Source organism: Xenopus laevis, chromosome 7S, assembly GCF_017654675.1.
Source record: "Xenopus laevis strain J_2021 chromosome 7S, Xenopus_laevis_v10.1, whole genome shotgun sequence".
In the NCBI taxonomy this organism is placed as follows: domain Eukaryota; kingdom Metazoa; phylum Chordata; class Amphibia; order Anura; family Pipidae; genus Xenopus; species Xenopus laevis.
In genome coordinates this window covers 4,327,657-4,539,586 of record NC_054384.1, presented here as the reverse complement: position 1 = coordinate 4,539,586, position 211,930 = coordinate 4,327,657, and the positions used below count along the sequence as shown (strand labels likewise).

At 42.0% G+C, this 211,930-nt stretch overlaps 9 protein-coding genes across 15 annotated transcripts; 7 read left to right on the top strand and 2 right to left on the bottom strand.

Annotated features, from left to right (window-relative positions):
* Positions 1-2,950: 2,950 nt before the first annotated feature.
* On the top strand, positions 2,951-11,000 carry tpi1.S (triosephosphate isomerase 1 S homeolog). Its single transcript, NM_001087007.1, is given in 7 exon segments — positions 2,951-3,101; positions 7,409-7,532; positions 8,068-8,152; positions 8,312-8,444; positions 9,505-9,590; positions 9,739-9,826; positions 10,152-11,000. Coding segments are annotated over 7 exon segments (747 nt in total). The 5' UTR covers positions 2,951-2,989; the 3' UTR covers positions 10,271-11,000.
* lrrc23.S (leucine rich repeat containing 23 S homeolog) lies at positions 11,000-25,832 on the top strand. 3 transcript variants are annotated; one of them, XM_041570834.1, is made up of 8 exons: positions 11,000-11,275; positions 14,126-14,305; positions 15,086-15,198; positions 15,893-16,149; positions 21,782-21,912; positions 23,242-23,378; positions 23,498-23,717; positions 25,091-25,832. In XM_041570834.1, exons 1-8 carry the CDS (start codon positions 11,138-11,140, stop codon positions 25,127-25,129), a joined length of 1,215 nt encoding a protein of 404 aa, XP_041426768.1. In that variant the 5' UTR covers positions 11,000-11,137; the 3' UTR covers positions 25,130-25,832. The 3 variants fall into 3 exon arrangements, with proteins under 3 accessions (XP_041426768.1, XP_018082771.1, XP_041426769.1); XM_018227282.2 differs by lacking the exon at positions 11,000-11,275 and adding an exon at positions 12,230-12,889; XM_041570835.1 differs by lacking the exon at positions 11,000-11,275 and adding an exon at positions 12,902-13,171.
* A 5,764-nt stretch (positions 25,833-31,596) lies between these two features.
* Positions 31,597-58,423, top strand: atn1.S (atrophin 1 S homeolog). Of its 2 annotated transcripts, none has more exons than XM_041570833.1 (10): positions 31,597-31,640; positions 45,424-45,583; positions 46,198-46,335; positions 48,062-48,172; positions 49,097-50,787; positions 51,415-51,607; positions 52,203-52,992; positions 54,271-54,414; positions 56,228-56,408; positions 56,496-58,423. In XM_041570833.1, the coding sequence occupies exons 2-10, from the start codon at positions 45,509-45,511 to the stop codon at positions 56,527-56,529; spliced, it is 3,357 nt and encodes a 1,118-aa protein (XP_041426767.1). In that variant the 5' UTR covers positions 31,597-31,640; positions 45,424-45,508; the 3' UTR covers positions 56,530-58,423. The 2 variants fall into 2 exon arrangements, with proteins under 2 accessions (XP_041426767.1, XP_041426766.1); XM_041570832.1 differs by lacking the exon at positions 31,597-31,640 and adding an exon at positions 40,953-41,678.
* Positions 58,424-69,930: 11,507 nt separating this feature from the next.
* On the top strand, positions 69,931-96,565 carry ptpn6.S (protein tyrosine phosphatase non-receptor type 6 S homeolog). Of its 2 annotated transcripts, XM_041570831.1 has the most exons (18): positions 69,931-70,006; positions 70,471-70,727; positions 72,867-72,989; positions 74,272-74,466; positions 75,709-75,831; positions 76,577-76,771; positions 85,219-85,399; positions 87,112-87,225; positions 88,036-88,149; positions 88,650-88,746; positions 90,079-90,158; positions 91,232-91,381; positions 91,889-92,023; positions 92,581-92,735; positions 92,852-92,919; positions 93,292-93,443; positions 94,132-94,211; positions 96,135-96,565. In XM_041570831.1, the coding sequence occupies exons 2-18, from the start codon at positions 70,720-70,722 to the stop codon at positions 96,226-96,228; spliced, it is 2,064 nt and encodes a 687-aa protein (XP_041426765.1). In that variant the 5' UTR covers positions 69,931-70,006; positions 70,471-70,719; the 3' UTR covers positions 96,229-96,565. The 2 variants fall into 2 exon arrangements, with proteins under 2 accessions (XP_041426765.1, XP_018082769.1); XM_018227280.2 differs by lacking the exon at positions 69,931-70,006 and having other exon boundaries at positions 70,177-70,727.
* A 408-nt stretch (positions 96,566-96,973) lies between these two features.
* On the bottom strand, positions 96,974-109,584 carry phb2.S (prohibitin 2 S homeolog). Of its 3 annotated transcripts, none has more exons than XM_018226943.2 (11): positions 109,446-109,584; positions 108,069-108,198; positions 107,232-107,316; positions 105,558-105,637; positions 104,573-104,757; positions 103,378-103,507; positions 102,378-102,481; positions 102,188-102,265; positions 98,337-98,413; positions 97,310-97,315; positions 96,974-97,154 (listed from the first exon to the last, which is right to left on the bottom strand). In XM_018226943.2, exons 2-11 carry the CDS (start codon positions 108,193-108,195, stop codon positions 97,121-97,123), a joined length of 906 nt encoding a protein of 301 aa, XP_018082432.1. In that variant the 5' UTR covers positions 108,196-108,198; positions 109,446-109,584; the 3' UTR covers positions 96,974-97,120. The 3 variants fall into 3 exon arrangements, with proteins under 3 accessions (XP_018082432.1, XP_018082431.1, NP_001086635.1); XM_018226942.2 differs by having other exon boundaries at positions 109,404-109,543; NM_001093166.1 differs by having other exon boundaries at positions 109,452-109,513.
* emg1.S (EMG1 N1-specific pseudouridine methyltransferase S homeolog) lies at positions 109,585-117,332 on the top strand. Its single transcript, XM_018227279.2, has 6 exons — positions 109,585-109,828; positions 112,778-112,879; positions 113,939-114,080; positions 114,854-114,912; positions 115,014-115,163; positions 116,878-117,332. Exons 1-6 carry the CDS (start codon positions 109,691-109,693, stop codon positions 116,989-116,991), a joined length of 705 nt encoding a protein of 234 aa, XP_018082768.1. The 5' UTR covers positions 109,585-109,690; the 3' UTR covers positions 116,992-117,332.
* Positions 117,333-118,901: 1,569 nt separating this feature from the next.
* Positions 118,902-146,802, bottom strand: clstn3.S (calsyntenin 3 S homeolog). Its single transcript, NM_001092682.1, is given in 19 exon segments — positions 118,902-120,066; positions 121,283-121,476; positions 121,554-121,686; positions 122,457-122,602; positions 122,840-123,004; positions 123,814-124,040; positions 124,186-124,334; positions 126,355-126,506; positions 128,041-128,091; positions 128,176-128,338; positions 129,948-130,063; positions 131,763-132,032; positions 132,491-132,676; positions 133,542-133,691; positions 133,776-133,984; positions 136,985-137,180; positions 138,355-138,477; positions 144,628-144,775; positions 146,532-146,802. Coding segments are annotated over 18 exon segments (2,784 nt in total). The 5' UTR covers positions 144,701-144,775; positions 146,532-146,802; the 3' UTR covers positions 118,902-119,985.
* A 9,756-nt stretch (positions 146,803-156,558) lies between these two features.
* LOC121396354 (retinol-binding protein 5-like) lies at positions 156,559-179,897 on the top strand. Its single transcript, XM_041571190.1, has 5 exons — positions 156,559-157,014; positions 158,666-158,786; positions 178,127-178,235; positions 178,737-178,838; positions 179,731-179,897. The coding sequence occupies exons 1-5, from the start codon at positions 156,942-156,944 to the stop codon at positions 179,782-179,784; spliced, it is 459 nt and encodes a 152-aa protein (XP_041427124.1). The 5' UTR covers positions 156,559-156,941; the 3' UTR covers positions 179,785-179,897.
* A 5,305-nt stretch (positions 179,898-185,202) lies between these two features.
* lpcat3.S (lysophosphatidylcholine acyltransferase 3 S homeolog) lies at positions 185,203-206,059 on the top strand. The gene is given in 13 exon segments (NM_001094004.1): positions 185,203-185,395; positions 186,612-186,719; positions 192,395-192,501; positions 194,212-194,305; positions 194,947-194,984; positions 196,177-196,355; positions 196,495-196,603; positions 197,844-197,930; positions 199,565-199,731; positions 200,972-201,119; positions 201,219-201,377; positions 203,543-203,658; positions 205,180-206,059. Coding segments are annotated over 12 exon segments (1,404 nt in total). The 5' UTR covers positions 185,203-185,301; the 3' UTR covers positions 203,657-203,658; positions 205,180-206,059.
* Positions 206,060-211,930: the final 5,871 nt, after the last annotated feature.

Genomic DNA, 211,930 nt, shown 5'->3' with positions numbered 1-211,930 from the left:
TACCCATTGCAACCAAAAATGTGGCTGTGTGAGCTCTTTTCTGTTGCATTGTATTGGTGTCACAATGTGTTTGAACTCGCATGAGCGCACAGCTTTGTAGGGACATTGACTAAGTAAAATAAGAGCCGATTGAGTAATATGTTATGTCTATACAGTAGCAACACATTATGTTCTGTCCCTGGAGCACCCCTTGCAGAATTCAGGAATCTGGGGAACCAGTTGTTCTCTGGCTCCGCCCACAATGGTATGCAGCTCTTAAAGCTTGTTGGTTCAAAGGAAACTAAAGTGTAAAATAGAATTAAGGCTAGAAATACTGTATTTTGTATACTAAACATAAACATGAACTTACTGCACCACAAGCCTAATCAAACTAATGATTTATTTTTTCAAAGTTGGCCACAGGGGGTCACCATCTTGTAACTTTGTTATACATCTTTGCAAGACCAAGACTGTGCACATGCTCAGTGTGATCTGGGCTGCTTAGGGATCATCATAAATGATCAAAACAGCACAAGTCAAATAATATCTGCCAGAAGCCGATACAACAAGACTGATTAATAATCAGAATATACAGACTGCACTGGCTCCTGTGTTGTCATGTAATCTAATGTGGATTTTATAGTTTTTGTATTGTTTAATACAAACTTTCTCCAACTCTGCAGAACCAGTGGCTGCAGCAAAATAATCCTCCAAATAGAATCCCAGTTTATCTGTTTAAATCTGGCTCCATGATCTTTGTCCCTGCAGCTGGAGTTGGAAACAGTAAAGGGAATGTAAAGGCACAAAAAAAATGTACTTTATTAATTGAAAAATAAACATTTCCCCAATATATTTCAATTAAAAAATCTGTACAATTTTTATAAGAAACCTGAGGTATGATAAATCTCGATTTCGGATTTTTACCAACTCGAATTTGTGAGTTTTGACCAAAAATTCTAATGTACCAGCTCTGAGGTTCAGGCACCATGTAACAGTAATGATGCAGGCCTTCACAGTTGTTCCTAACAGCTCCCCAACTTGGATATGGCTAGGTCATCTTTTGGGAGTCAGTGGCACTGCACATGCTCAGTGTGCTCTTACTGCAAAGGAAAGGGACAGTATTTCCTGATATTCCAGCAATGCATTTGGCATAGGGTTGCCACCTTTTGCCCGATCTGACTCCAGACATGTGGTGGGGATGTGATGTAATGGGGCGGGGCTGTGATGCACAGAGGGTGGGTCATAACATCAGGGGCGGGGCGATTGGCCGATCGCCGTGTCAATCATAGTGAATCCTGCCCAGTTTTCCTAATTTGGAAAACCGGGCAGGCAGTTTTGACCCGGGCAGCCCTTCAAAAAACCAGGTCAAAACAGACAAGTGGGTTGCCACCTTTTAAAAGAATATTTACCGGTTGGTGGGGGGTGGTGACCTAAATGGGGCATGACTGTGGCACAAAGGGGTGTGGTTATGATGTAGAGGGGGCGGGGCACTGCACGCAACGCCTGAGGATTGGTTATGGAGCGATCCCTGAAGAAAAAAAGATTAGTGTCGGGTAGATTGGGGGCGGGCCAAGGGCTTCTACTGTATTACTGGCAACTACAGTGCTGGGAAATTTTTTAAAATACTGGCCGGGTGGCAACCCTAATTTGTCAGTAAACTTTTAATAGTAGCCCCCACCTTAGCTGGTGCCAGAACAGTGGAATGCCATTCAACTGTCCCATTTTGTAAGGGACAATCCAGATTTTGACAGCTCACCCCGCAGTCCCGGATTGTTACTGAAATATCCAGAATTTCTCTTTGATCTCCTGCACTGAACAACCAGAAAAAGATACAAAGTTTCTGACTTAATTGGCTTTTGACCATACCTCACAACTGTCCCATTTTCAGAGGGACAGTCCCTCTTTTGACAGCTCAACCCGCAGTCCCTCGTTTGTACTGGAAAGTCCCGATTTTCTCTGCACTGAACAGACAGAAAAAGAAACAATGTTTGTAACTAATTGGCTTTTGGCAAAGAGCCCAGAATAGCCACAGCTGCAGATAAGATACTTTTGTAACAATTTCAAGATAAGCAAATAAGTAATTGTAACAATATAAGATAAGAAGTTAGACTCACAGCTTAAAGGGCAATTTACCTTCATTAGCAAAACTGTTATAACTGACAAAAACCAAAGAAATATGTTCAAATGTTCAAACTTTCAAAACCTGCCAAATTTTGTAAAATGAACATGGGAATTAGAGGGTGTGGCCACAAAATGGGTGTGGTCAAAAATTGCTGCACTGTGTGCGCCAACTTTTTTGTCCCTCTTTTTATTTGCAAAATGTTGGGAGGTGTGCTTTTGGCAGAGAGCCCAGAATAGATACTTAGATACTTTTGTAACAATTTAAGAGAAGCAAAGAAACAATTGTAACAATTTAAGATAAGCACGTCTCTTGGGGAAACTGTGACTTGCAATTCACCTTCATTAGCAAAACTGCAATAACATAAAAACTACAGAAATGTGATCGAACTTTCATAACCTGCCAAATTTTGTAAAACGAACATGGTAATTAGGGGGTGTGGCCACACAAAAAAATGGTAATGCTCAAAGCAAATCGCCAAAACTTGTCCCTCTTTCTATTTCCAAAATGTTGGGAGGTGCAGTACTGCTGAGGGAGATATTGTTTGGGCCCAGTATAACAGCATATTGCCTCTGCTCGTGAGCAGGAATATTGTAAAACAGAATAAACAACATCGATTTGCGAACCCCCAAGTACAGGACGCTGGTATGGCACAATTAGATCACATAATCATCCTTTATTGCTTCCTGCCATCATTAAAAATGGCGCCTCCCATACCTAGCGCTGACGCACCCGCTCACCGTGACAATAAAGGGCGTGTCTGGTGGAACGCTTCCACTGACAGGAGTGGGCGTGTACTTCGCGCTTATTTAAGGGAACAGCAGGAGCGAGGCGCTTGTCACTCTCGCCACATTCTAACCTTCTCGTTTGGTGCATCACTCGCTGTCAGACATGTCTCCCAGGAAGTTCTTCGTCGGGGGCAATTGGAAGATGAACGGAGACAAGAAGAGTCTGGGGGAGCTGATCAACACCCTGAACAGCGGCAAGATGAACGCGGACACAGGTGGGTGTGTTTTATACTGGATGTAACCTGCACTTGCCTCTGACTACAACTCCCAGCATCCCCCGGCAGACAGGCTGTTTCAGGAATAGCTGTGATAAAGGCAGGGCTGCAGGGACCTTGTGTGGCTCAGGCTTGTCCAGCAATGTCCTGGCAATCAGTGGCTGCACTGGGCGAGTCCTAAACTCAATTGCAGCCTCCCTTCAACTGGGGTCAGGGGTCATCAGAGGCCAATTGCTGTCCTAAGAACAACCAGGCTGTAGCCAATGTTTATGGGCCTGAGCCACTTTATTTCTCTCTGCCCGCCTGCTGTATTGTGGGCTCTCTGGCAGGAAGGGGTTAAAATGGCACTATTTAAAGGGTAAAGTGCAGTTGAGATGAGGCTCCTGTTTGCATTAACCCCAATTTGAACTGTTCCTTGATAAAGGGGTGGTTCACCTTTATGATAACTTTTACTATGTTATAGAATGACTGATTTTTATCAACTTTTCAGTTGGTTTTCATTTTTTTTTTTATAGTTTTTTTTAATTATTTGCCTTTCTTTTTGAATCTTTCCAGCTTTCAAATGGGGGTCACTGACCCCATCTAAAAAACAAATACTCTGTAAGGCTACACATTTATTGCTACTTTTTATTACTCATCTTTCTATTCAGGCCTCTCCTATTCATATTCCAGTGTCTTTTTCAAATCAATGCATGGTTGCTAGGGGTAAATCGGACCCAAGCAACCAGATTTCTTAAAATGCAAATTGAAAAACTGCTGAATAAAAAGCTCACCTTGAATAATAAAAAAATAAGAACCAATTGCAAATAGGCCTCTCTACATCATACCAACAGTTAACTAAAAGGTGACCAACCCCTTTAAGTGACCCTGACCCCTCTGACTGTATAAGGGGGATATAGACGGGCACCTCCATCTTTAATCTGCTGATGCACAAGTCACTCAAAACTGTCATCCAACAGGAGGCACTTGCCCCGACCTGATATTTTTGCATCTGCCCAACTAAACTATTTATATTATATTATATTTTTATAATACACAAAAGCCATGAATCTTGTAAATTATATCCTTATAAACGGTGAGTTCTGATGTCATCAGTTATAAACTGTGAGTTCTAATGTAATTTCAGTCACATGACTTACTGAAACTTGTGTATTATAATAAATAAAGTACCCCCAGTTGTAAAATATGAGGATATTAGAAGTTACCTCGGAGTTCCATGACCTGTATAAAAGCACTCGGCCTTCGGTCTCGTACTTTTATATGGTCATGAAACTCCTCGGTCACTTATAATATCCTTATATTTTACAAGAGGGGGTACTTTATTCACTATATATATATATATATATATATATATATATACACATACAGAATGGAATGCACAACCATTAGTATGCAGAAACCTGGGTGCTAGTCTGAGAAGTATGTAGACAAAATGTAGGGATTGACAGCACTCCAAGGAAATACATCAAGTCAATAATTCAAATGAAAGTGGAGATTTATTGGTGATCCAACGTTTCGGCTCTGCACAGAAGCCTGTCTGTCTTGAGAAAGGTCCAAATATATATGTAAATTATAGATCCTTTCACTCCTGAAGCTGATTATGGAGGTTGGGATGCTCTGCAGTCTGACAAAAGCAACCGCAGTCTCTCATCATCCTCTGCCTGTGACCTGTGTCCTTCAGAAATAACATTGTGTGCCGCCTCCATGTAATAATGTGTATGCTGTGTCACTGGCCTCCCAGCATGCCTTGCAGCATCATGCATTGTGGGTCTCCCAGCATGCCTTGCAAATAGGGGGTCTCCCAGCATGCCTTGCAAATAGGGGCAGAAGTGGGTAGGTGCTCATAGCAGGCTGCATTGGAAATAAAAGCCCAATATATAAAGGTGGTTGGTGTGGGATTTGGCAAAATGTTTGTTCTGTCCATGGCAGCTCCGCACGAGAGACGCAAGGATTTAACGCACGTCTGCATCGCCTGAGCCCCAGGGCTGGGTATTTAGGATTCATTCATTGGCACCTACACACCTGATCCCATTAGAGCTGTAACTCCCACAATCCATTGCACACAGCCGGAGCGTGCAGAGCCGAGGCCCACAATGCATTGCTCACACTGACTTTGAAGATGAAAGGCAGAAAACCCAGAATTCATTGCACTTGTCATTTTGGGGATGAGAGGGGTGGGGTCAGGTCTGGGATTTGCAAAGTCTGGGGGTTAAAAAAAAAAAAACCTCAGGATTTGATCTATAAGGGGCTCTTGGGAGTTGTAGTAATACTATAGCACATGGGAAAGCCATGAAGCTTGCACAGTGTTGAATGAATAGGATCAAATGGGGAGCCCTGGGGCACACAGATGTGACTAGTGACCTGCCCCTGTGTCTCTCGGCAGCCGGGAGTCTGTGCTGGGAGTCACGTACAAACTGCAGTGTCAGCCTTAAAGAGACAGTGACCCAGGGAGCCGTGCCCACGCTGAATGCCTGTTACTGTACTTCCAGGCTCTGCTCCAGCCCTGACCCTTTGGATAATGAGCCAGAGGCTAGTCTCCTGCAAGGCCAGTACCAGACACTAGTCACCTGCAAGGCTAGAACATGCCCTTCAGACAGCAGCACTGAGACAGCTGAGCTCCTCACTTACTAAAAACAGCCGTGGCCTTTCATGCGGCTCTGTACTTGGAAAGGGTTTAAAGGTTGTGACTTTTAACCTTTTACAGGCGCTCAAAATAAATGACCCTGACCCGCTGGCTACAAATAAGCCCAGCACTAAATGCGATAGGGTGGCGCCTGTACAAGGGCATTGCATGTACAGAGGTGCGCAGCAGCTGAAGCCTTAGTCGGTGCTCATAGTGTGCAGCCCTGTGTAACTGTAAATGAGACAAGCGGCTCCCCCAGAAATATCCAGCAGCCATCCTTCCCTCCACTCATGAACTAAAACTCCCAGCGCACTGCATTATCCCTTTGATAAACACTTGTTTGTTTACCCAACAATGCACAAGGGGTACTGCTTGGGTTAAAGTTCAAGTACACAGTTTAATTTGATAAACTGCCAATTTGGATTCTCACCAGCCAGCCTCAGTCTGGGTAGGGTGGGGGCTAGTTAAATTGTATTACAATGGATTGCAGGTATTTAGGGCTCTGCAGCAACAACTGTGTAAGGGTAGTCTGTGAAAGCTTAATGCACCAAATAGTCACATGGGATAGCAGGTATAGTAGGGAGAGATGGTGTTTATAGTAACAGTGGATAATAGTCTCTTGGAAGGGAGTGTGACTGTGGGATAGCTGGTATAGTAGGGAGAGATGGTGTCTATAGTAACAGTGGATAATAGTCTCTGGGAAGGGAGTGTGACTGTGGTTTAGCAGGTATAGTAGGGAGAGATGGTGTCTATAGTAACAGTGGATAATAGTCTCTGGGAAGGGAGTGTGACTGTGGGATAGCAGGTATAGTAGGGAGAGATGGTGTCTATAGTAACAGTGGATAATAGTCTCTGGGAAGGGAGTGTGACTGTGGGATAGCAGGTATAGTAGGGAGAGATGGTGTCTATAGTAACAGTGGATAATAGTCTCTGGGAAGGAAGTGTGACTGTGGGATAGCAGGTATAGTAGGGAGAGATGGTGTCTATAGTAACAGTGGATAATAGTCTCTGGGAAGGGAGTGTGACTGTGGGATAGCAGGTATAGTAGGGAGAGATGGTGTCTATAGTAACAGTGGATAATAGTCTCTGGGAAGGGAGTGTGACTGTGGGATAGTAGGTATAGTAGGGAGAGATGGTGCCTATAGTAACAGTGGATAATAGTCTCTGGGAAGGGAGTGTGACTGTGGGATAGCAGGTATAGTAGGGAGAGATGGTGCCTATAGTAACAGTGGATAATAGTCTCTGGGAAGGGAGTGTGACTGTGGGATAGCAGGTATAGTAGGGAGAGATGGTGTCTATAGTAACAGTGGATAATAGTCTCTAGGAAGGGAGTGTGACTGTGGGATAGCAGGTATAGTAGGGAGAGATGGTGCCTATAGTAACAGTGGGATAATAGTCTCTGGGAAGGGAGTGTGACTGTGGGATAGCAGGTATAGTAGGGAGAGATGGTGTTTATAGTAACAGTGGATAATAGTCTCTTGGAAGGGAGTGTGACTGTGGCATAGCACTAGAGGAAACTTTTTTTTGGGGGGGGGGGGGGTTTCCCCTTCATTTTTACTGTTTTCCCAGGGTTTAGTGGCCTATAACTTTTAACAATAGGACCCAGAAAACAAACTGCCTGTAAGGAAGTCTGTATTTTATTGATATCTGTGACTATACTGATAACAGAATCTTCTTTTGGTAGAGGTGGTCTGTGGTGCACCAGCCATTTATCTGGACTTTGCACGGCAGAAGCTGGACGCCAAAATTGCTCTTTCTGCGCAGAATTGTTATAAAGTGGCCAAGGGAGCATTCACCGGAGAGATCAGGTGCGTCTTTGTATTGTATGAGGATCATGTGACTGGGGGCAGGTATATAGAGTGGGCTCAGGGTGTGTTGAAATTATATGGGGGATAATTTGTTAAAGGGTCGGTTAACCTTCAAAATAAGTGAGTGTAAAATTGATGAGGGGGCTAGTCTGAGCACTTTTGCCTCTTACATTTATTTTTAATTCCAAAATATTAAGGGATACATGTACTGCTTAGGAATAAAATTAAAAACCTTTCTCAAATCTTTCCTAAGCAGAAGAACATCGGCCTCTTTCTTTCTCCTGACAACTTACTTGACTACTTGATGGTCAGACTGGTGGGGAAAATGACCAGCAGGTGGCGCTGTTGTAACGTTCATTCATATTAACAGCACGTATCCCTTAATATCTTGGAATTAAAAATAAATAATGAATGTAAATGACAAAAGTGCTTGGAATATCTCCCTCATCAATTTTACATTCACGTATTTTAAAGGTTTAGTTAGCCTTTAAACAAACTGCTTATGATTAATCCTTACTGTTCTCTCTTCCCCCAGCCCAGCAATGATTAAAGACTGTGGTGCTACATGGGTGATTCTTGGGCACTCTGAGAGACGGCATGTGTTTGGAGAGTGTGACGAGGTAAAAGGGGTGCCTCTATCTTTGCTGATCCTACTGCCTAACCCAGACCCTTATCCTTCCAGTGTGACTAGTGAAGCCCTGGTGGTCCCAGCACCAGAGGTTGCCACACAGACCATAACTGTATTTACTTTATCAGCCCTTTCCTTTCTTCCCTGACAGCTCATTGGGCAAAAAGTGGCACACGCACTAAGTGAAGGCATTGGAGTGATCGCCTGTATTGGTGAGAAGCTAGACCAGCGTGAGGCGGGAATCACTGAGAAGGTGGTGTTTGAGCAGACAAAGGCCATAGCAGGTGGGCATCCTATGTCTTTACAATTTTTTTATTTTTTTTTTTATTTTACAAAATGGCCTATTCTGAGCAACTTTTCAATTGGTCTTAAAGTTTCTAAATTTGCCTTTTTCTTCTGACACTTTCCTGCTTTCAAGTGGGACCCCCATCTCAAAACAAAGGCTCTGTAAGGCTACACATTTGTTACTGCTCCCTTTTTTTTTCTTTTTTTCTCCTATTCAGGCCTATTCATATTCCAGTCTCAAATCAATGCATGGTTGCTAGGGGAATTTGAATCCTACCAACCAGATTACAGAAATTTCAGACTGGAGAGCTGCTGAATAACTGAAAAAAAAATAATAAAATTTGAAAAACTACAATTTGTCTTTGTCTCTCTATGCTGTTCTAAGTTAATTTAAAATAAAAGTAAAGCTAGAAATGTTGTGCATGATGATTTGTGCTTCTGTGCCAGCCCAAGGCAACCACAGCCCTTTAACAGTAAAGATCTATGTCTCCAAAGATGCCCCAGTAGCTCCCCATCTTCTTTTCTGCTGATTCACTGATTCACATGCTCTGTGCTGCTGTCACTTACTGAGCTTAGGGACCCACTCACAATATACAGTACACATAGAATAGAAATGTCACAATATAAGGCTGATTAGTAATTAATACACATAATTACTACATGGCAGCACAGAAACCAGTGCAATTAGCATCAGAATTGAATAATCAGCAAACCTGTAGCATCAGCTTATATTACAGCCAGGGAAGCTCATTTTGTGCTGGATAATTAGTGACGAGCCCTAAGCTTAGCTTCTCAACAGCCAATCAGAGCCCACTGAGCATGTGAGTGTCACAGACACTTTCCAAGATGGTGACCCCCTGTGACAAGTTTGAAGTCCTGGATCGTTGCTGCTATTGACAAGCTGACACTTTAGCCTTGTGCAATAAGTTCACTATATACAATATGCCATTTGTAGCCATATTCATTTTTATGGTTTAGTTCTCCTTTAAGATACCCACTTGCAGTCAGTCCTTGCATTGTGCTTTAGTGCCATTATCTAATAACCTTTCCTTCTCTCAGATAATGTCAAGGACTGGAGTAAGGTGGTCTTGGCCTATGAACCAGTCTGGGCTATTGGAACTGGGAAAACTGCCACACCTGAACAGGTAAGTCCTTGGCAGAGTCATTGGAGAAATTGATAATCCAGGGCTTTGTGACATAAGAATCTCACATTCACCAATGGTCTTGTTGTAATCTCGTAAGTCTCTGATAACCCTGACTTCAACAATATGTTTATTTGTTTTCATTATTTAGGCCCAGGAAGTGCACAAGAAACTGCGTGAGTGGGTGAAAACCAACGTATCTGAAGGTGTTGCCCAGTCTGTTCGTATTATATATGGAGGTAAGTGTGCCTTTATCTCCCATCCTGCCTTATCTCTGATGCCACTCGAATGACTTGAGGGCATCTTGTGACAGTTTTTACTGTACAGGGGTGGCTGGGCACATGCAAATGATTTCTTGGCTGTAGAATAGCAGGTGGGTACCTTAGTGTTTACTGCTCTACACTGTCTTATTGCACGAGCCATTCTCACTTTCTGCCCTGACAGAGGAGCGGTGGGAGTTGTAGTTTAACAGCTGAGCAAATTCCGCAGGCATCGATATAAGGGCACCCTGTGCAGGAATTGGTCCCGTTACCCTGCCTGATGTTGTTTTTCTTCACCCTACAGGTTCAGTAACAGGAGGCACATGCAGAGAGCTGGCCGGCCAGCCTGACATTGATGGGTTCCTGGTGGGAGGAGCATCTCTGAAGCCGGAGTTCATTGAAATAATCAATGCCAAGCATTAACCAGGCTCCCTGGCAGAACCTCCTCCTTTCCTTTCACAAACGGTTTAGAATAAGTGACGCTGTCTAAATCCCTGTACGAGGTGACTCCCAGAACAAACATGTCAGGGCCTGTACTTGGTGGGGTTGGGTGGCCCTTGTGATCCATGTAGTATGTCTAATAATGATCCGTGTAGTATGTCTTTAAGTTACTATGTGCTGTCTGTGACAATCTTGTTTGTATCCAACATCCCAGATCATGCAGGTCAGACTGCTTCAAATAAAGTCCCCTAAAAACTGTTTCACTTTTTTTTTTTTTTTAATTTTTATTCTGTCAATCGAGTAGGTGGGTCCCATACATGGGCCAATAAGCTGCAGACTTGAACTGGAGGGGGCAAGTGGCCAACTCAGATCGGCACCAGCTTAAAGGGGTGGTTTACCTTTTCGTATGTTATAGAATGGCCAGTTCTAAGCAACATTTAAATTGGTAGTCCTTCATTAATTTTTTTTTTTTGCCTTCTCTTCTAACTCTTTCCAGCTTTCAATATGTGGTTCACTGACCCATCTCAAAACAAATGCTCTGTAAGGCTAAACATTTAGTTGTTGTTGTTGTTAGTATTTTTTTTTTTTTTTCCAGGCCTGTCTTATTCATAGTGATGCATAGTTACTAGGTTAATTTTGACACTTTATGGGTATTGCAAACTGGAGAGCTGCTGAAAAAAAAGCTAAATGACTTAAGCTACAAATAAAATTTAAAAAAAAATGAAAACCAATTGCAAATTGTCTCTAATATCACACTTGACATTATACTAGAGTTAACTTTAAGATAAACAACCCCTTTAATAACAAATAGGATGTAATTGAATAAACTAATGGGGTCTACTAACATTTATGTTCTGCAGGACTTGGGGTTGTTCACCACCCTTACACGGGGGTGTCTCACCCAGGGAAAACACACCCTGCTCTTCCTGGTGCGACTGTGCTGATTCAGACACATGCAAGCACCAATCTTCAACAAAAACCCTGCACGTAAGAGCCCTTAAGTTAACATAATTTATCATAAAATGCCCTAATCTGGCAAATTTTATTAGATATTGAATTATTTGTTCCCCCCCCCCCATTTTCACTTACAAATGAAGGTAATTGACCTGGCAGTTGAAAAGTTATTAAGTAGTGAGGCTACATTCCCCCTCCATGCATAGTTGCTAGGGTATAATCAGACCCTAGCAACCAGATGCTGAAATGCCAAACTGGAAGCTGCTGAGAAAAAATTGTCTTCCAGTGTACATCATATGAGCTGATCATTTCCAGAGTTATGTTGGGTATTTTTTTTTTTTTTCTTCTCCTGTATCCCTGCCCACCAGTGCAGTAACTATGGCTCTTTACCCCAGTGAGGGGAGCAGTATAGTGTTTCTTGTGGCCTCAGTCCCACCCTTTTGTTTGACAGGGCTAGTGGGAGATAGGAGTATTTGTGTCTCTTAGGTCAATATCAGACCAGGCTTACAAATCCTCCCATGGTCAAGTGATAAGCTGCTTACGAATGTTGCTTTTCTGGCCAGTGTTTTACCAGCCTGGCAAGTAAAAATGATGGTTGATCCCAATGTTATTAATAGGGAAAAAGATAATTATATAGGAAGGTCAGTGATCCCAATGTTATTAATAGGGAATAAAGATAAATATATAGGAAAGCCAGTGATCCCAATGTTATTAATAGGGAATAAAGATAAATATATAGGAAGGTCAGTGATCCCAATGTTATTAATAGGGAATAAAGATAAATATATAGGAAGGTCATTGCTCCCAATGTTATTAATAGGGAATAAAGATAAATATATAGGAAGTAGGGTTGCCACCGTTTCTGGAAAAAAATACTGGCCTTCTTTTATATTTATCTTTAATCCCTATTAATAACATTGGGTTCAGCAATCATTTTTACCGGCCAGGCGGGTAAAATACCAGCCAGGTGCCAACCCTAATGGGAAGGTCAGTGATCCCAATGTTATTAATAGGGAATATATATACAGTATATGATGGCCGGTATTTTTTTCTGTAAAACGTTATCAACCCTAGTTCCATTATAGCTCAACCCCCAGGCTTTCTGCAAGAGGAAAGGTTGGCAAATAAAATGGCCACCCACTAACTGTCATATTAGTTAAGTACTGGTTGTGCAACATCTGCCAGTTGCTACATGTTATACTAATGGCTATGGGTTTGTACAGTGTAGTGGAACAGACACAACCACAGCACATTACTCCAACATGGATGGGAGTTGATTACACACTGAATCTTTACAGGGAGCTGCTTGTTGTAGTTCAGTTACAGCAGCCTGACTGAGGAGTGAACGTGGCACAAAGTTGACGGACAATGACAGAGAATGGGGATGTGTGGGATTGGTCTCATTCGGGTGGCGGGGGCTAGAACTGGGGCGCAACCACTTTACATCCACTGACAAAGACTTCTGTCACATTTAAACGTGGATCCAAGTATAACAACATGGCGGCTGTCTTCCACACGAAAAAAAAACCCCCAGCAGCCTGCGCGTTTGTTGTTACGGTAACCAGCGCACACTTCCGGGTTGTTTCTAGGGCAACCAAGGAACGCTCGCGTCTGAGCAGCAGCTAGAAGCCGCAAAGGTGGGAACATGTGAGTATTTTCTGCCGGTACCGGAAGGGAGAAATTATTATTAATAGGTGACTACAAAATGCACAGTAGCTAGCCTGTTTTGTATATATGTGTATATATATAGAGAGAACTACTCATTATTCAGGGACTCACTGGGATCTCTACACACCTGCCCCCCCTAGAGCTGGATGGTTTGTTCCTTCTATAGCTGCCCCTGAGTATTGCTGAGTTACCCACAATGCACTTCAATTACATCCCACCTCCAGCTGCTGCCTCAGCAGCCTTTCTCCTTGGCACCCACAGGTGCCCTCTTAGTTTGTGTCTCACACCAGGGACTGCCCCTGTATGGGTTACCTGTATTATTAGTTATAGATATCAGAGGCCAGTGGTAGAACTACTAGGGGTGCAGGGAGTTCGCACTCCCTTGAGGCTCGCTGGACGCTTGTGCCGACAGGAATCCAGTGAGAATATTGTGTCCAGATGGGGGTTGGGATCCCAGGGCCCTGGGTGCGCTATTGACTCTCAGAGGCATATACTCACTCCATAATATATTACAGTACAATCCCTATTTAACATTTTTCAGTGGAACAAAAAAAATGGTGTAAAATCCGAGGAATGCATCATATGTAGGTGGGACCACGAAAAAATAAAATGATGAGGGAAAACTGAAAATCAGGGGATGGAAAACTGAGAATTCATTGAATAAATATTTCTTATATATAGGGTTGCCACCTTTTCCGGAAAAAAATACCGGCCTTCCTATATATTTATCTTTGTTTGCCTATTAATAACATTGGGATCAGCCTTAATTTTTACCAGCCAGGCGGTAAAATACCAGATAGATGGCAACAGTAGTTATATACAGAGACATGGGCTACACCATCCAGCATTGTTGTGGGCTGCAGGGGGTTGTGCTTCTATATTAGCCAAGAATTTTTGACTGGACACACCTAATTAACTAGAGAAGAGTACCAGCAGCACACTGAAATACTTTGTAATAGTGTACAAAAAGAATTTATTCAGCCCACATACAAAAAGGCAAAGTTTCGAGCTTACCAGGCCCTTTATCAAGCCTGGTAGGGCTGCTGGTAGTCTTCTCTGGATATTGTTGTGACCCGGTGGCAGGAGTGGGTCCTCCAGTACAGCACCTGGCACAACAAAAGTGTTTTTTCGGGGAGTTGAGCAATCCACAAAAGGGAATTTACACCTAACTAACTAGACCCTATTTCCATTCTTCATCTCTCTCACTCTCTATAGTACTCGGATTTCTCCTCTCAGGAAATGTCAGATATTGAGGATGAAATGCTGGATGATGCACAGGAGGAGGAGGAAGATGATGATGAAGGGCCTGCAGAAGAGACCAACCACAATGTAACTGAAGGGGATGAGGAAGAAGAAAAAGAAGAAGAGGAGGCAGAGGAAGCTGAAAAAGAAGAGGTGGCAAAACAATTTAGGGTGTATATAATACGGATGCACCGAATCCGGGATTCGGTTCGGGATTCTGCCTTTTTCAGCAGGATTCGGATTTGGCTGAATCCTTCTACCCGGCTGAACTGAATCCAAATCCTAATTCGGATTCGGCCGAATCTAAAATAGTGAATTCGGTGTATCCCTAGTATATAATTTATAGAACTGAGAGGAGTACATGGGAGGATGATGGAGCACATAGTGTATAGCTACAGTAAAGTTGGTTTATGAACACCTGGCAAGTGTGAACGTGGGCAGCGACAAATCAATGACTACCTTTGTTCAGCCAGCTGCAGCTAAAACAATGAAAGCAAATATCTCAGTTGTTACTAGGGTTGCCACCTAGCCAGTATTTTACCGGCCTAGCCGGTTTAATAAATGATTGTTGATGTTATTAATAGGGAAAAAATATAAATATATAGGAAGGCCGGTATTTTTTTCCAAAAAAGGTGGCAACCCTAATTGTTATTGTGGGTCACTGCCATGTGCAGATGTGTCCAGTGTTAGCAAATGAGCTCCACTGTGTAGAAAGGGGAGATGGTATTCTGCATCATACTGACACAGAGCTGGGTGTTTTTTTACAAACGACTTAACTAGGCTTGGTTGCCTGGGGAATGGCTTCCTCACGCAGCTCTCCAATCATCTGCTGGTATTTATGAGTGATTGGCTATGATATGAAACTCAGTGTGTGTTTGGGGACCTTTTGTGGTGTCTTTTTTTTAAATGTGTCTTTTTAATCCACCCTCACAGCCTCCACCTCATGTTCCAATATCAGAGGAGATGCTGAGAGATGGACTCTCCCTGCTCTGTAAGACTGGGAATGGCTTAGCTCATGCCTATGTTAAACTGGAAGTAAAAGACAGGTAAGCACCCGCCCTAATCAAAATCACAGGTCAAAGACTACATGCATTGGAAGACGCAGGCTTGGCACATTAGGGCAAGAAAAAACTTTGGCTGGTTTCCAAAGAACAAACCAGCCAAAGGCCCAAAAAGTAGCCCAAATCTGTATCTTGGCTAGTTTCAAAAACCAGCCTTAGCTTTAATTTAGTAGCCCAATTTGGCTGGAAAACCTCCAATCTGGCAACCCTGATGATACTGTACCATTGTATTACAGACTACTCCAGCACATAGCCATGATTCTAGATATTTCTAGTTCTTGGGCTGCTCTCTTTCCCATGGGCTGCTCTCTTTCCCATGGGCTGGCAGAAGAAACAGCAAAGTTCCAACATGTTTCATATTTTACATTGGAACAGGTAAAGCTTCCTATAGAGTTTGGCCACTAGAGGGAAATCTTGTTCTTTAAACAGCTCCCTCTGGCTCAGTTCGGTGCAGTTTGAAACCAATCAGTACCCCCTATTTGCCCATGAGAGAGAGAGGAGCCAATGAACAGGAAGTACAAGAGAGCTCTGCATCTTAGTAAGTATTAGAATGTGATCCTTATTGACCTGTAAATTGTCCCTACACTGCCCATTTTACCCTCTGAATCCAGTTTTGTGTTAAATATAGTGCACTTATATATGCATTTTCCTTATCGACCAACGCTATCTCTTCTTGCAGAGAACTTACAGACATCTCAGTTCTGCAATCCTTCATACACCTGCGGTATGTGGACATGTCCCAGAATTCCCTGCAGGACTTGTCTCCCTTGGGAGCTCTCACTCATCTCCTGAGTTTGCGCGCTGATCACAATCAGTTGGTCGGTCTGAGTGGCCTGGGTGAGCTCCCCTACCTGCAAGTAGCCAGCTTTGCACAGAACCGGATAAAGTCAATGCAAGGGTTTGGACATCCACGACTTGAAACCCTTAACTTGATAGGTCAGTGCCTATTTAATTAAGGGCTTAGTTGGTTAAGTTAAGTCTAGTAGAAAATCATGTAAATATTAAATAAGCCCAATAGGCTGCTTCTGCTACCTGTACTAAAAATATTTTATATGAAAATGGTTTATTTAGATGAAGCAGGGTTTTACATATGAACTCTTTTATGCATTATATTTTTATAGAGACATACATTGTTCAGGAGTATAGTTTTCCTTTAATAACATTGAGAGTGGAGAAGAGATTTTATAGATATCTGCAGCTAAGGCACACTTTTGAATAGGTCTACAATATTCTGTTCTAAAAAACTTACCTTTAAATTGACTTTTATTATGTTATAGAACTTTATATTACTGGCAACTTTTCAATTGGTCTTCATCTTTTACAAATTGCCCTTCCCTTCTGCCTTTAGCTTTCAAATTCTAGCTTTCAAATGAGGGTCGCTGACTCTAACAGCCGAAAAAACTCTGCCCTGCAGGTCTTCATTTACTGTTATTGTTACTTATTACTTTGTATTCAGGCCTCTCCTCTTCTGGTCTTTCATTCAAACCACTGCCTGGTTACTAGGATAACATCCTAGCAACCAGATAGCTGCAGAAATTCCATGCTGGAGAGCTGCTGAACAAAAAACCTGCATTATTAAAATTCGTAACTGTGTGAGCCACTCCTTTCACCCAGTTCAGTCCAGTCACTCCTAATGGTACAGCAGAGGGTTAACCTCATTAACCCAATTGACATATATGGCAAGAGGCAGCGTGGCAACCAGTCTTTTTCCTGAGGATTTTGCCTCCTGCAGAATCTCTGAGCCCCCTTAAATGACATAAGGTTAACAGACTGCCATGAAAGTTATAGTACTCAGAATACTGGACCCAATATGTACCGGAGCTGTTCTCAGTATTGTGCTGCGTTTGGCATTTCAGTACAATTATGGGATCCGTTGTTCGGAAACCCGTTATCCAGAGAGCTCCAAATTTCAGACTCCATTTTATCCAAATAATCCACATTTTTAAAACTGATTTCCTTTTTTTGTGTAATAATAAAACAGTTGATCCCAACTAAGACATAATTAATCCTTATTGGAAGAAAAACCAGCCTATTGGGTTTATTTCATGTTTATATGATTTTCTAGTGGAAAAGTGATACTGTCACTAAAAATTTTCTTTTCAAAATACTAATCTACATTAAAAGTTACCTATAGTTCATGCTGATCTTTTTTCACTGATCAATCTGTTTTTGTAAGTAATTGTTACTTGAAGTTCCTAAACCTGACAGTTTTTCCAACCTGACTGTCCCTTCTCAACCTGTCAGTTAGAGTTTCTAATGCTAACGGACTTCTGCTGCACAAATATGGCAGCCCAATCATAGAGGAATATGGGGGTAAGAAAGGTAATGTAAAAGCATCATGCAAATTCTTTTATGGCAAAATTATAAATAGCTTTGTTATGATAGATATAAAAAAAATGATATTTTTTGCTGTCAGTATCTCTTTAAGGCAGAGGTCCCCAACCTTTTTTGGCCCGGGGACCAAAGAAGAGGCAAATTTTTTTTTGCAAGGACGCTGGGGGGGGGGTCAGCGTCCATTTCGGCGTGCCATGTTGATTGTTCGGTGGCCCAGTTCAGGACTATCCGCGGGCCAGTGGTTGGGGACCCCTGCTTTAAGGTATGAAGATCCAAATTATGGAAAGATCCATTATTTGGATTGAATCCAGGTCCCCTGCATTCTGGTCACATACCAGGTCACATACCTGTATCCTTATACCGGGCCTAAAGGGGCTCGGCTGTGCTGCATTTTTCGAAATAGCCAGTTCACCCTTGACAGCGCCGAATCTGTGCTGAACTCGCCAAAGTCCTGATCCACCAGATCGAAGAGTCGAAGGCCAGAGAGTCAAAGTCCCAAAGAGTCGAAGGCCCGAAGAGCCGAAGTCCTGAAGAGCAGAAGAGCCGAAGCCCAAGAGTCGAAGAGACAAAAGCCTGAGAGTCAAAGTCCTGAAGAGCTGAAGTCCCAAAGCCACAAAAAGACCCGAAGCCACGAAAGGAGCTGAAGTCCTGAAGCCACGAGTTCAGTTCTACTAAACACCAATGTGTTTTTTTTTAATTTTATTAAACCCCTTGCCACCAATGTAGTATTTTAATACTCTATAGGCCCCTGCCACCAATGTTTTTAAAAAAATATTCTCCGGGGGCCCCAGTGTTTCTTTTTAACTTGTAGGGGGCCCTGGCACCAATGATTTTTTAAAAAAATTTATGGGGGGGCCTTGGCACCAATGTTTATATGTTTTTTTTAAACTTTTATGGGGGGCCCTGGTGCCAATGTTTTTTTAACTTATAGGGGGGCCCTGGTCACCAATTATTTTTTTAAACTTGTAGGGGGGCCCTGGCGCCACAGATTTTTTTAACTTATAAGGGGGCCCTTACCATCAATGGCTTTTTATAACTTGCGTGTGAGGGGTTTACTGTTTTTAGCGCTGATGTCTGTGTGGTCTTTTAACTGTGGGCGGGATCTGGGTGGGGCTTGGGCAGGATCGGGGTGGGGCTTGGGCGGGCTGGCCCAGGGAGCCCAGAACATTTTGTGGTACGGGCCCGGTGAATTTCAATGGCGGCCCTGTCCTTATATCAACTATCACTGTGGGAATGAGCTTTTCTTCCAGCTTTACTGACCCCAGCGCCCAGCAGTTGGTAACTTGCCCTGAATACAAGCCTGTCTCTTTAATAAAGAAGGGACGGTGTCACTGCTCAGGAACAGTGTATGTTTTCCTTGCAAGATCATCTGTTTGCTAGTCCTTAATGTTTCCAACAAGCACATTTTGCCAATTATCCCCAGTACATTCACATCTCAGTAGAGTTTCTAATTAATTAAGCTGTTTAATGGTTTTCCCTTTTTTTTTCATTTTTCTAGGGAATACAAGTCTCACTATATCAACCAATGGCATTATCCAGCCATACATTACTCTGCAACAGCTTTAATGGCTGTAATCAATAATGTGCAACATTTAAAATGCATAAACAAACATCCATCTTCTTTATACTCAGTCCCCGATCATTTCTCGTGATAAAAACGCGTATTGCGAAGATCCAGATGAAACAATAACAATTAGATAACTGATAGACCCTGTGCTTAAACAATTACAATTTTATTTATTTGTATTAGGGTAATGAAAAATACATTTGTGTGCAAGAAAAGCTTAAATACAGCTGTACTGCTGTGTATATATATTTCATTCGATTGGTTTGTTTTACTCGATTCACTTACAGTTAAAGGGTCCCTTTTACACATAGACAGAGATTGATTTTTGTGTTTGGGGAGGCTAATTTAACACATAATATACACAGAATCCTTCATAGTAGCCAAGTTCCATGTATAATCCCCCAGAAGAAATGGTGGGGTAAATGTAGTGGCAAATTCATATATATTACTTGCCACAATGCTTGGTAGTATAACCAGAATGTCAACTCTATGTATAATATAGCAAAAAACACACTACAGGGGAAATGCAGGGGAAATTAAGAACTTAAGAACATTTGTGGCCAGGGTCCCCCACATAAAAGTAAAAAAGAACATTGGTGGCCAGGGTCCCTCCCCATAAAAGTAAAAAAGAACATTGATGGCAAAGCCCCCCCCCATATAAAATTAAAAAAGAACATTGGTGGCAAGGGTCCTCTCCATAAAAGTAAAAAAGAACATTGGTGGCCAGGATCCATTCCATTAAAGCAAAAAAAAAAAAACATTGGTGGCCAGGGTCCTCTCCATAAAAGTAAAAAACAACATTGGTGGTCAGGGTCCTCCCCATAAAAGTAAAAAAGAACATTGGTGGCCAGGGTCCTCCCCATAAAAGTAAAAAAGAACATTGATGGCCAGGGTTCTCTCCATTAAAGTAAAAAAGAACATTGGTAGCGAGGGTCCTCTCCATAAAAGTAAAAAACAACATTGGTGGCCAGGGTCCTCCTCATAAAAGTAAAAAAGAACATTGGTGGCCAGGGTTCTCTCCATTAAAGTAAAAAAAAATTGGTGGCCAGGGTCCCCCCCATAAATGTAAAAAAGAACATTGGTGGCCAGGGTACTCTCCATGAAAGTTAAAAAGAACATTGGTGGCCAGGGTCCTCTCCGTGAAAGTTAAAAAGAACATTGGTTGCCAGGGTCCTCTCCATAAAAGAAAAAGAAATAATGGTGGCCAGGGTTCCCCCCATAAATGTAAAAAAAAACATTGTTGGCCAGGACCCCCCCCCCCATAAAATTAAAAAAGAACATTAGTGACCAGGTTCCCCCCATAAAAGTAAAAAAAAAACATTGATGGCCAGTGATTTAAACAAAAAAACAAAAACATTGATGTTCAGTGGAAACTTACCTTTAAAATTTGGCAGGCAGTCTTCTTCCTCCTTCGTTCTCCCGTGCAGTTTCCTCTTTCGGCTTGTGCTCCAATTCGGAGATTACAGCTTCTGCTATCATTTTGCTACTTCACTTTGGCTCCCAATCAGCTCCTCTCAATGGCTCTTTGCTTCCCTGACCCCATAGCAAAAATGAAAGTGTCCCACCAGGCATTTGCCCGACTGGACAGATGGCTAGCCCAGGCCTGGTTACACATGGGGCTGTCCAATCATTGCAGCAGTCGTATATCTGTAGTACATCATTACCTGTGGCTTAGTGTAAAGAGTGGTAACCAACACTGCACTGTCATTTGCTAAATCACATTATGTGTGTGAATTGGTGGAGAGGTCACTTCTAAGCAGTCGATTATACAAGAGAATAGCAGTGAGAGAACAGTAAATTAGCCCAATGGGACAGTAAAGCATTTTATGATACTCGATGCATTTGCTGCAATGGCTTATAAAGCCACAATGATGCTTTTATAGCTATTAAAACAAGAGACTCTCTATCTCTTGTGTGAGGGCCAAGTTAAGTAAAGTCCTATTGCTATCACTTAAAGGGGATGTAAAAGCAAAAAAAAATAAAATCCAATTTTTACTTTCTTTAATGAATAAGAAATCAATCTCCAAATACTTTAATCAGAAAAATGTCTACAGTTTTTATAAGAAACCTGACTGTATGCAGTGCAATTCCCCCTTCGTTTTACTTGCTCTGACTGCTGTGGATAGGAAACCTCAGATGATCCCTAACTGCCAGCAGATGGCGCTGTTGTAACAAAATTCATTCTTATTAACAGTACATGTATCCCTTAATATCTTGTAATTAAAAAAAAAATAATGAATGTAAATTAAAATGAATGAATGTAAATTACAAAAGTGCTTAGACTAGCCCCCTCATCAATTTTACATTCACTTATTTTGAAGGTTTACTTATCCTTTTACAAAGTTACAAGATGGTGACCCCCTGTGGCCAACTTTAAAAGCATAAATCATTTGTTTGATTAGGCTTGTGGTGCAGTAAGTTCATGTTCATGTTTAGTATACAAAATACAGCATTTCTAGCCTTATTCTATGTTACACTTTACTTCCCCTTTAAGCAGCCCCATGGCAACTCCCTCAGTACTAGTGAGCTCTTACTTACCCATCTTGCACTTCTGGACAGTCTCATTTCCCCAACCGGCCCACTTCTGTTCCCATTCCCTGCAGCTTGTACCCTTTCTTCATGTAACCTTGCCATCAGAGCTTACACTCACTGTTGACTCATTTGCAGGAAATGAATTGAGGGATCTGGAGGGCTTAGAGTGTAGCAAACTAACAAGCCTTCATACGTTGGAGCTACGCAGTAACCAATTGCTCAGCACTGCTGGACTGAACCTTGCCAGCCTGCGGGAGCTCTACCTGGTGAGTTACTCAGAGCTGTTTGTGTTCGTTCATGTTCTGCTAATTTATTATTATGGCTGTACGTGGCTTCTAGAGCATTTCAGCAGCTGATTGGCCTGTGTATGGGGGGCCTCCCAACAGCCTGTCTGATCAATATTCTGGTCACTTTTCGGCCCAACAGCTATCAAGTAGGGATGCGCCGAATCCAGAATTCTGTCTGGATTCTGCCTTTTCAGCAGGATTCGGCTAAATCCAAGTGCCCGGCCAGACAGAATTTTCCAAAATCACGTAAATCTCTTTCACTCTTCCAGGCCCTTATCTGCATATGTAAATAATTGTTTCTATTCGGTTCAGTATTCAGCCAAATCTTTCACGAAGGATTCAGCTGAATCCCAAAATAGTGGATTTGGTGCATCTCTACTATCAAGCAGGTTTGAGAATCCCATAGGATGGGAACTGCATCAGCACATTTGTTCGTCTGTTGGGTTTCCTTAAAGGAGCAGCTAAGTACTACTATAGTTTATATAAACAAGCTGCTGTGTAGCCATGGGGCAGCCATTCAAGCACAGGATACACAGTAGATAACAGATAAGTACTACTATAGTTTATATAAACAAGCTGCTGTGTAGCCATGGGGCAGCCATTCACGCACAGGATACACAGTAGATAACAGATAAGTACTACTAAAGTTTATATAAACAAGCTGCTGTGTAGCCATGGGGGCAGCCATTCAAGCACAGGATACACAGTAGATAACAGATACGTTCTGAACAATCCCTTTGTATACTAAAGAGCTTATCTGTTATCTGCTGTGAATCATGTTCATTTTCTCCTTTTTCAGCTTTGAATGGCTGCCCCCATGGCTACACAGCAGCTTGTTTATATAAACTATAGTAGTACTTATCTGTTATCTACTGTGTATCCTGCGCTTGAATGGCTGCCCCCATGGTTACACAGCAGCTTGTTTATATAAACTATAGTAGTACTTATCTGTTATCTACTGTGTATCCTGTGCTTGAATGGCTGCCCCCATGGCTACACAGCAGCTTGTTTATATAAACTATAGTAGTACTTATCTGTTATCTACTGTGTATCCTGTGCTTGAATGGCTGCCCCCATGGTTACACAGCAGCTTGTTTATATAAACTATAGTTGTGCTTCTTAAGCACACACACCAGTTTTACCAGTGCAGTGCAGGGCAACACTACATTATATTGTCATGCCTTTAAACCACTTTAAAAGTTTTTGGCTAGAGTGCCCCTTTAATATAATAAAAAAAGACTTCCATCTTAGGGCCATAGATAGCTCAATAGGTCTTACTCTAGGTAACAATTGTTCTCACTTTCCCAGGGACAAAATAATATAAGCCGTTTGGAGGGTCTGAAATCTCTTGTAAATCTCACCACCCTCCATCTAAGAGACAACCAGCTGGAGACCTTGGATGGCTTCTCAGAACATCTGCAGGCCCTCCAGTATTTAAATCTCAGGTAAGTTCCTGCCCTCAGAGCAACACTGTCCTCACCATAACACCATCATTTAAGGTGTTTAATTTGTGGTGCAGTGCCATAGAGTTGTACAATATAAAGTAACCTTTTCGCCTGCTCAGGTCCAACATGGTGGCCAAGCTGCAGGAGGTCCAGAAACTTCATTGTTTGCCCAGATTAAGGGCACTTGTTTTGCGGGAGAATCCTTGTGAAGAGGAGGAGGGCTATCGCATGGAAACTCTAATTGCTCTACCCCAGCTAGAGCGCCTCGATAAAGATTTCTTTGAGGAGGAAGAGAAAAGGGAGGCTGCAGAGACAAAGAAAGCAAGAGCAGAGATGGAGGTAAAAGGTGTATGTGAATGGGAGAGGTCATTGTGTATTTTGCACATGGCAGACATGGGCTAACTGCAGCCCTCCAAACATTGCTCAATTTGCCTATTACTAGTGTAAAAAGTATAGGTGTCCATGTGGGAAATGGCTTAAAGGGGAAGTCTAAAATAGAATAAGGCTAGAAATGCTGTATTTTGTATACTAAACATAAACATGAACTTACTGCACCACAAGTCTAATCAAACAAATGATTTATGCTTTCAAAGTTGGCCACAGGGGGTCATCATCTTGTAACTTTGTTATACATCTTTGCAAGACTAAGACTGCGCACATGCTCAGTGTGGTCTGGGCTGCTTAGGGATCATCATAAATGATCAAAACAGCACAAGTCAAATAATATCTGCCAGAAGTCGATACAGCAAGACTGATTAATAATCAGAATATACAGACTGCACTGGGTCCTGTGTTGTCATCTAATCTAATGTGGATTTTATAGCTTTTGTATTGTTTAATACAAACTTTCTCCAACTCTGCAGAACCAGTGGCTGCAGCAAAATAATCCTCCAAATAGAATCCCAGTTTATCTGTTTAAATCTGGCTCCATGATCTTTGTCCCTGCAGCTGGAGTTGGAAACAGTAAAGGGAATGTAAAGGCAAAATAAAATACAAATCTCTACACAGTTTCCGACTGCTCTACAGGGAAACAAACAAAGCTGCTTGAGTTCTGCATGGCTGGGAAGTAAGGCGGGGGCTCCCCCTGCTGTTCATAAGTATGATTGTTTCCCTGCAAAGCAGTTAGGGATCGTCTGACAATTCCTATCCACAGCAGTAAATGAAGGGAGAATTTCACTGCATACATTCACGTTTCTTATAAAAACGGTACACATTTTTTAATTAAAGTATATTGGAGATAGGTTTCTTTTTCATTAAAGAAAATAAAAAAATCTGTTATCCGGAACGATTGGGACCTGGGGTTTTCCAGAAAAAGGGTCTTTCTAAAATTTGGATCACTGCTGAAAAACATCAAAATATGAAATAAACCCAGTAGGATGGTTTTGCCACCAATATTCATGCAACTCTGTTACCATCAAGTGCTTTAGTATTAAAGATAATAAGGAAATCATTTTTAAAAAATAGAATAAGTTGCTTAAAATGGACTCTATGGGAGACGGGCCTCCCGTAATTTGGAAATGGTTTTCTGGATAAGGGATCCCATACCTGCGCTATAGGAATCATGTGTGTGTTCAAGTATTAGTGGAGCAAGTAGATGTGTTAATGGATGAAGACATGAGAAACTGGGTAACTATTGATATAAAAGGTGCTTTATGCAGAGCTGAGTGTTCCTACTTGATATTTTTGTTCATTGTTACGTATCTCTCATTTAGATGCCGGAGCCTGGAGAGAAGGAAGAGTTTTTGGAGTGACTGTCCATAGAACCATGCTGCACAGGACTGCTATTTCTGCTGGGACTGCCTGGTTGATTGGAAATTCTAATTTATTTTTTTCCTATGGTCAAAACTGTCAAATTTGACTAGGGAATTATCCAAACTCGTTTCAAGTTTTTTTTCAAAATTCAACTTCGATTTTCAAGATTTATCATACTCTGGCCCTTTAAGAATTCAAATCGACTATTCGCCACCTAAAACCTGCCGAATTCATGTATAAGTCAATGGGAGAGATGCAGTGATCAATTTGGAGATGTTTGGAGCCTCCCTGACATTCAAGTTTTTTCGCAAAAAAAAACAGAGTTTGGTTGAATTGGTTTGAATCAAATTCAATTGGAGTTTTCAGGTCGTTAAAATTCGTCCGACTTTGAAATATTCGATTTTTCAAATACATTTCCCCCCATCGAATCTAGTAAAATCGAATTCATGTGAGTTAAAAAAAAAACTCACATGAATTCGAAATTTGATAAATGTGCCTCTAGGTGTATTTTGCGACCCCGTGGGCACCTACATACGGGGGTTCTTTGTCATTCCCCTTCACTTGAATATGCTTTTCTGTTCATTTTTCACTGACTCACTTAATTATATGGCTGGCAATTAAGCCCACTATGAAACAGATCTGGATATTTATGTTATAATCATACAAAAATTTACAAGCAGTGTAATTAGAAGAGTTCCGTACGGGTACTGGTCCTAGCCAATGGCTTTACTGACAGGGGAGCTCACAGGCCTGTGCCTGCTCCAATTACATTTAGAGGTAAGAGCGTGCCTGTGTTGAGCAGGGGGCAAACTGGGGGGAAACCTGGGCACAGTTTTGCACCCTGACCTGTGGTTCTCTGTTTCTGTGTTCAGGAGGTCCATGGGAGCTGGCTGTGGTGGAACAAGGGCTTAAAGGAGAACTAAACCCCAACAATGAATGTGGCTAAAAATTTTATATAGTGAACTTATTGCACGAGGCTAAAGTTTCAGCTTGTCAATAGCAGCAATGATCCAGGACTTAAAACTTGTCACAGGGGGTCACCATCTTGGAAAATGTATGTGACACTCACATGCTCAGTGGGCTCTGATTGGCTGTTGAGAAGCTAAGCTTAGGGCTCGTCACTAATTATCCAGCACAAAATGAGCTTCCCCTGTAATATAAGCTGATGCTACAGGTTTGCTGATTATTAAATTCTCATGCTAATTGCACTGGTTTCTGTGCTGCCATGTAGTAATTATCTCTATTAATTACTAATCAGCCTTATATTGTGACATTTCTATTCTATGTGTACTGTATATTGTGAGTGGGTCCCTAAGCTCAGGAAGTGACAGCAGCACAGAGCATGTGCAGTGAATCAGCAGAAAAGAAGATGGGGAGCTACTGGGGCATCTTTGGAGACACTGATCTTTACTGCTAAAGGGCTGTGGTTGCCTTGGGCTGGTACAGAAGCACAAAACATCACGTACAATATTTCTACCTACTTAATTTTTACCTACTTTAATTAAGCTTTAGTTCTCCTTTAAAGCAGCTGCTCATTTCTGCTATAAAAGACAATCATACAAAAAAAATCTAGTCTTTCTGCTCAAGAGAACCTGACATCCAGGGCCCACGACTATTACATGGAGACAGTGCCAGAGTTACATGGGCTTCATAATGAACCAAGATATTTCGGCTGCTTGTGCTTGGAGCTCTCTTGACTGCGCAACTCAATGTTCCCCCAGAGGAGCACATCAAATGAACCTAATAGTTCCTCTTATTCTTCCTCCTACTCCCAGCGACCTGCATGTGCCCTCTCATGATTATTGTATGTAAGCTACTCGGACAACAAGCTAAGGTTTTACTCATCATAGAGGCTTATTTAGTGCTATTGCCTTTCAGCTGCACTTGCATTAGTGCTCAGCCTGACCCCGGTGTTACTTGCATGGGCTTCCTAATTGGCGCCTACATATCCTTATTCTGAATGTGCTTAGGAATAGGTTCTCTCTTCACGTGAGGTTGGGTTTCCACAGGTGTGACCAACTCATCCGTGTACATGTGATACGCTAAGCAGCTGATGTGATTGAATAGCATGTAGTAACCATGGTCAGTGTTAGCTGGGCAGTGCATCATGGGATGCTATACGGGTGCTACACTCTTGAGCCTTTGTACATTATGAGAAAAGACAAAATAGAATGCATGCCTCTGCAGTTTTTCTCTATTCCAGTAGGGGGCACTGATGCTTACTAATAGGCTCACATTCAGACTTGTGATGGACATTCAGAATCAGTCAGCTGTTTGCATGTATTCACTAATTCATGTACTGTGATTTACAAATACTCCATTTTGATCAACTGCCCAATCAGATTCATATTTGCATTTATTGGACCAGGACCCACGCACACTTCTACCTATTCATTCCCACCCATTCATTCCTACCCACATATACACTGATCATATACACTGATCCAGTCCCACACACACACTTCTACCTATTCATTCCTACCTACATATACACTGATCCAGTCCCACACACACTTTACCTATTCATTCCTACCCACATATACACTGATCCAGTCAAACACACTTCTACCTATTCATTCCTACCTACATATACACTGATCCAGTCCCACACACACTTTTACCTATTCATTCCTACCCACATATACACTGATCCAGTCCCACACACACTTCTACCTATTCATTCCTACCTACATATACACTGATCCAGTCCCACACACACTTCTACCTATTCATTCCTACCCACATATACACTGATCCAGTCCCACACACACACTTCTACCTATTCATTCCTACCCACATATACACTGATCCAGTCCCACACACACTTTTACCTATTCATTCCTACCCACATATACACTGATCCAGTCAAACACACTTCTACCTATTCATTCCTACCCACATATACACTGATCCAGTCCCACACCCACTTCTACCTATTCATTCCTACCTACATATACACTGATCCAGTCCCACACACACACTTCTACCTATTCATTCCTACCCACATATACACTGATCCAGTCCCACACACACTTCTACCTATTCATTCCTACCCACATATACACTGATCCAGTCCCACACACACACTTCTACCTATTCATTCCTACCCACATATACACTGATCCAGTCCCACACACACTTTTACCTATTCATTCCTACCCACATATACACTGATCCAGTCCCACACACACTTTTACCTATTCATTCCTACCCACATATACACTGATCCAGTCCCACACCCACTTCTACCTATTCATTCCTACCTACATATACACTGATCCAGTCCCACACACACACTTCTACCTATTCATTCCTACCCACATATACACTGATCCAGTCCCACACACACTTCTACCTATTCATTCCTACCCACATATACACTGATCCAGTCCCACACACACACTTCTACCTATTCATTCCTACCCACATATACACTGATCCAGTCCCACACACACTTTTACCTATTCATTCCTACCCACATATACACTGATCCAGTCCCACACACACTTTTACCTATTCATTCCTACCCACATATACACTGATCCAGTCAAACACACTTCTACCTATTCATTCCTACCTAAATATACACTGATCCAGTCCCACACACACTTCTACCTATTCATTCCTACCCACATATACACTGATCCAGTCCCACACACACTTTTACCTATTCATTCCTACCCACATATACACTGATCCAGTCAAACACACTTCTACCTATTCATTCCTACCTAAATATACACTGATCCAGTCCCACACCACCACCTTTCATTCCTACCCAAACTGATCCAGTCCCACTTCTACCTATTCATTCCTACCCACATATACACTGATCCAGTCCCACACACACCACTTCTACCTATTCATTCCTACCCACATATACACTGATCCAGTCCCACCACACACTTCTACCTATTCATTCCTACCTACATATACACTGATCCAGTCCCAACACACACTTCTACCTATTCATTCCTACCACATATACACTGATCCAGTCCCACAACACACTTCTACCTATTCATTTCCTACCACAATATACACTGATTCCAGTCCCACAACACTTCTACCTATTCATGTCCTACCCCATATACACTGGATCCGCAGTCACACACAACGTCCTACCTATATCAATCTCTACCGCACATTAGCATCAGATCAGATAGCCAGTCACCATTAACACTGTGACTACCGTATTCAGTTTCTACCCACATAGTACACTGAGTCCAAGTCCATCCACCAACTCACACTCTACCGTATGGCTTCATCTTCCTACCACATCCATACACTGATCCAGTCAGAACGACACTGTCTACCCTCAATATACCATTCTCCAATTACACGTGATGCCCAGTCACACCACACTTCGCCATATTCGATTAATCACATACAATATACAACTGAATCGCAGTAGACACACGTATACACAGACATATTCATTCCTCCTACATATACAAAATAGATAGTCGCCGGAACACAACACTCCCTACACATATTCATCCATTCCTACCAGCACATATAACTGATACCAGTCCATACACACTTTCTGACGACAGACAGGCTGGAACTGAGAATTCAAAATGGCCCTGGCATTGACAGGTACACAGAGGCCACTCAGTAACACAGAGGGCCCAAACAGCCACCAGAAGCCCAGACCCACTAATACTGACTTTCATGGGACCTTGATAGCAGCCCCTCTGGCATTTGACACCAGAACGAAATGTGTCCAGTGGACGGGGCCTAGAATAATATCCATAGATTGCATCAGTCCTACCTACTTGGTAGTCAGTCCCATACCAATATATTATATATCGTACCGCTCAATATACACTGATCACAACGTCAGAAACAACAGCCTTTCTACTATTCATTGTCCACCAGTGCACATATATTCACTCGATCCAGTCCAAACACATTTTAGTCGGTACTTCTACCGTATTCATGACTATACACCTATACACTGATCCGCAGAGTCCCACACACACACACTTCCTAACTATTCATATCTACCACACATATACAACTGATCCAAGATTACATCTATATATTCATTCCTACCTCACATATAAAATAGGATAACCCAGTCCACACACACACTTCTACTATTCCATAATCCTACACCATATCACTGATCAGTCCACACACACGTGCCTACCTATTCAGTACCACACAGGCCTACCTACCCACATGAAACAACTGAATTCACGATATCTATCACGAATAGATACGCTTTTTCGTAGAGCAACAAAGGCGAATGACAAATATCCAGACATAAATGACAGAGAGCCACCTACCCGCAGTTCATATGGAGCTGATTAGACTCACTGTGTGATGTCGTATTGATAGTATAGATCTGTTATATATGCGTGATCGAGTGTATGCATACAGGAAGGTTCCTGAGAGTCACAGCTGTACACATCCACACATTCTACACATATACACTGCTCATACATGATCGTCAAACAACAATAGCAACTTCTCTAACACCCATGAGTCCAGTTATTTAGCCCTCAATGATATAATGTATCATGCCACAGGACGTTTGTACCACGAATTGCACAGTAGCAATACGTACATCGCAATAGACACGTAGCAGCACACACAGTCAATCCAGAGTCGTAGCTGTGTGCCTACACACACCCCGCGCATACAGACAAAGACTCATATGTATAACCAGACGACACACAGACACAGTCACACAAGTTTAAGCCGCGACTACACACATCACGAATGCAGTGATTGATAGGAGCAGTCGTTCACCCACGACATTCTCAGTCTGCGAGGTCCTGCAAGATAAAAATCCAGCCTCCCCCATTTGTGCTACATATACAGAAGAGCAGGGGGGGAGAGCAAGACAGCAGCAGGAGCAGAGAGAGAGTTAGCGAGAGGAAGACACCTCTGTCGATAGCCTGAGACAAGCCATCATGAGTAGTCGAATAGAGTGAAGCCGCTCCCTCTCTCTCTCACACACAACTAAGAACTTTCCTCAGAAGTCCGTGTGTCTGTCTTCTGCCCCATTTCCCCTCCCTCTCTGTCTGGCTCTCGCCCCTCCCCTTATGCTCCTAAAGGGAAGAGCAGGAGAGAGAAAGAGAGAGAGAGGAGGGAAAAGCGGACGGACAGACAGAGGCAAGAGAGGGAGCGGACCAGGGAGGGGGAGGAACCAGCAGGAGGGGGAGGGAGGGAGCAGTACAGGAGGGAGGGGGCAGAGGAGCTAAAACATTTTTCCTCTTTTGTAGGATTTTCTCTGCACAACGGATTAAAAAAAAGAGAAAAAGAAAAAAAATATATCGTATTTCCCCCTTGTAGTGTGTGTGCTCGTCTGTACAGCCGCTTCCACCGCTCCTCCTGTCCCCCCCTCTCCTGATCTCCGCTTTCCGGCTTCCATTCCGTCATCCGTCCTCGGCCCCGGACTGTGAACGGTCTCTCCGCTTGCCTCTCATGGAACGGGGAAGACTTCCTCTCAGCACGGAATTCTCTCGTCTCTCCAACGATCTTTGTTGTTGTTGTGAGGTGGGTTGACATACCTGCGTGTCCTGCTGCTCTTCTCCTCTAACAATGTCACAGCACGACACACCACTTCCAGCTCGCTGCCAGCCAGGGAACAACTGACACTCACTGTAACACATGTACTCACACTTGTACACTCACAGCCCTCCCTCCTGGCCCACCAAACACAAATGGAACCGCACAAAGAGTGCTGCGGAGAGATGCGTTAGTGGCACATATCATCGTTATTGTTGCTAGTAGATGTGGGGTAAGGGCACCGTGATAGATGAATGCAGTCGAATTATATAGTATTAGTATGATATAGGATATTGTATCTCTGGACGTGTGAAAGTGATACGCTTGTAAACATGGAGATAGAGAGTGTGATGCAGGGCGGAGAGGAGCAGAGTGGCATCACTGAGATGTTGTCTGAAAGTGATGAATGTGCTTGCGACTTCTAATGTGGATTATATGGGGAAGGCTGATAATGATGATGGATTTTGTTTTTTGTGATCTCTAAACCCGTGAGACTTGCACTCAAATGTTGTTTGTAGTGGGAAGGGCCTGATGATGATACATATGCGTCCCGGAACGTGGCGGTATTAATGTAATGTAGAGGACTTATATATTTGTTGAGTGTGATCGCTCCGCTTATATACTGCATATCTGCAGAGTTGATGGAGTGTGAGGATGAATGGATCTAGTGCAGTGATTATCTGTGAAGCGTTAACTGAGATTGTGTTGTGCTCGCCATTGAGTGAGAGGTGGTAGTTTTGATAGGATGGGCCGCTGGCGTAATGTAAGTCTTCGAGTCATGGTGATGCTGACGGAGTATGTGGAGCGTCGCCGGATCCTGTATGAGATGTAGCTTTGCACTTCAATGTTGTTGATGAGAAGGGTGATGATGATGCATTTTCTTTTTGTGATCTCTAACCTGTGGAGCTTGCACTTCAATGTTGCTCTAGGGGGAAGGGCTGATAATGGTGATGCGATTTGTTTTTTGTGATCTCTAACCTGTGGAGCTTGCACTTCAATGTTGGTTATATGGAGAAGGGCTGATAATGATGATGCATTTTCTTTTTTATGATCTCTAACCTGTGGAGCTTGCACTTCAATGTTGTTTATATGGGGAAGGGCTGATAATGATGATGCATTTTCTTTTTTATGATCTCTAACCTGTAGAGCTTGCACTTCAATGTTGGTTATATGGGGAAGGGCTGATAATGATGCATTTTTGTTTTTCATGATCTCTAACCCGTGGAGCTTGCACTTCAATGTTGGTTATATGGGGAAGTTCTGATTATGATGCATTTTCTTTATTATGATCTCTAACCTGTGGAGCTTGCAGCACTTCAATGTTGGTTATATGGGGAAGGGCTGATAATGATGCATTTTTGTTTTTCATGATCTCTAACCTGTGGAGCTTGCACTTCAATGTTGGTTATATGGGGAAGGGCTGATTATGATGCATTTTCTTGTTTGTGATCTCTAACCTGTGGAGCTTGCACTTCAATGTTGGTTATATGGGGAAGGGCTGATAATGATGCATTTTCTTGTTTGTGATCTCTGACCTGTGGAGCTTGCACTTTATGTGCTGGACCTTATTGACAGAAACGTGGGTTTAACCACTAATGTAAATTAATATATACGCTGTCATTTAAACTACAACTCCCAGCATCAACAACTCCAGGGATGTTGCAAGTTGTAGCCCTCTGCATCTGGAAGGCACAAGGGTGTATCATTGGGGCAGGTATGGGTATTGGGATATTGTGGGGGTGCCATGAAGCTGTTTTGGGGGTTCTCTTTGCTATTTGGGTTTCCAGGATTATTTTTTTTGTTGTTTCTGCTGTTTCTCTATTGTGGAGGGGAGTTGTGCTATTACAGGTATGGGACCCGTTATCCAGAATGCTCGGGACCTGGGGTTTTCAGGTTAGCGGATCTTTCCATAATTTGGATCTTCATACCTTAACTTTACTAGAAAATTATGTAAACCTGAAATAAACCCAAAAGGCCGTTTAGCATCCAGTTAGGATTAATTATATCTTTTTTTTAAAATTTGGATTATTTGGATAAAATGGAGTCTACGGGAGTGGATTTATCTAAGAGTGAAGTTAGAGATCTCCACAGTCCGCAGAGTGAAATACCGCCTCTCTCCATTCGGATTTTCACTCTGCGGACTGTGGAGGTCTCTAACGTAACTCTTTGATAAATCTACCCCTATGCGAGAAGGCCTTTCTGTAATTCAGAGCTTTCTGAATAATTGGTTTCCGAATAACAGATCCCATACCTGTATCAAAGAATAATGTTTCAGCATGCTCAGACTAAAGGCAGCGGCACCCGGCGACTCTGCACATTTTCAGGCAAGAAATTCATTAGGATTTACAATAATTTGGGCTTCTGAACCCTGTATTCTCAGTGGGGAAAATGCTATGGGCAGGGTGGCCAGAAGTTGCCCTATAGTTGGCTAAAGCAGGCCAAACACGGGCCCAGGCTCAGAATGATCACAAGATCCTGATTTTAGTTGTCTAGTGGATGGCTGTCCAGTATAAGCAGCAAACTTGACTTCTAATGAAGTACAGGGACCTGTTATCCAGAAAGCTCTGGATCTGGGGTTTTCCGGATAATGGATCTTTTTGTAATTTGGATCTTCACACCTTAGGGCTACTAGAAAATCATGTAAACATTAAATAAACCCAATAGGCTGGTTTTGCTCCAATAAGGATTAATTATATCTTAGTTGGGATCAAGTACAAGCTACTGTTTTATTATTACACAGAAAAAGGAAATAGTTTTTTAAATTTTGGATAAAATGGAGTCTATGAGAGACGGCCTTCGCGTAATTCAGAGCTTTCTGGATAATGGGTTTGGATAATAGTGCAGAAACCACAACTTGTTTGCTGACTTTCTATACTGTTATAGAAAAATACTGTGGATCTTCATATCTTAAGTCTACTAGAAAATCATGTAAACATGAAATAAACCCAATAGACTGGTTTTGCCTCCAATAAGAAATAATTATATCTTAGTTGGGATCAAGTACAATCTACTGTTTTATTATTATACAGAAAAAGGAAATAATTTTTTTAAAATATGGATAAAATGGACTCTATAGGAGACGGCCTTCCCGTAATTTGGAGCTTTCTGGATAATGGGTTTGGATCAGTGGCGTAACTAGATGTTACTGGGCCCCACAGCAAAATCATTTTAGGGTCCCCAAAATATCCAGAGTTTGTCCTGTTTTACCAATATGTACTAAAATTACTCATAAATTAGGGCCTCATGGGGCCCCCTATAACTCCTGAGCCCCCCTGCAGCCGCTGGGTCTGCTTCCTCTGTAGTTACGCCCCAGGTTTGGATAATACTGCAAAAACTTGTTTGCTGACTTTCTATACTGTTATATAAAAATACTATGTGTATATATATTTATTATAAGGGTGCAACGAATACAAGATTCTGTTCAGGATTCAACCGGAATTTCAACCTTTTTCAGCAGGATTCGGATTCGGTCAAATCCATGCGCCTGGCTGAACAGAATCCTTAGAATCACCGGTCGTTACACAAACAAGGAAGTGGAAAAAATGTAACTGCGCACGTAGCCCTAATTTGCATATGTAAATTAGGGTTCTGATTTAGTTCAAGTTTTCACTTGCATCTTCACAAAGGATTTGGGATTCAGAGAAATCCCAAAATAGTTGATTTGGTGCATCCCTAATATATACATATAGGGGCACATTTGCTAAGGGTCGAATTTTGAAGTGCTAAAACTTTGAAATTTGACCATCGAATTGAAAAAATTCGATAGTCAAAGTTTTTTTTTGATTAAATTTAGCAGTTTTCGGTCAACTTCAAATGGTTCATTCGATCGAATAAATTGTTCGAATCCGTTCGATTCGAACGATTTTTTCCGATCAATCGAACCATTTTGACTTTGACTTCTAAAAACAAATATTGGCTATAGGTTCATGGAGGTCCCCATAGGCTAACATAGCAATTCGGCAAGTTTAAGGTTGTGAAGTGTCAATTTGGAAGTTTTTTAAAGAGACAGTACTTCGATTTTCGAATGGTCGAATATTCAGAGTTTTTTCAATTCAAATCTAATTTTGGCCTATTCGATTACTTCGAAATTCGAAGTTTTTGAATATGAAAATTCACTTTGAATTCACTTCAACCCTTAGTAAATGTACCCCTTAATGTATACCGGTGTGGGACTTGTTATCCAGAATGCTCGGGACCTGGGGTTTTCCGTATAATGGATCATTCAATAATTTGGGTCTTCATACCTTAAGTCTACTAGAAAATCATATAAAGATTAAATAAATCCAATAAGCTGATTCTGCTTCCAATAAGGAATTATATCTTAGTTGGGATCAAGTACAAGCTACTGTTTTAGTATTACACAGAAAATGAAAATCAATTTTTAAAAATTTTGTTTTTTTTTATTATAATGGAGTCTATGGGAGACGGTCTTTCTGTAATTTGGAGCTTTCTGGATAACGGGTTCCAGGAAGATCCAAATTACGGAAAAACTGTTATCCTGAAAAACCCCAGGTTCAGAGCATTCTGGATAACAGGGCCCATGCCTGTATTTATTAGCAATTAATTAATCTATTATTTAGAGCCTTGTTTATCAAAGTACGAATTTTTCCTGATTATTTTAATGAAAAAAGTCAGACCAAACTAGAATCCACGATTGGACCTTATTTATTATTAAAAAAATCACAATTTATTCGGATCGGGGACAAACATGAAAAAATTTAGCGAAAATCTAAATTGTATCAAGTTTTCTGACTTTTTCCCGAAAAAGCCAGAATTTTTAACATTTTTGCCCGAAAAGTCCAAAATAGTTGAATTTTCAGGCTAATTCCAGCACAGACCACATAAACGTCCAAATAGGATAGGGACCTCTCCCATTGACTTATATTAGGGATGCACCGAATCCACTATCTTGGAATCGGTTGAACCCCCAAATCCTTTGTGGAAGATTATGCCGAATATCTAACTGAATCCAAATACTAATTTGCATATGCAAATTAGGGGTGGGAAGGGGAAAACATTTTTTACTTCCTTATTTTATGACAAAAAATCACGCAATTTCCCTCCCTGCCCCTAATTTGCATATGCAAATTAGGATTTGGTTCGGGCCGGTCAGAAGGATACAGCTGAATCCGAATCCTGGACAAATCCCAAACCAAATCCTGGATTCGGTGGATCCCTAACTTGTATACAACCTTGGCAGGTCTGAGTTGTTGGATTTTCACATTCTGACTTTTTCCATCTTTGGGGTTTAATAAATCTGGAAAAATTCAAGTTTTTTTTTCCACGACAAAAATTCAGATTTTATAGTTAAAAAAACAGGGTGGGGGTATCGTATTATGTGGGTGAAGTAAGAGGATATTCCATAGGATATAGTAGAGAGAGAGATGGATGTTTCACATGTGACGGAGAAGGAAAGATCTGGGCAGGAGAAATAGAATTGAGTATCATTAGAATTAAGGTGCTACTCGAATTTAGAGGTGCTGATGAGTTTGCTCCTTATAGTGGGGAGAGTAGTGGACGGGTCCAGGGTCTGAGCAATGAGGGGCCCCAACAGAGGGTTCATGAGATAAACATGAATAAAATGAGAGTGGGACATCACAGAGAAGCTGAGGTCATGGAGGATTTTTTTTTGGAGAATTGTCCTTTAGGATTATCAAACAGAAGATGGGTGAAAACCAGACTGAGGTGAGTGCAGTGTTAGGAGAAATAATATGGTAGATGGAAGGGAACAAACAATCAAGAGATTATTATAAAGTAGGTGTGACTCCAAATAGGGTTTTAGGGGCTAAACCCAAGGCTAGTTAGAGTACATATAGAAGTGAACCTCTTGGATGTAACCACAATATAATCATATAAATATACCTTGTTCTGAGTTTAGCAGGGTCCCGAACAATCCCTGGCCCACAATGGAGGCCTTGAATCCAAAAAAATCTGAAGGCCTCTGGTCTCTGGTACCAGTCTGTTGAACTGGGGGTGGCAGGCACCTTTTGTGGCCCAGATCAGCTATAAATAAATATTGTTTCTGTAGAGAAATCAATGGAAATGTTTACTTTTCAAATTATTTTACTGATCATTGCCTTAAGTAATATTTAAGTTCTTGCCATTACATATTTTTCAGTGTTCTGTGTATATTTATCACCCCATATAATTATTTCCTCGGTCCTATAAAAGTGGAGTTACCAACATATGCAGATTCGCCTTTCCATCCATTGACCTCACTGACTTGTAATGTCCCAATTGCACACAGAAGGGCAGAGGTTATCACACGGGTATTTTAAGGGTATAGAATGGCTCTAACTATGCAGTGCACTTTAGATAAGTCAAGACATGGCATTTGGAAATGGATAGGCACTTGAATCACTTTCCACTTCTTGACAGGAGTTATGTGCTGGTTTTGTAGCTTGTTGGGGAAGCCATTTTTATTTGCATTTCCAGGATTCTGTAATTAAAAATAAGGCCAAGCGAAGTAGCAAGTGGTTTATCTAGAACTGCCCCGCGATGATTTTTTTTCACACAGGAATGGCATGTATTTTAGGTAAAATAATGGGTTATTTTAGCCAATGGGTACATCCAGGTGAACCACCTAAAAGCGATTGGCTGGCTGCATTCCAGATATGAGCAGCCAATTGCATCTGCTCGGGATATTTGCTGTTGCATATTGACGGCTTTACTGCTAGCTCATCCCTTGGCCAATCTGACTGTGCAGTGGTATTAGCCATAATTAATAGTGTCACATCATTGTAGTAAACCGCACATCTCAAGATACATGCCAAACACACAGTAGCTAATATTCTGGCTTTTCCGGTTGGTTTTACAATCCCTTGCAGAGTGTGTTTGCACATGGCTCCGGTGTGTATTTTTACACGCCCTTTAATGCAATGGCAGATCTGTACCCTCATGAGACAACCTTTGGCACAGTGGACTACTCTTTAGGAAAGGAGGATGATGTAAGGTGAGGGCAGATTCACAACGCAGAAGTAAATGCCATTGTCAGGCTGGAACATGACCATCCATAATGCCATAGGGCTGCCCCCCTAGTGCTGGGACTCTGAGCCTTAGATGGGGCTCAACCTGAGGGTTATGTTAAGGAAAGATTTAGGTGAAAAGCTTGTTTGCTCTTTTGTTCTGTCCTAGATATTATTTGAACTCATAACAATGTTTTCATATGTGTAACCTTGCTATGAGCTACGGAGGACCCTGCCAAATGGTGAGTCTCTCCCTGCTCACTCATAGCTCTGTGCTCAGATTACAGGGGAGGGAGAGAGGAGCAAACTGAGCATGCTCAAGCCATAGCCCTGGAGGTTTAAGCTGAAAACAGGAAGTCTAATACAGAAGCCCATGAGTACACAATAGAAGGAAAGAAATGTGCTGTTTCTTTTGACAGCGGATTCAGAGCAGCATTACTTTGAGGGTTTACTTGTGTAGACCTTTCTGATAAAGCTTACTTCGTTTTAGCATCCCCTACTCCTTTAAACTGAAGTTTAAAGCCCATTGCCCTAAGGGGATACAGGTATGGTACCTGTTATCCAGAATGCTCGGGACCTGGGGTTTTTCAGTTAACGGATCTTTCCGTAATTTGGATCTTTATACCTTAAGGGCCCGATTCATTAACTTCGAGTGAAGGATTCGAAGGTAAAAAGCTTTGAATTTCGAAGTTTTTTTTGGGCTACTTCGACCATCGAATGGGCTACTTCGACCTTCGACTACGACTATCGAAGGAAAAATCGTTCAACTATTCGACCATTCGATAGTCGAAGTACTGTCTCTTTAAAAAAAAATTCGACCCCCTAGTTCGGCAGTAAAAGCTACCGAAGTCAATGTTAGCCTATGGGGAAGGTCCCCATAGGCTTTCCTAAGTTTTTTTGATCGTACGATCGTACTATCTGCGCTAAATCCTTCGACTTCGATATTCGAAGTCGAAGGATTTTAGTTCCTAGTCGAATATCAAGGGTTAATTAACCCTCGATATTCGACCCTTGATGAATCGGCCCCTAAGTCTACTAGCAAATCATGTAAACATTAAATAAACTGAATTAATTATATCTTAGTTTGGATCAAGCTACTGTTTTATTATTACAGAGATTTTGATTATTTCATCATAATGAAGTCTATGGGAGACAGCCATTCCGTACTCTGGAGCTTTCTGGTTAACGGGTTAACGGATCCCATTCCTGTACTATCTGCACATAATGCAGAGATCCAGTAGAGGAATAGAAAGCTCTATGGGATCCAAGGTTGCAGGGCTGGTGGTAATCTTATAGAAGGCACTAGAGTGACTTAGTGTAATCACATGTTGCATGTTCTCATTTAAACTTGCTCACAATCAGGACAGGCGCATGGTTTTCATTTTTTATTATTTGTAGTTTTTTCGTTTTTTTATACAGCAGCTCTCCAGTTTGCAATTTCAGTACTCTGGTTGCTAGGGTCAAATTTGTCCTAGCAACCATGCACTGATTTGAGTAAGAGACTGGAATATAAATAGTAGAAAGCCTGAACAGAAAGATGAATAATAAAACGTAGCAATAACATTTTAACCCCCATTTGAAAACTGGGAAGTGTCAGAAGAAGGCAAATAATTCAAAAACTATATAAAAAAAAAAAAAATAGGGAAGACCAATTGAAGAGTTGCTTAGAATTGACCATTCTATGTCATATTAAAAGTTAACTTCTCCTCTCTAACACAATGATGTGGAGTGCCCTTGAGAGTTAGAACATGGGCATCTTTGTCTCTGTATGGTGCTGTTTGGCGCAGCGGGGAGGCAGATTGCGTCGGCATAGGGCGGAGTGTGGGCGGGAAGTGGGCGGGTGGATGAGGATCAGAGTGCGCTGGGCCCTCTGAAGACTTTTTGGCAGGGGGACCCAATGCACTCTAGTCATGCCACTGTGCGACACAGGTAAAAATGCCGCCCTGCATAAAGTGGGCAAGAAAAATCCCTTCCCCATTGTATGTAAAGAGATCTCCTTTACTCTCTGTGCAAACACTTTGTGAACACAATGCACATACATGATAACCCTCCCTGTGTGCACATAGGACCTCTTTTTAGGGTGGTGACACGCTATGATTCTTCGACAAATTTCCTTTCTTCTGGCGACTAATCTCCCCTAAATGCTTTCCCGTTGTTTTACGAGGAAACTTCGGGCACTTCGAAAACTAAGCGCTCCGAGTGGCATCCCGCTGGTGATCAAAATGAAGGGGGATTGATCAATGCACATTGGACCAGGGAATGTGCATTGATCAATCCCCCCTTCTTTTTCTCTTCGTTTGTAGTGAATTTGGCCAGATCAGTAGCACTTCCATTTAAATATATTTTTACTTAGCCTTAGAGTGCTCCCACTACCCTCCTTTTTTGCAGATTGCGAAACATGGCTGCTCTCTTTGATTGTTATTGACTGACATTAAAACAATGGCAGTAACCATGAACCAATGACAATCAGTGGATTTTTAATATATGCTTTTTCCCCGTTATAGTTATGTTGCTCTTTTGATAAAAGAGATTGATTGTGCCTGTGTTTTCTCTTGGTTGCTATGAGTTTAGTGGTATTGTCCAATCTCTGTTTTATTGGGGTGATTTAGGGGGTTATTCACAGAGGTGAAGTAAAGATAAGCTGGAGGGAAGAAATGAAGTTTAATAGTGTAAAACAATGTATTTTTGTATACTTTGGTGCAGGAATCAAATGGGCATTTATTTGTCTGTAAATAGTTTTTTTTTTAATATCTCTTATGCACCATTTTGTTATGCTCCTTTCCTGACAGGAAAAAATGCAGAGTCTTTAACAGGAAGTGGAAGTATAGGACCCACCTCTGGCCATTCATTGGCTGATGTTATCTAGCATGTATTGTGCGCCTTTGGTTTGTGTGTGAGCACAGTGCCTCATACCGGCCAATTTCCACACATGCAGGTGGGCTCAGGCCGAACTCTGATCCAAAATCAAAAAATACAATTAAATGCTGCAATTTAGAAGGCCTGTCGAAACACCATGGTTACTGGGATATAGCCGAACTCTATCAGCTCCTCAGAAATAGAGGTGAATCGCCAGACTGAGTTGGAAGTGGCTAGATATTTTTTTGGTCGGCTTAATTAATATAGGGTTCCCACCTTTTCTTATCTTGTAGTCCAGACAGGAGGCGGCACCATTGACATCAGAGGCGGGGCTGATGATGCAAGGGGGCAGGCCAGTGATGGAAAGGGGGTGGGCCAGTGACGTGGCAGCCTTAGAATCACTCAGGAAGCAGGGGATAGCCACCCAGGGCCCCCATCAGGGGGGCACAGGGGGTACAACTGTACCAGGCCTGAAGGGGGGCCCGGCTGTACTACACTTTTCGAAAGAGCCGGGCCCCCCTTGATAGCGGGCAAAAGAACTGAAGGCCCGAAAACAGACGAAATTGAAGTCCTGAAGTGGCAAAAAGACCCTAAGTCACGAAAACAGCCAAAATTGAAGTCCTGAAGCGGCGAAAAGACCCGAAGTCACGAAAACAGTCCAAATTGAAGTCCTGAAGCGGCAAAAAGACCCAAAGTCACGAAAACAGCAGAAATTGAAGTCTTGAAGCGGTGAAATGAACCGAAGTCACAAAAACAGCCGAAATTGAAGTCGTGAAGTGGCAAAAAGATCCAAAGTCCAGAAAAAGCCAAAATTGAAGTCCTGAAGCGGCAAAATGACCCAAAGTCAGAAAGGAGGTGAAGTTAAAGAACTGAAGCCACAAGTTCAATTTTACTGAACACCAATGTGTGTGTTTTTTTTGTTTGTTTTTTATAATCCCCTGCCACCAAGGTTTTTTATAAAAAATATTCTTTTGGGCCCCAATTTTTTTTTAAATTGTAAGGGGGCTCTGGTGCCAATGTTTTTTTAAAAAAAATATTCTCTGGGGCCCCAATTTTTTTTATTAAATTGTGAGGGGGGGCCCTAGCGCCAAAGTTTTTTTTAAAAATAGTCTCTGGGGCCCCAATTTTTTTTAATTAAATTGTAAGGGGGGCCCTTGCGTCAATGTTTTTTTTAACTTATAAGGGGGACCTGACCATCAATTGCTTTTTATAAATAGTGGGTGGGGGGGGTAGCTTTTAGTGCTAATGTCTGTGTGGTCTTTTAACTGTGGTGTGGAGTGGGCTGGACCTGCGGTGGACGGGGCCTAGGGTGCCCCAAAAATGTTGTTGTACGGGTCCCCGTGCAGGTATTTTGAACCAGGTGTTAAAACCGGACAGGTGGCAACCCTAAATTAACATGAAATAGTTCTTTACATACAGGCTGTTGATGTAGTAGTTGGTGAGGAATAAAAAAATATATTTCACTTTTTAACTAACGTGGTCAACGCCTCGTTTGTGAGTTACCCCCTTCCTTCCCAAGAAAACACTGAAGGCTGTATAAGTGCAGCTTCAAACAATTGCTGGGACTCCAGCACAGCAGGCAGCCGGGGCCCTGTCAGTGGGGTTGCTGAGGGTTGTAGTTCAGTAACATCTGGTTGCCATTCCTCTCTCCACATGCTAATAGAGGAAGACTTCTTCCCGGGAGTGGGTGGGAGTCTTCAACATTTCATCATTCATAGCTATTAGACGCCAGGTTTTACATTGGGGCTGTAGAGCTGCCGCCTTTATTGGACACCCATGAAATCCGCACGCAGATTGGCATGTCAATTGCTGATTTGTTTTGGATCATCCCCTTCCTCGGCTCGGCTCGGCTCTTGTCACGACAAGACGGTTTTGCTTTCAATTGTGTTGCACATGGTAGCCAATGTGACTACAGTTAAAGCAATGGCAACCATTGAAACTGCAGGGCCGCCATTAGAAATCACAGGGCCCCGTACAACAACATTTTTGGGGCCCCCTGTGCCCCACCCACTCCACACAACATTTAAAAGACCACACAGACATCAGTGCTAAAAAAGGTAACCCACACACTCAAAAGCTATTGATAGTCAGGGCCCCCTTATAAGTTAAAAAAACTGTGGTGCCAGGGCCCCCCTTAAAAGCTTTTTTAAAAATTGGTGGTCAGGGCCTCCTACAAGTTAAAAAAAAAAAAAACCATTGGCGCCAGGGCCCCCCTTACAAGTTAAAAACAAATTGGGGCCCCAAAGAATATTTTTTAAAAAAAACATTGGCGCCAGGGGCCTATAGAATATTAAAATAATACATTGGTGGCCAGGGGATTAAAAAAAATAAAAATAAAATTGGTGTTCAGTAGAATTGAACTCATGGCTTCAGGACTTTGCCTCCTTTTGTGACTTTGGGTCTTTTTGCCGCTTCAGGACTTCAATATCGGCTGTTTTCGTGACTTTGTTCTTTTCGCCACTTCAATTTCAGGCTGTTTTCGTGACTTTGGGTCTTTTTGCCGCTTCAGGACTTAAATTTCGTCTGTTTTCGTCACTTTGGGTACTTTTGCCGATTCAGGACTTCAATTTCGCCTGTTTTGGTGACTTTGGGTCTGTTTGCCGCTTCAGCACTTCAATTTCAATTTATTAGAGTTCAAAAAAATTCGCTTTTGATAAATGTTCCCTAACTGTTGCAGCTGAGTCATCAGATATACAGACAGAAACAATAGAATTCTACCTGTATCTGATGAGTCAGCACTAACAATGGCCGATGTTTGGGTCCCTTCAAAGGATCCCGATCAAAATTTTCCGACCACCCCGATCATAGCAGCAGTCCTGCCCTGCTTTATGGCAGCTGAGATTCTAGCTATCTGTATAACAGAACATTCTGTCCCAGTGGCTGCACAGATCCTATCTGATCCCCATTGTAAGCAGCAGTCCTGCCCTGCTTTATGGCAGCTGAGATTCTAGCTATCTGTATAACAGAACATTCTGTCCCAGTGGCTGCACAGATCCTATCTGATCCCCATTGTAAGCAGCAGTCCTGCCCTGCTTTATGGCAGCTGAGATTCTAGCTATCTGTATAACAGAACATTCTGTCCCAGTGGCTGCACAGATCCTATCTGATCCCCATTGTAAGCAGCAGTCCTGCCCTGCTTTATGGCAGCTGAGATTCTAGCTATCTGTATAACAGAGCATTCTGTCCCAGTGGCTGCACAGATCCTATCTGATCCCCATTGTAAGCAGCAGTCCTGTCCTGCTTTATGGCAGCTGAGATTCTAGCTATCTGTATAACAGAGCATTCTGTCCCAGTGGCTGCATAGATCCTATGTTAAACCCCATTTTTACAACACTGCAGAATTCTGAGCCCATAGTGGGATAAATGAACAATTGATTGATATACTGTAAGTGCACTTACACATAGAAATTTTCTATGTATTTGAGACAGAGGTTTGACTGCACCAAAGTAAAATGAACTAATTAATTCCATATAGTTCTTGCTGGCTGTACCCATGAGTGAGCAGATCTGCGTTTTAGACTATAGATGGTCTTTGCTCTAATGCAACAGCTACTTTTTTTTTTTTTTAGCTTGACACATGTTTAAAGCATATTAACACAGAGATTTAAACTTGCCAAAATGTCCTTGCTATAATAAAACATATTAAACATATTAAATGTATATATAAAAATGTCCCTGTTTGCTATAATAAAACATATAAACAAAATCTACAAGTTTTATGCATTTCAGTAGATGCATATTCAGACTCCAGTGTGAAAGCACCTTTAGAAAGCGATGGAAAAAAAAAAAACTCGGCAACAGTTTTAAAATATTTCAAACTGAAAATATTTTATAATGGCAGCGGCACCAAAAGCCAATTTCTTTTTTTTTTTTTTTTTTAAAAAAAAGGGAACTCTGGGAGTGAGAGAATCGCCAGTAAATAATTCCTGAATGTTTCTGTTCTCCCATAGGATTCCTGCGACTGGATATTTCGGAGCTGGGACCAGCGTGGCGTCCCCCACTCAGCCAGTGCAGTGAGGGATAGTGGGGGAGTTTATGTTCTCAGATGCCTGCAGGGGAAATGGGGCCTCTGCTCCCTGCAATATGAAAACTCGTCAGAACAAAGACTCAGTGAGTGGAAAAACATTGCAAGATATATATATATATATATATATATATATATATATATATATATATATATATATATATATAAGATGTTTGTGTGTTTCCAGTAGTAAACTAAATACATGCTGTCTATTTATCTAGTGAATGTAATATGTAAATATATCTAATTTTATATATATATTCCTGTTCTATACCAACCTCACCTTGTTCTATGTTGAAGTGATGGATTCTAGGCCTTGAGGTCCCTCTGCTTCCCTAGGACGGCGTTATATAGATTCGCTGCAGAGGGACATAAATCCCAGAATCCATCCTCCCTGTGTGAAGGACTCCGCCAGACTAAATGGGGTGGGGAAACGGTGCCCACGAGTCAGTGGCAGACTATCAGGCTTTTATATTAGTCTGAGGAATCAGGTTTGTCTGGGGGGAAAAAAAATATTTATTTCTGGAAGTTCAGGTATTGTTTATTCTCAACTGAATGAGCTCCTGGTAAAAAGGGTTGGGGACTTGCCCAATTTCAGATGCGTTCCCTGTTCATCCATAAAGAAGGTCGTAGAGATAGATATATGTGTGTGCGCATGTTTTTAGTGTTTCTTAATATCCATATTCCTCTCCCCAATAAGATGTCGATGAGAAGTGGAAGGAAAAAGGAGAGTGCGGGCCCAAGGGAAGAGCGCAGAGCAAGGGGGAGAGCCTCCCCAGGTGCCATCAGCACCTCAAGCAGTGACAGCAAGAGTGAGAAGGGGCGGCCGAGTGCAAAGGTGAGAGAACTGGCTCTGTTACTGCAGGTTCAACACACAGGGACATGTTTTTTTTCCCACAATTCAGTGTGGTTTTTCCAGAATTCTTATCTTCCAGCTACCAGTTGCATACAACTTGCATGCACACGCTGCATGGGTCTTACTAAAGCAAGGCAAAGGCACTGGGAAATAAAAATGTGCATGTACACCAACAGTGCTGTCTTTCTCTCCAAATTAATAGGTGCAAAGGCATAATACAATGTTCATTTGCAATGTAACTCAAGCATGGAATGTTTTATTTTTCTTTTCTGGAAAAATCAATAATATAAGATACAAAAAAAAAGTCCAAAGGCATAAGCACAGACATTGCACATGCACAATTGCTTTCTGCACAGATGTGAACGCAAATTTTTGTGCCCATATAAACAAGGCCATAGTTATTGGGACAATGTCCCTAAACTCTGCTCAGGGAACAAACTGACGCCTGATCAAAATAGTCAAAATATCATATAACCACAAACCAGACTAATTGGTAAAAGCACTGTAGTCTGATTTGGCTGCTTTGCCTTAGACTGGATTGGCTGTGAGCCAATAGGTAATCAGGTGATTGGACAGCCATTTCATGTTGCACTTACATGCTCCTTAATTAAAGAAATAGAAAATATATTAAGTGCAATAGCTCAGCAGTGCAGATACAGATGATATAAATGTCTATATATGAGGGGGTAGTAGACTGGATGATTGTATTGTTATAACTCTATTAAGGAAAGATTACACTGACAAAATAGTTGACTTTTAGTCATGCTGGAAAATACATGACTGGAGTACCAATGCAGCCCAGATATCCGCAACCTTTTTTTTTACCCGTGAGCCACATTTAAATGTTAATAGAGTTGGGGTGCGACACAAGCATGAAAAGGTTCCTGGTGGTGCCAAATAAGGGCGGAGATTGGCTATTTAGTAGCCCCTATGTGGACTGACAGCCTACAGGAGGGTCTGCTGGGCAGTGCACCTGGTTTTTATACAACTAAATCTTGCCTCCAAGCCAGGAATTCAAAAATAAGCTCCTGCTTTGAGGCCACTGGGAGCAACATCCAAGGGATTGGTAAGAAACATGTTGCTCACAAACCACTGGTTGGGAATCACTGCTCTAGCCTGTTGGATGGTCAAGCACAGCTATCCAGCATGACTGATGGATCTAGAGCTCCTGGAATTAAACAGTTAAACATGGTTGCCAAGGGGATGTTGGGGTGCAGAATGCAAAGGTAACGTAACAAGCTGCCAGAGATTCTTTAGCTCAAATTAAATGTTTACTCAGCAAACATACACCTAAACTAGGGAACCGTGCAAAGTTATTCTGTGTCCTCAGTTGAGCTGTAATCCTGACTAACCAACTGGAGCCAAAGCCAAAGGGTCCTGTGCCAAGAAAGGAAGGCTGTTGTTAAACTGCACCATATCACCAATAATGCTTGTAGTTGCTCTAGTTGCTGTTTAACATTTGTCTTTACAACAGTACTCTACCAAAGTTATACAATATATGGACTTTCTGCCCCTCAGAAGCACTTGAATGCCCTTTATCTAAAACTACTGTTGGGGTTATTGTGTCTTTTGGTTTTTAAACAGACAAGAGATGCCCACTGTCAGGTTTTGTACAATGGCCCAAAGGGTCAGGTCTGGTTTGAGATTACATGGTAGGACTGGTACCAAAATGAGCTCATTTGTTATTTATTTCTCCTGTTTACCCTAGAAGGGAAGAATGGACGATTCTGTCCCAAAAAACAGCAAGCGGGAGCGAGTAAAGGATTCCTCTGAGAGCGAGGGGGAGGCCGGGAAAACCCAGAAGAAAGCCAAGATGGAGGTGAGAATTTAATTTTGCTAAATCCGATTTAAAACTGACACAGGCGTTTCTTATTAAAGCCAAACAATCACATGTTCAGTAACTTTCCTCAGCAACTGTAACGTAAGCATTATATATATATCACTAACTTTCCGAATAATTTCTTTTTAACAGGCCACAGTTAAAGGGAACTGTTGTGATGTTGCTATAAATATTTGTAGCACAAACACCACTGTTTCTAAATCTATTTGCATAAAATACATTCCTGCTTTAGTATCTGGTGTATTTGTTTATTGCATATGGGTGCCTCCATGTCAGATGCTTTTCAGTATGGATAGACTTTCTTCTCAATATGAGTCAGCTTAGACTCATCCAAAAAAATACCAGGGGTGACACAAGGATGTGGGATGGTGGTATAAAGGTTAGTAGTGCAGATTTTGGTGGATGTGATTTGATGGATCAGGGGGAAGCTGACAGAGATTGGGTTGGGTATGAGCGTGTAACTTGGCCTGAGCAGGGGCCTTAAGACGCACATGGGTGGAAGTAAAAATGGCCCTGACCTTGTCCTCGTCTAAGTCGTCTTACAAGCTAACTATGTGCTTAAGTTAGTTCTTCTAAAAGGATATTGTAGTCTGAGTTCATTCTACAGCTTGTCGGACTTTTAAACTGTTAGGTACCTCCAGGGGTCAGGGTCTCCTGAGGGCCTTCCTGAACTATATCTAGCAGGTTAGAAGTTGGCGCAGCATGTGGGTGGACAAGTCGGGGAAGCATCTGCTTGTTTGTTGACTGTGCTATAAGAATGGATCTGTTCAGTTTTTTAGTTGGCTGACAATTTTTTCGCCTTGGTCTCAATCACACTAAGCTCCTCCTAAACCATAAAACGTAATTTTCTTTGGACTTTATTACAATAAAGATATTCTCACTCACTATTCTCACTGTTTCTAGTCTCCTGAGGTCCCGCGTCCTCCCCCAGATGAAGAAAGCCTCGATTGTCAGAGTGGCAATGAGGATGGTGGCAGTGACCCATGTGACATTGACCAGGATAACCGCAGCACTTCCCCAAGCCTACACAGCGGAGATAGTGAAAGTGATGCATCCTCTGTTCCATCCCCAAAATCTTTCCCTTCTCTGTACCGAGGCTCCTCTCCCCAACGACCTTCTCCCTCACCTGTTCCTGAGCCCACAGTTCTACCACCCCCTTCTCAAGCTCCACAGCCAACTACTCAGATTGAGCCCCAGGCACCACGAACTTACCAACCAACGCATCTTCCACAACTATATCCAAGTAATGGTGGACTAGTCAAAGCTGGGCCTCCTCAGCCTGCCCAGATCAAGCCACCTCCTACAACTCCAATAGCAGGACTAGGCTCCCCCAGGCCATTAGGCTCACCTACAGCCCCAGCTTCTGCACCTAACAGTTGTTCCTCCTCTGCATCTTATCCCCATGTATCTCACAATTTGCCTCCACCCCCGGCTCTTCGCCCTCTAAATGCTTCACCTGGACTTCAGTCTCAAGTGGGAGAAAAGGTTGGGCAGCCACTTCCGCCTACATCTAATTCACTTCGTTATCCCCCTTACCCTGGGCAGTACCCATCCAGTTACCCTCACCCATACCCGACACAAAGCAAGTATAATCAACCACAGCCACCCTCTCATTCTTCCTGGGGACAGAGTGGTTTAAACTATGGGCGTGGAGGAGCAGGGCCTTCGTATCCACAGCCACCCCCCCAAAATGGACAAGCAGCAGGTGGTGGGCAGAATATCGCTGCAGGATTTCCACCCCCGCACCATGGAGGCACAAGGGCTCAATCCCCGCTAAATAATCATCCACCTCATCCTCACCCCACTACTGGTGGAATTCAGTCTCCAGCCTCCCAAATCAGTGTTCTCCATTCTCATGGAGGGGCAACAGGCACTAGAGGACAGTCTCCTAACCACCCTCCAAATAATGTCCATCACCCTCATATTCTACCAATTAGAGGGCGCTCACCTACCCCACAGAGCAATTTGAATACAGGGAGTACACCTCAGTCAGGCCACCAACCATCTCACATCTTACCAGGTGGAATTATTTCTCCAAATCCTTCCTCTCAGAACAATACCCAATTGACATCTTCAGCAGGAGGAAGTGCAAGAGGACAGTCGCCTGCACCTACAAACACCCCTCATCTCCTTCCTCAATCCTCTTCGTCAGGTGGGAGCATGGCATATCCTGCGCCAGTGGAGCCCTCAAACCCACCTAACCAACCTATTTACCAGCCTCATTCTTCAGCATCAATGTGCCAGTACCCCCCAAGTTCTCAGACATATGCTAACTATCCCTTTCAGGGCTTCAAAGGGGCACCTCCAGCTGCTCCCCCTTATAAAACTGCACCTCCACCACCTTATAAGCCAGGATCTTTTCCACCCTCCACACCTCCTCCTCCTTCCCAGGGATTCAAGGAGACATGTCCCCCAGCAACAGCTCCTGCCCCTCCACCTATTCCTCCACCGCCAGCACCTGCTCCTTTTCAGATAAAGCAAGAACCCCCTGAAGAGATTGAAGGTGAAGGAGAGAGCCCAGTTCCTCCTCTTAGCAGTCCCTCACCTCCCCCCAAACTTGTGGATACACCAAGTCATGCCAGTCAATCTGCCAGGTATTTAACAGTGATTTTATGCACCATGTATCAGGGACGAGGGAGCAGACTGGAGATATATGGATAAAGTAGACTTGGGCATCAGACACACAAATCAACACCTTATTTCCAGTGTAAGGGAAGAAGCACTTATCAAGTTGTTAAATGAGTACTTCCTAATATGCGTGTTGCTTTACTACTGATCTAGATATATGTAACACATGCAGACAGAATAATGGGCAAGTGGGTGGCGCTATCAAGGGGCATGAGGGGGAAATTCAGGTCTGTGAACAAACAGATGCAGCAGCCCCGTGGAATATTATGAGAACTAGAACCAGTAACAACTAATATACAGTATATGCACCGTTGCTCATAACCATGTATTGTTTTCACTGACCTATTCTGCCATGTAATACAGAACATAGAATGATGGGTAAGTGGATGGGGCCTGATGATGATATATATATATATATATATATATATATATATATATATATATATATATATATATATATATATATATATATATATATATTGATTAGGGGAAATCACAATACTTTATTGAGGTTCTAGTGTTTGATGAATTGCTTTAATACATGTTCAAATTCTCTCTCATTATTCTCTGTGACGCACTTCTTCCTCACCCAGGTTTAACAAGCACCTTGATCGGGGGTACAACTCGTGCTGTCGCACCGACCTTTACTTTGTGCCCCTGGAAGGCTCCAAACTCTCCAAGAAGAGGTCCGAGCAGATAGAAAGAGCTCGGAGGGAGAGCGAGCAGAGGGCACGGGAAGAGCGAGACAGAGAAAGAGAGAGGGAACGTGAGCTGGAGAGAAACACGGTATGACAAACTCCTCTAAAGTTCTTTCATTTGCTTCACATACCTGCCCCTGCTCACTGGAACTCATAAGGATCTCTTTCTCCGTATACATGGGGTCTGCTATCAGATGCTGCAGTTTCCATGATCCCTGATGATGCTGTTGGTTCTCCTTGACTTAGAAACTACTGAGCAAATAGAAAATAGATTCAAATATACTTCAATCCTGTTTCTTGGAGTGTGTCCTCCTGAAAGTATAATTTGAAGTTCCTGCAGCCATATGACTGTACAAAGTTATATGTACTCTTATATTTATTTCTTTGTCTATACTCTCACCATTAGAATGACTGACCACATATAAAAGGCAGCTTGGTTTGTGGATAAGAAAAAGGGGTAGGGCTTTCCTGAAACTGGATGGAGTTTTGTGACTATATAAAGGCACAAGGTTGCAAGTCGAGAGCTTTCCATGGAACTGTAATGTAAGCAGGTGGCACGTTCATTATTATAATTTTGAAACCACCCATCCCCAATGATGAATGATGATATCGCTAAGCACCATTTCTAAGGATGACTTTTGCAGCTTTAACATAATACTTTCTCTCTGTTTTTTTTTCCCCAGAAACTGGATTCCCGCTCTCATGACTGTCCCCAGCTCTGTCCTCCGCCTTCTTCTCACCATCCATCCCTGTCTTTACCCTCCCCTTCCTCTGCTGCCCCTCGCCCACCTCACTTTGAGCCCCCTGGTGCAGTGGCAGCAGTGCCTCCCTACCTGGGACCTGACACCCCGGCCTTGCGCACCTTAAGTGAATATGCCCGTCCTCATGTACTCTCACCAGCAGGGCGAGCTCATCCTCCAGGCCACCCCCCACACCACCCTTTTTATCTGCCCCTTGGAGACCCTATTCTTGCCTACAACCTGCCGGCCGTGTTTGCCAGTGACCCAACTCGAGCAGAGAGGGAGCTGCGGGAGAGGCTGAAACCCGGCTATGAAGTAAAACCAGGAGAATTGGAATCCCTGCACCCATCTTCCATTCCCCTACCACCACCTCCACACCACCTTGTCCCTTCACAGGCCCCTCCCTCAGCTGCAGGGGTCCCTCCACAGATGGGACTGCACCCTGCCTTCCCCTATCATCACGGGCAACATACACATGCCCAAGCACTTGAGCGAGAAAGACTGGCATTGGGTGCAGGGCCAGGGGCTGCCCAGGGAGCATCAGCTGGTGCAGGACGGGAGCTGTCCTATGCAGAGCGCCTGGCTGCAGAGCGGCAGCATGCAGAGAGAGTAGCTGCACTGAGTGGAGATCCACTAACTAGACTTCAGATGCTAAATGTGACTCCTCATCATCACCAGCACTCACATATCCACTCACACCTTCACCTACATCAGCAGGATGCCATCCACGCAGGTAAGCATGACAAATGTATGGTTGATATATGAGGGTAGAGATGTTAAAGGGATACTGTCATGGGAAAAAAAATTCAAAACACATCAGTTAATTACTCCAGCAGAATTCTGCAGTTAAATCAGTTTCTCAAAAGAGCAAACAGATTTTTTTATATTTAATTTTGAAATCTGACATGGGGCTAGACATATTGTCAGTTTCCCAGCTGCCCCCAGTCATGTGACTTGTGCTCTGATCAAACTTCAGTCACTCTTTACTGCTGTACTGCAAGTTGGAGTGATATCACCCCCCCGGCAGCCTAACAACACAACAATGGGAAGGTAACCAGATAGCAGCTCCCTAACACAAGATAACAGAGCCTGGTAGATCTAAGAATAACACTCAATAGTAAAATCCAGGTCCCACTGAGACACATTCAGTTACATTGAGTAGGAGAAACAACAGGCTGCCAGAAAGCAGTTCCATCCTAAAGTGCTGGCTCTTTCTGAAATCACATGACCAGGCAAAATGACCTGAGATGCACCTACACACCAATATTACAACTAAAAAAATACACTTGTTGGATTAGGAATGAAATTTTATATTGTAGAGTGAATTATTTGCAGTGTAAACAGTGTCATTTAGAAATAAAAACTACATCATATAAATCATGGCAGAATCCATTTAAGTAGGGGGGGTTTATGTTGCAGTTCTGTAACTAATCGATGTCTAGGACTTTGCTTTAACTGGTCAGAACGATAAAATCAAGCAAGCCCATTGCTTTGGGGCAGTGGGTAAGTGAAAGCTTTGATTGGGTCTCTGCATAACCCATACACATAGGGAGAATTCTCAAAAGTGTTGGTAAGTACCCAGTTCTTAAAGGGGTGGTTCGCTTTTAGTATGTTATAGAATGGCTAATTCTAAGCAACTTTCAATTGGCCTTTATTTTTTTCTTTCTTATAGTTATTGCATCATTTGCCATCATTTTTTTTCTATACAGGTTTAAGCCAAGATAACCTATCCACAGTTTCCCCCAATATTTTCTTTGTGGTGAAGACATTCTGGAGTAAAATGTCTGTAGAAAGAGCAAATAATGCTCAGAGACATCGTACGCACGACACAAAAATAGCCACATGGATTTTTTAACAGGTTTTTTTTTTTTTGAAGATTGACTGGAATTTGGTCTATGAATAAGTCAGTGCAAAAACGTTATTTTTATGTATTTTTCTTTCCTGACATTTTTGTGAATCCTCCCCCTTATACATGATTTCCTCACCAAATTCCGTTATCTTATTCCCTCAGCTGCCGCTGCTGTGCACCCCCTCATGGATCCCCTGGCATCTGGTTCTCACCTAACACGGATCCCATACCCAGCTACGGCTCTGCCAAACCCTTTAATTCCCCACAGCCTGCACGACAGTGATGTTCTCCGGCAGCAAATATTCGGTGAGCAAACGGGGGATAGACAACAATAAGTTTGGGGTAAAGATCGTCTATTCAGGTACAATGTAGGGAAATAAGGGATTGGACCTGAAATGAGGCAGGATTTACTCCAGAGTGGATAGGGTTTAGTGGATGAGTATGGTTTTATATACAGAAAATGAGAGCTGTACAAATACACCAAGACCTTCAGTGTGTTACTGTTGTTGAACCACAATTTTTTGAATGGCCTGTAGAGTACCAGCTGTAACTCGACATAAGTAGCATCACTGGCTGTGCATTGATATCGGAAGTACTAAAATATATTAAAGTGCAGGGGAGAGTGCTTAAAATAGTTGTTTTTTTCTTTTTGCACCCTGCCCGACACTGTCCATTGGCACAGGTCTGAACTCCAGAATGCTCTGCAAAGACTTCCCTCATGACCACAATGCTACCTGTATTTGCCATAAGGCGGGGTCACAAAGGCATTTCCACTTCCTCCCCCTATTAAGTGCTTCATTCAGACACATGATTTAGGGAAAGCTGGTGGGTGCAACATGAAGCTAAGTCCTTTAATGCCTGTTCATAGCAGATGCAACCCTGTGTGAGTTGTAGAACCCAGTTATGCCCCAGACACAAGTGTTGAATGAATGAGTACTAATGGGCACAGCTTTGCTCCTCTTCGTGCTTTTGCACTTGCATTCAGGGCGAAATTAAGAATAGTTTTACAAGTACAGTAGGGATGCACCGAATTCAGGATTCAGTTCAGGATTTAGCCTTTTCCAGCAGGATTTGGATTCTGCTGAATCCTAATTTGTATATGTAAATTAGGGGTGGGAAAGGAAATCACTTGACTAAAATGTTTCCCTTCCCTAATTTGCATGTGCAAATTCAATTCGGTATTCGGCCCAATCTTTCACAAAGGATTCGGGGATTAGGCCAAAACCCAAATAGGGGATCTGGTGCATCCCTAATTACAAGACACGTGGCATGCACAATAACATTTTTATGTTAAAGGTGAACTAAAGCCTAACTAAAGAAGTAGCTAGAAATGTTGTACATTCTGTTTTGTACTTCTGTACCAGCCCAAGGCAACTACAGCCCTTTAGCCGTAAAGATTTGTGTCTCCAAAGATGCCCCAGTAGCTCCCCATCTTCTTTTCTGCTGATTCACTGCACATGCTCTGTGCTGCTGTCACTTACTGAGCTTAGGGAGCCACTCACAATATACAGTACACATAGAATAGAAATGTCACAATATAAGGCTGATTAGTAATTAATACAGATAATTACTACATGGCAGCACAGAAACCAGTGCAATTAGCATCAGAATTGAATAATCAGCAAACCTGTAGCATCAGCTTATATTACAGCCAGGGAAGCTCATTTTCTGCTGGATAATTAGTGACGAGCCCTAAGCTTAGCTTCTCAACAGCCAATCAGAGCCCACTGAGCATGTGAGTGTCACAGACACTTTCCAAGATGGTGACCCCCTGTGACAAGTTTGAAGTCCTGGATCATTGTTGCTATTGACAAGCTGACACTTTATGCCATTTTTAGCCATATTAATTATTAGGGTTTAGTTCTCCTTTAAGGCTAATTTACAGTACTTCTACCTGGAGAGGCCTGACTGCTGTAATTGGGGAGACTAGAGAGAGCATTAAGCTGAAGCAGAGCAAACTAATTCCATAACAACTGGTAGGAACTAATATGAGAGTAATGCAAGAGGCCATATGGATTATTAAAGTTATTGGGGACGATCTTATATATCTTTAAAGTATTGTCACTATATAAAGCATAATAAGGCTTCACCAGTCACTGACATTTTATCTCTCACTCAGCTTCTCCCTACCGGGATCTGCCGTCCTCACTCTCCGCTCCTCTGTCGGCTGCTCACCAGTTGCAGGCCATGCATGCCCAGTCGGCTGAGTTGCAACGCCTTGCCCTGGAACAACAGCACTGGCTGCAAGCGCATCATCCCTTGCAGGGGGTCCCCCTTCCTGGGCAGGAGGACTACTACAGGTAAGTGGATCTCGGAATCGTCTTGTTGTAACCTTCCTTGAGTTTGCATCTATAATCTGATTTTTGTGATTTTTCTTATTTGAACAGTCATTTGAAGAAAGAAACAGATAAGTCTCTGTAATATCGGCTGGGACCACACAGGGGTCAGAGTCCATCTCTCTGCTTGCAGGCTTCTGACTGGATAAGACCATGTCCTGGGTCCGGAGCTGATAGGTCAGAGTGTAAGGCAGCCTGTTCTACAGATAGAGAATGGCTCTCCATGGACAATGAGAGAACCCTCGACAGAACATCATTCAAGAGAAATACCCCATTACAGAGACACAAACCCTAAGAGAGAGTGACGCATGCTGTGAGACCCCCGTTGGCATCTCGGGCCTGTAGCCGACAGAGACTGCAATTAAGAGATAGTGTGGAATACAGTGGGACCCAAAGTGACAGAGATTTTTCATTAGCCAGCAGCAAATAGAAATGAATGTGTTAAAGCCAACAAGCAGGGGAAAGACTGCCTCTAGGAGGCGACACGGAGACACTCCATGACAAACACTTGCTACATTAGTTGATCTTTTGTGCCCAAGCCAGGGATGTCCAATGTGCAGTCCGCTGGTATGAGTAGAACTACCTGTAACATGCACTAATTAAACAGCTGACAGAGGGGACTGATGGGAACTGTAGTTCAAAGTTGGATATTACTGTCCTAATTGGTTTGTTAACTTATATGATTCGAAAGCACTTCCAGTTCTGACACCCGCAGTGTAGTTAGATTTGAGTATTATATGTGCAATGCTGTCTGGCTGTTTGTAGGTTCTGTGACCCTAGCAGCCACAAATCTGACTTAGCACATGGCTAAATATTTATTGCTTTTATGTTAATTTATTCTAGTCGGGTCCTGTCCTACTGAGCTCCCTGTTTGTCATTTGGTTTAAAGGGCAAGCTGGAACTCTCCAAAACAAAAACATAAATTGTTTGAAATAACATAAAAGGAAACACATTGTGAAACCATTTTTAAGTAGACCTTTCCTTTAAATGGGGCAAATATAGAAGAGCTTCTATTTTCATGGTAGTAAAATGATGACAGTAGTACTTTGCGGCCACCAACTGGCACCCAGTAATTTCTTAAGGTATCGGCACCCTGTGGATGGAGATAGACTGCAACAACTAGCACCTAAAATGGGCTCTATCTAAAGGTGAGATGCTGGGGTTGTAGTTAAGAAAGAAAAGATGGCAGTTGTCTATCCCTGCTCTGTATTGTCACGACAGTAAGAGCCAATCAAATCATCAGTAACTTTAGAACTAGGTCTCTAGGACATCCCATAAAGCATTATGGCAGACCCTGCGCCACGAGCCGAAGCCAGTGGTAGAAAGAGAGGTTCTAGGAGGTGGCATTTAGTGGACAGAAGCAACTGTTTTTCAGAGAGGGTTATAGTCAGTGAGACAGTCCAAGGCTGAGAACTGGTGACTGGTGACTTTGGGGTCCGGTCCCACCTGGAAGCACATGACTGTGAGAGAGACAACAGGTTCCTGCATCGTTGGGACAACTTGTGGCAGTGGAAAGACTTCAGCCCAACCACAAAGATGGGCACAGCAAAGGACAAGCGTGACAAACTGTGTGTGAGAGAGAGGAATCCCAGGATGCCCGTGAGACAGCAGACAACTGATGGCACTCTCATGCCCTGTGACAGACTATTTGTCCCTTGGATGCCACTGATTACTTTTGTATTGTATATTCCCCAAAGTGTGTCTAAGTCTGTATGGCACCAGCACTGCACCCTCGCCACCCACCCCTGCTTACTCTCCAAATGTGTGTCTGTCCATGTGTATGCATGTGATGTGAGTGTAAATGTGTCTGTCCATGTGTATGCATGTGATGCGAGTGTAAATGTGTCTGTCCATGTGTATGCATGTGATGTGAGTGAAAATGTGTCTGTCCATGTGTATGCATGTGATGTGAGTGAAAATGTGTGTGTGGTTCGGTGTGGCACTGACCATGCATCATTATGGGACCTTTAGCTGATGAAGTAGTAGGGTGTACAGACTGTAACTTCCAGCCTTTTACTCTCTCAATGCAATTTAAAGGGGAAGTAAAGCCTAAAATAGAATATGGCTAGAAATACTGCATACAAAATATAAACATGAACTTACTGCACCCCAAGCCTAATCAAACAAATGGTTTATGCTTTCAAAGTTGGCCACAGGGTTGTGACTGTGCACATGCTCAGTGTGACCTGGGCTGCTTAGGGATCGTCATGAATGATCAAAACAGCACAAGTCAAATAATATCTGCCAGAAGCCGATACAACAAGACTGATTAATAATCAGAATATACAGACTGCACTGGGTCCTGTGTTGTCATGTAATCTAATGTGGATTTCATCGTTTTTGTATTGTTTATTACAAACTTTCTCCAACTCTGCAGAACCAGTGGCTGCAGCAAAATAATCCTCCAAATAGAATCCCAGTTTATCTGTTTAAATCTGACTCCATCATCTTTGTCCCTGCAGCTGGAGTTGGGGATGTAGAGGCAAAAATAAAATCCAATACAAATCTCTACACAGTCGCCGACTGCTCTACAGGGAAACAAACAAAGCTGCTTGAGTTCTGCATGGCTGGGAAGTAAGGTGAGGGCTCCCCCTGCTGTACATAAGTATGATTGTTTCCCTGCAGAGCAGTTAGGGACTGTCTGACAATTCCTATCCACAGCAGTAAATGAAGGAAGAATTTCACTGCATACAGTCAGGTTTCTTATAAAAATGGTACACATTTTTTAATTAAAATATTTTGGAGATACTGTAGTTTGTAAAAAAAAAAAAAGGTAGTATAGGGCACCCGAGTATGTTGCACCTGTTGACCCGAACTAAGGGGCATCCACCCACTTACTAAATATACACAGGAAAAGTGCTGGTCTTTCTTTTATATTCTGGACCTTAAACATCTGCACTTTTGATGTAACCTGTAGGGCAGTGTGCAAAAAAATGGATTTTGCTTCTGGTTTTCTTTTTTGCATGCTGTCTACTGTATTGTTGCTAGGATCACTGACCCTAGTGGCCACATAGCAGTCTTAATATCCTGCTGCAGAAATTAAGAACAAATGCCGTTTACCTTGGGAAGCCACAATCCACATCATACTAAGTTTTCCTTTATGAGCGCATAGGGGTTATGCACATTCACTGCCACCGAGTGTGAGAGAGTGTCTGTGTGTGAGCCGGTGTTTCAGTGTATCAGTGTGTGAGCCGGTGTATCAGTGTGTTTGTGTGTGTGAGCCGTTGTATAAGTGTTTGTGTGTCGGTGTACCAGTGTGTGTGTGTCGGTGTATCAGTGTGTGTGTGTCGGGGTATCAGTGTGTGTGTGAGCCAGTGTATAAGTGTATATGTGTCGGTGTATAAGTGTTTTGTGTGTCGGTGTATCAGTGTGTGTGTGTGTGTGTTGATGTATCAGTGTGTGCATGTCGGTGTATCAGTGTGTGTGTGTGTGTGTTGATGTATCAGTGTGTGCATGTCGGTGTATCAGTGTGTGTGTGAGCCGGTGTATAACTGTTTGTGTGTCGGTGTATCAGTGTGTGTGTCGATGTATCAGTGTGTGAGCCGGTGTATCAGTGTGTGTGTAATATACATTGACAAACCTGTAAATATCCGTCAGCAAATGTACGTGTATATATCGCCGTGTGCTTCTGTTGCGTTGTATATACTTTGCTAGTATGCATGTTTGTACATATCTGAGTGCATTAGGCCGTGTATATAGTTGCGTGTTCCGGGCTTTCTGTAATATGTCTGTATGTGTTTATCTGTGTGCAAGTGGCTGGGTGTGTATGTGTATTTACCTGTACACATTGCTATGAAGGCTGTGAATACAGACAACTGGACACGTGGCGTCTAATGCTTTTACCATGTTAAGATCAGTGCTTTTGGCCTGGCAAGTATGTAAGTCGGCAACCGATTCCACTGACCCATCCAGTTACCCCCACATTATGCCAAAACTTGGCTCATGATCCACCCAATCCCACCCACCTTCCCGTTCTCTTGATGACCCACTTTTTTTTTTTTTTTTAAATATCTCTTGGGGGTTCCGGACCCCAGTACCTCCCTGATGGTGGTCCTGCCATTAAAGGATAAGTAAACCTTAAAAATAAGTGAATGTAAAATTGATGAGGGTGATATTCTGTTGTCATTTAAATTCATTACCGTATATACTCGAGTATAAGCCGAGTTTTTCAGCCCCCAAAATATGCTGAAAAACTCTCCCTCGGCTTATACTCAGGTCAAGCGCAAAAACGGTCGCCGGCATCTAAGAATAGTCGCCGGCGTCCAAGAATAGTCTCCAAGAATATTTGCCAACGTCCAAGAATGGTCGCCGGCATCCAAAAACGAGACGCCGGCACCTCCAATGGGAGCAGAAACCCTCAATTTTTTTATTGAAACTTACCAGAAGCTGCTGCATTTCTCACCCTAGGCTTATACTCGAGTCAATAAGCTTTCCCAGTTTTTGGAGGTAAAATTAGGTACCTCGGCTTATACTCGGGACGGTTTATACTCGAGTATATACGGTAATTATTTTTTTTTTTTCATAACAAGTAGGGATGCACCGAATCCAGGATTCGGTTCGGGATTCGGCTGAATCCTTCTGGCCAGCCGAATGGAATCCTAATTTGCATATGCAAATTAGGGGAGGGGAATCGTGTGACTTTTTGTCACAAAACAAGGAAGTAAAAAATGTTTTCCCCTTCCCACCTGTTGCATATGCAAATTAGGGTTCGGTATTCGGCTGAATCTTTCATGAAGGATTTGGGGGTTCGGCCAAATCCAAAATAGTGGATTCGGTGCATCCCTAATTCCAAGATATTAAGGGATACATGTACTGTTAATATGATAATTATTTTATGCTTAGGAATAAAATTAGAAACCTTTCTCACATCTTTCCTAAGCAGAAGAATATCAGCCTCTTTCTTTCTCCTGACAACTTCCTTGACTACATGGTGGTCAGACTGGTGGGAAAATGACCAGCAGGTGGCGCATGTTAGAGTCCTGCGCGGGTCCATTTTTTGGAACCTGTACCCGCAACCCGCATTCTTACCTGCTTGGACCCGCTACCTGACCCGCAAGTACCTTATCCGCAACCCGGACCCGTGACTGGCTGACCATCAAGAATCAGGAAGTGCTGTCATTGTAAGCCGGAAGTGACATCATCGGAAGTAGGCATGATCAGAAAAAGGGAGTAAAAATTGCTATTGAGAAGACCCATGGCCCGAACCGCCGACCCCCTGGGACAAGTTTGAAATTTTGGATCATTGCTGCTACTGAGAAGCTGAAACCTTAGGCTGATGCGATAAGTTCAGTATATAAAACATGGCGTTTTTAGCATTATTCTTTTTTAGGGTTTAGTTCTCCTTTAATATCTTGGAACTAAAAAAATAAATAAAAAATGAATGTACATTGCAAAAGAGCTTAGAATAGCCCCCTGGTCAATTTTACATTCACTTATTTTAAAGGTTTACTTATCCTTTAAGGTGGGCTTACCCTCTGGGTCACACACACCACTTAGGAACTGGCCTTCTAGAAGGGACTGCAATCCCTCCAGCTGCCAGTGGTGAGTGAGTATCCAGTGTGAATAAGAGTGCTGGTGTATTGTTTGTGTCATTGTGCAGTCACACTGTGTATTTGCATTGCTGTGCAGGTAGTGGTGTGTTTATATACAGAAATATCAGTGCCAGAGCAAATACCAGGGCCATATTAGTGCAGATCTGTGTATGTACCAGTGCCCATGATGAATTTTGTTGTCTCTCCCTGTGTGTTTGTGCAAATATAGTGAATGGCTTGTCTATAAAGTGTGTATGTGGATCTGAATAAAGGGATGTGTGCACCATGTATGTGTGTGTATATATAGCAGACAGAATGGTACATATACTGTGTATGGATGTGTATATATCTATATGGGGATTGGGTGAGACTTTGGAAATATAATTGTTTAAATATATGGATATAACACTCCTCTCCGTCACCTTAACCCCCTGATCCCCTTTTTTTATGCTGCCCCTTTGCACGTTGAATTATAACTGACACCATTATAACATGCCACGGGGTTAAATAAAGCGAAAGGCACTTACAGAAACTGTGTGTTAAAATGAAGAAGTGGAGAAAAGGAATGTACTTCCAGCAGAGGTGGTATAAAGTGACTATATTATTATTTTATATAAATAGCACAATCCCTGTAAGGAAATGCAAGCTCTTGGCTACGGCCAATGTGCAACGCTCTAATGGCAGCAGTGCAGGGACATGGGGCCTCTCTTGTGAGATCCAGAGGGTTGAAAAGGTCCAGCTTAATGCCTTGACTGGATACAAGCCCACCCGTTCACAGCCCACAAACATTTAGGGCATGAAAATGTTTTTATTCCTATAATATCCAATAAAAACCAGGCCTGTGGCTAGTTCCAGAGACAATTTAGGGTGTAGGAACCATGGAACCCATGATGAGTTGGGAGGGTGATTGTATCTACTGCAGCAGATATTTTGGCAAATACCCAGGGCTCCAGTGGACATCCAACAAAACTCATCCGTGGTTGTCCAACCTGTCTTATGAGAGCTCAGATAATATCTAAATCTGCTGGTTGCCTCTGATGTAAGAGGTGGGGGGTGCTATGTAAAAACATGAGACAGTTGCCCCGTAGCTGTTAGGGGGTCTATGAGTATTAGACATTGAAAATTAATATTATGGCAAGTTTCCTTCTCTGGAGTGTTGGGGATTCTATAGAGCCAGTATATAGGTTATTAATACAGAAGAAAGGTTAGGGTGTGGGTCCCCAAACCTTTTTTTTTTTTTTTTTTACCTGTGAGCAACATTCCATAGTAAAAAAAAAAGTTGGGGAGCAACACAAGCATGAAAAAAGTTCCTGGGGATGCCAAATAAGGCCTGTGATTGGCTATTTGGTGGCCCCTATGTGCACTGGCAGTCTAAAGGAGACTGTTTGGTAGTACACCTTGCCAAAAACTTACCTCCAAACCAAGAATTCAAAAATAAGCACCTGGTTTGTGGCCACTGGGTGCAACATCCAAGGGGTTGGGCATACCTCCCAACTGTCCCTTTTTCGGAGGGACAGTCCCTCTTTTGACAGCTCAACCCGCAGTCCCTCATTTGTACTGGAAAGTCCCTCTTTTCTCTGCACTGAACAGCCAGAAAAAGAAACAAAGTTTCTCACTTAATTGGCTTTTAGCAGAGAGCCCAGAACAGCTAACAGGTGCAAATAAGATACTTTGTAACAAGTTTGAGACACAAAAACACAGTTTAGATAAGGAGAAATATTTTCAAACTTTAATAACCTGCCAAATTTTGTAAAACAAACATGGTAATTAGGAGGTGTGGCCACAGAAAGGGGTGTGGTCAAAAAATGCTGCGCTACGTGCAGAAAAAAAAATTTGTCCCTCTTTTTACTTCCAAAATGTTGGGAGGTATGGGGTTGGGAACCACTGGTTGCTGAACGCTGGGCTAGGGACTAGCTGGATGCATGGTCTCCAGTGGATTAGGGGACACAGGGCTGTTTTAACAGTGGTTGGGAGGTGTATATATGGACCAGTAACTTCTAGTTTCTAGAGGGGTTGCAGACAGAAGGACAAGAGCTATGGGGCAGGGTGAAGTCTTCAAAAGGTATATTTTGGAACCAAGGGTGCATAGGGCCACAGACAGGCAGATTGTGATGCTGCATAGAAGGCTGAGCTCCACTAGAGGGAGCCAATTAAAGGATAACAAATGCCAAATTGTAGTTGGGGGTCCCTTGCAGTGGCCCTACAACAGCAAAGGAACAATCCAAGGACGGCCTCTTATTATGATCCTGAAGGTGCAGGGATGTTCACCAGGGTCAGGTCCCACTATGACAGGGCCCTTTGCTTCCAGCCCTCTGTTCTGGCTGCGCAAAAAGACTTCTATGGGGAATTCCAATGATCCCCTGAACAGTTTTCCAAATCTTCAAGCCACAATTTCTCATCAGTGAACTACAGCTCTCAGCGACCACCATCAATCACATGGACCTCACACATACATTGTATACGTTCCCATGTCTTTCAATTAAGGCCCCAGTCCAACTGGCCATGCCAACTTTTACCTCATTCTGCTAAACCCCACCTCCTTCCTGATAAGTTATTGCCAACTATTCCACCTAAACTGGGATAATTATTGAAAGGATTTGAGCTGCTGTTCCCAGTAGTGATGCGCGGGCCGGCCCGAAACCTGCGGATTTACCTGCTGGATCCACTGGTTAACTTGTGGGTCATAGGGTTCAGGCCGTCTCCTGCACAAAATCTGCGGGTCGCAGATCGGTCAAGCACAGGATACACAGCAGATAACAGATAAGTACTACTATAGTTTATATAAACAAGCTGCTGTGTAGCCATGGGGGCAGCCATTCAAGCACAGGATACACAGTAGATAACAGATAAGTACTACTATAGTTTATATAAACAAGCTGCTGTGTAGCCATGGGGGCAGCCATTCAAGCACATGTTACACAGTAGATAACAGATAAGTACTACTATAGTTTATATAAACAAGCTGCTGTGTAGTCATGGGGGCAGCCATTCAAGCACAGGATACACAGTAGATAACAGATAAGTACTACTATAGTTTATATAAACAAGCTGCTGTGTAGCCATGGGGGCAGCCATTCAAGCACAGGATACACAGTAGATAACAGATAAGTACTACTATAGTTTATATAAACAAGCTGCTGTGTAGCCATGGGGGCAGCCATTCAAGCACAGGATACACAGTAGATAACATATAAATACTACTATAGTTTATATAAACAAGCTGCTGTGTAGCCATGGGGGCAGCCATTCAAGCACAGGATACACAGTAGATAACAGATAAGTACTACTATAGTTTATATAAACAAGCTGCTGTGTAGCCATGGGGGCAGCCATTCAAGCACAGGATACACAGTAGATAACAGATAAGTACTACTATAGTTTATATAAACAAGCTGCTGTGTAGCCATGGGGGCAGCCATTCAAGCACAGGATACACAGTAGATAACAGATAAGTACTACTATAGTTTATATAAACAAGCTGCTGTGTAGCCATGGGGGCAGCCATTCAAGCACAGGAAACACAGTAGATAACAGATAAGTACTACTATAGTTTATATAAACAAGCTACAGCTGCAAACACAATTGGGCCTCTGGAATAAACAATTGCCATTAACCTTTTATTATTTTCACAGTAGCCTATGTAGCACCTATAACATGTTGTCTTTGGCTAATGTTGCAAAAGTGAGTGCAGGAGGTCAGGTTCTTTGGTGGGAGTCAACACTAATCTAGGCCATGGCTTGCATTCAACTCAATTCCCTGTTCTTCTGGTCTCTAATGTAGCTGATTTGGAAGACCTGTGCATCATTGATGACCTAGCCATGCCTGAATCCACCAAAACCCCATCCCCTAACAGTATTCCCTGCTGATAAACATATGGACTGCAACATGTGTGGGAGGACGAGTACCTATAGGAAAGCAATGAGGACATGGGCAGAACATACACCTCCTTGCAGGTAGTGCCCAGGTTAGAACTACTGTGCATGACAGTGAGGAGCTCAACACCAGCTGTGGATGATGGCTCACATTTTGGCCCATGTTTTCCAGTTCCAATTTCTAACAATGACTTTGTCTCATTTACAAAAAGTAACTAAAACATGTCCTATAAATAATCTAATTGTGAATGAGGATGTTAGGTCCACAGAGCTTTGGCCACTAGAGGGAGAATTGTTGAGTTTCATCAAATACTTAATTCTACATTCCCTATGACCAATGTGATGGAAAACATGTAGCTTCCAGTTTTGCTGGGTTGAAGTCCTATTATCTAATGTTAGAGATGGTAGAGGGCAGCAAAATAACCGGATTTCCTAACCAATACAAAAGGGCCCAGGATTCACCCTTTTAGTCCTGAAAATGTGTCCTGAATGTATCAGAACCTGAATTTGTCTCCAGCTCATAATTGTTTTAACCAAAAATAACTACGGTAATGGAAATGATTTGCCATTCTCTGACACAGGGATCCCCAACCTTTTCTTACCAGTAAGCCACATTCAAAGCATTGGGGAGCAACACAAGAATGAAGCCATTTCCCATGGATGCCAAACAAGAGCTGTGGTTGGATATTTTTAGCCCCTATGTGGACTTACAGCCTACTGGAGGCTTTTTTTGGTGGTACATCTGGTTTTTATACAACCAAAACTTGTCTCCAAGCCTGGAATTCAAAAATAATCACCTGTTTTGAAGCCACTGGGGGCTAAGGGCTCCATGAAACCTTCATCTGCTATAACTTTTATAGAGCGCACAGCAGTTAGACCCTTTCTAAAATGACTGAATATTTCACTTTTTCCATCCAGATATTGCTTCTCTCCAACTGCAGACTCAGAATGTCACCTTAGGGCAGGAGGTAAAGGCTTAATTCCTTTTGTCCCCAGGAGGGTTTTGGCAGACAGGTTTGGGCCTATATTACAGTTGATAGGGGTCCCTTGTCAGTTCAGTATTTGGCCACGGGGTGTCAGGATTCCCTAGTTAATAAAATGGGAAGGCCACATATGCTCAGTCACTTTTGGTCCCACTTACTGGAGGGGATGGTGTGCTGAAAGGCCTGAAACAGAATCAAGTCCCACTAGGTGAAGTAAGTGCCAGAAAAGATTTGCAATACTTGTCTCTAGGAGTGAGGGAGGATCAGGGTATTTAGTAGAGCAGCCAGAGGCTCCAATGAGGAGGAATGTGGGTATTAAATTTAACATGGGGATAGTTCCCTGCAGTGTCATTGCTGCCAGTATTGGGACTCAAGGGGTCCTAGAGTAATGCACAGCCTAGTGCTGGTGATTGTTTATCAAGGCCCTGGGTACTATCTCTTACCAGCTGACATTATGTGAATAACAACTAATGTGAAAAAGTGTTGGAAGCATTTACTGATTTTGTAACATCTAGATCAGCACCTGCCAACCCAAAGTATCATCTGTTCAAAGAATACAGTTACCATTTGTATTAAAGAACCCCTGGCGCCCAAGCTATCTGAAAGATCTGTTTTTTTTTTGGTGGAGATGTGGTGTAGCCAAACCTTGCTCCAACAGCAAAGTGGCATGTAACATGTGCCCTACTACAGGAATTCCTCCAGGAGTTGAAACCAATTTGGCCTGATCTAAATTATATTATCTGGGGCAACTGAGATCTTAAAGGAGAAGTAAAGCGTAAATAAAGAAGTAGCTAGAAATGTTGTACATGATGTTTTGTGCTTCTTTACCAGCCCGAGGCAACCATAGCCCTTTAGCAGTAAAGATCTGTGTCTCCAAAGATGCCCCAGTAGCTCCCCATCTTCTTTTCTGCTGATTCACTGCACATGCTCTGTGCTGCTGTCACTTACTGAGCTTAGGGAGCCACTCACAATATACAGTACACATAGAATAGAAATGTCACAATATAAGGCTGATTAGTAATTAATACACATAATTACTACATGGCAGCACAGAAACCAGTGCAATTAGCATCAGAATTGAATAATCAGCAAACCTGTAGCATCAGCTTATATTACAGCCAGGGAAGCTCATTTTCTGCTGGATAATTAGTGACGAGCCCTAAGCTTAGCTTCTCAACAGCCAATCAGAGCCCACTGAGCATGTGAGTGTCACAGACACTTTCCAAGATGGTGACCCCCTGTGACAAGTTTGAAGTCCTGGATCATTGCTGCTATTGACAAGCTCAAACTTTAGCCTCGTGCAATAAGTTCACTACATCAAATAGGCCATTTTAAGCCACATTCATTTTTAGGGTTTAGTTCTCCTTTTAGTACCTCAAAGCCTGTTCCATTTACAAAATGATGCTACGGGGCACATTTACTAAGGGTCAAAGTGAATTCAAAGTGAATTTTCGAATTTAAAAACTTCGAATTTCGAAGTAATTTTTGGGTACTTCGACCATCGAATAGGCCAAAATTAGATTCAAATTGAAAAAACTTCACAAATTTGACCATTCGAAAATCGAAGTACTGTCTCTTTAAAAAACTTTGACACTTCGCCACCTTAAACCTGCCGAATTGCTATGTTAGCCTATGGGGACCTCCTAGAACCTATAGCCAGTATTTGGCTAAGTTTTGAGAAGTCCAAGAATGTTTTGTAAAATCGTACCAATTTAATGATTTGAAGTACGATCATACGATCTTAAAAATCCTTCGACTTCGAATGTCGGACTACCCTATTCGATGGTCGAATTTCAAAGTTTTATTTCACTTCGAAATTCAACCCTTGATAAATCTGCCCCAAGAAGTCAGCTGCAAAGTGAATTTCCCTGGCATCTCTACAGAGCTTTTTCAATGGTCACATATGTTATTTTGGAATGTTTGGAACTTTTCTTTATAGACTTGGCTCCAGTTGTTACACTTGTTTTTCTTTACATAAAATAGAGTCCTGCGCAGAACCAATCTATAAGACCCGGACCCGACCTGAACCCACAACCCGCATATTTACCCACTTTGATCCGCTACCCGACACTGACCCGCAACTGCCTAATCAGCAACCCGGCCTGCAACCCGCCGACCACCATCAAACAGGAAGTGACATCATATTCAAAAGTGGGGGGGACAGAAACAAGTTTTGTAAAACTTTAAAAAGAGTCAAATATGGACAATAGTACATAAGATAAGGAATTTAGATGAGACCTGTGACCCGCAGATATACCCGTACCTGAAAATCCTCCCCTCATTCCGCAGGGTGTCCACTTTTTTTGTGCAAGACTCCAACATAAAAAAATTTTTTTACTCTTATGGACAGAAATATGTCCCGAGAGTATCTGTCCCTTCCAAATTGTGGTGAATAAGTTCAGCTAGCTGATAAGCAGGAATGACACTGACACAGACAGTTCAGTATACAAAATGCTTCTCCTTTATTGTAAGGTACAAAAGGTTATATAGGCTAGGTGGGGGGGTGTTATGACACCCCCCTAAGCTTGCGGTTTAGCTATATGACTTCAAATGGAAAAGTACAAACTTCATAGATATATAGCTTGGAATGGAAAAAAAAACGAAATGGAAATGGAAAAAAATACAAAGTACAAAGTCCTTATGCGGTTTTAATTTAGCAGTCGTCTTCCAGGAACAGGTGCATAGGGGCATGACCACAAACTGTCGTGACCTTCTTAGCACGAGTCTGTTTCTGTGAAGAGCAGTTGTCTTCCCAGAATCGGTGCAGAGTGGCATGACCAGCACGAGTCTGTTTCTGTGAAGAGGTTCCTCTTGGTTTCATCCTAGCTTGCATAGATAAGATATATGGTTTTGCAAAATAGCTGAGCAAGGAAATATAGAAAACACACAGTATAACAGTAAAATAGACTTTTTAAATGATAGTGAACAGAATAGACTGACCAGTCCACCACAAAACGTGTCCCAAATTGTTACTGTTACCATCTTGCCCTGTTTTGACCTTCAATCTCCATGTTATTCCTGGTATTCACCACTCATCCTACATCATGTTTGTGTTCCAGGGACAATTGCCCTTCATTGCCCGTTGCTGTGTAATTGCAGACGACTGTATGACTTGCACAACCCAACACTCCCTCCTTATCCCAATGCTCGGGCTCTCGTGGGAGGAGAGTTACCTGGTAAGTGTGTTTGCTGACCTTCTTACCTGCAACGTTCCAAGCTCAGGAATAGCTTTATCTCTCCTCTGTCTCTCCCAGAGGATTTTTATTCCCCCGTGTGTCTATATTGTCACTGGCACAGCTACTGCACTTTGCACTCTTGCCAGCCTCATGCAGTTTAGAGTGCAGTGTGTCTCGCTGGGAAGTCTCTGAGCTCAGTGCACCTTGCACTCTTCATACCTGTGTTCTCTCTTGCCTTTGCACTCTGTGTGTGTGTCTGTGTGTGTCTGTGTGTGTCTGTGTAAGTAGATTCTGCACTGACGTTACACAACGTCTCTGAAGTGACTGGCCAAAAAAAAGAGAAGTGGAAAAAGATAGGAAAAGCTCTTCCTGAAAGAGACAGCCTAGAAAACAGAGAGAGAGAAGAAACTTGCTCCTGTTCATGAGAAAAACTCGAGACCAATTCTTTCCCTGACTGCCTGCAGGTCCCCTTGGTAAGGTGAGACAGCAGCTCCAAGGCAGAGAAACCTTTGTAGTAGGAGACAGCTAGTGACAGAGACAGCAGAGAGTATGCGCCACCCAGAGCTTCTTGGGCTTGTCTCTCTGACTGTGTGAGAGTGCCACCGGGAGAGAGCGCGAGACAGAAGGAAGAAACCAGAGACAGCAGAAAGAGGAAGCTACGGGCTGCCCACTCTCAGACAACTGCACATCACTGAGCAGACAAGACCTCCACAATGGTCAGGTGAGAGAATTACCCTAATTTAGAGCTGTTTAAGGACTATTACTCCCATCAGCAGCTACATGGTGGAGTAGGTCTGCAGCACCTGCAGCGTCAGAGGTTCCCTGTCTCTTTTCTAATAACAGGCCATTAGCTCTGGTGTCAGACATACGCCTGGGTCACAGGATTTAGTAGTAGATAATAATTTGCACTCACAGGACATATATAAATACAAAAACATTTTAATGGCACTTCACATTTATTTATACATAGAGATCATACCCCATGTTAAATGTCTCTTCTTCAGTGTATACTGCCTCAACGTTGCTTTCTCTTCCATCTGAGATCTTCCTTATTCTCTTTTGGTTTATTAACCCTTCTCTCGAGTCCATACCTCTCCTCTGTACTTCTATATACTTGATGTATATTCACCATTCCTCTGCTCTTCTTCACGTTGTCCTACTCCATGTTTTGTCCTCTCCCCAGTGCTCCCTCACCTTGTCCTTCCTTTGTAGCATCTTCTCAATATCTCTGTGCTCTCTTCTGTGTAGCCTTTATCCTTATTTTATATTGGTAATATTAGAAAGAACACTGGGCAACAATCCTTCTAATTTTTTGTATCGTATGTGTTCAATAATAATTGAATATTATTGAATAATATACCTGATAATATAATAATATACCTGATTTTTAAAAATCTAAATTAAATGTATATAAATATACTGTATATATATATATATATACATATATATATATATACTTGCCGGCACTCTTGAAAAAAATCATCAAATAGATGCCTGGGTGCAATCTTTAAAACATGTTATCAATATAGTCCTCAAAAAAGGAGCACTCACAGGTCTTATAAATAGAAAAATATTTAATCGTTTTGTGCCCCTATTAAATATTTTTCTATTTTTAAGACCTGTGAGTGCTCCTTTTCTGAGGACTATATATATATATATATATACACATACACACACCATTCATATATATATATATATATATATATATATATATATCATTTGGAGAGGTAAAACTTGACTTGCCTATTTTAACCCAAATTAAGTATGTAACTACGTGCAATGGCAATAGAATGTGCACTTATAATTATTATCATTAGATTATACGTATCAATATTTGTTTATATAGATATAACCTTGAGTTCAAACTGTCATCTAGTTAGGGTTCTGCATCAATGACAAGGCAGTAGTTATATAAATCATAAGATAAGAGAAGGCAAAACAGAAAAGAAAAGAAAGTCAGAACAGCAATATAAGAGTATTCCAAGAATAAGGCCATTCTTTTACTGATATTCTACTATTACAGTCCCATGCTTTGCTTATGGGTCAGAATTTGTATGTGATTTATATGTTTAATCTACACAGCCTTCTATTAAGCAGCGATGCGGAATATCATTTCAGATACGTAAATATTTGTGCATTATTATCATTAAAGTTGAGACAGCAGCATCTTGTATATTGTCTTTTACAATTCGAAACTCACAAAATCGTAACAGCAACTTTTTAAAAAGCCCCTTTTGCAAGTAAAACTCTTGATATTATTTTTTACCCAAATGAATTATGTTTTATAAAACTCATGATATGATTTTTCCATGGCCTTTTATAATGGCTTTTAATACCTACATCACGGCATACTGACATCCCTAGACACGGCCCCTTCAACTACCCAAATGTTGCATGTGTAGGAAACCCTCTGTGCATGAGTGAACTATAATGGGTGTACCCCCAGAAACACTGGCAGACAGCCACAACCATCCAATTGTGGGAAGAGGTGATTTCTTAATTTTGTTTTTTTAATATCCTGCTCTGCAGGTAGTAAATGACCCCTTATATCTATTATCCAACGCCATAGGACAACATATGTCAAACTTACAAGTCTATAATCACAAGGCTGAGCTAGTAAACCCTTTCTGTAATTCTATTGGCTCCTACCAATCATTAAACCTCACTGGACAAAAGGGAAGTGGATACGATTAAAGAATAAGTGTTATAGCCCTAGTGCATTTAATTGTGATACAAGAATTTATTTTACTTTATGGCTCTCCTTCACTCACTTCATTCTCTGTCTCATACAACATGTCTCTATTGCTTTGCAATGCCTCCCACCGGCCAGAGCAATTATGCCAAATAAATCCTTTTTCAGGTGGTTTCACCAGAACATTTCAGCGCTGGACGCTGAGGCTCTGCTTAAATCTCGGGGGGCGCATGGAAGTTTCCTGGTCCGTCCCAGCAGAAAAAGGCATGAAGAATTCTCACTGTTTGTAAGGTGGGTGCTTTAGAATCCTTATTGATTCCTTAGGCCATTAGTTTATGATCAGTATGTGTAGAACGCCACAGGGCTGCTGTTAGAGAATAAGGGGTCCCAGGCAATGCAGGGAAGCTTGGGGGGGTTTAAAACTAGTCCTGCAGTTGACAGAACAGACTTAACCTCATATATGCCTCCCTCTCCAGTCACAAGGGTGTCACACAGTTAATGATAATCAATATGATTCTCACTGGTGTCATCTTGATAAAAGGAATTTTCCCCAGGATCTTGGGTGCAAAGGACAGGGTTGTAAATAGAAGGTGCACACGTGAGATATCAGTGCTTTGCTGTGGGTGCTGTGATTGCTGCTTGTTTGGGTTTGTTTGTCTCAGGCTTTGGGTGCAGGAATTGCCCTAATGTACAGCCGTTTTTCTGTTGCAGGTAGAGGTCCAACGTTACTGGGGCGGCTATTAGGCTTGCATCAAGCAGGCAACGGAGAATGGGTCTCCTCTGGCAATATGTGGGCAACAGGGCTTGGATGTATCTGAAGTGTATAAGGGTCCCTCTAGTGTTGCTGCCTCTAGCTTTAAACGCAATGTCATACAGAAGAGACCAAGGGGGCAGCAGAAGGCAGAGAAGACAACATAGAAGCTCAACTATGTGTCCAAGAACAGTGGTTATTGCTTTGATGGTCTTAGAGCTCATAAGAGTGCTGTTTGGCACCTGAATCTTTTTAACTCCCCACATGATGCCAAAAAAGAAATTGTTAAAGGGATATTGTCACTGTTTTTTTTAAAAAAACACACCAGTTAATAGTGCTGCTCCAGCAGAATTCTGCACTGAAATCCATTTCTCAAAGGAGCAAACAGATTTTTTTATATTTAATTTTGAAATCTGACATGGGGCTAGACATATTGTCAGTTTCCCAGCTGTCCCCAGTCATGTGACTTGTGCTCTGATAAACTTCAGTCACTCTTTACTGCTGTACTGCAAGTGTGTGTGAATGTGTATTACAGAGTACATGGAATTGACTGTGACATGTAATGAAAGAATCTGCATAGAATATATTTTATATTGAATTAGCCTCCCCAATCAAACAAATCATACATAAAAACTGCATTTATCCTTCATATATTTTAGAATTGATTATAAAAGTAGTAGGTACAGTACTGTGTTTATTGTATATGATCTGGTATAATAAAGATGGACTTAAATGTCATTAATTAGCTCCCCAACGCGCTTGGCACTTGGGCCTGGTGGTCTCACAGCAGAAGCTGATCTGATTTTTACATTATTGCCGCAGGGTTAAAGGCTCAGTGACGCAGATCCGGATCCAAAATTCCAGCGCCTACTACAACCTTAATGGGGGAGACAAGTTTGCTAGTCTGTCTGAGCTGGTGGATTTCTACATGGGGAAATCGAAAGGCCTGCAGGATGCTGATGGGAACCGAATCAAGCTGAAAATCCCACTGAAGTGCTCAGACTCCACCAATGAGAAGTAAGAACTGGCAATGTTATCAACACTTCATTCAGGCCCGGATTTATGGAGAGGCCACCAAGGCCTGGGCCCAGGGCGGCAGGATTTTAGGGGGCGGCATGCTGTCCAACCACACCCACATTGGTTCAGAAACACTGGGGATGTACAGGAGATATGATAGTTTTTAAATTTTCCCATGTACCAATCCGGTCCCGGTGATGAAAATTTGAGTGAATAAAAGGGAAGAGACGGGGGCAACGAATGACAGCGGGCCTAGGGGTGACCGCTATGTAAATCAGGCCCTGACTCTATTCACTGCTGCTGCTTTATGATTGAGTAACGTTGCTGGTCCAGCTATAAATCCCATGCTCAGTGTCACACTGGTGTGTCTGGGGCCCATTGGTGCTGCCACCAGCCCCCCAGCCGTGAGTGCCACCAACCCCCCCGCCCACAAAGTGCCACGCTGCCCCCCTCCCCCTGCACATACCTAACTGTCTGCTTTCTCCTTGGCGGCATGATCGCATGCAAGTGGGTAAGGGGGGGAGCAGCACAATCAGCACAGAAGTGGAATTGGGTCGGCGACCCAGTCATCCTGATGCATGATGTGACCCCTACAGTAGTGGCGTAACTAGATATTACTGGACCCCATAGCAAATTATTCTAAATTAATTATGTTTTATAAAACTCATGATGTGATTTTTCCATGGCCTTTTATAATGGCTTTTAATACCTACATCACGGCATACTGACGTCCCTAGACACGGCCCCCTCAACTACTCAAATGTTGCATGTGTAGGAAACCCTCTGTGCATGTGCCGATCAACTATAATGGGTGTACCCCCTGAAATACTGCCAGACTTTACCGCAATAATCCAGTTGTTGGAAGAGGTGATTTCTTAATTTTGTTTAATATCCTGTTCTGCAGGTAGTAAATGACCCCCTTATATCTACTATCCATCTATGTTGTCATAGGACAACATATGTCAAACTCACAAGTCTATAATCACAAGGCTGAGCTAGTAAATCCTTTCTGTAATTCTATTGGCTCCTACCAATCATTAAGCCTCACCGGACAAAAGGGAAGTGGATACAATTAAAGAATAAGTGTTATAGCCCTAGTGCATTTAATGGTGATACAAGAATTTATTTTACTTTATGGCTCTCCTTCACTCACTTCATTCTCTGTCTCATACAAAATGTCTCTATTGCTTTGCAATGCCTCCCACCGGCCAGAGCAATTATGCGAAATATATGCTTTTTCAGGTGGTTTCACCAGAACATCTCAGGGCTGGACGCTGAGGCTCTGCTTAAATCTCGGGGGGCGCATGGAAGTTTCCTGGTCTGTCCCAGCAGGAAAAGGCATGAAGAAGTATCACTGTCTGTAAGGTGGGTGCTTTAGAAATCTTATTGATTCCTTAGGCCATTAGTTTATGATCAGTATGTGTAGAACGCCACAGGGCTGCTGTTAGAGAATAAGGGGTCCCAGGCAATGCAGGGAAGCTTGGGGGGTTTAAAACTACTGTGTGTCCTGGGGTATTACAGAGTACATGGAATTGACTGTGACATATAATGAAAGAATCTGCATAGAATATACTTGATATTGAATTAGCCTCCCCAATCAAACAAAACTAGGGATGCACCAAATACAGGAATCAGTTCGGGGTTAAGCCAGGATTGGGCCTTTTTCAGCAGGATTCGGATTCGGCTGAATCCTTCTGCCCGGCCGAACCAAATCCAAATCCTAATTTGCATATGGAAATTAGGGGTGGGGAGGGAAATTGTATAACTTTTTGTCACAAAACAAGGAAGTTAAAAATGTTTTCCCTTTCCCAGGATTCGCATTCAGTTCGGTATTCAGCAAATCTTTCTCAAAGGATTCGGAGGTTCGGCCAAATCCAAAATAGTGGATTTGGTGATCCCTAATAAAAACTGCATTTATACTTTTGGATAAATGTTTTAGAATTTATTATAAAAGTTGTAGGTACAGTACTGTGTTTATTGCAGATTATCTGGTATAATAAAGATATACCCAAACATAGGAATCCCCGTCCGCCTATGGCTGCAGCGCTTGCCACTTGGGCCTGGTGGTCTCACAGCTGAAGCTGATCTGGTTATTACATTATTGCCGCAGGGTTAAAGACTCAGTGACGCACATCAGGATCCAAAATACTGGCGACTACTATGACCTTTATGGGGGAGAGCAGTTTGCTAGTCTGTCTGAGCTGGTGGAGTTCTACATGGGACAAGAAGAAGGCCTGCAGGATGCTGATGGGAGCCAAATCGAGCTGAAATACCCGCTGAACTGCTCAGACCCCACCAATGAGAGGTAAGAACACTTATTGGCGATAGTATCAACATTCACTGCTGACTCCACTCACTGCTGCTGCTTTATGATTGAGTCACGTTGCTGGTCCAGCTATAAATCTTGTGCTCAGTGTCAGACTGGTGTGTCTGGGGCCCATCGGGGCTGCAACCAACCCCACAAAGCACCACGCTGCCCCCTCCCGCTGCACATACCTAACTGTCTGCTTTCTCCGTGGCGGCATGGTCGCATGCAAGTGGGTAATAGTGGGGGAGCAGCACAATCAGCACAGAAGAAGCGGAACTGGGTCGGCGACCCAGTCTGACCCTGCTCATCCTGATGCATGATGTGACCCCTACAGCAGTGGCGTACTAGATTTAGGGCTCCTAAATCTCCTGGGCCCCCTGCAGCCTCTTTAGTTAGGCTCCTGCCCTACAGGCATCTGTAACTCTCTCCTCCTGATGGGAGGTGCTTCCGCTATTCCTGTAAGTGCGTGGCAAAATATTAGCCACACCCACTGTGATAAACAGTGACAAGCACAGGAGTGGTTATAATACACTGTGAGCCTAACTGGGGTGGGAAACTGGTCCCAATGAGCACAGACGGATCATCTCTCTGCGCAAGTTTAATCCTTTAACATGAAAGCAAGAAAAAAATGTTTTATTTGTGCTTGAAAGTAATATGCGTGGTTGTTACGTAATTCAATTGGCGGAAAAAAAAAATATTTAAAAAAACAACTATATTTTTACTGATACAGAATTGTATCTTACAATGGGAGAAACAGTGTTGTTCACCTTTAAATTAACTGTTAGTATGATGTAGAGAGGGATATTCTGAGACCATTTGCAGTTGGTTTTCATTTTTTATTATTTGTGGTTTTTGAGTTATTTGGCTCTTTATTCAGCAGCTCTCCAGTTTGCAATTACAGTATACCAGTTGCTAGGGTCTGAATTCTCCTAGTAACCATGCACTGATTTGAATAAGAGACTGGAATATGAATTAGGAGAGGCCTGAATTAAACGATGAGGAATAAAAAGTAGCAACAATACATTTGTAGCCTTACAGAGCATTTGTTTTTTAGATGGGGTCAATGACCCCCCATTTGAAAGCTGGAAAGAGTCAGAAGAAAAAGGCAAATAATTCTATAAAAAAAAAAATAATATAAATTTTGCTTAGAACTAAACACTCTATACCATACTAAAAGTTAAGGGGTTTGTTTATAGACTTACAAAGCATTTATTTTTGCAAGCTGAAAAAAGTCAGGAGAAGAAAGCAAATAATTTAAACATTATTTAAACTATTAAAAATAAATAATGAAGGCCAATTGAAAAGTTGATCAGAATTTGCCATTCTGCAACATACTAAAAGTTCATTTAAAGGTGAACCGCCCTTTTAAATGTACCTTAAGAGACAAATAAAGTAGTTTTGTTTCCCCTGTAAAGCAATACTGACATCACATTATGGAATTGAGAGTATTGATGATGGCACCTGAGTTTCTCCAGTGAGATGTAAACCATACCTCCCAACTGTCCTGTTTTTTGAGGGACAGTCCCGTTTTTGACAGCTCAGCCTGCAATCCCGGGCTTGTAACTGAAATGTCCCGACTTTCTCTTTGGTCTCCTGCCAGAAAAAGATACAAAGTTTCTAACTGAATTGGCTTTTGGCAGAGACCCCCGGATAGATACTTAGATATATTTGTAACAATTCAAGATAAGTAAATAAGTAATTGTAACAATATAAGATAAGCAGGTCTCTTGGGAGAACTTAGACTCACAGCTTAAAGGGCAATTCACCTTCATTAGCAAAATTGTAATGACATAAAAACCACAGAAATGTGTTCAGACTAGGGATGCACCGAATACAGGATTCGGTTCGGGATTCAGCCAGGATTCAGACTTTTTCAGCAGGATTCGGCCGAATCCTTCTTCTTGGCCGAACCCTTCTTCTTGGCGAAACGAATCCGAATCCTAATTTGCATATGCAAATTTGGCCGAATCTATCGTGACGGATTCGGAGGATCCCTAAGTCAGACTTTCATAGCCTTCCAAATTTTGTAAAATGAACATGGTAATTAGGGAGTGTGGTCAAAAAAGAAAAAATTTTTGTCCCTCTTTCTATTTCCAAAATGTTGGGAGGTATGAACTAGGGAGATGAAGGTTTTTGCCTTGGGTGCTTGACCATAAGGGGACACAGTCAGTGATGTAAATTAGAGTGCGCCGCATCCCCCTGCAAAAAAACCTTCAGAGGGGCCAGCGCACAACTATTCCCATCTTCACGCTCAGCCCTGGCTCCGCCCATGCCCCGCCCCAACTCCACCCATGTCCCGCCCAGACTTGGTTTCTTACTAGCTGTAGAGGAAGCAGACCCCATAGTCCAGGTCCCCTGTTCCCCAGGCCCCCCTACGACTGCGGGTTCTGCTTCCTCTATAGTTACTCCACTAGGCACAGTTTTCTGGGTCGCTCTTTATTAGTGACACTCTCTATGTAATACAGGAGGGGGCTGTTTTTGGCTCATGGAGAGGTTTGAACATTGACGCTGTACAGACCCAATTTTAGGCATTCAGGCAACCCTGTCACCAAAGCTAAAAGGTAACAACCTGACTTCCAATGCTCGGTCAGCAGGCTGATCTACAAAAAGTCTATGGATAGGGCCACACCTAGAAGTGTAACTAGATGTTACTGGGCCCCAGAACAAATTCTATTTAGTGCTCAAATTCAGGGAGATTTAGTCGTCCGGCAACAAATCAGCTCTTCTTCGGGGTGACTAATCTTCCTGAACTGCCTCCCGCTGGCTAGAATATAAATCGCTGGTGGGATGGCACTCGGAACGAAGTCGCCTGAAGTTTCCTCGTGAGGCAACTTTGTAAAACAAAGCGCTCCGAGTGCCATCCTGCCGGCGATGTACATTCTAGCCAGCGGGAAGGCATTCGAGGAGATTAGTCTACCTGAAGAAAAGGAGATTTATCACTGGGCGACTAATGTCCCCAAATCTGAGCATGTGTCTCTGCCCTTAGGGTCCCACAATTTTGATAAATTGGCCTATTCTACCAAGATATACATTAAAATTATTTATTAATTAGGGTAAAATCAGCATAAAATAAACTCTGGAGAACCACAGCGAATTCAGTGCGTCTTTATTTTTCACAACATGTTTCAGATATAAATATCGTTCATCAGGTACAATAAGCACCTGATGAAGGATATTTATATCCGAAAACATGTTGTGAAAAATAAAGACGCACTGAATTCTCTGTGGTTCTCCAGAGTTTATTTTATGCTGATTTTGGAAATCTTGTGGCTCGGACGGTGCCACTGCTCTGCTGAAAGTTACCCTGCTACGTTTTGGAGTGTGGGACCACCAAAATCGAAAAGTTTTATTAATTAGGGCCTCACTGGGCCCCCTACACTCTGCGCCCCCTGCAACCTCAGGATCTGCTTCCTCTGTAGTTACACCCCATGCCACATATTTTATATAGACACCCGAGGGCCTGTGCCTAGTGGGGCATCTATAGAAAAATACATCTACAAAACAATCAAATCCCCAGTTGGTTCCTATGTGTTGCTACACTGGTGCAAAACTGTCAGTTATCGAGTCATTTTGCACAAAAATAGAGAACTTTATTTCCTGGGGTATTTTCTACTTCGTTCCTGGCACAGCCCAAGGCAAGGGCCCGTTATCACAAAGGTTCAAGTTTCTCTGTATTTATATTTCCGTCTCTGATGAAAAGCCCTGAATGGATTTCAGTAGGACGGATTGTAAGGATTGCCTGGAGCCGAGTAAACAAAATCATATAAATATGAAAGTCTTCTATGTAAATTCTGCTCATGTCAAACATTAACGGAAGATATAAAAACGATGTAAAGAAATTGCATTGCTGTATAACTCCAACCCCTATTGCCCTCTGGACACCTTAAGGGGTTGTTCACCTTTGAGATAACTGTTAGTACGACGTAGAGAGTGATATTCTGAGACAATTTGCCATTCATTTTAATTTTTTATTATTTGTGGTTTTTGAGTTATTTAGCTTTTTAATCAGCAGCTTACAATCTGGCTGCTAGGGTTTTAATTCCCCTAGCAACCACGCACTGATTTTTATAAGAGACTGGAATATGAATAGGAGAGGCCTGAATAGAAAGGTGAGTAATAAAAAGTAACTATTACAATACATTTATAGTCTTACGGAGCATTTGTTTTCAGATGGAGTCAGTGACCCCCATATGAAAGCTGGAAAGAGTGAGAAGAAAAAGGCAAATAATGCAAAAATAAATTTGAAAAATAAATAACCACCCCTTTAACTAAACCCTGCTGTGCCAGTGACCCTATCCATACTGAACACAGGGATACTCAAGTTCCAGTTTAATTCACATCCCATAAACATGGGGCTGCACAAGAACACTCTGATGAAGCCATCAACTTGAACATGGGTGGAGCAAGAACACTATAATAGGGCCTTTAACTCAAACAGGGAGTTGGTCTAGAACACTTTAAGCCTTGAATATCAAACAGTAGTCAGGTCTATAACCCAAACATGTGTGGGGCAAGAACACTCTCATAGGGCCATTAACTCAAACAGTGCATTGGTCTAGAACACTTTGATGGAACCTTGCAAACCAAACAGTAGACATGTCTAGAACACTTTGATGGAGCACTTTGCTCATATAGTTGAGTTGTCTAGAACACTTTGATCAAGCCTTCAAATCAAACAGTAGGCAGGTCTAGAACACACTGAAACAGGAGAGTGAACTAGAACACTGTGATAGAACCTTCAATTCAAGCAGTGGTCAAACTAGAATACTCTGATGGAGCCTTCATAAAAAAATTAGTAGATCTAGAACTTTCTAATGGATCCTGCAACTCAAACAAGGGGTTGGATGGCAACACTTTGACTGAGTATTCAAGTAAAACAGTATTTGGGTCTAGAATACACTGATTTAGCCTTTAGTTGGAGCCTTCAGCTCACACAGTGGCCTGAACTAGAACACTGGAGCACTCAGCAGTGGGAGAATATTGAACAATCTGTTTCAGTGGGCGATGCAGGGGACATTCACTCTTGTAGGTCTAGAATGTTTTCCATACACAAGTAGATATCCATAAAGGAATAGATATCACTATGGAAGTGGTGGGTCACATTGGGCTGATCGGATCATTTGGCCCCTCTGTAGACCCTTCAGGATTTTCTCGTTTTCCTGACTGATAGTTGAGTGAGACCCAGTCATATATGGGGGAGTTGAGGACCACTTATTTAACTCATACACAAGTGCTGATGGAGACAAAAGTATCAGTGTATGGCCAGATTACAAAGGAGGCACCAGATACAGATACAGTTGTTGTTTAAGGGCCACAACCCATATTGGGGGCCCAGCCTTGCTGCATCTGTTCTCTATCTCCAGTCCTGTTCTTTGTGGTCTCTCAACCCACAAGCCTTTGACAAGATTACCTTTTTGGCGCCATTTACTTCTGTGTTGTTAGAACCCCCAGCAGCCACTGGGTCTGCTATAAGAATCTGCCTGCCATCGGTCGGCATGTAAGAATTACTGATGAACTTGCAGCAAGATACAATAACCTTGGGAGTTAACGATTAACCCAGAGATACAGACTTTTGCTTTCTAAACTTATCGACTCATTCTGTTACCGGCAGAAAAATGTGGATGAGATATTTCCAGGTTATTTTGAGCAATTGTGGGCGGCGGAGAAGGCAGTTAATGTATTTGAATTTCCCAGGGCTATAAAGAACTCCTCCTCATCTGTAAACCCAACAATCCTAATTTACCAAAGTACACTTTTCAGATACAAATCATAATTGTCTTTACCCACAATCCAATGCATAAATAATACAAAACAGAATGGCCGAGGGTTCTGCTGTATGGTATCCAACCAGGGAGAAAGCAACAGGCACTCACAGACCCCGAGGCAAAGTAAAAGAACTGCAGGCTTTATTCCAGGCAAGAAGAGAACAAATATACAGCCTTACGCATTTCATGCAAGCAGGAACTTAATCATCATTAACCTGGAGTGTGCACTCCTAATGCTATGGTGATGGGCCCCTGGAGAGGCTTTTTCCAGCTCTATAAAGTTAAAGGTGTTGTTCACCTTTAAATTAACTTTTAGTATGATGTAGAGAGGGATATTTTGAGACAATTTGGTTCTCATTTTTTATTATATTTCTGTTATATATATTTTTATTCAGCAGTTCTCCAGTTTGCAATATCAGCAGTATGGTTGCTAGGGCCCAAATTCCCCTAGCAACCATGCATTGATTTGAATAAGAAACTGGAATATTAATAGGAAAGGGCCTAAGTAGAGCCAAAAAAAGAAAAGCCTTCCTGCTAGCTTGAATTTAAATCGCCGGCGGGATGGCACTCAGAGTGCTTCGTTTTCCGTTTCCTTGTGAGTCAACTTCAAGTGACTGAGGAAAACAAAGCGATTCGAGTGCCATCTCATCGGCAATCTAGATTCTAGCCAGCTGGAAGGCAGTTCGGGCAAATTATTTGCCGGAAGTAGAGGCATTTTGTCACCAGGCAACTAAATCTACCCGGATCTTCACATGTGTCTCTGCCCTAAGGCTACAAACATATTATCATTGCTACTTTTTATTACTCCTCTTTCTATTCAATCCTCTCCTATTCATACAGTCTCTTATTCAAATCAATACATGGTTGCTAGGGGAATTAGGACCATAGCAACCAGGTGGCTGAAATTGCAAACTGGAGAGCTGCTGAATAAAAAGCTAAATAAGACTAAAAATAATGAAAACCAATTGCAAATTATCTCATACTAAAAGTTAATGTAAAACAGTTGTTCACCTTTCAATCAACTAATAGTATGATGTAGAGAGGGATATTCTGAGATACAAGTTGCAATTGGTTTTCAGTTTTTATTATTTGTTGTTTTTTTAGTTATTTAGCTTTTTATTCAGCAGTTCTCAATTTTGCAAACTCAGCAATCTGATTGCTAGGGTCCAAATTACCCTAGCAACCATGCACGGATTTGGAAAGTCCTCAGCTTCTGATTTTGGAGCTGGCCTTGAGCAGCACATCACTGGTACAAAGACTGGTACAGAGCAATATCTGTTCTGCCATTGGTCCACCACTGGCCCATTCTTTCCGCTCCTCTTTCCTCTTTCTCTCTCGCAACCTACTTTCCATATTAAATATTTGCATCTTTCCTTCAGAAAGCGAAGGCAAATGAGGGCTTGCAGAACGGTGGGTTTGTGTTTATACCGATATATAAAAAATGTTGGACTGTGTCCATGTATGGATATTATACTGGGCTTAAAGGGGAACTTAAGCCTAAATGAGTTTACAGACAGAAATGTTGGATTTTTATAGTAAACTCACTATGCCAGCCCAAAGATTCAGCAGCCCTGTAACAGTAATGAGAAACTGTCAATAAGAGCTCGCCATCTGGTTAGATCATGCTTTGAGTGTCAGTGGCACTGCACATGCTCAGTACGCTCTGAGCTGCTGTTGTGAAGTCAAGCTTAGGTGTCGCCTTGGGCTGATACAGGAGCCTAAAATCATATGGAATCTACTTCTTTTACAACTGCAGCTAACACATGGCACCTTAGATTGCCAGCCATTGACACTTACTCTCACAGTTCAGCCATTAATACCCATTGTCACGGATACAGTACTTCCAACCGCACATGACTTTAGGTGTGACTATCAGGGGTCACTCACCTTGCACACAGGTTAGACTAACACAAAAGCACCCCAAACACCAACCAACACCCACAAAACTCATTCACTACCACCATCTATCATTCACAGGCGATAGAAACCTAATGTGACTATTTCCCCTGTTCTCTCTAACAGGTAATAATTCACAATACACCAATGCATTAAACACTCTCTCACTACAGTCAGTTCCTACTGATTCAACCAGTACTCCAGCATAGCAAGGGTTAATCAGCATACACACAGACTAGCGTTTCCATTCAGCATCCAGAGGGTTAAGGCTGACAGTTAAACTGGCCACAGACGCAAAGATCCGATCGTACGAATCAATGTGGAAGAAAGAAATGCAAATAATAGGGAGAAAGGGTTAATGCTAAATGTGGACATTGCAAAGGTAAAATAAAGAAGTTATAGAATGGGCAAGGGGCAGGAGGGGGGACTTTAGTTCACAGATCTCAGATTCTGTCGCTCTCAACTGGTACCGGCAGTCTAAATTTGCTAATATGTCAAAGGCCACTAAAAATTAAAGGGGATGTAACCCTAAAAATAAAATGTTATCTAATGAAAACGAAAATGTAATTCTAAGCAACTTTCCAATCTTCCCCTCTTAAATCATCATGACTGTGTATAAATGCAAGCGCTTTTGAAGGCAGTCTCTGCACTGGTGGTACTGACTTTTGAAACAATGCAGCAGAAGGCACAAAATACCCGGTGATGATACTCAGAGTTGTGGAAGGTGCAGTATAGGTGACATTTATCATAGTCAGCTCTACAGTAACTGGCGTCTTCCAACAGGTGGTATCATGGGCACCTGACAGGCCCGGAAGCTGAAAAGTTGTTGCAGAAAACGGGGGAGCCCTGGACCTTTCTGGTTAGAGAGAGTTGCAGCAAACCTGGGGATTTTGTCACCTCCATACTAACCCCAGAGCAGAAAGATGGGGCGCAGAAGGTGACGCACATCAAGATAAATAGAGAGGTAACTATGATGCAATACCTTATATTTCTATAATATACCTAGAACAAATATACACTGCTCCATATACACAGGCATTTGCATCCCTGGAGAGAATACACCCACATATATACCCTGATAAAAGTTTTATAATACACAAAAGCCACGAATATCCTGTAAATGATATCCTTATAAACGGTGACTAGTGATGTCATCAGTTATAATTGGTGAGTAGTGTTGTCATTTTTGTCACATGACTCACTGAAACTTGTGTATTATAATAAATAAAGTTCCCCTTGTTGGAAAATGTGAGGATATTAGAAGTTACTTCGGAGTTCCATGACCTGTATAAAAACACTCCGCCTTCGGACTCGTACTTTAATATGGTTATGAAACTCCTCGGTGACTTTTAATATCCTTATATTTTAGATTTGCAGATTCCCCAAGAGCTCCCTCTGACTTGGATGGATTCTGTTCTCAAGCTAGCTTGGTTATTATCACCTTGACCTTGAGGAAGAACCACCTCATTGGTTATTTGAGCAGTTTTTCTGTGTTTTTCTGTGCTCTTAAGTGATATCTCTATGCTCTCGCCTGGGTGCTAGTGAGAAAGAATAACATTCTATGTATGCAGATTCCCCAAGAGCTCCCTCTGACTTGGATGGATTATGTTCTCAAGCTAGCTTGGTTATTATCACCTTGACCTTGAGAAAGAACAATCTCATTGGTTATTTGAGCAGTTTTTCTGTGATATCAATCGATATCTCTATGCTCTTGCAATGGTAACGCCCTTTTACCCCTGTAAGTTATAATGCCATAGGTTCCTAAGTTTAGAAAAACTCTGATTTATTTTTCGAGGTACTGACTCTACCGGAGTTAAGAATCCACGGAGTTTGTGTCAAATAAACTTTATCTTTTTTTACCTCCGGTGTGAATTTCCAGGGGAGTGCCAAAATTTAAAGGGGTTGTTGGCCTTTAAACTAACTTTCAGTACGATGTAGAGAGGAATATTCAGAGACAGTTTGCAATTGGTTTTCATTTTTTATTATTTGTGGTTTTTGAGTTATTTACCTTTTTTTCAGCAGCTCTCCAGTTCGCAGTTTCAGCAATCTGGTTGCTAGGGTCCAAATTACCCTAGCAACCATGCATTAATTTGAATAAGAAATAGGAGAGGACCTAAATAGAAAGATGAGTAGTAAAAAGTAGCAAATAATAAATACAGTTTGTAGATTTACAGAGCATTTGTTTTTATATGGCGTCAATGAACCCCAATTAAAAGCTAGAAAGAGTCAGAAGAAATAGAAAAATAATGCAAAAACTGTAAAAAAAAAAAAAAAAAGAAATAATGACTTAGAATTGGCCACTCTATAATATACTAAAAGATAACTTAAAGGTGAACCACCCATTTAAGTGTCCAAATTCCCCTAGCAACCATGCACGGATTTGAATAAAAGACTGGAATATAAATAGGAGAGGCCTGAATAGAAAGATGAGTAATAAAAAGTAACAATAACAATACATTTGTAGCCTTAAAGAGCATTTGTTTTTTTAGATGGTGGTCAGCGACCCCCATTTGAAAGCTGGAAAAAAGTCAGAAGAAAAGGCAAATAAATAAAAACTAATAATGAAGACCAATTGAAAAGTTTCTTAGAATTGACCCTTCTATAAGTACTGAAAGTCAAACTCAGGACTCCTGCGTTACATTCAGCAGATCTAACCACCATTCTGTCCCTTGGCAGGAGAATAAATATTTTATTACCAGGAAGAAATTTGAGTCACTTACAGAACTCATTGAGTGGCACCAGCAAAAGCCAATAGAGGAAACAACAGGGACCGTTCTATACCTAAAAAAGGTAAGTGAGAACTACCCTCAGTGGTGTAACTATAGCTAATAAAAAAAACCCTCCTTCCCAGCCGCTCTCTTACCCGGGACGCATGTCAGACAGGAGTGGGCGGAGTTGGGAGTGAGTGGGCGGGGTGGAGGTGGGACATGGGCGGGATGGAGGGCGGGGCAGTATGTGGGCTAGAGGATGGGGATCGGAGTGCACCAGGCTCTTCTGAAGATTTTGTTGCAGGGGGGCCCGGCGCATAGTTTCGCCACTTACTACCTTCCTCCTCCCTCTTTCTCTATTGTGTCTAGAAAAATGGGGCCCCATTACAAGGACACACAGATACAGGGAAACTAAGGCCCCTTTGGAGGAATTTGTGATTCTGCATCCTTGAGCTTGACTTACATAATATACATTATTGTTGATGTCATACAGTAAACGCCCCCTTCCCATTTTATACCCAAGTCATTAACTATGATTCTCTGTACTTCCGGCACCTTGGCTGCTCTCTTCCCCATGGTCAGGGAGTAAAGGCTCTGAGCTGAGTGAATGGGCTAGCTGGGTTTTACCATAGCACTGATCATTGTAAGTATCAAGTAAGAGCTCGCTCAAGCTTCCATTAACCTTTACACACCTTCTAAGTTAGTGCCTAGTTGTGAATTTGTGTTGACCATGGGAAAGTGAACAGCCCAAAAACAGGAAATACAGGACTCAAATCTTATTACCCAGGTTATATAGTGGGACAGACATTATTCTCTTCCCCGCAGTGGGGGTCCTAGCAGAGCTATTGCTAAGGTTCCTTTTGCTATAATTGCCATATTCTTTCTCCCACAGCCTTGTTACTCCACACAATTCAATGCTGCTGACATTGAAAATCGGATGAAAGAATTGAACAAGAAGTCGGCGCAAAATGAGGCGGCCAAAGCAGGATTCTGGGAAGAGTTTGATGTAAGCTTCAACCCTAGCAGTGCTTCTTGCTTTCACTCCCATCAGAACTGCATATGTCCGTTCCCTTGTCTTTCTCTTTAAACACCATTCTGTTCTATGGCGCGTTAAAGCTCATCGGCAGTACTGAGTTCTGATTGGTTGAGGTTCAACCTGTAATGTATTCCAAAATGGAAAGTTGTAGTTCTTCACATTCTTCTCTTTGCCATTTTTATACCTTCCAGGAAAACCAGACAACACAAACTTTATCTTCTGTGAGCAATTTAACTTATTGTGCTTAGGAGATACACAGATTTGCCAATGCCCCAGTTTGATCAGTTGAAGTGCTGGACCATTGCACTAGACCAGTGGGTGTGGTGCTCCCCCTCCTGGAGGGTTTGGGGCAGCTGGACCTTCAACTAAGGCTTAAACCAAACATCTCAGACCACTGCACTAGACTAATATGCAGAAATGATTGTATTTCATGTATCACCGTCTGATTTTGCCTCTTGGGACTCCCACAGGCTTTACAGAAGCAGGAGCCCAAAGTTCACAATGACCGTAAAGAGGGACTAAGGCCGGAGAATAAAAGCAAGAACCGCTACAAGAATATTCTGCCCTGTGAGTCTCCTGCCGCAGACACTTCTCTTTAGACCAATACTTAATCTTGATCTTGTTTGGTACCTCAATCAATTATAAAGGCAGTTGTGCCCAATAAGTACAGACACAATATTTTCATGTCATTTTCTAATCTGCTTTAATTTTTCTACCCATTTGATTCATATATAAGGCCCTATACCACCTATTTATTTTTCATACTGCTCTTCAGTTTGAACAAGAACCCATTTATGTTGCAAAAGGTAAGTCCATTTTGGATAAAACCTTAATCTCTTTGCATGAGTCTCACTAGGAACCTTCTTGCCAATAAGAGAATACAATTTCCATAAACATACAGAACTCGGATTCCCTGTATTTGCTGCTCCTTGGCTGCTCTCTTTCCCATGGTCCACGGTTGTTGACCTGATCATTATGGGTCAGGAGAATCAACAGAAACACATTTAATGACTCGTAGATCTTTCAGAGGACCATGAAGAGTTTTATCTTAAGACACAGAGGGTCATTTTTGGAATAAGAAAGTTGAAGTTGTGGAATTTGTGCCTCAGCTGATACTGATCCATACAGTAGTTTCAAGGGAAGGTGTAAATATGTTTGGTCAGATTAAAATGGGCTCAGTTTTGTCCCTATAGAGCTTTAATTCTTACAGAAAAACCACCCAGAAATGGTGGAAAATAGTGATTCTGTGCATGGTATTTATTGGCTAAAACCCCCATTAGTCACTCCCATGGGTCACTGCATTGCACTCAGCTCTCTGAACAGGGAAACTAGAGATGCCATTTGCCCTGAGCCAAATGCCCAGAGTCAGACTGAGCCGACAGGACACCGGGAGAAAATTAGATGGGCCCCGTCTGACCCAGGCCCATCCCTCTGCAGCCCTGTGAATAATTCAGACTAAGAAGGCAAAACATATGCATTGTGGCACTCGCATGCTCACTTGTGCGTTTACTTGCTGGGGAGTGGGATGGTGTATGAATCAAGAGGGGGCCCTGGAGATTGTGAGGGGGCCCTTCACATTGCAACTCCAGTGGGTTTCTGCTGCCCTAATCCGACACTGAAAATGCCCATAATCAAACGATGGAAAAATACCCTTCAATGAACAAAGGACTAACTGTAATACATTTTAATATACTGTATATATTCTATCTAGGGGTTTCAATGCTGCTAGTTATAGTTCCTTACAAGCTGGTTGGGCTCATCCACTTCCTATTGCTCCATCTCTAATATTTGCTTTTTCCATTCATCATTTGTCACCTTTGGCTTCTCCACATGTGCATTCCTTCCATGTTGTCTTTCCTCTCTATTTATCTTCCCATCTTAATTCTTCTTGTTTTATAGATGATCACACAAGAGTTATACTGAAATCTGGAGACAAAAACATCCCCGGCTCCGATTATATCAATGCCAACTATGTTAATGTGAGTAATGGACTGGGGGGCTTGAGATCAACCTACCTCTGCCATGGCTACTCAATACCATTGTTATCTGCTGTACAGTAACCAGCAACCCACCCGTCCCAGCTACACAGCATGTATGCCAACTCTAATGCCACTGGAACCCTTATTTCTTCTGTGGGTCTTCTCAATAGAGATATTTACTCCTTTTTTCTGGTCACGTCTACTTTGATGGCGTCATTTCCAGTTTACAATGACAGCACTTCCTGTTTCACTCCTTTTTTTCTGATCATGGCTACTTCTGATGATGTCACTTCCGGTTTACAATGACAGCACTTCCTGTTTCTTGATGGTCAGCTTTCAGGTCAACCCGTACATGACTTGTTTAAGGCACATCCCAGCCTTGGGATCCAAAGCATTCTGGATAATAGATCCCATACTTGTATACCTATGTGGATCTAGCCACACAGGGATCTATTTGGAATGGAAATGAAAGTCTGGCCATGTTTTCTGTATATTCACTTGAATGACACTATGTTACAGTATTTGGTTACCAATCATCCCATGAGTTTGCATCAAAAGGCAGAATATTATGAGTTATAACCACCATACTCTGAATTTCTCATTGCCAAGGGATTGTATCATGTATCCCTGCTGACCAGCCATGTCATAGCCCATAAAACATTTGGGGAAAGTGCATTTCCGCTCTATAACAAACGAGGGATCGTTACATAACTGCGGAATTGGGAAGTGTCTTATGAAATGTAGGAAATTCACAAGTGCCGACTGACCTTTAAAGTTTCACAAATACATTCACAAACACACACTTATATTTCATCTAAGTCATCAACAGGACAAAAGATACCATAACTATGAACCAGCCTTGCCAATAAAGCTACCGTAGCTGTAAATTCAAATTTACATGGATTTAGTTTTATTCGTTTTCTGTAAAAAAAATGTGCAGTCACTGATCGCTGTGTTGTCTTTACAAATAAATCTAAATGGGACACAGAATATTGTGTCTTCTTAAGCCAGAAAACAACTTTTGATTGAGTTGGATTAAAAGCAGACTGTCCTTCTCTTGCTTTTACAATTAGAACAAGCTATGGGCAGAAGGTGAACCCCCAAAACGTTTCATTGCTTGCCAAGGTTGCCTGAACGCCACCACAGGGGACTTCTGGGAGATGGTCTGGCAGGAGAACAGCCGCGTTATTGTAATGACCACCAAAGAAATAGAGAAGGGCCGGGTGAGTGTCACATATGTCTGTATGTGCTGCATAGATACAGTAGGTTGCTTACAGTTGCATCCAAGAGAGCAATGGGGTAAACTCTGACCTGTGGTCCAGAACCATCAAGAAAGAAGGGTGCAACTAAATGACTTGCCACCCGTCATTCATCAACTACCCTCTCAACCTATCTCATTCTAGTTTATTGCTACTATTAATAAACTCACTTTAGTTTAGAGCTACTAGACCTAATATACCCATCTGGTAGCACCCAATTTGTTATTCTTCCATAAGGAAATCTAGTTCATTATCTTCACATTCTCAATTAGCAGTCATTCTAGTTTAGAGCATGTCCTCCTCCCATTCTGTTGGGTCTTGAGTCTAGCACCCAGTTGTTCTCTGCAGCTTCCTGAATGGACCTTCGGTCTTGTGCAGTCAATAGTCATCCCAAGCCATCTGTCATATATTCAGCCTTCTGTTATCATGCCCAATGTACCATAACCCCTTTTTATTTTCTCCCTTATTCAGACAAAATGTGTTCCATACTGGCCAGATGTGGGGACCAACAGAAAGGAGTTTGGGCGGTTTTCGGTAGAGCTAGTAAGCGAACGTGACACCAAGGAGTATAAAGTCCGACTTCTGCGTGTGTCTTTAACAGAAAGCGTGAGTTTGAGCAAATCTTCCCTGCATCCAAGTCCCATACATCCAATACTCTGCCTTAGCCTCCTTCTTTCCTCTATACCCATCAAATTCCTCTTCCAATAGGCAGATTATATCCTTCATTTCTATCGTACAAATTATATGGTGCCTTTCAAAGAAGTGTGAAATCATTCACATTGCCCTAGTGAAACGTAGAGTGTGAATTCCCTCCTTCTACCTCAGCATAACAAAACCAACCACACTCCATACAGATAGTTCCCAAGACATCAACACTGAGACGTGCCAGGACATTACATCAATAAAAGTTGGTCAATGACATTTGAGAGATCGCTAGTATGATCTCAAATTGTTTCAGTACTTTACCCCTATATTAGGAAGAAGATGGAGAGGAAACTTTCCTTTTCAGTTAGGTTCCATTAGGCAAGTCTTGCTTTTCCTGCCCATTTAGACTTTTCTTGACTAGTGTTCATATCTGTCACTTCTTAGCCAGACTTTCCCTCTGTTAGCAAGTACATTTCCCCATAAATTAAGTGTTCTATTGTTTGTCTTTGCAATCCCAGACTGAAAAGGCTTGTGATATCCATCACTACCAGTACCTGACCTGGCCAGATCATGGGGTTCCAACAGACCCTGGCGGTGTCCTAAGTTTCCTGGAAGAGGTTAATTGCATGCAGGAGAGCATAGAAAAGGCTGGACCCATTGTTGTGCACTGCAGGTAACCCTATAATATTAACCGTCATTGGCTCACATTCCATCCCTATAGAAAAGGAGAACTAGATTTATAAAGTCCACAATGCCTCAGATGTCTTAATAAGCAATCTTCTCTCGCAGTGCTGGGATTGGCCGCACAGGGACCATTATTGCTATTGACATGTTGCTGGACCTGATTCAAATGAAAGGTGAGAAAGTGCTAAGATAAGAGAGAAATTGAGCAGAACCAACATTCATCCACATTTTCACTGTTCACTGTTACATCGATTACTCCACCTTCTCATGATTAGAGAAAACGTATGTCTAATTCAATTGGGTGAAATACATCCAGGGTCTGTTTACAGTAGTCCCACTAAAATATCTTCCATGAAGACAAATTTACATGGGCTCCACCACAACTAAATTCCCTTCACTCAGTCCTCTTTTCACATTTGGTTATTCTTCCATTAGCAATAGTTTCACCCCTTCCTCTGCTCCTTTCTCACTCACATGACCACCTCTTGGCCATACTTGCACCCCTACATTTATTCATCTTTGCCCCCTCTGTATGCCTCCCCCAGGGTTGGACAGCGATATCGATGTGCAGAAGACCATCCAAATGGTGCGAAAGCAGCGCTCAGGGATGGTGCAGACCGAAGCTCAATACAAGTTCATTTACTCTGCCTTAGCACAATTTATTGACTCCACCAAACTCAAGTTGAAAGCAATGGAGGTACTAGAACTGTAGAAAATGGACCATTGTTTGGGGCTATGTGTAATTCATAGGCATACTGAGTCTTTCAATCAGAACTTCTAGGACAGATTTCTAATCAGGACTTCTCCAATCAGATTCTACTCCATGTAACATTCCTGATGGTGAGGGTAAAGTTTGTGTATGGGAAGGCTGATCAATGATCAGATTTTCAATGCAGAAACCAGCCAATTCTGTGTATAATACCCCAGAAGACATGGCAGACTAAATGATGGGTCAATTTTCAGCTATAGAATCCTAGAAGACGTAAAAATAAAGTCTTGGTCAACTTCATATACTGTATAGTCCCCAGAACACAAAGCAGTATAAATACTGGGTCAGCTTTATGTATAACATCCCTTTATCCTACACAAAATCATTTAAGGTGTCCCAGATTCAGTTCCATGTTACAACACCCCAGAAGACATGGAGGGATAAATTCAGTGCCAATTTAATAAAAAAAAAAAAAACTCCCAGAACACAGGTTTAACTTTTAGCACTTTAATTTAGAATTCGTCCCAAATCCCAAATTCCACATCTGAATAAAGTCTGGGATGAAGGTTTGCTGGGAAATGACACAAGGATCAGAATAGGTGAATAGAGTTTTAGTGTAGTGAGTTTTCACAGCGAGAGAATTTGGGGTGTGACATTGCTTGTTTCTCCCCCACAGAACATAAAGACGACAAAATCTGAATATGGAAATTTGGTGGTCTCCCTATCAAAACTGAAAGTTACGAGAAATTCCTCACAGTAAGATTTGCTATCAGATCCTACTAAAGTTAACGGAATCGTATTATTTTAGAAGATTTTTTTGTTGTTGCCAATTTAGTAAAGAAAAAGATGGAATTTTTCAGGCACTTTTAACTGGGGAGGGGGAGGTATAGCACCAACTGGTAGCCAATAAAATCATCAGAATGTCATCATTCAGTAACAGATTCAATTCATTGAGAGAACTTTATCTCATGGTTTATCACGTGAAAAGTAATGAACGAGATTCAATTAGAGGAAAAAAATCTTCTCTTTATTCCGTTCCAGTTTTTTTACCATAGACTTTAATAGAGTTTTCAAGTGATAAACAGTAAGATATGTTTTTCTGAATTGAATTGCATCTCAAATTGAATCTTGTCCATTAGAGATCAGTACACGTCTGTTTTTTTTAAAACCTGCGCCCAACCCCGAACCTTACACGCTTACCCGACTTTGCAACCCCATGGATTTTCACCCGACCCGTTCCCTGTAGTGTTCGCGGGCCGACCGGAAGTGGTGTCACGGGTAAATGTTACTTCTTTATCCACAATGATCCCTCCTATTTTACATTTATTTGCGTTGACCAAAAAAAACTGCGTAAGTTCGGCTCCCCACTCCCCAGAATTTTTTTCCTCCTCTTGAAAAAGTTAAGGTATTTCTGAACAAGTATTTCAATGTTGTTATGGCAGAGAATGAACCACACTAGTTGCACCATACAGTTTGGGAAATAGATAAAAAAACTCATTATCCAGATAACTAGAAATAAGACCAATTCCTGTGGGGTTTCCTATTTGAACAAATAATTCTTCAATTTCTACTGATTTCCTTATAGATAGGAATTTATCACCTTGTAAATAAGCCACATTAATGCAGTTTGGGGCAAACCCCGCCTATTCGTTTGCTTTTAGTTTTTTAATGGTTTTAACAGCCTTCGGGCATAGAGAACTATTCCATCGAATATTAGGCGTTTGAGTTTTTTCATAAATAACCTCCCATTCGAGTTGTGAGTAAATTTGAATTTAATAGAGTAAGGGTCAAGGCACACAGGCAGATTCAGGGAAATTAGTCCCACAGGCTAAAATGTAAATCGCTGGCGGGATGGCACTCGGCACGATTCATTTTCCAAAGTCGCCTCACAAGGAAACTTCGGGCGACTTCATAAAATGAATCGCCATTGAAAATGAGTGCCATCCCGCTAGCGATTTACATTTTAGCCTGTGGGAAGGCAGTTCGGGGAGATTAGTCGCCCCGAAGAGGAAATTTTTTGCCGGGCGACTAATCTCCCTGAATCTGCCTGTGTGCCCTGACCCTAAAAAAAAAATAAAAAAATTCACAAATTAGACATTTGATAAATTACCCCCTACGTAGGGCGCATTATGCACACAGAAATCTCCACATATTTGCATGTTTGTTCGCAGTTGTGCAGTGTGCTTAGGCCCATGGGAACAGCGTTATTAATACACTGCTATCCTGCCTAGGGTTGCCATCTGGCCGGTATTTTACTGGCCTGGCCAGTAAAAATTATGGTTGATCCCAATGTTATTAATAAAGAATAAAAATAAATATATAGGAAGGTCAGTGATCCCAATGTTATTAATAGGGAATAAAGATAAATATATAGGAAGGTCAGTGATCACAATGTTATTAATAGGGAATAAAGATAAATATATAGGGAGGCCAGTAATCCCAATGTTATTAATAGGGAATAAAGATAAATATATAGGAAGGTCAGTGTTCCCAATGTTATTAATAGGGAATAAAGATAAATATATAGGAAGGTCAGTGATCCCAATGTTATTAATAGGGAATAAAGATAAATATATAGGAAGGCTAGTATTTTTTTTCCAGAAAAGGTGGCATCCCTAATCCTGCCCAAGGCCAGTTAGAGTCCATGTATACCATAGTAACTACATCTCTGCACTGCAGGAACCAGCCCAAGGGAACAGTCTATGAGAATCTCAACGCCGTAAAGCAAAAAGAAGTGGTGGAGGAGGAGAAATCAGCAGAGGAACAAATATAACCCGTGTAAAAGAAGTGACCTTAATATGCTGTACGTTATTATCATATGTTTAATGGGTCCTCTAGTGAGCCTCATTCTTTCTAATCCTGATCCTTCTCCCCAGCTGGACATTTCCCACCTGTAGTTACAGACAATAATCCTCCTAACTGGACTGCAGTATTGTATCCACTTGTATCACATGAAAGGCTGGATTCTCTTACCACATCACTCCATTTTGCTCTTATTGATGTGTGTAAACAAGCGCAAAGCATTGGTACCAGAATCCAGACTGACAACATTGCACCCAATGGCCGAAACTTCAGATTTATGTACTAAATAAAAGTTTTTTTTGATGAAATAGCAAATTAGAGTGCGGGTCTTTACAGCAAATCTATATGTGATAAATATATATATATATATATATATATATATATATATATATATATATATATATATACTGTATAAGCTTGAGCACACACTTATATGGACTTATACCTGGGTGCAAGACAGAAAAATTTATATAGTAATTGAATGCTGATGCACACCAGGATTTTTCTTTAAAAAATTGCTTACTTTATTTTATCGACACACACGCACACACGTGTCTCCTAAGCTCAGTGTCCCTGTGTTTACTTGAAAGTGCCAAGTGTGCAGTGGTCGGTAATTTAATATAGTATATCACACACACTTCAAGCATCGCGTTGTCAAATGTCAAGGGAGTAATTTTACACATTCAATTAGGTCTTATATAATAATGAGTCCCAGATAGAGTTGATGTTATTTTATATAAAGATCTTGGTGTCGACAGGTTTCAACCAATCCCAGAGGGATATAGAGGGAAATCTCAGAGAGGGGCATAAAAGGGTGACAAACAAAGGGAAGTACTTGGAGACAGAAATACAGTCTTCTCTCTTCACTTCTTTCCTTGTTTGAAAACAAGGCTGTCACTGTTGGAAGAAGAAGAAAAACAGAATTAAATGCTTACAGTGAAGGCTAAAGACATGGTGGGAAATGGGGCAGCATAGCACTATGGAAATTCAAAGAGTCCGGGGTGGAGAGAAAGACGATTAGCAAACTAGAGGAATGGTTAAGAAACACTCACCTTCCTCTGCAGGATCCATCATAACACATCATATAACATAAGCATGGAGCAAGAAAGGAAAGAAAAAAAAACATTGGTGAGTTTTTCAGAATGATTAGAAAACAAAGGTGGCTGCTTTCTATAATGTTTGGAGCTTCTGCAGCAATGCCATATTCCAAGGATTTTAACCACATGCTCTGTGCTGCCGTCACTTACTGAGCTTAGGGAGCCACTCACAATATACAGTACACATAGAATAGAAATGTCACAATATAAGGCTGATTAGTAATTAATACACATAATTACTACATGGCAGCACAGAAACCAGTGCAATTAGCATCAGAATTGAATAATCAGCAAACCTGTAGCATCAGCTTATATTACAGCCAGGGAAGCTCATTTTCTGCTGGATAATTAGTGACGAGCCCTAAGCTTAGCTTCTCAACAGCCAATCAGAGCCCAGTGAGCATGTGAGTGTCACAGACACTTTCCAAGATGGTGACCCCCTGTGACAAGTTTGAAGTCCTGGATCATTGCTGCTATTGACAAGCTCAAACTTTAGCCTCGTGCAATAAGTTCACTATATAAAATAGGACATGTTTAGCCATTTATTTTTAGGGTTTAATTCTCCTTTAAAAGTATATTATTTATAAGGCACACTCGTCTTATGCAGCTCTTTACAGTGTAAGGCGAAACAAATATAAGTCATAACAGTAACATATACAGAGAAACATTTGCTAAAATAGCTGCACAGTTACAGTAAGGGCTGTGCTCGGTGGAGCTTACGATTAAGTCTAAGTCAAAGTCAATTAAGGTAAATGTGCTGCTCTACTGAGGTCGTCGATTGTGAGGAAGCGACTGCTGAAAGGCTTTACACCATTTTACATTAATGACCATAACGGACGTGTAGAAAAAGAATCAGTTGGGGAATAAAACAAAGGATATCAGTCAGAGACTGCTGTGTGAGGGGATCAAATGCTGTTGTGTCCCACAAATTGGCAGATAGACCCCAGTAATGATGCACATTTACAAATTCATTCCCCCTCACCTGGTAAATGAGTCTTCCTGAAGGTTCAACACCAAATTGTCAGCATTGAGATAAACGCGGTTCTGCGAGGATGCGATCTGATAAAAAGAACAGACATGTGACATAAAACTTGGGAGCTGCAAGACTTTTATCAGCCTTTTGACTTCTGGAAGACGAAGCAGCTGTGAATGTTCAACCTGGTTTTATTCCTTATGCTGTAAGACTTTTAAGTGACTAATTGCTTTTTTAATCTTGGTTTTAAGGTCCTGTCCTTTATGGATAATATAAATGATCTGTACATGGGAGTTGAAAGTAAATTGGGGATGGTTATGGATGGGTTTGATTGTTTTGTACAATTAGAAGTTATGCACAATATTTACACAATATATGCACTTTAATAAATTGGTTGGGAGAAGAAGAAAATCTTTATTGCACAAAATACTGAAAGTACTAATTTACAATGTGAACAGTGGAGATATATGGGGGAAAAAACACGGGTTCAAATTGAGATATAATTAGGCACAATTAATCGCACCTTATAGTGGGATTGGTAGAAGGTTTTAGACATGTTTGCGATTGAACAAATAAATAGACTGATACTCATGTCACAAGAAGGAGTGGAAGCAGGTAAAATGTTTGTTTTATTTTTTCTTTCTTTTGTGTATCACTTTTTTTTTGTTGCTTCAAGTGTACATTGAAGTATTTCTTTTTGTATATGCTTGGCTTGTTAGTGTGTGTAATATGTATCATATGCAGGGCCGGCCTTTGGCTAATTGGACCCGCACTTCTGGGGGCCTCGCGACTGTCTCTTTCCCTGTTTTTCTATTTCCTCCCTCTCTCTCATGTTCCTGCGTGCCTCTATTTCCTCCCTCTCTCTTACCCTGTGTGTCCCTATATCCTCCCTCTCTCTCCTGTTCGTGCCTCTATTTCCTCCCTCTCTCTTGCCCTGTGTGTCCCTATTTCCTCCCTCTCTCTCTCTCCTGTTCCTGTGTGTGCCTCAATTTCCTCCCTCTCTCTCCCTCTCCTGTTCCTGTGCGTGCCTCTATTTCCTCCCTCTCTCTCCTGTTCCTGTGCGTGCCTCTATTTCCTCCCTCTCTCTCCTGTTCCTGTGCGTGCCTCTATTTCCTCTCTCTCCTGTTCCTGTGCGTGCCTCTATTTCCTCCCTCTCTTTCATGCAACATGTGCCCGTTTCGGCCCTCATTCTCTTCCCTGTGTGCCCCTTTCCTTTCTATCTCGTGCTTGTATGCTCTTATATACTTGGTGTGTCAGTAGCCAGCAACACTTCATCTAGGGGGCCCGGCCAAAATGGTCCCAATTGGGCCCCACATTTGATGGGACCAGCCCTGATCATATGGTTGGAGGCAGGAAAAAGAACTTATGCAATTTCGTCTCATTATGTATGCAGATAATAAATGTAATTTGATTTGAAACAACAAAAAAGGGGGCGTGTACAGAAGTACAAACAATCAGGACCACTGCTCAGAAATGCCTGGCCCACAAACAGGCCCAGACTGACAATCTGTTGGTTATGGCAAATGCGAGAGGGCTGGTGGGGGGTTGTTTGGGCCTCTGTGTGCTTTGATTGCCAGGACCTCTTTTGACTCCCAGTCCAGACCTGCCCACAAATGCACTGGCACAGTCGGTGATTCCCATATTTGGCTATAAGGAAGCAATCTGAGAAATGTGTTATCTGCCTGGAACTCATGCCATGTGCCATTGTCCTAAAGCACCGACATTCACATAAACTCTGGTTTCTCAGGTGTCACAGCTCCTCCGCACAACACACATCCCGGCAATGTGCAATAGCTTTGGCATCTATTTCTGCCCCACTCATGACTTACACTCTTGTTTCAGAAATAATAAACTAAAGAACTATTCTGTCCATTATCAACTGCACAGCTAGTCTGCCAAGGGCATTGTTTTGAGATGAATTTGGGCCAGGGGCAAACCGGTTTAACTAGTAACGGGAAGAATTCAAACAATATAATTATAATAGTTCCCAGAGCTAATGCTTACATCCTAAGAAGGACCTGGGTCATTTTAGCCACAAAAAGAACAGTAGAAGGGGAATAAATACATTGAAACCATTAGAATAAACATAGAGGTTGTACAGAAATGTTTGTAGACCAGTAGCTGTAATACAGAAGCATCTGTAATTGTAGAGGACTGCAAGAATATATAGAACTCTGCATCAATGCCAGCTTGGAATAAAGGGCCCTATTGGGCAATGAACCGGGAATAATGTAATAATAGGCCTACCTGGGTAAACAACAATGTGGTTCACAACAGGGTGAGCAGAGAAACAATTTATATGTTTTATTATTTTCCTGGTATTTCAGCCAATTCTGTATGTAAAATAGCAATGCCTAGTCTGTTCATTCGCTCTACTCCATAGCCTCCAGCTTGCCTGCACTCTGCAATGTCTGATGGGTCTAGTTCTACAGCGTCTGTCTGAGTGTCTGGTCTGAAAGCTCATCAGGTCAGGATACAGGGTTATTTACTTGCTTTCCTGGGTACCCCTGGAACTATAGCAGGGTGACTGTTACCCTAATGTTTCTACATATCTGTAACCTTGGTAAGGCGCTAAGGGGGGCAGTCTGAAGGCCAGTTAGGGGGAGATTTGGTGTGAGTGCTTATTTGTACCCTGGGTACCCCTGAAGCTATAGCAGGGTGACTGTTACCCCAATGTTTCTATATATCTGTAACCTTGTTATGAGCCAAGGGGGCCCAGTCTGAAGGTCAGTTAGGGTGAGATTTGGGGTGAGTGCTTATTTGTGCTTGGGTACCCCTGGAACTATAGCAGGGTGACTGTTACCCCAATGTTTCTATATATCTGTAACCTTGTTATGAGCCAAGGGCACCCAGCCTGAAGGCCAGTTAGGGGGAGAATTGGGGTGAGTGCTTATTTGCACCGTGTACCCCTGGAACTATAGCTGGGTGACGGTTACCCCAATGTTTCTATATATCTGTAACCTTGTTATGAGCTAAGGGGACCCAGCCTGAAGGCCAGTTAGTGGGAGAATTGGGATGAGTGCTTATTTGCACCCTGGGTACCCCTGGAACTATAGCAGGGTGACTGTTACCCCAATGTTTCTATATATCTGTAACCTTATTATGAGCTGCAACCTTAAGTCAGTGATCAACCAGTTGCTGTGGTACAACATGTTGCTCACCAACCCCTTGGATGTTCCTCCCAGTGGCCTCAAAGCAGGAGTTTATTTTTTAATTCCAGGCTTAGAGGCAAGTTTTGGTTGCATAAAATCTAAATGTACTGCAAAACAGACCCTCCTGTAGGCTGCCAGTCCACATGGGGCTACTAGAGCCAATCACAGCCCTTATTTATTTGGGACCCCAGGGACATTTTGCATGCTTGTGTTGCTCTCCAAGCCTTTTTACATTTGAATGTGGCTCATGGGTAAAAAAGGTTTGGGATCCATGCCTTAAGCCAGTGATCCCCAACCAGTAGCTCGTGAGCAACATGTTGCTCTCCAACCCCTTGGATGTTGCTCCCAGTGGCCTCAAAGCAGGTGATTATTTTTGAATTACAGACTTTGAGGCAAGTTTTGGTTGTATAAAAACCAGGTGCACTGCCAAACAGAGCCTTGGTGTTAGCTGACAATCCACATAGGAGCTACTTAATGGCCAATCACAGCCCTTATTTTGCACCCAGGAACATTTTTCATACTAGTGGTGCTCCCCAACTCCTTTTACTTCTGAATGTTGCTCACGGGTTCTAAAGGTTGGGGATCCCTGCCTTAAGCTAAGGGGGCCAAGTCTGAAGGCCATAGTTGGGTAACTAGTTGAAGTTGATTCTTGATGGTAACAGACAGGGTTACAAGAAAAACGTTACAGGAGCACACCGTTCCACTCACCGTCTTTGCAATGCTCTGAGCTGCTCTGATCCGACGAAGCTTCAAATAACCAGGATTTTTGCTGAGGGCATCACCAATGTATGAGGGTTAAGGACAACAAGAGAGTGCTAGGGCCAAAAGGGAACAAACAACAAAGCAGGGAGAAAGAAGTTAATAAACATGTTTGTATGTAACTGCAATGAAAGGATATCATTTTGGCTGCCAATGCCTCTCCTTCTGCTTGAACGATTTTATGCTTTTGGTCCTGTTTGGCCTTTTCCACCAAAAACTGAGCTCTCTGGGCCTCCTGCTGAGCTATAAAAAAAGTAAAAGGGATTATGTTATGGTGTCAAAATAAAGAGTTGTTAAAGTGGGTAACTTTTGATAAAATCCTTAAAGGGATTCTGTCATGATTTTTATGGCGTAGTTTTTATTTCTAAATGACACTGTTTACACTGCAAATACTTCAATCCACAATATAAAATGTCATTCCTGAACCAGCAAGTGTATTTTTTTGGTTGTAATATTGGTGTGTAGGTGCATCTCAGCTCATTTTGCCTGGTCATGTGCTTTCAGAAAGAGCCAGAACTTTAGGATGGAACTGCTTTCTGGCAGGCTGTCGTTTCTCCTACTCAATGTAACTGAATGTGTCTCAGTGGGACCTGGATTTTACTATTGAGTGTTGTTCTTAGATCTACCAGGTAGTTGTTATCTTGTGTTAGGGAGCTGCTATCTGGTTACCTTCCCATTGTTCTGTTGTTAGGCTGCTGGGGTGGAAAGGGAGGGGGTGATATCACTCCAACTTGCAGTACAGCATTAAAGAGTGACTGCAGTTTATCAGAGCACAAGTCACATGACTGGGGACAGCTAGGAAACTGACAATATGTCTAGCCCCATGTTAGATTTCAAAATTTAACAAAAAAATCTGTCTGCTCTTTTGAGAAACATATTTCAGTGCAGAATTCTGCTGGAGCAGCATGATGACAGTATCCCTTTAAAAGAAAAGAGAGTCAGCATCTTGAATTTGCAAGCATGGTACTCAAACACTAGTTACAGGCAGCTGCCACCAATGCCTCACTGTGAACTTGTCATGTAGCAGAAAGCAGTCAAGCAAAAGGTTTGAGGTTATACGAACAAATCAGTGTTAATTAAGGCACAGTGTATGGGACCTGGGATAGTGAAATCAAAGGGGGTCCATGAGAGTCTCTTACCAACTTGCTTGGACTCAACAGCGGCAGTGTACTCTCTGCTGAAGCTCAGTTCAGTAATAGCCACATCATCCACAATAATGCTGAAATCTTTTGCTCTCTCTGTAAGCTCCCGCCGAATCAATAGGGAAACCTGCACAAGTCAAAGGCAGTCACAGCTATCAGCAATTAACAGGTACCTTGAGAAAAGCAGCTACAGGGTTAAGCACATCTATTACCATTGCCCATATCCTCTCTGGTTAAATCCATTACAGACCTAGGAAGGCACCGAAATCACCCATAGATTTTACAATGTAGCCAGTAGACAACAGTCAAACATATCTCTACAGTAAAACTATAGTCAAACTTGTAGACATGGGCTTTCGGTCTCTAACTCCAGAAACACTCCTACTGGAACATATGCAGACCATGCAGTGTCCCCCCCCCTCCATTAACATTAGAATTTAGGAATTTAATGGTTAGAGACTAGCAATGTAACTGAAACAGTATGTGGCTTTTGTATTTTATTGTGATAGTATTCCTTGATCCTTTTCCCCACCTATAGCTTCCTTAGCTCCCTAATTCCATATTACAGCTTCACCCACTCTTCTTTCCCTTTATTAAAGGAAAACTATACCCCCCCAAACAATGTAGGTCTCTATAAAAAGATATTGCATAAAACAGCTCATATGTAAAATCCTGCTTCATAATAATATACTTCTCTAGTAGTATGTGCCATTGGGTAATCATAAATAGAAAATTGCCGTTTTAAAAAATAAGGGCCGCCCCCTGGGATCATACGATTCACTGTACTCACAAATATACCAACAAACCATACATGTTAGGTCACATGAGCCAATTAACAGACAGTTGTGTCTTGGATTTGTCCTGCTTTCTATTATAATACTGACTGTATCAATTTGGGTGTGGACACAGGACACCTTGCAGGAGAATCCACCTACATGTACTAAAGGTGAGCTACAGCCTATTTATAATTGATTTTCTGGTCAGGTGATATCTGAGACAGCACACAGACCATCACGAAATGGTGGCTCAAGGCAAGAGATGTAAAAGGGCAATATTTACTTAAATATATATTCCAGTTTGGTAAGATTCTTTAATATGCCACTTAATATGATATGAACTATCTGTTGCTTAAGTGTTCATTTTGGGGGTATAGTTTTCCTTTAAATAGCCTGATGGTCCCCACATGACTTACCTGTGCTCGCTGTGTAATGAGCTGAGACGCATTGAACTTGGCCACCACGCTCTTCAGTACTTCATTAACAATGGATGGCAGGACCCTCTCATCATAATCCATACCGAGCCGCTGATACAAAGAAGGAAGGTCGGAGGCCAAGGGCCGGGACAGGACACGCAGTGAGATATTTACCATCTGCAGATCTGACACATAAGAGAATGTCTGTTAGTCACAGCTGCTTGCCTGAGCTCTCACGTGCGGATATAAGAAATGTTCATCCTACAGTAATAATCTGTGGCGTAAGACCTGTGTTACCCAACAGAAGGCTAGTTGTACACTAGCAATCCTAATTATGACAATGCCAATTAAACTGAATTACTCTTCTGCCATGAAACAATTAACTGCCTGCAGGCTACAGCTAGAAATTAATCAGCCATAGAACTTTAATGTGAATGACTGTTAGTGATGCGCAACATTCAAAGGGCCTTACATTACTTTTCAGGTTAATGACACTGCAGTACAGGTATGGGACCTGTTATTCATAATGGTCAGAGCCTGAGGGTTCCGGATAATGGATCTTCATACCATAAGTCTACAAGAAAATCATGTAAACATTAAATAAAGCCAATAGTCTGGTTTTGCTTCCTATAAGGATTAATTATATCTTAGTTGGGATCGAGTACAAGCTACTGTTTTATTATTAAAGAGAAAAAGGAAATTGTTTTAAAAAATTTGGATTATGGGAGTCTATGAAATACAGCCTTTTGCGTAATTCGGAGCTTTCTGGATAATGGGTTTCCGGATCCCATACCTGTGCAATACCTTAAAATAAAATAAATATACCTATGTTTTCTGTGCAAATATTATGGAGGACACAGCTAAGAACAGAAGGGCCCGAGGGCTAACATAAGGGCACCCCCTGCATTAGAACTAAAAGCCACAAATCTATGGAATATACAAATATGCATATAACACACATTCATAAACAAATGCTGGCACTCACCTTTGGATCCAGTTGGCGAAGAGATTTTTCGTGGTCTTGCACGAATGTCATAAATAATTGGGTACTGAAACCAGGGGACCCTGCAGGGCACAGAACAAAGTCATGCGCATGCTGAATAGTTATCATGTAAATTGGGTAGGTTAATTAAAAAATGTATATATAAATTTTGGTTTTTGATACTCAAATCCTGTGAGTGCTGCAATCCCTGTTGGTGTGTTGGTGTGTGTGTTGGTGTGTGTGTGTGTGTGTGCGTGTGTGTGTGTGTGTGTGTGTGGTACAGCAGGTAGGAGCGCACACCTTAAGCCAATGTCCATAACCTGGGTGCTAGTCCAAATAGAAATAGATACGAGAGCAGATAGTGGCAGCACTCCAAGGAATTTTATAGCCAGTCACAAGTTTGTCAAAAACAGCAGGTTTATTAGTCCAATGTTTCAGGGATGAAAGTTCCATGAGGAACTGAAACGTTGGACTAATAAACCTGCTTTTTTTGACAAACTTGTGACTGGCTATAAAATTCCTTGGAGTGCTGCCACTATCTGCTCTCGTATATATATATATATATATATATATATATATATATATATATATATATATATATATATATATATATATATATATATATATATATATATATATATATATATATATATATATATATATATATATATAGATAGAGAGAGATAGAGAGAGATAGAGAGAGAGAGAGAGAGAGAGAGAGAGAGAGAGAGAGAGAGAGAGAGAGAGAGAGAGAGAGAGAGAGAGAGAGATATAGATAGATAGATATAGATAGATAGATATAGATAGATAGATAGATATAGATAGATAGATAGATATAGATAGATATAGATAGATATAGATAGATATAGATAGATATAGATAGATATAGATAGATATAGATAGATATAGATAGATATAGATAGATAGATATAGATAGATATAGATAGATATAGAGAGAGATAGATAGATATAGATAGATATAGAGAGAGAGAGAGATAGATAGATAGATAGATAGATAGATAGATAGATATAGATATAGATATAGATATAGATAGATATAGATAGATATAGATAGATATAGATATATAGATATATAGATATATAGATATATAGATATATATATATATATATATATAGATATATATATAGATATAGATATATATATAGATATAGATATATATATATAGATATAGATATATATATAGATATAGATATAGATAGATATAGATAGATATATAGATATATATAGATATATAGATATATATAGATAGATATATATATATATATATATATATATATATATATAGAGATAGATAGATAGATAGATAGATAGATATATAGAACTAAATGTCTGCTGGACATAAGGTCCATCACAGGTTAAGTTACACACCTGAACTTTGGGTGTGGTTTGGTGATGGTTCTTTGGTGGGTAAGTCTATAAAGAACTTACATGTTTTTATATCTCGATAAAGGTCCCTGTGAGGACCGAAACATTGATCCAATAAACAAGTTTTTTTTTTTTGTTTTTTTTTTTGAGAAATCCTGTCTGCTTCAGCATTTTCCTACGAATATACAATTTTTTTGGATTGCACCTAGGTTTGTGTTTTTTTAAGTGTGTGCCTAAGCCCTTTAGTGTATATACACGTATATTTTGCAGGGCGGAGGGCAGGTAAGTACCTGAAATGGAGCCCTTCTGAGAGAATTGTATCTTTCGACACGCCCCCGATGCGGTTGAAGAAAATAGCTCTCTGACCTCCTTCCACTGACGGAATCAGAATGAGAGGAGAAAAAACAATTAAGAACAATTATACAAAAGAGAAATAACTCAGTTTGCATTTTTCCCTCTTAACAAAAGAAATGTAACAATATACACAGAATATTCTCTAAGCACATTTGCACTGATACAAGGTCGTGTGTCTTGCCTAAACTGAGGTATTCAACATAGTACCCCACAGCCAAATAGATACTATAGGCCCAACTCATTCTGATTTTCAGGATACACCCAGAAGCCCAGATAGATTTGTCCTGCCTCTAGTTCCAAATCGAATGCAAGTGCTCATAATGATGCAGGGGAAATCTGAGTCAGCTTTCAAAAAAAGATCTGGCTAAAGGGCATGTAAACCCAAACTCATGGTATCTAATAAAGAAAAGTGACTTTAATATAGATGTATGACACAAAGTCATTAGTTTATGTCACAGCAACTGAAAGCAGCATCTTCCTGGACTCCTGAAACAATGTACCAGAAACCATCAGGCCTGTGAGGACTTCTGTTACATTGTTTCAAAGCCCAGAACCAGCTGTGCAGAACGGAGCAGACAAACAATTCTAAATTAATATAACACGTTATCGATTAATGAGACATTTCTGGAAAGTCGCTTATAATGACATTAAAAAAATATATAGTAAATTTGGGTTCATATCCCCTTTAAGCAGAGCTTGAAGGTCACAGAGTTTATGCTAAAGGCACAAAGGTCACAAGTCATAAGCGGAAGGTCACTGCATGTAGAACGTACCTGTAAATACGGACTCTTTGACTGCATAGGCCACAGCTCCGGCTCCCAGCAACAGCTTCACAGCGGTCCCCATTCCACGAGGGCCCGCCGGCAGCCGCCCTGCAAAATCCTTTAAATTCTGAGCCATAATCTGGAGACAAAGACGTGATTATTACTGAGAGGGAATGGTCTTGTTGAGCTTTCACCCGAGTGGCTTCTTCAGTTCAACAGAGCGGCAGTGAATTCTCCAGCATTAAAAATGCCCAACTGCTCTGTTTAAAGGTTTCTATTCAAATTCTGATTTGAAATGCACATATATAATCTAGGGATTCACCGAATACACTATTTTGGATTCGGCCCAACCTCTGAATCCTTCGCAAAAGATTCGGCCGAATACCGAACCAAATCCGTATCCTAATTTGTATATGCAAATTAGGGGTGGAAAGGGGAAAACTTTTTTTACTTCCTTGTTTTGTGCCAAAAGAAGCCCCACAATTTCCCTCCCCGCCCCTAATTTGTTTATGCAAAATAGGATTGTGTTCGGCTGGGGAGAAGGATTTGGGCAAATCCGAATCCTAGTGAAAAAGGCCAAATCCCGAACCGAATCCTGGATTTGGTGCATCCCTAAAATATTCTCATATTGGCCCCACCGTGTCATTAGAATGCGTCTCTCTGGGTCCTGAAGCAGGTTGCATTGTGGGTAAAAAAAAGTGGCAATTTGTGTGAAAAATTACAGACTGTGATAACCCAGGTAGGTCAGTATTAAAGGGCTTGTTCACTTTTAAATTAACTTAATATGACATAGTGCGATATTCTGAGACAACTTGCAATTGATTTTCATTTTTTATTATTTGTGGTTTTTTGACTTATTTAGCTTTTTATTCAGCAGCTCTCCAGTTTGTACTTTCAGTCATTTGGTTGCTAAGGTCCTAATTCCCCAAGCAACCATGCACTGATTTGACTAAGAGACTGGAATACGAATAGGAGAGGCCTGAATAGAAAGATGAGGAATACAAATTGCAATAAATGGGTAGCCTTACAGAGCATTTGTTTTTAGATGGGGTCAGTGACCCCCATTTGAAAGCTGTAAAAAGTCAGAAGGCAAATAATGAAAAAAAAATTAAAAAAATAAAAAATAAATGAAGACCAATTAAAAAGTTGCTTAGAATTAGCCATACTATAACATACTAAAAGTAAACTGAAAGGTGATTCAGCCCTTCAGTTGTAGTCGCAGCAGCAGCAGAATGACAGAGCAGTTCCACACACACACTTTAACCTCTAGCTGTCCCTCATATTCACAAGCAGTGTGGGCACAAGAGCTTACAGACACAAGCCCTCTCCAGCACTTACACTTACCCACTAGACTTTACACGCGGGTTCACTGGCACCAACACTCACCCTTACCCTGTCACGTGCAGTCTACTGTCTTTCGTACGCAGGTAGAAGAAGGACACCGGAAGTGCTTTCCTCTCTCCTTTCAAGCTCGTGGGGAAAACCTGTACACAGACAGAATGGTTCCGCGCGCTTCCGCTCACGTGACATTGCCCTGCTTGCCTCTTGCCACACGCAAGATGGCGGGATCTCAGGAAAGGATGCTGTGTTGTTGCACGCCGGCAATGTGACTTCCGTTGTAAAGCAGCATCATGGCGGCGTCCAGGGAGTCCACGCTTGGCAATAACACGGAGAGGGACGAGGAGCAAAGAGGAGGACCGAAAGCAAAGCGGCGGCGAGAGAAGAGACTGATTGTCCTGCTGGAGGGAGCGTGTCTGGAGACTGTGCGGGTACTGGCGATTTCTCTTGTTCTGCTCAGACCACAATGTATCGAGTCCCAGGCTTGTGCTGTACAGTCTCCCTGTCCTCATTAGCAACACATGGAGGGAGTTGTGTTCAGTAAATCGGTCAGTAATAGCTGGAGGGAGACTCAGGGAGTTGTAGTTCAGTAATAGCTGGAGGGAGACTCAGGGAGTTGTAGTTCAGTAATAGCTGGAAGGAGACTCAGGGAGTTGTAGTTCAGTAATAGCTGGAGGGAGACTCAGGGAGTTGTAGTTCAGTAATAGCTGGAGGGAGACTCAGGGAGATGTAGTTCAGTAATAGCTGGAGGGAGACACAGGGAGTTGTAGTTCAGTAATAGCTGTAGGGAGACGCATGGAGATGTAGTTCAGTAATAGCTGGAGGGAGACTCAGGGAGATGTAGTTCAGTAATAGCTGGAGGGAGACTCAGGGAGTTGTAGTTCAGTAATAGCTGGAGGGAGTGCACAATGGAAGTCCCTGGTTCTTGCAATTTGTCAGAGACCCCTCTTCTCTTTCTGTGGCCCTGCTCATGTCTCTGCTCATTGACTGGGGCCTCTGGCTGCCCAACACACTGGTCACAAGTCTCTGCTTTGTACAGGAACAGGGAACTGGAATTTGTAGTTGGAGCTGTTTACCTTTCAGTTAACGGTTAGTATGATGTGCAGAGAGATATTCTCAGACAATTTGCAATTGGTTTTCATTTTTTATTTATTTGTGGTTTTTGACTTATTTAGCTCTATAATAATAGATTTGAATAAGAGACTGGAATATGAATAGGAGAGGCCTGAATAGAAAGATGAGGCATAAAAAGTAGCAATAACAATAAATGTATAGCCTTACAGAGCATTTGTTTTTTAGATGGGGTCAGTGACCCCCATTTGAAAGCTGGAAAGAGTTTGAAGAAGAAGACAAATCGTTCAAAAACGTCAATTGACAACATTGCTTAGAAATGGCCATTTTATAAAGGATAAGTAAACCTTTAAAATAAGTGAATGTAAAATTTATGAGAATTAAAGGAACCGTAACACCAAAAAATCAAAAGTGTTCTAAAAGAATAACAGTGTAATGTAGTGTTGACCTGCACTGGTGAAACGGGTCTGTTTGTTTCAGAAACTCTACTATACGCTACTCCCCCCCATGGCTACACAGCAGCTTGTTTATATAAACTATAGTAGTACTTATCTGTTATCTACTGTGTATCCTGTGCTTGAATGGCTGCCCCCATGGCTACACAGCAACTTGTTTATATAAACTATAGTAGTACTTATCTGTTATCTACTGTGTATCGTGTGCTTGAATGGCTGTCCCCATGGCTACACAGCAGCTTGTTTATATAAACTATAGTAGTACTTATCTGTTATCTACTGTGTATCCTGTGCTTGAATGGCTTCCCCCATGGCTACACAGCAGCTTGTTTATATAAACTATAGTAGTACTTATCTGTTATCTACTGTGTATCCTGTGCTTGAATGGCTGCCCCCATGGCTACACAGCAGCTTGTTTATATAAACTATAGTAGTACTTATCTGTTATCTACTGTGTATCCTGTGCTTGAATGGCTGCCCCCATGGCTACACAGCAGCTTCTTTATATAAACTATAGTAGTACTTATCTGTTATCTACTGTGTATCCTGTGCTTGAATGGCTGCCCCCATGGCTACACAGCAGCTTGTTTATATAAACTATAGTAGAATTTCTGAAGCAAACACACCAGTTGTACCAGTGCAGCGCAACACTAAATTATACTTTCGTTACTTGAAAACACTTTCATGTTTTGTCGTTACTGTTACTTTAATTATTTATTTATAATTCCTAATTCTTCTGCTTAGGAATAAAATTAGAAACCTTTCTCTAATCTTTCCTAAGCAGAAGAACATCAGCCTCTTTCTTTCTCCTGACAACTTCCTTGACTACTTGCTGGTCAGACTGGTGGGAAACTGACCAGCAGGTGGAGCTGTTTTAACAAAATTCATTCATATTTACAGTACATGTATCCCTTAATATCTGGGGAAAAAATAAATAATGAATGTAAATGACAAAAGTGGTTAGAAACTCATCAATTTTACATTCACTTATTTTAAAGGTTTACCTTTAACCTACTAAAAGTTAACTTTAAGGTGAACCACCCCTCTAACATAATATTATAATTGTAATTTCGGGGGGCTCTGGTTTGCTATATGTGGATTAAATGAAATTTAGGGGCTTGATTGGGGATTTCTCACTTCCTATGAACCTTCTGTTTGATGCAAACATTGGTTAAGTGAGACATTTTGTCTCCAGATATTTGGATGGGCACAACCAAAAATGGCCAGTTGCAAAAATATTGTTGTCTGCGTCATACAAAAATGACATTGTAGCGTGAGCTTCCCCTTTAATGTGAGTGCTGTACCTTGAATCCAGCAGCAGTTCATATCTGTCTGTCATATCTTTTGGCAATTGGCCGCTCCAGTAGATACGGTTACTACAAGGAGCACTCTGTTAAACACAAGTTGCCATGGGAAAAACCTCCTACTTTCTTCTCTCTTGGTACCACTAGGTTAACATTGACCCTGGTATTTCAGGTACACAGAGGCCCAAACAGCCCCACCAGCTCAATAAATAGTGACTGTCTATGGCATCTTACAGCAGCCCCTCTGGCATTTGCCACAATCCACCACCATGTCCTGTTTCCCTAGCTGACCATGGGAGGAGAGCAGCCCAGGAACAGGAACTAGAGAGAGTCCAAGCTTTGTGCCATGGTTTATGTTCCAGGGGGATATTGGCTCCATATATCAATGAAGAGGAATTTGATGGGACTTCTGCAAACAGATATCTGTCATTTAGCATAACCTTTAATTCCTTTCAGAAGTGTTGGGAGGAAATGTTGGGAGGAAACCAAGGCTAATGTGTAGATTCTAATGGCGACGCAGCTAAGCGACTATTTCTATTTGCTCCCTTAGGTGGGAAAGACGTATGAACTCCTCAACTGTGATCAACACAAATCTCTGCTGATAAAGAATGGGAGAGACCCAGGCCAGGTTCGGCCGGACATTACACACCAGGTACATAAGAATAGAAGATAAGTGTTCAGCGCTGTTACTGTGCATCTCCTATATGTAGTCTTGCTTAATATACCGGTAAAAGGACCTACGATCTCACATCATGACAGGTATTTATTTAAATGGGCAGTTCATTTTCTACTACTTTGAGTAATTATCAGCAGTCCCTGAAATTACTAAAAATTAGAATCCACTATTTTGGATTCGGCTGGACCCCCGAATCCTTCTCTAAAGATTCGGCCGAGAACCGAATATTTTTATTTTTTAGTATTTGTGGTTCTTGAGTTATTTAGCTTTTAATTCAGCAGCTCTCTAGTTTGCAATTTCAGCCATCTGGTTGCTAGGGTCCAAATTCCCCTAGCAACCACACATTGAATAAGAGACTGGAACATGAATAGGAAAGGCCTGAATAGAAAGATGAGGAATAAAAATTAACAATAACAATACATTTCACTTCTAGCCTTACAGAGCATTTGTTTTTAAGATGGGGTCAGTGACCCCCATTTGAAAGCTGGAAAAAGTCAGAAGAAGGTAAATAATTCAAAAACGATATAAAAAAAAGACAATTGTAAAGTTGCTTAAAATTTAGCAACTCTGTAACATACTAAAAGTTAACTTAAAGGTGAACCACTCCTTTAATAGAATCCTTTATAAATAGTATCCCTTTGAAGTATACTGTGTTGATGGTTGCTAGTAGTTTGTGCTACTATATATAGTTATGGGACCTGTTATCCAGAATGCTCGGGACCTGGGGTTTCACGGATAACTGATCTTTCCATAATTTGGATCTCCATACTTTAAGTCTACTAGAAAATCATGTAAACATGAAATAAAGCCAATAGGCTGGTTTTGCTTCCAATAAGGATTAATTATATCTTAGTTGGGATCAAGTACAAGCTACTGTTTTATTATTACTATTATTATTAAAAAAATTGGTTTATTTGGAAGTGATTCTATGGGAGATGGCCTTTCCATAATTTGGAGCTTTCTGGATAACTGGTTTCCAGATAACAGATTCCATAGCTGTATCTATAAGTGTCGCTGGTCTGGCTTTCCTTGCAGAGTTTACTGATGCTCCTCGACAGTCCTTTGAACCGGGCCGGCTTGCTACAAGTTTATATTCACACTCACAGGAATGTTCTGATCGAGGTTAATCCCCAGACGCGAATACCCCGAACCTTCCCCAGATTCTGTGGCCTCATGGGTAAGTGCTTTGCAGGATTTTTTTGTCTCTCTAAGAATTGAAAATTTTCGAGTTTTTTTTTCTTTATGGTCAAAACTGTCAAATTAGACTAGGGAGTTATTCAATTCAATTCAAGTTTTGAGATTTATCTTATTCTGGTATTCTGGCCATTTAAGAACTTGAATTCGACTATTTGCCACCTAAAACCTCCAGAATTGCTGTATAAGTAAATGGAAGATGTCCAGGGATCAATTTGGAGTTGTTTGCAGCCTTCCTGACATTCAAGGTTTTTTTTGGGGGTTTTTTTTCGGAGAAAAGACTCGTATCTAGTTTTTTAAATTCGAATTAAAAAACTCGCATGAATTCGAAATTCGACCTTTGATAAATGTGCCTCTAAGGGTAAATGCACACACTACGATTCGGGGAGATTTAGTCGCCCGGCAATAAATTGGCTCTTCTTTGGGGCGACTAATCTCCCCGAACTAAATCGCTGGCAGGATGCCACTCGGAGCACATTGTTTTCCGAAGTTTCCTCGTGAGGCAAGTTCGGGCGACTTCAGAAAACAAAGTGCTCCGAGTGCCATCCCGCTGGCGATTTAGTCTCTAGCCGGCTGGGAGGCAGTTCGGGGAGATTAGTCGTCCGAAGAAGAAGCGATTTGTCACCGTGCGACTAATCTCCCCCAGTAGCTTTGTGTGCCCTGTCTGTCTGTCCAGCTTCAAAGCCAAAGGCAGACTCTGTACTGCTCGCCTGAAGAGCTCATAATCAGTTTGTCATTTTCATTGTCTTATTACAGTTCAGTTACTGCACAAGTTAAGCGTCAGAGCTGCTGATGGCCCCCAAAAACTTCTCAAGGTAAGAGGAGACCAGCACACCTTCTGCGTGTTGAGTAGGAAAGGATTCCAGTTGGGGAGGGCACGGCTACAGTATTCTGATTGCTCTCCTAAACCTTTCAGGTCATTAAGAACCCCCTGACGGATCACCTTCCCGTAGGCTGTGTTAAGATTGCAATGTCCTTCTCGGGAGAGAGCGCCCCCTGTGTGAGAGAGCTGGTACCTGCCAGTGAACCTGTGCTCTTGGTGGTGGGAGCATTTGCACATGGATCAGTGAGTAGCACATGGTTATTCATAAGGGATTTACTTCCCCACTTTCTTTTAGGATGTGAACATGTATTGGTGTGTATTTAAAGTAGTGATGCACCGAATCCACTATTTTATTTTGGATTTGGCTGAACCCCCGAATCCTTTGTGAAAGATTCGGCCAAATACCGAACCGAATCCTAATTTGCATAAGGAAATTAGTGGTGGGAAGGGGAAAACATTTTTTTCTTCCTTGTTTTGTGACAAAAAAGTCAGGTGATTTCCCTCCCCGCCCCTAATCTGCGCATGCAAATTAGGATTTGGCGCATCCCTAATTTAAAGGTTTTCGCTGCAGATTTGTTATCACTGGCGCTGCAGAGTTATGCAGTTCTCTTCATTCTCTCTTCATGCAGCAGTTTGGTGTCAGATATTCATTGACAGTTAGATCCAATATATCTTATAGGGGGGCTCCTTTTGCCTAGAACAGTGCTGTCCAATTTATATGGTACAGAGGGACGGAATTTTTCTAATCTACATGGTGGAGGGCCGATAATGGAAGCCAGTGTTAGCCACTCCCTACTTTAAACCACCCCCTACTTTAAACCACCCCCACTTTAAACCACCCCCACTTTAAACCACCCCCACTTTAAACCACCCCCACTTTAAACCACCCCCACTTTAAACCACCCCCACTTTAAACCACCCCCACTTTAAACCACCCCCACTTTAAACCACCCCCATGTTACCGCAAAAACCAAATGGTTGGTGCTCACTGCAGGGATCAGGGCTGGAACTAGGGGTAGGCAGAGTATATGCGTCAATGACGCCACTGATGCGGTCGGGTGACAGAGAGAGGCAGAGAGCTGGGGGGCTGCTTGGTGTGGCTCTCGCTGCTCTCAGACTTGCACAGTTACACTGAACTGAAGACTTTCATTCTATTACTGTAAAGTGTGAAGCTTCCATTTTCATTTTCACACTAGTTCCCTTTTAAAGGAGAACTAAACCCTAAAAAAAATTGTGGCTAAAAATGTCATATTATATACTGAACTTATTGCACGAGGCTAAAGTTTGAGCTTGTCAATAGCAGCAATGATCCAGGAATTCAAACTTGTCACAGGGGGTCACCATCTTGGAAAGTGTCTGTGACACTCCCATGCTCAGTGGGCTCTGATTGGCTGTTGAGAAGCTAAGCTTAGGGCTCGTCACTAATTATCCAGCAGAAAATGAGCTTCCCTGGCTGTAATATAAGCTGATGCTACAGGTTTGCTGATTATTCAATTCTGATGCTAATTGCACTGGTTTCTGTGCTGCCATGTAGTAATTATGTGTATTAATTACTAATCAGCCTTATATTGTGACATTTCTATTCTATGTGTACTGTATATTGTGAGTGGGTCCCTAAGCTCAGTAAGTGACAGCAGCACAGAGCATGTGAATCAGTGAATCAGCAGAAAAGAAGATGGGGAGCTACTGGGGCATCTTTGGAGACACAGATCTTTACTGCTAAAGGGCTGTGGTTGCCTTGGGCTGGTACAGAAGCACAAAACATCATGTACAACATTTCTAGCTACTTCTTTAGTTAGGCTTTAGTTCTCCTTTAAGGAAAAAGAAATTGGAAGCATTTTCAGAATTTCCTTTACATTCAGTTCCCCTTTAATGCTCCATTCTGCAGGTAACTGGCTATGAAGGAATATCCCCTCTGTACTTGTGTAAAGACTCACTTGCATATTCTCTTGTTCAGGTCAATGTGGATTACACAGAGCGTTGCGTTTCCATCAGTCAGTACCCGCTCTCTGCTGCCCTCACCTGTGCCAAGCTGTGTACTGCATTTGAGGAGGTTTGGGGGGTCCAGTGAAGAAGAAAGCGGTCACCTCACATATGTACATATCCATTCCAGAAATTCTCCACCTTCACCTACAAACCCTCTGGTGCATCCTTACACGTAGAACTTTATTATTTGTAAGAACAACAAAGAAGAAAACGTATGAATGCTGCAAAGGGATTGGTGGGTAGTGAACAGGGGCAATGAGGAGGGCTAGACGCAGGGCTGTGCCAGGCAAATGGCTTAGATTCAGCCAATGGGACCTAGAGCTTCTGGGGAAGAGCGGTGGCTACACACCAAAAGGCACACGATGGCTAACAACTGGGCAAACTATTTACACTCTTCCTCTGCCATTAAAATCAACATCTTTCATACTTATTAGACTCTAGTTATTCTTTCAGCTGCATGTTTTTGGGTAACTCCATTTACTAAAATACACCGAGTCTTTATGCCTCACAATAGAGGTGTGGGATTCCTTATCCAGAAACCCATAGACTCCCTTTTATCCAAATAATCCAAATTTTAACAAATGGTTTCCTTTTTTTTTGTATGTAATAATAACACCGTAGCTTTAACTAAGATATAATTAATCCTTATTGGAAGCAAAACCGGCCTATTGGGTTTATTTCATGTTTACATGATTTTCTAGTGGACTTAACTTATAGGGATCCAAATTACGGAAAGATCCATTATCCGGAAAACACCAGGTCCCAAGCTTTCTGGACTTACAGACAGAAGAAAGAAAGACACCCTTCCCTATCAATGCAAGAATATGCTCTGTAGATATTAACCTTAATGCAAGATCCCTTTTATTTTAAAGGCATGTAAAGGCAAAAAAATGTAATCTAATTTTTACTTTCTTTAATGAAAAAGAAACCTATCACCAATATACTTTAATTAAAAAATGTGTACCGTTTTTATAAGAAACCTGACTGTATGCAGTGAAATTCTCCCTTCATTTACTGCTGTGGATAGGAATTGTCAGACAGTCCCTAACTGCTCTGCAGGGAAACAATCATACTTATGAACAGCAAGGGGAGCCCCCGCCTTACTTCCCAGCCATGCAGAACTCGAGCAGCTTTGTTTGTTTCCCTGTAGAGCAGTCGGCGACTGATTTGTATTGGATTTTATTTTTGCTTGTTTGTTTCCAACTCCAGCTGCAGGGACAAAGATCATGGAGCCAGATTTAAACAAATAAACTGGGATTATATTTGGAGGATTATTTTGCTGCAGCCACTGGTTCTGCAGAGTTGGAGAAAGTTTCTATTAAACAATACAAAAACTATAAAATCCACATTAGATTACATGACAACACAGGACCCAGTGCAGTCTGTATATTCTGATTATTAATCAGTCTTGCCTTATCGGCTTCTGGCAGATATTATTTGACTTGTGCTGTTTTGATCATTTATGATGATCCCTAAGCAGCCCAGATCACACTGAGCATGTGCACAGTCTTGGTCTTGCAAAGATGTATAACTAAGTTACAAGATGGTGACCCCCTGTGGCCAACTTTGAAAGCATAAATATTGTTTGATTAGGCTTGTGGCACAGGTTTCACAGTCAGCACCCTTCACCACCAAATAACTTTAATCTGATGTAAGTCCAATGGTTTCCACCTTCAATCCGTTCAATCAGACCACATTAGTTATTGACGGCACCAGTCAATGGTTTCTTTGGGTAAAATGCCTTTATAGGCCAATTGTTTGGGGTCAGAGCCCATGTCCTAATAAAGGCATTTTAACCAAAGAAACCATTGACTGGTGCCGTCAATAACTAATGTGGTCTGATTAGGCTTGTGGTGCAGTAAGTTCATGTTAATGTTTAGGATACAAAATACAGCATTTTCTACTTTAGATTTTGTTTCCCCTTTAAACTGGTTCCCACACACAACTATCTATATTATTTTTTCCCTTTCCCAACAGAAGCAGCCGTAGTCATGCTATATTTCTATATATATATTTCTTTATATATATATATTTATATTTACCAGAAATTGGTGTGTTATTTCATTCATTGTCGTGAACCCCCCTCCCTCCAGCAAATGCCCCCACGTATAGAGGCAGTTGGGTATGCGAGGGGGACATGGGAAGGAGAGATTTTTTGGAAACACAACAGTAAAGACAGGAACAGAGTGAGAAGACAGAATGACCCACATGGGTAACACTGCATTGGCTTCTTGTTTGTGCAGTGCAGGGTCCCAGCCTCTAGTATATTGTATCAGTCAGTCTGTGACGTTTCTGCTTGTGCAGGAGGAGAATATATAGAAGCTGATCTCCAGTAATGGGGAAACCTACTGGGTGTGAGACTGTGAAAGAGACGGAGAGAAAGGTTGCAGCCTCTCAGGGGTTAGATGTGTGAAGATGGGCACTCGAGACACAGTCACACAGAGACAGCAGGAATGAGACACTGATGTTTTTTTCCCCTGAGAAATGATGATGATGATGATGTTGTTGGTGGCGGTGGCATCCATAATGACACAGGAGAATGCTACAATGAGCCAATGCCACACTCACACACACCGCATAGAAGTTCACACACTCAAAGTAAAGAAATAAAATAGTTGATCAGGTAGGACTTAATTTAGAAAAGTATCAAGATGTTGGTATCACCCTGCACCCACAGAAGAGGTATGTTTGACAGTGAAGCTCACAAAGTGACTGGAGATGACCATTGGGTGATGAGATGTTGCAGACACCGCAAGAAAACTCATGGTTTGGTGCACAGCTCACATGAGAGATGATTTGCAGCGATGTGATGCTCTACAGTGAGGTGATTGGCTGTCAGGAAACTCATGGGCCACACAGATAGTAGAGTATGAAGGTGGCACACACCCCACAGAAAGGAGTGGCACACACCCCACAGAAGATAAGCTGTGCTCTCCCCCACAGAACTGATCTTCAGCGACTAACACTCATCCTATGGAGAGATGTGTGGCGCATCCCCAATGGAAACATTCTGAAATCACACATAGGCAAAAAAGTACACAGATGGCTTGATGTGAAGAAAGATCATTCATGGGTCTAATCAACCCGATTCCTCATTTGGTTCCCTTCGTTCTGATACCGACTCTTTCTGTGCTGATACCAAGCCACGAGACTGCAGGGACTATAAGAGAAATAGGGAAGACACGTGAGTGCGGAGCAAAAATAAAAGAACATAGAAGACCAGTGGAAAGGAGAAAAGGCCGTGCAGGGGAATCAGAAAGGCCAATAAAAGATGGTGGATCCGTGTGGAGGAAGGGAGAAAAGGGCTGACTAGTGCAATGAAATAGGTGGAAAGAGAATAAAGAGGAAAATAGTAATTAATTGGACACAACTATTTAATTTGAAGTTTACCCCAATCAAGGGAGTGGTGCCTGAGATACATCGTGACCAATTGCAAAGTAATAAAAAGTATCTCAGGGCTGTGTTATTACTTTGCAATAAAGAGGAAAATGAAAAGAAGAAAGCAAGAAGTAGAACAAAGGGGACACTAATGATGGGCACAGGCTCGGATTTTGGCAAGGCCCCTGCTTAGGACGGCAATGTTTCAGGAGTGGGATGCCCCCTACTCGCCCACTCTGGTGCAGCTCCTGTTTTTTAGGTAGAGGGGGATGGGTCACTCGGTTGGACATGTTAACCAACCAGGGGGCATGATCATGGTCTGGTCTAGGGGTGCACTGATTTGAAATCCGGTGCTTGATGGGCAGAATGAAAGGCAAGAATCGTGTTACACAGGGGCAGCAGATCCAGGGCTATTGAGAAGGCCTAGAAGTGTAGACTGCCTGGCATTGCCCTGAAACATCACTGTTTATAAGGCAGGACAAGTTCAATGGAGTTTTTACCAGTTACTTCTGCTCACCCCACAGCCAGTGTGATACTACTGCAATTCTGTACCATTGTGGTACCTACCAATATACCATCTGCTGCCAGTAATACAGTGTTGCAGTACCCAGACCTCCCTGAGACACTTGCTCATATTTAACTTCTGCCCTCTGTTCTCTTCCGCTACTGTAACTTCATTTATAGTATTGTATAGTATTTATTGTAGCTTTACTAAAGGGGAACTATCGCGAAAATGAAAATTGAATATAAGCCTCCTCATACTGAAGTAAGAAACTTTCTAAATACAATCAATTAAAAATTCTGAAATCAAGTTTATGTTGCCTATCCCTCTCTCAGCATCGGTTTCTCTTCATTCTGTCTTCTTGCAGCAGTTGGTTGTGAGATTAATGATCCAATAAATCTCCTTTTTGCCTAGAAGATGTATTAGAGCTCACGCTGAAGCTTATATAAAATTTCATTTTCGCGATAGTTCTCCTTTAATTGTGACATGTCCATACCTCCATTGGGTTAACAGTTACGGTCATGGCCGAGTCTTCCCAGAAGGTATCTCTCTGAGTCGCTGCCTCCAGCTCTGGCTCCTCTACTCCATCTCTCTGCCGTACGCTGTGTATCCGTGACAAGCCCAGAGTGACAATCAGTGCCAGGAATCCAATACAAACAATGATTATCACCATGGCCACTCCTGGGAAGACTACAGAGAAGACAACATGAGTGTGGGGGAGTGCGTGACATTTAGGACACAGTTTATCTCCGTTTCTCTGCACTTACCAGAACTGGGGTTGGTATTGACCAGCGTGTGACCTGATAACTCAGCAGGGGCCTGGTGTGCACTATGGACAAATTGCTGAGCGGAGAGGACGTGATTGGGGGACCCAGCGTGTATTCCATGTAAGACATCAACCTGACAGATCAAGAGAAATGTTCATTGGGTTGGTGACACTACATTTAGTTGGGGCAGAGAAACAGTTTAATTAAAGATACAGCGCAGGTTGTGACACCATCATACACAACACAAGATTATTCAGTCTTGTTCACTCATGTATTATAAGAGATCATGTTCCCCCTACTGTAAATGATAAGGATAGACGTCACTGAGGGGTTGTTCTGTGACCATATAAAGACACAAGGCTGCAGGCTGAGTTATACAGGGAACTCTGAGTATCGCTCATGTATTATAAGGGATAATGTACCCCCTACTGTAAATGATAAGGATATTAGAAGTCACTGAGGGGTTGTTCTGTGACCATATAAAGACACAAGGCTGCAGGCTGAGTTATACAGGGAACTCTGAGTATCACTCATGTATTATAAGGGATAATGTACCCCCTACTGTAAATGATAAGGATATTAGAAGTCACTGAGGGGTTGTTCTGTGACCATATAAAGACACAAGGCTGCAGGCTGAGTTATACAGGGAACTCTGAGTATCACTCATGTATTATAAGGGATAATGTACCCCCTACTGTAAATGATAAGGATATTAGAAGTCACTGAGGGGTTGTTCTGTGACCATATAAAGGCACAAGACTGCAGGCTGAGTTATAGAGGGAACTCTGAGTATCACTCATGTATAATAAGGGATAATGTAACCATATATGTACATTTATAAATATATTTATATTTTCCTCTATTATTTTAGCAACAGTGCTGTGTATAGTTATCAGAACACACCTCTGTGTATAGCTGGTTGCTGATATACCTCCCGTTCATTTCGCTGCAGGACACATGGAATTTGCGGGCATATAAAGCTGCTCTGGCCACTGTTCTGTAAGTCAAGCTGCGCAAGATGTCCTCATACACGGCCACACTCTGCACCCCTGTAGGACAGAGCGACAATATGGAATTATGACACCGCTCATCAGTTATGTGATGAAAGCTCACAATTTGCACCACAAACCCACAGCAGCCAAGCAAACAGCAGATAGCATTTACTGGCCGCCTGTTTAACTACAAACATGTGACATATTTGGTAGATATTGGTATGTATACCTGGTGCAATTGCAATTTTTATTGACATATCCAATCATCATCCTAACTATCATGATTCCTTATACCTGTGATCTTTAGGCTCCTGGAACTGTTCTCCATCTCAAGGCCACGCTGCCATGTAGAAGAGACATCCACAGAGAGACTTTCATACTCCATGTTCAGGTCCTCTCCTACTACACCAACCTCACATTTTTCTAACGAGCACTCTATCCCATCAGAAGACTGCATATCTAAGAGATACAGAGCGACAGTCTAAGGGGCAAATTCACTAAGATGCGAAGTTGCGCCAGGCGCAACTTCGCCGCACTTCGCCAGGCGTAGTTTCACCAGCGGTTCGCAAATTCACTAAAATCCGAAGTTGCGCACAGGGGTAGCGTAAGGTTGCGGAGTTGCGCTAGCGTTGTTTCGCTATATAAAGCGAAGTTGCGCTAGCGAAGGCTAATTTGCATACGGCACGAAATTCAAATTTCAATGGAGGAACACGTATCTGCACTACAAATGCCTAGAAAACCTTCAAATCTGCAAATAAAATTTTTATTTTGCCCTACACATGTGCCCACTGTCTAGGTAAGTTGCCACGAGTCAGGAAATGTAGGGGGTAGAAAGGGGAGCCCCAAAAATTTTTCGATCTTTTTCAGCCTATCACCCGTCATGTAGAAAACACGCCAGCGTTTTTTGGGACTTAGAAAAAATTTTGACTTTTTTTGAAACAATCCCTATCTACTCTATTGCGCTTCGCCAGGTCTGAGGTGGCGAAGGAAGTCTAGCGTAAAAGGTAGCGTTCGCTACACTGCGCAAGTAAGTGAATTTTTGCGTAGTTTTGTCGCTAGCGAAGATTCGCCTGGCGTAAGATTGCGAAGTAACACTAGCGAAACTACGCCAGCGTTCATTAGTGAATTTGCGCAGTAGCGAAAATGGCCAACGCTAGCGAATTAACGCTAGCGTTCGGCGCTTCGCGCTTTAGTGAATTTGCCCCTAAAAGAGAAGTCCCTAGAGAAGTAAAGGCAAATGGAATAAGAGGTGGGAGAGGGGTCCTTACCAGCCCTTGGAGCTCTCTCTTGCTTGTTTGAGCTGATAGGATGAGAAACAGAGCAGGTAATCTTCAAGTCTGGGAATAAAGGGACACCCAATGGCCCCTGAAAGTCAGAAATGGGGTGCGCAGAGCGAGGTGCCCCAGAAAGTTGAACCTGAGGTGCATCTGGCTGCAGAACTACAAGGTATCCCTCCAAATCTGGCACTGTGAGACAGCCTTCATCACTGGGACACCTAGAAACAACTCCAAACCTTACTTTACATATGGACATTTCAGCAGAATCTACATAAATTGCATTGTGTCCCCTGCAATTTGTCACTTTCAGCTGACCTGCACTTTAAAGCCACGTGATTTAAAGGTTTTAGATTCCATACTCACTTGACTATAGTCTGCAGTTTGAGAGGTCTCACTCCCGGGGTGGGAAACTGTAAGGAGTTGAGGTACTCCACATGCTGTAGAGCACGGCTAAATGATTGAGCATCGTCCCCTTCCAGGGACAGCTGGGACTGGGCTGGGTTGACATGAACCTACAAAGAAACCAATAAAAGAAGAACCCATGTAAGATATTGCACGGAGGGCAGCTTTCTAATCCAAACTTCTAAACTGAGGCCTGTTGGGCTTAATAAAGTCGTTTGCACATGGATAGGAAACTGGCTACATTATCGGGTACAGAGGGTGGTTATTAATGGGACTTTCTCTACTTGGAGTAAGGTTCTTAGTGGGGTCCCTCAGGGCTCGGTATTGGGTTTCTCCATTTTATTTAACTTGTTCATTAATGACTTAGGGGAGGGTATTGTAAGTAATGTATCAGTGTTTGCAGATGAGACAAAACTATCAGCCCAATTAATTCCATCCAGGATGTGGCACTTGCAACAGGATCTTGACAAACTGGCAATCTGGGCAGCTAAGTGGCAAATGAGATTCAATGTTGATAAATGTAAAGTCCTGCACCTGGGGTGTAAAAATATCCACTTATACCCTTAATGGGACTGCACTAGGCAAATCCATAATGGAGACGGAGCTTGGAGTCCTTGTAGATAATAAACTTGTCTGTAGCAAGCAATGCCAGTCAGCAGCATCAAGGGCAAATAAGGTCTTGAGTTGTATTAAATGGGGCAGAGATTCACGGGAGGAGGGGGTCATTTTTCCACTGTATAGAGCACTTGTAAGGCCCCATCTACAATATGCCGTACAGTTTTGGTCTCCATCACTCAAACAGGACATTATTGTATTAGAGAGAAGGGCAACTAAGCTGGTAAAGGGAAAATCTTAGCTATGAGGAAAGACTGGCCAAATTGGGGATGTTCACACTGGAGAGGAGGAGCTTAAGGGGTGATATGATAACTATGTATAAATATATAAGGGGATCATATAATATTCTCTCTAATACTTTATTTACCAGTAGGTCTTTCCAGCTGACACAGTGTCTCCCTGAATCAGTGGTACTGGCTGATACATTAGATAGGTACAAGGAAGGGTTGGATGCTTTATTCACCAGTAGCTCCTCCCAGCAGACAGGAGGGAGCCAATGAGATTAGAGGAGGGAAAGGGGTGTTACAGGGAGAGCTGGGAAGTGAATCAGTGGTACAGGCTGATACATTAGATAGGTACAAGGAAGGGTCGGATGCTTTATTCACCAGTAGCTCCTCCCAGCAGACAGGAGGGAGCCAATGAGATTAGAGGAGGGAAAGGGGTGTTACAGGGAGAGCTGGGAAGTGAATCAGTGGTACAGGCTGATACATTAGATAGGTACAAGGAAGGGTCGGATGCTTGATTCACCAGTAGCTCCTCCCAGCAGACAGGAGGGAGCCAATGAGATTAGAGGAGGGAAAGGGGTGTTACAGGGAGAGCTGGGAAGTGAATCAGTGGTACAGGCTGATACATTAGATAGGTACAAGGAAGGGTCGGATGCTTTATTCACCAGTAGCTCCTCCCAGCAGACAGGAGGGAGCCAATGAGATTAGAGGAGGGAAAGGGGTGTTACAGGGAGAGCTGGGAAGTGAATCAGTGGTACAGGCTGATACATTAGATAGGTATAAGAAGGGGTTGGATGGTGTTTAGCAAGTGAGGGAATACAGGGATATGGGAGATAGCTCATAGTACAAGTTGCTCCAGGGACCAGTCCCATTGCCATTTTGGAGTCAGGAAGGAATTTTTCTCCTACTGAAGCAAAATGGAGAGACTTTAGAGGGTTTTTCACCTTCCTCTGGATCAACTGGCAGTTAGACAGGTTATATTTAGACTAAAAAGGTTGAACTTGATGGAAGTGTGTCTTTTTTCAACCTAACTTACTATGTGGCACAGATCTGAATAAAGAGACTAGAGCAGCATGGTACTTTTTTATATTGGTGCCTAATATATGTTTACCAATGGGTTTGATGTTGCAGCAAAGAAGCGGGACAGCTCCCTGTACTCACTGACCATGTAATTTCCATTTCCAGGTCACAGCCAGTGCCTACAGGGGAGCTGAAGATTTCAGGAGCCATTGCAAAAATTAGAACCATGTAAAGCAAGGTGGCAGATGTGAGACACTGGTTGAGCTTTTACCTTCATTCCTTTCCCCAGGTTGTCAAAATCTGTAAACTGCAATCCCTCCTTACAGGAATACAGGCACTCGATCACCTCCCTGGAATCCACAGGCCCCAGTCTCAGAGTAAGGCCCGACATGTAGCCCCGCAAGAAGCGTCCTGGAACTGTGCCTGGTGACGAGGTGCAATCAAAATTAGAGGGTCAGGAAGGTCAATGCTGGCAAGGTTTATGGGAGAGAACTGTACAGTGTAATACAAATGGAATTACTAAAGATTTACTCCATATACAGTGCCCGTATAAAGGATCAATGCACCAGGCCAGATAATTACTCTCACAATTCTGCCTGCACTAAACAAGAATATAAAACAAACTGCTGGTTGGTTGCTATGGGTTACAGGATGGGGTAACCTTGAAATAATCTCCTTATTATCTTCTCCTCCAAAGGTGTATATAACCTAATAATGACTGGGATGTGTTCTGCAAAACAGGCTGCTGTAAATTGCAACAGACTGGCACTTTATATTGGACCCATGTGGGGCTGTTTGGACCTTATCAAAATACCTGTTATCAAATTCAGTCCACGGATGAGACCTCTTTTGGCAGCTTTAGGGGTTTCATAAGTGAAAAAAATGATTCCCAGGACTGTAAACCAGAGCAACCAATCAGATCTTTTTTTTACTGCTGATTGGTTGGGTTGGGGAAAGCTTTGTCCCTTTTACAAAATATTTTTTTTTTTATTTGCCTCATAAAAGAAAACATAATTCAAAGCAATTTTGCAATGTACATTCATGACAAGTTTTCTATTTTTTTCAAGTTTGTATAAGTATTGTTATTGAAAGCAGTGTCTGTCCCTTTCTATTCCCTGCACTGCTGGCTCAGACTGGTGATAGAATGTAGGACAAGACAACTGATTAACAGACCTGACTTTGCTGCTGGGCAACTAAGACTTTGGCAACATTAAAACAGTAACAAGCAGGCGTTAAGCAAATACTACTTTCAATAGCAATTGTTTTTAAAAATACCTTTCATAGCACTAACAATTTTAAATACATATACAGGCACGGCTGTATTTAGGTCCGATGGCGCCCTATCGCCGATGCGGGGTAGGGAGGCTTTTAAAAAAAATAAATAAATAGGCACAGGCCCTCGGGGGCCTATATATAAATACGGCCCTGTGTACAGGTATGGGATCCGTTATCCGGAAACCTGTTATCCAGAAAACCTGTCTCCCATAGACTCCATTATATAGTGAATAAAGTACCCCCTCTTGTAAAATATAAGGATATTATAAGTTACCGAGGAGTTTCATGACCATATAAAAGTATGAGGCCGAAGGCCAATGGGTAACTTCTAATATCCTCATATTTTGCAACTGGGGGTACTTTATTTATTATAATACACAAGTTTCAGTGAGTCATGTGACAGAAATGACATCAGAACTCATAAACTCTTTATAAGGATATCATTTACAAGTTAATTATGGCTCTTGTGTATTATAATGAAATAATCCACATTTTTGAAAATGATTTCCTTTTTCTTAATAATAAAACAGTAGCTTGTACTTGGCTTTTTTTAAAAAATTTTTTTATATAAAATCGGACTTTTAAAAAAATCACTAATTTTTCAGAATTTATTAAACCCTGAGGATGCTGGTGGCATGTAAGTGAGAGGTGAGCAGGGGCAGAGTGGAATATGGCAGGTTACCTGTCACTCTTGTCGTCTCGTTGTCATCTACTTTAATGGATACTTTCTCTTCTGTTACAGATCAAAAATAAAACTGTTATAATGGTTCTCATTTCCCCATTGTTACTCTATTCGTTCCCTCCCATCCAGCCTCACCTTCCCAGCACCCCCCTATCATGAGCCGAGCCTGGCGCCTGGGTGGGGGAAGGGCTCCGTTGTCGTGGATGAGCGCAGGGTCGTAGGTCACGCCATCCACATACAAAGAGACCGTCGGGAACTCCAGACTGAGAGCGTAATGGTGCCATTCTACATCACACACCTGAGGGAATGAGCGGTTAATGGAGAGACGTCATTTTTAGGGAGGAAAATAAATACTTCTTGTAAGGACATTACATTTCATCATCTCCTACAACTCACAAACCCCAAGGGAAATACTTGGAATTGCCTCAATAGGTTCAACATTTTCCTTCAAAGGGATGGTTTACCTTTAAGTTAATTTAGTTAGTATGTTGTAGAATGGCCAATTGTAAGTAACTTTTCAATTGGCCTTCATTATTAATTTTGTATTATTATTATATTATTTTGTTTTTTACTGATTTGTCTTTTTCTTCTGACTCTTTCCAGCTTTCAAATAGGGGTCACCGAACCCATCTAAAAAACAATGCTCTGTAAGGCTATGGACACACATACGCAGTTCATGCCACAGTTTTTTTAGAAAGCTGTCCGCTGCGTAAATACGGCTTTTTTAAAAGCCGCGGTGAAAATTATGTGTTTAACCGTATGTGTGTCCATATAATGTATAAATGTACAAATGTATAGTTATTGCTACTTTTTATTACTCATCTTTCTAATCTTACCTCTCCTATTCATATTCCAGTCTCTTATTCAAATCAGTGCATAGTTGCTAGGGGAATTTGGATCCTAGCAACCAGACAGCTGAAATTGCAAACTGGAGAGCTGCTGAATAAAAAGCTAAATAACTCAAAAACCACAAATAATAAAAAATTAAAACCAATTACAAATCTCAGAATACCACTTTCTACATCATACTAACAGTTCGTTTAAAGGTGAACAACCCCTTTAAATGACCCTTCTAAGGTCTATAGCCCACAAGGAACTGGCAACCAAAAGCACCGCAAATAGGAAAGGCTATGGCTTCCACTCTCATTGCTAAATATCACATGTATCACCAGCCAGCATGTACATGGAATGTAACCCTTTAGATATAGAGAGATCTTGTAATATGTCGTATGAGTCAAGAACTACTGTATGATTTCTGTCCACCCAACATTACACATTGTTTTCTGGTACAGGTATGGGAACTGTTATCCAGAATCCTCGGAACCTGTGGTTTTCCCGATAACGGATCTTTCCATAATTTGGATCTTCATACCTGAAGTCTACTAGAAAATCATATAAACATCATATAAACCCAATAGGCTGGTTTTGCTTCCAATAAGGATTAATTATATCTTAGTTGGGATCAAGTACAAGCTACTGTTTTATTATTACACAGAAAAAGGAAATCATTTTTAAAAATCTAAATTATTTGATTATAATGGAGTCTATGGGAGACGGCCTTTTCATAATTCTGAACTTTCTGGATATTGGGCTTCCAGATAACAGATCCCATACCTGTATAAGGGTAGGACTCCACAAGCGATTTTGTCTCGATCCGACGCGCTGCGACAAAACGCATGCGACAAAAATAAGGTAAGAGATAGAATTGTCGCATGGTGTCGCATCGTTGATCCGACGCTGCGACACCATGCGACAATTATATCTCTTACCCTATTTTTGTCGCATCCGTTTTGCCGCAGTGCGTTGGATGGCGACAAAATAGTTTGTGGAGTCCTACCCCTTTTTGTATCCATTTAATCACACCGTATATTTCTCAATTCTAGGCATAGTAAAAAGCACCAACTTACCTGCTCCAGTTTCCAAAGGAACTTAACGGGACGGGCACTTTCCAGTAGAGACCAATAGAGAAAGGAGATCCGGCAGCCATGTACTGCCAGAGTATAATGAGAGAAGCTCCCGTCTCCTGAGAAACCCACGAGTGTATGGGGTCATTTAAGGGGTTTAGTGATATGGTAATTCGGGGAGATGTAAATTTAATCACAAGAGAAAAAGAATATCGATAGTATTGGGAGTTGAAAGGAGGAAATAGGGGGTGAAATAAACCAATGAGGTGTAAGTGAGAGAAAGGGGTAGATAAAGTGAGCACAGAACACATGGAATGGATGAAGACCAAGAGAAAGAAAGTAGTTCAGATAGAGTGAGACAATGAGAGACAGAAAAGACAGTAAGATTTATAGGCAGGGTTATCCATACTATAACACCCATCAACCCCAGCGACTTGGCTGGCAGTGCCCATTCCATCTTCCTTATCACTTTATGCACTAGTATTACTTAAAGGAAAAGAAAAGATACAGAGGCAGTTTATTGCCAATAGATTAGCTGCAATAGTGCAAGCTAGAATGCTATATTTATTCTGTAGAATGTTTTACCATACCTGAGTAAAAAGCTCTAGAAGCTCTCTGTTTGTTTAGGATAGCAGCTGCCATATTAGCTTGTTGTGATATCACTTCCTGCCTGAGTCTCTCCCTGCTCACTCATAGCCCTGGGCTCAGATTACAGCAGAGAAGGGAGGGAGAGAGGAGCAAACTGAGCATGCTCAAGCCCTAGCCCTGGAGGTTTAAGCTGAAAACAGGAAGTCTGATACAGAAGCCCATGAGTACACAATAGAAGGAAAGAAATGTGCTGTTTCTTTTGACAGAGGACTCAGAGCAGCATTACTTTAAGGTTTACTGGTGTATTTATATAGACCTTTCTGATAAAGCTTACTTAGTTTTCATCTTTCCTTTAGAAATAACTTTCTAAATACAATCAATTAAATATTCTGCATCAATTCTGAAATAATCAAGTTTATCTTCACTATTCCTCTCTCAGCATCTGTTTCTCTTCATTCTCTCTTCATGCAGCAGTTGGGTGTCAGACAGTTAGATCCAATATATCTTATAGGGGGGGCTCCTTTTGCCTAAAAGATGTATTAGAGCTCAATCTATTAAAATCACCAGACATCAGGGTATATTTATCAAAGAGTGAAGTCTGACATCGCCACAGTCCACTAGAGTGAAATTCCGCCTCTCTCCATTCATTTCTATGGGATTTTTAAAATAGTATTTATCAATGGATGAAAGTGAAGGTTCATCCTTTGATAAATACGCCTTTCAAAATCCCATTGAAATGAAAGGAGAGAGGCGAAATTTCACTCTAGTGGCAATCTCTACCTTCACTCTTTGATAAATATACCCCATCATGTCTCTCTACATGCAGGATATGTGCAAAAGGCAGTTATTTTGTTAGATTTTGTTTGCCCTGGAATCAGTTATTTGAGTGAGCTCTAATACATCTGCTAGGAAAGGAGCCCCCCTATAAGATATATTGGATCTAACTGTCAGTGAATATCTGACACCCAACTGCTGCATGAAGAGAGAATGAAGAGAAATAGATGCTGAGAGAGGAATAGTAAAGATAAACTTGATTATTTCAGAAATAATGCAGAATATTTAATTGATTGTATTTAGAAAGTTTCTTATTTCAGTATGAGGAAGCTTATATTAAATTTTAATTTTCGCAATAATTCCCCTTTAAGTCGAAGCTAATCATACATTTTTCACTCAAAAAAGTTCCTTGCCCCCTTATATCAGTGCACTAGTCCAGAATCCCAGGCCACTCACCATTCTGCACTGTGTTACACAGAAGCACCTCTTCTTCTTTCCCTGAACGTCCCCCGCTCCTGCCGCCATGTTTCAGCCAGAACGAGAGTGTGAGGTGGTCTGCAGTTCTGCCCCCTGCTGGTAGGTGACCAGGGGCAACTTCAACAGATTGGGATCCATTAAACCAAAAGACAAGGCTGCTGTCTTGTGTATCCTGTACAGGGAGACTGTGAGTCCAATTATGAAGAGGGCTGGAGAATGGCAAAAGTTCCACGTCCCCTGGGGCTGCTCCTGTGTGGGACAAAATGAAGGTGCAATTTGCATCACTTGGTACTAGTTTGGTGGTAGTTTAGACATTAGATATTTGTGGATTTGTTCCCATTAGGGATGCACTGAATCCAGGATTCGGTTCGGGATTCGGCCAGGATTCTGCCTTTTTCAGCAGGATTCGGATTCGGCATATGTAAATGTAGGGTCGGGGTGGGCAATCGCATGACTTTATGTCACAAAAAAAGGAAGTAAAAGATGTTTTCTCCTTCCCATCCCTAATTTGCATATGCTAATTAGGATTCAGTTCAGTATTCGGCCAAATCTTTAGCGAAGGATTAGGGGGTTTGGCCGAATCCAAAATAGTAGATTCGGTGCATCTAGTTCCCATGGATCTGACATATTCTGTTCACCTCATGTCTTAGTTGGATAGCACTGGGTAAGAGAATGGAGATTCAGAAACTCAACACGAAGAAACGTACCACAAAGCTTGCGCAGGGCCTTCTCTGAGTAATTGTCACGGTCACAGCCCTTGGCAATGTGGCTTGTCTGGATTTCCACAGTGGCCTGGATGTTCCCCATTGGCTCATCGCAGGTCTCCAAATGAATGTTGGGAAACAAGGCCAAGCTGCCGGAACCAGGCACGTACTCGATGCGTTTGTTCCAGCCTATCAGAGAGGGAGAATATCATGCAGAAAATGTGATGAATATGTGGATACATTGGCAAACACATTCTGTACAACATACTAAAATTCACACTTGCCCTTTAAATGTAACATTTTGATATGTACAATATCGTAAAGAAGAAAAGGATATTTCTTTTTCACTTTTTAAGATGCAACCATACGTTTAAAGGATAAGTAAACCTTTAATGTAAGTGAATGTAAAATGAACGAGGGGGCTATTCTAAGTACTTTTGTCATTTACATGAATTCATTATTTTTTTTTAATTACAGATTTTAAGGGATACATGTACTGTTAATATGAATGAATTTTGTTACAACAGCACCACCTGCTGGTCATTTTACCACCAGTCTGACCAGTAAGTAGTCAAGGAAGTTGTCAGGAGAAAGAAAGGGGCTGCTCTGCTTAGGAATAAAATTAGAAATCTTTCTTAAATCTTTCCTATTCAGAAGAACATCCGAGCAGCCTCTTTCTTTCTCCTGACAACTTCCTTGACTACTTGCTGGTCAGACTGGTGGGGAACTGACCAGCAGGTGGCACTGTTGTAACAAAAGTCATTCATATTAACAGCACATATACAGTATCCCTTAATATCTTGGAATCAAAACAAAATAAATAATGAATGTAAATGACAAAAGTGCTTAGAATAGCACATTCATCCATTTTAGATTCACTTGTTATAAAGGTTTCTTTATCCTTTAAAAATGATGGGTTAGCATCCCTGACTGTAGACAAAATAAAGGAACATGGGACAATACATGCTAGGAAGGAACAAGGCTTAGAGCCACATTTATTTCTGAAAAAGATGTGCACAATATGTCGGGGTAACAACCCTGTCTCTACTGTTACCTTTCCAACTGGGTTTGCACGTTGGTTTGACTTGGATTTCAACTTCTGCATCCTCAGCAGCTCTCTTCTTCCCACAGTCGTACGCCGTGACTGTAAACCGGATCAACTTCTCGCCACTCGCTTGCAAAGGCTGAGTGTTCTTTATATAGCCTGCACCACAAGGAATAGATAGGGGTATAATATATACAATAAGTGGTACAACATTACAAGCTGCAGGCACCTGGGGTTACTCACCATCATTGTCAATGGTGAAGGGCACATTGGGAGTGAGTATCTGGTAGAAGCAGACCTGACTGTACTGGGGGGAACAGTCCTGGTCCCAAGCTTGCACCCGTAGAACTCTTTCGTACATCCGCCCCTCGGTGACTGAGGCTCTGAAAACACGTTCTCTAAACACTGGGGCAAATTCATTGACATCATTCACACGCACGTGAACTGTGGCCCTACATAGGAAAGAACGGGAGAGAAAGATGCAGCCACTCTTGCAACATATAGATGTAAATGGATCTAAATGGCGTTGACCAGCTGCTATAAATGAGGGGCCTTGACGTGGCACATGAGCTTACATATTGGCCACAGTGTGATACTATTTTGTAATAATTATTTTTAAAGGCAAACTGACGCTGGAATTTTTTCTTTCTTTTTGTGTACAAATATTGGCTTTGTATTGTTCATAACAGCTGGTCAACTCCAGAATGTGGGTCAGACCGAGCGCTGGCCATTTATTTTCTTTTTTGTTACTCATCTTTCTATTCAGGCCTATCCTATTCATATTCCAGACTCTCATTCAATTCAGTGCATGGTTGCTAGGGGAATTTGGGCCCTAGCAAACAAACTGTTGAAACTGCAAACTGGAGAGCTGCTAAATAAAGAGCTAAATAATTAAAAAACATGAATAATAAAAAATGAAAACCAAATGCAAATTGTCTCAGAATATCATTCAACATCATACTAAGGGTAAATTTAGTAAGTAAGGATGCACCGAATCCAGCATTCGGCCATTTTCAGCAGGATTTGGCCGAATCCTTGTGCCTGGGCAAACCGAATCTGATCCTAGAATGTTTTCTTTTATTAGACAAATATTTATTTTGGGGGTTAACTTGCCCTTTAAGGTGATACCTTGAGCTGTATGGGGTTACAAGGGTGGAAATACCCGGGGTGCAGGGGGTGTGGATGCGTCCGGAGGGGGGGCAGTAACTACTTGTTTCATTACTCTGAGGTTACTAAGATTTGTACTTGGCAACTGCTGAGGGCACCATAGAGTGTTTAAATTCTTCAAATCAGTGACATAACTAGATATTACGGGGCCCCGCAAAATATCTACAGGTTGAACTGTTTTACCAATATTTATTGAAATTGTATATGAATTAAGGTTTCGTTGGGCCCCTGTGTCTCTTGGGTCCCCCTGCAGCCGCAGGGTCTGCTTCCACTGTAGTCACACCCCTGCTCCAAATACTGACACATATAACAGACAAATATGTGGCTTTTTACCAAAGTAAATAAAACGTGGAAGCGAGCCTTTTCGACTACATTAAATCATATTGATTTTTCTCGCTCTCTAAGGTTTCTATAAATAACTGAGCCACCGATGATTCCCAACAACTGCTTTCAGCTCGTACTCAATTTCCAAGCAGGTATTTATGTTCCTAATCCAAAGACAGTTAACCGTGTACAGGCTGTGTTATACAGAATATTGGCAATAGCCAAAATATAAATGGGTTATCTGGGGTGTAACTACAGAGGAAGCAGACCGAGGTGGGATTTTGGTAGAATAGGTCAAATTACCAATGTTTTGGGGCCCTGAATTGAATTTGCTGTGGGGCTCATTGTCATCTAGTTACGCCACTGTGGGTTATAGACCAAAATAATTAACCTGTGTCTCCGCGCTTGTTTTATTTAAAGGATAAGTAAACCTTTAAAATAAGTGAATGTAAAACTGATGAGGGGGCTATTCTAAGCACTTTTGTAATTTACATTTATTATTTATTTTTAATTCCAAGATATTAAGGGATACATGTGCTGTTAATATGAATGAATTTAGTTACAACAGCACCACCTGCTGGTCAGTTTCCCACCAGTCTGACCAGCAAGTAGTCAAGGAAGTTGTTAGGAGAAAGAAAGATCAGCCTCTTTCTTTCTCCTGACAACTTCCTTGACTACTTGGTGGTCAGACTGGTGGGAAAATGACCAGCAGGTGGCACTGTTGTAACACAATTTATTCATATTAACAGCACACACATCCTTTAATATCTTGGAATTAAAAACAATTAATAAATAATGAATGTACATTGCAGAAGTGCTAAGAATAGCCCCCTCATTCATTTTACATTCACTTATTTTAAAGGTTTACTTATCCTTTAACTGTGCTGCCTGTCCTATCTTTATCTGGCATAGCCATCTGTACTGATCTGCCAGTGTTATTTATCTGGGACAGCCACCCTGCTGCCAACCTGCTGTTTTCCTGCTCTTCTTTATGATTTTGTTCTTAGTTTTAGAAATTATGCATTCTAATCCAGCCTTCAACACAAGGTTTTTGGGAATGTGTTAATTTCGGGAAGCATGACATTTTACTGTGTTGCTATGGTAACCATTTACAATGCTTCATCTGCCCTGTGGTTATTTAACACCATAAAAATAGTATTTAATATATTTATATTTGCACATCTCTTTTTCAGTCCACAAAAGTGTGACGACATGCTAAATATACTGCACCATATTTGCTATTTTTGCCTGCCTTGCTTTTTCTCATAGTCTTGGGCACCAGAGACAGACAATTTGGATGTTTTTTTATCCAGAAAAGGTGTCAAACATAAATGGAAAATGGAGCCTGCAATGTATTATATATTGTGTCACAGCACTGAAAGAAATGGCAATCCCGCATTGCTCCACTTTATAATGCAGCATTTTAGGTTATACATGTATGGGACCTGTTATCCAGAATGCTCGGGACCTGGGGTTTAACGGAAAACAGATCTTTCCGCAATTTGGATCTTCATACCTTAAGTCTACTAGAAAAACATGTAAACATTAAATAAACGTAATTAATTATATCTTAGTTTGGATCAAGCTACTGTTTTATTATTACAGAGAAAATGGAAATAATTTTAAAAAAATGTGTATTATTTCATCATAATGAAGTCTATGACAATTCCTTACTTTGGAGCTTTCTGTTTAACAGATTTCTGGATAACAGATCCCATACCTGTGCTATCTACTATCTTCATACCTTAAGTCCACTAGAAAATCATGTAAACATTAAATAAACCCAATAGGCTGGTTCTGCTTCCAATAAGGATTCATTATATCTTAAAAGCTACTGTTTTATTATTACACAGAAAAAGAAAATCAGCTTTTTAAAATTGGGATTATTTGGATAAAACGGGAGACGACCTTTCTGTTTTCGGGATAATGAATTCCATACCAGTACTAAAATATTCACTCACTTGTGAGATTTTTTGCTGTTCACCCCATCGGGCCCCTCTCCACAGTCGTGCGCTTGGATGGTGAAGGTGTGCTCCCTCTGGGCCTCACAGTCTACAGGGCCCTTGGCTCTTATCAGCCCTTCTCCCGTTGTCCGATCCAGAACCACAGCTTCAAAGGGGGAACCAGAGCCATGGATCCGGAAGCCACAAATCTCACCTGTGTCAAACACACAAATATATTGTACAGACACCTACTAGGTTATACACTTGCTCAGTGTTATCTGCTGCTCAGTGTGCCGTGGTATCTAGGTTACAAGGAAGGGGGTTCATCTTCGGGGGATCACCCTGTGACCCACCAGTTGTGGCTGAACCACAACACAGGCTGGATATTTATGCACAGGCGCAGATAAACAAATGTTACAAACAGCAAAAATATGTCATTTGGACTGTTAACAATGACAGGTATCCTTATGTGTCATCAACCCCTACTGTCCTTAATTTTCTATGTTCCACATGTTCCCAAGAGCGGTGCTGTCACGAGGCAAGTTCCAAACCCACCTCAGGCAGCAGCAGCCAAGTTACCATTGGGAGGAATAAGCTGCTCCTAGGGCCAAATTTCTTATTTTCTAAAATTCTGATTGCTCTCTTTGCACTAGCCATGGGGTTCCCCTCAACCCGCTTGGAAAGGAAAGCATTGGGCGCAGGGGTGGGACACATTCAAAAGGCCTCCCCAGGGCAGCAAGGGCCCCAGAAAGCCCCTGCATGTTCCTAATGTTGAAGCCTCCTTTTCCTCTGTCATTTATCAGTATCATCTTCATTAACCTGTGCAACTTTACTCCCACCATGTGCCCTGTGATAGCCTCTCACTTTCTGCTCCTTTGCTACCTCCTCCTCTAAATCTTGGGGCAATTCTGGGGCTGCTTCTGCCCCCCTCCTTCTCTCCTGCTCTGTGCTTAAAAATTAGCATCAGAGAGGGTCAAAGGGGGGCAGCATCGTTATTACAATGAGTTCAATAGCGTTCTTTGCACTAGCAGAGCCAAATTTCCAGGTTAAAACCCAGAAATTTGAGTTACAAGAGGCGCCCCTTGCAACTGGACACTCACTGCCGCCTGAGGCAAGGTTATCACCCTACCTCGTGGCAGGAGCGGCCCTGTCTATATCACCTGCTCCTGTGCCACCCACTTAGATTTGCCCCCCTTTTGGCCTGGTTTTGGCGATTGGCCAATTGCTGCATCAATCATAGAGAATCCTTCAAAAAAAAAAAAAAAAAGGCCTGTCAGGGTCAAAACCAACAGGTGCCAACCCTACACCCACTCCCTCCACATCCATTGCCAATGTGCTGCCTCCTACATACCACCCTAAATGGCCATGCACACCCCCCAACCCATTACCTGCATATCTCAGTGGAGCATCCTTGTCCAGAGCAAACAGGGGAGGGTTGAGCAGTACAGTGTGGTCATTCTCCATGATTATCCCTTGGTACTGAGCTTCTATCCATGGCTTGTGTTTGTTAGCTGCATGGGAAAATAAGTAAGTAAGTAAGTAAGTTAGCATCAGTGTTGCCCATGTTAAAATACACAAGGCCCAATGGCTAATAGCAGCTTGCAAATCAGCCCCAGGTATTTAATTGCATTTGATAGACCAGCTAGCAGATTCCATTAATATAATTTTTTCAACAGCTTTGAATCAGTGACATACAGTAACTAGATATTACTGGAGGAGCAAAAGATAAAGGGGGTCCATGAGGCCTTAATTCATATACAATTTGAATAACTATTGGTAAAACTGGCCAACCTCTAGACATTTTAGTGGCCTGAAAAGTAATTTGCTGTTATAAATTGGCCAATTCTGAGCTATTTTTCAGTTGGTTTTCATAAATCATGTTTTTTTATAGCTGTTTTCTTCTTCTGACTCTTTCCAGCTTCCAAATGGGGGTCACTGACCCCCATCTTGAAAACAAATGCTCTGTAAGGCTACAAATGTATTGCTATTGCTACTTTTTATTATTCAACTTTCTATTCAGTCCCTCTCCTATTCATATTCCAGTCTCTTATTCAAATCAGTGCATGGTTGCTAGGGGAATTTGGACCCTAGCTACCAGATGGCTGAAATTGCAAACTGGAGAGCTGCTGAATACAAAGCTAATTAAAAAAATATCAAATTGTCTCAGAATATCCAATTCTAAAAGTTAATTTAAAGGTGAACAACCCACTTAACCCACTGCCATTTTAAGTGCTCAAGTCCGTCCCTCTGACTCCAGAGGCTCTGTGCTCACACACAAACCTGGCCACATACATGCTAGGTTGCATCAGCCAATGATTGGACAGAAGGGAGGCTTCTCCCTCACACACTTCTTCCTGTTTCCTGTCAGGTGATCTGTGAGGGTGCATAGAGATCATCACAAAATGGTGGCCAAAGGGAACAGAGGTAAAAACCAATATTTATTGTTAAACACCAATAGGATTCTTCAATAGGTCACATACTAGGATATAAATGATCAGTTGGCTTTTTCTCCAGTCCAAAACATAAACTTCTCTTATCATTGTATGAGAACACCCAGCACTCATCTTGTCATCTGCCCTGCTCTCTGTCATATGTGAAGCCACTGCCAGCAGATGGGCATTTTCAAAATGGATTCCATTCCTTCACGCCTGCTGCTCATCTCCTGCTCCAACACTAAGGCAAACACAGGGCTGGGGCGCAACAGGGAGTGAAAACGCCATGGGTACACCTGAAGGGCAGGGATTTAACCCCCATCCCTGAACATTAATTCAGGGTTACTATTCAGATCTGGTTGCCTTTTAGTAGTATGTGTGTGAACAGGGCCAGGCCAAGGTATTTTGGCACCCTAGATAAGGGCTTCAATCAGTGCCCCCCTACCTGGTCTTGCATTACCATTTCTCACCTTACCATTCATATTGCCCCATGTACCTGTGCCAGCACCTATATTGCCCCCATTTGTATCTGTGCCAACTGCAGTCAATCCCTCAGATGGCCCCCAAGCCCCCAATCTGTATCTGTGCCAGCATAAGCCAAAACATCCATCATATTGTTACCCCCAATCTGTACCTATGCAAGTGGCAGCCAAAAAAAGCCATCATATTGCCTCTAATTTGTACCTGTGGCAGCGGCCTAAAACACCTGCCAAGGCTGGGGCCGTATTACAAATTTACCGGCAATGCAGTTGCCGGTAATTTGTAATACCCTTTAAAAAAAGCCTCGGCCTGCCCCCAATTTTGCAGTGTTCTTGACATCGGGTTGATGTTGCTCCGCCCCCTTTCGCGGCACGCTGCATAGCCCAGCCCACTTTTGTGTCATGACCGCCCCCTTTTTGTGCCCGCCCCCCACCGGCCGGTAATTTTTTACAGTAAAGGTGGCAACCCTAGTGGCAGCTGGAGCCAGGGTCAGACTGGGGGCCCACCGGGACTGCTGTCCAGGGCCCCCCTCCGGCTCCCCCGCCCGCTACTGTGACGCACAGAGCACATGCATGAAGATTCTTTTAGAATCCAGATATCGGGAGAGGGGGTCTGGCTCGGCAGGGGCCCATGAGGGTCGGGGCCCACCAGGTTTTTTCCCGGTGTCCCGCCCGGCTAGTCCGACCCTGGCTGGAGCCAAAAAATCATCATATTGCCTCTAATTTGTACCTGTGCCAGCAGGAGCCAAAAATCCATCATATTGTCCCAAAATATCTGTGTACCTGTGCCCCTTGTAGCTGAGCCAGCAGCAACCAATCCTTCATATTGCCCCAACCTGTACCTGTGCCCGCAGCAGCCAAAAAATCCACACTATTGCATGTACTTGTGCCAGGAGGAGACACAAATCCATCATATTGCCCCTAAATATGTAGCAGCAGCAGCCAAGAGGGAGGTGGGGAGTGCTTATACCTGCAGTACGAATCACTGGCAAGAGGGGGTTGGAAAAGGAGGTTTATAAAATTGAAAAGCTATAAAAGGCCAAGCAAACCAAGGTTTAAAAAAAAATTCCCCTTAAATGTGTTCCCCCCATGATTGCACCCTAGGCGGGCGCCTACTCTACCTGCCCCTAGTTGCGGCCCTGTGTGTGTGAAAGCCGCTCATTTCACCTGGGGAACAGTCAGCAATGGAAAACTGCTGACTGGTTGCTATGGGTTACTAAATACAAAGTCACTCATCAGTCACACTTGCTAAAAACAGAACCTGCAGACATATAATATTTTATATTTCACTCGAGGAACATTCATTACAGACAGACTGAGAACACAGGATCAGTATAATGACTTAAAGGGGAGTGAGCAGAGAGAGAGAGAAAAATAAAGACAGATGCTCGTTCTCTGGCCAGAGACACGGGGAGGCGACTGAGATTGACTGTTTGTTTGTTCTGCACCATCTACAGGACTTTAATACTGGGGATTCCATTTATGCTATGCAAATAATGATCAATCAGTGAATCAAATACCTGTGTAAAGCCTTCATGTGAAAAAGAGTGACACAGTAATGGGTTCCGTTATCCGGAAACCTGTTATCCAGACAGCAGACAGCATTTCATTTTAAAAATTATTTCCCTTTCTCTGTAATAATAAAACAGTAGCTTGTACTTGATCCCAACTAAGATATAATTAATCCTTATTGGAAGCAAAACCAGCCTATTGGCTTTATTTAATGTTTAAATGATTTTCTAGGGATACCTTCCCTAAAACATGTTTTGTTTTTTTCAAAACGCATCAGTTCTACTTCTACAGCAGAACTCTACACTGAAATCAGTTTTTCAATAAAGCAAACTGAATTTTTTTATATTTAATTCTGAAATCTGACATGGGGCCAGACATATTGTCTGTTTGCCAGCTGCCCCCAGTCATGTGACTTTTGCTCTGATAAACTTCAGTCACTCTTTACTGCTGTACTGCAAGTTGGAGTGATATCAGCTCCCTCCCTCCAGCAGCTTAACAACAGAACAATGGGAAGGTAACCAGATATCAGCTCCCTAACACAAGATAACAGCTCTTAGATACATATGAGAACAGCACTCAATAGTAAAATCCAGGTCCCACTGCGACTCCTCCACTTACATTGAGTAGTAGAAAAAACAGCCTCCTTGAAAGCAGTTGTATCCTGAAGTGCTGGCTCTTTGCACAGGATTAGGCAAAATGACCTGACATGTACCTGACAGAATCCCTTTAAGGAATGAATATCCAAATTACAGAAAGATCCATTATCCAGAAATCCCCAGGTCTCGAGTATTCTGTTTACAGGTCCCATACCTGTAGTGCTCTTTTGAGTATCAACGAAAGGGCCACAAGTTCTGCTCTAAGAATGTAACTATTTTACTGCCGCCCTCTTGTCCTACTTTTCCATTTTGCTTTAAAAAAAGCCTGATCTCCCCCTGCTCTTCCTAAATGCCTGTTATCCAGCCAAGACATTCCCCCCTTCACATTCACAAGGGTTTGTTTGCCTTTAAGTGAACTTTTAAATATGATGTAGAGAGGGATTTTCTCAGACAATTTGCAATTGTTTTTTTATTTTTCATTATTTGTAGTTTTTAAGTTATTTAGCTATTTTTTCAGCAGGAGTCCACTTTGTAGTTTCAGCAATGTCTTTGCTAGGGTCCAAATTACCCTAGCAACCATGCACTGAATAAGAGACTGGAATATGAATAGGAGAGGCCCGAATAGAAATATGAGTAATAAAAAGTAACAATAACAATACATTTGTAGCCTTACAGAACATTTGTTTTTTTAGATGGGATCAGTGACCCCCATTTGAAAGCTGAAAGAGTCAGAAAAAAAACAAATAATTAAAAAAGCTATACAAAACAAATAATGAAGACCAACTGAAAAGTTGCTTAGAATTGGCCATTCTATGACATGCTAAAAATCAGTTACATACAAGGGACCCAGCCTACACCCCCCCCAGTATCCCTCCTGCCGGCTCATCTTCTAGAGACTCTAGAGGGATATGGAACGGTTGTTTCTCTGTACGAACACAGTTCTGAATGTCCCCTGTCAATATAGGACAAATCTTCTATAAGCAGGACTGGCAAATACCAGTCATCCTTCATATTAAATGTATATGTGCATTCAGCCATTCCAACCCTGTCTCCAAGACAGCAGGATCAAAATGGAATATTTACAGAAAAGCAAACAATAATTCACATCATTCAGCCTTGTGCCTTTATATGGTCACATAATCACCTCAGTGACTTAGTGACTTCTAATATCCTTATCATTTACAGTAGGGGGTACATTATCCCTTATAATACATGAGTGATGCTCAGAGTTCCCTGTATAACTCAGCCTGCAGCCTTGTGCCTTTATATGGTCACAGAACAACCCCTCAGTGACTTCTAATATCCTTATCATTTACAGTAGGGTGTACATTATCCCTTATAATACATGAGTGATACTCAGAGTTCCCTGTATAACTCAGCCTGCAGCCTTGTGCCTTTATATGGTCACAGAACAACCCCTCAGTGACTTCTAATATCCTTATCATTTACAGTAGGGGGTACATTATCCCTTATAATACATGAGTGATACTCAGAGTTCCCTGTATAACTCAGCCTGCAGCCTTGTGTCTTTATATGGTCACAGAACAACCCCTCAGTGACTTCTAATATCCTTATCATTTACAGTAGGGGGTACATTATCCCTTATAATACATGAGTGATACTCAGAGTTCCCTGTATAACTCAGCCTGCAGCCTTGTGCTTTTATATGGTCACAGAACAACCCCTCAGTGACTTCTAATATCCTTATCATTTACAGTAGGGGGTACATTATCCCTTATAATACATGAGTGATACTCAGAGTTCCCTGTATAACTCAGCCTGCAGCCTTGTGCCTTTATATGGTCACAGAACAACCCCTCAGTGACTTCTAATATCCTTATCATTTACAGTAGGGGGTACATTATCCCTTATAATACATGAATGATACTCAGAGTTCCCTGTATAACTCAGCCTGCAGCCTTGTGCCTTTATATGGTCACAGAACAACCCCTCAGTGACTTCTAATATCCTTATCATTTACAGTAGGGGGTACATTATCCCTTATAATACATGAGTGATACTCAGAGTTCCCTGTATAACTCAGCCTGCAGCCTTGTGCCTTTATATGGTCACAGAACAACCCCTCAGTGACTTCTAATATCCTTATCATTTACAGTAGGGGGTACATTATCCCTTATAATACATGAGTGATACTCAGAGTTCCCTGTATAACTCAGCCTGCAGCCTTGTGCCTTTATATGGTCACAGAACAACCCCTCAGTGACTTCTAATATCCTTATCATTTACAGTAGGGGGTACATTATCCCTTATAATACATGAGTGATACTCAGAGTTCCCTGTATAACTCAGCCTGCAGCCTTGTGCCTTTATATGGTCACAGAACAACCCCTCAGTGACTTCTAATATCCTTATCATTTACAGTAGGGGGTACATTATCCCTTATAATACATGAGTGATACTCAGAGTTCCCTGTATAACTCAGCCTGCAGCCTTGTGCCTTTATTTGTTTAACACCCCCCACTGAATATAATTGCTTAATTATTACCCAGGGATGTTGGTAGTTTTCTGTGCTGACTAATAAGCATCCTGACAAATGTCTTACTCCCTTAGTTTAGGGAGAGGGGCCCTAAAATGATATTGTTTCAGAGCCTGAACCTTCTAGTGACAGACTGATGACTTACCTTTGTTGGAGGCAGCGCAGTGTAGCAGAGCGCTGATGAGAAGCACAGGCAGGGGGAGGCCTCGGTGCAGCATCTTTATCTTACTCCCTGGAGCACAAGCAGCCTCGGGTTTCACTGATCTGTCTCGGGGTATCTACATGCAGCAGTGCTGTAATAAAAGCAGGAGGTCTCATCATGTGCCACACACAGTGCACTCTATTTGCACCCCATCTGTCTCTTACAAGATGCAGAACCCAATACTGCCATGGCCTGTAACATTCATCTTCAGCCTGGTGCTCTCCAGCTCTTACTGAACTACATTTCCTACATCTCAAAAACGCTCAGCAACAGCTAGACAGCTCCTGGTTGCAAATCACTGTGATCCCCATTGTGTTTCACTGAGAAGTGGTTTGAGGTCACTCAAGAGCTTCTGCAGCAGCTGAGATATTACACAAACTGTGATACAGGCTGCCACTGTCATATATGCGCTTAGAGTGGGGTTTAGATTAGGATTACCCTCCATACCTCTGCCAAATGGAGTCTCTCTGTCTCACCGTTCTGTCTCTCAGTCACATTGTGCTGTTGTGTCTCTCTTCAGACTGGACTGTCTGTCCACTTTACTATCTCTCTGTCACATTGTGCTGTCTGTCAGACTGGGTTGTTTCTGTTTCCTACTAGCATGTCCTTCAGACTGTGCTGTCTCTATTGGACTGTGCTGTCTGTCTTTATACTTAAAACTGTCTCTCTGTAATAGTGCACTGTCTCTCAATCCATACAAATGCACTGCTGTCTCTGTTCTACTGTGTTGTGGCAGGCACCCCATGAGCATTAAGATGCCTTAAACTACAACTCCCAAAATCGAGGCTGCTGGAAGTTGTAGTTCCGCATTATCTGGAAGGCCGCAGTCTGCACTGCAGTCTTATCCTCTATCCCCCAAGGCTCTCACTTATACGGTGTTATAATGCATTGCTGGGTGGCCTGTCTCTGTGCAGTCTCTTTAGTTTATAATTATAGTACAGAGTGCAGCCTTTAGGTTCTTCTCAGATACAGTATATTCAGCCTTTGCTATGCTGCGGTCTCATTTCCCACATCCACCCTGTGCTGTCTCTCTGCTGTGTATCAGTACAACATGGATTTTCTGAGCATCACTGGCCATGGCTTAATGCAGGGGTGCCCAAACTATAGAAGAAGAGCTAGTGGTAGACCTTGAGCTGGTGATCGGTCAATCCCAGCGTCACCCCCAAACAGCTCCACTAAGTAACCCTTCTGCCATCTCCCAAGCATATTGTTAAAAATTAATTCATAATAGGTGCTCTACAGTTACATATAGAATATTCTCTTTTCTCATAGTGTAATGCAATATTTATATACTCCATGGCAGCATAAGGGTTGAGGTGACAGACCCATAAAATCTAGACCCAACATCAGTAATACGCAGATTTTATGTCTCCCTGTGCCCAAGGCTTATTGTGCCATCTCTCTGTCCGTGGTTTAATGTGCTAACTCCCTGCAAGTGCCAATAGTTTGATGTGTCAAGTACTCTAAACTGCTCAAGACATAATGTGCCATCTCCTTCTCAATTCCCAAAGCTTAAAGTGCCACCTACCTTCAGCTGCCTATGGTTTAATGTGTCATCTCCTTCCCACTATCCACGGCTTAAGGTGCCAACTACCTTCAACTGCCTATGGCTTAATGTGCCATTGCCCTACAAATGCCCATTGCTTCATATATCATCTACCTGTAAGTGTCAGTTAACCCTCACTTGGATTATACGATGCAGTCTCTCTCTCTCTCTCTCTCTCTCTGACTCTCTCTCTCTTTTTGGCAGGGCTCTGTCTCTCCTTACACCTCCCTCTGTGCTGGGTGTTGCTGTTACAGATCACTCTCTGTCAGTCTCCTGTTCCCTCTTTAGATCAGATGCTCACAATCTGTCTCCTGCTCCGTGCCCAGAGGATGCTCTGTTGTGGGAGATGCTCCGTGCCCAAAGGATGCTCTGCTGGGTGGGATGCTCTGCGACCAGACGATGCTCTGCTGCTGTTTGAGATGCTGTGCAGTGCCCGCTGCTCTTCTGCTGGAGATGTTGTGCAGTGGGAGATGCTCTGCTGTGCTCTGCTTGTGGGGTGCTCTCTGCCCCCAAATGTTAGCTTTAGTAAGAGAGATCCTGCAGTCTGGGGGGAACCTTTCACCCCAGTTCTGTGTATGTAAAAGCAGTGCTGTGCTTGGGGGGGATGCTCTGGTCCAGCAGAAAGCTCTGCTCCAGGGGTTGATGCTCTGCTCAGGGGGAGGGTCTGTGCAATGTCCTTAGGATAAAGCTGACTATACCAGCACTGCAGGATGACATCAGCACAAGACTGGCAGCTCCAGCCAGCCAATGAGAGAGCTGCTGCAGGTGGAGGAGGAGGAAGGGGGGTCTTTCTGAGTCCCCCACACACCCTCCTCCTTGGGCTTCATGTCCTCTCACTTTCTCCTCCTCCCTTTTTCCCACCCACCATATTGCATTCTGTCTACCCACATTACTGTCTGTGTGACCCCCAGTCTCTAACCAGCACCAGTGGGCAGGTAGACAGGTAGACAGGTGTGCTGAGGCAGCAGGTGATCAGGAAAGGGAAGGAGAGGTATCTGCACAGCTGCCATGTCTCTGCTCTGGGTACAATGTGGCTCTGTAATTATGTATGTGCACAATGTGTGTGTGTCAGTGAGACAGAGGGGTGTGTGTTTGTGTCAGGTGTGTGAGAGAGACATTTGTGTGGGAGAGAGACGGTGAATGTGTCAGAGAGGTAAGTGTGTGAGAGGTGTGAGCATCCTTTATCCAGAAAGCTCCAAATTATGTGACAACATCTGGGGGTTGATGGTTCTTTATACAAAGCTCATCCTGCAACATGAGTGGGGGTTCTCTTATTATATCAGTTAACTGCGTGTGTCATGTATTAAATCATCTAAATCTGTGTCTGTTAATCTGTTACATTGAGTAGGAATATGTGAGTCTTTAGTGTGTTTGTGTAAGTGTAGGAGCCTATGAGTGGGTAAATGACATGTGTGTGTGTGTGTGTCTGCCTATATATGTGTGTATCCATCCCTGTGTGTGTGTTTAATTGTGTGTAGGTGTGTATGTGTCTATATGTAGATATGTAAATAAATAGTGGGTATTAACTTAATTTTAAACAAATCATTTCCAATTTTCTCCTTTTTCTCTGTACTAATAAAACAGTACCTTGTACTCTACATCATTAATCCTTATTGGAGGCAAAACAGTCTTCTTGGGCTTATTTCATGTTTAAATCGTTTTAGCAGATTTTAAGTTTGGAGATCCAAAATAAGGAAAGATCCCTTTCCCCAGGAAAACCCCTCAGGTCCTGAGCATTCTGGATAACAGGTCCCATACGTGTGTTGAGTGTTTGTGTACGCGTAGGAGCCTCTTAGTGGGTAAATGACGTGTGTGTGTGTGTCTGCCTATATGTGTGTGTATCTATCCCTGTGTGTGTGTTTGATTGTTTGTATGTGTCTATATGTGGCTATATGGGCAGGTTTATGTCAGTAGGCTACATATCAAGTGTTTTGATCTCACAGACGACCCCCACGAGTCTCCATAAATTCCTAAACCAGAGGAAGCAGACCCTGCGGCTGCAGAGGGCCCAGGAGGTATAGGGGCCCCATGAGGCCCTAATTCATAAACAATTGCAATAAATAAAGTCAACCTTATTTTGGGGGCCTGAAAAATAATTTGCTGTTGGGCCCAGTCATAAGGTATCTAGTTACTAGGGATGCACCTAATCCAGGACTTTCAGGTTCGGGATTCAGCCATGATTCGGCCTTTTTCATCAAGATTCTGATTTGGCCTAATCCTTCTGCCAGGCCGAACAGAATCCTAACTTGCATATGCAAAATAGAGATGGGGAGGGAAATTGGGTGACGTTTTGTCACAAAACAAGGAAGTAAAAAATATTTCCCTTCCCATCCCTAATTTGTATATGCAAATTAGGATTCGGATTTAGTTTGGTATTCGGCCAAATCTTCCACGAAGGATTCGAGGGTTCAGCCAAATCAAAAATAGTGGATTCAGTGCATCCCTACTAGTTACACCACTGCCCTAAACCTATGATAATCTCCCTAAAAACTTGCACAAAAATACCCTTTAAACTGCCCATTGTACCCTAGGCCTAGCATGTGTGTGCGTATCTGTAACTACAGTATGCATACATCTAGTAAACGTTAATCTAATTAATGCTTTTCGTAAAAATATAAATGATGATAATACTACAATAAAAGCATCTTTAAAAATCAATGGCCAGGGGTTGTAAGGCTGTACGGTGCTGCAGATGGGCGGTGGGATTACACGGACCCCACAGGCAAACATAGCCGGGAATCTTAGCACCAGCGTCTTGCCTTTCATTCATTTATTTATTCACCCATTCATTCATTGACTCATATATCATATAAATAAAAATCAAATGCCAGTTTTCGCGTAGGGCCCCTGGGGCCACTGCATCAGTTTTCAGTATACAGCTGGAGGGCTGCCGATCGGACATGTTTTTATCTCTCTCTCTCTCTCTCTCTGATGAGGATTCCCAGCCTTTCTCCATTTCTAGGGCCCCTTGATCCCTTTCTAAATACAGCCTTACTCTTCTATTCTAATCATTTATTGAAATCCCACTACTTTTATTGTGATGTAATCATGCCTATCATTGCATAGTTTATGAAATATACAGTACATGCTGTGCCGCAGGGATTTGGCCAGTGTAGCTCCCATCAGATTTTATGATGTTCTATAGTTCCTTGGCAGCAAACACACTCATTCGGGGAAATATGGATTAATACAAATCCGATTTATGGGGAAAATATCCCAGTAAGGTTTCCCTTCACTTGTTTTTTTAATAGATGTTCAGTAAAAGATATATTTTAAATGGGAAAAATTAATTTATTTATTGTGTATATTTATAAGTGTCCATGTACAAATTAACGTATTAACAGTCATGGACTTCATGTGGAGGGGTGCAGTTGTTTATGGAGGGAGTGGGGGAATCACAAAACATTAACAGGCCTCCTTTTCCTTCTCCTCTGAGGTCCAGAAGACCTTGTGTCTATTTTTTAGCTCAGTGATTCCCACCCAGTGCCTTGTGAACAACATGTTGCTCTCCACTCCCAGTGATGTTGCTCCCAGTGGCCTCAGTAAGTGACCATTTTTAAATTCCTGGTAAAATTCAAGTTTTGGAGCTATAAAGACACATGTTTCCTAGCAGTCCACTTGGAGCTATCAATTAGCTTCTCACAACCCTTATTTGGCATCCCCAAGGAATTTATTCTTTCTTGTGTGGCTCCCCAAAAGCTTTTACATTCGAGTGTGGCTCACAAGTAAAAAAGGTTGGGGACCCTTGCTCTATCTTAATAACAATCTTAATCCCCAAGGTACTCATCTCATGATATTCCAAAGAACCTTTGTTTAAGTCTTAGTTCCTTAGTGAGAGCAGTGCACTTGTATCTAGAATAGACCACCTATGACCATCTAGTATATAGAATAGCAATTTACTGTGACCCTCCTGTAGATGGAGACCATGAAAGCCCTTGGGTTATGGTGTGTTGCATTGGTCAGAATGCTTTCCAGCTGTCAATAGCAGCAGATGTGACCCCCCCGACATATTGTGCATGATGGTCCCTTCTCCTGGGGAAACTCTAATCCAGTTCTGCTGATTGATATGAACAGATCAGGAAGCTCAAGGCAGACCCTTATGTGTTCAATATTCTTCTGGTTAATTAGCGGCTCAAATCACTGGTGTAGGACTCGGCCTGTCAATTTAGGCCTTTCAACACCATCTCAATAATCCTCAGAATCAGCGGCTATAGGGAAAGTGCAACAATAAGAAATTATAGTCAATATATGTTGGTTTAGGGGCCTGACATTACATAGCCTCCTGTTTTTGTGCACTGCCCATAGCCATATTTATGTGGCAAATGATTAGCTTTTAGTGTTAATCAGTCAAGTACAGAAACAGATTATTAAAGGGGATCTAAAACCCCAAATAAGGTTGCCCAATGAAAGATTTGTATTTTGTATTTGTAAATGCAATGGAAATGGAAACCAGCATTTTCTGTCCATTTCTGCACTGCTGGTTCTGTGTCTTGCAACAAAGTAGCAGAAGTCACCCTCGCACAGGGCCGAACTGGGGCAGCGGGACACTGGGAGAAAACATCCCATCAGCCCCATGGGCATTTTAGACGCTGCCCAGTCTGTTGATATGTTTACGGTGACCTGCCAATCCTGGCCAGTATCTATTTGCTATGGCTATTGGTCCTTTTAGGGATCAGGCAGGTTAGATACATCATGTACTGGTTGACATTGGCCACAGCTACTCTTCATTACCTGCTGTTTATAGAAAGGATGTGCAATCACCAACTGTAAGTATGGCTGCCCGAGGAAGGAACAACATTAGCAGAGTATTATTAAGGACAACCAGGGTCAGACTGGGCCAGCGGGAAACACCAGGAAAAAACCCTGTGAGCCCCTCCGGCCCAGACCCAATCCCCACAGCTATCAGCTCCTGTGCTTCATGACCTCCCCTGCCGGTGATCACATGAAGAAATAATGAGTAGATTTTTGTTGGCGGGGGAGGGAAGGGGAAAAAGGGAGGGGGATTTACAGTGGTGGCGGGGCCCACTGGGATTTTCAACTGGGCTGAGGGCCCGTGGGGGGGGGGCAGGGGCCCCTGATGTGGCAGCCCCGATTGGTCCAGACCCCACCAGTCCGACGCTGAGGACAACTAAGAACTGTTATTTTCCCTTACAAGAGTAAGGCTCTGATAGGATTTGAACCAGGAACCTCTGGGGATCTGGTTCTGTGCCCTCTCATCTAGGCCAGATGAGCAGCTAGCAAGTATACTCTTTTTATATCACCTTTCTTATCTGAGCTAAGTAACCTTATTGATTGGTTAGGCTCAGACAATCAGAGCTGACCCTGCTCGATATAAGCTTAGTCCTGCTCACTCCTCCCCTGTGCATGAACATGGTCTGTGCACCTAAGCACTGTGGCACATTCTTTGTTCTGCTCCAGTCACCAATTTCTCTGCCACACCATCCCTATCCTGTTAAGCCTGTTCCTAACTCTTTGTCTGTCAGCAGTTCCTCACCTGTTCCCTCCTGGTCTCTATGCCCACAACTCTCCCTGTTACCCATTCATCGTCCACTCCATCCCCTATCCTGCCAGACCTTAACTTTTTGCCCTCATCACCCTGATCTTGATCCTGTTCCTTCATCACCCCTGGGAGTATATTTATCAAAGAGTGAAGTTAATAGTGAAGTTCCGCCACTAGAGTGAAATTCCGCCACTCTCCATTCATTTCTATGGGATTTTTATAGGCGTATTTATCAAAAATACGCCTTTCAAAATCCCATAGAAATGAATGGAGAGCTGTGGAATTTCACTCTAGTGGCGGAACTTCACTCTTTGATAAATTTACCCCCTTCTATCTCCTGTGTGCACAATAACAGTTCCTTGTCCGAAGGACGCAGCAGAATGGTGTTCAGAAATGTTTAGGGTGTTCCTAAGAATGTGGATGCCCCTGACTTGTGGGTGTCCCTGACTTGCTACAATGGTGTAACAGTCAACATTTTTCTGCAGCACAAAATCTAAGAGGACCACAGTAGACTGCGCCAAGGTACTGTAAGGACTGTACCACCATCTCCTTCTACACATGTTATACTCAAACCCTGTATATAAGATTCTCATTACTAAGGACGGCCTATGGGTAGATGTTAGTGATATGGGGGTTGACCTAAAACCTGTGGTGACCAGAGGGTTGACCACCGGACAGTTTGTGTTGAAATTTGGCCAACCAAGGGTTGGGTGTGGGTCAGGCTGGGGAAGTAGACTTCTTCACTTTGCTTGATGATTCCCTGTCTTGGAACCAGACAGACACATAGCAGTGGTGTATAAGCAAGAAGATGCACACACAAGTTGGGTGTGGGTTCTACAATGGCAGTATTTTGTGGGTTAGGGTCGGGGCAGGTCAAGGTCGAATGCAAGTTTTTCCTGACCTGCACATCACTGGAACATGTGAGTTAATGTTCTCCTACATTAGAACAGTTTGTAATATGTTCTTAAATCTTATGTAACTTTGATGCTACTTCCAAGACTTTCTAGGTGGAATTGCATTATTCTTTCAGTTCTTTGATCAAACTGGAACTTGATTCTGCATTCTCTAACAGAACATTCTCTACTTAACCTATCTCAGATCCACCAATCAGAAGGGCCCATTGGGGTGGAATCATTGGGACAAAGGATTTATTATATTGTGTAATAAGGATATTTTTTGTATATACATCATGGATAGTCAACTCTCAGCTTCTAACCCATAACCTACCCTTGTAGAGGGACCAGACATGCTCTGGGCTAGGCAGAAGCACTGCATTAGAAGAGCTAAACTTACTATTCAAATACACATGTCAGAGACTTAAAGGAGAACTAAACTCTGGGCTCTGAGCAGCTGTTGAGAAGCTAAGCTTAGGGCTCGTCACTAATTATTCAGCACAAAATGAGCTTCCCTGGCTGTAATATAAGCTGATGCTACAGGTTTGCTGATCATGTACCATGTGTACTGTATATTGTGAGTGGGTCCCTAAGCTCAGTAAGTGACAGCAGCACAGAGCATGTGAATCAGTGAATCAGCAGAAAAGAAGATGGGGAGCTACTGGGCATCTTTGGAGACACAGATCTTTACTGCTAAAGGGCTGTGGTTGCCTTGGGCTGGTACAGAAGCACACAGCATAATGATGTCAGGGAGGTTGGTATAAGGAGGTATCACAGGGGATCAGGGCACTGGGTTCTCTGCGGCGCCAGGGAAAGGATTGATTTTTGTTGTTTTCATCTCAAGGTCACCGGCAGAGATACAGATACAGAACAGAGGGGGGAGGCAGCTGGTTACACGGTTCTGTGTCTTTGTACAGTTACGTTTATTCAACTGCTCATTATAATGATACTTATACTAGGCCTCATGTACCCACCATTATTCCCTGTCACAGGACAGGACCTATACTCATTGCCACCATTCTTTCATACTCAGGACAATAATATTCATGAAATGCCCAGTGCCAAATAATCATCTTATTATTTGATTTGATTCAAACATTTGGCTTTGGATTTAGTCCATTCTGAATCCAGAAAAAAGTTCTGGTTGAATCCCTATGTAATACCCATATACTGTAGCTAAAACAGTGGGGGGGCTCATGGAATAAATGCGTGAAATTGAATCCAGTGCAGTAACCCATAGCAACCAAGTGACAGTTGCATTATTCTACCTGCACATAACCTGTGGCTGATTGGTTGCTATGGGCTTACTGCTCTCGGCAACCTTGAACAGATACTATTAGGCTTACCTGTTTGTAATTTTTAGAACGTGGCATTGTCAGGGTTGCCACCTGGCCGGTATTTTACCGGCCTGGCCGGTAAAAATGATGGTTGATCACAATGTTATCAATAGGGAAAAATGCTAAATATATAGGTAGGCCAGTATTTTTTTCCGGAAAAGGTGGCAACCCTAGGTATGGTCAAACAGAAATAATTATGGTGTACTTCCCCTTTAATACCCAAGCCTAAAATGCACCGAGCTTTAAAATGTTGATTTGCGCAGATACAGTAATTTCTTTGTGAGACTGAATTTCCCTACAAATGAGAATCTCACGTTGCCCCCCTCTCTCTGCTTCACAGACTTTCTATTTTGGAAATGGCTGATGTGATGTTTGCATTGTAGCCGGCGTCGGCGCTCTGTTTGAGACTAATCCCTAGAAACTTCAGGGAATTTGCTGCCTTCCAAGCTCCTTTGAAAAATATGAAGTTGCCGTTTGCTTGCTAAATGACAGTATATGTATTTATAGGTGGGTGCTTGTGAGTAGAGCTAATCGGATGCATAAAGCGGCAGTTTATAAGCCCCCCGAGATTGAGAGAACGGGAAGAGCATGGAGATTATTATGGACGTGTGTCCAAGGGTGTTCAGAGGGATCCTGTAAAACCATACAACGTTCTAATAAATACAAACAGGTAAGCCTAATAGTATCTGTTCAATAGTATCTGCCCATAGCAACCAATCAACCACAGGTTAAGTGCAGGTAGAATAATGCAACTGTCACTTGGTTGCTATGGGTTACTGCACTGGGTTGAATTTCACCTATTTCAGAGGGATCCTGTAGTTCAACCAGAGTAAAAAGGCTGCAGGTGGGGTATTAAGAGAAGTTACACTGGGACCCCCCATTTCCCCAGGCAGTTTCGTAACAGAAGTTACACTGGGCAAGCATTTCCCCCAATACCTTGAGCTACACTAAGAACATTCCTGACATTTATAGAAATGGTACATCAAATGGGACTCCCTCAACATTCACCTTTTAGTATGATGTAAAGCAGTGACCCCCAACCAGTGGCTCTGGTACAACATGTTGCTCTCCGACCCCTTGGATGTTTCTCTCAGTGGCCTCAAAGCAGGGGCTTATTTTTCCAATTGAAGGGTTGGAGGCAAGTTTGAGTTGCATAAAAACCTTGTGTACTGCCAAACAGAGTCTCCTGTAAGTTGCAAGTCCTCATAGGGGCCACCAATAGCCAATTACAGCCCATATTTGGCATCTCAGAGATCTTTTTGCAGCTTATGTTGCTCTCCAACTAATTTTTACTTTTGAATGTGGCTCATGGGTAATAAACATTGGGGGGCCCTTCTCTATGGCATGGAAATCCCCCTACCCAGCCGCCTCCACCTTATGTATATGTGTGCGGTGGTGCAAGTAGGGGAGCACCTTGTGCACACTGGGCCCCTTTTTTTCGGGGGGGGGGTGGGGCTTGCACCTGCTTGTCACACCACTCTGAGTGACCAAATAGCAAGTTTCTCCATAGAAGGTGCGAGATATGAGCTGTAGGGAAGGTGCCTCTAAACAGGGAATCTTGCTCTTGGGTCCAGGATGTCCTGGGAAAACTATTGAATTGTGATTGGAATGTCAGGGAGGTCTCACTGAGTGGGACACAGAGCCGCAACGTTACCTGCCTGTGCTGGGAACTCCTGGAGGGGCTGGGGGGCTGCAAAGAGCAAAGGGAGAGATTAAGAGAAAGAATAAAACCAAGAGGCAGAGCAATCCCCCCAAAGAATCCTTCAGATTGGAGTGAGTACAGGGGTGACCCCAACATGTCTTCTTCTTTTGTTAATAATCCACAAGGGGCGCAGTAAAGCAAATGTGAGTAGGAAGTGCCCAGAGGGCAGGAGTCATATATCTGATTTATATGCTCAGACCCTCCTGTGTTTCAATACACTGCCTTACAACTGATGACAGATATATATAAATATATATTTCAATTCCAAAGAGATCCGCACTCACAGGTCTTTTTCAAATTAAAAAAAAAATATTTTATTGCAGAGCTACAGTCTAACGTTTTGGCCTACCCTAAGGCCTTTCTCAAAGGGGAGGCAGAAACGTTAGACTGTTTACCTTGTCACTTGTTTGCACCCCAGTCCACCTTTATCGTCCCAAAATATTAGTTCACTTAATTATGTATCTTTCCGCCTTCCCCATAACTCACCAGCCACTATTTCCTGTACTTAATGTTGCTGCCCCTTCCTTCTCTATTATCTGTTCCCCTCTCATCCCTACAGTTTTCCTCTGTTTCTTACTGACACTTTGCAATCTCTACCCCTCCATTCACTCTCCCCAGCTACATTCCCTCTTTCACCCCCTCCACATTCGTTCTCTTTTATACTGACACCCCAATGTCTCCCACCCCTTACACTATTGCCCCACTGAAATAGCTCCCACTGACACCCCCAATCTTTCTCTCACTTCACCATCTCCCCTATTTCATTCCATCTCATATCTTCATCCTTTTAGCCCTAATTAACTCTCACTTTATTCTCTCGTTGTGCTTTGCTCTCATTCCCTTTCATCATTCTCACTATCTCTGCTTCTCTGCTGAGTATCTCTGATTCACCATTTATACCAGTCCACACTTGTCTCGTAGGTGTGGAGTTAATCGTGTCATTGCTGTTGGTATAATCTGAGATTATATTTTAGTTCCTGACAGAGACATAATGGGGATTAAACTGGACCCTGAAGGGAGGTGAGGCAAACATCCAAAGTAGAGCGATAGCCAATACAATGATGAGCAACCTAAAGTAGGCTAAGGGCAGACAGAACTGACAGTTATATGAAGGTGCAGGGAAAGCAAGACACAGACACAGAGGCTGCTAAGGAAGAGACAGAGACAAACAGAGGCAGAGGCAACATCAGAAGCAGATTCAGGAAAGACAAAGTATAAGGAAGGAAAGACAAAATATAATCTTTTTGTGGATAAAGAGAAGACACTGCGCGGCCCAGTGATGACTGAAGAGCTGAAGGGACGTTATGTGTTCGTATCTCAGGACAACATGGGTGAATATTTCAAGGCTCTAAGTAAGCGCCAGATTATGAAGTATTTCATAGCGAAAAACAAATTGAAAGAATGGGCAAAAGTTCTGGGAAGAGGGTTGGGGTTTGAAGAGAAGAGAGGGACTAAGGCAATGCAAGAAGGTTCTCTCCCCAACTACTTGAATCAGGGAGGTCTAGTGTGTGTATTGGGGAGACACTTTGGCCCAAATTCACTAAGCAGCGAAAATGCGCCAGCGACGCCTTCACCGCACTTTGCCAGGCGTATTTTCGCCAGCGCTACGCAAATTCACTAAAATCCGAAGTTACGCTCAGGGGTAGTGTAAGGTTGCGACGTTGCACTAGCGTTAATTTGCGAAGTTACGCTAGCGATGGTTAATTTGCATATGGCGCCAAATTGAAGTTACAATGGAGGTATATGTAGCAGAACTACACAAGCCTGGGAAACCTTCAAAACAGCAAATAAAAATTGTTATTTTGCCCTACACATGTGCCCACTGTATAGTTAAGGTGCCATGAGTTAGGAAATGTAGGGGGGAAGGAGGGGAGCCCCACAAAAATTTTCGATCTTTTTCAGCCTATCACCCATAAAAATGAAAAAACGTCAGCGTTTTTTGGGACTTAGAAATTTTTTTAACTATTTTTGAAGCAATCCCTATCTACTCTATTGCACTTCGCCTGGTCTGAGGTGGCGAAGGAAGTCTGGCATAAAAGGTAGCGTTCAGAACAATGCGCGTGTTAGTGAATTTGCGTAGTTACGTCCCATTCGCCATAGCGCAACTTCGTCTGGCGTAAGCGGGCGAATTAGCGCTAGAGTAGGTCTAGCAAATTTACACAAGCGCCCATTAGTGAATTTGCGCCAGCGTTTGTCACTTGGCACTTTAGTGAATTTGGGCCATAGGACACCACAGGTACAACATATTATTATTAACACAGTATTAATACTAGAAATCTTTATCACTAAATTACTATAACATTACATAAGAAGATAATGAGAGATTGTGTTTTCTTGGCCATCACTCTCCAACGACACTAAATCCCAGAGACAGAAACAGAAAGGGGAAAACAGAAACTACAGCTTCTGAATGATATGGATGGAAATAAGGCCTGGGGGCAACAAGTGCTGCAAGTACAAATGTGATCTGAAAGGAGCTCAGAGAAAGAAATAGAGATGAGATCTGGGGTGGACTGAATCATACAAATGAAAATAGGATCTGATGGGGCAGGAATAGAAATGTAAAACATGGAAATGTGCTACAAAGTGGGTGGATGTAAATTAAATGGGGAAATGTGACTAGAGGGGATCCTATTGTTATTGTTTAAATGTGGTGGGCTATTGCGCCAAACGCAGGTGGGACACAGTACGTTGCATTTCGCCGCTTACATGCGTCTGTGTGAGTTCAGCCCCTTCACATTAATTGTGTGCGTCTATTCCTGCGCTCCCCTGCTGCTGAACGGAAGAAAACGCAACGCAAGGGATCGCAGGAAAAAACGCCCTTACAGAGCATTTGTTTTTTTGATTGGGTCAGTGACCCCCATTTGAAGGCTGGAAATAGTCAGAAGGAGGAAAATAATCAAAAAACTATATAAAAAAATAATAATGAAGACCAATTGAAAAGTGTAACATACTAATAGTTAACTTAAATGTGAACCACCCCTTTAACAACTATTGTATCAGTTCTAACAGCTGCCTGGAATGAAAATCAGGGATTCTGCTCAGCAGGGACAGAGAAAAGAAATGGATCAAGTTGGAACAGTTACAGGGTCGGCGACCCCCCCTCCCAGAGCTGCTTTAGAAGGTGAAAAATGAAACGTTTTACTGCTTTAGTAGAAAATAGGAAGTAATTGGGGTAAAAGTCTTTATTTCTGGGGAACAATCTGAAAGCAACTGAACTGAAAAAAGTGTTTAAAGGTGAACTTTCCCTTAAAATGACCTGGAAGAGATTAGCAAGAGAAATAAGGGATTGTGCGACACTGCGTCTGATGGGAACTCATTGCTGGGGCAACGCCTGTGTAGGAGTAATTAGCGGTTGCCCATAGCAACAGTTGCCCACGTAGACTGCCCATTAATTATACTTTATTGATCGTCTCACACTTACACCAAGTTGTGCCCCTCCTGCTGAATCTGCAGCATCAGTCGCCTCATCCTGGGAGCTCACAGTTTATTATACGAGCGACTTCAGCCTGGGACTGGGGGAACATCTTCATCTTTATATCACAAGGAGTTTATTGGGGTCGGGTTCAGCTTTATTTTACAGGAGCCCCTATTAATATTAGTAATGCACAGAATGTAATGTGAATCTAATCAGAGTATTTATTAAATTCTGATGCTGACTGCACTGATTATTGTGCTGCCATGTAATGTGAATCAAATCAGCGTAATTAATAAATTCTGATGCAGACTGCACTGATTTCTATTATGCCATGTAATGTGAATCTAATCAGAGTAATTATTAAATTCTGATGCAGACTGCGCTGAATTCTACACTGCATGTAATGTGAATCTAATCAAAGTAAATATTAAATTCTAATGCAGACTGCACTGAATTCTGTGCTGTCATGTAATGTGAATCTAATCAGAGTAATTAATAAATTCTGATGCTGACTCCACTGAATTCTACTCTGCCATGTAATGTGAATCTAATCAGAATATTTATTAAATTCTGATGCAGACTGCACTGATTATTGTGCTGCCATGTAATGTGACTCTACTCAGCGTAATTAATAAATTCTGATGCAGACTGCACTGATTTCTGTGCTGCCATGTAATGTGAATCTAATCAGAGTAATTATTAAATTCTGATGCAGACTGCGCTGAATTCTACGCTGCATGTAATGTGAATCTAATCAAAGTAAATATTAAATTCTAATGCAGACTGCACTGAATTCTGTGCTGTCATGTAATGTGAATCTAATCAGCGTAATTATTAAATTCTGATGCAGACTGCACTGAATTCTGTGCTGCCATGTAAATTCAGATGCTGACTGCACTGAATTCTGCGCTGCCATGTATTGTGAATCTAATCAGAGTAATTATTAAATTCTGATGCAGACTGCACTGAATTCTGTGCTGCCATGTAATGTGAATCTAATCAGAGTAATTATTAAATTCTGATGCAGACTGCACTGAATTCTGTGCTGCCATGTAAATTCTGATGCAGACTGCAATGAATTCTGTGCTGCCATCATGTAATGTGAATCTAATCAGCGTAATTAATAATTTCTGATGCTGACTGCAATGAATTATTAAATTCTGATGCAGAATGAACTGATTTCTGCGCTGCCATGTAATGTGAATCTAATCAGAGTAATTAATAAATTATGATGCTGACTGCACTGAATTCTACTCTGCCATGTAATGTGAATCTAATCAGAGTATTTATTAAATTCTGATGCAGACTGCACTGATTATTGTGCTGCCATGTAATGTGAATCTAATCAGCGTAATTAATAAATTCTGATGCAGACTGCACTGATTTCTGTGCTGCCATGTAATGTGAATCTAATCAGAGTAAATATTAAAATCTAATGCAGGCTGCACTGAATTCTGTGCTGTCATGTAATGTGAATCTAATCAGCGTAATTATTAAATTCTGATGCAGACTGCACTGAATTCTGTGCTGCCATGTAAATTCTGATGCTTACTGCACTGAATTCTGCGCTGCCATGTAATGTGAATCTAATCAGAGTAATTATTAAATTCTGATGCAGACTGCACTGAATTCTGTGCTGCCATGTAAATTCTTATGCTGACTAAACTGAATTATTAAATTCTGATGCAGACTGCACTGATTTCTGCGCTGCCATGCAATGCGAATCTAATCAGAGTAAATATTAAATTCTAATGCAGACTGCACTGAATTCTGTGCTGTCATGTAATGTGAATCTAATCAGCGTAATTATTAAATTCTGATGCAGACTGCACTGAATTCTGTGCTGCCATGTAAATTCTGATGCTGACTGCACTGAATTCTGCGCTGCCATGTAATGTGAATCTAATCAGAGTAATTGTTAAATTCTGATGCAGACTGCACTGAATTCTGTGCTGCCATGTAATGTGAATCTAATCAGAGTAATTATTAAATTCTGATGCAGACTGCACTGAATTCTGTGCTGCCATCATGTAATGTGAATCTAATCAGCGTAATTAATAAATTCTGATGCTGACTGCACTGAATTATTAAATTCTGATGCAGACTGCACTGATTTCTGCACTGCCATGTAATGTGAATCTAATCAGTGTAATTATTAAATTCTGATGCAGACTGCACTGAATTCTACGCTGCCATGTAATGTGAATCTAATCAGAGTAATTATTAATTTCTGATGCAGACTGCACTGAATTCTGTGCTGCCATGTAAATTCTGATGCAGCCTGCACTGGTTTCTGTGCTGCCATGTAATGTGAATCTAATCAGAGTAATTATAAATTTTGATGCAGACTGCACTGAATACTGTGCTGCCATGTAATGTGAATCTAATCAATGTAATTATTAAATTCTGATGTAGACTGCACCGAATTCTGTTCTGCCATGTAATGTGAATCTAATCAGCGTAATTAATAAAATCTGATGCAGATTGCACTAAATTCTGTGCTGCCATGTAATGTGAATCTAATCAGCGTAATTAATAAATTCTGATGCAGACTGCACTGATTTCTGTGCTGCCATGAAATGTGAATCAAATCAGAGTAATTATACATTTTGATGCAGACTGCACTGAATACTGTGCTACCATGTAATGGGAATCTAATCAGCGTAATTATTAAATTCTGATGCTGACTGCACTGAATTCTACACTGCCATGTAATGTGAATCTAATCAAAGTAAAAATTAAATTCTAACGCAGACTGCACTGAATTCTGTCTGCCATGTATATTCTGATGCAGACTGCACTGAATTCTGTGCTGCCATGTAATGTGAATCTAATCAGTGTAATTATTAAATTCTGATGCAGACTGCACTGAATTCTGTGCTGCCGTGTAAATTCTGATGCAGACTGTACTGCATTCTGTGCTGTCATGTAATGTGAATCTAATCAGCGTAATTAATAAATTCTGATGCTGACTGCACTGGATTATTAAATTCTGATGCAGACTGCACTGATTTCTGCTCTGCCATGTAATGTGAATCTAATCAGAGTAATTATTAAATTCTGATGCTGACTGCACTGAATACTGTGCTGCCATGTAATGTGAATCTAATCAGAGTAATTATTCAATTCTGATGCAGACTGCACTGAATTCTGTGCTGCCATGTAAATTCTGATGCAGACTGCACTGAATTCTGTGCTGCCATGTAATGTGAATCTAATCAGCGTAATTAATAAATTCTGATGCTGACTGCACTGATTTCTGTGCTGCCATGTAATGTGAATCTAATCAGAGTAATTATTAAATTCTGATGCTGACTGCACTGAATTATTAAATACTGATGTAGACTGCACTGATTTCTACGCTGCCATGTAATGTGAATCTAATCAGAGTAATTATACATTTTGATGCAGACTGCACTGAATACAGTGCTGCCATGTAATGTGAATCTTATCAGAGTAATTATTAAATTCTGATGCAGACTGCACTGATTTCTGTGCTGCCATGTAAATTCTGATGCAGACTGCACTGAATTCTGTGCTGCCATGTAATGTGAATCTAATCAGCGTAATTAATAAATTCTGATGCTGACTGCACTGAATTATTAAATTCTGATGCAGACTGCACTGATTTCTGTGCTGCCATGTAATGTGAATCTAATCAGAGTAAATATTAAAATCTAATGCTGACTGCACTGAATTAATAAATTCTGATGCAGACTGCACTGATTTCTGTGCTGCCATGTAATGTGAATCTAATCAGAGTAATTATTAAATTTTGATGCAGACTGCACTGAATACTGTGCTGCCATGTAATGTGAATCTAAAAAGCGTAATTATTAAATTCTGATGCAGACTACACTGAATTCTGTGCTGCCATGTAATGTGAATCTAATCAGAGTAAATATTAAATTCTGATGCTGACTGCACTGAATTAATAAATTCTGAGGCAGACTGCACTGATTTCTGTGCTGCCATGTAATGTGAATCTAATCAGAGTAATTATTAAATTCTGATGCAGACTGCACTGAATTCTGTGCTGCCATGTCAATTCTGATGCAGACTGCACTGAATTCTGTGCTGCCATGTAATGTGAATCTTATCAGCGTAATTAATAAATTCTGATGCTGACTGCACTGAATTATTACATTCTGATGCAGACTGCACTGATTTCTGCGCTGCCATGTAATGTGAATCTAATCAGAGTAATTATTAAATTTTGATGCAGACTGCACTGAATTCTACGCTGCCATGTAATGTGAATCTAATCAGAGTAATTATACATTTTGATGCAGACTGCACTGAATACTGTGCTGCCATGTAATGTGAATCTAAAAAGCGTAATTATTAAATTCTGATGCAGACTGCACTGATTTCTGTGCTGCCATGTAATGTGAATCTAATCAGCGTAATTATTAAATTCTGATGCAGACTGCACTGAATTCTGTGCTGCCATGTAAATTCTGATGCTGACTGCACTGAATTCTGCGCTGCCATGTAATGTGAATCTAATCAGCGTAATTAATAAATTATGATGCTGACTGCACTGAATTATTAAATTCTGATGCAGACTACACTGATTTCTGCGCTGCCATGTAATGTGAATCTAATCAGAGTAATTATTAAATTTTGATGCAGACTGCACTGAATTCTGTGCTGCCATGTAATGTGAATCTAATCAGAGTAATTATTAAATACTGATGCGGACTGCACTGATTTCTACGCTGCCATGTAATGTGAATCTAATCAGAGTAATTATACATTTTGATGCAGACTGCACTGTATACTGTGCTGCCATGTAATGTGAATCTAATCAGAGTAATTATTAAATTCTAATGCAGACTGCACTGAATTCTGTGCTGCCATGTATATTCTGATGCAGACTGCACTGAATTCTGTGCTGCCATGTAATGTGAATCTAATCAGCGTTATTAATAAATTCTGATGCAGACTGCACTGAATTCTGTGCTGCCATGTAATGTGAATCAAATCAGAGTAATTATACATTTTGATGCAGACTGCACTGAATACTGTGCTGTCATGTAGTGTGAATCTAATCAGTGTAATTATTAAATACTGATGCGGACTGCACTGAATTCTACGCTGCCATGTAATGTGAATCTAATCAGAGTAATTATACATTTTGATGCAGACTGCACTGTATACTGTGCTGCCATGTAATGTGAATCTAATCAGAGTAATTATTAAATACTGATGCGGACTGCACTGATTTCTGTGCTGCCATGTAATGTGAATCAAATCAGAGTAATTATACATTTTGATGCAGACTGCACTGAATACTGTGCTGTCATGTAGTGTGAATCTAATCAGTGTAATTATTAAATGCTGATGCTGACTGCACTGAATTCTACGCTGCCATGTAATGTGAATCTAATCAAAGTAAATATTAAATTCTAATGCAGACTGCACTGAATTCTGTCTGCCATGTAAATTCTGATGCAGACTGCACTGAATTCTGTGCTGCCATGTAATGTGAATCTAATCAGAGTAATTATTAAATTCTGATGCAGACTGCACTGAATTCTGTGCTGCCATGTAAATTTTGATGCAGACTGCACTGAATTCTGTGCTGCCATGTAATGTGAATCTAATCAGCGTAATTATTAAATTCTGATGCTGACTGCACTGAATACTGTGCTGCCATGTAATGTGAATCTAATCAGAGAAATTATTAAATTCTGATGCAGACTGCACTGAATTCTGTGCTGCCATGTAAATTCTGATGCAGACTGCATTGAATTCTGTGCTGCCATGTAATGTGAATCTAATCAGAGTAATTATTAAATTCTGATGCTGACTGCACTGAATACTGTGCTGCCATGTAATGTGAATCTAATCAGTGTAATTATTAAATTCTGATGCTGACTGCACTGAATACTGTGCTGCCATGTAATGTGAATCTAATCAGAGTAATTATTAAATTCTGATGCAGACTGCACTGAATTCTGTGCTGCCATGTAAATTCTGATGCAGACTGCACTGAATTCTGTGCTGCCATGTAATGTGAATCTAATCAGCGTAATTAATAAATTCTGATGCTGACTGCACTGATTTCTGTGCTGCCATGTAATGTGAATCTAATCAGAGTATTTATTAAATTATGATGCTGACTGCACTGAATTCTGTGCTGCCATGTAATGTGAATCCAATCAGAGTAATTATTAAATTTTGATGCAGACTGCACTGAATTCTACACTTCCATGAATTGTGAATCTAATCAAATTAAATATTAAATTCTAATGCAGACTGCACTGAATTCTGTCTGCCATGTAATGTAAATCTAATCAGAGTAATTATTAAATTCTGATGCAGACTGCACTGAATTTTGTGCTGCCATGTAATGTGAATCTAATCAGCGTAATTATTAAATTCTGATGCTGACTGCACTGAATACTGTGCTGCCATGTAATGTGAATCTAATCAGATTAATTATTAAATTCTGATGCAGACTGCACTGAATTCTACGCTGCCATGTAATGTGAATCTAATCAGAGTAATTATTAATTTCTGAGGCAGACTGCACTGATTTCTGTGCTGCCATGTAATGTGAATCTAATCAGAGTAGTTATACATTTTGATGCAGACTGCACTGAATACTGTGCTGCCATGTAATGTGAATCTAAAAAGCGTAATTATTAAATTCTGATGCAGACTGCACTGAATACTGTGCTGCCATGTAATGTGAATCTAATCAGCGTAATTATTAAATTCTGATTCAGACTGCACTGAATTCTGTGCTGCCATGTAAATTCTGATGCTGACTGCACTGAATTCTGCGCTGCCATGTAATGTGAATCTAATCAGAGTAATTATTTAATTCTGATGCAGACTGCACTGAATTCTGTGCTGCCATGTAAATTCTGATGCAGACTGCACTGAATTTTGTGCTGCCATGTAATGTGAATCTAATCAGCGTACTTAATAAATTATGATGCTGACTGCACTGAATTATTAAATTCTGATGTAGACAACACTGATTTCTGCGCTGCCATGTAATGTGAATCTAATCAGAGTAGTTATTAAATTTTGATGCAGACTGCACTGAATTCTGTGCTGCCATGTAATGTGAATCTAATCAGAGTAATTATTAAATTCTGATGCCGACTGCACTGAATTATTAAATACTGATGCGGACTGCACTGATTTCTACGCTGCCATGTAATGTGAATCTAATCAGAGTAATTATACATTTTGATGCAGACTGCACTGTATACTGTGCTGCCATGTAATGTGAATCTAATCAGAGTAATTATTAAATTCTAATGCAGACTGCACTGAATTCTGCGCTGCCATGTATATTCTGATGCAGACTGCACTGAATTCTGTGCTGCCATGTAATGTGAATCAAATCAGAGTAATTATACATTTTGATGCAGACTGCACTGAATACTGTGCTGTCATGTAATGTGAATCTAATCAGTGTAATTATTAAATGCTGATGCTGACTGCACTGAATTCTACGCTGCCATGTAATGTGAATCTAATCAAAGTAAATATTAAATTCTAATGCAGACTGCACTGAATTCTGTCTGCCATGTAAATTCTGATGCAGACTGCACTGAATTCTGTGCTGCCATGTAATGTGAATCTAATCAGAGTAATTATTAAATTCTGATGCAGACTGCACTGAATTCTGTGCTGCCATGTAAATTCTGATGCAGACTGCACTGAATTCTACGCTGCCATGTAATGTGAATCTAATCAGACTAATTATACATTTTGATGCAGACTGCACTGAATACTGTGCTGTCATGTAATGTGAATCTAATCAGTGTAATTATTAAATGCTGATGCTGACTGCACTGAATTCTACGCTGCCATGTAATGTGAATCTAATCAAAGTAAATATTAAATTCTAATGCAGACTGCACTGAATTCTGTCTGCCATGTAAATTCTGATGCAGACTGCACTGAATTCTGTGCTGCCATGTAATGTGAATCTAATCAGAATAATTATTAAATTCTGATGCAGACTGCACTGAATTCTGTGCTGCCATGTAAATTCTGATGCAGACTGCACTGAATTCTGTGCTGCCATGTAATGTGAATCTAATCAGCGAAATTATTAAATTCTGATGCTGACTGCACTGAATACTGTGCTGCCATGTAATGTGAATCTAATCAGAGTAATTATTAAATTCTGATGCAGAATGCACTGAATACTGTGCTGCCATGTAATGTGAATCTAATCAGAGTAATTATTAAATTCTGATGCAGACTGCACTGAATTCTACGCTGCCATGTAATGTGAATCTAATCAGAGTAATTATTAATTTCTGAGGCAGACTGCACTGATTTCTGTGGTGCCATGTAATGTGAATCTAATCAGAGTAGTTATACATTTTGATGCAGACTGCACTGAATACTGTGCTGCCATGTAATGTGAATCTAAAAAGCGTAATTATTAAATTCTGATGCAGACTGCACTGATTTCTGTGCTGCCATGTAATGTGAATCTAATCAGTGTAATTATTAAATTCTGATGCAGACTGCACTGAATTCTACACTGGCATGTAATGTGAATCTAATCAGAGTAATTATTAAATTCTGATGCAGACTGCACTGAATTCTGTGCTGCCATGTAATGTGAATCTAATCAGCGTAATTAATAAATTATGATGCTGACTGCACTGAATTATTAAATTCTGATGCAGACAACACTGACTTCTGCGCTGCCATGTAATGTGAATCTAATCAGAGTAATTATTAAATTCTGATGCCGACTGCACTGAATTATTAAATACTGATGCGGACTGCACTGATTTCTACGCTGCCATGTAATATGAATCTAAACAGAGTAATTATACATTTTGATGCAGACTGCACTGTCTACTGTGCTGCCATGTAATGTGAATCTAATCAGAGTAATTATTAAATTCTAATGCAGACTGCACTGAATTCTGTGCTGCCATGTATATTCTGATGCAGACTGCACTGAATTCTGTGCTGCCATGTAATGTGAATCTAATCAGCGTAATTAATAAATTCTCATGCAGACTGCACTGATTTCTGTGCTGCCATGTAATGTGAATCTAATCAGAGTAATTATACATTTTGATGCAGACTGCACTGAATACTGTGCTGTCATGTAATGTGAATCTAATCAGCGTAATTATTAAATTCTGATGCTGACTGCACTGAATACTGTGCTGCCATGTAATGTGAATCTAATCAGAGTAATTATTAAATTCTGATGCAGACTGCACTGAATTCTGTGCTGCCATGTAAATTCTGATGCAGACTGCACTGAATTCTACGCTGCCATGTAATGTGAATCTAATCAGACTAATTATACATTTTGATGCAGACTGCACTGAATACTGTGCTGTCATGTAATGTGAATCTAATCAGAGTAGTTATTAAATTCTAATGCAGACTGCACTGAATTCTGTGCTGCCATGTAAATTCTGATGCAGACTGCACTGAATTCTGTGCTGCCATGTAATGTGAATCTAATCAGAGTAATTATACATTTTGATGCAGACTGCACTGAATACTGTGCTGCCATGTAATGTGAATCTAAAAAGCGTAATTATTAAATTCTGATGCAGACTGCACTGATTTCTGTGCTGCCATGTAATGTGAATCTAATCAGCGTAATTATTAAATTCTGATGCAGACTGCACTGAATTCTGTGCTGCCATGTAAATTCTGATGCTGACTGCACTGAATTCTGCGCTGCCATGTAATGTGAATCTAATCAGCGTAATTAATAAATTATGATGCTGACTGCACTGAATTATTAAATTCTGATGCAGACTGCACTGATTTCTGCGCTGCCATGTAATGTGAATCTAATCAGAGTAATTATTAAATTTTGATGCAGACTGCACTGAATTCTGTGCTGCCATGTAATGTGAATCTAATCAGAGTAATTATTAAATACTGATGCGGACTGCACTGATTTCTACGCTGCCATGTAATGTGAATCTAATCAGAGTAATTATACATTTTGATGCAGACTGCACTGTATACTGTGCTGCCATGTAATGTGAATCTAATCAGAGTAATTATTAAATTCTAATGCAGACTGCACTGAATTCTGTGCTGCCATGTATATTCTGATGCAGACTGCACTGAATTCTGTGCTGCCATGTAATGTGAATCTAATCAGCGTAATTAATAAATTCTGATGCAGACTGCACTGATTTCTGTGCTGCTATGTAATGTGAATCTAATCAGAGTAGTTATACATTTTGATGCAGACTGCACTGAATACTGTGCTGCCATGTAATGTGAATCTAAAAAGCGTAATTATTAAATTCTGATGCAGACTGCACTGATTTCTGTGCTGCCATGTAATGTGAATCTAATCAGCGTAATTATTAAATTCTGATGCAGACTGCACTGAATTCTGTGCTGCCATGTAAATTCTGATGCTGACTGCACTGAATTCTGCGCTGGCATGTAATGTGAATCTAATCAGAGTAATTATTAAATTCTGATGCAGACTGCACTGAATTATGTGCTGCCATGTAAATTCTGATGCAGACTGCACTGAATTCTGTGCTGCCATGTAATGTGAATCTAATCAGCGTAATTAATAAATTATGATGCTGACTGCACTGAATTATTAAATTCTGATGCAGACAACACTGACTTCTGCGCTGCCATGTAATGTGAATCTAATCAGAGTAATTATTAAATACTGATGCGGACTGCACTGAATTATTAAATACTGATGCGGACTGCACTGATTTGTACGCTGCCATGTAATATGAATCTAAACAGAGTAATTATACATTTTGATGCAGACTGCACTGTCTACTGTGCTGCCATGTAATGCGAATCTAATCAGAGTAATTATTAAATTCTAATGCAGACTGCACTGAATTCTGTGCTGCCATGTATATTCTGATGCAGACTGCACTGAATTCTGTGCTGCCATGTAAAGTGAATCTAATCAGCGTAATTAATAAATTCTCATGCAGACTGCACTGTTTCTGTGCTGCCATGTAATGTGAATCAAATCAGAGTAATTATATTTGATGCAGACTGCACTGAATACTGTGCTGCCATGAAATGTGAATCTAATCAGCGTAATTATTAAATTCTGATGCTGACTGCACTGAATTCTGTGCTGCCATGTCAATTCTGATGCAGACTGCACTGAATTCTGTGCTGCCATCATGTAATGTGAATCTTATCAGCGTAATTAATAAATTCTGATGCTGACTGCACTGAATTATTAAATTCTGATGCAGACTGCACTGATTTCTGCGCTGCCATGTAATGTGAATCTAATCAGACTAATTATACATTTTGATGCAGACTGCACTGAATACTGTGCTGTCATGTAATGTGAATCTAATCAGAGTAGTTATTAAATTCTAATGCAGACTGCACTGAATTCTGTGATGCCATGTAAATTCTGATGCAGACTGCACTGAATTCTGTGCTGCCATGTAATGTGAATCTAATCAGCGTAATTATTAAATTCTGATGCTGACTGCACTGAATACTGTGCTGCCATGTAATGTGAATATAATCAGAGTAATTATTAAATTCTGATGCAGACTGCACTGAATTCTGTGCTGCCATGTATATTCTGATGCAGACTGCACTGAATTCTGTGATGCCATGTAAATTCTGATACAGACTGCACTGAATTCTGTGCTGCCATGTAATGTGAATCTAATCAGCGTAATTATTAAATTCTGATGCTGACTGCACTGAATACTGTGCTGCCATGTAATGTGAATCTAATCAGAGTAATTATTAAATTCTGATGCAGACTGCACTGATTTCTGCGCTGCCATGTAATGTGAATCTAATCAGAGTAATTATACATTTTGATGCAGACTGCACTGTATACTGTGCTGCCATGTAATGTGAATCTAATCAGAGTAATTATTAAATTCTAATGCAGACTGCACTGAATTCTGTGCTGCCATGTATATTCTGATGCAGACTGCACTGAATTCTGTGCTGCCATGTAATGTGAATCTAATCAGCGTTATTAATAAATTCTGATGCAGACTGCACTGATTTCTGTGCTGCCATGTAATGTGAATCAAATCAGAGTAATTATACATTTTGATGCAGACTGCACTGAATACTGTGCTGTCATGTAGTGTGAATCTAATCAGTGTAATTATTAAATACTGATGCGGACTGCACTGAATTCTACGCTGCCATGTAATGTGAATCTAATCAGAGTAATTATACATTTTGATGCAGACTGCACTGTATACTGTGCTGCCATGTAATGTGAATCTAATCAGAGTAATTATACATTTTGATGCAGACTGCACTGAATACTGTGCTGTCATGTAGTGTGAATCTAATCAGTGTAATTATTAAATGCTGATGCTGACTGCACTGAATTCTACGCTGCCATGTAATGTGAATCTAATCAAAGTAAATATTAAATTCTAATGCAGACTGCACTGAATTCTGTCTGCCATGTAAATTCTGATGCAGACTGCACTGAATTCTGTGCTGCCATGTAATGTGAATCTAATCAGAGTAATTATTAAATTCTGATGCAGACTGCACTGATTTCTGTGCTGCCATGTAAATTTTGATGCAGACTGCACTGAATTCTGTGCTGCCATGTAATGTGAATCTAATCAGCGTAATTATTAAATTCTGATGCTGACTGCACTGAATACTGTGCTGCCATGTAATGTGAATCTAATCAGAGAAATTATTAAATTCTGATGCAGACTGCACTGAATTCTGTGCTGCCATGTAAATTCTGATGCAGACTGCATTGAATTCTGTGCTGCCATGTAATGTGAATCTAATCAGAGTAATTATTAAATTCTGATGCTGACTGCACTGAATACTGTGCTGCCATGTAATGTGAATCTAATCAGTGTAATTATTAAATTCTGATGCTGACTGCACTGAATACTGTGCTGCCATGTAATGTGAATCTAATCAGAGTAATTATTAAATTCTGATGCAGACTGCACTGAATTCTGTGCTGCCATGTAAATTCTGATGCAGACTGCACTGAATTCTGTGCTGCCATGTAATGTGAATCTAATCAGCATAATTAATAAATTCTGATGCTGACTGCACTGATTTCTGTGCTGCCATGTAATGTGAATCTAATCAGAGTATTTATTAAATTATGATGCTGACTGCACTGAATTCTGTGCTGCCATGTAATGTGAATCCAATCAGAGTAATTATTAAATTTTGATGCAGACTGCACTGAATTCTACACTTCCATGAATTGTGAATCTAATCAAATTAAATATTAAATTCTAATGCAGACTGCACTGAATTCTGTCTGCCATGTAATGTAAATCTAATCAGAGTAATTATTAAATTCTGATGCAGACTGCACTGAATTTTGTGCTGCCATGTAATGTGAATCTAATCAGCGTAATTATTAAATTTTGATGCAGACTGCACTGAATTCTACACTTCCATGAATTGTGAATCTAATCAAATTAAATATTAAATTCTAATGCAGACTGCACTGAATTCTGTCTGCCATGTAATGTAAATCTAATCAGAGTAATTATTAAATTCTGATGCAGACTGCACTGAATTTTGTGCTGCCATGTAATGTGAATCTAATCAGCGTAATTATTAAATTCTGATGCTGACTGCACTGAATACTGTGCTGCCATGTAATGTGAATCTAATCAGATTAATTATTAAATTCTGATGCAGACTGCACTGAATTCTACGCTGCCATGTAATGTGAATCTAATCAGAGTAATTATTAATTTCTGAGGCAGACTGCACTGATTTCTGTGCTGCCATGTAATGTGAATCTAATCAGAGTAGTTATACATTTTGATGCAGACTGCACTGAATACTGTGCTGCCATGTAATGTGAATCTAAAAAGCGTAATTATTAAATTCTGATGCAGACTGCACTGAATACTGTGCTGCCATGTAATGTGAATCTAATCAGCGTAATTATTAAATTCTGATTCAGACTGCACTGAATTCTGTGCTGCCATGTAAATTCTGATGCTGACTGCACTGAATTCTGCGCTGCCATGTAATGTGAATCTAATCAGAGTAATTATTTAATTCTGATGCAGACTGCACTGAATTCTGTGCTGCCATGTAAATTCTGATGCAGACTGCACAGAATTTTGTGCTGCCATGTAATGTGAATCTAATCAGCGTACTTAATAAATTATGATGCTGACTGCACTGAATTATTAAATTCTGATGTAGACAACACTGATTTCTGCGCTGCCATGTAATGTGAATCTAATCAGAGTAGTTATTAAATTTTGATGCAGACTGCACTGAATTCTGTGCTGCCATGTAATGTGAATCTAATCAGAGTAATTATTAAATTCTGATGCCGACTGCACTGAATTATTAAATACTGATGCGGACTGCACTGATTTCTACGCTGCCATGTAATGTGAATCTAATCAGAGTAATTATACATTTTGATGCAGACTGCACTGTATACTGTGCTGCCATGTAATGTGAATCTAATCAGAGTAATTATTAAATTCTAATGCAGACTGCACTGAATTCTGCGCTGCCATGTATATTCTGATGCAGACTGCACTGAATTCTGTGCTGCCATGTAATGTGAATCAAATCAGAGTAATTATACATTTTGATGCAGACTGCACTGAATACTGTGCTGTCATGTAATGTGAATCTAATCAGTGTAATTATTAAATGCTGATGCTGACTGCACTGAATTCTACGCTGCCATGTAATGTGAATCTAATCAAAGTAAATATTAAATTCTAATGCAGACTGCACTGAATTCTGTCTGCCATGTAAATTCTGATGCAGACTGCACTGAATTCTGTGCTGCCATGTAATGTGAATCTAATCAGAGTAATTATTAAATTCTGATGCTGACTGCACTGAATACTGTGCTGCCATGTAATGTGAATCTAATCAGTGTAATTATTAAATTCTGATGCTGACTGCACTGAATACTGTGCTGCCATGTAATGTGAATCTAATCAGAGTAATTATTAAATTCTGATGCAGACTGCACTGAATTCTGTGCTGCCATGTAAATTCTGATGCAGACTGCACTGAATTCTGTGCTGCCATGTAATGTGAATCTAATCAGCGTAATTAATAAATTCTGATGCTGACTGCACTGATTTCTGTGCTGCCATGTAATGTGAATCTAATCAGAGTAATTATTAAATTCTGATGCTGACTGCACTGAATTCTGTGCTGCCATGTAATGTGAATCCAATCAGAGTAATTATTACATTTTGATGCAGACTGCACTGAATTCTACGCTGCCATGAATTGTGAATCTAATCAAATTAAATATTAAATTCTAATGCAGACTGCACTGAATTCTGTCTGCCATGTAATGTAAATCTAATCAGAGTAATTATTAAATTCTGATGCTGACTGCACTGGATTCTGCGCTGCCATGTAATGTGAATCTAATCAGAGTAATTATACATTTTGATGCAGACTGCACTGTGTACTGTGCTGCCATGTAATGTGAATCTAATCAGAGTAATTATTAAATTCTAATGCAGACTGCACTGAATTCTGTGCTGCCATGTATATTCTGATGCAGACTGCACTGAATTCTGTGCTGCCATGTAATGTGAATCTAATCAGCGTTATTAATAAATTCTGATGCAGACTGCACTGATTTCTGTGCTGCCATGTAATGTGAATCAAATCAGAGTAATTATACATTTTGATGCAGACTGCACTGAATACTGTGCTGTCATGTAGTGTGAATCTAATCAGTGTAATTATTAAATACTGATGCGGACTGCACTGAATTCTACGCTGCCATGTAATGTGAATCTAATCAGAGTAATTATACATTTTGATGCAGACTGCACTGTATACTGTGCTGCCATGTAATGTGAATCTAATCAGAGTAATTATTAAATACTGATGCGGACTGCACTGATTTCTGTGCTGCCATGTAATGTGAATCAAATCAGAGTAATTATACATTTTGATGCAGACTGCACTGAATACTGTGCTGTCATGTAGTGTGAATCTAATCAGTGTAATTATTAAATGCTGATGCTGACTGCACTGAATTCTACGCTGCCATGTAATGTGAATCTAATCAAAGTAAATATTAAATTCTAATGCAGACTGCACTGAATTCTGTCTGTCATGTAAATTCTGATGCAGACTGCACTGAATTCTGTGCTGCCATGTAATGTGAATCTAATCAGAGTAATTATTAAATTCTGATGCAGACTGCACTGAATTCTGTGCTGCCATGTAAATTTTGATGCAGACTGCACTGAATTCTGTGCTGCCATGTAATGTGAATCTAATCAGCGTAATTATTAAATTCTGATGCTGACTGCACTGAATACTGTGCTGCCATGTAATGTGAATCTAATCAGAGAAATTATTAAATTCTGATGCAGACTGCACTGAATTCTGTGCTGCCATGTAAATTCTGATGCAGACTGCATTGAATTCTGTGCTGCCATGTAATGTGAATCTAATCAGAGTAATTATTAAATTCTGATGCTGACTGCACTGATACTGTGCTGCCATGTATGTGAATCTAATCAGTGTAATTATTAAATTCTGATGCTGACTGCACTGAATACTGTGCTGCCATGTAATGTGAATCTAATCAGAGTAATTATTAAATTCTGATGCTGACTGCACTGAATACTGTGCTGCCATGTAATGTGAATCTAATCAGAGTAATTATTAAATTCTGATGCAGACTGCACTGAATTCTGTGCTGCCATGTAAATTCTGATGCAGACTGCACTGAATTCTGTGCTGCCATGTAATGTGAATCTAATCAGCGTAATTAATAAATTCTGATGCTGACTGCACTGATTTCTGTGCTGCCATGTAATGTGAATCTAATCAGAGTAATTATTAAATTCTGATGCTGACTGCACTGAATTCTGTGCTGCCATGTAATGTGAATCCAATCAGAGTAATTATTACATTTTGATGCAGACTGCACTGAATTCTACGCTGCCATGAATTGTGAATCTAATCAAATTAAATATTAAATTCTAATGCAGACTGCACTGAATTCTGTCTGCCATGTAATGTAAATCTAATCAGAGCAATTATTATATTCTGATGCAGACTGCACTGAATACTGTGCTGCCATGTAATGTGAATCTAATCAGAGTATTTATTAAATTCTGATGCAGACTGTACTGAATACTGTGCTGCCATGTAATGTGAATCTAATCAGAGTATTTATTTAATTCTGATGCAGACTGCACTGAATATTGTGCTGCCATGTAATGTGAATCTAATCAGAGTATTTATTAAATTGTGATGCAGACTGCACTGGATTCTGCGCTGCCATGTAATGTGAATCTAATCAAAGAACTTGTATTGTGATCTTGATATTATATCATATACAGTATATACTGTATGTTGTGTGTCAGTCTCTAAGCTCCACATATTTGTAGTGTAGTTGTCCATCTTAGTACCACCCCTACAGACAGATCTGCAGATGCTTATAAATATATATATGGAGTTCAGGCCCAAGTAGAATAAATCTCATCCCATAGCAACCAAGCAGCACTGGTCTCCAGACTGAAAACAAACCTCACATTGGTTGCTATGGGTTACTAGACCTTGTAGCATTTTTCTCCACATACATGTGCCTGGGAGCGGTGCTGGTGATTAGCAGGGGTCACACAGGAGAAGTGAAGGTAAAATGTCTGCTGATCATGTCGTGTCTCCAGTCACTGAGAATGATGTAAAAAGCTGTTTATATTGTGAAGTGCACGACCCTTTAATCGAGTTAATCTGAAAAGCCACTCTGGGATTAATAATCAAAGCGAGTCGAAGAAAGTTTGCTCGGCTGGTGCAGAAAACAACATGGCCTAGAACAGATGTTGCTGCCGATACAAAGAGCCGAGCTTCTCTAAACCCTTTACTGGCACAGCCGGGTCACTATCATGGGCCGGGCACTCAATCTAAACTAGAGATACCCAGCATTCCCTGACAGCCCAAGTCTCAGACTCGTACTTTAAAGGGAACTTATACCCACCCAAATCACTTAAAGGGGAACTATCATGAAAATTTAATTTAAATGGGAAGTAAATTCTAAATTAGAATAAGGCTAGAAATGCTGTATTTTGTATACTAAACATAAACATGAACTTACTACACCACAAGCCTAATCAAACAAATGATTGATGTTTTCAACGTTGGCCACAGGGGGGTCACCATCTTGTAACTTTGTTATACATCTTTGCAAGACCAAGACTGTGCACATGCTCAGTGTGGTCTGGGCTGCTTAGGAATCATCATAAATTATCAAAACAGCCGATACAGCAAGACTGTTGTTAAAAAATATGTACGGTTTTTATAAGAAACCTGACTGTATGCAGTGAAATTCTCCCTTCATTTACTGCTGTGGATAGGAATTGTCAGACAGTCCCTAACTGCTCTGCAGGGAAACAATCATACTTATGAACAGCAGGGGGAACCCCCGCCTTACTTCCCAGCCATGCAGAACTCAAGCAGCTTTGTTTGTTTCCCTGTAGAGCAGTCGGCGACTGTGTAGAGATTTGTATTGGATTTTATTTTTGCCTTTACATTCCCTTTACTGTTTCCAACTCCAGCTGCAGGGACAAAGATCATGGAGCCAGATTTAAACAGATAAACTGGGATTTTATTTGGAGGATAATTTTGCTGCAGCCACTGGTTCTGCAGAGTTGGAGAAAGTTTCTATTAAACAATAGAAAAACTATAAAATCCACATTATATCACATGACAACACAGGACCCAGTGCAGTCTGTATATTCTGATTATTAATCAGTCTTATTGTATTCGCTTCTGGCAGATATTATTTGACTTGTGCTGTTCTGATCATTTATGACGATCCCTAAGCAGCCCAGACCTCACTGAGCATGTGCACAGTCTTAGTCTTGTAAAGATGTATAACAAAGTTACAAGATGGTGACATACTGTGGCCAACTTTGAAAGCATAAATCATTTGTTTGATTAGGCTTGTGGTGCAGTAAGTTCATGTTTATGTTTAGTATACAAAATACAGCATTTCTAGCCGTATTCTATTTTACACTTTACTTCCCCTTTAAGCCCCTCTCCATTGGGAAGGTTTATGATGTGCCTCACAGGTGGGTTTCCAACATATTGGATCCAGTGTTGGGCTACTCCCAGTTGGTGCCCAAGGCAAGCCGCCCGCAGTTGAATGTCCCCCCTCCCAAGGGGAAGGAACAAGTAGAGGTGGGGTCTATGTGGTGATGAGCAGATGGGGGGACAGTTACCAGGTCCCTCAAGGCTCCCCACAGGTACAGTTACACAAAGCCAAACTAGGAGAATGCAAGCAGAAGGGGTTTGTGAGACCCAGTGAGACCCCCTAGTTACAGCCCTGATTGTCTCCCCCATTTTTGCATGGGGGTGGCTGCTGTATACAGCAGCTGTAGGCACTTTAAGCAAATTTCATTTGGGTTGGTTTTCATTCCCTCCAAACATTACAGGGCATAGGGACCCCAAAATACTCATCCACCCTGGCCTCAAGTAATCTCTATTGAATGAAAAGACACTGGGAATAGACGAGACAGAGCATTCCCTGGGGGGACCCCGAATTGCATAAATTAGCCAATGTGCACGTTACACCTGCCTGCATAAGGCAAGAAATGGACTTAATGAGGTGACACAATATTATCTCCTCAGTACCGTATAATCCAAACTATTTTATCCTCCTTTATTTCTCCTTTTTCGCAGACAACTGTCACATGGGAGAACGGCAAACTGGTTTGTGTACAGAGAGGTGACGTGCCAAAGCGTGGCTGGAAGCAATGGCTGGACAGGGATCTGCTGCACGTGGTGAGAGGAGGACCCCCCTAAACACCTCCACAGCTTCTTCCCAAATCACCAAATTCCCAACGTCCTACTGATCTCCCCTTATTCACTCTCATAGTCACCAACTGTGCCTGGTTTCCAGAGATGACTCCTATAAGTCTCTGTGTCACGAAATTGTTCTCCTTGGAAATGGAAATGCCCAACTGACCAGCTCCTGTAGCCAGTCTACTGCCTGTTATGAATTTATTGTTCTTGCAATAACCATGCCCATATTTAGGACTGGCACACTATGCCCTATTTTAGATCAAGTCTTATATGATACACTTAGGGCAGAGACAGACCAGAAGATTCGGCGAGATTAGTCGCCCGGCAACAAATCGCCTCTTCTTCGGGCAACTGATCTCCCCGAACTGCCTCCCCGGTGGCTAGAATCTAAATCGCCGGCGGGATTGCCACATGAGGAAACTTCCAGCCAACTTCGGAAAACGAAGAGCTCAGAGTGCCATCCCGCTGTCAATTTAGATTCTAGCCGGCGGGGAGGCAGTTCAGGGAGATAAGCCGCCCGTAGAAGAGGCGATTTGTTGCTGGGTGACTAATCTCCCCGAATCTTCTCGTCTGTCTCTGCCCTTACCCCTCTACAATAAGTCCCTGGAAATTATGGCAGTTATTTACTTTTGCGAAGTTGAAGAAATGGACTCACTCCGCCATGACTTTTGCACTTTGCTGCAGATCTCTGAGCTCCAAAATGGAGTAAAGGCTGGTTTCCCTGTGTTTATCGTTTTTGCAGTGTTAGGATCCCCTTCTGGCTTTGTAGATAGTCCTATAATATAATCAGTACCTGACCCAACCTGGTGTCTCGTATAACCCCCATCCCATATCCATCTCATTCCCCTTGACGTTTCTTTCCTTCCCTGAGGAGCTGACGGCCAAGGATGTGGTCAGCAAACAAACCTTCCGTAAAGTGTCTTGAGTAGATGGAGTCTATCTTGCTTGGTCATTATCACCATGGTATCAACCTCTCATCCTGCATCTCTTACTCCACCACCATTGCCATGTTGACTCTATAAAGTATTTTAGGATCAATCAGTATGTCTTGTGTCATTTGTACTCAGTTGAAAGGAACTATATTTGGTCAGTTCTTCTGCTTAGGTAACTGGGGATCAAGTAGAGTGAAAGCCATGTTATTAAATGGAGATCCGGTCAAATGGGACCACAGTGTAAAATGTCCATAGTCTACTTCTCCAGCTCATCTACTGATAGGAAGCACAATGATTGCCCTCATGGAATGTCCATCACCAGTGCCTGCTTTGCTGCTTGGCTCTGTTTAACACATATGGCTCATTGCATGCTTCAGTAGGGTGTCTGTTGGGGAGCTTGGGGAAAAGCACATTTGCAGCCCCAGCTAGAGTCCTGCAGCGGGTTGGGTACCCGCGAGTTACCCACAAAAAAGCAGGTAACCTGCGGGTTGTGGGTAGAAGTTTCGGGTGCGGGTATAGACGCGGGTCGGCGGTTCTGCAGGTAGGGCCGCGGGTCTTCTTAATAGCAAATTTTACTCCTTTTTTCTGATCATACTTACTTCCGATGATGTCACTTCCGGTTTACATTGGCAGCGATTTCCTGATTCTTGATGGTCAGCGGGTCACGGGTCAGGTTGCGGTTAAGATACTTGCGGGTCGGGGGTCCAGGCGGGTAAGAATGCAGGTTGTGGGTCCGGGTTGCGGGTTGCGGGTCGCGTGTCGGGTTTAACAAATTGGGTCAGCGCTCTGTATCCAAGTAATTTAATTTCAGCAATTATGGTCTATTGGAATGGGTATCTGTTCTGCAACCTCTAAAACCACATAATGGCTGGAAAATGGACACCCCCAACCCAGCTGTCTATCTACAATTCCCTGTCCACCCAGTTGGTTTTCTTCCTACCACCCAGCAACCCACCTGGCACCTTCTGCCCATGAACTGAAAACCCAGTCTGTTTTCGAACACACCATTTTCTATGAGATTTATGATCAGGATATGGGAATGCCCCCTGGAGACACATGAATGCCAAACTCTGGCTATGCCCAAGGTAACCAGATTCTCTATTTGGAACACTGAGAGTGCTGGATTTGGCTCTAGTTTCTAGAACAGTCATGTGCAGCTTATATTATAGTAATTTAATGCAAAGAAGCATGAGGTGCATCCCATGGCCGGGGTTGCCCAGGGATCGCAGCAGGTGCACTTTAATGTCAGCACACTCTGGGTTATACACTTGAGCCTCTTTGAATTAATTCCATGGTTAGGTAACAGCAAACTGCCTGCAGTGTTTCCTTATAGTCTGTCTGGGCCTATTTGGAAACTCAGGAGTCTGGTCAGGATTTGCCATGTGCAGTGATGGCGCCTACACACCTTTCCCTGATGGATGGAGCAGGAGCTCCACCTACACGCAGCATCTAATAAAATCCTTCAACCAAAGTTGTGGGCAATGCATTACTGAGTTAGGGCAGCAGGAGGCAGCAGCTGCGGAGTGGGACGATTGAGAAAGGAATTATATTGAAGGTTGCTCCGCAGCAGTGATTGCCAACCTGCCTTTATCCTTTATACAGTGCCAGCGGAGCTTCTAATTTCTATCATATTTACTAAACACACTTCAACCACTTCAGAAACCCAACAGAGAAAACAGATTGCTACTTAGTGTCGCAAAAGTCTATGATCGATGGTCATTCCCATTGGGTGACACTGTTTAGCTGTTGGCCATTTGCTCCTTCACATACATTGTGAGGACACAATGCGGTTTTGGGATATTGTGAGGCATGAGAAGGAAGCTGAAACATTGACAACTTCAATTCTAGTAAGTCTCATGTGAAACATAATGAGGCACCTTCAGTCTGGCTATTGGGTTTTCAAGTGGAAGGTCGGGTTTTATCAGACCAAGAGCTCGCATCCCCAAAGTGGAGAAATCAGTGTGCACCACAGCAGAATCCTTCTAGTCCACCCAAACATAGTTATATAGTTCAGTTGGGTTGAAAAAACAACAAAGTCCATCAAGTTCAACCCCAGTGCATTTATATACAGACACACTCACACTGACCCCTCCATACACTCATATAAATTATATATATACTCATACACTAACTAAGATTTTAGTATCATAATAGCCTTGGATTTTCTGCTTGTCCAAGAAGTCCTTCTTAAATTCATTAAAGGAGAACTAACCCTAAAAATGAATTTGGCTAAAAATGGCATATTTTATATAGTGAACTTATTTCCCGAGGCTAAAGTTTGAGCTTGTCAATAGCAGCAATGATCCAGGACTTCAAACTTGTCACAGGGGGTCACCATCTTGGAAAGTGTCTGTGACACTCACATGCTCAGTGGGCTCTGATTGGCTGTTGAGAAGCTAAGCTTAGGGCTCGTCACTAATTATCCAGCAGAAAATGAGCTTCCCTGGCTGTAATATAAGCTGATGCTACAGGTTTGCTGATTATTAAATTCTGATGCTAATTGCACTGGTTTCTGTGCTGCCATGCAGTAATTATGTGTATTAATTACTAATCAGCCTTATATTGTGACATTTCTATTCTATGTGTACTGTATATTGTGAGTGGCTCCCTAAGCTCAGTAAGTGACAGCAGCACAGAGCATGTGAATCAGTGAATCAGCAGAAAAGAAGATGGGGAGCTACTGGGGCATCTTTGGAGACACAGATCTTTACTGCTAAAGGGCTGTGGTTGCCTTGGGCTGGTACAGAAGCACAAAACATCATGTACAACATATCTACCTACTTCTTTAGTTAAGCTTTACTTATCCTTTAAATTGCATTAACATGGACTGTACTGCTGTAAGCTTTCCCAGTGGTGGCCTTTCCCAAAATCCAGCCTGGGTCTATATTGGGGTCTTTTTGATCTCCATAATTTTCATACAGCCAATAGAAGCAGTACGGCGGCTTAGTGATTGGTTAGGTCGTTTGTTCAGTTCGAGCCAAGGATAGAGAGATATCACATATACACATGGAAGGAATATACATGGGACAGAGGGAGGGAGTGGAAGGGAGTGGAGGTTCTTTATATTCCAGCTGGTGCCAACAGAGAGCATTGTCAGGCCTATAGTTACAAGCTGTAACTCACTAATCTCAGTATACAAAGCCACAGAAGTGGTTTCCCAGGAAGAGGACAGTAGTGGTGAGGAATGGCCACTCATTTATATGCAGAACAACAGGGACCCCACATTTTTCAAAACACACAAGTTAATAGTGCTACTCCAGTAGAATTCTGCACTGAAATCCATTTCTCAAAAGAGCAAACAGATTATTTTATATTTAATTTTGAAATCTGACATGGAGCTACATATATTGTCAGTTTCCCAGCTGCCCCCAGTCATGTGACTTGTGCTCTGATAAACTTCAGTCACTCTTTACTGCTGTACTGCAAGTTGGAGTGATATCATCCCCCTCCCTTTCCCATCCAGCAGCCTAACAGAACAATGGGAAGGTAACCAGATAGCAGCTCCCTAAAGGTGGCCATACATGGGCCGATAAAAGCTGCCGACAGACCGAGTCAGCAGCTTATTGGCCCGTGTATGGGGCCCCCGACGGGCTTCCCCGATCGAGATCTGGCCGAAAGTGGACAGATCTCGATCGGATGGGACTAAAAATCCCATCGGATCGCGGCCGCATCTGTTCGTTGATGCGGTCCCGCGATCTGACCGCCAGTTCGCGTTCGCTAGGATCCGATCATTGGGCCCTAGGGCCTGCGATCGGATCAGACCGATATTGCCCACCTCAAGGTGGGCATATCGGAGTGAGATCCGCTCGTTTGGCGACATCGCCAAACGAGCGGATCTCTCCATGTATGGCCACCTTAACACAACATAACAGCTGCCTGGTAGATCTAAGAACAACACTCAATAGTAAAATCCAGGTCCCACTGAGACACATTCAGTTACATTGAGTAGGAGAAACAACAGCCTGCCAGAAAGCAGTTCCGTCCTAAAGTGCTGGCTCTTTCTGAAAGCACATAGAGGGATGGGCAAATTTTTTCGCCTTGTCTCACCACAAAAATGACGCCCATAGACTTGTATGGCGTTGTGCGTCAAAAAAAAAAAGACACGTGTCAAAAAAATTTCATCCCGCAACAAAATTTTTTGGACGCCCATAGACTTTAGTGGACGTCGGCGATGATTTTTTTGGCGAAACAAAAAGGGTCAAATTCGCCCATCCCTACAGGCAAAATGACCTGAAATGCACCTACACACCAATATTACAACTAAATACACTTGTTGGTTCAGGAATGGAATTTTATATTGTACAGTGAATTATTTGCAGTGTAAACAATAAAAACTACACCATAAAAATCATGACAGAATCCCTTTAAGTATATACTACTCTTTATATATGATCCATCAGGTCATCCTGTATCCACTATTGCTAATACTAATAGGAAATATTTATTTAGTTAACGCACTAATCTGAATCCATTTTCTGCCATGATCTTATTGTCATGTCTGGGGTTAATGCAATGCTCTGAATGCATTTTCTGTAACAATCTTATTGGCATTTCAGGGGTTAATGCAATGCTTTAACTTTAAAGGGGTGGTTCACCTTCATGTTAACTTTTAGTATGTTATAGAATGGTCAATTGGTCTTCATTATTTATTTTTTATAGTTAATGAATTATTTCCCTTCTTCTCCTGACTCTTTCCAGCTTTCAAAAGGGGGTCACTGACCCCCTATAAAAAACAATTCCTCTCTAAAATTACACATGTATTGTCATTGCTACTTTTTGTTACTCATCTTTCTATTCAGGCCTCTCCTATTCCAGTCTCTTATTCAAATCAATGCATGGTTGCTAGGGGAATTTGGACCCTAGCAAAAACTGCAAACTGGAGAGCTGCTGAATAAAAAGCTAAATAACTGAAAAACCTTAAATAATAAAAAATGAAAACCAATTGCAAATTGTCTCACAATATCTCTCTCTACATCCTACTAACAGTTTATGTAAAGGTGAACAACCCCTTTAATGTGTTGGACACAGGGAACATGATCCTGAGCCTCTCCAGTTCTTATTCCCTTTTCATCCAGATGAGGTGTGAGACGGGTGTGAGACGGGTGTGAGGAAGGGTGTCCCCAACATGCTACACGCTTGTCACCAGATGAGCCTACAAGTCCCAGCATCCCCTCTAGCCTATGTAGCAGATGACTAAGCCTGGTGTCTGTACTTCCCCACACATCGACATGAGACGGCCGTTTTATTCCCAGGCGACGTTTTGCCTCTCACCCACATAAAGCCCAGAGCCTGGCACTCACTGACCGCTTGTAACCCCGGCGCACACGAGCCAATCACAGAGCTCCTCCGGATCAGGCTGTTTAGGAAGGGGCCACACCCACCCGCGCACCTCATGTTCTCCGAACCAACCAGCGGGGAGCGGGGCGTGGCTATGCGGAAGCGATCCTGGCTGGGCGTGGCCCGTGTGAGGGGGCTCCGGGTACGAGTCAGGCCTGTCGGGGAGAGGAAAGATGGCGGCGGCCGGGGGTTCCGTGTTGAACCAAGTGGCGGAGGCTCTTGGGGCTTCGGAGCCGGCGCTGAAACTCATTCTGTCCATATTCCTTGGTACGGAGGGGAAGGAGCGTGGGTCGTAGGGAGGAGGGTGGGAGGGAAGTTCGGGAGAGCAGGTGGGACACAACTTATACTGAGGGGGATACGGAAACATACGGACTGATACGAAGAAACACGGATAGCTACGAACTGATACGGACACATACGGACTGATACGGAGAAACACGGACACATACGGACACATATGGGCGCTGTTACACTGGGGGAGAAGTAGCAGTGATGTGGCCGCTGTCTGAATGGGGAGACACTTGGTGCCACCGAAGGGGAAAAAGCTCGTGGGCAGAGGCAGTAGAGATGTATATATGTGTGTGTATAATAATAGGGGAGAGACATAGAGATGTGCCCTGAGCAAAGGTGTCATTGGGCCAGAGAGAGAATGTGGAGAAATATATAGTGATACACTCCTGTAATGTATATAGTGAACAAAGTAGCCCCTCTTGTAAAATATAAGGATATTATAAGTTACCGAGGAGTTTCATGACCATATAAATGTACGAGGCCGAAGGCAGAGTGTTTTTATACAGGTCATGGAACTCGGAGGTAACTTCTAATATCCTCATATTTTACAACTGGGGGTACTTTATTTATTATAATACACAAGTTTCAGTGAGTCATGTGACAGAAATGACATCACTACTCACTGTTTATAACTGATGACATCAGCACTCACTGTTTATAAGGATATTCATGGATTTTGTGTATTATAAGGATATTAGAAATCCCAGAGGAGTTTAATGGCCAGATCTTTTTTACAGGCCATAGAACTCTGAGATGACTTATAATATCCTTATACATTACAGTAGGGGGTACTTTATTTATTATAATTCACAAGTGACATGCTCACTAAGCCCTGTTACTGATGACTAATGACATATAACTGATGACATCACCAAGCCCTGTTTATAACTGATGACATCACCAAGCTCTGTTTATAACTGATGACATCACTAAGCTCTGTTTATAACTGATGACATCACTAAGCTCTGTTTTAACTGGTGATATCGCTAAGCTCTGTTTATATAGTGACTAAAGTAGCCCCTCTTGTAAAATATAAGGATATTATAAGTGACAGAGGAGTTACATGACCATATAAAAGTACGAGGTCGAGTTATACAGGTCATGGAACTCCGAGGTAACTTCTCTGAAGGTAGAGGTTGGGTGGGGGGTGCTTGCTCATTGCTTTCTCTGATCATATCACTATTTCTCCTAGGATACCCCTTGGCTTTATTCCAGAGATATTTTCTGTATAAGAAGGAGCCGTCCCACATCCACCTGTTTAACACAGTCACCGGACTCGGCATCGCCTATTTCAACTTCGGTAGGTTTACAGCTCGGGGACAGGGGGACACTCGGCAGACCAGTTGCTGTAGAAGTCATTTGTATGTGGCACGGGGGGGGGCGATTCTACTTAAACTGCAACTACCAGCACGGCCTGAATTAGTAACCGGTAGCAACCCGTCACATTCGCTTCCGTTTCCACAGCCCACCTGAAGCTAAATGCTGATTGGTTGTCAACAACTGTTCTAATTTCTAACCCGCTGCCTAAACCAGCCTATCACTGACTTGTGTTGGACATCATGTGACTTAGAAGTGACATCAGACTCTGTGATTTGGCAGTTATGCCTCACCCTGTGAGGATTAAGGGGGCAACAGTTATATAGAATAAAGTGATATTGGCACATTCCTGTACAGGGATGGAACAAGTCTGTTTTGCTTCAGTGGATGTGATAAGTCCTGTGTAGCGTTAGATAAATAGAGTAGCTTCTAAATCAAACACTAGCATGTGCCAGGAATGTGGCTGAATTATACCCCTAGGGCACAGAAAGCAAGTGACAAACAGGGCCCTGTCTCCTGACAACTCACACTATACAGTATACGTCTCTCTAAACAAGCAGCTCAGGATTTGCCAGTCTGTCTCATGCATGGAAATGCTAATGTGGCTCCATTCAGTTTCTGTTCTACAGTGTCCCAGAGCAGCAACTCCCTCTCCCTGTGACTTCAGGAACAACTGGTTTTCAGCTGAATTTATTCCAACTGGTGGAATCCCAGTTGCAATGTTATACAGTGACTTGGATATACAGTTATGCAAAATTATTCACTGTATTACTCACTATTATACATGAGTGATACTCAGAGTTCCCTGTATAACTCAGCCTGCAGCCTTGTGCCTTTATATGGTCACAGAACAACCCCTCAGTGACTTCTAATATCCTTATCATTTACAGTAGGGGGTACATTATCCCTTATAATACATGAGTGATACTCAGAGTTCCCTGTATAACTCAGCCTGCAGCCTTGTGCCTTTATATGGTCACAGAACAACCCCTCAGTGACTTCTAATATCCTTATCATTTACAGTAGGGGGTACATTATCCCTTATAATACATGAGTGATACTCAGAGTTCCCTGTATAACTCAGCCTGCAGCCTTGTGCCTTTATATGGTCACAGAACCCCTCAGTGACTTCTAATATCCTTATCATTTACAGTAGGGGGTACATTATCCCTTATAATACATGAGTGATACTCAGAGTTCCCTGTATAACTCAGCCTGCAGCCTTGTGCCTTTATATGGTCACAGAACAACCCCTCAGTGACTTCTGATATCCTTATCATTTACAGTAGGGGTACATTATCCCTTATAATACATGAGTGATACTCAGAGTTCCCTGTATAACTCAGCCTGCAGCCTTGTGTCTTTATATGGTCACAGAACAACCCCTCAGTGACTTTTGATATCCTTATCATTTACAGTAGGGGGTACATTATCCCTTATAATACATGAGTGATACTCAGAGTTCCCTGTATAACTCAGCCTGCAGCCTTGTGTCTTTATATGGTCACAGAACAACCCCTCAGTGACTTCTAATATCCTTATCATTTACAGTAGGGGGTACATTATCCCTTATAATACATGAGTGATACTCAGAGTTCCCTGTATAACTCAGCCTGCAGCCTTGTGCCTTTATATGGTCACAGAAAAACCCCTCAGTGACTTCTAATATCCATATCATTTACAGTAGGGGGTACATTATCCCTTATAATACATGAGTGATACTCAGAGTTCCCTGTATAACTCAGCCTGCAGCCTTGTGCCTTTATATGGTCACAGAACAACCCCTCAGTGATTTCTAATATCCTTATCATTTACAGTAGGGGGTACATTATCCCTCATAATACATGTGTGATGACCTGTATAATGTAGGTTAGAACCTATTCCTGGTGCATAAATATATGATGTAATTGAGTTTCTGATTTGGACATAAAACTATTTCCCCTGCACCCTCCCCTCACCATTGCAAGGTCACCTAGGCCTGCCTGCTAGTGCCTCACAATTCTTGTTGAAGCCGCCCAGGACAATAAGACCAGGCCCCGAGGGTATTTATGGGGGAGGTAGAGTCCAGGGAAACCGGTTTTCTTGTCCTGTTACTATTCCTTGCAGCAGAGGAAGCAATGCACGTGGTTTACTTATGGAGAAATTCTGTTGAGCCACATACATATTTGCACTTGTCTGAAGTGCCAGGAAAACCACTTATTAGATCAAATGGCTGATTGTTATGCTGGAATCATTTTATAGTATTTCTCTGTACAGGCTATGAGCGTGGGGGCTGTACCCGTTGTGCTTAGTACAGGGGAATACCTATACTGCCATAGTTTTATGGGATCTCTCTGTACAGACTGTGAGCAAACTTAGGGATTGTTCCTGCTGAATTGTGCTTAGTACAGGGGAATACCTATGTTGCCATAGTTTTATAGTATCATCTTCTTGTTTGGGGAATGTAACACAATAGAAGGGCTATAAAAAAACAATAAGGACGCATTGGAGCAGCCAGCCTGGCCTGTGCATCTGGAATACACCTAACCCTGGCCCGTGCATCTGTAATACACCTAACCCTGGGCTGTGCATCTGTAATACACCTAACCCTGGCCTGTGCATCTGTAATACACCTAACCCTGGCCTGTGCATCAGTAATACACCTAACCCTGGCCCGTGTATCTATAATACACCCAACCCTGGCCCGTGCAACTGTAATACACCCAACCCTGGCCTGTGCATCTATAATACACCCAACCCTGGCCTGTGCATCTATAATACACCCAACCCTGGCCTGTGCAACTGTAATACACCCAACCCTGGCCTGTGCATCCATAATACACCCAACTCTGGCCTGTGCAACTGTAATACACCCAACCCTGGCCCGTGCATTTGGAATACACCTGACCCTGGTCTGTGCATTTGGAATACACCTGACCCTGGTCTGTGCATCTATAATACACCCAACCCTGTGCAACTGTAATACACCCAACCCTGGCCTGTGCATCTATAATACACCCAACCCTGGCCTGTGCAACTGTAATACACCCAACCCTGGCCTGTGCATCTATAATACACCCAACCCTGTGCAACTGTAATACACCCAACCCTGGCCTGTGCATCTATAATACACCCAACCCTGTGCAACTGTAATACACCCAACCCTGGCCTGTGCATCTATAATACACCCAACCCTGTGCAACTGTAATACACCCAACCCTGGCCTGTGCATCTATAATACACCCAACCCTGTGCAACTATAATACACCCAACCCTGTGCAACCCCTGGCCTGTGCATCTATAATACACCCAACCCTGTGCAACTATAATACACCCAACCCTGTGCAACCCCTGGCCTGTGCATCTATAATACACCCAACCCTGTGCAACTATAATACACCCAACCCTGTGCAACTGTAATACACCCAACCCTGTAATACACCCAACCCTGGCCTGTGCATCTATAATACACCCAACCCTGTGCAACTGTAATACACCCAACCCTGGCCTGTGCATCTATAATACACCCAACCCTGTGCAACTGTAATACACCCAACCCTGGCCTGTGCATCTATAATACACCCAACCCTGTGCAACTATAATACACCCAACCCTGTGCAACCCCTGGCCTGTGCATCTATAATACACCCAACCCTGTGCAACTATAATACACCCAACCCTGTGCAACCCCTGGCCTGTGCATCTATAATACACCCAACCCTGTGCAACTATAATACACCCAACCCTGTGCAACTGTAATACACCCAACCCTGGCCTGTGCATCTATAATACACCCAACCCTGGCCTGTGCAACTGTAATACACCCAACCCTGGCCTGTGCATCTATAATACACCCAACCCTGGCCTGTGCAACTGTAATACACCCAACCCTGGCCTGTGCATCTATAATACACCCAACCCTGTGCAACTGTAATACACACAACCCTGTGCAACTGTAATACACCCAACCCTGGCCTGTGCATCTATAATACACCCAACCCTGGCCTGTGCAACTGTAATACACCCAACCCTGGCCTGTGCATCTATAATACACCCAACCCTGGCCTGTGCATCTATAATACACCCAACCCTGTGCAACTGTAATACACCCAACCCTGGCCTGTGCATCTATAATACACCCAACCCTGGCCTGTGCAACTGTAATACACCCAACCCTGGCCTGTGCAACTGTAATACACCCAACCCTGGCCTGTGCATCTATAATACACCCAACCCTGGCCTGTGCATCTATAATACACCCAACCCTGTGCAACTGTAATACACCCAACCCTGGCCTGTGCATCTATAATACACCCAACCCTGGCCTGTGCAACTGTAATACACCCAACCCTGGCCTGTGCAACTGTAATACACCCAACCCTGGCCTGTGCAACTGTAATACACCCAACCCTGGCCTGTGCATCTATAATACACCCAACCCTGGCCTGTGTAACTGTAATACACCCAACCCTGGCCTGTGCATCTATAATACACCCAACCCTGTGCAACTGTAATACACACAACCCTGTGCAACTGTAATACACCCAACCCTGGCCTGTGCAACTGTAATACACCCAACCCTGGCCTGTGCATCTATAATACACCCAACCCTGGCCTGTGCAACTGTAATACACCCAACCCTGGCCTGTGCATCTATAATACACCCAACCCTGGCCTGTGCAACTGTAATACACCCAACCCTGGCCTGTGCATCTATAATACACCCAACCCTGGCCTGTGCAACTGTAATACACCCAACCCTGGCCTGTGCATCTATAATACACCCAACCCTGGCCTGTGCAACTGTAATACACCCAACCCTGGCCTGTGCATCTATAATACACCCAACCCTGTGCAACTGTAATACACCCAACCCTGGCCTGTGCATCTATAATACACCCAACCCTGTGCAACTGTAATACACCCAACCCTGGCCTGTGCATCTATAATACACCCAACCCTGTGCAACTGTAATACACCCAACCCTGGCCTGTGCATCTATAATACACCCAACCCTGTGCAACTGTAATACACCCAACCCTGGCCTGTGCATCTATAATACACCCAACCCTGTGCAACTGTAATACACCCAACCCTGGCCTGTGCATCTATAATACACCCAACCCTGTGCAACTGTAATACACCCAACCCTGGCCTGTGCATCTATAATACACCCAACCCTGGCCTGTGCAACTGTAATACACCCAACCCTGGCCTGTGCATCTATAATACACCCAACCCTGTGCAACTGTTAATACACCCAACCCTGGCCTGTGCATCTATAATACACCCAACCCTGGCCTGTGCAACTGTAATACACCCAACCCTGGCCTGTGCATCTATAATACACCCAACCCTGTGCAACTGTAATACACCCAACCCTGGGCCGTGCATCTATAATACACCTAACCCTGGCCCGTGCAACTGTAATACACCCAACCCTGGCCTGTGCATCTATAATACACCCAACCCTGGCCTGTGCAACTGTAATACACCCAACCCTGGCCTGTGCATCTTATAATACACCCAACCCTGGCCCGTGCAACTGTAATACACCCAATCCTGGCCCGTGCATCTATAATACACCTAACCCTGGCCCGTGCAACTGTAATACCCCCACCCTGGCCTGTGCATCTTTAATACATGTTCCCTGTATAATGTGCTATTTTTCGCATGTAGGATCTCAGCTGTACCATTCGCTGCTATGTGTCGTACTGAATTTCCTCATTCTGAGGCTCATGGGAAGGACCATAACTGCTGTATTAACAAGCTTCTGCTTCCAAATGGTGAGTGGTAGTTACAATTGCACGGGGTGGGGCAGGGATGGATCCGTGGTTTTCACATGAATTCTGAATAATCTCTGACAAAGTGCTGTGTACATATACATACTGACAGTTTCACTAAACACACTAATCTCTCCATATTTGGTCAAATTTAGTCCACCACCTGCTTAAAGGGGTTGTTCATCTCTGAGTTAACTGTTAGTAGGATGAAGAGAGGGATATTCTGAGACAATTTGCAATTGATTTTCATTTTTTATTATTTGTGGTTTTTGAGTTATTTAGCTTTTTATTCAGCAGCTCTCCAGTTTGTACTTTCAGCCATCTGGTTGCTAGGGGCCAAATAGAGTCTAATATTGTGAGTTTCCTTTGTGTGGTTGATGACTTTGCCATTGGAACACGCAGCTGCTCCCCGTTTCTATGACAAGTCATTGAGTTGCCATCTTAAAATAGAGGTTAACTGTGTAACTGTAACTCTCTGACTGTTTCTACATAAGGCTACTTTAAAGGGACACTTTCATGATGAAACTTTTAACGAATCAGTGGATTTTATAGTTTTTGTATTGTTTGATACAAACTTTCTCCAACTCTGAAGAACCAGTGGCTGCAGCAAAATAATCCTCCAAATAGAATCCCAGTTTATCTGTTTAAATCTGGCTCCATGATCTTTGTCCCTGCAGCTGGAGTTGGAAACAGTAAAGGGGATGTAAAGGCAAAATAAAATCCAATACAAATCTCTACACAGTCGCCGACTGCTCTACAGGGAAACAAAGAAAGCTGCTTGAGTTCTGCATGGCTGGGAAGTAAGGCGGGGGCTCCCCCTGCTGTTCATAAGTATGATTGTTTCCATGCAGAGCAGTTAGGGACCGTTTGACAATTCCTATCCACAGCAGTAAATGAAGGGAGAATTTCACTGCATACAGTCAGGTTTCTTATAAAAATGGTAGACGTTTTTTAATTAACGTATATTGAAGATAGGTTTCTTTTTCAATAAAGAAAGTAAAAATGGGATTTTATTTTTTGCCTTTACATGCCCTTTAAGTAATCACTGTTCCTCTCTGTACACTGACACTTAGGCAAGGTGTATAGGAGGCCAGAAAAACGGCTCTGCTTACTAATGCTCATTTCATAAAAAGGCTCTGCTGAGCCCAATTGCCTGTTTCCCAGTCGGCACCAATCAGCGGAGCCTAATTAATGAGAGCGCTGGCCTGATTCCAGCATGGCCGACTCTTATGACAAGCATCAATTACACACTTAATCCCTAATACTTATCTCTCTCACTTCTCACCACTGATTGCAAACAGTCACTGGCTCTCTTTGTATTGTGCAAACTGGGAGCCTAAATCTTTATAGAATCCGTCGGAGAAGAAAAATGGCTCGGACGGCGGGGCATTGGGGTGGTTTTTTTTAGCCAAGAATGCCTAAAAGGGGTGGCTCAGGTTTAGACCAAAGGGCTTGTTAAGTGCAGAAACTATAGATTTCTGGATAACATCAGTCTGTGCAGAACATGGAGTCCTGTTTTGTATAAGGCCGCTTGCACTCCTGTTTTTGGGATCACTGGGATGTAGTCTCTGCAACTGATCACAAAACCATTTATATGTCAATTTAATGTTCTTTCAGAGGATAATATGTGTGTGTGTGTGTGTGTGTATATTTAAGCAGCAGAGTTAGTTGCTACTTCCAGTAGAGATGGCTCATGTTTCTGTGCATTTTCAGGGCTACCTACTTTGCGGGTATTACTACACAGCCACAGAAAATTATGACATCAAGTGGACAATGCCTCAATGTGTTCTTACCCTCAAACTCATAGGTAGGTATACTGCTATGGTATCACATTTAACATAGTTGTATATACAATGGCGTAACTACCGGGGGAGCAGGGGGTGCGATAGGGCCAGGGCCCGCAGCTCGCACGCCACTCTATTCTGCAGATTTTCCGGCCGTACGGAGGGGGGCGGGGCCCGGCTGCACGTCCCGCGCCAGGGCCCGCCCCCCTCTAGTTACGTCTCTGTGTATATATGATTCCCACTACACTTATGGGGAACACAGAGGTGGGGAAATGCCTCTGTCTCTACACACAGACACACAAACACATACAGACACACACACACGTACAGACACACACACACACACACACACACACACACACACACACACACACACACACATACAGACACACACACACACATACAGACACACACACACATACAGACACCCACACATACATACAGACACACACACACATACAGACACCCACACATACAGACACACACACACACATACAGACACACACACACACACACACATACAGACACACACATACAGACACACACAAAGAGGTGACAAAGAGGTGACACGGTTAAAACACTTGTTTTTGTGGCATAAGAATCAAGTGGGTAAATGAGACGTTAGTTATTTCTGACTCTCTGACATTTATCTTCCTTTTTCTAGGGCTCACCTTTGACTATTACGATGGTGGCAAAGAGCAGGTAAGTAGTTCCAGGAATGGGCTTGTGCCAGATATGTGGAGGCACAGCTGATTATACTGGAACCTGTATGAGATGCCGTTTGGCCTCGTATCAGACTGTCACTGAGCCAGTGCTGTAACCCGTGCAGCTTGTAAACACTCTGATAAAGAGCAGCTCTGGTTACAGCTTCCATTGCTCTAATCCATGTTCAGCTGCCAGGTCACCTCGTGTTCCTTTAACCCCTGTTACAGAGAGTAACTACTATCACTGATAGAAGCTTTCCCTAGTAACAAGGTAGACAAGTTCATTCTGTAGTGGTTGCATTTGAACTCAGAGCAGCCAGACACTTTTAAGACTTTTGGAAGTTGCTAGCTTAAAGGAGAACTAAAGCCTAACTAAAGAAGTAGGTAGAAATGTTGTACATGATGTTTTGTGCTTCTGTACCAGCCCAAGGCAACCACATCCCTTTAGCAGCAAAGATCTGTGTCTCCAAAGATGCCCCAGTAGCTCCCCATCTTCTTTTCTGCTGATTCACTGCACATGCTCTGTGCTGCTGTCACTTACTGAGCTTAGGGAGCCACTCACAATATACAGTGCACATAGAATAGAAATGTCACAATATAAGGCTGATTAGTAATTAATACACATAATTACTACATGGCAGCACAGAAACCAGTGCAATTAGCATCAGAATTGAATAATCAGCAAACCTGTAGCATGAGCTTATATTACAGCCAGGGAAACTCATTTTCTGCTGGATAATTAGTGACGAGCACTAAGCTTAGCTTCTCAACAGCCAATCAGAGCCCACTGAGCATGTGAGTGTCCCAGACACTTTCCAAGATGGTGACCCCCTGTTGGGGTTTGAAGTCCTGGATCATTGCTGCTATTGACAAGCTGAAACTTTAGCCTCGTGCAATAAGTTCACTATATAAATTATGCCATTTTTAGCCACATTCATTTTTAGGGTTTAGTTCTCCTTTAAAGGAGTCCTGGCAAAGGGCCTGAGCCAGTATGCAGGCCACTCAAACATGTATCCATAGGTTTTACCCCCCAACCAAACTGTACTTTGCTGCTTCTGACAGGACAAAGCAGAGATGAAAAAAAGCTGTAAATCTGGACTTACCCACAACCACTTACCGTCTTGCTGAAGATCAGACTCTCGTTGGTGTTTATGATGCAGTGACTCTGTCTCCTGTTTTGTCTCTCTCAGGAGTCACTTACAGAGGAGCAGAAGCGCTTTGCAGTGCCTGGTGTCCCTTCGCTCATTGAAGTCTGTGGCTTTTCCTATTATTACGGCGGGTTCTTAGTGGGGCCTCAGTTTTCTATGTGCAGCTATCTGAAGCTGGTGAGAGGAGAGCTGACTGATGTCCCCGGACAGAGACCAAACAGGTAAGAGAGAGAACCTTTACATGTGATTTAGTTGTATAAATACATTTACTTTACAGCTATGTTAATAAATACATGATAATAATACTAATAATTCTGCCCTTGTGCTGTGAGATGAATGTTTTGCTTATTGTCTAATTAGCATCGGGCCTGCCATGAATCGTCTCTGCCTTGGACTCTTTTCCCTGGTCATCTACACAGTGTTTGGACCCCACCTGCCTGATAGCTACTTCCTAACCGACGAGTTTGCGGTGAGAGGGAGTGGGCAGGGGGCATAGGCCGCCATCAGGGGGGAGAGTTGTACCGGGCCCAGAGGGAAAGGGGGGCCCGGCTGAGCCACACTTACTTAATTAATGAGCCGCACTTACTTAATTACATCCCTATCCCTTAATGGTCACAGAGTTGAGCTGCTCAGGGATTGGATAGTGAGGTTTGCACGTCCCCTCCAGCTCCTCCAATCACCATTCAGCTTTACCGGGACTTAAAATTCTGTGACCAATGACAGCAGGTGGGCTCTGCTAATCAAGTAAGTGCAACATGGCAGGGTCCCCCTAAAGGTAACCCTTATTGTATGGAGGGGGACCCTGGCCACCAATTTTTTTTTAAACTTCTGGGGAGACAAGGCTGCCCACTTTTTTTTTTTACATGGACATTTAAGGGGGGCCCTGGCCACCAATGTTTTCATAATGTGGGGAGGCCCTAGCCACCAATTTTTTTGTTACCATGTGGGGTTCTAGCCACCAATATTTTTTTAGGGATGCCCCGAATCCAGGATTCTGCCTTTTTCAGCAGGAATTGGCCGAATCCTTGTACCTGACCGAACCGAATCCTAATTTGCATATGTAAATTAGGGACAGGTAGGGAAACCATGTGACTTTTCGTCACAAAAGGAGGTTTTTTTCCACGTTTTCCTGACCCTAATTTGCATATGCAAATTAGAATTTGGTTCGGTATTCTGACGAATCCCAAATAGTGGATTCAGCGCATCCCTAATATTTTTTAATGGGGGGCCCTGACCACCAATGTTTTTTCATTTTTTATTAACATGTGGGGACCCTAGCCACCAATGTTTTTTTTTTTTTTTTTACTGTGGGTTGGACTTGTGGGTGGGGCTTGTAGTGGGGTGGGTGCAGCACGGGGGGCCCATGAAATTTTGTCATATGGGGCCATGTGATTTCTGATGACAGCCCTGGGCATAGGGGTTAGTGATCAATGGGAGTATTGGAGTCGGTTTGAATTGCCGTGGGTGGGTCGGGGCTATTGTTCCATTACAGAATATTTGCTGCCCAGCCCAGTGTGATACAAGTTGTACTTTAAGATAATAGATACTATGGTTGATCTATGGAAGGTGTGGATGGTACAGGAGTTATGAGTGGGCAAGATAGTGGCATGTAATAACTATGTATGTATGAATGGCATGGGGCATATTAATCTGATAATCTCAACTCTGCATATATTTTATTTTCTCTTTTTGTGTTTTTTTTTTTACAGAATCAGCCATTCTGGTATCGCTGTGCTTACATTCCCATCTGGGGCAAGGTCATACTATATAAGTATGTCACATGTTGGCTGGTGACGGTGAGTGTCTAGGCAGGAGACATGGGGTTATGATATTGTGCCACAAACCATAAATAGGGATGTTCTGCCAAAACTTTTATTTATGTGACTGTCCTTCATATTTGTATGTTTTCACAATATACCTGCACACACATTGGCACAGGTCATACCTCCCTATCCACGTGCAAGACGAGAACCAGCTTAGAACCGAAAGGGAGTTGTCTCAACAAATGGCAAAAATAATCTGAAAATAACAATCGAGAGAAGAGCAGCCAAAAGGCTGAGCACAAGAGAGTGGGAGAATAGGGCTTTTGAGTCATTTATAGGAACAGTTCAGTATAAAAACTGGGTAAATAGCTGTGCAAAATAAACAATGTTTCTAATATAATTAGTTAGCCAAAAATGTAATGTATAAAGGCTGGAGTGACTGGATGTGTAACACTACTTCCTGCTTTTCAGCTCTCTAACTCTGAGTTAGTCAGTGACTATAAGGGGGGGGGGGCACATGGGACATAACTGTTCAGTAAATTTGTAATTGATCCTTAGTATTCAGCTCAGATTCAAAAGCAACAGAAATGATCCATGTGCCCCCCCCTCAAGTCTCTGGTTACTGCCTGGTAACCAATGATTAGTTACTGCCTGGTAACCAATCAGTGGAAAGCAAGAGAGCTGAAAAGCAGGAAGTAGTGTTCTGGCTATTATGTTACACATCCAGTCACTTTTATAAATTACATTTTTGCCTAACTAACTATATTAGATACATTTTTTATTTTGTACAGCCTATTTATTTAACCAGTTTTTATTTTTACACTGAACAATTCCTTTAAGAAACGTGGTCTGCATGCTGTGAATAGTTCATTTTAAAGGACATGTAAAGCCTACATTTTCTCACCATGTATATAAGTTGGGCACATCTCCCCCACCCAAATGGCATTATTTGTACGGCATTCATCCCCTCCGTTTGCCAGCGTCATTACATTTCCCTAAAACAAATAGCAGCTTTTACCCGGGGGCCATTTTCCCTCATCAGTGCATTTATATCTGCAAACAAAACATATGTGATGTAAAGTTCATGCAATTAAAGAATGCAGGCTTACACAGGCAGAATTTACTATGATGAAAAGCTCTGCTTGAACTGAGCACTGTAATGGTTACTCTGAGATCAGAAGAGGGGTTAGGATTTAAAAACAGGATCAGACCGCTAGAGCAGAGTTTCTATGGTGACCAGCAATGCCATCTCTTCATTGGCTGTTATACTGGAGGTTAATCTGAGTTGAGAAGAACTGAGCATGCTCATGAGCCAACAGCCAAAGGAAATTCCCGAGGGAGGGGGCTGAGTGGGTTAGAGGAGCAGAAGGAATCCTAAGTGATTAAGGGGATGCTGCAGCCTTACTATTAACCTTTTAACAACCAGAGTAGCAGGTATTTAGAGATTTCAAAAAAGCTCTTAAGTGATTACATTTTTGCGTGGGGGGTTTACATGTCCTTTAAGGTGCACACCTCCATTATGTGTATGTCTATTACTATGCATCATTGCTACATTGCAAGAGCTTCCAAGCTTGGTGGAACACATGACTAGAGAGTAGCCGTGACTATAGTAATGCCTTCCTATAGTACTGACTATAGTAATGCCTTCCATTGTTCTCCTGTCATAGGAAGGGGTGTGTATTCTGTCGGGCCTGGGGTACAATGGAAAAGATGATACAGGGAGGGCCCAATGGGACGCCTGTGCCAACATGAAGGTGTGGCAATTTGAGACAACCCCCCTATTCACAGGAACAATTTCCAGCTTCAACATCAACACCAACGCTTGGGTGGCAAGGTAAGCCATGGGGTCCTTCAGCGTGTGCTTCTACCTGATTAATGGACCCCTGTTGGTGTATATTATAGTCGGCATCTTTTAGCACCTTTTTTGTTTTTTAAAGGTAGAATATTTATTGTTTTATAACTCATAAAACATACACATGCCATTAAGGTAATATCCTTTCTGTTACAGACTATTTAAATAACACACATATTACCTTCAATAATTTAGCTGGTATATCTTATCTTCCTGACTCTTGAACTGGTATCTGTTCACCTAGGGGGGGTTTTGGGCTTTCCCAACTCCCCCTATTAGCAATTAGGGCTAGCTGCACCCAATTCTGTATGCATTAAATGTATTGTGTATGTTCTCATTCACGTTAGAGAGCCATGGCCCCCTAGTCCCGCTTCCCCCCCATGGGCTCCAGATTTTTTCGAATCTCTTTAGTGAGCCCCTGGCTAATAAGGTGAGTTTGATAAGAGGTAAAGTCTGATTTACCAATGTGATCCAGTTTTGTACTGTGGGGGGGGGGGAGGACCCATCCATGTCATTGCAAATTGTTTTCATAGCGTAGTATAGGAGTGTTCTGTATCTAGTTCTGGTGTAATTAGTGTCTATGATTTCATCTAAGACTCCTGGTATGCACACCTGTGGTGTAAGCCACTTAGGAAAGTTTAGTTTGTCTGCTAAGAGATTCATCTTTCTGCACCTTTGAGGGTTCATTTTATAATTGAATGAGGATTAAGCTGGTTATACAGTTGCTAATGCAATGCTTTTTTAGCTTCTAAGGGTCAGGGCACACAGGCAGATTCAGGGAGATTAGTCGCCCGTAGACAAATCTCCTCTTGCCCTGCAAGGCTTAGGGTCAGGGCACACAGGCAAATCTCCTCTTCTTTGGAGCGACTAATCTCCCCAAACTGCCTTCCCGCTGGATAGAATGTAAATCGCCGGCAGGATGGCACTCGGCACAATTCGTTTTCCGAATGTGCCCGAAGTTGCCTCACGAGGAATCTTTGGAAGACTTTAGAAACGAAGCGCTCCTAGTGCCATCCTGCCGGTGATTTACATTCTATCCGGCGGGAAGGCAGTTTGGGGAGATTAGTCGCTCCAAAGAAGAGGAGATTTGCCTGTGTGCCCTGACCCTAAGCCTTGCAGGGCAAGATGGAGGAATTGTGAAGGCATTAGGGTAGCTTGGTGGCTGGCTACGGCACATACACCTGCATCATTTTGCTGACTTTCCACTCCCTCTTCTCCCCAGATACATCTTCAAGCGCCTCCGTTTCCTGGGCAATAAAGCAATTTCTCAAGCCGCTGCTCTGTTCTTCCTGGCCATCTGGCATGGGCTACACTCTGGCTACTTCATCTGCTTCTCCCTCGAGTTTCTAATTGTTATAGTGGAGAGACAGGTGAGGCAACAAGGATCTCGCTAAGGGTTGTGAGACAGATCATTTCCATGTCCTACAGCCTCCTGATCTAACAAAGTATTTTGGCTTGTTCTGTTTTAGGCAGTGGAGCTGATAAGGGATAGCCCCCTGCTCTCACACATCTGCTCCATACCTCTACTGCGCCCTGTCATATATGTGCTCCAGCAGTGTATCCATTGGCTCTTCATGGGGTACCCACTGATTCCGTTCTGCCTTTTTACCTGGGACAAGTGGCTCAAGGTAAGTTCATCATAAGCTTGTAAAAAGGGGGGCGTTCAGTTGCGTATACAGTGAAAAATGTGGTGAACTTACCCAAAAGGACAGGGGGTCCAGGTGCTCAACCTCCAGACCTTCAGCTCGGGGAGGCTTAACCCCCACGGTTGCTGCACTGACAGGAAGGGCCATTCTAGAGAAAAAAAGTATTTATTTAAGCAAAAACATCACAGCAAAGCAAGTTCATCATAACTCTGAACAGTGTAAAACCATAGTTTATTGCTGATGTACCCATGTGGCATTTTGTAAAGGGATATACATAATACAAGCATAATTCTGCTTCTACGATAGCAAACACCGAGTTCCCATTGACTACAACTCCCAGCATTCTGAGCCAACAGGGAATAAAGAAATTAATAATGTGGGGGAGGCATGGGGCCATGGAAAGAGATTTTTGTATTTCAGTAACCTCCGCCTTGTGATGCTGCAATAGATCCTTCCTTAATTGGACGGTCAGCAAATCTGTCTGTTCTGAGGGTAAAGTACATCCTTCATACTAATGACTAGCAAAGCTCTAAATTTCTTCTGGCCTCTTGATGTGAAGGAGGAGAAAACCTTTCCACCTGTATTTTGATTTTCAAAAAGGCTGCGCCTTTAAATGGATAAATTATTATATTTAATAGAACATTAACAGATAAAAAAAAATGTATTTTTCAGTTTTATACATCAGATTTCCACTGTTGCTTTAAGTGGGGAACATCTGTGTCATTCTGTAAAAAGGAAGTGGTTTTTGTTTAGCACAGACATGAAGAAACAGCAGGTGCTGCCATGGTCTGAGGTTTTACAGTTTTTCGGATATAGGGCACAGAATGTGTTAAACCACGGTTATTTGAGTTAACATACAGAATGGGAGAGGAAAGGGCAGAACTAAAAAGCCAACCTTTAAAGGATAACTAAACCCTTTTTACACACATTGGATCCCCTGCACAAGCCAAACCGCATGACCATGTTTGCCCAACTTAGGGCCTGGTGCTCTTGAGTAATGCTCTGAGTGTATGTAAAAGGGTTTAGTTCTCCTTTAAGCCATGAATGCAGGTGACTGGGTGACCTACATAGATCAGTCATTCATAGATGTTAGTTCTCAGTGAGAAGGAGGAAGAGGTGAAACTGGGCAATTAGTAACCAGCTGGCTAATGACCACATTCCAACGTTCAAGGGCAGATAACTCACGGCATGTGTTTGCCGTCTCCTCTACTGATACGTGTTTCATACAATGAGATCACTCGGGGTTGGACAGGAAATATTTGGCAGAGCTCAGTAAGTTCTCAATCTGAATCTTTGGGCAGGTTTTTATGAAGTCCCAGAGTTTGGAAGGGCTGAACTATTAGGACTGTGGTTATGTTTCATAGGGATAAAGGTAGATAAGGGCCATTTGAACTTTGGAGGCACATCATGTTATTTAGGAGCTGTGCTGGGGACACTGGTTTTTCTATCATTTCCTATGAACCAGTGGAATATGTAGAACCTTCCCTCTTTCGCTGCACCCAACATTGTTTTCATTAGGGATACACCAAATCCAGGATTTGTTTTGGGATTCTGCCTTTTTCAACAGGATTCAAATTCGTCCGAATCCTTCTGCCCGGCCGAACCGAATCCTAATTTGCATATGCGGGGCGCGAAATCACGTGACTTTCTGTCACAAAACAAGGAAGTAAAAAATATTTTCCCCTTCCCACCCCTAATTTGCATATGCAAATTAGGGTGTGGTTCGATATTCGGCGGAATCTTTCGCGAAGGGGGTTTGGCCGAATCCAAAATAGTGGATTTAGTGCATCCCTAGTTTTCATATCCCCCTTTTTAGAACAAACGCTCCTCCCTGCTGTGCATGCTGTTGTCCCCTTGGCAGGTTATTGGGAGTCAGATGTCAATTGGGCAGGGGTAAAAATCCGATCGGATTGCAGACCAAATCTGCCAGCTGATGCAGTCCTGCGATCCGATTCTTTCATTTTGATTCGATTGTTGGACCCTAGGGCCCACGGTTGTATCATCCTATCACCCATCTCAAGGTGGGCATATCAGAGAGAGATCTCTGTATTTATGGGCACCTCAGCGCCAGGCCAGTCCATACATTTGTATCTCTTTGACCATAAATTCTCTGCTTATCTTTCTCCCTTTATTGTCCTTCTGTCCAGGTCTACATGTCGGTCTATTTCATAGGCCACGTGTTCTTTCTATTGTTGCTCTTTGCACTGCCTTATCTGCGCAGAGTCCTGGTGCCACGGAAGGACAAGCAGAAATCTCAGTGATGGTAAGTGTTTCGATGTCTCGTCCTCTTATTTGAAGGGGCTGTTCACCTTTAAATTAACTGTTAGTAGGATGCAGAGAGGGATATTCTGAGGCACTTTGCAATTGGTTTTCATGTTTTATTATTTGTGGTTTTTGAGTTATTTAGCTTTTTCTTCAGCAGCTCTCCAGTTTGCAATTTCAGCCATCTGGTTGCTAGGGTACAAATAATCCTAGCAACCATGCATTGATTTAAATAAGAGACTGGAATATGAAAAAGTGAGGGCCTGCATAGAAATATCAGTAATAAAAAGTAGCAATAACAATTCATTTGTAGCCTTTCAGAGCAGTCCGGGTCAGTGACCCCCCTTTGAAAGCTAGAGAGAGTCAGAAGGAGAATGCAATTAAGTAAAAAAACTATAAAAATAAATAAATAATGAAGACCAATTGAAAAGTTGCTTAGAATTGGCCATTCTATAACATACTGCAAGTTAATTTGAAGGTAAACCACCCCTTTAGTTAGCTTTTCCCCTACATTCCCATCTTCACCGTGCCAGTACATTGGCTCTGGCCCTACTATTGGCCCAAAACTTCAGCTCCTCTTCATGTTTTTGAGCAGCTGTTTACCCCCTGGGATAATGATACTCCCTTCTTGCAACTTGTACCCATGCCATCAGCCCAGGGGACACACACAAGTGCCCTTTTGTCCCTCGTGGACTTAGAGAAGAACCAGGAAGCTCATTTGGGACAGGCGATCGGGCTCTAGAGACCAGCGGCAACCAGTCAGCACAAAAAAATGCTTCTTGGTTGCTATGGGTTACTAGACCTGGGCAGTTCTTGCTACAGTGATTACATTATCCCCTCTATCTGTTTACATCCATGTTAAAGGGGAACGATCACGCAAATGAAATCTAAGCTTCACCATACTCAAGTAAAGGTGGCCATACACAGAGAGGTGCTCAATATCTGACTGATCCAATTGTTGGTCCCTAGGGCAGTTGGATCACGGGACCGCATCAACGGGATTTTTACCTCTGCCCAATCGACATCTGGTCAACTCTTGGCCAGATATCTATCGGGGAAGCCCGTCGGGGGGCACCACACACGGGCCAATAAACTGCTGGCTTGGTCTGTTGGCAGCTTTTATCGACCTGTGTATGGCCACCTTTAGAAACTTTTTAAATACAATCCATTAAATATTCTGTATTGTTTCTGAAATAATCAAGTTTATGTTCACTATTCCTCTCTCAGCATCTGTTTCTCTTCATTGCCTCTTCATGCAGCAGTTGGGTGTCAGATGAATGATCCAATATATCTTATAGGGGGGTCTCCTTTCCTAGCAGATATATTAGAGCTCACTCTAACTGATTTCAGTACAAACAAAATAACTGCCTTTTGCACAAATCCTGCATGTAGAGAGACATGATGTCTGGTGATTTCTTATACATGTTCTAGGCAAAAGGAGCCCCCCTTTAACCACTGTCTCTCTGTCTATGATGACCTTGTTTCCTCCGACCCCACTAAGCTGACGTCTCTGTCTCCCCAGATTGTACACCACTCCTTGCCCATTGGAGACGCTGGTCACACAACTGCTCTTTGTTAAGGGCGGCTCAATCCATGCTGGATGGGGTTGAATAAGGTTGACTTGAGGGAAGGGCATTAACACTGCCAGGGATGCTGAAAAATGCTATAATTAGTTATTTTTTAATTACAAAATGATTATCAGCACTGGTAACCCTGTGGGGGGAAAACAGAATCCCCCCCATTTTATAGACTTTTCTACCTTCTGCAGAACTTTCCTGGACACTCTACTTGAACTTTTTAGACTTTTGAAGACCCCTTATTGCCGACAGCAGAGTGTAAGTGCCCCACCAACGCTGGAGCTTGCACTCGTTCATCATCATCAGATTATTGTCTGTTCCCGGCCTCATTTCAAAGTGCAGCTATAACAGAGGAGGGTTTATATGATCTATTTTTCCTATACTAATGAGTAGCCTTGATACATCACTGGGAGGCGTCTCGGGTCATGGACAACATGATTAATGTGGGAATTAATGTACCAATGGAAGCGGCTCTTGTGTATCCATAACAACACATCTTCCAATCAGAGCACCCCTGGATTGTGTTGCTGAATAGCGCTCTCTGATTGGATTATGTTGTTATGCGATAGCTGAGCCTCTCCACAGCTGAATCCTGCCTTTTATAGATCCAAAAGCACCAGAGTTGCAATAAAGCACTCGGCCAAGTAAACCCTCCTTTGCCACATGTTTAATGGGATCCTGACAGCAATGAATCAAACCAGAGTGCATGGTGTGTGTGTGTAAATGCACAAATGCAGTTCATTATATGTACTGTATATATACACAGATGTGTAATACCACTGCAGATGTTATTGTTTTTTAATGAATTAATTAAAAAAAAAAAAATACTGTACATTGGAAAGAAGAGTCAATGTTTTGCCACCAGTATTTGGAATCAAATGTGAGATAAGCACTCACCCCAAATCTCCCCCTCACTGGCCTTCAGGCTGGGCCCCCTTAGCTCATAACAAGGTTACAGATATATAGAAACATTGGGGTAACAGTCACCCTGTTATAGTTTCAGGGGTACCCAGGGTACAAATAAGCACTCATCCCAAATCTCCCCCTAACTGACCTTCAGACTGGGCCCCCTTAGCTCATAACAAGGTTACAGATATATAGAAACATTGGGGTAACAGTCACCCTGCTATAGTTCCAGGGGTACCCAGGGTACAAATAAGCACTCATCCCAAATCTCCCCTTAACTGGCCTTCAGACTGGGCCCCCCCTAGCGCATAACAAGCTTACAGATATATGCAAACATTCCCTCCCAATGCAGCTTATTTTCCCAGAATTCCACAGCCATTGAGGGTGCATTGAGTGTTGCATAAAACGCAATTGTGCTGCACCTTGTACAGAATATTTTTCAGCCTGCTGTCCTTCTCACTGTTTGGTTACACTCATTAGTAAATGTCTGGCTCCACATTATCTCCACTTTGCAGCCCTGATCACACTCAAATCAAGTACAACACTGTCTGTATTGATTAACAGCCACGAGATGCTCACAATTGCAAGAGGGCACCTATAGTAAATATTGAGTTGCCCTGTGTACTCGTGTTGTGCTCACAATGGAGCCGCTGAGGAGATAATACAAATCCCTGCTCCCTTTAAGCCTTCAACATCAATTGCCTCCATGATGGGCAGGTCAAAGGTGCATTTTACAGATGGGTTTATCTGCACTGATGATATTGAATCGTCCTTTCCGAGTCCTACCCGAAGGCATGGGCTCCGCTGCCCAAGTGTCCTCGAAGAAACCTCATAAGCGGGTGGGTCCACCTACGCCGAAGCTAGGGTCCCGTCTACCCTGGGTTCTGCCAAAGCTTCCCCAGGTTGTAAATCATGGCCTGGGGTCCAGCCAAAGGGACTATGACACCCATCCAAGGTGCTCAAATCAAACACAAAAAAGGTGCTGGAGTATGCCGGTGCAGTACCATTAATTGCAGGCTCCAGCTGGCGGCCAGAAAAGAAAAGCGGCTTCCCCCCTGCTGAGCGGCCATGGTGAGGGAAGATTATGTGCATTGTGCAAAACCCAAAAAAGTGAATCAAACACCCCTACCAGGAGCACATCACTTTCATCAAGCTTCTGCTTCCTGGCCTAGACCAGAGGACTCAGTGTGTCTCCGTCTTCACATAAGATCATAAACACGGATACTTATTCAAAAGGCCCAGTGGGATGACACTTGATATTAGCTGGCCAGAGGATCAAGTGTTTCTCCTTCCTCCCATAGGATCATAAGAAGGGGTACCTAGCCAAATGGCCCAGTACTACACTTGATCTTAGCCAAAACTGATGCTCTAGTCAGAAGCCAACAGCAGGGCTATAAAACCTCGTTGAAGGGCTATAGTCACCTGGCTGCTGCAGTGCTCTGAGCTGTATAAGTATGAGAGTTACTCCATGGATCAGTAGCTCCACCTTCTGGTCAGCATATGGTATTGTCACCTTGGAGAGCATGAGCAACATAATAACTGATCCAATATACATATGTAGCCAGACTGTAGTGGGTGCTTAAAGGGATTCTGACATGATTTTTATGGTTTAAATTTCTAAATTACACTTACACCATTATAAATTTGTTTTTGAACCAACAAATGTATTTTTTCTCTAGACCGGCCCTTCTTGTCAGTGCAGACGCCATGAGGTTAAGTATCCACCTCCGGAGGCAGGACAGAAGAAGAAAAAAGAGAATCTTGGCTCCTCCCTCTTCATATAAGCTCCTTGCTCCTCCTGTTCCCCTCAGTTTTTTTTCTTCTGTCCTGCTTGGAGGTTAGGACAGTTCTTTTATTATTTTCTTCATTTATGATTTTTACTACACAGTCTGCCACAAGGAATCCTGTATTACAGAGCTACTTGCCTGTACACCACTCCACAGGACAGGTGGGCTTAGCAAGCGGATCGTGTGACACAGTAACATATCTCACAGATAAATACTGTTGTCTACTACTAGATCGCAAAGTACCGTGGCCTCTTACATAGAGCGGGTAAACTTTACTGCGGGGGATGGTGGGCAGTGCTTACAAGATGGCCGCACTCCCTGGTCTCTGGATCTCGGCACCATACGTCACGCAACGGCGGCTGCACTTTGCCATTTGGCACCAAATATCGCGCAAGGCGTACTAAGTACATGGGCGCCATTTTCCTTGTCTGTACACAGCTGCTACAGCTCCGGTACATGTGGCATGATAGAGAACCAGGCAGACCCTAATAGAACACATTGTAACAAGGTATTTAACGTTCCCAAAACAAAGTAATGGAAATGCGTAGGAGGGTACAAATCACTGCAGGGCTTGTACATACGGGCGGTTAACGCCTTCCACGATAAAGGACTGCCCTTATACCGTCCTTAGCACAGTAAATGCCTGCAGCCAACAGTATGCAGCAGTAAAGAGTGACTGACTATATCAGAACACAAGTAACATGACTAGGGGCACCTGGGAAACTGACAATATGTAATTTTATATTTTGAAAATGAAATTTAAAAAAAATTGTCCTTGTAAAAAAAAAAAAAGATTGAAGTGCAGAAGTCCTTGAGCAGCACTATGAACTGATGCATTTTGAAAAAAAACATGTTTTCCCATAACAGCATCCCTTTAATTATTTTTCACAAAAGAAGATGTGTTTTTGAGATATACAGTAAATGGTTTCTGAGTGTTCATCTGCAACCAAACATGATTTACCTGCTGCAAACAGCCCAACCATGCTGCCTTTCAGTGCTGAATCAGCCAATGAGAGCAGGGAAAGCCTGCCAGTGACCTACAAAAAGTTCCTCTGCACACCTCATCATTAATATAGACACTTGAAGGGATACTGTCATCAGAAAACATGTTTTTTTTTTTTTCAAAACACATCAGTTAATAGTGCTACTTCAGCAGAATTCTGCACTGAAATCCATTTCTCAAAAGAGCAAACAGATTTTTTTTTTTATATTCAATTTTGAAATCTGACAAGGGGCTAGACATTTTGTCAATTTCCCAGCTGCCCCTGGTCATGTGACTTGTGCCTGCACTTTAGGAGAGAAATGCTTTCTGGCAGGCTGCTGTTTTTCCTTCTCAATGTAAATGAATGTGTCTCAGTGGGACATGGGTTTTTACTATTGAGTGTTGTTCTTAGATCTACCAGGCAGCTGTTATCTTGTGTTAGGGAGCTGCTATCTGGTTACCTCAGAGTAACTTGCAGTACAGCAGTAAAGAGTGATTGAAGTTTATCAGAGCACAAGTCACATGATTTGGGGCCGCTGGGAAATTGACAATGTGTCTAGCCCCATGTCAGATTTCAAAATTTAATATAAAAAAATCTGTTTGCTCTTTTGAAAAATTGATTTCAGTGCAGAATTCTGCTGGAGCAGCACTATTAACTGATTCATTTTGAATTTTCCCATGACAGTATCCCTGGTATGCTAATAAGTGCATATAATTACAATAATGTAATAAATACAAAAACATTTTAGTATAGGGGTGTCTGAAACATCGATCGCTGTCTACTAGTCGATCACTTTTAAGTTCCTGCTTGCCCATTGACTTCAATGTATGTAGGAGGTATTAATACATGGAATTGCCTCCTGCTATGAGTTCTTTAAACCCTAAAAACGAATGTGGGTAAAAATGGAATATTTCATATAGTGAACTTATTGCACAAGGCTAAAGTTTCAGCTTGTCAATAGCAGCAATGATCCAGGACTTCAAACTTGTCACAGGGGGTCACCATCTTGGAAAGTGTCTGTGACACTCACATGCTCAGTGGGCTCTGATTGGCTGTTGAGAAGCTAAGCTTAGGGCTCGTCACTAATTATCCAGCAGGAAATGAGCTTCCCTGGCTGTAATATAAGCTGATGCTACAGGTTTGCTGATTATTCAATTCTGATGCTAATTGCACTGGTTTCTGTGCTGCCATGTAATAATTGTGTATTAATTACTAATCAGCCTTATATTGTGACATTTCTATTCTATGTGCACTGTATATTGTGAGTGGCTCCCTAAGCTCAGTAAGTGACAGCAGCACAGAGCATGTGAATCAGTGAATCAGCAGAAAAGAAGATGGGGAGCTACTGGGGCATCTTTGGAGACACAGATCTTTACTGCTAAAGGGCTGTGGTTGCCTTGGGCTGGTACAGAAGCACAAAACATCATGTACAACATTTCTAGCTACTTCTTTAGTTACACTTTACTTGTTTTTAAAGTTCCTTCAATGTATGTTGGGATATTGGGGGTATTTATACATGGAAATGCCTTTGTGCCATCCTGCTATGAATTATAATGGCATTAGATGTCAAGAGTAGATCATGAAGTCTGGGCACCCCTGATTTAGTACATACCAAACACTGTCCCAAAACACAGCAGCACTCCGGTTGCAAGGCAGGTAAATTGGTGGGCGGGAGCCTGGCAGTGACTCACTGCAAATGTCAAATTCCCTGCTGTCCCACCTTGTACCTCTGCAAGTGGAAATTGTCATTGCCAAACCTTTCCTCTAATTCTGGGCAGATAACAGGCTTGAGCAGGCGGAGCACACAAAGGCATGACTCTGTGTTCTTCTAATGCACGGCCTTGTTTTGAATGTTAGTCCAGACAGGGCAGGCAGTAACCCTTCCAATGTTTCCCTTTTGTTCCCATCTCTATGATCCACAAATCTAATGCCACTGATCCCTGGATCCCCACAGTATCCGTAAAGCTGCAATTGATTCTAGGCTTGGACCTTGATTGCTGAATGCTAAGGGAACCATGGATATACTGTGCAGGGCTGACTTGTTGAATAATGATATCAGGGAGTTTATCTGTATAGCAAGCAGGACAGAGGAGATTAGCAATCATGATAATCTGTAACACCCCAAGCCCCCTCAATCAGTATCTAGCGATGGGCACAGAGGGTAGTTGTACTACTTATTATATGGAGTTTGAGCTGTATGTGCTTTATTAAAACACACTGCTATTATTCGAAACACAACGGTATAGACATAATACACCGTTTCTAACTTCATTGCCTTTTATCAGAAAGCCCAGAATAGATACTTTTGTAACAATTTAAGATAAGCAAAGAAATAATTAACAATTTAAGAGAAGCAGGTCTCTTGGGGAAACTGTGACTTACATTAAAGGGCAATTCACCTTCATTAAAATGTGTTCAGACTCTCAACCTGCCAAATTTTGTAAAATGAACATGGTAATTAGGGGATGTGGCCACAAAATTGGGTGTGGTCACAAATTACACCCCACAGCAAAACTTTTTGTTCTATTTTCAATACGTTGGGAGATGTGCTTAGATTGTCAGGTCCACTAGGCAGAGAATAATCACAGGTAAAAGAGTGAAGATGTGGCCTAGTCATAGATTTAGATTGTCAGCTCCACGGGGCAGGGAATAATCACAGGTAAAAGAGTGAAGATGTGGCCTAGTCATAGATTTAGATTGTCAGCTCCACGGGGCAGGGAATAACCACAGGTAAAAGAGTGAAGATGTGGCCTAGTCATAGATTTAGATTGTCAGCTCCACGGGGCAGGGAATAATCACAGATAAAAGAGTGAAGATGTGGCCTAGTCATAGATTTAATCATAAATAAAAGACAGGGTAGGACCAGCCCTCTGAGGTACAACAATAAATCCCACTGGGCCCAGAAATCAAGCTTTAGTCCAACTGAGAGACAAACATGGCGCCGACCGTCACCTCAGTTCTCTCCCATTCCATAGAATAAAGGAGCCTGTAGCCCCAGACTTTATGTATAGAGTTATTAT

Excerpts from the sequence above, each read along its gene's own strand:
- lrrc23.S (XM_041570834.1), top strand. The coding sequence starts at position 11,138 with ATGTTCTGCAGGACTTGGGGTTGTTCACCACCCTTACACGGGGGTGTC. Across the intron at positions 23,379-23,497 it reads CTCCAGTATTTAAATCTCAG|GTCCAACATGGTGGCCAAGC; the intron begins GTAAGTTCCTGC and ends TCGCCTGCTCAG. Across the intron at positions 23,718-25,090 it reads AAGCAAGAGCAGAGATGGAG|ATGCCGGAGCCTGGAGAGAA; the intron begins GTAAAAGGTGTA and ends TCTCTCATTTAG.
- atn1.S (XM_041570833.1), top strand. The coding sequence starts at position 45,509 with ATGTTCTCAGATGCCTGCAGGGGAAATGGGGCCTCTGCTCCCTGCAAT. Across the intron at positions 48,173-49,096 it reads AGAAGAAAGCCAAGATGGAG|TCTCCTGAGGTCCCGCGTCC; the intron begins GTGAGAATTTAA and ends CACTGTTTCTAG. Across the intron at positions 52,993-54,270 it reads GCAGGATGCCATCCACGCAG|CTGCCGCTGCTGTGCACCCC; the intron begins GTAAGCATGACA and ends TTATTCCCTCAG.
- ptpn6.S (XM_041570831.1), top strand. Across the intron at positions 85,400-87,111 it reads ACATCAAGATAAATAGAGAG|GAGAATAAATATTTTATTAC; the intron begins GTAACTATGATG and ends GTCCCTTGGCAG. Across the intron at positions 91,382-91,888 it reads AAGAAATAGAGAAGGGCCGG|ACAAAATGTGTTCCATACTG; the intron begins GTGAGTGTCACA and ends TCCCTTATTCAG.
- phb2.S (XM_018226943.2), bottom strand. The coding sequence starts at position 108,195 with ATGGCTCAGAATTTAAAGGATTTTGCAGGGCGGCTGCCGGCGGGCCCT. Across the intron at positions 103,508-104,572 it reads TCATTACACAGCGAGCACAG|GTTTCCCTATTGATTCGGCG; the intron begins GTAAGTCATGTG and ends TGACTTGTGCAG. Across the intron at positions 102,266-102,377 it reads AGGCATTGGCAGCCAAAATG|ATTGGTGATGCCCTCAGCAA; the intron begins ATATCCTTTCAT and ends TAACCCTCATAC.
- emg1.S (XM_018227279.2), top strand. The coding sequence starts at position 109,691 with ATGGCGGCGTCCAGGGAGTCCACGCTTGGCAATAACACGGAGAGGGAC. Across the intron at positions 112,880-113,938 it reads GGCCGGACATTACACACCAG|AGTTTACTGATGCTCCTCGA; the intron begins GTACATAAGAAT and ends CTTTCCTTGCAG. Across the intron at positions 114,081-114,853 it reads CAGATTCTGTGGCCTCATGG|TTCAGTTACTGCACAAGTTA; the intron begins GTAAGTGCTTTG and ends GTCTTATTACAG.
- LOC121396354 (XM_041571190.1), top strand. The coding sequence starts at position 156,942 with ATGACTGAAGAGCTGAAGGGACGTTATGTGTTCGTATCTCAGGACAAC. Across the intron at positions 157,015-158,665 it reads TGAATATTTCAAGGCTCTAA|TTCTAACAGCTGCCTGGAAT; the intron begins GTAAGCGCCAGA and ends CTATTGTATCAG. Across the intron at positions 178,839-179,730 it reads ACAGGGATCTGCTGCACGTG|GAGCTGACGGCCAAGGATGT; the intron begins GTGAGAGGAGGA and ends TCCTTCCCTGAG.